The sequence below is a fragment of the Miniopterus schreibersii genome (genome assembly GCF_964146895.1).
Source record: "Miniopterus schreibersii genome assembly, chromosome: 17".
Lineage (NCBI taxonomy): Eukaryota > Metazoa > Chordata > Mammalia > Chiroptera > Miniopteridae > Miniopterus > Miniopterus schreibersii.
This window is the reverse complement of record NC_138117.1, coordinates 22,878,972-23,167,329: the sequence shown is the minus strand read 5'-3', so window position 1 is coordinate 23,167,329 and position 288,358 is coordinate 22,878,972. Positions and strand designations below refer to the sequence as shown.

At 39.4% G+C, this 288,358-nt stretch overlaps 2 protein-coding genes across 2 annotated transcripts; one reads left to right on the top strand and one right to left on the bottom strand.

Annotated features, from left to right (window-relative positions):
• The first annotated feature begins 54,033 nt into the window (after positions 1-54,033).
• Positions 54,034-190,660, top strand: CYP7B1 (cytochrome P450 family 7 subfamily B member 1). Its single transcript, XM_081116525.1, has 6 exons — positions 54,034-54,327; positions 163,999-164,135; positions 171,692-172,279; positions 172,751-172,957; positions 183,070-183,245; positions 188,250-190,660. The coding sequence occupies exons 1-6, from the start codon at positions 54,215-54,217 to the stop codon at positions 188,535-188,537; spliced, it is 1,509 nt and encodes a 502-aa protein (XP_080972651.1). The 5' UTR covers positions 54,034-54,214; the 3' UTR covers positions 188,538-190,660.
• An 11,176-nt stretch (positions 190,661-201,836) lies between these two features.
• Positions 201,837-203,109, bottom strand: BHLHE22 (basic helix-loop-helix family member e22; the record flags this gene model as incomplete). The annotated part of the gene is made up of 1 exon (XM_081117134.1): positions 201,837-203,109. One exon carries the CDS (start codon positions 203,107-203,109, stop codon positions 202,015-202,017), a length of 1,095 nt encoding a protein of 364 aa, XP_080973260.1. The 3' UTR covers positions 201,837-202,014.
• Between the last annotated feature and the right edge of the window lie 85,249 nt (positions 203,110-288,358).

Here is a 288,358-nt window from a genome sequence, read left to right as displayed (position 1 = left end):
AGACTTCATATTAAGCACAATAATAATAAAAATAGGTATTTATTGACTGCTTTTGGTGCACTGAGAACAATGCTAGATTCACTTACTCATTTTCAATATTCAATTATATTTTAGTAGTTTTATTAAACTAAAAAATGTGGGTTTTCTTACCAGACAAGATTCCTGTTTTCATACTGTTCATTTTATTTATTGTTTTTATGCAGAAATGAAAGATTGCAAACCATTCTGGTGAACATTTTTTTAAAATTTAAATTTAAAGAGAAATTTGGATACAGACACATAGACAATGCCTCTACCCTTGGTTATACTTAGCATTTTGTGCCTAATGCAGAAGAGTGTTGGGAAAATATAGGCGCTCCATTGTTGGAAAAGGTGAGTCCTTGATTTTTGTAGGGGTGTGTGTGTGTGTGTGTGTGTGTGAGAGAGAGAGAGAGAGAGAGAGAGAATGCATGCTTAATTATTTCCAGTTCCTTTATTAGGCAGGTTATTTGCCACCTAAAAAAGTTGAATTTCATCACTAAATAAAGCTAGCAGAATTGGTTAAGAGCTATATTTTAAAAATTAATCATGCCATGAGAGTTGGATAAAACAAAAAGGCAAAAACAAGAGCAGCTTGGATTTTTAGGCATAACCCATTGTGCACACAGAGAAATGTTAGATAACCTGTATGATAAGATAGCAAACTTCTAGCAGTAGAGGGGCAGGGGCAGGCCTACATAAATTGCGCTATTTTATTTCACCTGTTACACCTCTATTCAGAAATACTCAAGTGCTTATGTCTTAGTGAACATGGTACTTCTCTTCACGTTGGTCTTCACACATCCTCTTGATCTCTTTTACAAGTTTGCAAATTCCAGATGGTATGGCAAGACACCTAAAGTAATATGACATTCAGATCACACTGGAATCAAAGAAAAAAAATCTGTAAGAGCTGGAAAGTCACAGATCTGAAGAGTATAATCTATTAAAATTAGTGTTTTGTTTTGTTTTGTTTTGCCAAAGGGGACCCAATATGGGGGTGGAATAAGTGGATGTTAAGCTTACCTCCTCCAAGGACCAAATTGGAATTACAACTAAAATATTAAACACCCAACCTGAATAACCAACTGAAGACTAATTGATCAGAAATCTTATAACCAAGGTTTTACAGAAGAAGACACAAGACTGAGATTCCGAAGGGATATCTCAGCTGCAAAAGTTCCATCTAAGGAGCAGGAGTCTCAGACCCACATGGGGTTCTCAAAACCAGAGCACCAAAGCTGGAAAGAGGTGCCCACATAACATCTGGCTATAAAAATCAGGGAGAATTCTGTCTGACAAGGAGAGATGATAGTCTGCTAGAGACACAGATGCCCTTTTAAAGGGCCAGCAACAAAATTTTGTTTGTAGCCACTCATCCTGGGCTCTGGAGGAGAGAGGGCAGAGAGAGGTGTGAGGAGAGATTGGGGTTTGTGGTTCTGGGGAGAAAGCTGGAAGGGATGTGGAGAAAAGGGCACCCTGGTACACTGCTGGTGGGAATGCAGACTGGTGCAGCTACTGTGGAAAACAGCCTGGAGCTTCCTCAAAAAATTAAAAATGGAATGGCCATTTGACTCAGTGCCATCCTAAGAATCCCGAAATACCAGTCAGAAAGAATATATGCACCCCGATGTTCACAGCAACACTATTTGCAATAGCTAAGATTTGGATACAACCCAAGTGCCCATCAGTAGTTGAGTGGATAAAAAAGCTGTGGGACATTTACACCATGGAGTACTATGCAGCTATAAAAAAGAAGGATCTCTTACTCTTTGAGACAGCATGGAGGGACCTGGAGAGTATTATGTAAGTGAAATAAGCCAGCAAGAGAAAGACAAGTATCACATGACCTCACTCATATGTGGAATCTAATGAACAAAATAAGCTGGATGAACAAAATAGATCTGGAGATATGGAAGCATGGAACAGACTGAAGGATCTTAGAGGGAAGGGGGCAGGAGGGGTGCGTCAGGAAGAGATTAACCAAAGAACTTATATGCATGGGCACAGATAATAGTGTAGTAGGCCTGGAAGTTGGGGAGCAGATACTGGAGGAAGGGAGTCAATGGGGGAAAAGGGGACATCTGTAATACTTTCAACAGTAAAGATAAATTTAAAAAAATAGCTGTGGTACATTTATACAATGGATTACTATTTGGCTGTAGAAAAGAATGAAATTTTACCTTTTGCAACAGCATGGATGGACCTGGAGAGTATTATGCTAAGTGAAATAAGCCAGTCAGAGAAAAACAAGTACCATAGGATTTCACTTATATGTGGAATCTAATGAACAAAATAAACTAACAAACAAAATAGAAACAGACTCATAAATACAGACAACAGACTGACAGCTGTCAGAGGGGAGGTGGCCTGGGGAGCTGAGTGAAAAAGGTGAAATGATTAAGAAAAACAACAATAACAAACTCATAGACAGAGACAAGAGTATGGTGATTACCAGGGGAAAAGGGGGGTGGTGGGAGGTAGGAGAGGGTAAAGGGGGGATAAGTGATAAAGAAAGACTTGACTTTTGGGTGGTAAACACACAATACAGTATACAGAAGATGTATTATAGATTTGTATACCTGAAACCTATGTAATTTTATTAAATAATGTCACAATAAATTCAATAAAAATTCTAAAAAATATAATAGATGTTTTTAGAAAGAAAAGCCTACCTACTTGGCCTCCAAAGAATACAACATGTACCATTCAGGGATGTAAAAAGTGAAGACCATAGAGAAATAATAAACATGCCACAGAAAAGGAGACCTAGAGAAGTAAAGTAAAAATCAAGACATTTAAAAAGTAATTTTTAAGGTGACAACATTTAGGAAAAGCACTCAATGAAGTATTGGCTGAAATAAGCATTAAGACACCTACAATGATAGAATTGCATAAAATGGAGATTATAGAAAAACAGAAAGGAGATAAAGTGAATTAAGAAAAATAAGGGAGCCCAGCTGGCGTGGCTTAGTGGTTGAGCATCGACCTAGGATCCAGGAGATCGAGGTTTGATTCCCAATCAGGACATATGCCCAGGTTGTGGGCTCGACCCCCAGTCGGGGGCGTGCAGGAGGCAGCCGATCAATGACTCTCTCATCACTGATGTTTCTATCTCTCTCTCCCTCTCTTTTTCTCTCTCTGAAATCAATAGAGATATATTTAAAAAAACAAAAAAGAAAGAAAAATAAGGGAGGAAAAGATTAGAAAATTATTTTTGACTCTTTTTTCTATTTACATAAACAAGCTATTCTCTAGCAAAGAGAAAGATTAATGTAATGCCCCTGAGCAATAAAAATGAACAGGAAGAAAGTATGTTTCAACAGCAACAATAAAAAGTCATATTTCTGTGAAATTAAAAATGAATAAACACTATCCTCATCTTCCTCCAGTAACAAATCACAGATCAAGGAACTGAATTTAGTAGTAGCAGATTTCCAAAAGAACCACACAAGTAACCTTCAGCCACAGTATATTTTGACACATAATATTTGGTCTAAAAATAATGAAGCAATGTCAGACTCCAGAGGTAATCTATTAAATGAAAAGAAGTAAAGCTATAAAGGAATGATCTTAATCTCTGTGAAGAGCAGATAATTTTTGGTTGTTTGGGTAAATATTAGTAGATAATTAAGTATCTTTAATCTTAAAGTAGAAGTTCCCTAGGAAGGAAGAATATATTCAATGTAACCATAATTCTGAAAAATCAGTCCAGTTCTCTATCATTCTGCAGGTTCATTCTTGACTATAAATACCACATATAAGAGCCCTGGGCTCTGGGACAAGTCTAGGTTATTTTCATATTATAAGCTGAGTTGAATCTGATCTAAACCTTTAGCTTTACAACAAGATCTGAATGATGTTGTGGGTTTGGATCAAATTAAAATCCCAGGTAGCCTCTTTCTTTGTGGATGACTTGCTATTTCCTAGAATTCTATTGTTGGTGCTTGACCAGAATTTAGCCTAACTCCATGGTGGCAAGGACATCTGGGCATTTACTTCAATGTGTTCAACACGTTGTCAGATCGAGAGATATATATGCATCACAGAATGGAAAGTTTTGGTTTCACAGATCATTGGAAATACCTCCTAAGAAGAGAAGTGTCTGTTTGGATTAGATGGTTTCCAGTTAAACAGATGGGGTACCAGCCTCCTGGGTTTAAAGCTGGCAGAACCTTTTAGGGCATTCAATAAAAGAATCAACAGTGTTTAAAGAGGAAGCAGAAACACTAGGGTCAAAAAACATGACATATTTTTGCATGCCAAATAAAAAACTTATCATATCTACAAGTTCAATGTGCCAATAAATTTGATTCTTTGACAAAGTAAAATTATATAAATTAGTGGAAATTTTGACATTTTTTAAGATTTCAACATGTTTGTCTCTTTCTTCTACCATCAACTAAGTCTCAAGCTACAATTAAGTCTCAACTAAAAGTGAGTTTAAATTAATTTGATAATTATATATTGGCTATTTAATATTCTCCAGGCCCTATGCTAGTTTCAAAAGGCACATGACACTCAGTCTCTGCCTGCAAGGACTTACCATCCAAAACATTCGCCCTCTACATTTCACCTTGTGTCCACATTCATCACCCCAGCAAGGCATCCAGAAGTGAGTTCTAACCTAGAGGTATGACCTTCTTAAGAGTCTGACGTACTGTGGCTCCTCATAACTGCCTGTCATTTGAGTATCATTGATCTAGTGGAAGAAAAGCAATCTAGAATTCAACAGATAAAACAAAGGCTTTCAGACCTTATTTAGAAATCTAAATCAAATACAGCTGAGGGAAACAATGAGTCAGTTTTGCATGTGTTCTCTTAGATTCTCTTGGAATATCCACATAAACTATTGTGCATTCTGTGATCTGCAGTGTGGGAGAGAAACTTACCTTACACATGCAGATTACAGGATGAGCCACACATGGGGAGGAGTTGAAGATATAAATACAGCTAAACTTGGGTGTGTGATGAGCACACAGAGGAGACAGAAATGACAAAGGAATCCAAGAAGTGAATATGTTTTAAAAGTGAAACGATAAAAGTGTTTCCACAAGAAGCCAAATGATTTTACGTGCAGAAGAGATCACATAATGTAAGACCTGACAAAAATGGATTGGGTGTGGCAGTTTAGGTACAATGGGTAACATTTACCCGACCAGATGAGGTGAGGAAGGAGCTTAGATTTTAGAGAGAAGTATAGAAAAAAAGGTGAGTGTAAGGAACTGGTGGTTTTAAAGATTATCTTTTGTATAACTTATAAAATACAAAAAGTATAAAGTGAGGACTAAAAGAGTTTTGAGTTTAAACAAGGAGTTGAAGAGAGGAGTTATTTGTTTGTTTGTGTTAGTTTGCTATTGTTATCTAATTAAAATTAACTTTAGCAGAACAATTAGAAATAACTAGTTAAGAGTGGGAGGTTGAAAATGCAAAACAGAAATCCAAGAAAGAAAAACACACACTTTACAGAACACCCCTCCATGATGACAGAAAATTAAAGAAAAAAGGCAAAAATAAAGAAAAAGACTTTAAGCTAAAACTTTAGCCAAGCCCTGACTTTTGATGACAAACTGCAAAATATATCACATTTTGGAATAAAAATGTTTAACAACTAAGTAGAAATTACTCATAAAAGGAATTAAAATCCATCAAGCATACAAAATTCATTAACCTTAGTATATACAACAGCATTGCATTTTCATGCATAAAGTAAAAGGTATAAGAAATATAAGGAGAATTAAACAAAGCTACAGTAGTAGTGGGACACATTTAAAAACTTCCAGAACTTGGTAGGTCAAGAATGAACAAATAGGTAAATATACAAATGAGTTGAATAACAGGCTTGATTTTATACACAAATGCTGCTCAACTTATGATAGGGTTAGTCTCGATAAACTCATCTTAAGTTGAAAATACACTAAGTCAAAATGCATTTAATACACCTAACCTACCGAACAACATAGCTTAGCCCAACCTACCTTAAACATGCTCAGAACACTTATCTTAGCACACCTTTGGACAGTTATATTGAGTTTCATCTCATGAGTAATTGCCTTCCTCTTCTCACCGGAAGCAGGAGACAGAGACGGGCATTTTGCAGACATGATGGGATTCGAAAACACAAAGCACACAATATCAAAAAAATGTTGGAAACAGTGCACTGTATAGGGTATCAGTTGTTTACTCTCGTGATTGTGTGGCTAACTGGGAAGAGCAAGTGTCTGCCACTGCCCAGCATCACAAGAATATCATACTGCATCTTGCTAGCTTGGGGAAAGATCAAAATTCAAAATTTGGAGGTTTCTACTGAATGGATATTGCTTTTACATCATGGTAAAGTAAAAAAAAACCAAAAAAACATAAGTGGAAACATGGTAAGTTGGGAACCATCTGTACATGAAATATTTCAAAATTTAATCATGTGCTAAAAAATGAATCATCTTCTTAGAAAATGAGAAAAAGTCATGAATAGGAAATTCATAGAACAAGAAATATAAATGGGTAATATAAATAAGAAACACATTCAATCTTACTATTAATCAAAGATGTGCAAAATAAAAACAATGAGATATCTTATGTTTCCTATTAGATCTAAAAAGATTGAAAACAGTAATGTCCAGTGATGATGAGAATATGGGAAACTATGAAGTAATTTACATTATTGGTATAGCATAAATTGGCACTGTTTTCCAGAAATAATTTGGCAATAAAACTAAATTTTAAATGTTTACATATTTTGGTCAAGAGGTTCTATTTCTAATAATTTCATCAGGAAATAGCAGTTTAAAGGTGTATGTTCAAGAATGTTTCCTTCAGTGATGTTTAAAGAGTCATAAATTGAAAGCAATTAGAGAGTTTAAAAATCAATAAAGGGAATACATCAACTACATGTACTGACATGGGAAATAATAATAGAAATAGGAAAAACAGCTGAATGAAGGATAGTAAATGGATTATAATTCCACTTTTAAAATTTAAAATCTACATATATTTGTAGCAGATAAGCTTTTTTTTTTTTTTAATTGAAGGAATCTATTTTTACTTGGGGGTTGCTTAACTGTCTCTTAGGCAAATATAAAGCTTTTTATAATTCACTTAAGATTATCATTTCCTGGTAGGCAAAGATGGTTGTATCTTAGGACATCAGTTGCACAAGATTCAGATCTGCTCCCTGAGATCTAAATCACCTACACCCAGTGAGGTGGGTCAAAGTTGCCTCATCAAGGCCCATGCCAGGGAAAGTTTCTGAAATAAAATTACCTCAAAGAATAGTGAATATATGCTCATGAGCAGGGCTGAAAACAAGAATCCCTTGTGAAGACTGTTCCCGCAGAGCTTTTAGCTGACCACAGAAACAACTTGAGACCTCACCACACTGGTGTTTGTTCTCTGGGAAAGCATGAAATGTAGTTGAAAGAGGGATACAAAGCATTTATTCAAAAAATATTTTTTTGATGCTTTCTCCATGGCAGTTACTGTTCAAGGTGACTTTGCTACAGCAGTGAACCAAAGATGCAAATACCCTTGCCTTCATGGAGCTTGCAGTTTAGTATGGAGAAACAATAGAAAAACAAATAAACATTATATTGGTGACATTAAGGGCTATAAAGTGAAATACTGCCAGGAGTACAGGGCCATAATAGGAGTATTGCTAATTTTATACATAGTAGTCATTGAAGGTGTAGCAAGATAAATTTTGAGAAGGAACCTGAAATAAGTGAAAAAACAAAGTCATGTGGATATCTGAAAAGACAATGCCAGATTGAGAGAACCACAGAGCCACATACCCAGAATGTGTTTCTTATGCAAGAAGTATAAGGAGGCCAGTGAAGTTAAGATGAAATTAAGGAGGGGGAGGTAATAGGAAATGAGAGGTTGGTGGGTCAGTCCCTGTAGAGTGTCCTAAGCCATTTTTAGAATTTTGGCTTTTACTCTGCAGAAGAGAGGAAGTCACTGGAGGATTCAGAGTAAAGGAGAACACTTGGCTGAGGTCTGCACTGAGGGACTGGGACTGTTATTCGAAGTGCAACAGTGTGGTCTCTATCAGCCATATTCAGGAGGCTATGAAGGATGTCCTGCAAGAGACCTCTACACAGAAGATGAAAACAATAGCAACAGCTGACTTCTAAAATAAAGTATTAATTTTTAATGTGGATGGAAAATGGCTTTTACTCTTCCATAGAGCTTAATCTTTTGCAATAATTATGTTATCAGACAAAATGATAAAGGCACAATAACAAGAAAAATATGGTAAAAGAAAAACATAACATGGAAAAGAAGCAACTTATGATTAAAGCCACAGAAATGAGTAAAAGAAATATGTAAAGAGTACAGAGGAAGGATGTGGTTTGAACAAATAATACGTCTCCCCAAAATATTGGGGGAAAAAGAAGTAGGGATAGATATGTTTGTAAGCATATTGATGGGAGATTTGAACAATTTCCATTAAGATATCCTTAATCTCTCTGTAACATATAAAAAAGGTTAATTTGCTTAGACAAAGTTTCTAGATGTTGAAATTGGGGACCTGAAGAAGTTGGCAAGCATTTTAAATAGCTGTAGTGGGAAATGGTGCTGAGAAGGCAGCTGAAATTGAGAGTCATAAAAATATAATGTCACAATTGCTCACATTTATGTGATTTTCTCTAGCAGGACACAAACATCTCAGAAGTAGAAGTAGAGACAGCAGATGTTTGGATTAAACCAAGGTTCTAATTGCAATATAACATGGAAGAGACTCTGAAAGAATTTCATTTATGGCTAGTGCTTTCATAATGCACTAACAGGGACTGGATTTGCCCTTATACCTAAACAACTACACAAGTAGACAAAATACATGAAACAACAATTTCAGACAGTTTATAACAGACAGCTCAAAACAGTGATCCCTGAGAAAAAGTAACAAGTGAGATGAGACCAACAGTTATTCAAGATAACCCACAGAAACTTTCTGGATCTCAGTGCAGAAAGAAAACCAGTCAAAGCCCAGACGTCTGGCTGAGTAGCAGAGTGGGAGTTGGAAGTTCAGGACGGCCAACATGGCTAGAATTTGTTGGGAAGACAAGAAAGCTTCAAAACAAGCCTGGAAAGAAACAAACTGACTCCAACCAACTTAACCATGTCCCAGAACAAAGCCCAATAACATTTAAAGAAATATAAACTGTAGAATTCATAATGCCTAGTATTTATACAAAAAACAGGACTCTAGAGAATGCTCCCTGTCCGCCAACACCTGGCGGGCTAGCCAACACTGTCATTGCACCAGAAAGGTCTGCTGGGGAGGGTCCTGTGTTTATCGGATTTACCAGTTTGAAGGTCCTTCCTTGGTTAAGGCAGTTTCAGTAAAGGGGTGGAGGCAAAAAAAAAAAAATCCCACAACATATTCCAATAAATGATAGAAGTCAGTGGAAAGTGGGAAGTGAAAGAATGCATCCAAAGTGTTTTTTTGAGGCTTAGTTTGAAAAAGAAAAGCTAAATGGGGCTAAAGAGTATGTGTCAGAGAGAGTGGTTTGTAGGCTCAACCCAATACGTCGGTTCGATAAGTTATTATAAATAAATTCTCATAAATCATTTTGTTTTGCACTTGAAAAATTTCAGTGCCAGTTTTGATTTATAAAAGTCTCAGTAACAATCCCCATCCCCCAGTGGGATTGGGGCCTCTAAATTAACTGCCATTCATTTAAGTGATGGATTGTGATTTTGAGAGGTGCAAACCTTATCACTAAAACTTATCTCAAGGTAATTTTCTAAATATTTGGCATGACACCTCTTCACCCTATTACAAGAAAGCTTCAATTGAAATATTAGTCTTCAGCATTAGTCTTATGAAAAAGTGGGACAAAAGCAAAATTTGTTGTCAGTGCCCTACTTCATGCTGCACCAAATATTTCTTAGATAAATCACTAAAATCACAATCTCTCCCAAAATTGATAAATTTAATTTTATCAAAATTAAAAACTTAAATTATTTGAAAGAATGAAAAGATAAGTCACAGACAAGAATAATGTCTTTAGAAGTCATTATCTGATTAAGGACTGGTGTCTAGAATATAAAAAAACACTCAAACACCAAAATTAAGAAACAAACAATTCAATTTTTAAAATGACAAAATAGATACATTACCAAAGAAAAGATACAAAATGTCAAAAATATACAAGAAAAGATGTTTAACATCATTAATCATTAGGAAAATGCACATTAAAATCACAAGATACCACATTAGAATGATTAAAATTTAAAAAGCCAACAACAGCAAGTGACAATACCAAGGAATGATGAGACTAGAGCACCAAGAGCTCTAGCTCATTCTGTTGGGAAAGCAAAATGGAAGAGACACTTTGGAATACAATTAGACATTTTCTCATGAAGTTAAACATGCACTTACCATATGATCAAGACATTACAGTCCTGTGTATTTTCCCAAGAGAAATGAACACTTAAGCTCATGTAAAAACCTTTAGGCAAATACAGCAGCTTTATTCATAAGAACAAAATCTGAGGACAACCCAAATTCCCTTAGGCTGGTAAATAAACTTGGTACAACCACACAACTGCATATTACTCAGCAGTAAAAAGGAATGAATGATTGATATGAGCAACAAGATGGGTGAATTTCAAAAGCATTACGCTGAATCCCAAAGCTACATAGTGTTTGACTCCATTTATGTGATATTATGGAAACAACAAACTATAGGGACAGATATCTGGAAGAGAAGAGGGTTGACCTCAGGACATGAGGGAAGTTTTGGGTTGGTGGAGGAGTTCTATATCTTGATTGTGGTGGTGACTGTACCACTAAGTGCATGCATCAAAGTTCACAGAACTTTTAACAAGTCTATAGTACATCTTAATACATTTTAATAAGTGAATTTTACTCTATGTAAATTATAACTCAATAAAGCTGAAAAATGGTAACTATAGAGATCATTACAAATAAGTGTAAACCTATAGGTCAATATTTTTTGTACTTTAAAATTTTTTTAAATTAACCTAATATAAAAATACACACGCACCTTGACTATCACTCTCTATTCTGAAAATCTTTGATACAGATATTCACTAACACATGGAGATAAAAGTATAAACATGTCTATTACCTTATTGTTTGGATTATGAAAAATCACCAAATTAATGTATTAAAAAGTTAAAGGACTAAATGACAACCATTAGGACAATGGGTATATATATATATATATATATATATTATGTGTAGTACTATGTGTATATTACATATACACACATAGAATATTGTGCTTTTAAGCTGCAGAATAATATGTATAGTATGATTCCCTTGGGGGGTTAAGAAAGAAAGTACAGAACCAAATAGTTTGTATTAATGAAGTCAACACACCTTGCTATTTGCTACAGTGAACTTTAACTTATTAAACTACCAGTTGCAACATGGTCAAGAGCATGAATTCTTGAGCCAGGTCTTTCAGTTCGAATGCTGGTTCTACTACTATGAGCAGAGCTATGAGACTTTAGACAAATTACTTAACCACTCTGTGCCTCAATTTCCCCCTCTATAAAATGGAAATAATAGTCGATGTCCAACTCATAGGATTTTTTTGAGGATTAAACGTGTTACTACATATAAAGAACTAAGTATAGCACTTGATATGTAGTAAACATTAAATGTTTGCTGTTATCAGTAGTAAAGTCTGAGATTTCGACTCATTCTAAAATCTGAAGTAAGAAGAGTTAAGATTGTAATTGCTTTAAGTAGGTTACCAGACTCCAAGCAAGTCTCCTTTTCTTTGTTATTCAAGGAGTGAAATAATCAAAAATCCATATAGAATTCTCCACCATGTCACTTTAAAAAATAAAACTCTAATCAAACCATTGTACTAAAATTGTCTTTCACAAAAAGGTAAAAGCACTCTTTAATCCTAATATATTCCTGTATATTAAGCCTGGCACTTATTTTTCATTTCTTCACCTCCTTATTCAAAATTGTGCCCAGGTGCAGGGAAGGATTTGAGTTAGTAAAAGAGAATTCACTGCCATCTAAACTCCATATGGTCACAAGAGATACCAGAAAATGAAAGAAGTTTCAGTCAAAAAGACACTCGCAGTAAAACTGCATTTTTAAAGCTACATCTGTCATATTATTTGTGCCACACGAATCATTTGGTTGCAGTGAGGACAAAGGAACTCAGCGCTAGGGCTGCAGGATGTGTGTGTGTTTCGCGCGTGTGTGTGTGTGCGCGCACGCGCCTTTCTCACAGAACATATGCTGTCCCACTCAGATTTTGGCAAAGGTGAAGTTGGACCGCGTGATAAAATACAGTGTTACACAATCAAAATGTTGGGGTTCAGCCCTCATCGGAAGAAAAGCGTTTGATTTGAACTTGGATTATGCGGCTATGTTGACATTTTAGCTACGGCTATAAAAAAAGATGTTTTTATCTTTTCCAAACCAGCTCTTCTTCCCCCACCCCTCCTCCCCTTGCGTGTGGCAGTCAACAACAGGAAGGGAAACTTTGCAGACAATAAATGCTGCCGAACCATGAAAAAAATAAAATGGAATCGCTCTGTGACTCGCATGGTGTGGCTACAGCAAGGCAGATCCTACAGAGTTGGAATCATATCACCCTGAGCATCTGCACCACTCCTCCTTGGAGAGTGCATACTAATCATCTCTCTTCATGGTCAGTAACCACATAAGGACAACACCAGACGATGCCAGTGGTTTTGGTCCTGTAGCATTTATATGCTTCCCTGCAAAGATAGCCATGCCAGATAATATTCGTCAACCTTGTCCTTGGTCTTCTCTCTTGATTGAGGCAGATGTTTATTTTCCATCTGTACTATATGTCAGTGCAACTGCAGCCTTCATCTGGCAAAGGGTGCCTGTAATATTATGAGGCCATCACATAAGCTGCTGGAAAGATTACTCTGGTGAATAAAATCAGTTTATGGCTAAAAACATTTATTCTTCATTTTGATAAGCTCTTAACAAATGGAAATTTGCTTTCTTCCACTTTTGCCAAGCATAGGACCATGTTTATTTCTCGCTATATGGGTCACGAAGGATTCCCAGCTGTTAGCTAGAGTCAGTTGTGCATTGCTGCACTCAACAACATCTGTTTCACAAAAACAGTATCCAGCTTTTAGCACTCAAATGGAGGTTATACCATATGCCGGCAGACCACTTAGTTTTTACCTTGGGAACCAACTTTGCTCTAGTCAAGGTAACAGAGGAAAAACTGAATATTTAAATGTTACCCGGCTCCAGTCACATCTTCATGTGGGCTTGTCATTTTCAACTATATATAGTAAAATTAGTTTCAAGCATATACCACAAGCTGTTTCTCTGTTTAATTATTAATTGGAAGAAAGTTTGTTTGCAAAACAGTTTAAATGTATTTTGTGATAGACCCTGATGTTGAAAAAAGTGCCATTAGATGATTTTGCAAACAGAGCATTCTGTTGAAATGTTATTATTAGCAATGGACAAAAGCAAATTAGACTTATAACCCTAAAAAAGTGTGACATTATGGAAAACTACAGAATATCAAATATTTTCTTACACTTATGTAGCCTTCATTGCTTAACTTTTTCCTTGGTTCCCTTTCCTTAGCCTATAATACCTTCTTTAAAAACATTAGAAAATAAAACTTGTGATTTCAGTTTATTTTATGAGAAATGTAAACTTTAAAGAAACATAATCAAATGCATATTGTTTTTCAAATTTATATCCCTATTAGCACAGTCCTTAAATCTCTACGAAAGATAACCCACTTATTTCCTAGAAGCCTAAATATAGTTTATTGATTCTGATAATCTAGTGCATTGTCTTAGAATTTTTTAATGGTGGTAATTAATATTTTAAAAATAATACTAAAGAACATTGAAATTGTATGTTTAGGTTTTCTAATGTTCTCAGTTCCCAAAATGAAGATATTGGTCCTATTTGTCTCTACGGCCCTTTCAAGTGCTGTGATTCTACAATAGTACATAATGATTACTCAAAGAAGTCTATGTATTTTCCCCAGGGGCAGACACATTAGTTTTTTTAAGGTTTCTTTGATGCTATGACAAATGCTAAGAGATTTTCCTGAGTCAAAACTTTAACTATGTAGCCAGAGCATCAAGGTCTTGCCTGGACCTCAGTTGGGGAACGTCTTAAATATCCTAATTTCATTTTCAAAGAAAGTAAGAAATGTGTCCATCTGGGGACTGATTCTCCATAGAGACTTTAGAACAACCAAGTTAGAAACCTGATGAATAATTACCACAACTAATTATTAGGTTATCTAGATTTCTCATCTGTGAACTTGCATATAAGGTTATAAATCCACCTCTGGATTAATCACACAACTAAAAAGCAGACATAAGATAGGTTATTAGCATGAGCAGGTTATTCAAGTCCTCAACTTTGGTTACCTTTCTTCTCCCTTCTATTCTACTTCTTTCTTTTTTTCTTTCCTTATTTTTTTCCATTTTCTTTTATTCTTTATTTTCTTCCTTTTACTTTTCATACTGTTTTCTTTTTTATTCTTATTCTTTTCTCTCTTTTTTCTCATTCTTTTTTCTCTTTTCTTATTCCTTTTTGGTAGTGTTTAGTTTTCTTTTCTCAGCTTGCTTGCCCTTGTTGGGGGTCAGCCTCACAGTCAGTCAGCCTGAGGGTAGATCCCACCCACAAAATGGCCAACAGCAATCAATGCAAATAATCACTTTAATTGTAAGTGGTTTAAATGCTCCAATCAAAAGACAGGGCAGTTGGATGGATAAGAAAGCAAGGCTAACAGTAAAAGAATGGAAAAAGACATTTCATGTAAATGGAAATGAAAAAAAAGCTGGGGTAGCAATATTTAAATCTGACAAAACAGGCTTTAAAACAAAGGCTATAATAAGAGACAAAGAAGGACATGACTAATATAAAAGGAGCAATCCAACAAGAAGATATAACTCTGGTAAACATTTATGCTCCCAAAATAAGAGCACCAAAATATGGAAAGCAAATCTCAATGGACATCAAGGGAGAGATTGGCAGAAATACAGTTACAGTAGGGGGTTTAACCAACCCACTGACATCAAAAGGTAGATTTTCCAGACAGAAAATCAACAACAACAAAAAATGGTGACCTTAAATGACATACTAGATCAGATGGATTTTATTAATAGCATCAGAGTATTTCACCACAAAACCAGAATATACATTCTTCTCAAGTGCACGTGGAACATTTTCTAGGATATTCCACACGTTAGGACACAAAACAAATCTCAGTAAATTTAAGAAGATTGAAATCATAGCAAGCATCTTCTCTGACCTTATTGGTATGAAATTAGAAATCAATCACAAGAAAAAAATCACAATAACACAAAGTCATGGAGGCTAAACAACATGTTACTAAACAATGAATGGATTAAAAATGAGATTAAGGGGAAAAAAACACAAAAGTTACCTTGAAACGAATGAAAATGAGAACACAACAACCCAAAATCTATGGGACACAGCAAAAGAAGTCCTAAGAGGGAAATTCGTAGTATTAGAGGCCTACCATACTTAAGAATAAACCCAAAATGGATAAAAGACTTGACTTAAATGTAAATCACAAAACTATAAAAATCATAGAAGAAAACAAAGGCAGTAAAATATCAGACATCTCTCAGAGCAAAATTTTTGTAATGTTTCTTAGGGCAAGGGAAATAAAAGAAAAAATAAACAAATGGGGCTACATTAAACTGAAAGCTTCTACACAGCAAAAGATACCATCAACAAAATGAAAAGGGAAACCACTGTATGGGAGAACATATTCACCAATGATACATCTGATAAAAGATTAATCTCCAAAATATATAAAGAACTTATACAACACATTACCAGGAAGACAAACAATTCAATTAAAAAATGGGCAAAACCACCTGAATAGACACTTCTCTAAAGAGGACTTAGAGATGGCCATACACATATGAAAAATTGCTCAATGTCACTAATCATCAGAGATGCAAATTAAAGCCACAATGAGATATCACCTCACACATGTTAGAATGACTATTATTAATAAACCAACAAACAGCAAGTTCTGGTGAGGATGTGGAGAAAGTGAACTTTAGTGTACTGTTGGTGGGAATGCAGATTGGTGGAGCCACTGTGGAAAACAGTATGGAGCTTCCTCAAAAAATTAAAAATGGAACTGCCTTTTTACCCAGTGATCCCACCTCTAGGAATATATCCTAAGAATCCCAAAACACCAATCAGAAAGAATATATGTATCCCTATGTTCACACCAATGTTATTTACGATAGCTAAGGTTTAGAAACAGCCCAAGTGCCCATCAGTAGATGAGTAGATAAAAAAAGCTATGGTACGTTTACACGATGGAATACTACGTGGCAGTGAAAAAGAAGAAAATCTTACCTTTTGCAACAGCATGGATGGACCTGAAGATTATTATGCTGTGAAATAAGCCAGTCAGAGAAAGACAAGTATCACATGATCTCACTTATATGTGGAATCTAATGAACAAAATAAACTGATGAACAAAATAGAAATAGAGGCAGAGATATACATGGAACAGTATGACAGCTGTCAGAGGGGAGGAGGGACTGTATGAAAGAAGCTGAAGGGCTTAGCCAAAGAACATATATGTATAACCTATGGACACAGACAACAGTGCAGTGATGGCCAGAGGGAAGGGGGAGTGGAGGCTCATTGGAAGGGGCAAAGGGGGCAAAATGGCCCTAGCTGGTTTAGTTCAGTGGTTAGAGTGCCAGCCAGCGAACTGAAGGGTTCCAGGTTTGATTCTGGCCAGGGGCATTTACCTCGGTTGCAGGCTTGATCCCTGGCCCCTTCCACTCTCACTGAAAAAGCAATGGAAAAAATATCCTCTGGTGAGGATTTTAAAAAATAGGGGGGATGGGGTCATCTGTAATAGTGTCAACAATAAAAATCAAGGGGGAAAAAAGTCACAGTAAGTCCTGGGTAGAAATGTGAATTTATTCAAGTTCATCTTTGGTCCCCTCTGTAGCTCATTCCCTCTCTCCTTTTCTTGAAATCTCCTGAAGTTATCTATCTTTTGAGTTGCAACAAATGGATATTTCAACTACTTATCAACACAACTTTTCTGAAACATTTGCTAATAAAACTCGTCTCTCCCTTTTCCAAAAATAATTTAATTTTTGTAGGTAAACTTGGGAAGGAGAATGATGAGAATGAGAGTGAGAATGGAAGTAAATAAGGAATAACCTTGTCCACCAATGTGGCACTGCCAAGTACCAAGATGACCAGTGTGACTTTTGGCTGCCCACAACTTGACAACCTTGGTTAAAATGAATAGACATCCAGACATTGCAGTATCCAATGGAGCTAAGGCAGGAAGTCAGGTAGCTCTTACAATGAACTCAAACCAGGACCTGAAAAACAGAAATCAAAGTCCTTCTCTCTGTCTCTCTGAGGCCACGAAGTGTTTGCTTTTCTCTGCAGCAGTGTATGTGATGTGCCAAAATCACATGGCCATGCATTGCAGGGAATGGTTGTACAAGTCTTGACTCTATACAACTTCAGTCTCTAGTGCTCCTCGTGTTCTAATTCCAAATTCCAATGGGGGAGAACCTGATTGGCCCAGGTGGAGTCATGTGTTCAACGCTGGACTATTTGGCTGTGATCATTAGGCCATGACCACATAGGAATAACATAGAAGAGAAGCTTGTTCCTTCACTAGGTGTTTTAAGGAGTAAACAGCTCTCAGAAATGAGTCTGTGAACCAATGATGCGCTGCAATAAGTGTGTCTTAGACAACCCTTTCCTGGAGGTGCTACTGAGCACTTAAGTTCCTAAAGCCACCTTTGGAGATGCAGCTTGGTGTGTAGTTGAGAATGAGGACTCCACAGCCCCATCAACTGGGAATGGAGCCTAGCTTCAGCACTCTATAAAACTTAGGCTCAGTGCCTCACTCTTCTGGCTTATAAATTGGGGATTACATCCCTCATGGGCTTGCAGTGAGGATTAAATGAATTGCAAAACTCTTGGAATAGTGCCTGGTATGTAGTAAGAGCTACATAAGGATGTATAAATGTTGCTTAGAAAAGATAATAGAAATAAATGCACTGTAAAAACATGGGAAAATAACATGAATTATACAACTATTTCTTGATCATGTTTGGCACTAGGGATACAACCCCTTCCTGTGGAAGCTATAATGCTAAAAGATGAATATCATGAGTGGCTGGAGGGCATGAAGAAAATCAGTCTATGTAACATAATCATAATGGGGGAGAATATATCTTAAGATCTAAAATTTGAGAATTGTTACATATACTTATCTCATTATAAATATGGCAGGATGGGACACAGCCTTTGCTTTTATGCTTTTATTCTGAGGCATTCTTAGTACTCTGCGGGCACTTGATCAATGTTAATAACAGTGAATATTGCCTAATTTAAACTTTCCTTATTGATTAAAAAAAATACACAGATTGTATGTCATCTAACAGAATAACTCTCACTAAGCAGCAACTTATTTGGTATTTTCCACTAATTAAATATTGCAAGATTTTTTTGGAAGAAAGAGGAAGTTGTTCCCCTAAAGGGATTCTTATGTTACCCAGATATGATTGTGGCAAGATACAGAGATCAAGGGTATGGTCTTCTGCCAACTAAAGAACTACAGAGGGAATTTTAATTAGGAAAAGGGCATAATGTGAAGAGGGGATTGGGAATGAAGCTTCAAGAAGGAGCAACGCCTGTCCATGTCAGAGACTGCAATTTAATAAGCATTACTCAAGTTCTTATACTGCAGTTGACAAGTTGATAGGTAAACCTTTTTTTATTTTCAATACATTAAAACTACCTCTTAAGGTGTGTGTCTTGCACACATGCCATACATTCTTGGAGGGCTGAGATCGTGCCATTTCATCATCCATCTTCACCCCCTTCTTCCCAATAAACTCAACATAGGAAGTAATCAATGAACGTGTATTGAACTGAACTTGATCTTCTACTTTATTAGAGTCCTAACCTAAGAGACCTTGGAAGAAAGATATGCTGGAACATCAGCAGCAAGCCAGAGGGCATGAGGAGGAAGTGGGATCTATTTTATTAAAATTGAGCTGGGTATAGAACTGCCTCTCAAGAAGGGAGTCTGATGAGGATGGAAAAACCACGTTTGACTGAGATCAACCAAACATTATCCAAAAGATTGTGAATTGTGAGTGGAAAGTGGAAATAGGAGCTCCAAAGTGATAGCACTGTTCAACATCATATGTGGTGACTGATGCTTCTCATACAGGGCAAGGTGCCAACCAAGGATCAGAATTTTAAGGACCTCTGGGAAGAAAGTGACATGGGTTAGGTTTCATTCAGCTCATCAAACAACTGTTCAAGTTCAAGTTCCAGTCAAGGAAACAGAATGCTAACCAAAATCATAGGAAGGCTCCCAGTCTGGACAAATACCACAAGATCTGGGAATGGGCAAAATTGTAGAATTCACAGGTGACTGAGATTCATGCTGGCAGGACAAATACCAGGCTTACAGGAGTACAATAGCCTGCTGAAAACTGTTGATACTGATTTAAAAATGCTCAAGAGCTGGGTGAGTCAGAGTTCTGAATACTGACAGAGCAATGAGAGTATTAAGGAAGGCAACGACTAACACTCTGGAGGTCACAGAGATAGTATGGATTTGGTCTCAGAGAAATTAATGCATAAAATTAGAGGTGACATTTATTTCTCTTCAAATGCAGGGTGACAGAGAGAGACAATAGGAGAGCTCAAGGCAGGTTAGCAGAGAGAGCAGCCAGTATCTTGAGGACAAGAGTGCTTATACTGTGGCTCAGCTATTGGTTAAGAAGGGGGAGTGAAACATAGAAAGAGAAATGGGATGGTCACACTTTTGGTCCTAGGAAGAGGTTACCACAAGGCATTCATGGCCTTGTATGTCAAGATCCAAATGGCAATTTCATGACTAGGGTGTAACTCAAGCAATATAAAGCAATCTTTAATTCCCCTTGGGGTAATTTTACTCAACTTGAGGTATCTATGGTTGTATAATTAACTTCCTCTATGAAAAAAGCCTCCAATTCATAGTACTTTTTAGTCATGTTATAGAGACAGATGAGCTCATCAAATGAAATAAATTTCAATTAAAGATACAAGAAATGAACACATGGCAAAGTCCTTATAGAAATGAAAACTTTTATGTTTCCAAAAAGTTGATGGTCTTAGTTCTTGACTTAAATTAATCCTCCTGCATTTCTACTATTTACGGAGTTCAAACAATTTCAGGGAGGGGATGTGGTTCTTAGAATTGTGTTTTAATATGTGAACTAGAAAAACCACTTAGTTTTTACATATTCATTGTGTTGTATTGATTTATTTTTTAAATTAACAGCTGCAATAGAAAGACAAGATGAAAAACAAAAAACAACCTAAAATAGTAAGACTCACTTTCTAGGCTTTTGAAAAGAAATCTCGGAAACATTGGTCTTTAGCTGTTAATTGAAAATAATCTTATTTCCCCATAAATGTTTATCTCTCAGTTACTTACAAAAATTGAGAGTAACTTCTTAAGAAGCCCTAACAAAATCGCTGCCTTCTCTTTTATCATTGATGATTGTGCAAAGCTCTGAGCAAATTTAAATTCTATCATTGACAAACTAGGGTGGGAGTGTGTCAATGGTTTACTTTGCATGCTATATTTTCAAATATAAAGAAACCTTCCAAATGTTCTTCGTGTGTGTGTGTCTGTAATTATTCTTCCTCTTCTGACTGACTTATTTTACTTAGCATAATAATCTCAAGGGCCATGCATGCTGTCGCAAATGGCACTCTTGTCTTTTCTTATGGCTGAGTAGTATTCCATCGTCTATCTATGTAACACATCTTCTTTATCCAATCATCTATCAAAGGACTTTTTGGTTGTCTTTATGTCTTGGCCACAATGAATAATGCTGCAATAATAACAAGTGTGAGAGAAGTTGTGGAGAAAAGAGAACCCTCAATCACTGCTGGTGGGACTTTTATTGTATTTAAAAAGAAAAGTAAATTTTGTTTAAAACAAAAGTACTATTCTGGGTTATTAAAAATCCTTGAAGATTTTTAAAAATTCAGTTAAGAACTAAAATTTTATTGACCACTTGCTGTACTACATAATGGGGATCAGAGGACATTACCAGTCCATTCTTGACTTTGGGATCTCACCACCTGCCAGGGGGTTGCAACAACACACTGTCAGACCATGCACAGGGTGAGGGAGGCATTAGGTGATGTTCTGTAGATGATCCAGAAAAACTCTTTCTTATGAAAGTGAAAGTACTGCTGCTAAACTCTTTAGTGCCAATTCCTTTTTCATTGGTATAGATGGGGGTACACGTGTGCATGCATACCTGGTGAAAATATGATGGGGATTTTCTGAAGAAAGTGAAGAAATAAAAGAATTATATGATAAAATAGTACTTGGACTCTAAAGAATCCCTAATTTTCCATGATGCCTCAAGACCCATCAGCTGCTGCCTCCATTTTGGTCTGGGAGGAGGCTCCTATCCCCTCTAATTTGTAACAAAGTCATCTTTATGGGCCAATGGTCCTTCCTTTGTTTTAGACCATTGGCCCCATGATAATCAGATAAAGCTGGAAATCCTCTCCTCGGAAAAGACATTCTAATCCAAATATTTGTGTAGAATTAGAGAAAAAATTTTCTCCTCCAAAATTATACCTAGAATTTATGGACTCCCTGACACCAGTCTATGGAATCCTATTTAAGAACCTCTGCTCCACATTGAACTCCCAGAGAGCAGGGGACTGATGGGGATATCATCATATTCATGTTTTATTCCCACCTTCTGGCCAAGGGTTAGAAGAATTTAACAAATCACAAATAGTAATAATAAAGCTGATTTTATCATATAGCATTTATCAAGTGCTTACTAATTGCAAGCTTTTTTCTAAGCATAGTGTAGCTAATTAAATTCACAGCAACCTTTGAGGTAGATTTTAGTATCTCCCTTTTAAAGATGAGAAACAGGTCAGGAAAGTTGTATAACTTCTTCATGGCATAAGCTTGGAAGTGATAAAGCCAAGTTTCATATGCAGACATACCAGCACCAAAATCAGTGCTTTTCACAACTATGTTAGGAAAGAAATAAATGAGTGAATTAAAAGCCTTTTCAGGGGTAATAAACCTAGAACCAAGGTTTAAGTTGTATCTTTCTTTAAATTCTTCAGAAGTACTAACCTAAAATTAGCTAAGGAGATAGTAACTCGGATTTCCTACGGTTTAAATGCACAAGACAAGAACTTACGCTATTCTACAGCTAAGGGGAAAAAAAAAATGCCGTGAATTCCCAGCTTTCCCCATTGTATAGATTATGAACAACAGTAACTTCCCTGTAGGTTTTCTCATTCATTCCTTGTTATTAAAAACGAAAAGTCTGTCCTGTGATTCCCAAAGCAAAAGTTCCATCACCTAAGATAAACAAATGCCACCATGGAGTTATTTTTAAAAGCAGATCACAGATTCTTCCAAATCTACTAACATTTCCCAATAGAGAAATGCACACTATTACCAGATTTTTTACTCTATTTTCCTTCTCAATTGGTATTTTTATTGTAATTTGTTGCTGCTCTATTCTTTTCCATTTTTAGTTGTCTTTTACTTTCACTTTAGCTCTCCCTAACCCATAAGCTTGATGAGCTTTCTATAAAGAAAGTGGGAAAGATATTAAAAATAAGAGGATTTTCCAGGTGGGTTCTCCCAAGCTCTCGGTTCTCTCGTTAGAATAAAGATTTTACAGTTACATCTGCATGGTTCATTAAGGGGAAAAAAAAAGGTGTATAAAGGGGAAAGATAAAAAAGAGCCTGAGATATGCCATCACTCTTCTTCCACCACGATCCAGATGTGCAGAAGCATTACAGGGTGGTGCAAAGACCCACGGTGAGACGGAGTGGGAGTGCGCTACACCGCTCCAATTCCCTCTGTAAGTGCATCAAATTCACCTTTCCTTCCAAAATTGAAGGTGTTCTTACTATAAATGTGCCCGGTTAAACATATTCATCCCATATTTATATATCATATTACATTTTGTTGAGATTCAATATGCTAACAGGGATTAAGGAAAGCAGACAACTAATCATTGGTCTCAAAGCAACCAATCTCTAGCTGAAATAAGACAAAGGGGAAAGGCCATTTCCTTTAATGTTGCTGTAAAATTGCTCTAAGAGTTATTTTTATTAAAATTCTCTAATTTTTATATTTGCTAATTAGATGTCAATGTAACAAACGTCCAAACCTAGAGAGAATTTTTATGAGTTTGTTTGAGCCAAACTGATGACAATTGCTGGGAAGCAAAATCTCAGCAGATTGAAAAAATGTTCCAAAACATGGCAGTTTTGCAGCTGATTTTATACATTACAATCAAAGCAGGAGGCCTAAGGAAGGTTACGTGAAATCCATTGGTGGTAGAATAAGGGAGTGGGAGAAAGCAAAGCGGGGAGGCAATCTCTGGGATCTGTTCAAAAGTAAAATGGAGAGACACATGCTTCTTTTACATGGGTGGGTACGAGATAGTTAATAATTAGCATTTATGATGCATAGAGATCTGTGTGGGAAACAAGATAACAATGAGGGGTTCTGTGCTCTCCTGCTTTTCTGCGGAGGTTGTGCCCTGAGGGATCTGGAAAAGATTACTCTGATATTCCCAAGGTTTATTATCTTAGATGCAACAAAACAATAGACAGGCTCACTTAAGACAAAGGTTGACTTTGTCAAGGAAGCTATAGGCCTACCTGTCATGACTCCCTTGTTGTTAGGAATTTGTATGTCCAGACCATCCCACGTGTTTGTAGGGCCTGTCATGCCGGCCTCCCCCAAGCTTGTCAGATTTAGTATGTGACTCCTTTTTCGTCCACAGATAAATGCTGTCCAATATTTGTCTGCCCGTAAGTGTGCACATCTTGTACAGAATTGTTAAGTAAATGGGCAAGTGACTAAGATTATGACGTGGGCTCTGAGTGACTTCTGCTTTCAGATGAATATTTCACATTATGCATTTTTGTACTAAGAAAACTTAACCATGTGAAATCAGCTTAGAATACTTTAAAACCATCTTTTTTCAGCCTCTTGTCTTGATCCACTTGCTATGGAATAGGAAGTCCTGGGAAAAAAGTAAAAACATCTAATTGTTTAAATTAAAAATTTTTTCATAAATTAGAAAGTTGACATTTGAAGTTATTGCATATTAAGTTAATACAAGGTGCAGTTCCAAGGCAAATAATGTGTCTGGGAGAAGTCATTCTGGTTCCAGAATTAGTGCCATTATTTTATCTAAGATAATAAATCAATACCCTGAAGAAAAGAGGGCAGTTTTCTATTTATTAGCTTTTCCATGGGAATGAAGTAAAGACTTCATAAGAAATTTTTTGTTGTGCTTACATCATTAATAGATAGGCTTATCTAGTTAAAGAAATCATTCACTAGAAGACCTACATATTGCTAAGAGTGGAAACAAAATACCTCCGTCTCTGAACAAGGGCCTCAGCGGCAAACCCACTAGTCAGGCATTCATCTGCCCAGCCAGTGATGGATGCCGAGCATGACCTCCGCCCGGAGCTACGTCTTATTTTGTATTTGGATTTTCTGTCCCTAGCACAGTGCTTGGCATATAGGAAGAACTTAATATCCTTCTTTTAAACTAAAGCAAAACATCAGCCAGAAACAAAGATGAATTATTCAGAGGTATTGTCTCTTTTTAGGACTTCTGTTGCAACTTATGCATCAGGAGTCACATCTGAGTCATACACCAGGAATCACATCTAAAGTCTTAAGATTTTATTTTACAACATATAGTTCTGAAGTTTTTTTCCTCTAAGTCAGGTTACTAAACTGTTTCCCTATTGATCACATTTTGGGGGAAATATCACATTTGTTCTAAGTTGTAATCAAATTGATTTTTATAAAACTTAGCTCTTATTTAAAGAGAAAATAATTTTTTGAATTTAATATTCATAGTATTTCCTATTAGATAGAGATATTTAATCATTTAATTTAGTCATGGCATGTTAATATTAAAAGGGTTACCTCTTATTTAGGCACTAATGTTTAATGGATTCTAGGAAAATGGGAGTCTATAAACAATATTTATAAAGCATTTATTATGTATCATGCTTAGTGCTTTATAACAAACTTAATCCTCAGAAAAGCTCTCGTAGTTGAGTGCCTTTATTCTAATTTAAAAATGGACAAATCGAGTCTCAAAGAGGTCAAATACCTCTCTTCATGCAGCATTACTCTGCTTCTTTTCAGGAGGTAGATTTGCCAAAACAAATGACCAAGTTCATAAATATCTTCTACTTCCTCTCTCTTGCCTCTGAAATCCCATGTACCCTGCACTCGAAGAGCTTCCCTTTTTTTCTTTTCACTGAGAAACTTGTTATAGAGATTAAAAGGGCTAGTTTGTGCAACCTACTGTTAAGAAATCAGGGAGGAAATAGCATTTGTCATAATAGTTCCCTCTACGTGTGCCTTCATGAATGGCGGGTGGACCCACTATGGTTCCAGAAGTCTTTTAGAGGCAATAGCTGAAACAGTCCCTCCTGGATAATGCACTCATTGGATCCTTCCTTCAACATATGCAGCCTTTTCTTTACTAGAAAGATCCCATCTCCCCCATACATAGCTTAAACATGAGCAAGCTTACCGTCTGAAACACAGGTAAGAAACAGAAAACAACCAAACTGCACCGAACCTGATCAAGGCCACATCAAACAGAAGGCACACTGGCGTTCGTTCACTTTGCTGAAGTGCGAACCTCCCTTCCTCACCCCAAGCACATTTATTCCTATGTAGCATTTGCCTTTAGCAAGTTTCTGTGTACTGTTTTAAAATCCACTTCACATAAATAGCACAAAATCACCAGAGAGAAAAGCAGCCACTCCTCTCAGATACAATGACAATCACAAGAAATGGCAGTTGAGATCAAGGGGAAGGCACCAGAAAACTGCAGAAGCGTGTCGAATGTTAGTATCAATTAGTGAAATATTTAAGGAGAAGCTTGTCTAGGATCAACACGCTAAGCTGTTGTTCCATTTGAAATGCTCAAAGAGATTATGGGAACAAAACTTCTCACCAGCGCTTACTGCTTCAGCTCAGGACTCTACTCACCAGTCCTCCACTGGTAATGCCATGCCAAAGTTGCATTAAAGCTTTTTAAGACCAAGCATAATGCAGCGCTCAAACAGCCTTGCAGTAATACAGGTAAGGAGTCACAGCAGATGACAAATATGTTTTAATTAAATAGGGAAGCAAATGGTCTAAAACTGAAGCTTGCAGTGAACCAAGCCCTAGACATTAACTTCACAGGCAAGTTAACATGGTTTACTTTCCTCCTTTCTCAAGTTCGCTTTAGGCTAAATAGCTTTTCTCATCTGTTACTGTATGTACTAAGTATGTTGTGTTGTTTCAAAAATAGCTCCTGGGTAGGGTGTGTACATGTGTGTTTGAGTGTGTGTGTGGTTAACTAATTTTTTGTGTGGCAAGGAACTCCTATCATTGATGAATCGATTTCATTTAACCAAATTAACTCTGTTAGTTACATGAAAGATTAGACACCATTACCTTATACTGGTATGCAGAGAGTTACACAGAAGTACAAAATGTACATCGAGGGCCAATTGCACATGAAGAACTACTGATAATTATGAGAGCTGGTTAATATTTCTGAATTATTAAGTCTGACAGCATAATTCTGCTCTCCATGTTGTTTGGTCTGTTGATACCAGATGCTTAATGCATAGTAAAATGTGAAAGTGCAGTAGAAGTTAATGCTGTTCTGAAAAATAAGGAAAATTACTTGGCGCAATATGAAATGCAGCAAGCAGAAGCTGAAAGTTAGAATTGGATTTAAACAAAGGGGTGGCTGTAAGTCTGAAAGCGTATTCAACTTCAAGCATTGTTATATCTTATTTTCGCATGCAGTAGAGTTTGCAGGGCTGTAGTCGCTTTCCACCAGGACAGCTGGTTAGAGATTGCCGGCTCTCCTATCATTACGTCTCACAAAAGCCACTCAACAGTGACATCATAATACCCCTTCCCTCAGATGCTGAAACTGCTATGTATCCCTTCTGACAGTTCATGTCCCAATGTCATTGGAACTTTCCCACCTGCAAGGGTATTATTTTGGGGTCATAGGTCATTTGCCAACAAGCTGATGTTCAATACTGGTTTACTGATAGTGATGCTAAGTTTTTTAGTACTCAAAACCAGTTTCTACAAAACAACATCAGAGATAAGTGAGAACCATGCTCCTGGCTAGATTTAAAAAAGAATACTAGTTACTAAATTCATTTAGTGACCCAAGGGAGAAAAATTCACAAGGGCCCATTATGCATGGTATACCATAGATGATTATAAGAGTGGATTAATATTCTTGAATTATTAACTCTGACAGTATAATCATGTGGGTTTTTTTCTTGTTTCTTCTGATGATACCAGATGTTTAATGCAGAGCAAAATGTGACTGAAACATTATATGCTGTACTTGTGGCTAGAAAACACAAAAAGTACATGCTATCATTGTGACTATAAAAGACATATGTATCATATAAGACAATACAGATGTCTTCTTCAGGATTTTCACTCTCAGTTAAGTAGGTGAATTCCCCCATACAAAGTATTGGTAAGAGGGAATTTTCTATGACAAATGGGATTGCATTTCATCACTTGGATAATAAAATATGTCACTTTTGTTAATTGGTGTTATTAGTTGCAGCGGTGATGGGATATGACGTATCAGACTCTGCCCACACAAACTGAAATTTCAGTTGTATCAACCCTGGCCAGTGAAATTTCTTAATGATAATAGCCAAGTAAGGGCATAAAATATGCGAAGCATACTACATGCATTATGCTGATCTTTATAATTAATGCCCTTGCGAGGTGAGAACTGTCATTATCCTCATTTTTCAGATAGACACAAACAGGTTAAGCAAATTGCCCAAGGTCATGCAGATATTAAGTGGCAGAGTTGAGATTTGAACCCAAGGGGTTTGGTTTCTAGGCTACACTCTGAAAATGTACATGAATACCATCGCTACCACCAAATTACCCCTAACACCCTCATTCTCCCCCTCCCTTACCGCCAGCCTAACCAATGTGTAGGACACAGAGCCATGGCTCCAGCTGATGGGAAGAGGTAGAAAGCCTCTCTTTTCTTGCTAACAGCATATGGAGTGAAAAAAAATGCCACCGTGATAACAAGCATGCATTTTTGTCTGCTCTCATTTCTTCACAATCATTCATACTTCATGGCATAAAGGAGCTTTTTCAGGTAAAACAGAATCTCCTAGGTACCAGACCACTCAGTTCTACCATCGTTCCATAGCTAGAAACTGACTCAGTCATCGAATTTCAGTTTTAAAAGAACCTAAGCAAACATGGAAACAGAACACTGAGGTCAGAGATATCTGTAACTTGTGCCAGGACATAGTAATTAGTCCTGCATAAGTGGTAAGACTGGATGTATCAGCATTCGTTTACCTTGAAATGACAAAATATAAAACTCCAAAGTAGAGGGAGACACAACTATGGAAGAGCTGCCATAGAGATACAAAGTTGCTTAGAGGAAGTGTACCCATGGCCAAGGAATGCGGGCAGCCCCTAGACGCTGGCAAAGAAGCTCCAGGACAATCTTAAACAGAAGCAGCAAGAGTGGACACCCTTTTACTGTTCCTGATCTTTTTATTTTTTAATGTTTCTTTATCTTTACTGTTGAGACCATTACAGATGTCCCCCTTTTAACCCCACTGATCCCCTCCACCCCACATCCATCCCACCCCCAGGCCCTCCCCACACCAATGTCCCTCGTCTCTCAAAGAGATTCCAAGATGGCAGCGGACGGAGTGGAAGCTACACTGACACTCTCCCGGGACTAATCTGGATTTACAACTAAAACATAGAAAAAACATCCTGAAAACCAACTGAAGACGAGCTGGAGAGCACCCTCATAGCCAAGGAGGAAAAGCGGAGGCTGCAGGGAGACTGGTAGGAAGTGCGGACGCGAGAGGGCTGGCTGGGCTCCCACAGGCAGCAGCTGAAGGTCCGGAGGGAGATCTCGGCTGTGGGGGTTCCCACTGAGGACTCTGGGGCCTAAACCCCAGGCTGGGCTCCCAGCCCAGAGCACAGAACTGAGAAAGGTGCCCACATAGCATCTGGCTGTGAAAAGCAGCCGGGTTGCTGTCTGCCAGGGAGAGGCAGCTGGAACTGCAGGCACCCTCTTAAAGAGCCATCGCACATCATTTCGTGTGCAGCCACTTACCTTGGGCTCCGGCGGAGGGGGAGTGGAGTGCACTTGAGCTGTGTGGGGAGAGTCTGGGGAGAGTCATTCCCCCAGACTGTGGGGGACATCTTTCTTGGGAGGCAAACTTTTCTGCGTTTGCCTGAAGGGGGAAGCAATTGCCCCACTGTGCTGGAGAGCCTCTTGCCCTGCCCAGAGGAGTTTCTACAGCCTGAGGCTTGTTAAAAGACTGATAACAACCAGCCACCCCACCCTCTGGAGCTTCTACAGCCTGAGGCTCATTAAGAGAATCTGATTAACAAATCTGCAGACTGGGGCAGACCTCAGGGTGCTATGAGTTTTTGCCTGATCTGTTTTGGGACCCAGGCCTTAGAAAAGCAGACTTTGGTGTGCATCTCGGTCCTGTCCAAATGCATCCAGCCCCAGCAGTGGAGACCTCAAGCCTGGGGTTGTTGATAGCCCCAAACAGGGTACTCAGGGCCAGTCACAAACTGCGTCTGACATTGGCCTGCACCAGAGACCCTCCCAAAAGACTGAGAATCCTAACAGATGTACCCAACATTTAGCCAAAATGGGGAGACCAAAAAACAAGCCCCAAATGAAAGAACAAGAGAAGTCTCCAGAAAAAGAGCCAAATGAAACAGAGATAAGCAACCTCTCAGATACAGAGTTTAGAATACTGATCGTAAGGAAGCTCAATAGCATGAAAAAAGATTTGGAAACTATGAAAAATGACCAGTCAGAAATGAAGAATGACATAGCAGAAATAAAGACTACATTAGAAGGAATAAACAGCAGATTAGAAGAAGCTGAGGATTGGATCAGTGAATTAGAAGAGAGGGTAGAAAAAAATCATTCAATCAGAGACCCCCAAAACAAAAAACAATTAAAAAACAGGAGGACAGTCTAAGGGAGCTGTGGGACAGCATAAAACATAACAATATTCATATTATAGGAGTGCCAGAGGAGGTTGAAAGTAAGCAGGGGTTAGAGAACCTGTTTGATGAAATAATGGCAGAAAACTTCCCTACCCTGGTCAAGGAAAAAGGCACACAGGTTCTGGAGGCACAGAGAGTCCCAAGCAAGAAGACTCCAAAGAGGCCCATGCCCAGACACATCATAATTAAAATGTCAAAAATCCAAGACAAAGAGAGAATCTTAAAGGAAGCTAGAGAAAAGCAATCTGTTACCTACAAAGGAGCTCCCATAAGGCTGTCATCTGACTTCTCATGGGAAACTCTACAGGCCAGAAGGGAATGGCATGAAGTATTCAAGGTAATGCAAGAGAAGGATCTGAAACCAAGACTACTCTATCCAGCAAGATTATCAATCAAACTGGATGGTGAAATAAAGAGCTCCTGAGACAAATAAAAAGGTTAAAAGACTTTATCACTACAAAACCAGCATTATAGGAAATGTTAAAGGGGCTGCTATAATTAGATATAGAAATAAAAAGAATGAGAAACAGCTATAAAGAAACAAAATGTCAGTAGATAAGTATCTTTCAATAATAACCTTAAATGTAAATGGATTAAATGCCCCAATAAAGAGATCTAGGGTGGTTGAATGGATAAGAAAACATGACCCAACTATATGCTGTCTACAAGAGACCCACCTCAGAACAAAAGACTCACACAGGATGAGAGTGAAGGGATAAAAAAAAGTTTTCCCTGCAAATGGAAATGAAAAAAAAGCTGGAGTAGCAATACTCATATCAGACAAAATAGACTTCAAAATGAAGACCATAACGAGAGACAAGAAAGGTCATTACATAATACTAAAGGGATCAATCCAGCAAGAGGATATAACCCTGATAAACATATATGCACCCAATATAGAAGCATCTAAATTTATAAAAAAAAACTTCTAGAGGACTTTAAAGGAGAGATCGACAGCAATACAGTCATACTTGAGGACTTTAACACCCCATTGACTTCACTGCATAGGTCTTCCAGACAAAAAATCAACAAGGAAACAGTGACCCTAAATGACACACTAGGTCAGATGGATTTAATAGACATTTACAGAACATTCTACCCCAAAGCTGCAGAATATACATTCTTCTCAAGTGCACAAGGGACATTCTCAAAGATATACCACATGTTAGGACACAAAACAAGTCTCTATAAGTTCAAGAAGATTGAAATCTTATTAAGCATCTTCTCGGATCATGATGTCATGAAACTAGAGATCAACTACAACAAAAACACTAAAAGACATTTAAACACATGGAGACTGAAAAGCAAGTTTTTAAACAATGAATGGGTTACCAAAGAGATTAAGAAAGAAATAAAAAACTTTCTGGAAACAAATGAAAATGTACTATTCCTGATCCTAAGAGGAATTGCCTGCAGATCATTTCCACAGAAAGAAGGATACAAATGAATGGCCTTGAATTGCATCTAATATAGGAGAGGAGTATGAGATCTATACAAGTCAACTAAAGTAAAAAAAACTTAAGTTGGGGGCCTGCTATGTGCTCCCTGACACAGAACTCTGTTGACCGGGGCATTTGAGAATTGCCTCTCTATGAGAACCATTTCATTTCCAATATTTCTAATGACATAGTACATGGGCAGCAACCACTGGATTTCAGAGTGGCATTTCTGAATTCATTAAAGCAGTGGTTTTCAATCTTGGTTGAACATCACATTCACTCATGGAGATTTTTTAAAAATATATTAAAGTCTGGGCCCATTCTAATCCAATTGAATCAAAATCTCTAGGACTGGGGCCTACGCATTAACATTCTTTGTGCTGTATTCCAAACATTGGGTGACTCTAGTGACTAGTGAGTATTGAGAACAAAACCTGTTTCAATGGAACATATTACTTAAGCTTTCTACTGACCATACTGTAGCTGTTTGAGTTTTAACTCTTCTTTATTGATTATGTATAACTGTAATCTGGAGAACTAAAAAACTTACCCAGATTGAGAAACTATTTTAAGAACTTCAAACACACCTTGGTTTGCTGAAGTATTGCTTGCAACAACTTGAATATTGTTTTAATTTTTCTTGTTATCAAAAACAAGGAAGGTGCATTATGTAACAAGCTTATACATTTGCATTTTTGATATAGATTTTTCCTGATAATGCAAGTATTATATTGTCAATTTAAATGTTTCAATCTCTGGTATAGTTAAAGACGGGTATCATTGGAAAGTTGCAGAAATGCAAAACCCATTTTAAAAGTGAATATCTTCTAGAAGCTGATGATATAAGTAATGGAATTTGCAATGAGAAAATGTTTTCTTTAGTTAGAAAAATTAAATTATAATTTCTTCACTTTTTATACACTATATTACCTAGAGCATTATCTTACTAGTTGACAACTTTGAGATAAGGTAAAATGTTCAGATGTTTGTTTGTTTTATCTGAGAATCTTCAAGCATGTTAGGACCTGGATACATTATTTTGAAGTTTAGAATTGGGTAGAGTGTGGTGTATTTGGTATACTGGAAGTGAGTATAAGGCACTTGCCAACACCTGCAGGTAAAATTATTCTCAAACAAGATGAGCTAATAAAAGGTTGATCATTTTGGGGAAAAATCTCACAAATTAAATCCCCAGAAAATCTTGTTGGCTTTATCTTAAAAATATGTCCAGAATTTGACTACTTCTCGCTCCAACCTGCCAGGCAACACACCTGAAATCCCTATACATTCTTACCAGGTACGCCAAGAATGAAGGCCCTCACCACCCTTCACTCAGACACCTCTTAGGGTTGTGTTTGTAGTGAGCAACCTGAAGGGATGAGGCAGTGTCACCCTACAGGACAAAGAGCAGCTTTGCTTACTGCCTGCTGCTATAAAAGAGATAGATTTCCTAGGCTCAGAGTTCCTCAGCTGCTACACATGCCCACCAATTATGGAGCACTCATCTGGGCCCATCCATGTTGCCTCCAAGGGACTTGGCAGGACAAGGGGAACTAACACAAACATGAAGCTCATGCTGCTTGCTCTGCAATGAGTAATAAAGTCCTTTGTTTCTGACCCAAGAGTCTCATGTCTTTTGCCAGAATCTATGAAACAGTTATAGTTTAATATATTACCTTATAAGTAGGGTAAAATCAAATCCCAGATTCCTGACACTCATGAAATACCACCCTAACCCAAGACACCATCATTTCTGACTTGGATGATTGCAATAGTTTCCTCATTGGTCTCCCTGCTTGCACACCTTAGCTGTCTGCTCTCATCACAGTACTTAGAATAATTCTGTTAGATATTTCGGATTATGTCACTCTTCTGTGTAAAACTCTTCAGTGGATTCTTATCTTATTCAGAATGAAATTAAAAATTTTACAATGAGCCAAAGGTCCACCATTATCCCTCTTGACTTCATCTCTTATTACTTTCACCCTTGTTCTACCTGGCACAGTCTACTGTCCCTCAGTTGTTCACTAGATTAGCTCCCTCACTTCTTGCAGGTATTTACTCACTTCCTGAGGAAAGCCTTTTTTGTCCATCCTATATAAAATTTCCACAACTGTACTTATCCCTCAACATTTCATGTTCTCTTTCCTTCTTTCATGGTTTACGTCTTAGTCCTTATAACTTATTTATTATGTTTATTGTCTTTCTCCCTCTCTTAGGTAAGACATAAGCTCTATGAAGGAAGGGAATTTTTGACTTCTGTATATCTCCAACATAGAACAGGACCTGATATATAGTAACAATACATATTTGTTGTATGAATGAATTAAGAAGGCTTGTGAAAGTAATCAATGAATAACTTAATACAAAAGAATAAAAAGATTATTTTATATCATAGAGTACTTGAAGAAAAAGAGGCTGGGGAATGGTAGATAATTGTTTCCAGAATGTATTGCTGCATAACATACCATCACGAAACTTGGTGGATTAAAACAACTATTGATTATTATTTCTCATAGGTCTGTGATTTGTCTGTCCTCAACCCTAAGCTCTTAATTAGGGTTTCTCATGCACTTGTGGTCAGATAAAACATGGGGCTACAGTTATCCAACATGGGCTGGACATTCAAGGTGGCTCACTCACAGGACTGGCAGATGATGCTGGCTCTTGGCTGGGAGCTCAGCTGAGACTGCAGCTGGAGCACCTATCTATTGGAGCTGGGTTTTGAGAGGAGCATCCTGAAAGCCAATGTTTCAAGAGTCAGGAAGAAGAAACAGCCAGGCCTATGAAAGGCTACATCCAGAAATAGCTCAGCATCACTTCTGCAATATTCCATTGACTGGAGCAGTCACAGCGCTCACCCAGATTGAAAGAGATACACACAAAGGCTCCACCTCTTAGTGGAGGACTGGCAAGAATAGCACATAATATGGAGAGATTGTTGCAACTACCTTTGCAAAATGCAGTCTGCCACAATGATCTTTAAAGAAGAACGTATTATGAGATTAAGGAGCATAAATTTAGCAATCTTCACATAGCCTGAGTAAGGGGAAAATATCTTGACTTTGACAAAAAAGAATGTTCCATTAGTTAGAAAGTTGGACTCTGTTTTGTTGCAGAAAAAGTTGTGAGATATTTTTCCCCTGGTGTAAGAGATTTTCCTCCTCAAAACATCCATATCCCCTCACCAAATCACACATTTGATTCACTACTGGTACCTGCAATAGAGAGTTAAAGTATTTCTTGCTTGAGAAGAAAAGTTAACACATTGACATTTTGGTTCACATACCCATCTCTATCACAGCACTCAGTGTGAATCTCCTCTAGCTAGTGTGATCTGTTCTGATGCAACTTTCTCCCCTTACCAAACCAGGCCCAGTGATGCCACTAACAAACTGCCACCTGAGAGGCGTCCTATTAGCAGCCAACCTCTATGTCACATTTATCTTACTTCAACTTAAGATTCTAGGAGTTTCAACTTGTAGGTATCATTTTTATTTTATTTTATAGAGGCCAATTCTAAGGAAAACTGTTCATTTAGACTATGGAAAAGTCTTACTGCTTTAAGGTGTCTATTAAGTATAAGATGTAGTCGTGGGCTCCTTACATTCCACACATCTGGTCATAAGATTTGATTTATGAAAATTCACATTTATTGAGTGCTTACTATATGCAAGGCATTGCCTGAAATGTTTCATGTGCATTATCTCACAAATGCATGGGTTCTATTATTCTCAATATTTTACTGATAAAAAACCCCACAAAGCTACAAAAATGTGAAAGCTATGTGGTTAGTGGTAGATGCCAAATGGCCCTATTTATTTTATCAGTTTTCCACAGAGTACCTCACTTCATATGTTTCCTTATTTGCAAACCCAATATGCAATACTCAAAAAATAAGAATTAGCTACAAAATTATTTGATATCCAGAATGCCAGTGTCAGCATTTAGTGTGGTTTTTATTTTACATACATATTTGATGTAAATATATAATTTATATATAAATATAAATATTATATATCTCATATACTATACAGAATATATAGTTATTCATGAAATACCTATAATCATATTTTAAAAACTTGAAAATAGTCTTTAAAAACCCCAAATTAAAGTTGACTAATTAGAAATTCAGCTTTAGTTGTTGATGCTTTTTACCAAAAAAAATAATATTGAAAGAAAAACATTCTGCTTCTCCTTCATCAGAAGTAACCTATGGTCTTGGGAAGATTAGCCTGCCTAATCTATTTGATTTATATTCTGATAATTTGGCGAGGAAAGACAGCTGTTTTGCAACAGTTTAGCAAAACAATCGATTAAGCTAGCTACTTATTAGGTAGTAGAAATATAAAAGCTGCTGGAATTAATAGTATTAGTTCTCTTATAAGTCCTGACCTCCATGTGTTTGGATGGATCTGTATGATATTTGGAAGCTCTTAGTGTAGCAGAAAAGTAAGAAGCTCAGAAAATCCCTGGGCAAGTGGAATGGGGAAACTGAGACAAGAAAATTAAACGAGGCCAAACAGTTTGGGCAGCTTGCAGCCAGCATGTGGACTGCAAGACCTTATCTCCCCTGACCAAGGACACTTGAGAGCAAATGGTTTATACCCTCCTCCCCAACCAGAAAATACATAGTTTAAATCCCCTTGGCCTGGGTAAATAGAGAACAAAGACCCAATTAATGCCATTTGTGACAGCTAAACCCAAGGACAGATGAAGTTGGGGAAAAAATAACAAAAAATCCATTAAAACCAGACAAACCTAAGATAACAGTAAAACAGACCAAAGAATAACCCAAAACTCCCTTATATGTTCATTTTAATGCATTAGCATATTAAAAATGCACCTGGAAAGCTGATGAATATTCTGTTGAAACCCTCCCCTAAGATTCTCACCTGCAGAAAAAATAAATAAATAAATAAAAATCCCTCAGGGGAAAGACCGATGCTAGGGAGCTCTAGAGCACACCCATGCCGTGTCCCAGGCTTGAACTTTTAATTTTTTCCTAATTTCTAAGGGTCCCCATGAGACTTGCAGCCAGGGGAGCTATGGGCAGTGGCAGCTCGATCCGGGGCCCAACCCCTGATCCTGGCTCCAAGACCCCCTTTTCCTCTGACTTCCCGTGAGCTAAAGCAGCCCCTCCTGGGCTCACTTCTTTCCTATAACATTTCTAGAGAGCCAAAGCAGAGGGCCGCCTAGGCTCTCCCCTGTTGTTTCTTCTACCTTAATTTCTTCCTTTGTTTCATTGCCCCCAGCATTAATAAACATACTCTCAAACTCATCTGGACTCCTGCTGTGAAATCTTTCCTACCCAAAGTCAAGGACCCACACTACAGGCCGGCCTGAGGCAGACCTGCTCCCTGCTGGCCCCTGTCCAATAACGTTACAATCCTTCCCCTGCTCAAGATGCTCTGACATTAGTTTGGTGAGAGGTGGGGGGTGGGGGCTGGGAGGTGGGGTTCTCTTGACATAATGTACCCAATCAGAAGATTCATTATTCATAATTTTAATTGGGGTTATGGCCTTTTCTTAAAAAATGAAAGTCTGAGTAAGTTGCTGCAACATCAAGGTGCAGTAACACAACTCCCATTGAAATGAACTAGAAAAAACCAAGGAGTCCAAACGATCTGCTGAGATGTACACAGTTTTCCCCCACTGCCCATTCTTCATTGGGCACCTCACTCATACTTACAGGAGCACAGTAACTGCCCATTTTACCTCTTAACTTTGAATGGGACCCATTACTTCTGATGCATTTCCATAGATGCAACTGCTTGCATAGGCGCTATTTTAGTAGGATTTCTGACTCTATATGGCTGAGATGACAAATGAGTACAACTACACGTCTGTCAAATGCAACTCATTTTTTAATGAGGCCTTGGAATGCTGTTACATTTCTGTTTGTTCGTTTTGCTCTGTGACATTACTTCTTGTACGAGCTCAGTAAACTGGCCATTTTTCTTTTTCTTCTCTATTTTCTTCCATTTATTTCCATTAAGCTGTCAACATCTAATGCATCTCTCATGCCCTGAGATCGGTGACACATGTAAATACGCATCATCAAGAACCACCTTCCCCTTTCCCATTTCCTGAAAGTAACATTGTTTCCAAAAACTGACCACTTTTCAGCTATGCAATGAAAAAGTTACTTGAAGGTGCTCAGAAGACAAATATAAAAATAAGAATCCTCAGAGAGCTCTCACATGTATCTCATTTTTCCTGTGCATGTACAAAATACGTTTAAACACCAAGTGATTCTATGAGCAGTTCAAATATACAGTATATAAAGGCATGTCAAAACAGCACGATTTCAAATCTGTATGGAATGACCGTGATTCAAAAACCACATGGGAAAGGACAGAAATCTCTTTCTCCTGAAAAGTTTTCCTCTACTGATCATCCAGTTTGTGGGACTAGGGGAAAATCCAAAGAAGAAACCCATGAAAATCAGTTGCTATTCTTGCACAAGTCACATAAATCGTTCTGCAAGATCATCAACAATATGATATAAACAGAGAGCCTTGTACCTTCCTCTCCTCGGCTTCACTTGGCAGCGATCTACATTCCAACTGATGAGGATCAGTCAGCCTAACTTAAAAATACGCTCATTTTATTATTCCCCGGTGACCACCACGGGAAGACTTGTGTAAAGATGAGTTTCATCACTTTCATGATTGCTGGTCACGCTCTGGAAGACTGGAAGAATGATTGCTTCCAGAAGTCATAGACGTGCTATGGGACGTTTATTTACATTCAGCTAACTGCCTATTTTAGAGAGAATATACTGCGACTACTTCACTTTGCCATTTTAGGCTTTGGGGCAACCTTCTCCCCAGTCACATTGACCATGTTCTTTCCTTCTTAACTGCTCACCGTGCTTAACTTATAAATTTACTTTTCCACACATAGTAAAAGAAGGCATCAAAGTTATTCTAGTAATGTTTTCTTAGAAAATATTCTTGCACTATGATCCTTCATATACATATCAGCAAAATTTGGGCTGGGAAGGAGGGTTTTAATTGCTGTTTGTGGCAGATACAAACTGCAGGGAGTGCAGTCAGTGTCACAGGGTCCAGGTCTCAGCTCCTCCAGGATCTGCCTCAGCTGCAGAGTGGGCCTCTCCCAAGAGTATCCCCCCCACCACCAAGTTGTCCACACTCGGTGACTGTGTGAGGTAGTGATATAAAGGCCAGGATGATTTAACCCAACTCGGGACACTGACGGTTGATCTGTAATTCAGAGTTCCCAACAGGCTGACCATGACTCTGTCGGTCTAATATGGCAGTTGGATTTTTTTCTCCTGTCCAATCTGCTTCCTCCCCTTCTTTCATAGGTGTTGATCCCTAATAAACATCTTGCACAACAAACTACATCTCAGCGTCTGCTTCTAGACAGCTCAACCAGTGACAATTACTTTAGCTCTTTCTGTATTCCTGTATCAGGACATTTGTGACCCTGATATTAAAGATTGGGAACAAAAGCTGAAGACAAAGATGCTGATAATCCAGTATCAAAGAATTGGGGGAGCCAGGCTGCCCTCTTCCCAGTCTTGCTTGGGGTGACCAAACTGTTTCATTACACCTATCAACCCCAGGACTCTCTCTCTCACCCGGTCTTGTAAACTGAAGGTGAGTAGGACAGGGAGGAATTGTCCCGCAGGACTGCTGCTTTTGTTCCCATGCCCTTTATTGTGGAAGAGAGGAGGAGAATGTGTCCCTTGCTCTAAACAGAGTGCCAAGAAAATCAACCATGGAGATTTGGGAAACCTGCAAAGACTCAGAGCTTATTCCCCAAGTGACCGGCCACTGTGCTTCTTTAAGTGGCCGGCAACACAGAAAGAGGGAGACCTGGAAAATGGGCAAAATGAAACAGCTTGCAGACACATTTTGGTTCGACAAAGGCATGTGAGTTTCTTGTTAGTCAAATTGGCACAGTGCAGGTGCCGTACTTGGGCTATCTTATAAGTCTCCCATCCAATCTAAGAGGGAGAAAGACCTACTGGAGAAAAATTGCTGGGCCAACAGGGAAGGGCACTGAGAGGACAGAGGCCCTCTCAGAAAACATCTTCTGCCCCAGGAGCTGGGCAGCAAGGAGACCTTGTCCAGGCCCCTGGAGAGACACACACGAGCCCTACATAGAAATCATGGGGTTCAGCAAGAACCTGGAAGTGTGTCTTGTTTGTCATCAGTGAGGTATTAGTTTCTATAAATAAAGGTACTGTCTTTTTAACTCTTTTACACCATATCCTATAAAAAAGAAGGTAGATTTTTCATGAAATTTTGAGAATATGTTTGGAGTGGTCTGATTTAAAATATAGATTATACTACATAAGACTATAATACTTATAGGGCTTGATGGAGCATAATTTTAAAGATTTCAATTAGTTATATTGTTTATATTTTGAAAACGTGCTTTATCTTTTAAATAAAGAGGACTCCAAATGCTCATTAATTTTTGAATATGATTAATTTCAATATTCTTTTGTCCATAGCCATGAGAAATTATAGCAGACAAAAGGCAAGCTCAAAAATTAGCAAATCTTAGTTCCACATCATCAAAAGCCTAAAAACAAAAATGAGAATTCAAAGTGTGTCCAAAGGCCATGTGGAAAGGATAACTGCTTGTGGACACTCAGGAGAGGCATGTTCTGTCAAGGAGACCTGAGATTGATGCACAATGTGAGGGACAACCGACCACCAAGGACAGGCGTCTTCTAGAGCAGCTGAAACTGAAGCATGCTCAAAAGCCCATGTGACTGCAGATCCGGACAGGCTTGCCACCGGTAGTTAAAAGTCCAGCCTGAGGAAAATTTGGCTGCCACTCAGGAGAGACATGCCGTGCATATTAAGATCTCATGGACAGAGAAAACAAACAATGATTATAAATATGAGCCTCAAATCAAGGAATGTAATACCAGTTGTGTCTGAATATCATTATTATTATAAATAATATTATTGATAAATATTGAAAATAAAAGATCAGTGCAAGGGTTCCATGTGGAGGTCCATTAATGAGCCTCCAGAATTACTAAAATGGTAATTAATAGGCCAAAAAAAAAGTACAACAAAAATTTGAAAATGACACTAAGGTCAAAAATATTGTATGACCATAGGGTGCATTAAAAGGAAACCCATGCTGGATCCAACTGTTTCCTTGGACTACCCTTCCTTTGTTAAACATCCAGAGTTCTCCTGGAGCATTTCTTTCACTCTAGATGTTAATAAGCCACAAGTATAGATGATACAAATTGCATGTTGGTGATTGAGCTGCTCTTCTATGTAATGTGCTTCACAAAGAGAATAGCATTCATGTGTGCATTGTATAGCAAATGTTTGTATGTATGAAAAGGTTTTTTCAAAAAAAGCTATAAATTGCCAGGCTGGTGTGGCTCAGTGGTTGAACATTGACCCATGAACCAAGAGGTCACTGGTTCAATTCCCAGTCAGGGCACATGACCGGGGTTGCGGGCTCTGTCCTCAGTAGGAGCAAGCAGGAGGCAGCAGATCGATGCTTCTCTTTCATCGATATTTCTATCACTCTCTCTAAAATTAATATAAACATTTCTTTTTAAAGCTATAAATTATTATAGATCTATTTTAATTAAAATATTGCAACATTGATTTTTTTCTAAAAATTATGAAAGGATAATTAAGGGTCCTTTTAAGAAAGACTAGACAATATGGCTGGATATAAAAGAGAGAAAGAGAAACAGGAGAAAACAGGAGAAGCAAAGAACAAAGAAGGGAGGAGGGGAGGGGAGAGGAACTGAAACAGTTTAAAATTTTAAACTAATAAACTGACTTTTACATAAGAATGTGAAACAGATACAAATTTTGGTTCATGGTTGAAAACCACAGTGGACATTTCTACCCCAAATATACTTTCTCTCTTCCAGTAGAAATCCTACAGTCCCTCCTTTTTTAACCTTTAAGGAACTTGATTCTTTGTGATTATGATGGAACTACCAATTATAGTCACACAACTATTCCCAGAGATGGAAAAACCACCCACACAACATCAACCATATTCATGCCCTGAGGGAGTTAAATTAGAACAAAAATCCAAAGGTGCAGCAGGCATTCATAGCTGGATGATCCAATAAAGTCATTTCAAAAAGCAGGTTCTCAGATTCCTGAAGCTGAAAGCCACAAGCACACTAGATCCTGTCTTTTACTTTAGCAAGCTCACCCATATTCTGAAAGTGGATTCCATTTTCTTGCCTGAGTTGTAGTTTCTTTTGCTTTTAATCAAAAGATTCTAGATAGCATCTCCATCAAATTTCACTCAGTTACATCCCTGTGCTTTGTCTGCATTGAGTTTTTGTAGGCATTCAACTATTTGCCAAATGATGAAACATGGGTAAATAAGTACACCCCAACCCCTAAAAATACTCCCTGCCTTTAAGATGTATAGAGCAATTTATATCTTAAATCTAGATAGTTGAGATAATTTTCATCAAACATCTAAAATAGTATGACAGAGATGAATTGAATATTAATATGAAAAGTTGTGTTTTAAAAGGCAAAAAATTTACAGAAATTTAAAAAAATTTTGTAGCTTTTATTATATTTTATCTATAGAAGTCAAGTGTAATTTATGCCCAATTTCCACTCATTCCCATTAATGAATAACATTTTAACTTCTTTTCATTATTACTTATGCACATTACTGGCTTATCTGCATGCATTATTTTTTTCACAGCCATCAATTTACTAAAATGTATTGATGATTTTTTTGAACATCATTATAAATTGAATCTTTGGGTCCCCCACCCCAATTTATGAGTTAAAATCTAATCTCCAATATGATGGTATTTGAAAGTGGGGCCTTGGGAGGTAATTCGGTCACAAGGGTACCATCCTCATGAATGAGATTGGTGCTCTTATAAGAGGCCAGAGACTCCTTCCACCATGTGAGGATAAAGGAGAATTCAGCAGTCTGCAACCAAAAAGAGGATGTCTCATCTGAGCATGCTGGCACCCTGATCTCAAACTTTTATCCTCGAGAACTGTGAGATATAAATTCCTGTTATTTATAAGCCTCCTAGTCTATGGTATTGCAGTATAAGTACCATGCTGATAAGACAAGCACATAGGCCAATACTTAGCAAATTGGGTACAAGTGCCTCTAAGGATCCATGAAGGTTTTCCAAGAACTTTGTAGGCAGTGAAAGATTTAAGCAAATCCATTTTTCATATCTTCAGCTTTTACTTTTTGCTAAAACTGATCTGCCTGAGAATAGGCCTGTGGTCAAGGAATTAAATTGGTTTATCTTTCCCACTTTTCCTTCTCACAGTGAAACTTCCCTCATATTACAAAAGAAAGGTGTATGTTTTGCCCACCCCAACTTTTATCAAAAAAGTATCTGAAAGCTTCTTTAACCAAGTCACCATAAACTTTTGATAAGGCTTTTGTCTTTTACTTTCTCATTCATTTTTCTGTTTTGGACAAAGTAGGTCATTAGAAATAGGCTATTTTGACTGTGTTGGAATATTTTGAAATCAGACATATTTGTAGAGTTGGATTAAAATAGTGACAATTTTCTTTTAAAGACTTATCTTCTTTTCTCTCCCTAATTTTTGTCAAAGAAATTGTTGATGCTGAGGAAGATCCTAAGAAGAAAGCAACAAAAGTGTGCCCAGAGCAAATACTGGAGGGCATTGTAGGTTACTTCATCTAGGTAAGAAACTCGTAGAAAGATTGTGTTCATTCTATTTATATATCATCTATCTATTATCTATCTATCATCTCATCTTTCTCAGAATCAAAAGAGTTAAGATTTGTAAAAACACATGCTTTCTTTCCCCTCCCTATCTCATTTCCCTTCAGAATAATTTAGTCCAAAAGTCAGTAAATAACACAAAGAGGGGAAGTAGAAGTGCAAACCCCAGCACTGAGTGTCTAAGCAGGGTGAAGGAGACATCTGCACAGTGGCCATGTGTCAGGTGTCAGAGCTACTAGTTATGATGAGGTTGTGGGAATGGGGCAATGCTAGTGGTGGTGATGAGAGGTTGCTTACATATAGATGGGATTGATCAAATCAGTAAATATATTGAGGTAATGGCATTCAAGTTTCTCACTGTGAGAGAAGAGAGTTATATGTGCATATCCATTCATATGCATTATACATGTTAAAATGTGCATTTCTAATTAAATTTTACTTTTTATCAATTTTTATAATATATTTAAGTTTCTTTTATCAATAATGTGCCAATGATGATTGCAATGATAATTTAATCCAGATGAAGGAAAAGATAACACTTAGGTCTTCCGATAACAGAGAATATAAAAAACTAAATTTCAATTTATATACATTTTTTATAGCAGAAAGATAAAGTTATCAATAAAAGACCTTCAAGCATAAAAAATACATTATGTTAGGATAAAAGTCTGTGAGAGAAATGGAATGGAAACATGAGTACAAGAGAAAATGGAAAATTTAAAGAAGAGCTTGTTCATGGATTTTCAAAAAAAATTGGTGGTTGTGGGCATTAAGTCACTATAGTATTTAAATTGCATTGACTAGATAAGTTGAAAAGACCATTACAATTTTTAAATCAAATGTCAATAATTAAAATATTTCTGGAATCAAACACCTGGGATCAAAACTGTTGACATTTACTGATCAAGTGGAAAAACTGGTCAAGGGGATTAAGAAGCAACCAGAAAAGTAAGAGGACAATGGAGAATGGATAGTCATAGAAGTGCCAAGAAGAAAGTATTTCTTGAGAATGAGAGAGCTGCTGAGAGGACAAGTAAGATGTGGACTGTAAAACAAACAGTGACTCCAGTACCATAGAGCTGGGTTATCGGAGATCACTAATTACATTGCAGAATTCTATCTCCTTCAGATTTTTGTCACCCACGTTTAAGGCTCTAGACTGCTCCCCACTATTAAGTTACATGAAATGTGTGGGGCACAACATGAAACTGCTCTGTGCTATCAGTTATCTTAGAGAAATTTTGGCAAAATTGTTCTTTTTTTTTCTTTAATACACTTTATTTTCTAAAGCTCTGTTTCAAGTTCTAAATGAAGTGAGACAAGTAGAAACATAAGGAAAGAAATGGCTATTAATTAAAAAGTATCCCTTCTCTCTCCTATATGCTCTTTATCCTCTGAACAATTTCGTGTATTTTATGTGACCCCAAATCTCTTGCCTCAGTCAGGACAACTCCTTTGGCTCTCCCTGAAGACTAATAAATCCTTACAGTAACACAATGAAGCAGTTAAGATGAGGGCTCCGCTAGAGACAACTGAGATGTTTTCTTTCTAAAACAGATACCTACTGAGCTTTAGGCGAGACTGTTGTAAACTTTCCTGTTATCTTGGCATTTAACTCTTGCATGTTTGCAAACCTAATCCAGATTATTTTGTTAGGAAAACGAAACAAAATTCAGTAAGATCAGTCCTAGCATTGATCCCTTAGGGTCTGTACTGTTCTTTTGATTCTCACAAATAACCAACTAAGTCTACCCTTTGTTCCCAAGTTAATTCTGTTTTCATGATGTTTTCCTCAAATTAAAGCTTCAATGTTATATAAATCTTGACCCAAGATCTAGAAATATCTTTTAGAAAAGAGCTATATTTCAAGGTAGGCTGATATAGAAGAGATCTAGTAATGCATTATATATAGTGAGGCAAAGCCATACAGTAGAAAAAGCACCACTAATATTCAGATTAATAGATGAAAATCCATTTGCTTGTACTATCGGGCTGTTGAACTTGGTCAAGCTCATGGAAATATTGTAAAAATAAAATGTAGATGAAAATATTTATCATGGTGACCAGAACAAAGCAGATATTCAATAAATATTCATTTCATTTCACTTCTGAACATTAGTTTATTAATTTTCAGTCATTTGACAAATATGTATTAGGACTCTCTTAAGAGCCACACAGCCTGCCAAGGGTGTGTGTACATTGGTTAAACAGACGGATAGACAGAGAGACTCCATGCTTATTGTCAGGAAGTTTACTGGGTATGTGTATAAAAACAATAATATTCAGCTCACTTGATTGTCAAGTGGTCACAGGCAATATTGTTTAAAAATATCTTGTTGACTAGAAATAACTACTCAGGTTCATTTTCAGACTTCCAATTGCAAAATAATCATATTCTGATCCTTGATGCAGAAATGCAGACAAAGTAGTCAGGTAGAATTCTAATATATGCCTTTATTGTTGTGTTAGCATTTGGAAATTCCTCAAAGCATTGCACTGTGTGCTTTGGCATAGGGGTTGTGTGAATGCTAGAGGGCTAGGAGTATTGCTTAGACAGTGAGAATGCAGATCAGGAATAATTTCCCTATTGTTGGGATCTGATAAAGAAGAAGCAAAAACCGAGATGCATGGGGAAAGAGAAATAGATTTCAAGGTCCTGGAACTCCCAACTGCAGAAGGAGGAAGCTCTCAAAGCCTGAATTAGCCCTTGCACCTTTCTAGGCCAAGAGTCTAGCTTGTAAAAAGTGGGAGAGGCAAGTGGAAAAAAGACATAATATGTCTATAAATGGGAATCTCTGAGGCACCTATAAATGCAGAGGGACAAGTATTGATATTTGTCTGTCCATATACATTCTAATTGACCAATCACTATCATTAGAGCTGACATACACTTACATTCCTGAAAAAGAAAATGATTAATTTCACTTAGAATTTTGTTAATTGGTGCTGCTGCTGATGATTATTATATTTTGAAAATATTGCATGCTCCTTGTTCAGAAGAAAATTTTTGATAGCTTCTTGGCATAGGAGACCCCTGTGACTTACTCAAACAGAAGATGCCAGTTGAATTGCTTTGCATTACAGCGGCAGGAAGTATTTGATATTTGAACGGGAAAATTCTGGAGGTAGAATAGAACCAGAGAGGCTGGACTTTGTCAAGGGAAAGAGAAAGAAATTTCTTATTGCAATTTGGTCCAAGAGGACTAGGAAACATGAAATATTGAGGATTTTTTATGTGAATCATACATGCTGTACAACGTGACTTCTCACAGATTTGCAGCAAAGACTTCAAGTGCCTGCTGTGTTTGGGTTTATTGCAGAAACAAGTGAAGGTGTGATAGAGGCACTTACAATTTCCAAAGATTGAGCACCTGAATTAATCTGAAATATAATTATATTACTTATAAAATTGTAGAACACATATACTTGTGTAAGCAAGGATTTAAGGGTTTCTTTCCTCAGGCTTCTTTCTCCTAGGTCTTTGCACCCTGCACTCCCCTTGATCCCTGATGAAGCAATTAAGGAGGTGGTGCAGCTGTGAACAATGGGTTACGACATCACCTTACTGAAACCAAGATGCGTGGTCCCGCCCACCTAACAAAGAGTCAAGATATCACCTTATGGAGACATTGCCAGGTGACCAAGATCAAAAGAATGACAGGACTGCACATAGCTGCATTCCATTCCCAGCCTCAGTTTGCCCCATATAACCCTGTCCCTCAGGCCATTCCTGAAGACAGGTGTTGGATGCTTGTATGTTCCCTGTCTTCTTGGTTGGTGGGTCTTCTCAATAAATGCCTTTTATGATTCAACCCTGCCTCTGTTGAATTGGATACAATGACAGGCAGCCCGAGCCCCACTGGGTTTTCCCAGTAATGTGCAGAATTGTGCTTTCTGGTTTCTAGTTGCCATAGAGTCAAAAGAGATCCTGCACATGCAGACCTATATGTTAGAGAGGCCCTGGCTGGTGCTGGCTTATGTGTGAGTATACCCATCTTAGTTGTATTTTAATTCTGGCTAGCAGACAAACTGTTTTTCAGAATCATTACAAATCAATTAATTTCTTTTTCCACAGTGCAATGTTTGCTCATACATCAGAATATTCAAAATTTCCAGCATGTGTATAGTTGCTATTATTGATAGTTGGGTGATTTTAAACCATTCTTTTCCTTGTGTAGCTAATCTAAGTGGTAAGCTAACATTTTTCTATAATTCCCTAATCAGAGTAAATGTTTAAACTGACCTCCCAGAGGCTTTCCTTGATGTAATATTATAAGACAACTTTGACTCAAGTAATCTAAAGATTATTTTCTTTAACATTAGAATGATTTAATAAACATGGTTGCTGTATCAAAAATTGTCACCATCTCTGTGCTAACTGCCTCTGATATATTTATGTGGCACCGTAGTGGACACTGTGTATTTAGTGGACACTGTATTGTGTTGCTCAGATTCTCTGTCAGATGGGCGGACCTATGCATCTAGCTTCTGGGAGTGTCACCAGTTGCTTTGGGGATTGTCTACAGCTAAACAGAGCTCCCTTACCCAAGGTTATCTTCCCCCTCTTGCTTGAAGGCAGTCCACAACCAATGACATGTTGATATTGGGCTCTAAAGGCCAGAACCTTCACCCCATCTTGGGGCAATTCTGGAGGGCCCTCTGAGATATTGTATTACAGGATGGTCTAGCCCAATTTCTCCCTCTGTTTCCTTCACCTTTTGACCCCTGGTGCTGATCCTGAGAGGCTGTCCTGATAAACCCCTGTGCTGGTCTTACTCTCTGAGTCTGTTTCTCAGGAACTCGTCTACCACAGGTGGAAACGGCACAACCTGGTAGGAGAGGTGGTGTGGGTAGATTTGATTTCAGACCACGGCTCTTTGTTGCTTCCCCAGGAACGAAGGCCCAATTAAAAAAAAATTGTTTTTAGTCTATAAAAAATGTTTTCAGTGATCAGGGGTTGCTGGAGGGGGAGGGTGGAATGGTTCTTATGTAAATGAAGGCTTAGAGAGTTCCTTGTGATTTTTCTCCTCAGAAATCTGGGTCCATAGGGGTGCATGTATTTTTTCTGATTGGTGTTTCAGGATTCTTAGGCTATATTCCTAGGAGTGGGACTGCTGGGTCAAATAGCAGTTCCATTGTTAATGTTTTGAGGAACCTCCATACTGCTTTCCACGGCGGCTGCCCCCGTCTGCATTCCCACCAGCAGCGTACCAGGGTGCCCTTTCCTCCACACCCTCGTCAGCACTTGTCATTTGTTGATGGCAGCCATTCTGGCAGCATGAGGTGATCCGTCATTATCGTTTCAATTTGCATCTCTCTGATGATTAGCGACTTTGAGCACTTTTTCACATTGGAAGCATGGCACAGACTGCCGGTCTCTGAGGGAAGGGGGGGAAAGAGGAAGGGAAGAGATTAGCCAAAGAAATATATGCATAGCTCCTGGACACGGACGGCAGCGTGGTGGGAACTGGGGGAAAGGGGGGCATCTGTAAGACTCTCGACAATAAAGATGAATTAAAAAACAACAAAAAAGCTGGGTCCAAGGGTTAATTAGGAAATTAAATTTTGGAAAAGCCAGTGAGTCAGAGAAAGACAGAGAGTTCTTGGCATGGGAAAATAGGGTCAGATCGTGAGAATGAACTGAGGTCTAGCATGGGATTGTTGATTTATGAGCCAGAGTATTCAAAACTCAAGTGTGTAAAAGTAATGCCAAGACTATTAAACAAGAAATGACAAAACTCTTGAATCTTTTCCTTCTTCTTGGAGATGATCAGAGCCATCTGTTCCACCATTTTTAAAGTTGCTTCAAAATAATCATATTCAGGTCATAACTGAAATTTTGTTTTATTTAAAAAAAAGATTTAAAGGTAACAATACTTTCTATTGTTGGGTTACTCTGTTCATTCAACAGCATTTTATTTAATAAGTATTTTTGCCTGCCGTGTTTATGTGTATAAGCTGAATGCTAGGTCAAAGTTATTAAATGCTTTTTAAGGAGAAAGAAAAACTGAAGTACAGAGAAAATAAGTGCTTTTTCTTTTTTAAAAAAAATCATAAAGAATGGCCAAATAAAAGGAAGCATTTGTGATTTAAAATACTTTTAGTTGGGCTCAGGGCTGGCATCTAAGGTGCCTCACCATTCACTATGTGCCAATTAATAATTTTAGGCTTATAGCATCTCAGGACTCAGGCTATACTGCTATTGTTATCTCCGCTTCATCCAGAATAGCCACTTTACGAAAACAAGAAAGTGGCACATTTTACATTTTAATTGGGCAGAAGTAATATTTCAACAAACTAACACCTTAGCTGGGCTGAGTTTATCTGATAAACTCATTTCTACTTATACCCTATGCCAGTGGAGCAGAAGGTGCTCAAATGTGAAAAAAAATGGAGAAGCTCCAGGCATTTCAATTGTCATATATTTATTCCTTATAATTTAACCCTCATAAACCTACAGGGAAGGTAGACATACCATTTTTTTCAGACGGAAAAACTGAGACTAGCTTCAGAGCTAGACAAGGGCTGAGGTAGGCAAGGAACAAAGCAGAGGCCCGACTATCCCCATGAAGTAGCTCAGTTATGGGCAGCTCAAAGTAAAAACAGAACCCACAAACACAGGGGCCAGAATGACTGCACAGAGACAGTAAGGGGTTCATGAAAGAGAGCTCTAAGGAAGCTAGGACAGTGAAAGAAGGGGTGACTTCGCAGTGGCATGTGAGAGCGGAATAATCACATGTGCCCTAAAACTCTTTGAGTCTTGGTTTTCTTTTATGTAAAAGGGAATAATAATACCTACATCCGAGACTGGTTTTGAAGACGATATGAAGCAATGTATATTAGAAGGCACTGCCTGACACATAGCAGGTCCTCTCTTTCAACCCGTATTCCTTTCTTCTTCCATCTTCTTCCCCTCCCTGCTGCACAATTTTGCCCAGGGATGGTCTTCATTCTAACAGAAAGGGATAGGAAATCAAAGTTAGTTAAAACAAAGCTCATGAGCAAGAGGAGAAAGGTGACTGCAGTCATTCTTTTTAGTTATAGATATAACTTTGTAGGGGAGGAAAAACTTTTATCTACCCTTCTAGGTTCTTACGGCTAGTCTAGTAGTTAAATCAACATGAGACAGATTAACAGGAGAAAATAACCAAATTTATATACGCATGTATGGGAACCCCACATACACAAGAGGTTCTGGGACAGAAGGTTAAAAAATGGGTATATATGACATTTTGAGCCAAGCAATGAGTTAAGGCACTGGGGCTTCCCAGGGGAGGAGGGCAATTCACAGGGCAGTAAGAAGAGCAGATGTTCAGTAATTAGAAGTTTGCTCTGCCATATAGATAGGTCATAAACTGTTTTTGTTGTTGTTTTTTTTTTGGTGACAACTCTTGTTATTGACAAGGCTCCCAATTTAAATTATTTAAGGGAGAGGTAAAAGTTTTTCTTGAGCCCACAGGATCTTGATTGACTTCAGCTTAAAATAATTCACATGCCGAAGTGGGATATCTTGTGGAGGCCTGTTCTGAACCCTTTCAACTCAAAACCCAATCTACATTTTATGTCAAAGGCTGATAGGCTTCAGTACTCAAATCTGATTTTTGGAACTTCCCAGGATTATAAAAAAGTGCGTAAAATTCTGCTTTGACATTTTCCACAGTGGAACCTTCAAGTGTTTCCCAACAACTGAAACCTATGACCTACCCTTCCCCCAGCACGGTTTGCAACAGGATTGAAGCCATATGGGTGAGTGTTCTTAAATCCCCTCATTGTCACACTATAGTCTCACGTTGACTAGCCTTTCTCTTTCTCCTTTCCAGTGTCAATCCTTTTAGTCTTCTTAGTCCAGGCTCTTTGAAGGAAGGGCCACCTCATTCACTTTTATAGCTCTAGTAGGACAGGACATCTGTACTTAACAAAAGTTGTTGACCAAGTAGGTGGATTTGGAGATCTCAATCCAGTGTATTAGTATTTTCAAAGTCAGGCTGGGAGAATTAGGACATATATGTTGAAATGCAGGGGGAAATAGTCATTATTCAAGTCTTTATTCTAAAGATTCTAAACAGGATCTTTAGAATCAAGAGGAGGCCTTGAGGGAGGGAAGCAGGGCCAGAATTCAAGCCCTAATCATTGATCAGAGAGAGAACAGAGAAAGTATTTGGGACATACTTATGCGTGCTAACAGGGCTGCTTGAGTTCCAGGCATATTGTCCACATTCTAGCCAGCAGGAAAAGGGGAAGGAGGCAAAGGGCCTGTCCATTCCTGTTAAGGGTACTTTCCTGGAATAATAACTTACACTTGGCCTACTAGTTAGAATTTAGTCACAGTGTTTATAATGGACAACCACATGCTCAGCTAAAAATTGAGAGCTATTCCTGAGGAGGAAGGAGATAAGGAGGGTCAACTAGTCATATCTGTTAGAGAAGTGATAGAGATAAAGGCATGTGTATGAGGTAAAAGAAACTGAACTGGGTTGAATATAATGATGCTGTTATTGGGTTACAAAAGCAAAAGTGGAATAAAAGATGTCTTCAGATTTTATTTCAATCAGGCCATTTTACAGAATGGAGGCCCTTTTTAACAGAAATGGAAAACACAAGAGAAACATATTCCAAAAGTATTAAGTGTATACCGTAGTCTTCTAAGGTACTATACAGATACCTTAGGGGTAAGACAGTTGCTAAGCAAATCTTCCTCCTTTTACTTCCAGGGGACAGTGTGATTAACTGCAGGGGTTTGCTGTCATTGTCTCATAAAAAATAAAATGCTTAGAGCTTAGTAAGTGCTCAAAAATTTGACTGATACTTGACATTTTTAGCTATATTTCCAAACAGAAGAGTCTTCCAGGTGATCAAATGGAAAATATAAGTATGAAAGTTGAGGCTTCTTGTGAAAATTAGCAAGAGGGGCTTGCTGCTGTGGTCAGAGAAATGCACAGCATGAATAACATCCTATAAATGGGCTCTGCTGACCAAGCAGTGATGGAAACCAATTTGCTTTGTTTTGGAGGAGACAGGGTAGCTGTTGGCTCACCATACTCTTGGATTTCCTGGAAAACTGAATCTACAACAGGAGGAAGGAAAGGCAGTAGAAAGACCCTGGAATAAGAGTCAGAGATTAAGATACTGGTAAACATTAGGGTTCCAGTGCTGGCCCAGCCATTCACAGCTTTAAGGCCAAGAATGGCAACACAGCAGTAATTCAGCTTTGGAGCACTAAGAGCTAGGCACATGCAAAGTCTTTCCAACTGTGTTATCTCAGAATATGGGATCACAGGGTTGGGGGGATAGAGAGTGGGTGCAGACATGGTTGTTTAAGAGATGGTTTCCACCTGCTATAGCAGGAAAAGTAGACAAACTCTGATATAGTGGGAAAATTTGATGGGGTGAAAAGTAGAGACAGTGTTAAAAGTATGGAGAAGAGATTAATTACAAAAGAAGAGTTAGGGATACTTTCTAGAAAGAAGTGGGATTTGAGCCGGGCCTTGAGAGGTAGGTAGAATTTTAGTATTTAGGGAAGAGAGGAAAACTTTTCAGGCAGAATGAATATCATGAACAGAGGTGTGAAGGGCTGATTGTGAGGGACACATTGGCTCAAGCTTTAGTGCACATGGAAATGTATTAGCCACAGGAGTTGTACCATAAAGAGAAATTGTGGAGGGCTTCTCATTGGTCAGAGATTTATGACTTTATCACAAAGGCAACTATTTAGAATTTTGAACACCATAAAAGCAGAATAGGTCTATATTGTAGGGGGGTGGCGAGGGGGCGGGGGGGGGGGATGGCTGGAAAGGTCAAAGGTTAGAGGTATGGAGGCCAGTTCTGAAGTAATAATAGTTCAGAGAACCCTTGAAATAAATGAGCAAAGAAAAAAACACGGTTGTTCTGGAATAGCCTTGGTTAGAATGGTTATTGTTATATTTTATTTTATCAACTAGCCGGGCAGAGTTACTTAACTTAGGTCTCACTGTATGTTCTCTAAAACAATGCTAAAAACTACATCACAAGTTTGGCGTGTTCTGTAAATAAACACGCGTGAAGTAGCCGGTGCGCGGTGATTACTCAGGAAAAGGTATTTTCAAAGTTCCTCCCTTATTCTTTCAAGTGCAACCTGTGGGGTTTGCACCACTTGTATTTTGGCCCCGAGCGTTGTTCTGCAGCAGCTGGTTGCTTCTGTCTTCTCTCTTTCTGGGCTGCGTGCCCCGCCGGGGCTTCTGAAGGGCTCGGAGCACACAGTAGGCTCTCAACAGCAGCAAACAGGATGTGCAGGGCGACGAGGCAGGCGCGGGGCAGCGCGCTCGGCAGGTACCGGCCCCGCCTCCCGGGCGCGCGGGGCTGCCAGGAGACCCCGGGAGGCGCGGCGCGGCGGGCACGGTGCCACCCTCTCTAGGGGCAGGGCAGGCAGGGTCTCTCTCCTGAGGGGCGCGGGGAGCCCAAGCCACACTCACAGCCGACTCCGAACAGACCCCCCCGCCCCCCGCCTTCGGAGGCTCGCTCACGGGAATTCCCGGCGCCTTCCCCCTCCGTGGCCCGCCTTCCCGCCCAGTTTTCCAGGAGCTGCCCCGCGGGCGACCGGAGACGGGAGACCGGAGACGAGCGCCAAGCGGGGCGGTGCGCACGGCGGGGGCTGTGCCGGGGGAGGGGAGTCCGGGAACTCGGAGACCCAGCCTCCGGGGGCGCGGGGGGGGGGGGGACGCGGTAACATTCCTGGCGGCGAAGGCAGGCCAGCCTCGGGTGTCGGACACGGGAGCGCGGCGCACAGACCGCGCCGGGCTGCACAGTCGCCGCCGCGCCGCTCGAGAGAGACCCGGGCGGCTCACGGCGGCCGCGCGCGACCCGGACGGCGGAGACCACGACGGCGGGCATGGGCCGCTTCCCGCTGGAGCCGCTGCTGCCGCAGCTGCTCGGTCCCTGGGGCCTGGGCCTGGCCGCGGCCCTGCTGCTCCTGCTCCTGTGCCTGCGCGCCCGGCGCACCAGGTAAGCGCCCGGCTCCCCGCGCGGCCCCGCGCCCCGCCACGCATGCGCCCTGGGCCCGTGCTCTGCGCGCCGCCCGGAGGGCAGGAGTCCCCCACGGTTTCAAAACGTGCGGGGGGCACCGGCGTCTTCTGGGAGCCTGAGTCACAGCAGAGGCTTTTTGAGCCTGTTTCCTGTACCCGCGCACACGCGTTGCAGCGCTGGGCGGCACTGGATGTGCGGTGTGGGCGCGGGCGGTAGGAACCCAGGTTTGCGTTTTGCATCATGCATCACGCGGGGCTCCCAAACACGTTTTGGTGCCTTCTGACAGCCAGTTGATGCTTTAGGGCCTAGAATTCATAGAGCATCAGAGGAAGGGAATGTTCTTACACTTCTTTCAGTTAAAAGGGACATGTTTCAGGAAAGTGTATGAACAATAACTCTGGGTGCCTCCCTGTGCCTCAGTTTACCTCGCTATACCTCATCTGGAAAAACGAAATAATAGTACCTCCTTCCTGGGATTTTCGTGAGTACTAAATGAGTTTACAGTGCGAATTTTATGCATTTGCTCTATTATTTTTATTAGAACAAAGCAAAGCAAAACCCAGAAGTGTGTCGCTTTATCTAATTTGAAATATGGAAGTAGCACTGGAAAGTTCAAAATCAAGGCACTCTCTTTGAAATCACTCTATTTTCCCTTTCTACCAGGTTTTTCATAGCTTTTGATAAACAAGCAGGTATGTTTTACTGGATGGTAATTGCTACTTTGTGATTAGATATCACGTACACCCACATTCACCCGCATTATGTGTATGTGTGTGTAAGCACAGATGCACACACATTTCTATGTATCTATATACATGTATATACGGATATATGTGTATGTAGGTTTGTGTATGATCTAGACTACCTTGCAATAGTTTGCGGAAAATGACACCGTTGTACTGCTTTTAAACACCTGTGGACATTTCTAGAATGCCCATGGATATTCTAGAAGGGATCTTTTGCTTTTTTTCCCATGTGAGTTTTCAGTGACCTTCTTGGAATGTGCAAAGCCCTCTCCTGTGCCTTTTCCAATGGCCGTGCTCTTGCTTTGGAGCCCATGATAAGGATTTAGGAGACTAACTTCAGTGTTACTGTATTTATTCTACGTAGGTTCCACCTTCTTGTCTACCTGCAGTGTCTGCCAAAGCCAGTTAAAATGTAATTCTAACCCGGCCACCATGGCTCAGTGGTTGAGCCTTGACCTGTGAACCAGGAGGTCCACGTTCCATTCCCAGTCAGGGCCCAGGCCCAGGTTAAGGGATCAGTCAATGCAGGAGGCAGGCTATCAATAACTCTCTCTCATCATTGATATTTCTGTTTCTCTCTCCTTCTGCCTTCCTCTCTCTGAAATCAATAATAAAAAAACACATACTTCTAGGTAAACCTTTAAAGAGAGTGGTAGATAAGAAGGTTATCAGTCCTACTTCCATTTTACATGCTGAACAAAAATAGGCAAGCTGCCTAGGGCAGTCTGGATCATCGATGGTAACTGGGGTGAGAATAGAGAATGTGGGGGCCGTTGGGAAGGCAAAAGGGTTTTCTCTCCCAGAATTCTGAGACTAGGCTTATCTTTCTCTCTATCACTAAAAAATACTGTGCTGAGGGATTCATGCCACCACTTGCCAGTTCCAAACAGGAAGACTACTTGCTGCCGCGAACCTACAGGGCATTGCATTCTAAAGCAGTTTGATTATACTGGATTTCCATGTGTAAAAGATAGCTTCATTCATCTCAATACAAAGAAGATCACGTTCTTAAGACTTTTTTTTTTTTTTTTAAATATATCTTTATTGATTTCAGGGAGAGGAAACGAGAGGGAGAAAGAGAGATAGAAACATCAATGATGAGAGAGTCATTGAACAGCTGCCTCCTGCACGCCCCCAACTGGGGATCGAGCCCACAACCCGGGCATGTGCCCTGACCAGGAATCGAACCCCGGTCACCTGGATCCCAGGTCAACGCTCGACCGCTGAGCCACGCCCGGCCGGGCGAAGATCACGTTCTTTCTTGTTACTATTACTTAAGTTTGGAAATTTTGCTCTAATGTTCTAGGAAAATGCTCTTTATGATAGACACCACCATTAAGAGGCGAAACTAAGGTTAAGAGTTTCTTATATATTCTTGGATTTTTTATGCATACATTAATATGTTTAAAGGTGTGTTAATAAAAATGTCGGAAAATACATTCTGGGTGGCAACTTTCTTTTTCCACTTTATAATACATTTTAGACAGCTTTCTATGTCAGTTTATTGAAATCATTGTTTGTACTGATTGTATAGAGATACACCACTCCTACATACACACACAGACATCTTTTGGCTTTTTAGGAAGTATTTCTGTAGGATTTTGGAGTTTTTGTCAAAATGTATGTGCACTTTATACTTTAATAGATGTTGCCAAAGTGCTCTAAGTCCCAATTTATATTACTACTAATGATTTATGTAAGTGCCAGTGTCTCCATATCCTATCAATACTGGTGTAATTCATTTTAATTTCACCAATTGGATACTAATGAAAATAAAACTTCATATTTACCTCAATTTTTATTTATTTACTTTTGAGGGACTTGGCATCTTTAAAGAAGATAATTGTCTCTTTGTTTCTGTATGATTAATAGTAAGTGATCATTAACCACTTCTGATCATTAATAGCTCTTATGTAATAGGCATTGTCACACTTTCATACTGCGACAATTATTTTTACTCTTGTTATTAGTATTTAAGAGTTTCTGGATATACCTCTTGCCTAGAAAGCCCTTCTATTCTCCAACATGATAAAAAATGTCCACCTCTATTTTCCATCTAGTTTATTTTTAACAGATTTTACACATGCATATTACATTTTTATTTTCATTCTATATCCAGCCTTTTATTTTCATTCTCTATCCATCCATCCTTTAAACAATTGTGTCTGGAAAGTTTGTAATATAGCATATTATAGAAATGCTGGATGTTACCAAGTAAACATTTAAATGTTACCTACAATATTGGTAAAAAAAAATTCTTTAAAAACAGGTAGAAAGCAGCTCAGACAACAGCAGCTCTGTTGTCTTTGGCCACCTACCAGCATATTCCCCCTCTTTTGAATACAGCACTTTGATTTCCTTCTGTGAAACTGGTGTTCCCTGTTAGATATGATCTGGTGACTTCAGTTACAGAAGCCGTTGCAGCACCCCTCAGGAGAGAGTACAATGTTGTGGCCTAGAGTTGTTACTGTGGGGTTGATGGGAAGTTGTCAGAATCGGGATATATTTTGGGTGGTAGAGTCAACAGGACACACTAATGGAATGAATGTGATATATAAAGGAGAGAAAAGTCAATAACAAAGCCTAAAAGTTATTTTTCCCCCCATGTTTTATGTTTCTTGTCTGATCATCTAGGTGGGGTGTGATGTCATTTCCTGAAATAGGGTTACAGGAATTGAGGAGATCAAGAATTTTGTTTGGGGGCATGTTAGATAGTAAGGAATGCATTTCTGGTGCTTGGGGAAAAGGTCCATGCAGGATATAGAATTATGAAAGTCACAAATATGAAAATGGCATGTAAAGTCATGGGTGTTGATATGATCACCTGGTGAGACAGTTTGATGGAGAAGCAGAGGGCCTAGGCCACTCTGCCTACTGAAGAGTCTGGCAGAGAAAGAGGAACCAGTGATGGGGCAAGAAATCTAAGTGAAGATAGTGTCCTGGAAGCTAGAGAGGGACATATTTCAACAAGTAGGGGTAGTTATTTGCCTTAGATGCTGCTGAGAGTCTAGTTTGATGAGGGCCAAGAAATGACCATCCGAGTTGACAAGATGCAGAGCTGATAAGAGCTACGCGGAGAGTTGGTGGGGATGAAAGCCTGTTTGCGGTGGAGTGAAATGCTGTCCTACATAGCTTCTAAGATTTTACATTCAGACTAGAGTGCAATTTACTGTTATGTTTCATATCTCTTGATCCAGTAATACCAGTAATTTTATTCAAAAGAATTTTTCCTGGTGAAAAAATCATAAAGTTCCTTAAAGATTTCATCATGGCAGAGATCATTAGGGCTGCTTATTATAGTGAAACATAAGAAAAAGGCTAGACTACCAAAAATAATGGTTTAGTTAAAGAAATTCTAGCATATCCAAGTAATAGAAAATTATGTAGCTATAAAACATATAATATAAAATATATGAACAAATTGAAAGCAATAGTCAAGCTACATTTAAGTAATAAAAGTTACAAAACAGAATATTTTTGCATACATGGTGTTAATGGCTGCCAGCCAGAGACCACTAGGAGCACACCTGTAGTGAACAAGTTGACTTATTGCTTATTGTTTATTGCAGTGAGAAAGAACATACACCATTTGTTTTCCAGCTTCTAGAGGCCACCAGAATTCAAATCTCTTTTTCATATGCTGACACTCCTGCCTCTTTCTTATAAAACCCATGTGATTGCATTGAACCATTCCAAATAATCTAGGATAATCTTTCCATCTCAAGGTCCTTAATGCAGACACATGTGCAAAATTCCTTTTTGCCATGTAAAGTAATATTCACAGGTTTGCACGATTAAGATACATCTTTAGGGAACATTATTCTTCCCATTACAGTACTCCCGCCAGCCTCCAAAGATTTGTTATGTCCATCTTACATGCAAAATATATTCACCCTCTCCCAGAATCCACCCATTACAAGCATCAACTGAAAGCCCAAAAAATCTTATCTAAATCTCATCAGCTCAAAAGTTCCAAATGTCATCATATAAATCACCCAGATCAGGTCTGGGAATCTGGGTATGACCTATCCTATGACAAAAATTCCCAAGAACCTCATGAGTCTCCCATGTATGTCGCAGGGATTTACTCCAGGGGACCAGTGGCTCCTCCACAGAGTTCATTCTCTACTGTATTCCTCACTTTCTGAATAATCCCAGTTATATTTCTGGCTTCTTCTGGGATCACTGAGAAGAGACATGAGTCGCATGCCTAATCTTTTCAATGACTGACTAATATTCTGTATTGGCAATGAGGATGTCTGACTGGATACTCAACTTTCGATTCTTCCCTGGCACTGGGAAAAATTGCCCAACCACATTTTTGGCCTTCTCTCCAGAGCATTCCTTCCTGATAGTGAATCTCCTAGTTCTGGTGTCTTTTACAGTCCAAATAGGCAGAGAATCCCCCAACACATCAATTCCTGGTTCCTTTGTGCTTAACAGTTCCTCCCTTCATTGATATCTTTCCTCTCACATTTTATTATGAGCAGCAAGACAAAATAGGCTGCCCCTTCAACACTTGGCTTAGAAATCTCCTCAGCTAGATAGCCTAGTTCATTGTTTACAAATGTTGCTCAACTCAGCTAAGCTTCCTGCGATTATATGACAGGGATTTCTTTTCTCCAGTTTCTATGACATGTTCCCTATTTCACCTGAGCCCTTGTCAGCAGTGCCTTTAATGTTAACATTTCTACTTACAATCTCTATAACAATGTAAGTATTCTTTAAGATGATATATCTGTTCTTCACCATACTCCTCACCACCGAGTCCTCACTAGGGGAGTTGTTAACATTCATATTTCTACTCACCGTCTGTTCAAGGCAATCTAGGGTTTTTCTATTGTCCTCCTCAAAATTCTCCCAGTATCTGCCCATTGCCCAATTCCAAAGGCACTTCTACATTTTAAGGTATTCGGCACTTCCAGGCACTTCTACATTTTAAAGTATTCGGCACTTCCAGGTACCAAAATCTGTATGAGTTTCCTATTGCTGCTGTAACAAATTACCACAAGTTTAGTGGTGTAAAACAACACAGACTTGCTCTCTTACAGTTCTGGAGGTCAGAGTCTTACTGGGCTAATATCAAGGTGTCAGCAGGACTGAGACCCTTCTGGAGGTTCCAGTGGAAAACATTAGATTTTTAGAACACAGCTGAACTTGTGCAGGATGAACAAAGTCTTCAACTAGAAAAAGACCTCAAAGGCTGAGTCCAGAAGAGGGTGCCTCGCCAAATGACATTTTCGAGGCTACCTCAGAGAGAACCCCCTTAGCAGGAGATTCAAAGGGTCCATGAACTCTGTGACCACTGCCCAGTTTGACTAACCTACCTGAGTTATCTTTCTTAACTAGAAAATGAAAATAACAGCTACCTTGCAAAGTAGACGTGAGAAGCATAAACATGTGATCACGTTTTTGTAAAATATGAAGTCACTTAGGAGGCAGTTGGCTTGCACCATTGGGTTTCCTTGGCACTTCCCAGACACCCTTCTCTCCTAGTTGCTGGTTGGGGAAAAAAAGTGAGATGGGTTTACTTCCCTCTTTCATCTTGTTCCCCCAACACATTTATCCCACACCCCCAAAATGCTGTAATAGGTAAGAAATAAGATTTAAATGCTGTTAAGATAAATATTAGTCAAAATAAAAATTCAATGATTTTTTTTTAGTTGTAAGTATCAAGGTTATGTTGATAATGAGTTGTTTTGAGATGTTGATTTGTTGACATCACTGTGTCACATAAATCAGTTGTTTTCTCTGTGTAATTACTTAATTGCCCTCCGACCCGACTCGGCTAGGTCCCACACATTGTTACCACTGCTGGGAGAATGAGGAGAGCTAGGATGCCGTCGTTAGTGGGCCTTCTTCTTCCCTTCCCCTTTCTCATACCATAATTAAGAAAAGACTGTAGGCAGCTGAAAGCCAAGCCACTTTCTACTGAAGGGTGTGCTGAATTTAACTGGTGAACATTTGTGTTTTTACGTAGGGGTTGGTAGGGAGGTCTCCAGGCACACCTGTGCTCTTGATGAAAGTACTAAGCAGTTCCTGAATGGGGCTCTACTTTCCCTATTAAGCTGCAGAGTTTGGATTGGTTGTGTTACAATTTGAGACAGATTTCAGACTTGCTTCAATGTTTTATTTTGTAACTTGAAAAAAAAAAAGTTCTTGAAAATCCAGAACATTCCTGTTGTGTCATTCCGGGAACAAGTGAGCTCAGAAAAACAAACACTTTGCTGTTTATTTGACCAAAAATGAGCATTTAGTGCTTCATGAGATGGTCAGAACTGCTGATACCCTCAGCACTGAGGATGGGTCGATGCTGTAACCATATTCCGCTGATAAACCCTGACTATCCTTTAAAAATATCAAGTGTTTGCATAAGAGAAATCAATTCAGAATTTGTGCTGGATTGGCTTAAATCTCTTAGGTCAATCAGAATAAAATCTTGGCGTGCTTACCTTAGTAACACCTGCCTTTGTGTACATAAAGGCTTCCGTAGCTTGGTGTTCTCAACAATAAAACCTTGCTGAAGGCCCTGTAAGGCAGCGAGCATGGCTAGAAGCCAAAATGGGCCTAGATCCAAAATCCAGCTCCCCTCATGACCATGTTGACTTTTGAGAGGAGGTTAACAGAAGATCACAGTTATAAGACAAAAATACTTAACTGCCACAGCTGAAATCCTTTTTAAGACAGGATATATTTTGCCCTAAAGGACCAAGTTTTAGGGGTATGAAGTCTAAACTACCAGTAAGTATGTGGAGAAGGCAGTAAGCCCACCATCCTGGAGTTGATGATGCTCTATCACATGTAAAGTTTGGGGGGAAAATGATAAAAGTTGCTTTGAAAGAATTTACATTGGCTACAGATAAGGTGGACAGAATAGGATGAAGTGAGGGCAATTCTGGGCTAGGTGCAGAGTCCAGAAGGAAGACGTGTTTGCTCCTTTGGATTGGTTGTGGGCAACAGTCTAGAAAGCAAGAAGCTGAGGCTCCTGGGGTGGGTGGCAACTGGCCTTTCTCTTTTAGACAACCTCTGCAGCAGTCCCCTGGAAGTTAATTTAAAGTTCCCTCATAGGCCCAGGAGTGTGAGCAGTCTTTTATTGGTTTGGCCCTGAAGGTGTTAACTGATTAACTCCCTCTTTCTCTTCCTTCCACCCTCCGGCCTACTGTAATTTAATTTAGGATATCTCAGAATGTTTTCCTTGTCACAGTGAACAATGCTGAGACCCCACTTTATACCAGGCTCAGTGCTTAGATGTTTTATATATATTATCTCATTAAATCATCGTTTGGGTTGGTGAGATAGCAACTATTAAGCTGTCTTTTAGAAGAGACTAACACAATAAGACATCACCTAATTTGCCTCAGGCTGCAGAGCTCAGGTGGAGTAGAGTGCATTTTTGATTCCAGGTCTATTATAGCTGTGGTAGACAGAATAAAGGCTCTTAATCCTGTAGCTGTTCACACCTTAATGCAGAGAACCTGTGACTTAATGCCAAGAAACTGCTCTGTTAGGTTACTTGGCAGAGAGGATTACTGTTGTAGGTGGCAGGAAGGTTGCTAATCAGCTAACCTTCCCATGTGGGCTTATCCTGACCTGTTTGCGTGGGCCCAGTGTAATAACAAACTAAAACTGGGAAAGGACAGGAGAGGAGATCAGCCACCCATCGCAGGCTTCGGGGATGGATTAAAGAGTCCAAAAGCCAAAGAATGTGCAGCCTGTCAAAGCTGGAAAGATAAGAAAATAGATTCCCCTCTAGAGCCTCCAGAAAGGAACCTAGCCCTGCAAACACTGTGATTTTAGCCAAGGGAGGCTCATTTTGGACTTCTGGCCTACAGAACCATAAGATAATAAATTTGTGTTGGTTAAGCCACAAGTTTTTGGTAATTTGTTACAGAGGCCATAGAAAGCTAACATAATGGCCATATCCCCCATGCTCCCAGGGAGACAAGTGGCTTGGCGTCCAGTCGCATCCCGTGAGAGTGGAGTGTTGGAGATAAGTACACGTCAATGAAACCATCACCAAAATCTATATCCTGAATATATCTATCACCTGCAAAAGTTTTCTCCTACCCTCTTTATTCAGGATGATGATGATGATAAGAACACTTAACATAATATCTGCCCTCTTAGCAAATTTTTAAATATACAATACAGTATTATTAACTAGAGGCACTGTGCCATACAGCAGGTATTTAGGACTTATTATTATTATTATTTTAAATATATCTTTATTGATTTCAGAGAGAGGAAAGGAGAGGGAGAGAGAGACAGAAACATCAATGATGAGAGAGTCATTGATTAAGCCCGCAACCGGGCCTGTGCCCTGACCGGGAATCGAACCCCGATCGCCTGGATCCTAGGTGGGCGCTCAACCGCTGAGCCACGCCCGGCTGGGCAGGACTTATTTATCTTAACTGAAACTTTGTACCTTGGATGAATATCTTTTTGTCTTGCCCCCTCCAGCCTCTGCTAGCCACTATTCTACCTTTGCTTCTGTTTTAGTTGGATTTTTCATGTAAGTGGCACCCTGTGGTATTTGCCCTCCTGTGTCTGGCTTAGTTTACTTAACATAATGTCTTCTGGCTTCATCCACGTTGTTGCAAAGGTGAAATTTTCTTCCATTTTTTAAAAGGCTGAATAATATTCTATTGTGTATACGCATATCACATTTTTTATCCATTTCTGCACCGATGGACACTTCGGTTGCTTCCATGTCTTGGCTGTTGCTAATAACGCTTTAATGAACGAGGGAGTTCAGATATCTCTTTGGGGTCCTGATTTCATTGGTTTTTTTGGTTTGTTTATTTGTTTTTATTTTATTTTATACACAAGTGCAATTGCTGGATCGTGTGGTAGTTCTACTTTTAATTTTCTGAGGAGCTCCCATATCGTTTCCCATAGTGACTGTACCGATTTACATTCCCCCCAACAGTGCACAGGAGCTCCATTTTCCCCACACCCTTGCCGACACTTACCTCCGTACATATATGTATGTGATAGCCATACTAATGGGTGTGAGGTGGCATCTCACTGTGGTTTTGATTCGCATTTCCCTGAAGATTAGTGTCTTTGCGCACCTTTTTGTATACCTGTTGGTCATTTGCATGTCTTCTTTGGAAAAATGTCTATTCTCTTCCTTTGCCCATTTTTAAATTCGGTTATTTGTGTTTTTTTACTACTGAGTTGTAGGAGTTCCCTATAGATTTTGAATATTAATGCTTTATCAGATATATGGTTTGCAGGTATTTTCTCCCATTCCATAGATGGCCTTTTCATTTTGTTGACTTTTTTTTTTTGCTGTGCAGAAGCTTTTTAGTTTGATGTAGCTCCACTTGTTTAGTTTGCTTTTGTTGCCTGTGCTTTTAGCATCAAATCCAATAAATCGTTGTCAAGGAGCTTTTCTTCTATGTTTTCTTCTGGGGGACCCTCCTCTTGACACACGATGAATAGTGAGCAGGCTGAGAGTCACACCATAATCTTTCTGGAAACCTGTAAAGTTTGATTTAAAATCAGTTTTCCAAAGGAAAACCATGTTGAAGCAACCTGGAATCAGGCGGAAGGATATTGTCACCCTCTAGGAATCCATTAAAGACAGTTTAGTGTGTTTCCCCTTCTAACAATCCTTCCTAAATGTATTATACAAGCTGTCACACCATTACCGCAGTTCCTATTGCACATAGAGAAACAGCATTAAATATTGTGTGAGAAAGTGTTGCAGACGGTTCAAAGATGACTTGATGTAGCAAAGCGCAGTGGTTCCTGCTATGTCGTCTCTCGAATGCTTTCAGATTTATAGTGAGCTTTTAATCTTGCTTTGGATTTGGAATGACCTTTTTCACATGGACAGAGACTCTTAATACTGGGGGTAGAATGTGTAACTTTGCTCTTATTTCTTTGCAGGCATACATGCAACTTCTTTCACTATACATGCAGTGTATGTGTGTGTGAATATGTAAACGTGTAAATATATGTGTGTATATATGTGTATAGATTTCAAACTAGTTCTACCCTTTTTGCTTGTCAGTGTGTTGTGCCATATGGTGTAGAGCATCATGCCAAAAGATAAAAATACTCCTAGAACATATGAAACCACCAGTCAACTGAAGAAGGGTAAAGACTTCTGGCCACAGCATTTGTAACTGTGATGCATCTGTGGACAGGAGTACATGGTGTAATACCCCAGTTCTAAAAACAGGACATATTTTGAAATCAAAGTGGCTCTTTTTAAGAGAAAGAATCCAAAAGTAACATCCTTGAAAATTTTATTTTTCTAAAGTAAAGGAACTGATTCAAATCAGTGTTTTCTTTCTATATGAAAAATCTCCATATTTATACATAAAATTTTCCCCTCTTATTTTACTCTGTAGAGTTATACAGGGAGGCCTTAGATACCTGCTCTACTGCAGGTGGATGGAGTCTCTTGATTGTAGATAGCATGGCCACTACAGTTTTTCTAATTATTCTGTGGGTGGGTATTTCAACCAAAAAAAAAAGGTACATAAAATCAAATCCCACAGCATTCCTAGGGACCATGGAATAAAGTCACAATTACAATGTGATTCAAGGCTGTTCACTCCCCCAAAATAAACAATAAAGGGCCTGCAAGTGGTCTACAATATGCCTTACTTGTGCTACTCAGATTTTACTCATTTTAGGTCTCAAGTAGACCTGGGGTCCTTTGTGCCACGTTGAATATTGCTTTAAACTAATTAGGTAAACAAAAATGGGGGGAAAGAACTTCAGTACTTAATTTCCTAACCAAGGACTGAGTATATTTTTTACTAGAGAGATAAATTAATACATAAAATAGAGTAAGTTCTATTGTCATAAAATTTCTGGGTAACAGTTCTGTAAATAGTATTCATGTAGTGTGACAAAGGTGCAATCTTATTTTTCATCTCTTCACTAATTATGATTCTTCTTCTTTTGTATTTAATCCTAATTTTTTGTTCAACAAAAAGATTGTATCTGAGCTTAGTTTTTACAGGATGGGTCTAAAATAAAATAGTCTTGCTAGACTGTATCTTAGCAATATCCCTTCTCATTTTATGATTTCTGTTTGAGCCCTGCTATTTTGCAGTTGACTTCTTAGGTAGTGGTTGCCTTACCTTGAGACAAACATAGATCTCAAAAATGTTCAAGCAAAAGTCTTAGTCCAGAGACATCTATATATTTTATTTGTTCTTGTGCTTTTCCCTTTGTTCTTTGGAGATCTATCATAGAGAAGTTATTTCAGTCTCAAATATAAGTTAATAAAATTGAATAAGTAGGTAAAAAATGTTCTTAATTACACTGCATTGGAAGATATATGCAAATTGCATTCCACTTTATAGGCAACTGTAATATTTTTAAAGGGCTAGTCTTTCCTTTTTAGGAGCCAAAGTGACTGATTCATGTCAGTTTCCTTAATCTGTTTTAGTGGGACTGAAATAACTAATTCCTCTTTGAAACTCTGCATTTGTACTCTTAAAAGTCATGTTCAAACTATAGCCGGTTTTCTCAGTGTTTAGAGCTTCAGCCCCTGAACTGAAAGCTCTTGGGTTCGATTCCAGTCAAGGGTATGTATCTCAGTTGGAGGCAACCAGTTGATGTGTCTTTCTCACATTGATATCTCTCTCTTTCTCTCTCCCTCCCCCCCTCCCCACTCTCTCTGAAAAGCAATGGAAAGAATGTCCTCAGAACAAACAAACAAACAGTCATGTCATGTTAGAGAAGAAATTCTGGCCAAACAGAACCAAAAGCTGGCCTTGTGTCTGTTTTGAGACTTTAAAAATTGTTACTCTGTTGTTATAAAAAGGAACACATAAACTAAGAGTCTCAAGCACTGTGCTTATATGATAGGGTAAGAGGGCCTTTAAGTATTTTACGATGACTCAAATTTGTAGGACATCTCATGACCTGTGTAACAAATTTAGAATAATGCTAGGTTATTTAATCACTTAAAATTGATCATTCATCATTTGTAAACCACTTTGAACAGTGACAGTTTTATAACTGTATTTATGATATGCATAGATTTATTTTCAAATTTACCCTCTTCCGTAGAACCCATGATTATTTATAAAAGGGGAAAAAAGGAGAAACATGCGGGACATTGTTTCTGTCTATCACAGGATGACTTTAGAAAATGACTAAAATTTTGGCTACAGCCAGAGCATGTTTTCCCAGGGTCTCTGAAGCCTTAAGATCAAGAAAGGAAGAATACATAGCCGTGAGTGCTTTTCTTTTTCCAACAGCTGTTTCCAAGTTTCCATTGGAATGCTATAGTTACAACCAGGTCAAGAAAATAACTTAGCATATTTATCCTTATTAAAGGAAAACAGCTAGGATCATGATATTTTGAAAAAGGCAATAATGGAACTAACTCCCATGGAGAAAATGGCATGGTAACATTTCCCACTAACTCTGTGAGTCTCAGTTTTTTCATAAATAAGGAAGTCAGACTAGATAATCACTTTGGAAATATGATTCTACAAGGACATTGCCATTCTCAAATTAACCCCACCAAACTATATATATTTCAACTATCCAGAATGTACGTGTCTTCAAACACAGTATGTCATTTAAAAATTTTTATTCCATTGCAATTCCTTCCTTTCAGCCTTTTTAGACCCAGTGCAAAAACTGCATCTGTTTGGAGTTTTTCTAGCTCTTTCCCAGGTGGAGTTCACCATCTTCTCCCTCAGCATCCCCCAGACTCCCCCACCACCTCAGAATTCACATCTCGATGTATTACAATTATCAGTCAATAGACCCCTCTCCCTGCCATTGTCAGGAACCAGTATGAGAATCAATCTGCTCTTTATTCATCTCTATGTCCCAGCACCTAGGGAAAAAAAAGTCTGGTGCATTATAGGTAGCCAATAAGTAAAACATTAATAATTTTAAAAAGAACTGTTCTTAAATAAAATCAACGTTCCTTGTAATGTGAAAAATAAAGCCTGTGGGCAATTTTCATTGTAGTCATTATTGGTTCATAAAATACTGAGAAACCTGACACACAGTTGACTCCGAAGAATGTGAGTCATGGCTCCACATGAGTCAGAGCTAACACAGTAATTGGGAATTCCTGTTGAACCACTTTTCAACTACATGCGTAGTTTCAGGGTCCAACTCAAAAGGATCACAAGATCCTGAATCCCAGAGAGAGTCTGGGGCCATGAGAAACAGCTCATTCCTGAAGACTGAGAACAACACTGTTTCTGAGAATTAGAGAAAACAGTTGTTTGAATGGGGTTTGATAAGGGCGTTTGGAAATCTAAGCATGCCTTTAGAACTCAGATCAGAGACAAGAAGAGCCTTTCAAAACACAAATCAGATGAAAATCTTGCTACAAAACACCCACATTTACCTTTGTTCAGAATACACCAGGTGGCAATGTGGCAGAATGGTGAAGACCTAGAGGTTTAGAATGAGACAGGTAAGGAGGAGTTTGAATACTAGCTCTGCTACTTACATGAGGTAAGACCATCCACAGTTTATTTTACCTCTGAGGATAGAAGTAGTTTTGGAGGTAGATGGATGAGTTTGAAAAGGTTTCATTGCTTATACCCTTGAAGGAAAGTAGGTATGCACTATTTAGTAAATAGTTATTGAGCTCCTACAATATTGAAAACCCTGAGGGGTGCAGAAAGCAGAATAAAATACCATTCTGCCTGCAAGGAGTATATAGCTGCATTAGGAAGACGTGTAAATACATCCCAGTCCTCAAATGTTCACACTTTCCTGCTATATTAATTCAAGATTGCTTAACACCTACCTATATTTGTCATTGTTTACGCACTTAGTGTCTTTCACAATACTGTGACTTAAGGCTGTGACTTGCACTGGGAGAAGTTGAGGCCACTAATGTCAGCTGTTACTATTTACATAAATTACTCAACAACCACCAAGGCAAAAGAAATCTCGGACTCTCAAATCCATGTCTTCCCTTTCATGTGTTCCTTTCAGTTCAATTCAACAAGTATGTGTTGGTTGCGTACTTTATCCATGCTTTTTTGCTGCTGGATATATAGAGGTGAAAGTTGGTTTCTATTCTCAACCCAAAATCTATAGAGATAACTAAAGAATCCAGCAATTTCATTACACACTGTGATAGGTAATTAGGATAGAGATAAGCCTGCCCCCCAAACAAACAAAAACAAAAACAACTGTTGATAGTGGGGCTAGATTAAAGAAATTCTTAGGAGTAGGAACTACTGGACTTGGTATTGGGTTGCATGTGGATGGAAGAAATGGGGAAGGTGTAAAGATGATTCGTAGGCTTCTAGTTTGAGTAACTGTAACTGGGTCATTCGACAAGATAGAAACTGTTTAGGACAGTTAGGTCTGGGGCCCAGAAGATGAGCTCATTTTGTTGGACATGATGAATGGGTATTATCTGAGGGGTACCCTATTGAAATATTGTCTTTGGCAATTGTATATGTTAGCATTATTTTTTCTTCAATTCTAACTTCATTTTTATCGGGAAGGGACAGAATGATGGGTAGGTTAGTAGAAGTAAACTGAGGTAGCTGCCAGCTCAGGACAATTCTCTCAGATGTCACATCTCCAACATTCCATGTTACATGTAAGTGTTATCTACCATCCATTCACAGGATGTGTCCTCTGGGCCAAAGTATTTGGCTTAAAAGTAGGCATGGGACCTAATATTCTTTCTCTTGAATTTTTTTAAACTACAGTTGGTATGGAAGGCCCCATTCATTTATGGTCCTAGAATTGTAAAGATATGAACATGAAAGTGGCTAGCAGCCATTTTCCCCATCTTGAGGGAAGCAGGTCAACATCTTGAGAGAAAATTTAGCTGATTAACAGAAAAAACAAACAAACAGAGAGAATAGCTAAAGATCATCCTCATTCATTCATTCAACAAATATTTCTTTTTTTATATTTTTTATCTTTTAATTTATTTTCTATTTATTTTTTATTGAATTTATTGGGGTGACATTGATTAATAAAATTATATAGGTTTCATGGGTACAATTCTATAATACCTCATCTGTGTGTTGTATTGTGTGTTCACCATCCCAAGTCAAGTCTCCTTCCATCACCATTTCCCCCCCATACCCTCTCCTACCTCCCCAACCCCCTTTCCCTCTGGTAACCATCACACTGTTGTCTGTGTCTAGCAGGGTTTTTGTTTGTTTGTTTGTTTGTTTGTTTGTCTGTTTTTTGCTTAATCCCTTCACCTTTTTCACCCAGACCTGTAACTCCCCCTCCCCTCTGACAGCTGTAAGTCTCTTCTCTATATCTATGAGTCTGTTTCTATTTTGTTTATTTTGTTCATTAGATTCCACAGGTAAGTGAAATCATATGGTACTTGTCTTTCTCTGACTGGCTTATTTGAATATTTCTTGAGTGTCAAATGTATGCCAGGCATTGTTTTAGATGCTTGGAAAATACCAGCGAACAAAACATACAAAAATAATCTGCACTTAAGGAGTTTACACTGGAGACAGACATTAAATAACACAATAAGTAAGTAAATTCTATACCACTTTAGAAGAAAGTGTTGCAGAAAAATAGAGCAGAATAAGAAGGATCTGGAAGTAGAACTGGTTGTAATTTTACACAAGTTAACCCTCATTGAGGAGGTAATATTTGAGCAAAGAATTGAAAAATGTGAGAAGCAACAATCTGCGCAAGGCCAGGAAAGTAGAAGCATGCCTGCTGTCTCTGGGGAGCAGTAAGCAGGCCAGTGTTGTGGGAGGGAAGTGGGTGATGCATAATGTTGAAAATCAGGTCAGAGAAGGGACAAGTAGCCAGATTGTGAAAGGCTTTGAAGACCTTTGCAAGGCCTTGGCTTTTATTCCTACGGACCTGGGAAGCATTGGAAGGTTGGGGATAGTGGAGTCGGGTCATCTGATTCATATTTTTAAATGATCACTCTGGCTGCAGGGTGGTGGGCAGGCTGGAAACCAGACACCTGTAGGAGGTTAAGAAGTGATAGTGGCTAAGGATAGGGGGTGGTGAGAAGTAGTCAGAATCTGAGTATTTTGAAGGTAGAGCTGCCAGGATTTCCTGAAAGAGGGAAGGAATTGCTAAGAGAACTGTGAATGGGTGTGTTTGGGAGGGAAGATCAATGGCTCAGTTTTAGATGTGTTAAATTTCAAAACTATGTATGGAAACAAAAAAGACCCCAAATAGCTGCCGCAATCTTGAGAAAGAACAAAGTTGGGGAGAAATCACAATACCAGATATCAAGTTATACTACAAAGCCACTGCAATCAAAACAGCCTGGTACTGGCACAAGAACAAGCATATATATAAATGGAACAGAACAGAGACCCCAGAAATCCCACCTAAGCCATTACGCTCAATTAGTATTTGACAAACGAGGCAAGAGCACACAATGGAGTAAAGATAGTCTCTTCAATAAATGGTGTTGGGGAAATTGGACAGATATGTGCAAAAAAAATGAAACTAGACCACCAATTTACACCATATACAAGAATAAACTCAAAATGGATAAAAGACTTAAATGTAAGTGGTGAAGCCATAAAAATCCTCGAAGAAACTACAGGCAGCAAAATTTCAGACATCTCTTGTAGCAATATGTTTGCTGATATATCTCCTAAGGCAAGAGAAACAAAGGAGAAAATAAACAATTGGGGCCATTCATTAAAGTGAGACCTGTTAGTATTTTTGTGTATTTTTCTCTGGCCATGTTCATTGCACAGGCTACGTGTGGAGAAGGCAGAGAGTCATACTAATGGAGGTATGGTTTTGCCCTTGAACTCTCCGTAGTGTGAGAGGTTCAAGGTAGTTGAAGGGCAAGCTGGGCGTGAATATGATGATTGGCTTTGGAATTCAAGCAGGGAAACAGGCAAGAGAGGGCGTCAAATGGGAGAGGGACTCACAAAGTAGATGTTCTGAGAGCATGAAACCCCTGGCACCTGGCACTCCTGGGGCCAGTTTCACTCCTGACTTTAGTTATGTGAGCAAATTCCCCTTGGAGCCTAAGTAGGTTGGTTTCTGTCACTTGAAGTTGAAAAAGTCCTGCCAATTTGGGAAGCAAATATAAAGAGAAAAAAGGGGGGAGGACCTGACAAAACTTCTACTACTCTCCAAACAAGTGGTTCTTAAGTCTCCCAGTGTACCAGAATTGAAGTGTATCTATTTTTTTAAAATGATGCTCAGATTTCACCCCTGAGATTCTGATTTAGTTGGTGAGGATTGAGAAAAATGTTTTCAAAACTTCCCAATATAATCCAGTGTTCAGCCTGGGTTGAGACCGATAGTTTGAAATCCTCTCAACTAAGGTCTTTAGTGACAGCTTCAAATTATTTAAATGCTGCAAATTAATCTTTGAATTAAATGATCAGTTAATTTTTGGATCATCTCTGCATGCTACTGGGAGGTTTATGGGGAAGGAGAGGCGTTCGCCTTTCCCCTGGATAGCTTTTACAGCTCTAGAGACCAGCCATGTGTGCAGTCGGAGGCCAGCGATGGACTGTGGGTGACTCTGATGTGCCGGGCACTGTGCAAGTGGAGGCACGGCTGCTGCTTTCCAGGAACTCACTGTGGGTTCTTTATTTGTGTTGTTTGTTTAATGTTTATTGTGAGGAGTATATTGGTTTTAGATTTATGGTTCAGTAGTTTTATTCTTTATGGTAGTGGAACACTTTATTGCAAATTAAGGCTCCTTAAATAACTGGTGTGTAAAGTATGTCCCTTTTAATAGGCATTTATAGCAGGGCAGTAGAATATACTAGAAAGAGCTTTGGTCTGTGTGTCAACAGAGCTGTGCTCGAGTTCCATTCCCACCCTATCCCAGCTCTGAAATTCAGGGCAAGTTCTCACCCTCTCTGTGCCTTAGGGTAACTATCTGTAAAATGAGGAAGTTGTCATCTGTCTTGTCCCTCTCACACTACCATAACTTTATTAGTATGACACTCTGCCTTTTCAACACATAGCTAGTGCAGTAAATGGAACTTTAAGATCTGTTTCTAGCCCCAAAACTCTATGATGTAAGCTGTAGTTTTATATTTTCCCCCAAATTACTTTTGATATAGAGTTGTATTATATATTTTTTTTGTTTTATGACACATTGTTGGTCTCAGTCAATTGTCTCTCCCTTCCTCATTCATTATATATAAATATTCAAGTTAATTGCAGATCAATCATTAAGTTAAATGTGACTTTAAAAATAGCCTTACTTGGAAAATTATCACAGAAAAAGATGAGTAGATTAGTTTTTTAAAAAATAAATGAAATACTAAAAATACATCAGAAAATTACAAAATAATTACTCCTTGAAATATAAATAGTACCTCTTAGTTCACCTCCTGTATTTTAGATTTTGTATATTGTTTATGCCTGTCTATGTAAATACATATCTATCTATTTATTAATGTAAGAAATACCTGAAAAAACATTTATTATTCACTAATGATTATAACAATGGATAAAAAGATACAGTTGGAAGATGTTTTGGAGGAAAAAATAATATGGAGTCTCTCGGTTCATTTTGGTTTATAAGATTAATGCAGCCCAGCAAGCATGACTCAGTGGTTGAGCGTCGATCCATGATCCAGGAGATCGAGGTTTGATTCTCAGGGCACATGCCCGGGTTGTGGGCTCGATCCCCAGCAGGGGGCCTGCAGGAGGCAGCCGATCAATGACTCTCTCTCATCATTGATGTTTCTGTCTCTCTCCCTCTCCCTTCCTCCTTCTGAAATCAATAATAATAAAAAAAACTTTTAAAAAAAATTAATGCATACAACAGTTATCTGAAAGCTCAATGGAGGGGTTTGAAATTTTATGTGAATAATGGCCATCAATTATGGTTTTCTCTCAAAAAGGATATGAACTACTAAAATATATGGCTTTAATACTGTGCAGATTTGTGCTATAGCAAACAGCCATTTCATCATTACCCCCGGTCTCAAAACGCATTACAAGAACTTAGTGAAGTAAGCTATTTTCTCACCTATTTGTATTGTCTTCCCAAACAAATTCCACCCAAGTATTGATAACTCGTCACAATTTCCTTGAATGTAACTCATTATTAATATTACAGAAATTTAGAAATTGGGGTGGGGGGGCTAGTTGCTTGGTTAATATAAGTAAAATTGACCATTAAACCTGTAACTGAAGAGGAGTCAGAAAAGAAAATCAGTATGATCACTCATGAACAGGTAGGTTTATTCTCAAAAATAATTTTAATACATCCCCAGGGACCCTGTTCAGACTTATGTAGCTTTGTGAATAATTCTTTCAGATAAGATAAAATTACAACTTTAACATTCTTACTGATGCACTAAAATCTACTACAGTAGGTTTTTGAACTGTGGTTAGGAGAACTACCATATCGGGTGACTCTCCATAAACTGAATGTGTATGTTCAGTGCTATCATTTATAACAGTTTTTGCAAACTAAAGAAATTTTCACATTTGAAAATCTGGAAAGCAGTTCAGAATCTCAACTTTGGAACATACTAATCTTTCTCATTTCCTGCCTTGGTCCATAGCCCTCCATTTCTCCTCTCCGTGGAATATGCAAAGGGGGGAACGGCTAGAAGACAGTACTGTGTACAGTTCACACAAGGTCTTGTTAAGAAGATGGGAGGGACTGCATCTTCAACCATATGGAGTGCTGAAATTTTGGGGAACAAACCAAAATGGTAATCCTAAATCTTATTTAGGAAACAAAACTGCGTGAACTAGAAATAGACCAACTCCTAAATATATTCTGGTTTATGTGCATTCTGGTGTAAGCCACATGTCACTAGGTAAGATTTTAGGTGGTCAGCAGAGGGCAGGTATTTTTCTACCTAAAGAATGTGTCTACCAGTCTGAGAAACTGATGATAATCTTTTCTAGTGTGATAATTTCAAGCCTTTTCTACCCCTGTGATTAATCTGTGATTATATATACATGTTTTTAATTTTTTAGCTTATCTTTATTGTTGTTGAAAGTATTATGGATGTCCCCCTTTTCGCCCCATTGACTCCCTCCTCCCCACTCCTGACTCCTCCCCAGACCTTCACCACACTATTTTCTGGTGCTTGGTCAGCTCCTTGATCAGCATTTGTTTAGCAACAGACCCTGCCTGGGGCTCTTCTTCCTGTAGATGGTGATCAGGATTGTCTGATGGCCAGATGGGAGGCCTCATAGTCTGGTAGGAAAAGCAGGGACCTAGGGCTCTGCCTTTAATAGGGTCTCTTAGCCTCATGGATCTCAGCCTCACTGTTTTAAAATGTCGGTTTTATTATTATTCAGGCATGGTGAATAATATGCCACACCACAGGGGTAGCACCGGGTTGGTCAGGAGACAGAGAGCAAGGGAAAAACTGGTGGGAGGGCCTTTATTATGGTTTCTACTGAAGGAAGGCCAAGGGCAGTACCAGTAAGCAGGCTGAGGATGGGCTAGTTTGAATAATTTTAGCAGGTTCTGGGGCATAGGAGCTGTCCCTGGTCGTTGGTACTTGGCCCTGGGTCAATTAGGGCAGGGGGCTAGTCCCCCAGATTGTGAGAGCCCAAAGTAAAGGAGGTGGTTGAGCTGTAGTCTCTGAATTAGTTGATTTGCATATCAAAGGTTTCTTGAGTCATTGATTAGCTCTAGGAATTGGCGATCCCTGGGAAGTAGGGATCCCTCCAGTGTCAGCAAGGCCTTAAGATGTCAAAGTATCAAAAATATAGAATATATAATAAAAAGACATGCTTAATACACTCACTAGGCCTTAGGATTTTTTAATTAGAAGTAATATAAGTAATTATATTATTATTAATGTAATGTTAGTAATCTAATATAATTACTGAAAACAGTACTGTGGTCTATTCCTCACTTCATTTGATTCTCACTACAATGAGGAATGAGATGTGAATTATTATACCCTTTTTACAGATGTACAAAATGAGGATGGGGTTTACTTGCTAAGTTTACACAGTGAGAAACTGTAACTGTGCCTGCTCATTGCACTTCACAATAAAAGGAGAACAGAAGTACATGTATTGAACATCTACTATATCAAATATCTTCTTAGGTGCTTTAGTATGTTGTTATTAAATATTAAATAAAAAGATTTCAACACCATTACATATTTTAATAACACTGTAAAAAGGAATTATTGTCACATTTTATAGATGAGATAAATGAGGTTCATCAAAATTAGGAAAGTTGTTTTAAGGCTAGAGACCTATTAAGTGGCAGAACTGAGATTTGAACCAGCTGGGTCTGTTGGATCCAAGGAAGCAAATGAATTTTATCTCAAGCATCAGCCTCGAGTGCTGGTGGAGGCTGGCTGAAGCAGTGTGGAGGAGTCTGAGGCTGTCTGGACTCGCTGGGAAAGAGTGTCACCTTAGTGACTTTTGACACAGGAGCGAGGGGAGAGAGGCAGCACTCAGCCATTTATCCTTGAAGTAAACTCTTTACTGTCTCTTTCAGCTCCACAAACCTGTTATTCTAGGTAGCCAGGGTAACAGGTCATGTCTTAGCCTGCATTCCCCTGAAAACAGAACCTGAGATGGAGGCTTGTGTGCAGGTAGTTTGAGCCAAGGAGCAAGAGCCAAGGATGGGGAAGGAGGGAAAGCCATTGTGTTACAGAGGTGGCCACCACTTGTACTCAATCCGCTGTGACCTCCTGTGAAGGTTTATGAAATGTATCTGAGAACTTTTCAAGTGGGAGGATCACAGGGGCAGAAGCATTTATGCGTATACTCCCAGGCCATGTTGGACTAGGGCAGTTCTAGGGTGTCAACTCCTCCATATTGCCAGGTGGCACAGGTGTGAGTCTGCAACGCCTTTGGGGTGTCCTCTGCTGTGGTATCAAAGGAGCCTAGGGGTAGAAAGCAAGAAGCAGGCAGCACAGACCGCTCATGCCCAGATGCACTGGAGTGAAACTGGTATGAGCCTGCACTGACTTGGTCAGCTCAGCAGTGGCTGGTGTGAGCTATGGGGCCAGAGGATGTTGAACTGGTGCCCAAGAGGACACTGACCACTGTTGATCTTTGTAACTCCGGGAGGCCTGAGGAGACTCTATGGCCCTTGTAAAGGCTATATACTTATTCTAGGGGATTGCTAATGACATCTAGTCTTAGGTACTTCCTGAACTTTCCCTCTCTCCATTGTTTTTCTGACTATTAGAAAGTTGGGATTATAAATAGTCATCTGTTAATAAAAGAGCAAGCATGTTGGGCACTAGTAATACTATTTAGTTGAGAATCTATTATTTGCTAGACTCCATAATCCCAGGATTTCACTCAGTCTTAACCACACTATTGAGAAGGAGGTATTGTTCCCCTGCCTTGCACAGAGGAAACCACTCTAGGAGCCAAACTGAATTGCCTAAGGCCAGTCCTGTCAAGCAGTTGAGCTGAAATTCACCCTGGCCTCCAGCTGATTACAAAGCCCATTGTCAGTTCACTCTGCAGTTGTCTGATGCGGAAAAGTGGGAGGATTGGCTCTTGTTTGACCAGTGTTTGAGCTCTCACCCTGGGACTCTGGGACTCAGGCCTGTCAGCATCCTCCCCTTGAGTCAACTGGAGACTGGCTGTTCTGTAAAAGTGCTGGAAATCCCCAGTGCCTCTCTGACTCAGAGATGTGTCTCTGAGCCTGCGAATCTTTAAACTGGGTAAGCACCAAGCAAAGTGTTGAAAGTCCCTAGAAACTGTTCCTTTTCCCCCAGAAGGGGTAGAAGGCCACATTATCTCTAGTACTCAGAAATATAAAACAGCACATCAGGTTACAAAGAAAATTAGTATCAGCCTCTCTGAATGCCAGTTTCCTCATTTATGAAATATGGCTGTGGATTTTATGATCTAAAAGTCCCTTCCAAGCTCTCTTTTATGGGGCCGAGGCTACACTGAGTAGGTTTCGAGAAGCCAGAGGATGGGGGCCTGGATTCCACATTTGTTTCTCCAGGACTGTACTTAGCACACAGTGAACTCCAACCCTGTGTTTGCCAGATGACAGTGGGAGGCAAAGCTGACAGCCCCCCTTATGCATTCCTTTCTTCCACTCCTTGATAGTCCTTCATCCTGTCCTATCAATTCTGCTTCCAAAACAATCCTATACTTAAAAATTGGTGGAGTGTTGAGTTGTACCTTGGTGTGAAGGATCTCAAGTCAGCATGTTCTCTTCCCTGGGTGTATTTGCAAATTGAGATTTATACCTGATTGTGAAATTCAAGGAATTTTGTCCATCAGCCAGTTTCAATATTGAAGGACAGGACTCGTCCAAGGTTCTAAAATCATTCCTTTGGACAAAAAACCCAAATTGCCTGTTTGGCACCCAGGGAAGGGAAGAATGCTTTCCCTTAAGGACAAGAGGGAGAAGAGGCAGAAAATGAGGAGTTGGACGTGAAGTGACCACAGGCACTGCTAGGAAGCCAGACAGTCTTTCTCCGGTTGTAGATGCAAACCCACCAGGTACAAAGCACATAAGGTGGGGGAATGATGTGAGTCTTAGAGCAGGAGTCTGCAGCTACAGCCTGCGGGCCGAGTCCAGCCCAACCCCTGTGCCTTCGTGTGGTGTGCAAACCGGGAGTGGTTTTTACAGGTGAATCTTTGCAACTGATTTGATGACTGAGAACACTGACTTTGAAATTCAGTTATGTGAAAGGTTAACCCCCAAAAAAGAATTCCATTCTTTTTCTAAGTAGGTTTAGATTATTTAAAAAATTTTACTCTATTATTATTATTATTATATTTTAAATTTCATCAATAAAAAATATGTGCAGGTTTTGTCCCTCTTGTTATGAAATACCTATGTAAATATAATTGATTTTGCCTTTTCGCCCAAAAGCTTAAGATATTTACTCTCCAGTCCTTTACAAAAAATATCTGCCAGCCCCTTGATAAGAGGAAAAGAAACCAGATAATAGGAAGATGAACAGGGCTATGGGAGAGGATTAAAGGGAAACTGAGGAAAGTAATATTACAAATGAAAGAAGTAGATTGCTCTGTCTCTAATCATGTGAAGCGCATATGCAGAATCTTTGAGGACTAGCCAGTTTTTTCCTACTGCAGCAAAACATTCTCTTCTGTGTTAAACACACATGACATGCGCACACACATGCTTGCACACACCTGTAGTCGGCAGGCCTTGAGGACAGTGTCACCCTGAGCCCAACTGACAGCTCTGCCTCAGACTCATTGTGAGATTCGGTGAGTTATTTCCCCTCTGGTCTCACCATCATTTCCTAAAGTTGCCAGTGGAACTTGGGACCGTGAAAGCCAGTGGGTTTTCCCACTTCTCAGTCTCCTTCAAACTTTATCTCTGGGTTCCACATAGGGCTCTCACAATTCTTCAGTGACTCCGATTTTGTCCTGAAATTCTCTACATAAATAATGGCCTTGCCCAAGGTTCTGTCCTCAGCTCTTTGCTCTCCTTTTTTCACATTTTCCCTAAAAGTTCTCATTCTCCAGTCTGATCATATCAGTTCTTTTTATTACAAAGGTCAGATGACTATCCTTCGCTTACAAGGCATTTGTGTCTGCACCTCTCTCCCACCAGCCCTAACAGATGCACGCTTCTTGCCATGCCTTCTTGCCTTGCTAAACAAACGCTTCCCTGCGCTTCCAGGGCTCACTTCTGCTTTCCTGCTTTGTCTACTCCATCCTGCCTGTCCCCCTCTCACCTTTGATGGACTAACTTCTAGTCCTTTGTGTCCCCGTCTGCCTTGAACCCTGCCTGTTAAATTATGGTAAGCATTTTTTAAAACAATGTTTTAAATTTAATATATCAGGTTACCTTTCAGAGCACTTCAAATTACTCTCAGGGCAATCAATCACAACTCCAGTGTGTGAAGACATTCCCAAACACTGAGACCTCACGTAGATCTTAAAAATGAAATTGTTTAGTGTACTGCATCAAGTTTGAACAAATATTCCAATAGTAAAAACATTCGGGTACTCAAAAGGAAATTCTGCATTAAAAAAAAAAAGTTTTTATTGATTTTTTAGAGAGAGAGGAAGGTAGAGGGAGAGAGAGAGAGAAACATCGATGAGAGAGAAAGATCGATTGGCTGCCTCCTGCATACCCTCTACTGAGGATCCAGCCTGCAACCCCAGCATGTGCCCAGACCAGGAATTGAACTGGCAAGCTCTTGATGCACAGGACACTCAATCCACTGGGCCACACTGACCAGGCGGTCCTGCATTTTTTGAACAGTCTTTCTATAACTTAATCGGACCATGCGTGTCACTCTCCAGCTTCCTGTGTTTCTCAGAAGGGGAGAGCACATCCTAGCTGGGGTGGCTGGGCCCTCACAGAAGCCTCCTCCCATCCTCTGCCACCCTGTGCTCGGGGCATCAGTCACACTGTCCTCTTTGTTTCTCAGACATGCCAAGCTGGAGGAACCCTTTGCACCCTTTTAAAACTTTCTGGCTCATGCATTTGTGTACTTACTCTTTTCTGTTTACAATTACTATGACGTAAGCTTCAGGAGAGCAGATATGTGGCCATTCCTAGGCCTCCTTAGTTGTCCCACCCCATATGCTTTCCTTCAGGATAGCAGTTCGAAAGGTGATTCATTCTCTGCTGAGAGTGGGCTGTTTTGGTGTGACATGTTTGGGTTCAAAGAAATTCTTTGAATGCACACTTAATACAGAGAACAGGTTGTTTGCAATGCAGGGTTTGTTTGCAGAGAAATGGGAGCTGATGCAATGCTAAATATTAGCATGGTGCTTCTGAGTTCAAAACAACAATTATTTTATAGGCTCAGCAGATTAAAATCAAGAACAGCCCCAGAGAGTGGGCATTTGGCATTGTTTTTCTTTTGCAAAATTAATATAATATTACTTTTGAGAAAGTCCTGTCTACTCAAATCTGAGTTCATCATTTTAATTTTTAAAAGAGTGTTAACTCTGTAAAGAGAATCATTGAATTCTGGTACATTCTAAACAGAAGTCTCTTTAAATCTTCATTGGAAAATAACATTTCAGACATCGAAAGACCTTAGTAATTTATATTTGACCTTTACTTTTTGTACACTCTGTTAACTTTTCCAGATTGTTAATCCAGGTTGTTAACCATGTGTGCTATCTGTAAATTCTCTCAAATTTCATCTCTTCCCTTAAATATATAACAGATGTGGTATATGCATAGTTAATTTACCAAAACTTTTATAATCCATGACTAGAAAACCTAAATCAAGGTATTCGTAAGAAGATATTGATGGGTACCATTCAAGTGTACACATTTCTCAGGTTTTACTATCTTCATATATTGCAAGGAAAATTATAACAAAAGTTATATATATATGCAGGGTGGGGCAAATGTAGGTCTACAGTTGTGAGTACATGAAATAGAGTTCATTCTTGTATTATTATTTATTTATTATTATCTTATTTTCCATATGAACAACTGTAAACCTGCTTTTGCCCCATCCTATTTATGGTCAGGGTTTCAAGCATACATACATATATATTTACATATATAGAAAAATACATAAGATGTTTCAGTTTTCCTTCAAATACTATAGTACATAATTTCTCACAGAGAGCATTAGAAAAAAAATATTCTCTCCTTGAGTCCCATTCTGTATCTCTTACCACCTACCTCAGCTCTACATAATATCCCATATGTCTTTCCTCATTACTAGCATATTTTAAAGTCATTAGAACTCTGTAGGTGGCAGAGATACATTGGAGAACAGCTCATAATTAATATAAACCCCTTGAGGGAACTTAAGAATTTATCTTGATATATATATATATATACACATATAAATGCACACACATACACACACACACGTTTTAGTTTAACAGAAAGTTGGACATGGCATTTAATTATGAAAACATATGCCAGAGTATATAGTCCTGCTAATAAGTAAATTTTGTTCACATAGTTTTGCCTTAATCTTAGCTGGGCACCTTTTGTGATCTACCTAGAGCACTGCTTTGCTTACAGGTCCTGGAACCTCATACTTAAAGATTTTTTTCTGGTTATACATCATGGATCAGGTAGTGGCATCTGCTGGCAATGAGTGATATTGCTTTCTAATCCTATAGGTGGCCAGCCTGGTTTTTTGTAACAATACATCCCTGGAAAGCAGATCATGATGCTATTGTTTTGTTTTAGAACAGACCTGTGCCTGAAAGGATAAATAACAAAACAGAGTGGAGATGACAGTTTACACATTGGCTGGCATGCGACATGTGGAAGGAAGAAAAAGAACTTTAATTGGGAATTTCCTGTGCCTAGGTGGTGTCATAGTCTTCCACATGCTGCCAGAAAGGTTAAGAGATTAGCTAGGTTAAGACACTTGCTGTGGTTCACAGGCCGGGAAGGAAGGAGCCAAGTGAAATCCGATCCCATGGTAAGTAGTTAGGGCGACTTAGTTTTTTTCGGTTTTGTTTTGTTTTCAATCCTCACCCAAGGATATGTTTTTTATTGATTTGAGAGACAGAGAGAGAAGCACCAGTCGGTTGCCTCCTATACACACTCCGACCGGGGGAACCGGAAAGGTGGGCATGTGCCCTGAGCAGGAATCGAACCCCAGACCTTTCAGTGCACCGGACTACACTCCAGTCAACTGAGCCACACCGACCAGGGCAGGATGACCTAGTTTTGGAGGCAGAAAAGAAAAGGCAATTCAGAAAAGGATTTGGGTGGCAATGAACACTCTCATATACTGCTTCGGTTTTTCTGAAGAACAATTTTCCCATATGCATCAAAAGCTCTAAAAATGTGCATGCTGAGTAAGCATTTCCAATTCTCATAATTTATCTTCAGGAAATAATAATAAAGATGCTTGAAGGTTTATTAATATGTGGTTACTGCATCTCTATATGCGCATGCTATATGTTACAGCATTTATAAAATCCATAAAAAATAAATACTCTAACAACCAGTAACAAAGAGTGGTTAACATAGACTATAGTATATCCCTATAAAGGAATTATATTCACCCATTAAAATATGTTGTATAGGACTATTTATTGGTGTGAAAAATGTTTATACCATATTACTAAATAAAAGAGCTGGTTTTCGATGCTGTGTGGTGTCATTTTCAAGTAAAGCTCTGTATATGTCCATGTGAATTGTGTGGAGTTATAGGAAGATATACCAAAATACCAACAGGGGTTATTTTTGAGAGAGAAGATGACTGATCATATTTATTTTCTTCCTTTCTTTATTTCTATTTTATAAATTCTCTTTAGGGAAAACACATTATTTTAAAATAAAATTTTAAATTGTATCTTAAGGATTAAAAATATGGTAACAAGAAGCGACTAAGGGGCCCAGAATTCAGAGACCCAGTAGGGATGGAACTGAAGAGGGACGAGTAAATCCCTCCAGTGCGAAGTTAATGGGATGTGACATTAAACAAGATCTGTCACTGGCCTAAGGATGGTGTCCTGGTATGTCAGAAAGGGAGAGGCATGGGGCACCTGTACAGGTGTGCAGGTCTCATCACAGATGTTTAAATGGCAGTCATGGTACCTGGAATGAAGCCAGGCACCATGATACATAAATAATTTTTGTCCCAGAGAAACTGGCGGACCATGAGGAGAACTAAAGATGGGAATTAGGGTTGGCTCTGGAACATGGATGCAAACCCAGGGCAGTGGAAGAAGCACGGCCAATTCAGTATTAAGTCATTGAACAATTGTCCCTCCAGGGACAGTTCTTCACATTTCCCTTTGATCATGCTCCAGACAAGCTTTGTTCTGCCTCTTGGCGCCACACTGAAGATTTGGAGAATCATTTGTCTGCAGATAGATGAAGCATAATATCTAGTGTACTAAAGGTTGCTTAAGGCTACTAATGTACTTGGAACGAGTTGGAAAACATAAAAATAAAACCAAAACAAAAGATGGAATCAATATGTTTTTTCCCCTACTTGTTTTTTTCCCCTAGGAAGCAGAGGTACTTAAATTTATTCCTTTGGCTTCAAACATGCCCCTAAATTGGGATCATTGGCAACATCTAGATGTTTTAAACCTCGTGAAAGCTTTTGATTGTCAAGTTTTGGAGAGAAGATGACTATTAGACCTAGATTGTGTCATGCTGCCATGCCTGACTGAGAAAGTCACTTCAAGTTTTTAGATCTCAGTTCCCTCATCTGTCAAGTGAGATCAGGTGAGATAAAGGTGGAGGGTCCTTTTGCCCTGAAATTCCAGGACTCTCTGGACCTGAAACTTTGCTCTTATTTTCATACCCATATGGTCTTTCATGTCTACCCATCCCAGCCCCCGAATCCAGGAGCCACAAAAGGGAAATTAAATCTCAGAAGGTCAGACTGAGGGAAGAGCTGGCTCTTTTCTCTTTTTCTGGAGTAGTCTTACAGACTGAATGCATGGCTAATAAGAGCATTTCCACATTCATTTATTCATCTACTCATTCACTGAGGAAACATTGAACACCCAGTTTTGTCCTAGATATTGTGCTATGTCTTAGGTAAAGAACATTTTAAAAGATACTTCTGGTGTCAAGAAACTTCCTTTGTAGGGGAGGATTTTCAGTTCTCCTACTGTATGTTCCCCTAGAGATTCTGAACTTCCTCCCTCTTCTCCTCCCCCTTCGACCCACACTGCTTCGAATAATAAATATTATGATGGAAGTTGATTGAGTATATGGATAGTACGGATGTAGAAAACACTGAAAACCACTGGCCTGGTGCAGGACATAGACTCCTATTCAGGCAATTGCAAATTGCCATTGTACAGTCTGTAACAGGTGATATTCTTCTGGGCCATAGAAGCACAGCCACGTGAACTCCCTGACCCCATGTTTCCTACCCTGTTTCCAGGACTGTCTTACATATCCAGCTTCCATCAACAAGTATTACAGGTCTATTCAATACAACTCTATAAAGCCCATCTCATTTCTTTTTGTTCTCACTTCCTCTCCCTTAATCCAGTTTTCCTTCATCGTTTACCTGGATTGCTATCGTGCCTCCCATCTCAGTGCTCACCTGGCGTCATAGCCCCTTGGCAGACTGGTCCTGGGCAAAGGCTGCCGAATCGGTGGATGACTTGTGGGTTCAGGGGGCGCAGGTTACTAGGCAACACCAAGGAGTGAAGGAGGTGGAGGTGAGAACCACCTCAGCATTGTCCATGCTTGTGAGGTCTGAGAAACATCTGAGTCCCCAGAAAAGGAGTTGGGTGAGCAGGGGCAAGCACAGGTCCTGATGTTGTGGAGGTGCTGCTTCTAGAGCCAAGCACAGAGGGTCACGGGCCGGGCCAGGCTGGGACCTGAATTTTTCCCCTTTCAAAATTTCAGCTTCGCCCATTGGGCGATTTAATACTTTTTTCTGCTATTTTCTTTATATTTCTCTAGTAATGATAATGATGATGATGGTGGTGATAATGATAACAGTCATAAGCCAGGTACTGTGTTAGGTGCTTTTACAAGCACTAATTTCATCCACCTAATAACTCAATGATATAGATAATATTATTATTGCCCTTTTACAGATCAGTAATAATAGTTGAATAAATCAATAGTTTCTATTAATTTATAATAAATTCAATGACAAAAATAGAATCATTTAAAAAAAATTTTGTACCACATTTTAAGAAAAATGTCTTCCTAAAATGAGGGTAGATACAAGTTGTAGATTTATAAATGTAGATTGGGGTTAAATACACTCCACAAAAGGCAGCTGATAGCAAGAGTATGTCAAAATGTCCTTTTAATCTCTTTTGTGTCCTTAGAGAGTTATAATATAAACAAATGGAGTTTAGAGAAAATATGTAGCATTGGGTTGGGTACCATTTTCAAAATTTTATATCTTCAGTAATGAAAAATATTAATTTTAAATTGTTTACTCTTCTGTTTCTAATAATTTGTTTTTGAAATTAAAATAATTCTCCTGGTTCGTGGGCACAAATTTTTTTACTCTTAATGCTTACTATAAAAATGCAGAAGTAAAATAGTATAGCAGTGTTAGCTCATGCACAAATTTTCGTTATTGTTTCTTGTAAAGCACCAAAATACAACTGCATTTAGGATCAACAATTGAGTCTTCAGAGCCATTGTAACCAACTGAATACAAAATACATTTTAATATATTCTATAAATGAGTGATAACACACAAGAATGGCAGTCCTTCTTGTGTGATTTCCTACACAAATCTCAGAACTGATTTTTCTTGGTAAAAAACAAAACCAAGGAAGAAAATACATGCTCTTAAAGTAACCTTAAAGGCCTGTCTTTAAATAGACAACAAAAGCTAGGGAAATTAATGCTGGAGATCTTAGCTGCATTATTAATCTACCTTTCTGTATTGCAGAATTACGACACATAGCATACATGAGGGTCTATACTGCAGTTTTAACAAAAAGCCTTAGCTAGACTGACTTAAGAAAGGGACTCTATTCTCACCTCCTAAATATCTCCTTTTTTCTTCTTAATTTGATTTAGATTTAGGAAGAGAATTTCAATATATTTGAAAATTTTACTACAGAGAAATACTCCTTAATATCAAATAGATTAAAAAATATGCGTTGAATGGTTGACTCAGGGGCTTTCACTAAACTGGCCATGAATGCTGAAACCATCTGTTTTTCTGGACGTTGTCAGGGTGAGTGTGGCGGAGGCAGCTGTTTGAAAAGGGACGCTTTGGATGATGAACCAGCCCATTGTTTCTAAGCAATTCACTTGCATTCAGAGGCTCTACCCAAGCGTACTATAGAGTAATCAAAATCAAACTATTGTTTGTACCAATCATATTGATCTGAAAAGAACGTGGTGGGATGACCCCATTGTAGATGCAAATAGTTGTTCTGAGCAGCTGTATGCTGGCCAATATGTACCTCAGTAGGAAACAGGCGTGGAAGCTAGAGGGCTCTCTGCACCCTACTGGGGGAAGAAAAAAGATTATACCAGATTGGGCTGCAGTTTTAGGGGACTGGAGGGAATGAAGACAAGTCTGTTGGTATTAGTGATAATTTTCTCTTGCAAAAAAATTGTCCACATTAACTCTATGGTGGTGAAGCTCTTTTTTACATTAAAGCCTCTGCAAACTAGATATCCAGAATCTCCATAACATTAGGTAATGACTTAAATCTATAGTACAAATAGTGATTTGCTTTGGTTGCAAATGTCAAGTCCTGACTAGTTCTGCAAATTAGAAAATGCACACTCTTGACTGATCTGGAATTTTTTATACACTGTTTAAAGTTTTATAATTGATTTACAACTCAGAAAAATGTAGAAACAATATTGATATTGCAGTATTTGCATGAATATTAAAAAGGGCATTTTTGTCTACGCAGAGAGCAAATGGAAGCACACAAAATGAAAATTATACTGTTTAGCTTTTAATATAACCCGAATGCTATCTTTTATCCATTAACATTTAAGCTTTTTGGTTGTCCTTGTCACTTCATTGCATGCATGCTAATATCTTCTCATATAAAATTTAATCTGTTGAACTAAATGAAGGAATTAGAATCTGAAAGACATCTTTCATTAAGCAATTAACGAATCTCTCCAACAAATCTACAAAAGCATATGTGTTTATATTTAATAATTATTTGTATGATCAGCCAGTTATAACACATGCATACATTTTGTTTTAGTCTTGATATTACTATACCTAAACTTACTGCACTGTAGAGTCCTAATAAAAATGTGGCTTAAAGCTGGTTATTTTCTAAAGTAGATATACATCTATAGTTTATCGACTCTCAAAATTCCTCTGTGGTTCAATATAGAGCAGTGACAGTTCTCTCAAACAGTTATTTGGTTGTGGATGCAATTTTGCATTATATTGTGGTGAAAACCAGAAACAACAGGGTAAAGTTAAGACAATTACATACGTTTGTGGATTACGGTTAAAAGAAGGCCAACACCCTATGTGCCAACCAATCTTTATTGTCAAATATAGGGGCCATGATAAGACTTGAATATGAAAATATCTAAGTTATCCACAGTTTTCATTGCTTAAATAATCATTTCTGAGCAGCACTTTAATTAGCAGCCTACTCTTTTTCTCCTGAATGTATTTGGTTGTCTTGGTGTAACTGTGAGTTTGGCATGGGGTGGAGCCTGTGAAACATTCTATCTTGGCAAATTCGGTCCATCACTGAGTTGGCAGGCCTATACAATGTGAAATAAAAATACTAAAATCTATTTATCAGTTAAATCTCTGATTTTTACTTGAATTATAAGTTTGGATGGAATGGGTGAAAATAAATTCCATTGGTTCAAATTCTTAAATGTTTTATGCATACAATTAAGAGACATAGACAATATTCCATTATTCTAACACTCAGTTGATTTCCCTTCTACTTTTAGAAGAATAAGGCCAATTACAATTAAAATCAAACAAACAGTATACAGGATTTGTTCCAAAAGCAAGTTCCACATTTTATTCCTAGTATAAGTAAATATTTGGCCAAATTTCCCATGCCTATCTTAGAAACAAGAGACTTTTCAATAATTAAAGATATGATAAAGTAAGCAAAAACACAGAAAATTATTCTAACGATATATAGTTACAAAGAAAAATAACCCTTTGCTGCCTTTGATAAAGAGAGATGAAATTCTCCAAGGTCAACTTGACATTTTAACAGAGAACAATATCCTGATATTTTCTAGCAAAGTATTTATGAGTTGTTTCTCTTATGAATAAACCCATTAAAACAGAAAGTTTTGCTAAAATTTTAATGCATTTCAATGCTTGCTTTCAAGTCTGATTATTTGCAGTAATTATAAACCAATGCAAATGAATTTTACAAAATTTTACAATTTTCTATATACATTCTTTTTATGTCTTCACTGTCCTCTTTTACATTTTGGAAAAGCTAGAAACTTTACTTGAGGGAAAAACCACTACTTTTCCTTTGATAAAACACATCTTATTACCTTGCATAGACAACCTATTTCTCTACAACTACCACTTCTAATATGATTTTAATCACCTGTATTAATTATAATTAACTGAACTAACTTCTTTTTCTCAGAAAGAACTGACAGGTAGGTAATCAAGAAAGATTTGTCACATTCAGAGATTTTAGTAAACCAGGAAAGTTCATGAGCATATACAATATGACCCCCTGCAGCCATAAATATCCATTTTACACCTTTTAAAAGTGGCAAATGTGAATACATTTATTAATATAATCAAGTGGGTACAACCACTACACAAATACAGAAATAGGAAGCAAAAATATATATATTAAAAGCCTCCTTGGGACTAATGGTTCGGTATTCTATTGTACTTAGAAATATCCATGTCTGCATTTGAAGATTATGTGTTAATTAACTCAGTGTTCAGTGTTTTAACATGAACTAAATATCTTGGAAATTAAATTTAAATCAACATAGGACAGAATATCATTTCTGTTGTAAAATATTTGTCAATTACAATTCAATAATTGAACACATAATTTTCTAGCTTTCATCATCATAGATATTATATGGGAATAATTGCAACCTAAATGATCAGTAAATCAGTATTAGAAGTTTAGGAAGTTTATATTAATTTGTCTCTTTTTGATTTCTACAAAATAGATTGCTGGGATTTTAATTGGGATTGTGCTGAATCTATATAGATCAAGTTGGAAAGAATTGATGTCTTACAATCCATGAACATAGATTAACTCTCCATTTATTTAAATCTTTAATTTCTTTTATCAGAGTTTTATAGTTTTCTGCATATACATCCTGTACATATTTTGTTAGCTTCATACCTAAATATTTCACTTTTTGGTGCTAATGTAAATAGTATTGTGTTTTTCATTTTAAACTTCAATTTGCAATGATGGTATATAGGAAAGCAATTGACTTTTGCATATTAATCCTGTATCATGTAAACTTGCTATAATTTATTATTAGTTAAAGGATTTTCTTTTGTTTGATTCTCTGGGATTTGTACATAGAAAATCATGTTATCTACAAATAAAGACAGTTTCATTTCTTTTTCTCTGACTCTCTCAATCTGTATACCTTTTATATTCTTTTATGGTCTCCAACTTCAGCTAGGATTTCCATTATGATGTTATATAAGAGGGTGAGAGAGGGGACATCTTTATCTTAGGGGAAAAACATTCAGTCCTTCACCATTAGGTATTATGTTTTTTATAGATGTTCTTATCACATTGAGGAAGTTCCCCTCTATCCCTGGTTTCCTGAGAGTTTTTATCATCCTGGACGTTGGATTTTTGTCAAATACTTTTTCTCCATCAATTAATATTATTATATACTTTTATTCTTTAGCTCTTTGATGTAGTAGACTACATTAATTGGTTTCCAAATGTTGAATCAAACTTGCAAACCTGGAATAAATCCTACTTGTTCATTGTATATAATTCTATTTATACATGTTGGATTTGATTTGCTAATATTTTGTTAAGGATTTTGCACCTATCATAAGACATATTGGTCTGTAATTTTCCTTTCTCACAATGTGTTTATCTGGTTTTCATATTCGAGTAAGACTGGTCTCATAGGGTGAGTTAGGAAGCATTCCGGAATATTTGTGGAGAATCAGTATCCTTTTGTAAATGGTTGGAAGAACTCACCAATGATGTCGTCTGGTCCTGGTGCTTTCTTTTGGAAAGGCTATTAATTATTGATTGGATTTCCGTCATAGATATAGGCCTATTCAAATTATTTTTCAAATGAAATTTGTTAGTTTTTTTTTTTTCTTTCAAGGAATTGGTCCATTTCATCTAAGCTATCAAATTTTGTGAGCATAGAGTTGTTCATAGTATTAATTACACTTTAATGTCCCATGTCCATGGAATCCATGGTGATTACCTCTCCTTCATGTCTGATATTGGTAAATTATGATCTTTCTTTCTTTCTTTCTTTCTTTCTTTCTTTCTTTCTTTCTTTCTTTCTTTCTTTCTTTCTTTCTTCCTTCCTTCCTTCCTTCCTTCCTTCCTTCCTTCCTTCCTTCCTTCCTTCCTTCCTTCCTTCCTTCTTTCTTTCTTTCTTTCTTTCTTTCTTTCTTTCTTTCTTTGTTCCTCTCTCTCTCTCTCTCTCTCTCTCTCTCTCTCTCTCTCTCTCTCTCTCTCTCTCTGTAGTTTGGCTAGAGGCTTATCAATGTTATTGATATTGTCAAGTTACCAGCATTTTATTTAGTTGATTTTCTCTTTTTCCCCCCTACTTTTAACTTAATTCATTTATTTCTTTTCTTTTGCTTGCTTTAAGCTTAATTTGCTCTTCTTTCTCTAACTTCTTGAGATAGAATGTTATTGATCTTTTTGCTTTATAATATGTGCATTTAATGCTATAAATTTCCCTCTAAATACTACTTTTGCTGCATCCCACAAGTTTTGACAAATTGTATATCTATTTTTACTTAGTTCAAAATATTTGTAATTTATCTCAGAACTTCCTTGACCCATGTGTTATGTATGACCCATGTAGTATAGAAATGTGTTGTTTAATTCCCACATATGTTGAGACTTTCCAGCAATCATTGTTACTCTTTTGTAGCCTAATTCCATTGTGATCTGAGAACACACTTTATATGATTTCTTAACTTTTTATTAGGGCGTGTCTTATGGCCCAGAGTGTAGTCTCTCTTGGTGAATGTTCCATGTAAGCTTGAGAAGAATGCTTGATTGGCTGATGTCCCTTCTCTGGTGCTATTCCTGTCTCTCTATAGATCCATGTTTTTGACCGATTGCATTTTCCTTCTCCCTGAAGTTCTTTTAACATACCTTTCAGGACAGTTTTACTATTGATGAGTTTCCTCAATTTTATTTGTCTGAGAAAATGTTTATGTCTCCTTTATTTTTGAAGGATAATTTTGGTGCATATAGAATTCTAAGTTGTTTATTTCAACAATAAATATTTCAATCTACTCTCTTCTTGCTTGCATAAAGAAAAGTCAGCTATAATTCTTATCGTGTCCCTTTAGGTAAGAGATATTTTTCCCCTCTGATTTCTTTCAAAATTTTCTCTTTGTTTTTGGATTCCTGTAGTTTGAATATGATATGCCTGGTTGTAGATTTTCAGGATAACTACTTGATGCTCTTTGGGCTTCCTGCATATGTAGTTTGGTGTTTGTCATTAATTTTGAAAATCCTTCATCATTATTACATCAAATATTTTTCTGTTTTGTTCCCTCTTTTCCTCTGGTACTCCAAGTATATATATGTTACATATTTTGAAATTCTTTCACAGTTTTTGGATCCTTTGTCCTTGTGTTTTTCATTATTCTTTTCTTTTGCTTTTCAGTTTGGTAAGTTCCATTGAACTACCTTTAAGCTCACTGATTCTTTCCTTTGCTCTGTCCAGTTTATAGATGAGCCCATCAAAAGCATTCTTTGTTTCTGTTACACTGTTGTTGTTTTTAATTTCTAGTATATCCTTTTTATTCTTAGAGTTTTCAACTCTCCATCTACATTACACATCTCTTTTTCTATGTCGTGTACTTTTTCCATCAGAGCCATTAATATAGTCATCACAGTTATTTTAAATTCTCTGCCTTATAATTCCACAATCAGTATCATATCGGAATCTGTTTAGTATGCTTGCTTTGTATGGTCAGACTGCTTTTTCTATTGACTATTAAGATCATTTTGCACAGCTTCAGATTTTATAATTGTTTTTATGGTTCTGCACCACTGTGAATAATGAGGACTGCCTATGTGTGTGTGTGTGTGGCAGGGGTGGTGGCGTATAAGTATCCTGGTCAAGTAATGAAGTACTTAGCATAGGAAGTCCTGGGTTAAAATTTTTACTTTGCTTTGATATACCAAATAACATCAAATCACCTGAGCATATATCTTTACATTTGCTGTTATCTTTTGCCTTGTCTTTGATTTAGTTGTGGAGCTTTCTTTCCTCGGTCTCAGATTGTTATTGAGCTAAAATTAGTTCCTTTTGTGAAATTTTCTCTCTTAGGAAATGGCAAAAATTCCCTAAACATTTTGAAATTGAATTTCAGTTGTTTTCTTGATTTTTAGAATCATGTGATAATTCCCTGGAGATTTCCTTGATGATAGTAATAATTGTAATAATAGCATCTAATGTTATTAGCATTATAATATTATAATAGCATCTAATTTTGCCTGTATCAGCTTCTTTGCAGAACACTTCATACGTATTGAGAGAATATAATGCTTTTCTTTTACTCAACAAATATAATAACTTAAATTTTGAATACATCCAGAAGAAAAGAAATCTTTTAAGTTTTTCATTAATGTTGTTGGTGTAAATTACATCTTAGACTCTTTCCCAGCTGAGGCAAGGGGCTAACAGAGTATGGGGAAGGATCTTTGTAACATCCAGGCACTCTGCTGTCTGCATGGGACCAAGTGGCTCCAACGGCTTGAGACTTGTCCTCTGGCCACTGAAAGCACCAAGGGAATCTAAAAGTTGCTTTTACATTATACTTAATAAGAACATACTTGATAACTTAGCTGTATGCTATAAAACTTAAACACTACCCTCGTTTAGAGAAGGAACCAGCCCACTGCCTGGCGATGCGGGGTAATTATACTCTCCAAATCCTCCCATAGAAAACTCAATGAGCTGTATTTACTTCTTTCTGGCATTATAAAAGTTATGTATCCTTTTATGTGCAGAGACAGTTCCTTGGGGATGAAGAGTTATGCATGCTCATTAACAGAAGAATATGTACCACAGCAGGTACTGCATGCTAAACCCAAGACTTATGACCCTATTGTCCACATGAGTGGCAACCATAACTTCTCCATTGTGGTGACGAATGAAAGGATGGAGAGATAATGATGATAATGTAAGAGGATAATTTAAATGTTCTTGCTCTGTACTTTGGTTAAATATTCAGATACATTTCAAATTAACATGCTTCTTCAAACGTTGGAATCCCCAGGTGTGATTAAAGCATTACCTTTTTGCTTAATTTCCTATGTTTTGAAAGGGAAGACACCTTTGGAACTCTGTTTTAGAGTTGGCAAAGCACTTTGCCCTGGCTGTGAATCTTGAGTATTGGTTTTAAGTCTTTCAGTCTAAAAGGACTTTAAGTTGTTCCTCTTGGTCTTTTCTAGACTGACTTTCCCGGACTCTGCTGGCAAGTATATTAGCATAATCTTTGCTGAAAGACTGCTACTTGGTCAGCTGGTCCCTGTAGTCCTTTTCAGTTTAGAAGAATGAAGTAATGGGACAGAGGCAGTCACTTTGATGTTGAAATCTTCCTAATAATTATTCTTTTCAAGAATTCAGGTCCTTTGTTTCATTTGCTAGTATGACCAATGTATATATTGTGTGAAGACCTGATTCGTTATGAGATTTGAGAATTATTATGAAATTCATTCACTGGTTTTATATACATTAAAAGATATCAAGTGGACAGAAAATAATTTGTGAAGAAAAAATAACTTAAGGAAAGCAGTGAATGCTCAGAATTATATCATTGGGAAACCTAGTCAGCGAAGAGAAATGACATATTACTACACATAATGTTTAAAAGAATCAGAGACATGAAAATTTAGGCTCATATTAAGTAAAATAAATTGCAAGAGAATTTATAACAGCATATTGTCTTAGATCAGGGTCCTGACAAGTAGAATTCTTGTGTGGGACCTTCCAGGAGAAGCTTTAAGGGAATCAGGAAAGCAAGACAGGGAAGGGAGGAAGCCTAGGAAGTGGGGGGGTGATTTCAGGCAGAATCTCCCAGAGGGTGGGATTCAACCTAGTCCTGAGAATCTGAATTACATTTATATATGTTGAAGGTTCATACTCCCTCACCCTGTCACTGGTTGACAGTCACAGGATGTGTGGGAAGGTCATAGACCCTCAAGCCCTTCCCACTTTCTGCACCTGCAGCAAAGCTGGTCTAGTAGCCTGAGAGTTGTCTTCTGAAGAGCTGCAGGCCTGGCTATCGAGGGTACCAGATTACAATTTCAGGGGGTGGGGTGCATGCAGGAACGGTCAAAAGGAATTGAGGGGTCAATATTGTCTGCTATGGATATGATCCTGTTACTTAAAAGTAATATGAGAGCCCGGCTGGGCGTGGCTCAGCGGTTGAGCGTCAACCGAGGATCCAGGCGATCGGGGTTCGATTCCTGGTCGGGGCACATGCCTGGGTAGCGGGCTCGATCCCCAGTCGGGGGCGTGCAGGAGGCAGCTGATCAATGACTCTCTCATCATTGATGTTTCTCTCTCTCTCTCTCTCCCTCTCCTTTCCTCTCTCTGAAATCAATAAAGATATATTAAAAAAATAAAAAAGTAATATGAGAAGTATGTATAAAAATTCAATAAGGATATTTCAAGTCTGTATAGTTTCTCAGATTAAAGAAAAAAGTCAAATCAGCCCTGTCAGGCATCCTTGTTTGTTGCTTTGTTCTTAATCATAGAACAAACAAACAAAACCAGCTATTTATTGAGCACCTACTGCAGGTCAGGAACTGTACTGGGCACCGTACGTGCATTAACTCTTTGTTCCCCAGGGCTGTGAATGTGGATATTATTTTCCCCATTTTGGAGCTGGCAAGACCCTGCTAGGTACATTGTTGTGCCAAAAATGATTGTTGAATGAGCAAATGAGCGAATACACCATATTGAATCAAACATAGGCTGGCTATATGCTTGTATTACATTTATCGCATTAAAAATAGAGTTTGTCAGTGAGTGGCTTGCTCAAGACATAAGTGTACGTTTGTCTGACTCGAAAGCCCCACATGTTAATCTGTTCCCATATACTGCCTTTCCAAAAGAAAAATGTTAACCCCTTTAGTCTTTATTTCCCAAATGCTGTCATATTCATAACTCCTTGCATCTGAATAGCACTACACAGTTCACACAGCCTTTCACATTCGTTACCCCATTTGGTCTTCAGCAGCACCCAAAGAAGTATAACACCCTCCTTTCAAATTAGGCCTCTGATGTTCAGAGAGGTTAGGTAACTTACTTAAGGTTACAGAGTCAGAAAACAATAGGGCTAAAGCCAAAGCCAGCTGTCCTGATTTCAAGACCAGTCCTCTTTCCAAATAGGAAGCTGTTTTGATTATTTCTTTTTTTTACATTGTGAGCTTCCCTGAGGGATTCAGAGTATTTGATGGAACTGTGTTATTTCAGGGTGGTTAGTCAATACACATTTTCTAAGCTGAATTCTATGAAATTGCATTAAAATGAAGGCCTTTCTGACCCCCAATGTCCATATTCTGTCTCCATGGTTTCTCAGATACATGTAGCTTTATGGGGATTGCCTATGGTTCATTTTAAATCACTTCTGCCACAATTTTGCTAATAAAAGAATGGAAAGGTTAGAGATTATGACAAACAATGGAGAGTATTTTTGTTGTTGTTGATTTTTTGTTCTTCTTTTAAAGATCATAGGGTTGAAAGAAGGTTTTTATTCTACATATTTGTTCCAAAAAAGGGATATATTTTTCTTTTAGCTTCACTTCTAAAGACAACACCTTAATTAAACTCCAGTGGGCCAGTTTAATTAAAAAACGTCAGTCAGATCCTCACAAGGGGGCCAGATATCCATGAAACATACCGTCTGCTTCCTTTGTGATTACTCACAAATCCCTGACCCCGCACCCCCCAGGACAGCCGTGGCTGCAGTGGGCAGACCTCGCGAGTGGCTGCAGCTGAAGGAAGACTGGGCCTTTGGTGGGCCAGTGAGCCAGGGACACAGTGAAGAAGAGATGCCACGTAGATCATCAGGCCCCAGATTTTGAACATTCAGAAACTTTCTTCTCTCTCACTGTACTGAGAGATTCGTCGTCATAGTTTCTCTTCTTGTCACCAAGAAGATAACTAAGCAGCTAGTCATTCTTCCATCCCTGTTCCACTTCCTGTCCTCTTGCTTTCCTTTCTCTGATCTGGGGGGAAGCTCAGACCCCAGTTTTGTGTATATCTGAGAACCTTCTAGTAGCTACTTCAGCCTGATTCAAATTCCCCTGTCAGCAAAGAAGCCAGCTCCCTAATCCCTAGGGCAAGAGTGTGGTGAGGGATTTCCGAATCACAGTGCATTGAGGGCCTACTGTGGTCATTCCCTCTTCTAGATGCTTTAAATACATGATTTCATTTAATGCCCACTTTATTATAACCTCACTTTACACAGATGTGGAAATGAAAGCTTAGAGAAATTCAGTGAGTTCCCCAAAATTAAAAAGCAAGCATATGGAGAAGCTGGGAATTGACCTGCAAAGCTATTCATGAGCTGAAAAGTTTCCAACTAGACTTGCTTCTCAGCTGTCTCTTCTTTATTTATGAAAGTAGTTTTATTATTTTAATCTGGTTATATAAATATCACAGGCTTGTTTTAAAAATCTAATATGTAATATTCCATAGTATGGATGGTCCATAGTTTTTCTACTTTGTTTTGGTTTTTAATTGTTTGTTTTTGCCCTATGAGACAATTCTGTACTAAATACTTTTGATTACATCTGATTTCATATTGTGCTTTTATTTCTATGGGGTAGGTTTCCTAGATGTGAGGTTTTGAGGTTGAAGAGTATGTGCCTTTTTTATTTCAATAGCTATCTCCAGATTGCCCAAGCAGTTTCTAGGACATGCGATTATGCTTTTAATTAAAACCCATTAGACATACATAAGAATGGATATAATGTGTTCGCAACTAAAATTTGACTTTCACAAACCCTGACTATCCCTAGTCAAATGTGTTATACATCTTTCAGCTCAGGAATCCACAGGATCACATTGAAAACAAATTGCCAGAGATGGTGTGTGTACTTGTGTATGCCTCTACTGAATTTCTGGGTTACTTAAAACTCACAGAAGTTCTACCGATTTTACTTACTGGGCATTTGGATAGCACATTGCGACATAGCAAATCAATATGGCATTTATGTATAGAAACTCTCCCTGTGATACATCATTATAGAATCATAGGACTTCAGAGCCAGAACCGTTACATGGACGGTTCCTGCAGATACTGTATAGAATCCCTGTGACTCACATCTTGATGGGATGACATGCTCCAATGTTACCTCATTTAGTGCTTTGCTGAAATCCTATTTCCAAAATGTTTTTCAAAATGTTCCGGCTTGTAAAAAGAAGGAGACATTTATTTAAATTTACTTTAAAGACCACTGATTCAGGGCTAATGCTTGTATAGTTTATTAATCAAATTGTATTTAGCAGGAAAAAAAGCCAGCTACAATTCCCTTACAATTGAGATTTTACTCTATTTTAACGTTATTTTAATGAGCTACAGATTTGAATGTGGGCTTTGTTCAGCTGTTGCTTCCGCTCAATTGCAGTTTTACCCTAAGAAGACACAAGACAGATTGATCGGGCTTCCAGTCATTGTGAGGCTCAAATGAAGTGAACAGGGCCTTATGTTTCTAAACCAAATGAGAGGATTAAGGCAGAAAGAAAAAGGAGGGGGGGGAATTTAAGTTCCCCCTCCCCCCAAAATACTCTATACATCCTTTCAATCATCTGTTTGCTATTCTTAAATTTGCTGTATATAGTTTCTCAGTTTTCCTAGGAGAGCACCAGAAAATGACATCATACAAATGAAAGTCTCAAACGTGCCCTGGAACTATTAGCAAGTGTAAGATGAAGGGAAAAGCTACTGTTCCATCTCATCTTTTGACACACAATAATTTCAATGCAAAAGCAAAGTGTTTTAATTACATTAGATTTTCTTTGGTAGATAACATTGTTATGAACAAGTTTTAAAAACTCTTTATCATCTAATACTTTGTTGAAAATCATTCCACATTTATATGATTTATTTAAATGAAAAGAAGATTTGTTTGAATTAAAGTGATTTTTGTGGTTAATATTTATAGACATATTTTCAACACTGGGTATGTTTGAGGAACTCCTCTGAGGGGCCAGATAAGGTCTGGCCAGCATATACTTGACACGCTTTGGCTGCTGTTGTTATCAATTTTCAAGGATGGCCTAGAGAGGCCATAGCTTCCAAATGCGGTTTTTCTTTATATTTATACACTAGCTATGCTGCTTAAGATGAGAAAAGAACTTCACATTCCGAAAACAGAACTTACAGAGTGGGCTCTTAAAGTTATGGGAAGCTTTGGCCAATTTCATTAAGCAAGAAATTAATCATAGTTTGTAAAATTTATTACTCAGCCTTCTGATAAGAAAGCATGTATGCCCCCATTATGTTATATTTTTAAAATTACAAATAGTTTATACTAAATGCAAATTTCATAAGTTACCTTTTTAGGAAAGAACAGCTTCTAATTAACGATAACCATATTTTTTCAACAAACATTCTTCTTGGAATAATTCCTGTTTCTAATGTTGTGCATTACAAATATGAGTCTTTTAATCATCCTTCATCTACATTTATATGCTAATTTTGCTTGAAGTGAGACAGAACTATTTTAATTTTCCCCAAGAGCTTGTTGCTTATTTAATTTTTTATTTGCAAAGTGAAAGGATTTTATTGGGCAAAGCTGCATAAATTTTTATCTAATAAAAGCACATCAATGTTTGAACCACTCTTTACATGAGGAAAAATTTCATTTAATCTATCAGATTAGTAATGATATACATTATCAGTAAAAGCAAAAAAAAAAAAAAAAAAAAAAAAGGTCTTTTAAGTTTCTTCTTTGAGTTGATGAAAACATCTCCTTAGGTTGTCATAGGCTGATCCTTAAATCATTGGAAAATTCCCAAATAGAAACTTAGGGGCCGGCAGGAAAGTCAACTGGTCCGTAATTCTGCACATGTGAGCTTAGGAGAATTTAAGATTATGTCCTTCAAGAAAAATATATACCCCAGATTTTTAACTTAAATTGTTAACTGTATTTGTGCTCCAGAAAATGGCAAATTCTACTTATAATCAAAATTTAAGTGACTCCATATCTGGAAAGGTATAGATGGCGAGCAGAAGGAAAAAGTCCCCTCCCCAGCTGGAGCGGTCCAGAGCCCAAGGACAGACTGTGCCCAGCGGCCAAAGGAAAAGTGAGCCAAGTCACGGTGGAGAGAGAGAAGCTCATGACCTCAGCATGCAGGAAAGGGGAGCAGAGACCGGAGCAACAACAGACAAACAACAGTTACTGTGTGCAAGAGGCAGCTGATGACAGGAAGGGTAGGGCATGTTTTATTAGGAAATATTTCCAACATATAAAAAAACAAAAAATAATAAAACTCAAGTATCATATTGATAACAGGGGAGATGTGGTAAGACCAAAAATATATATAACATAAAATATAGAAACTAAGATATTTAAAGAAAGGAGTGGAGAATCACTGTATCTCAGTGATTCTGGCTGAGCAAAGCACGGGATTCATTTAGAGTAGTTTTTTAACAGCCAGCACAAATGTTTATCTTGTCCTTAAGCTAGTTGTGTAACTTGGTGAATGACAGAGTTGTTTGTAATTTCAATGACAGTGGGTTTTGTTTTGTTGTTTATTAGTTAAAATTAATGTTGAAGTTTTAATACATTTCCCATTAAAAACAAAAACAGACACAAAACAAAAATATGCAAGAAAGTTGAGAATGACTTTATGAAGAACTAACTAAGCATTAAAAAACAAAATTAAACTGAGTAAATTTTTAAGAATTGAATAGCTTTATTCAAGGATTCATGAATCGAGCAGCATCCCATCTAGCAAAAAAAAAGGACTTCCGAAGAGTTGTACAAAATAAAAGTATTTTATAGGCAGAAGGAGGCGGGACCAGGAAGTTATACTAGCAAAGAGCTGATTGTGGCAAGGTCACCTTTCTTTTGGGGACAGCAGGGTTCTACCAGGCAAATTACCTCACTAGTGCTGACCAGGTAATTTCAGATTGACTGATTTAAGATTCCATTCATGGCCGAAACTGTAATTAAATTAGGTATTAAGTCTTGGTTTGGTGACGTGGGGCTTAGCACAAGTGACTCCATCTGGGGCCTGTTGCCTTGTTTTCAAAATAAGTAAGAATCAAGTGTTTTTCTATAGTTTGTCATTTGTAGTTTTATGTGACTTTGTAATATTTTAGATTGTGATCTCTGTTTTATTTTAAATAATAGGTTTTTGTTTAAAGAAAAAAAGTTTTATTTATATATTTAATTTTCAATGACATTCTGCATAAAGAAAAATCTATTTGGAAGTAATTTACAAATAGGTCAAATTAAAATATAATTGAGAGGCTTTTAGCAAACTCCGCTGGAAAATTTTGCTGAAAAATTATATAACACTTCCATTACACAGAGACCATTATGCTAGTTATTAATTATGAGAAAATTTAAATTACATCCACATATAGTTTTATAAGTACATAATTTAAAGGGATATTTTTATCATAAGAGATCTATATTTGTTTAACTAACATGTCTTTTAAAATATGACATACATTTTGGCCTTAGACAAAGAAGTGTGAATTAAAATTATTTAATGACATACAACCAGTTTTAAAGAGCTTAATTTCCTTTTGATGGCATGTGTGTACAACTACTGTTTTTGCATTGCTTGAACATTAACATTTTCTCTGAAAATTCTGTGTATCTAAGTAACCATGATTGTGGTTCATTTCACTTAATGGTCATTCGTATAAAATTAAAGCTTTGAGAATATTATTTGCTTCAGCTAATAGGAGTTATATTGCTCTTTTATAGGATGGCTGATATTTTTGCATAACAGAGATTTTCTCAGTCTCTTGACTTTTTTATTTTAACGTGTTGTTCCTTTCACTGAGAAGAGCTCATAATAAGTTCAAGGTGAAGTTTTCAGGCTCAAAGCTGTAAGTCAGTTTTCATGTAAACAATTGGAAACAACCATCTTTGACACCATCCTTTCTTTCAGTCAGCTTTATATTTTGTTGTGTAAATGACCATACCTGTGTGTTTCTAAAAATCACTATTTCTAATGAGCACATTAAAAAATCCTTAGGTATTCAATGCTTTTGTGCAAATAAATGTAAAGTGGGTGTATTGTGCCTTAGATTAAAGGGCAGTAAGGCAGACAAAAGGGACACCATTGCAAATTAAACCATAAAGGTCTGAAGTATTATTAAGAGGTTCACAGATACTATGTTCCAATCAGGCTCAATAAGGGCTGAATTCCTATTATGTCTCTTCCAAAAAGACATGGGAAGGGACCCAAAGTTAAAGTCGTCAAATAAAAAGCACTTAGGCCAAGAGCACATGAATGTATGACTGGGTAATGGGCCTTTCATCTTTGAAATAAAAACAGTTCAGTTCAGTTGGAACTGAAGTTTCCCCCTTTGAGAAAGTTTATTTTAATGAGTTTCCATTTTGTGCGTGGGCTGCTCTTTAATCCAGGCTGTTCCATTGAAGTCTTACCCAATGAAGACGCAAGACAGATTGTCCAAGCTTGCGGCTATTGTTAGGGGTTGATGAAGTGTATGGGCCCTTATGGTTGATAACAGAAGTAGATGGTCAAAGCCAATAAATAAAACTTTAACTCTGATTGTTGGGTGCTTTATGCTGAAAAGGTTTCCATTAGCATGGATCTTTGGTTTTGAAGGACTTGTGAACCCAAAGGCAGCTTGTATCTCTGTTACACAAACTAAGTCACTTAGACAAGCAGCAATCTGTCCTAGCTAATCAACTGTTTGGCTTTTAAAATTCTAGACTTCTTTTTAGAAATCAACACTTAATATCTTAACAGATAATTAACAATATGTGGATCTGCTGCTTATATATTTATCACAAATATGGTTTAAAGCGAGGTAGTCTGTGCTTTGTTTTATGGGGTCTTAATAATGTAAATTTTAGAATTAACAACTTAGTATATATTAAGCAGTTGATATTTGAATATGTGTGTGTGGGGGGATATATTACAAACAAAGTTAGTTACAGAACCATCTCAAGTGTCATGAATGTTGGTTGCCCAGCCAACTAACATTCATGTGCTCTCTCCAAATTTGTATTCTTCTAAATTCCATTTAATTCAATTTTTGGGGTGATGGATATGGTCAGTTGTGTACTCATAGTTATCTTAAAACCTACCAAAACCATTTGTCATAAGTTTCATTTCCTTAAAACTGCCCCAGTCACCTAAAAATTATACAACACTAACTTAGTACTTTAGGAGCCACTGCATCTCATGACTGTTTAAATAATTATTGTAGCACAATAGCTGCACCTTGATGGCCTTGAAGGAGTAACCCAGCCATCATTGTCTTGACAATTGAATGTTACCTAAACCCTTGAGGGAAGTCCACCTCGTATTCACCTTTCCAGTTACCCTGAGGAAAATCTACCTCTGATATTTTTGAGGCAGGGGTACACAGGGCTGCCTTTAGCCCACATTCTGCGTCTGCCATTCTACAAGGGGCCTTGCGTGCCTGGAACGGACCACTCTGCCCCCAGGAAGCCACGTCAGACTCCCCCCTGCCCCAAACAACTGCCATTGGCTAACTTCAGACTTAGAGGTGAACATAATGGCTACATTATGGACAAACAGGGGCAGGATTCTAGAATTGTGGCAGAATGGGGTAGTCTCTCCTCTTCTCGATATTTTGTAGTAAAATCTACAAGAGTGAATAAAGTGACTAACAAGATAATAATGAGAGAACGAGAAAATGAAAGAAGGCAGGTTAGGAAGCCTAATGAGGAAAGGGCAGCATAAATGTTGTTTGATAATTTATGTAAATTATCCAATGGGTGTTCTTTTATGTCCCTTTTCCCCTTTGAAGAATACAGTATATAGTTTATAACCATGTTCACAGTTAGTGACTTCCCATCTCTTCCTTAATGAGATTATTTAGTTAGTTTACAGCCTCTTAGTATATTTCAGTGGTGTCAGACTCTATTTTAAAATATCAAAAATTTTCCAGATTTTTCTCTTTCAGAAAGAGAAAAGTATTCAGATGCCCATTGTTTTTTCTTGGAAGAGTAATGCAAATCCTAATTTCTACCAAATTTCAAAGTAGACACATTGGAAAGAAACAAAGGTGCTTCCAGAATCCTAGCCTGTAATTCATTGGTTGGAGGCCTTGAGAGCCATCAGGGTCTCAGGTCTTTTACTGAAGTCCTCTACTCCCTCCTTCTTAGATTTGGATTTTTAATGGTTTGAATTCCCAAACAAGGAGCACAGGCAGCTTTATTCGTACATAGGAAGAAAGAATTTTACATATTTCTACAAGACATCTCTTCTCTGCACCATTAGGTTACATATTTGTTTAAAATACGATTAAATGCTGAATTTATCCTGCTGATTTTTTTAACCTTTAAAAATCTCATCATTATTGTATGCAGCTATTGGTCCTGAGAGTAGAGTGACGGGGCCATCAGTTTTCATACGGTGTGTGACACAGAACCAGGCCATCAGTTTTCATACGGTATGTGACACAGAACCAGGAATGGGATGCTGTCCTGTCCAGATCTGTCTATCACTGAGGAATGGCTTTAGACTTCCTGATCAGTTCTGACAAGTCACTGACAGTTTGCAGGAGAAGCACATATGTGACAAAGGACAAGCAGAGGTTACATGTGTCAACAAGAACCCTCTGATTCTGGCTACAAGGAGTCAAGTTACTGACAACTCTGGTATTTGCATGCTCTTGGTTTCCTTTTTAAATATGGCTGCAGAAAATCAGAGGTGCTCATTCTTCCAGATACACACAGTTTCCTGCTGATTTAGTCAGTGGCTAAATGGCAGATCACACTGCTTTGCATGCTAATATGTTTTTGGTCTTTTTGCCACTTTGTTTATGAATTTGCACACCCTTCATTGACGTAATTCTAGATCCTGGGTGATAAGGGGTAAATTGATATTATGTAAAGAACCACAATTGAACAGAATTGTTTTAAAATTATGTTTAACATAAAAATGGGCACCTCTGACTCAGTTTGAGTCTGAAAGTGTTAATGTCTGTCCTTGGCACAGATGGCACAGAAGGCCGTATAGCAAACTGGTTACGGGCTTGGATGCTGAAGTCACATCTCATGGGTTTGAGGCCTGGATCCACTTAAGAGTTAGTATACATTGAGCACACTGCCTAATATTTCTGGGAGTCAGTGTCCTTATTTGTAAAATGGGGATAGCAAGAACTCCTACCTCCTCAGTTGTGAGGATTATGTAGGTGACTACCTGTAAAGCTTTTAGAACAGGGTATGGTATATGATAGGCCTTATGTAAGTGTTTGCAATTATTATTACATTGTGTTGCAGAATTTTTATAGAGCTGATATGCAATTTCTATGAGATAGCATTATATAAAAAGAAAGGATCCAAGACTATAATTTTGACAAAAATTAGAAAAATTTGGGCCAGTATTCCTTGAAAATGTTTTGCCTTCCCCTCTCCTCTCCTTCTGGAATTCCCGTCACTTGTATGGCTTAGACCACTTTATATTGTCCCACAGGTCATTATGACTCTTTTCTTTCTTTTTCAATCTTTCATCTGTTTTTTTCTTCCTTTTGGATAGTTTCTACTGCTATTTCTCCAAGTTGACTGATTTCTTTTCTTGGATAGTATCTAATCTAATCTGCTGTTGATCTCATCCAATGTGGTTTTATTTGGTATTTTGTTTTCCATCTCTAAAATTTCCATTTTTATTTTTTCCACTGATTTTTCTTTTTAGAGACAGTGTAGGGGAAGGAGGAGGAAGGGGGAGAGAGAGAGAGGAAGAGAGAGAGAGATGTCGATGTGAGAGAGACACATTGATTGGCTGCCTCCCGCCTGCATCCGAGGTGCTGCCTTTGACCCGGAATCCGACCCTCAACCCTGCGGTCCCTGGGCTGCCGCTCTAACCGAGACAAGCCGGCCAGGGCCCCTTTTTTTTTTTTTTAAGTTCATGCTTTCTTGAACACATGAAACATGTTTATATTTACCATTTTACCATTCTTGTCTGCTAACATTCTCTCTCTCTCTCATTTTTGGGGGCCTCTTTTATTGATTTATTTTTTTTTCTATATTTTCCTGCTGCTTTGCATGCCTGATAGCTTTTACTGCTTGCTGGACAGTGATGATTTTATTTTGGGGTGCTGAATTTTGTATTTCTTTTCATAGTATTGGACTTTGTTCTGGATGCAGTTAAGCTTCTTGGTGTCAGTGTGATTAATTTGAAACTTGCCTTTAAACTTCATAAGGTTGGATTCTCAAACTTATCATTTGACAAGTCTTATACAACTCACTGACAATTTTTGTTTGATGGTGCGGCTTATAATTAATTCACAAATCAGCTCTTTATCCATTCATCTAACTTATATTTTATTGAATTTCTCCAAAATAGTAAAGATGAATAAGAATCCTCCAAGAACTTATAATTAGGAGAGAAGATAAATATAGACATAAAATATTTTCAGGCAGCATTATGCACTGATAGAATTATATGCAAATACTGTAGAATCTGCTGGTATATACTTTCTCATGTGTGCATAACGGATGGTCAACAAAAGTGTACCCTCTTATACTGAATTTTCTTTTCTCTTTCATTATTCTCTCTTGGCCTCACAATGTTTTAAAAAATTATTATTGTAAATATATATCATAAGGAGGAAAAATGTATCTACTTTTATAAAAATTCAAGCCTTTATTCAGCAAATATATCTTGATTAGTTATAATGTGCCGGTTCACAGCTGGAGCTACAACAATGAACAAAACAAAGTCCTTTCAAAATGCAAATTCAAAAGGCACAATCAAGCGGTGGTAATATATACCATATTACAAAATTATGACTCTATATTTATCTTCCTGCTTTTAAAGTGACATGATGATCCTAGCATTGAGTTAATGGCAGAAAAATTGCCCTTGGGCAGGGCAGCTTGTTTCCTCTTCTGAGCTCCAGATTATAAGTGCTTCTGAAAAAAGTAAGTTCCAGAGAAAGGTCTAAAAGAATTGCTGATGTATTTGTATTTTTGTCTGTGAGGCTGCTATTTTTGTAGATACAAATTAGATTTTTTGTTTGTTTTAGAGTTTTAGGATATGAATTTCAAGAAGATTCTTAATTACTAAAGAAAAGTCAGGCTAGGAGCAACTACTACAAATGCTACTACTGCTGCTGCTGCTGTTGCTCCTGCTGCTGGTTATGATTTTCCGAATTGTCAACATCTGCCTGTGCTCTGTGAAGTCCTTTACTTAATCTCTTTTCATCCTCAAAAGAATCCTGTGAGGTGTAGGATTATAATAGTACAGAAGAGAAGAGTGAGGATGGCTGTAAAATTATTTTTTTAAGTATTTATGAAAATGAGACATAGTCACCAAGACAAAAATAATTTTAAATCTGCATTATTGAAAGGCCTATAATAAGACGATTAGCACATGCTACATTGCACATTGTAAATTGCAATTAGCATTGTTGATTTGATGACTGAGTAGATGGCTTTCTGAGCGAGCCATATTTGGAAGATTCAAATCAAATTCTACATTATTTCCTGGAAGGCAAGCATATTATAAGAATATTTGGAATTTAAAATAACTCTCGCAATAGTGCCTTCTTAGTATCTCTGCCTTACTGAATGGCAAATGCCCCACTCAGCTAGTTTCCGAAGAACTAAAAGTTGAGTTGCAGACAAGATTAGAATGGTCAATGGAGCTGCATGTGGGGATCATTTTCCGCAGACTTTGGCTTCCTTCTCTAAGGCAGGGGCTCCTTTTCCAGAGTGACAGATGACAAGTTCAACACTGGACAGGCAGCCTTTCCTGACCCTTCACCCTCTTTTAGTGCCACCATGTGCCCCTTCTCAGAAAGCCACGGTGATGGGCTGCCCTGCATTGACTGGTGCCAGAGCGGTGGGGCCACTAACCCAAAGGCACGAGGAGATGCCAGTAGGTTCAGTGTGCACCTGTGAAATCACTTGCACTCAGCTGTGAAGTGTGGAAAAATAGTGTTGGCGTGCAGTGGTTCTGATGTTTAAGAAGTTGTAGCAGATTTCTTTACATCTTTTATACATATTTATTATATATATTTATATAAATATATAATAAATTAATATAAATGAAAACCTATATTATTTATATTTTACAAAGTGTTCCCTCCTCTCACTGCCTACCAAACACTGAAGTATATCTATTTTTAGATATATTTTTGTAATGAATTATTAAAAATGGCCTCATCTCATTTTTCTATGTATATATTGACCAATAAACCTTTTTCAGAAGTCCAGAGTTTATGACTGGTCAGACTATGGAGAATTTTCTTTTGGACTTTGGATTTTAAGTCTTTAGAAAAACAAGTTAGAGTCCAAGAATAATAAGGAAATAAACTGAGTTAACAAATGTAAATGTTATGATGAAATGGTTTTACTAGTATGACTTGGGAATAACTGACTATCCAATAGAACCCTGCTGTCTTAGTGGCTGGGGAGACTTTTCATTTAAAATGACGATTGAATCCAGCCCATGTGGGCCAGTGGTTGAGCGTTGACCTGTGAACCAAGAGGTCACCAGGTTACTGGGGCTCAACCCAAGTAGGGGGCATGCAGGAGGCAGCTGATCAATGTTTCTCATCGATGTTTCTATCTCTGTATCCCTCTCCCTTCCTTTCTCTATAAAATCTATAAAAAAATCTTTTAAAAATAAAATAAAATGACAGTTGAATTTCATTCCCAGTGAGTAATTTCTGATTGGAAGTCACCGTTGCAGTAGCCTCTATTGTTTTTGAACAGCTGTGGTCTGACTGAGGTTGTGAGGTCTCTGCTCACTCAAAGTAGAAGAAGAGGTTCCTCTTCAGATAAACACAACTTGGTTTACATTTTTGCCTAGAAAAGAACTTTTACCTGGAGATGACATCAGAAAGCTGACAGACTAGTCAGTTATTAGGAGAATGTGGCATTGATTCAGACAGACATGTTGAAATAAAAAGTAGACTCTGGAATTTGGGAAATAATGTTGGCTTTCCTATTCATTTTCTTGTCCTCTAGGAACCCTCTAAACTAAGTGGAAATACACTCCAATAATAAATTTAAAGCTGATTTTAGACCTCCTGGGTTATAATAACTTGTTGGAGTTTAGAAGGTTTATGTATATACATCACAATATTAAATGCTCCAAATATCAAAGTACCATGTTTCTGAATTTTATTGTTCTTGCTGAATCACTGTAATATCTTGATACTTTCTAGCATTTTCAGTACAATTATTAAAACAGTTATAGTGGCTCTAAAGGAATGTAATTGGGAAAGAAAGATGGCCTGTACTGGATGAAGTTCTTAATTAATCTTTCACTGTTAAATTGTTCAAAATTAATCAAGTATATTGCCTATAAGAAGGCAACTACACTTTACATATCTCAGTATTATCATCACCAAGCCATATATTAAAAGTTAATTTCTGATTTAAAAGTGTACTTTAACTGCAAAACCATCAATCCTAAATAATTCCATTACAAAAAAAATCTTATAACACCAAAGAACATGATAGAGCACTTTGTGCTTAACATTTGAATTTTTTTTTGCCTGAGCTTTGCAGCATCAAATTAGGATATACATTTTTATAAAATAACTAATCTGGTTTGGAGAATACCATTCATTCACTCATTGGCTCATTCATTTATTCAACACATATTCATTGAAAAAAGTTAGGTTTCAGGCATTGAAAATAATGATTGTGAACAATAACAATTTTCTGGTATATAAGGAGACAATAAACTTGAATTCTAATCACATTTGTAGATAAATGTCCTTGTGGCTATTTGAGAAAATTATGGAAGGGTTATCCCCCCACCCAAACTGTTTTGAATTATGTAGACTGTACTCTCCACTGGTTCTCAGTGTTTTTATCACCCTAACACACCAGAGTGACAAGACACAGCCCACCAGACACACTTGATCCCTAGGGCAATGTTTCTCAGCTGGAGGGACAAAGTCACTTGTCCCTTTGCTGGAACAGGAGATGAGTGAAATATTCCCTTGGATCTCTGCCCTGTTCCTAGGTTGAGAATCACCAGTAAATGTGATTATGCTTAATTACTGAGCAGACCATAGAGATATATGTCTGAATACATCCAATGCAAGGTCCATATGGTCCTTAAACAGTCAGTAGAACCAGGTAAGTTTAGTTGATTTTTCTCCCCATTAAATCAACTAGTTGTGTGATTTAATCAATTAACTAGATGTTTTTGTGTCTCATAGATGTAATCTATATCAACATGAATATATTATTTGATTGGTTAGTTTGTTGGGTGTGACTGTAATCAGGACCATTTTAAGATAAATGTGAACAGATGTGCCTCAAAGCCAGAATAGCCTGATTTTGTATTGTATTTCATTGAATTCAAGAGTCAAAAGTCAAGTCTAAGATGCTTTAAGGCTGGAGTACTCTTGATCTTACCAAAGGTGCCAACAGCTGCCACTTGGCTGGCAGAGACTGAAAAAGCTATTTCAAAGAGGTAAGATGTAAGAAATATGCTATTCTTATAATTAGCAAAATAGAATACCTTTCCCTGAAAATGTTCTGATACATACTATATTCTTAAACCTACATGTAAAACACATATAATGGGATATATCAAGAAAGACTTGTTACTCAGGTAAGGAGTATCATATGAATCTAGTGGGGAACTTGCTGTGATGATTAAGAGCTATCCATGGAACTTGCAGACATTATTCATCTACCAGATATGCCTTTTGATAGGGTATCCTGAATAGCAGGGTTGATTAAATGACTTGAAATTGGGTAAAATCTTTTCTGTATTGGGCTAGCCACATAACCCAGTGGGTTGATGCATGAGCAGAATGGACAAGCTACTTAAGGTCATGATATGAGGAACTCAAAAAAATAATTTTTAAAAAATTTCTTCATGGTTAGGATTACCTCAGCCTTACCTTTTCTTTAAAGTAGAAGTGCTTTTCTGAGAATTAAATATCGTCTTCCTAACAACTTAGTATTAGTTAGCTTTTTTATTGCTTTCTCCCCTGACTAGGAATATAGAAAGAAAATTTCAGAAAACAAAAAGGTAACACATGAAAAACTTGAGATTTTTCTCTGGCTTGTCTAATCTCCTATCAGGACTTCATTGATCATCTACAATATTAATGTTAGAAAACCACTTTGAGAAGCCAGCCAACAAAAAGTTAAAGAATGGAGATGAAGTTCTTCCATAGATCAAGTCAGTCCTGTAATTTGAAATGGGACATTGGACCATCAATTAAAATGCTTCTTAAAAAAGGGGGACTATCCCTAGCACATGTGGTTCAGTGGTTAGAGCATTGGCCAGCACACCAAAGGGTCACGGACTTGTTTCCCTGTCAAGGGCATGTATCTGAGTTGCAGGTTCGGTCCAGGCCCTGGTCGGGGCGAGTGCAGGAGGCAACCAATAGATGTGTCTCTCTCACATCGATGTTCCTCTCTCTCTTTCTCTCTCTCTCTCCTCCCTCCTTTCCACTCTCTCTCTTAAACAGTATACAGTGGTGCCTCGGTTTTCGAATGCGATCCGTTCCTGAAGACCATTCAAGCTCTGAAATGTTCAAAAACCGAGGGATCCACAGCCGACCGCTGGGCCTCAGGGTCTTGCCCTCAGCGGAAGCCGCAGGGCATGTTCGACTTCTGAGTCGAGTTCGAAAACCGAAGCATTTCCTCCCGGGTTTATGGCGTATGTGACCCTAAATGCTCGTCAACGGAGACGTTTGAAAACCGAGGCGCCACTGTATATCCTCAGGTGAGTATTAACAACAACAGCAAAAAGGCAGACTATTGCATTAATTATTCGTTCAATCTACCCTGTTTCTTGAATATGCACCCTTGCTGCAAGCATAGAGGACTGGATAAGCTGTCACGTGTGCCATGCGCTGTCTCAATAGTCATCCATGCTCTTCCTCTGAGTGACAAGCGGCCGGCCAGCAGCCGTTTCTGTTCTGCACTCAGGATACGCAGCTTCCTCTGCTTCCCCCTGTTAACTGCGCGGGCTTCTCACGCTTCATCCTCGAGACCGGTTATTCTGACAGCTCAGCTGCTACTCGGATTTCCCTGGCTTCTTTCGTATGGTCTTAAATATGATTTAGAGGTGTCACCAAATTGCATTTGCATCAAAGGGAAAAAATAAGCATGCAAGAGTCGGGCAGCTTTATGAGAACTGTGGAGTATCTTGATGCGGGAGATTGTTCTGTTACATACTTAAACAATTCAGGCAAATCAAGATAATTTGTTTTGGAAACCAGGTGATTGTTTTTCTGCTATTGAGTAGGTGTTATCTTTTATTTTGTCCAAAACTGCATCCTTACCTTATATTTTGGGCAGAACAGAAACATTTAAAAAGACAGAATTTTGTATTGTTGAAAGCAATGAGAGAGACAAAGCTCCCAACCTTTTCACAAGCCGCTCTCAGCCCATCTCCAACACGGTGACATTGGTGCAGACAGGGTTTGTCACCCATAAATTTACAGCTTATTCCAGTCTCTTCATAAATTGACTAAATTTTTTGAGAGAAAAAATATATATAGGTGTATAAAACACCCAGTTACAGGTTGTGTTCTATTTAGCCCTTGATTGAAACGTATTGCTCCTCAGTATCTTTTAGCTATGAAAATTATAATATGGAACAGAGATTAGAATGAAATTATCATGGCTGGAAGGCATTTACTCAGTGGTGGCAGCCACATAAACCTGAGTCCTGAGAATGATGATAATACATTAGGTTCTGCATGCCCGATATTATTGCCGTACATTATGTATGTTTCATTTATACTATTTCGCACACACCAGCAACGCTGACAGATAGGTAATTACTCTCTGCGCCAATGAACAGTTATCAGCACCACCGCTGTTTATTGCTGGAATGAAGTGCGTTTGTCAGTCAAGGTCACTTGTTTGTGTGTCCTCTATAATAGTTCCTTCACAGTTGTTGAACTTTGCACGCCACCCTTACCGCAGGGTTCCTGGAGGTTACTATACCGCATAATGCGTTTCTTGTGTTATCAGAGTCGCTTGTGTTTATCACTTTAATTGATAAACAACTAAGTTGCAGGAAGCAGAACTAAAGATGTGAAAGAACATATTTCGCTAGTCAGCTGATCCCACTAGGTATTCAGTAATGAATGACCTCAAGAAGATGTATTCAGCACAAACCCTCTTAGGTGGTGATACCCTGCCAGCCTGAGCTAGTGAAATTCCGTTTCGTAATGTTAACCTTAATTTCAGCCACTGATCGACACGGACACAGTTTCCTAACTACTGTAGACTCAACATTTGTACCCTCCAGAAGTATTTTTCTTTGTTCGTTTCTTGTGCAGTGCAGAGGTTATTTTCATGCTTAGGATTTTCATACTTATACAGTGGGCTAGATCCATTTGGGTTAACTTTAAACCAGTCATGTTTATTTTTTTAGATATGTGCCATTAAGCCTCCCCTTCCTGTAAAAAATGTTACCAGTCTAATGCTGGTTATCATTGTTGTGTTAAAGCACAGGTCTTGTTCCAAAATGAACATTGCATGGTGCATTTTTAAGAGTAAAAATAAAATCTGTGTCATTGCATCTATCCTATGAGGCCTGTAATTTCATCTGTTATAAAATAAAGGAAATGGTTCGTCTTTTTATTTTTGTTTGTTAGCCACAGTGCTTTATTAGAAACTGGAATAACCTCTAGGATATAATAATTTATCTAGTCAAGATAACTGGAGCTATTTCCTTAAGCCTGTGATCAGCTTGAGTTTGTGTGTTGGGAGATTTATACTACGGTTGCTTATTACCAAAGAAACAGTTAAAAAGGATTTATGGTAGTGCACATTATGTGTGTGGAATTTTTGTGTACTTGTCTCCTTGCCTTTCTCTGTTTTTCTTGTCTTAATGTTGTTGTCAAATAGAGAGAATAACTATACCTACTATTAAATGCAAATTTTATCCAAGCATTTAAGCAGAATCACATTCATTCATTAAACCAATGATTCTTTTATTTGGAAAAATATATCAGCACATGGTAATATCACACCCTGTTTACAAGGAACTGTAGCTCCCCATCAGTGCAAAAGTTTACTGTTTCATTATTAAAGGATTAAACTCCAGCAAAAGGTGCCTGGTGACCGTGAAAGTTTTAGTTAATTTGATTATACCCATAAAGAAAGAATTTAATTCCATAGCAGCCACTGGGTCGTATGCCTGACAGTGTGGTTCCGACGCATTACAGGTCTGATCTTGTCCTGGGAGGGGCTGAAATTGCCCTTTGGGTGAGGCATGGAGGGAGAGAGGAGCAATTCGGCTCACTCCTGAACCCAGGTTAACACCATGCCTCGACGTTTTCCAAACGCTTCCTTTTCTTAGTTCTTAGTTAACCAGAGTGTTACAAAGAAAGGGTTTTGATCTCATGTAGATAGCATAGCATTAATTACCCTGACACTAATTAAACTGCATCAAACAAATACCACCGTGTTCCTCAGGGGGACAACAGAAGGCAGTTTAAAATAATTACTGGAGCTTCATGCATGTGTGATGTTTTCATTACTCTTAGGACACAAGCAAAAGAGATTTGATATCATTAAAATAGCCACCCTTTAGTGATTGCAACAACAACAAAAAAGTGACTAAAATTTCCTTGGAGCATATTGATGTCTAAACAGTAGTGGCTTCAGTGCCTGAGAAGGGTAACTTTTCCTCAAGAATTGCCAGCCTGTGAAGCAGGAACAGGTGTGCCAGTTCGCATTCTGGTATGATTATGTATTAGCTTATGTTTGTCAGACCATTTCATTAACCACCCACTGCTATCGCATATACATATACTTTGTTCTTTCTGAACCATGAAATGAAATGCATATATCTTCACTAATGCTTGCTATCAATGTAAATGAGAAAAATAAGCTTATTACCAATCGCGGCTGCTGTGAAGCCCACACCTCCGTACACTTACAGGTAATAAACATCTTTTCGTAAGTAGGACACAAGATATATTGAGTCCTGCCCATAATGAGAAATGGCGATCTTCTACTTTTGCATTAATGGGTGGTACTTCCCATATATATTTAGGCACGATGCAATGGCACCGTTTTAAAGGAGGCTACTACTCTCAAAACTGCCAGTGGTCATTATGTTTGAGATCTTTTGTCATTCTAGAGGTAAGCAAACCTTTCTGGTCACAGAGAATGGCCTTTTTTTTAGAAGTGGATGAGCGCCCCGAGTCAGTAGCCACTGTTGTAGGGATTGTAGATGGTCCCTGGAAGGGCAGCTTTTAGAAGGAACTGATCTAAAAATTGCTAGATCCTAGCTAAATGAAGTAGTGATCAACAGAATCATGGATGGTTACCGTGACTGTGGATTATGCATTTGATTCCTGGTTCAGGTGCATGCGAGCCTGTTCATGCCTGTGTGCCTGTGTGTGTGCATGTGTGCGCACGCATCCCTGTACATGTGTGCATGCATGTGTGTGTGTGGAGGATTATATGTATTTCCCCTCTTGCCTGCTCTGTATATATACACACATTGCCCAGTCTATGGTCTTTACTTCACAAGGTCACTTACCCTGTTTATTCCAGTGACATACGAGCAGTGGGAATCAAGTTGCTTGGGTTCTAGCACCAGGTGCCAGCCATCCTCCCTGAAAGGTGTTGGGAATTAAAACGGGAGAGTAGTCGTTTCCAGATTTATGCAACTCATATTTCACCTGGTGAATGACTCTTTGAATGTGATTATGGAGCGGTTCTGTGCATGCAGTACTGCATGTCATAAGCCATTTATTTTTTTACTTGTCCCTAAAAGCAATAATTTAAGGAAATTATGCCTTATGAGGATTTCCCAGTGATTTTTAAAAAAATTAAATACCAGATTTTTTAGGAAACTTGTTTAGGAAAAAAATACTGAATTAAGTGTTTTATACTTGTCCCACTAAGCAAAAGAGTGGATCAAAACTGACTGTAGAAGAATAAAATTTAACCTAGTTTTAGAAATTCGGTGGGTCCAGAAAATTTGCAACAAAATATACTTTTGTTCCTCTATAACCAGATGGTTTGTACTATTTTAAGCCTATACTATCTCCATACATCTTTCTCGAATGTCATTGGTTTTAGCTGGAAGACAGTGTCTACTATTAGAATTTTCCTTATTCCTGCATGATCTAAAGTATATTTTTGGAACATTTGGATGATCATACTGTACACCAAAAAAATTGTTTTATTACACTTAGCTCATACTCAAAAAAGTATTTATATATTTTTTTTCAAAAAAACCTCTTAAAATGAACAGTTCTTTTGACATGATGTTGACAGAAGTCACTTTGATGTAGTTTAGAGTCATGAATTTTCTATCTGTTCCATTTTTCCTGGGGCTCCATCCACTCAGACAGCCTGATCTGTCATTTTGCAACTCTTGGTGACGGCCTTGACAGAGAGAGGTTTTGGCAAGTGCTGGACATCAGCAGCAATGCAGAAAAAGCAGTGGATATTTCTCCAGGTAAAGTGACAAAATGTCTAAAAGCGTCAGAAGAACTGTGTGGTCTTCAATCGCATCTAATATACTAAAGCAAGCTGCTGTTTGCGTTCTGTGTCTCAGCATTGTATGGTGGCAAAGATTGAAAATTCTGTCAGAATGGAAGGCTAGAGATCATTTGTCTTACTTACTGGTGTTTACAATAATAAGGACATTTGGGTCCCTAGAAAAATCCATAAAATGCCTATTGAGTGCCTGATGGGAATATGGCAGAATGTGATAGAGGTCTTTAAAACTGACATGTCAGTATGTATTCTTTTTGTGTCTGATTAGAGTAATTCTGCTTGATTAAAAGCACTTCCCTTTCCTTCAGCGGTGACGATTCCAAGTTCAATGTAGAACTTTCACTGGGCGCTCATTAGACCTGTTGACGGGGCATTAACTCCTCAGACGTGTCAGAGCCTTTCTGAGCTATGTCCTCTGTTAATAGCCGCGTGACAATGTAAACATCGTCCCGCATATGGAATATGCTGTGCTTTTTAAATAATTATTTTATGTCTGTATTCAGTCAAGAAGCAGCTGGTGGAAGCTGAGCGGCCGCGAGGTGGCACAGCCTGGAGCTGCTCTCGATCACGCCGCTGACCCCAGTTCGACGGGCGGCCTCCTGGCAGGCCTGTCGCCAGCCCAGCTTCCCTGACCGCCGTCGGCGCTGCTGACCGGTGGTCGCAGGGTTCGTGGCGATGGGAAAGAGCAGGAAAGTATCCCATAGTTCAGTGTTTTCCCCCTGCTGCTGGATCTACGGCTTCTGCCAACAGCCATCTAAATCAACACCTCGCCAGTGTTCTCTGCAGCCCACAGTTCACCCCAACATCTGGCCCCACTGTCAACTTCTTTCGGGTTTGTCACTGGGCAGCATCTGCTTCTGGATTCTTCTCAACTTCTCTTTGATCCCCCTGACAGTAAAAAGAAGCTTCTATCACCCATCGTGTTAGGATTTTTTTTAAAAAAAAAACAGTCAAAAGCATGGGACATTGGAAAACTGGTGGGATTTTGTATGTTTTCTTCTCTGATTTTTAAGCTGGGTATTCTGTTTGACACAGAGACATGGAGTGATGTGTTTCTACTCTTGATTTCCAAAAATAAGTCATAATCAATAAGTCTAATGTGCAAAGACAGCTAGCCTAAGTGAGCCCTGTCTTGGCCCTCTTGGTCAGTCTTTAAAGAGTGACTAGTGCAGACTGTTTCTGTGCATGTTTTGTATGAATTCTGAAGAATCAGTGTTGATACCTAGCGCCTGCTTCTCTGACATTTCTATCGGTGGTTTTTCATCCACCAACTTGGAATATAGGGGACAGTTTGGAGATGCTGCCTGATCTCTGGATAAATATTGGAGAATGGGGTCAACGTTTGCCCATCTGAAAAGTGAAGCCCAATAGAATGTTCACCCCACCCCCAGCAGCAGGCGGTTAGGTGGCATGCTGTTTACAAACGCTGCATATCTCCCGGACAAGGCACTCACTAAAGCATCCCATCACCTTTAGCTCAGTTCCTCTTTCTTCTTCCTCTGATCATCTCCAGTCTGGAGCTCAAATTCAGCAAACACGTAATGAATGCCTGCTCTGTGCCTGGTGTTACCCTAAGTGCTGGGCACACAGCAGTGGACGAGACAGACACATCCCTATTCCTCAGGGTTTACAGTCTGGACTGATAAGGGGAGGGGCTTAGAAATTTTCATGTCATGAAAAATCTCAGTGATTTAAGCCTGTTTGGCCATCCCCAAGAATTGGCAACCCATTACTATATTTGTATTATGGTAGTTCTGGGCTATGATTATAACAAGATTTTAATTCTAGTCCAAGTCAAATGCCACACTCTCAGGAGGAAGTTATAATAATACATTCTCCATCACATAGCATAGCCACTCAATACACATTTGTGGAGAGAATTTGTGATTTTCTTCTATTTTCATTTATTCTCCAAAAAGATTGGCTCCTTCTATTTCCCTTCATCTTTCAGGAAACTAAAGCAATAGCTAATTTTTTTTTTTTTTGGAGTGATTTAATTTTGGCTAAGTAAAATAAGAATTCATTTTTTAAAGCATTTACCATAAATTCGAAGCACTTTTACTGGTTTGGCATCATTTGTTTTTCACAAAATCCTAGAAATTTAGAAGACACTCGAAGTTTAACTCTTAAGTCCGTAGTAATGAGGAAAGCCTTAGGGCCAGGAATCTGCATGTATTATTGTTATTATTGTCTTATTTTCATTCCATAAAAGGAGTTCCCTAGGAACTTGTTAGTTAATAAATGCCACTGAAAGTGCTTAAATAATTGATAAAATGTAAAAAGATGTGATATCTAAAGGAATGAGACTTTTTCATGGGGGAATCAGTTTAAATACTTCATAGCCGAAGTTGGTGCTAAGATGCAACTTAAGGGAAGACCATGACAAAACAAGACTGTTTCTGCCAGTCATCTGTAGCCTGAAAGGCCTGAGTCAGGGGAGCTGGCTTTCAGTTCCTTCTTCTGCTAACTGGTTCAGTGTCCAGGAGCGAGTCATTTGAGCTCGCTGGTTCCCAGGTTTTTATATTTAATTTGTAAAACAAGGTCTCAGGATTAGATGGCAAAAATAATCATCTTATCTAATACTTTTTTTTTTTTTTTTTGCAGTTTAGAGAATTTCCACATATATTATCTCTTTTAACCCGAACTTTTAGTTCTAATATTTTAGGAATTGATAATTTCAGTTTAAAGGGTACACGTCTATTATGTTAAATAAAGCCTTCGTTGCAAGCATCAGATCATAAGGAATCTCTTTATTGACTTGATGATACCTGCTTTAGAAATAATCTGTCTGTGGAAATTCAACCGCCTAAATGGTAAGCACTAGTTTGGCAAAGAATAATCATGGTTCTTTTAAGAAATTTGAGCCTAGCTGGTGTGACTCAGTAGTTGAGTGTCAACCCATGAAACAGGAAGTCACAGTTCCATTCCCAGTCTGGGCACATGCCTGGGTTGTGGGCTCGATCCCCAGTAGGGAGCATGCAGGAGGCAGCCAATCAATGATTCACATCATTGGTGTTTCTATCTCTCTCTCCCTCTCCCTTCCTCTCTCTGAAATCAATAAGAACATATTTTTTTTAAAGGAATTTAGTAATAAGTCTTCTTTGTTCTGAACACTTACTATTACACATTCAGAATGATGTATTAGTGTCTAATCAATTATAAGAATTACTAAATATAAGATTTACAATATACACTGAGACAATTTGCATATTTTTGATTTATATATAATTACCTTATTTGGAGTATTATCTTACTACAAAAGGAAATTATACATCAAAAAAATGTTTTCTTTTAAAAATATACAGATTACAAACAATCTTTTTTGTTAACAAACCTGTGAATTTACATATATTACTGTGGCCACTAGAGGGAGTCTGCATTGTCACAAATGTCCAAGAAACCTAGGAGAGCAGGAAACAAGCTCTGCTGGGAGTGCTGATAACACACCCATTGTCTGCCCATGAAAGTATATGCCTACAAAATATCATGGTAATCAAACTCAATTTCATTGGGTCTATTATTCTCCCTCCCAGTAAAGGTAATTTCCCTTATGTTTTATTTTGTTCTTTTTTTAAAAAAGTACAACTTTCAAAAGATTAGATAACTTAAAATGCTTCCTCCAAAATGACAGAGAGTTAACAATTTAAAAGGAACATGATTAAAGAACATATAATAGTGATAACCTGATCACAAAAATTTCTGAATCAATGTCAGTGCTGGTGAAAGAAGTAATCCGGAAATGAAAATCTTCTCTTTCTCCCTCCGGTGCTCCCCACGAAGGCAGCAGCTGGGCTGGCTTTTTTCATCCTGACCTACTGCTACACATCACCCCTAACCTGCAGGGACCGCCTTCTAGGGTGAGAGGGTAATTGTGTCTCATGTCCGGTCAGTCCTTAGCCCCTCTTCTGAGACCGCCGAACAAGTGGCTTTGTGTGTGTGTTTCTGCAGAGCCAGTTTATAAATGAAGAACTGAGCTGAAACCACCTGCTCACCCCACCTCGGCTACCAAAAAGCAGAGGGAGGGCAGGGACGGCCATTCCTTTCTCAGCGTGGCCGGCTTTAGTCAGCAGCATAACTGACGAGTTCAGATTTTAAAATTTACTGTTTTCAATAAGGCGCCTTGGGTTTTGCTTAAATATCTTACCTCATGCATTATTGACATTTGACTTCACTCATTTCTGGATGGTTTGCTTCTGATTACCCACGTGTGCAAGAGTGAGCTGGAGGACCCTAACACGATGGCTGATTGAAAACGTGCGTGGTGATTACAGATATATACAGGGAGGGGCAGAAGCAGGTTTACAGTTGTTCATATGGAAAATAGTACACTAATTAATAACTAATAATACAAGAATAAACTCTGTTTCACATACAACTGTAAACCTCCTTTTGCTCCACCATGTATTTATATATTTTTAAATATTTTTTAACCTCAATTTTATTTTTTATTGGTTCAGGTCTACTGCTTAGTGGTTAGACTTTTGTATACTTTACATAGTATTCCCCTCGATATTTCCAGTTCACAACTGGCACCATACATAGTTACTGCAATATCATTGCCTACATTTCCTGTGCTGTACTTACTTCCCCATGACTATTTTGTAACTATCAACTTGTGCTTCTTAGTCCCTTCACTTCTTTCACCCAGTCCCCCCAACACTGCTCCCCTCTGGTAACCATCAGTTCTCTCTCTGTGTCTATGAGTCTATTTCAATTTTGTTTGTTCGTTTATTTTGTTCTTTAGATTCCACATATAGGTGAAATCATATGGTATTTGTCTTTCTCTGACTGACTTATTTCACTTAGCATAATGCCCCCTAGGCCCATCCAGGCTGTAACAAATGGTAAGATTCCATTCTTTTTTATGGCCGAGTACTATTCCATTGTATATATGTACCACAGCTTTTTTATACACTTGTCTATTGATGGGCACTTGGGTTGCTTCCAGATCTTGGCTATTGTAAATAAAGCTGCAATGACCATAGGGGTGCATATTCTCTTCCAAATTAATGTTTTGGGTTTCTTTGGGTAAACCCCCAAAAGTGGAATTGCTGGGTCATAAAGCAGATCAATGTTTAATTTTTGACAGAAACACCATACTGTTTTCCATAGTGGCAACACCAAACAGATATATATTTATATTTACCTTTTGTTCTCTCATTGAGATGTAGGTATCTTTGATATTCTAGGAAGTCATTATATCCCTTCCAAATTACACCTGACTCGGAAGGCTTGGTGGAGTTGCCTAGCACAGCGCTTCTCAGACTATCTGTGGCAATAGATCAGTCCTCCTATTTCTTTTCCAATTTGTTGTGGATCGATACTCTTGTAAAATACAATAAAAATAAATGACTAGAAAAGTGAAATAAAAAGCATTTGAAATACTACCTAGTTTTTTATTATTGTATTCAGCACACATAAAACTACTCTGTGAAATTGCTCTAAGAGTGTCTGAACACTTCCTTTCATTTTCTGAGTCCTGCTGTGAATCAGCATGGACACAGTCCACAGGCCACATTTGAGTTGTTGTGGCCTAGTGGCATTCTCAGTTTTCACCGAATGGCCACAAATTCCTAACAATCCAATCAGAGACTAGGCTCATTGCCTTTCAGACTAATACATGCAGAACAACAGCTATAACAGAATCCCCTGACTCTCCTTTATCTGGACCAAGGGAGGGGTTGGAAGGTTTTGCTTCTAAGCTGACTAGAAGCAGCTTAAATAGAAAAATAGAAAAAGAGCTCTGTTAAAAATTAAAAAGGGGAGTCGACAACAGTGCCAGTTTAATGAAAATAAGGCTCCAAAAGTTCGACCCTGAGCATATAATTAAAACTCATTGAAGATGATGTTTTCTAATCACCTCACATACAAAAGGTTCAAAATTAAGTTATTTTTGTCTTAGGAGCTTGGGCAGGGATGATGCAATTAAAAGGGGTCTTCGTGGTCATGAAAGCTTCAATAGGTAAAGAGTGTGGAGAGCTCAGTAAGTTAATAGACTGAACATGCTGCCTTATATTTCTCTTTCTTTTTAGTTGCCCTTTTGGAATGGAGCTGATGGTGATTTTCTTTCCCAAGCCTCAACACATATTGAGGATAGATTAACTAAACAAATATACTGGTCTGGGAATCCAGAGACCTAGTGATCATCTTGTCACTACCTAACTAGCCATCTGGCCTTCAGCAAATCACTTCAGACCTCAGTTTTCTCTTCTGAAAATGGAAAGACTACCCCACTCTCTGTCTGCCTCATGGGATTACCTAGAAGGACCAGCTTTATTAGTCAGTGGGCTTTGTTACAGACACATGCATGTGTTACATATAGAAATGTATATATGTGTGTGGCATTATTCTTAATTTTTCTTAATCAAACATTTATTTTCCTGAGTGCTCTTGAAATATACATTCTACATTCATTGTTAACTCATTCCATGTATATTTTATGGTCTTTTCTTGACCCCCAGTCCATCCATAACTTTATGTATGTATGTATGTATTATTTATTATTCTTTTCATCTTCGTTGCTGATAGTATTACAGATGTCCCCCTTTTTCCCCCACAGCCCCCTCCACCCTATTCCCGCCCCACCTCAGTCCTTCACCACACTATTGTCTGTGTTTTGGGGCAAAGCGTATATGCATAGAAATTCTTTGGTTAATCTCTTTAAGTGTGTAATGATTTTTATTCTTGTTTTTAAAGAGGAAAGAATCTTTCAAATACCATCTCTAAGATTTAGCCTCACTTGCCAGCGATGCTAAGCATTGCTGTAATGCTCAGTTTGCAGGTCTGGATAAAAGGGAGTTCTACACACACACACACACGCACACGCGCACACACACACACACACGTGCCCAGCTCTTGACACCCAGCTGTCTCCTTATAGCTACAGTCAGGCCTCGGATTCCAGCATGACAATACTTGACCCTCCTGGTTATGCTCCACAAAAGGGCATAATGTGGCTTCCTTTGGAGAACAGGGATTGCACGACAGCCCAAGGTCATTCCCCTGGGAGCAAAGATATCTGCACTCTGTGCCTTCCAGTGTAAACACATTCTAGGTAAGTCAGAAAGTACAGCCCTTTGGGTGTTCCCGGTGCTCCGTGGTAAGCGTGGTCAGTATGGAGGGGTGGGTGGAGAAGGCACCCTCACCCTGGAGCTATGAGGCAGGAGGCTTGCTCTGGTCCTGCCCCTAGTGCAGCGGATCCCACCTCTAATTACCACCATTCCGCAAGCCAGTTGCCACCATAACCACATGTTTATAGTGGTGCCTGTTTATACATATGTTGGGTGCATGTGCCAGTGAGATCCTTGCTTTGCTGACAGTCTGTATCCTTTGACAGTGGACAGGAGTTAAGGTAGGGCAAGGTGGATATCCATTTTGCTTCCTCTGGTTTTATTTCAGAGCTTTTGGAAGAGCTTATAAGTCATGTTCTGCTGTGGTCACTAAGCCAACTTAACTTCCCTAAACTCTGTAACCTATTTAAGGGTTGAATTAGTGATGATAAATCGTGACATTTATATTTTTTGGTAAGGAATACAACTTTGACAAATGTTTATGTCAATTTAGAAGCTATGGATGCTGATGTAGAGTGTTTAAATAATAACTATTTATATGGCTCCTCTCACTGTCATTGCTGAACTGCCTCCATCCCCACCCCTGAACAGCGTTTACCCCAGGAGCTGCTCCATCCCAAAGCACTGAATTGTTCATAAAACCAGAAGAGGGAATGGAGTAGTGAATTTTGTGCACAGTGACACATGTGTAATCCCTTCATAGCATGAGTATTTAGTTCCATTTCTTACTGGAAGGCATAAAACTAATTGCTTATGCGCATGTTTAAACCCCAAGAATGTCCTGGCAGAAAGTGAATGCCTGGGGATATTTGTACCCACATCCCACAGTGGAGCGAACAGGAGAAGTGGTTCCAGCTAATGGAGAAACACAGCCTGCCTTGAAAAACAATCTCTTCAGTGTCCGAGTTTTATTTTATATGTTCGTTTTTAATAGAACAAGTCTCAAACTTTTCTTCAACTACAGCTCAACATATGTATTATTGAAAACGCATGTTATTCCTTCAAATTTGGGAAAGAATAGTATATAAGGGTTTTTTTTGGTGATTGTGTGTGTATGTGTTTGTGTTTAACCAGAATTTTCTAAGCAGAAAAAGGGACTTGTAGTTTCTTGACTTGAAAGTAGGCTATAAATAAGCTTTGCTCTATAACCCCCCAGATGCATAACATCTGGGTTTGTTTATTACTTTTTTATTGTTGGCATTATTACAATGTCCCCCATTTTCCCCCTTTGCCCACTTCCACCCAGACCCTGCCCTTCCCTCCCTCTGGCCCTCACCACATTGTCGTCTGTGTCCATGGGCTATGCATATGTGTTCTCTGGCTACTTTCTTCACCTTCTTTCCTCCCACTTCCCCTCTGACATCTTTCAGTCTGTACCATGTATCCACACATGCTTCTGGCTTTATTTTGTTCATCAGTTTATTTTGTTCATTAGATTCCACATATAAGTGAAATCATATGCTATTTGGTTTTCTCTAACTGGCTTATTTCTCTTAGCATAGTAATCTCCAGGTCCATCCACACTGCTGCAAAAAGTAAGATTTCCTTCCTTTTTACAACTACATACTGTTCCATTGTATAAATGTCCCACAGATTTTTTTGTCATTTACCAATGGGCACTTGGGCTGTTTCCAGATCTTGGCTATTGTAAACAACACTGAAATGAACATATGGGGAATGAATATATTCTATTTTATTGCTGTTTTCTGATTGGTGATTTGTGTTCATTACTCACTTTATCTTAAACATGGGAAATATGACGTCAAATAGTTGGTTTTATTTTGAAGAATATGTAGTGTTGGGACATATTTTTAGAATTAGAAAAAAAGAATATATATCAAGATCCATTTCTCCTTCTTTATAAAGGAAATATGTATTTTACCATAGTAAGTACACAGTTGCTATTTGTTTGAGGCATTTTCCAAGAGTAGAGATGCAAGTTGAAACTCAGAATCAGATAATACTTTTGCTGGAATATTGGGTATAATCAATAGAGACGATGAATATTCCAACCCGGGCTGTTTTAATAAATAATAGTGCAGAGGAGGGAATGTATTATGGTTTTCATGGTTTGGGGGATAATATTATCTCTGCCTGTTTGTCTGTGTTAGTGTAAGATAGGCCCTCGTTGTTCCTGTTCAAAGCAGGGCTATGGGTGCAGGCACATTGTCAGGGAATTCAACTATTAATACACCCCCTTCCTCTTTAAAGAAATTCTAAAAATAAGGTTGAATTCAGTTATGAGTATTTTGAATTTATATAAGTGTTTACTTCATTATTTCTTAAATAATGAGCTTTGGATAGGATGTTATAAATATGTATTTTAAAGTTGGATGCTCATATGTATTTTAGAGAATTTATCTCAAAAGTATGCAATATATTTGGAAACAGCAATATATATTTTTTTTATTGATTTCGGAGAGAGGAAGGGAGAGGGAGAGAGAGTTAGAAACATCAATGATGAGAACAAGAGATCGACTGCCTCCTGCATGCCCCCTACTGGGTATTGAACCTGGAACTGGGCATGTTCCCTGACTGGGAATCAAACCGTGACCTCCTGGTTCACAGGTTAACGCTCAACCACTGAGCCATGCTGGCCAGGCAGAAACAAGAAGTTTTAAAGGTAAAAAAGTATACAGAGCTATTTTATAAAACCAGTTTAACACCAGGAAAGAAATGAAAGGCTGTTTAAACTTAATGACCAACATATCAGAATTTACTTTTAAATGAACAATTTTTAGTGCCCAGTGTCTAGAAAACCAGAACTCCAGAAACTTGCACTTCAGCAAAAGTTGGACCCAGGAAAGCTTCCTGGGAGTGGTGCATTTGAAAACAAAGTGTAAATTCCTCCTGGGCGCGGGTTTTCTTCATTCAGTGTGTCCTCGGCATCTAGCCTTATGTCTGGCAAATAGTCTATAAATAAGTACAAAGTAAATAAGTGAATTTTAAAAAGGAAAGGAAGGAAGGAAAGAAAGAATGACGAGGGTCCTAGGAAATGGAAAAGCTTCACCGGAAGCTAGTTCCAAGCGCTTTTCACATGCTAATTGTAGTCACTCCAGGCAACCGAGTCTCTAAGGCTTTGCTAGGAGTGGTGGCAGGTACAATAATTCAGCATGAATGTGAGATTTCGTGTGCAGACTGGTATATTATCAACGTGGCTCCAACTGAGTCAGGAAGGGAGCTTTATGCTGACTACAGAGCCCAGAGCAGAGGGAACGATGGCTGAGTATAGCTGTTTGGTACTAAATGTGTGTGTCAGTGTGTGATCCAGGGTGAGGGAGCTGTGCCGGCCCAGGGGACGGCGGGGAGGGGAATGCGGCCTGCAGGCGGTTCTGTCCACTGACCCAGGTGCCCTGTCTCCATCCCCTGCGCTACCAGCTCAACTAGCCAGGTGCCTCATGCCGGAGAGGCCGTGGACAACCTTAGGTAGATCTAGTGAAATGTGGAAATTATTTGAAAAGACCACAATGAGTGAGTGAAGCTTTCATTATTTATTACTCCTTTCACATTGCTGAAAGCAGGTGGAGCTGTTTTCCCAGCTATGCAGAAAGCACACACTTGAAAAATACTTCTAGAAACTTTGAATTATGCAAGGAGTAATTTTTAAAGAAAAAAATTACATTTCTGAAGCATCTTTTTGAATTGGGGGGGGCAAATTTATTTCTTTTTAATTGTGATATAATTCACACACCATAAAATTCACCTTTTAAAGGTGTGCAATTCATCAGATTTTAGTATATTCAGAAGACTCTGCAACCATCACCACTCTTTAATTCTGGACCATTTTCATTACCCCCAAAAGGCACTATGCTAGCAGCCATCCCCAACTCTCCATCATCTCATTCCTAGGTAATCTTTTATCTACTTTCTGTCTCTATGAACTTATGAACCTGCCTATTCTGGATGTTTTGTATAAATTGAATCATACAAGATATGACCTTATGTATCTAGCTTTTTTTTGCTTGGCATAATGTTTTCAAAGTCCACCCATGTGGTAGCATGTATCTGTACTTTATTCCTGTTTAGGGGTGAATAATATGCCATCGTGTGGATATACCACATTGGTTTACTCATTCATCAGTTGATGGACATTTGGATTGCTTCCACTTTTTGGCTGTTGTGAATAATGCTGATATGAACATTTGTGTGTATGTTTTTGCATAGAGCTATGTTTTTAATTTCTCTTGGGTATGTACCTAGGACTTGAATTGCTGGGTCATGTCATAACTTTGTGTTTAACTTCCTGAGGATCGGCCAGTTTCCCACAGTAGCTACACCATTTTACAGCCATCCTAGTGGGTGTCAAGTCATATCTCATCGTGATTTTGATTTGCATTTCTCTAATGACCAATGATATTGAACATCTTTTCATGTGCTTGTTGGTCATTTGTATATCTTTGTTGGAGAACTGTCTAAAAATAATTTTGTTTGGTATTATCATGCATTTCTGAATTAATCAGGAGACAAAAATTAAGGCAGACTTTAATTCAAACAACTGAAATTATTTCCACAAAAAGGGGAGATTTTTCTGTGGGGTGGATGTTGGGTGACATCTGGGTCATAAAGGAGGTGGTTTGGGCATGGAAGCAGGTACAAGTAGAGTGGACCTGATAACATGAGCACATTATAGAAAATGGGAGAGAGGAGGGTGCTTCAGAAAGTCTTACTTACTCTCAGATGTAACATAGCATTATTAAATGTTGCCTCAAATTTTAATTTCTAAAAGCTAGGGGAAAGGGAAAACATGTAATGGTCAGGATCATCTGTGTCTTTTTATTGCCATATAATGTGCTTTATTAAAACCATATATCTGGCTAAAGCATCGGAAATTTGTGTCACTGGCAACTGTCAACACCTTTCTTTATTTTCTGTTTCTAATTTTCAGTGGGCCCCTGCCTTGATTTATTGTGAATTCCTATAAATCATAGAAATTCTATATTTTAAATAAAACAATGCCCCAGCGCTGCGGGAAACAGGAGGTTTGATTTCATGTTTTTAATTTAAATAAAGTGGAAAACTTTTGGTCCTTTCCTCCTCTAGTCACAGACCTGGGTTGGGCAGGGACTGTCACTTTTCTCTCTGATAAGAAGACAAGGGACGAGTCCAGCTTATCAGTGGGAATAGCCAAAAGGAACATATGAGGAAAATAAGAGCATATACGAAAGGAAGGCTCAGCTGGTCTGACAGACTGAAATAGGCGTGCACAACACTGGCGAGAGACATGGAGGTCTGATGAAAGAAATGCTTGAAGGAGAAAGTCACCAAGTGGCTGGCAAAAGAGTTGTTGTTGTTGTTTTAACGGATGATAAAATCTATAGCGGGGGGGGGGGGGTCAAGGGGAAAATGTTTACTGTTGCCTTTAAAATTAAAAGAAAAAAGGTAAATAGAAATCAGAAAGCAAGAAGTTGAAACACATGACAATTTCTGTTAAGAGGAACTGAGCCACCTCTACTAGCATTCAGTGAGTTGAGCCTTTTGCCTCAAATTTTTTTTTTAAAGCATCATATTTAAGTGATAGCGACCAAAATATTTTCAAAAGCAAGAAAATATTTGTAAAGGTTGTTTTCATCTATCTACACAGCCCAAGCCACAGGCAAGGCGCCTGCTCAGTTTGGGGGCTTAGGGAGCCACCTATGGTGGCCAAGGCTAGGCGATATTTGCTTAAGGTTGGGGTGTATTTACAGCCTCACAGCCTCCTCTTTTTGCAAAGGGCTTCCTATGGCTCCCTGTTGGTGAACCCTAGTCACTGGTGAGTGAAGTAGAAACGACAGAAGACATCCCTGGCTATCACTCGTATAAGTGAGGAAGCTCTATCCAAAGTAGACAGTTTTTGGTCTTTAGCCTTCAGGCTGACTGTTGAATGAATGAATGAGGAAAGATAGACAGTCTAGTTTTACTATCTTAATGAAGCTGAATTTCAGCAAAAAGTTTATGAATGTTTCAGAGATCTATGAACCATCAACTCTAACTTTCCTGCCCCCTAGAAAATCAATATGTAGGACTGTCATAGAAATGCAACTATATGCATTTTTAAAAATTTTAGTTTTGAATTACAGTTTGCCTTCAGTATTATTTTTTATAAGTTCCAGGTGCACAGCATAATTGTTAGACAACATATACTTTACAAAGTGTTCTTTGTCCAGTTGCCATTATTCGGTCTTCCTTTTCAGAAACTGGCGCCACAGTGTCTTTGGTTCTCTCTTCTGACTCAGAAAAATAGATAGATAAATAGATAGATAGATATAGATACACACACACACACACATAACAGCCTTGGGTTCACATGACACTGGTGTTTAACAAAAGCAGTTTCCCCAAGTTCTGTCATGGCCCTGATTTCTTGGGATATGAAAGGCCTACCCAGGACTCATCATATATGGATAAGATCCCCCGTTTTAAACCTCAGCTCTCTCTGGCACAGATCTGTTTATCACCATATATTCTGTACCTTTTTATTTTCCTCTTTACTTCTCTGTGGATAGAACAGTCATACCCCGCAGCAGCTGTGGGACCACATACTGACTCTAGACACTGCTTTGCTCTGCTCTGAATATCACATGTGCCCCACCTCTTGGCTTGTCCAAATATTCCAGAAAAAAGCTCAGCTTGGCTCCGCGTGGATGAAATACCCACCCTGGAGCAATCAACTGAAACCTGGGTTGTACTGCACATGGCAGCTCCCGTGAGGATAGAGGGAGGAGTGGTTACTGAATCCCATGGGTGTCTACTGCATCCTAACAAATAAGCCAGCATCTTATTTGTAGCTAAGAACTTGGTTTTGTGGTCACAGAAGGAGTTGTTTTTATAATCAGGATAAGGTACGTTCTTTTGTTCTGTCTTTTCTAGGGATAAAGAATTGATGCTAAGTAAATGCTGCTTAAGACTAGTGACCTCAAGAACCCTATAAACTCCTTAAGCAGAGGATTAAGACCTGACTGTTTTAGGGGCTTAGGGCAGGGCCACTGGTGGGCTCTCAACCTTGGTGCACACAGATAGCAGGCTTCATGAAATGACACTTGCTGGTGACACATCTGAACTCTGCTTCTCAGCAAGCAGGAATTTGAACATAGCCCTGGACTACGTGTGTGGGAGGTTTTGCCCATAGTTCCTGTTACTAAGAGTGATCTGAAAGACCAAGTCAGGGCCAAAGGAGCAATAAAAGCACGACACACAGTTCACACCTTCAGTCCTAAGCATCTAGGCAGAGAAGGAGAATTTAAGTAGAAGATCAGAGTTTGGAACTAGAGTGCCAAACCAGAGCAAAAATATCCAGAAAGGAGAGTAGAAACAGAATCAGCTGGAAGCATGGCTTAGCCACGAGAAATCCTTCTAGGGCTCCTTTAAACCTTGGGAGGGAACCATGAAAGGCAATGAGCTGATTCTGACACAGGATAATCATAACGACAATGAGAGCAGCTAACGTGATCGAACACTCAGTGTGTGCCACAGTGTATGCCGGCTGCTTTTAACAATGAGCTCATCGGGCAGACCGTATTTTATAGTTAATTTTAAAATGTAGATCCTACGACACATTCCCGTGTAAAGAAATCAAGGCGTGTGGTTCCTTCTTATGCATTCCTTTCAGCACATAACCTTTGGGAATATTTTGATGAATCCTTAATTTTCTGACATGCCATGATTGTAGATGAGATTTTTAATGTGATGGTGATAGAGCTTTTACAGCTTGTCCTCTTCAGTTGCTTGAGAACATTCTGGTGAGCTGTTAGTCCTGTACTTGTGTGTAATTGTCATTTTTCTGGCAATTGGCTAATATAATCATCAGGAAATCATTGCTTTTTTTTAAAGTCCTTAAAAATGTGCTATTTACCTCACTTCTATCATTTTCCTCTGAGAACTTTTAGTTCTTATTTAGCTATCATTTAAATGTTACTGTTATGTCTCTGACAACATATTCCAGCATATCATCTTGGTCAGCTTTAAAAAGGTTCAGGTTTTTTTCCTTAGGATTTTTGATTGTCCAGTGAGCATGTGAGACTGCTTTGTTCTGAATTTCAGTGGTCAGTTAGGGAGGGAAAAAGCACCAGACTTTTTGAATATATTTTGCCATGAGTGCATATTTTTTCCCCAGAACTCAAAATATTGTATGTGTATTAGGCTTATCACAAGCTTCATTCAAATCGGACATGTAAATATATTTTGTCTGGTGGGCTTCTCTGTTAACATTCCTGAGTTTTTGTTCTAGCATCATAATGCGCTGCCTTTTACATTAGAACAAAAGCCCCCAAATGTCAGTTCATCAGCTGACAATACCAGTTTTGTCTCTTAATTAGAAAAGAGAATAAAGCTGTTTAGGGGTGTCAATAAAATGACAGATGCATCATTAGCAGACGGCTATGGTGGATCAGTTCTGTGCAAATACTTGGAATGGAATTAATAGGAATTTCTGCTAGGATATTTAAATTGCAAGCTTGGGGGAAGAAAGCAGTGTTTTAATGCAATGAACTAGTAAAAGAAAACAGGCGTGAACGACCATTTAAGACTGAGTTAAGAGTGTAAGAGAAATCAAGTTGCAATAGAGAATATATTACGAAGAATTTTATATATTATTAATCTATTGCAGATGAGCCATTATGGATATTATATGATTAATTCATTTAATAAATATTTATTGAGGGTCTACTACATGCCAGGTGGTAAATTTAATGAGAGAGTACAAGCTCTGAGTCCAAATCCAATGTGACTGTCCCTTATAATTAGCAGGACAAAATTTCACTTCAACCATAAATCTCTGAAGAGGTTCTTTGAAGGTTTTGCATTGGATGGCTTCACACTGTGTGAAACGCAGGTCACTCGGTGCGATTCAAAGGAGAATTCCATTTAGCCCATATTTCCCGAGTGGTTGGCAAGGTTGCTTAGCAGGCGTAGGCAGGTGCACGTGGGTGTCACACACAAAATGTTCTGTCGTGTAATTCAGGGATCAGGAAGCACTTTACTCATGGACTGAGCACTGCTTGTTCAGTTACCATATCCCCAGTGCTTGAAATAATGCTGCCACAGAGTGAGTACCAATAAATATTGATTAGTGAATGGTTGTAAGAGAATTTGTATAAAGCTGAAGACAGACAATAGGCTAAGTGGATAAATTTTAAGAAGGATGGGAATTGTTATGCTAGAAGCCCTTTATTCTGTTTGAAATCTGTTCATTTGCTTGCTCATTCTGTCAACACTTTGGACACCTAACCCGTTCCAGGTACTGTGATAGGACTGGGAGGTAGGTGAGAAATAAAACCTACAGTCCCTGCCCTCAGGGAGCTCCCAGTTTAGCTTTCATATGCTGAGTGATTCTGGTTGAATTAGAGGTCTCCCAGTGATGTATCACCATGATGTAGAAGAATACATGTCACAGATCTCTAAGGCTTGGCCTTGCAGCTGTGTAAGGAAAAAGTAATTTTTAAATTTATTTTTGTTTGCTTGTTTTGTAAATTTCTGCAAGAAAAATGGATCCACCTTTAGCCAGAACCTAGATATGTAACATTTTGGGTGACTCAGGAACTGCCTTGTTCTCACTTCTTGCTTTCAGACTCCCCATTTCAACCACCTTTGTTCAGACAGTATTGTATCTAGTGTATTTAACGCCCAGAGGGGATTTTTAATACTCCTTTCTCTATATGACAGTGCCATTTAATGATAAATTATGTAACAATCAGGAATAAGTATTTTCTTAATATTTTAGTTTTTATATTAATAAAAAATTTTAATTTAATAGATATTGTTTAAAATCAGAAAATACTTCATGTGTAAAATTTGCATTTGTCAAATGAAAATATTACACTTTGCAATTTATATTGTTTCACTGTTTAAAATTTGAAGAACAAATAAAAAGCCCGGGGGGTTACATCAAATGAACTATAAAACAGGCTCTGTTTCTTTTCCATAAAATCACTGGGTTATCATATTTATTTAGAATCTACTGTTTAACCAAAGGACTGTGTAGAAACCATGGGTTAGGAATTACATTCAAAGTGAATTTACTCCTTTTCAAACAGTTTAGAACTTACTCTTGAAATAAATGTGTGTAGCTGAATCTGGGTTTGTCAGAAGGGACAGCTGGATAACTGGTAGTTCTCCTAATTGAACTTTCATGTGGAATACTATGTTCATGAAGGAAATTAACAAAAATTAGTTAATTCATGTAAGCCCAACAACTACTTCGAATTTAGATCAACAAAGGATTTTTTAGGAATTTTTTAGTATTTTATCATGAACATTGTTTAGAACTGTTGATTCATGGTGCTAATAAAGACCAGACCAACTTTCAGTAGTTTTTTCATTATTTTTCAGTTCTCTGCAGTGGGTGGACCCCTCCCACTGTTCTGCCCTGGGTCTGCAACTGCACTTGACCACTTGCCTCCACAAGTAAATCCACACCTATCTGAACATAAAAGTGGGGTTTTTCCCAGACAGACCTTAGGAGTGTTTGGTGGTCCTACCCAGACCCTGTCTAGACCCTGATTTCTGTCTGTCTGAGCTATATGTTCCACAGTATGGGCCTCAGTTACTTCTCTATCCTGGTGAACTCTGTGACTTAAAAGACATTCTAGACTTTGTAACTTGTCTGCCTGAACCTGCCGTGCTTACCCATCCTTCCTTGCCTTCACTGACCCTGATCTTCCTATCTTATGTTACTAGTCAGCTACCCGCCTGCCCCTTTGCCCTTGTCCACAGTCTGGCCTGGCCCCCTTGCCTCCCTGGCTTGTTTGCTGGCCCAGCTTCATCATGACACAGCCTACTTCCTTGGCTTTGGTGGTCAGCAATGAAGGAGTTGCAAATTGATAAGTCAAGGTATGTTTGTATAGATTTCTTCCAGTAGGTCTGCAGTTAAAGGTGGGATCCAGCATTGCTTTAATCAGCTAAGCGTCCTGGGCAATGCCAGCTGACTGAGGCAAAGGACAATGAGAGCACCTCCCTGCCACCGCCCCCTGCTCCCTGTGTGCTATTTCACTGAAGGCCCCTGGTAGAGGACCTCTGGGCTTTCCCAGGATTTTCCAGTCTTTCCTCTCTCCTGCCTGTTTTTCACAGTGGTGCCATAAGGATTTAAAATACTCTATCCTACCCTTAATAAGAAACCTTTAATGACTTAATGACTTCCTCCTTCCAGTCTGGTCTAGCTCTTTCTAGCTGATTTCCAGACATCAGATTGTTTTCCCCTCCCTATCATTCATTCTCTATCCACCCACAACCAGTTCCTACCCTTTGCTTGCATTGTGCTAATTCCTTCTCTTCAGTCTTCTACTCCACCTGCTAAAATTCTGCTTACCCTCCAAGGCACCATTGTCCTGTGACACCTCCTCTCCCCCCTCCCTCCCCCAGGAGGGTCCCTGCTATCTCCTCTCCTGCTGTCAATAGACATCTCCTCATAGCCACTGCCACATTGTACAATGATTTGATTTTTTTTATTACCTTCCCATATAACTACAGACCTCTCAGAGAAGAGACTGTGTTTCGTTCATTACATATATGTCCAGATCTGGCACTGTTGTTGGTGATGTACTATAGATAGCTTTTGTTTAAACTGGTTAAATGAAAGTCAGTGCAAGAACAAAACCGGTATGGTGACTTTGGGAATCACTGCTCTTATTTACTTACGTAGACATATGATTTGCCCCAAAGTTCGGAGTGAAGCTAAAGTAGCCCAAATTGTCAAGTTTAAAGGAATCAAAAAGAGCACAGATAAGCAGCCTATGAAACAGTGGACTGAAACTGTCCTTGTGCAGAATGTTATCTACCAATCGCTATTCATGTTTAAGACCTCTAGTTATAAAAAACAAACCAAAGACACCTTTAAGTTGTGATCATTGTGTAACTATATTGAGTCAGGGAAATTTGTGATAAAATTTACAAATATTGCTTTCTTGAACATATTATAATACTTGCACAGTTGTATAAAGCTGTACGCGTAGTTGAAAACTTGTATAGAGCTGTGCATACAGTTGAATAGTTGTATATAGCTATAGAGTAAGTTGTACAAAGCTGACTCATCAAAAATATTTTAGTTTTCTATAACCCAAAACAGAAGTATTGCTTTATTTTTCATTAATAGCACCTTAGGTGTATGTGAATTTTAATCGATAGTGGGTCTGCTGAGAGTTAGGTCTGCATCCTACATAATGTTGTGAACATCGGTTTGCTTAGTTTCTGTAAAGAAGGAAATGCCCATTTTATTTTATCTTTGCCTCTTTTCATGTAATAGCCACAGGTGAGGAAAGTAGCCTGTAACATGAATGCCATCACTTATTACCACCAACTTTTTAAAGTTATAATTACTTTCTCATTCACACATTCACTCTTTCAGCAAACATGTGTCAGACACTTACCATGTGCCAGACAAACCAGGTCCAACAAGGTCAAGGGTATATAGTGCTGGCAGACAGAAAAATCTCCTATATAGTGGTACCGTGTTGCTCATGCCGATGACTCTCAGTTTTGCGAACATAGGCTCTTTTGCAAATGGAAATACCAAAGCACACAAGAGAAAAGTGGAAATGAATTTAAAATATCTGTCTCTGTGCATATCATAGCTATAGTCAGTAGTCAGCTGTTAAATCCAGCAAAAATTCCATTGCTTTAATTAATTCCTTTGTGCTGATTCTTCCTAGTAAGCCTCAATTTTAACAAATTAATTAGGTTGAAGATTAAAAATCCCATTAGTGTCGATCATTCACTTCTCGGCTCTGTCAACCAGATACTAAAACTTTGCTCAGTTCCGGAGGGGCAGAAGGAGGGAAGGGCCAAAGGGAGCTCAAGCCTAGCTGCCTGGAATTCTTCAGGACCAGATATTTTATGCCGTTTTTTAAAACTTTAGATGGATATCAAATACCATCGTCATTTTAAAGCATATTTTTGTACTTTTCCAAACATCACTTACCTCAAATCCTTCAGGCCCGTGGCTGTTCATTTTCTGCATGGTCTATGGCAATGGTGCGTTTGTGAGAAACTGTCCCCTCTAGTCTGATTATCTAATTTGTAGGTTTGCAGGGCATTGATTTTTAATCAAGGACCTGTTTCCACTGTCACCTCGTCTGCCCGTTTATATGGTTAAAGACTCAACGGTGGCTAATATCTCACCCAGAGCAGGAAAGAACAAACAATTAATAGAATCATGAGTTACCTGCAGGTCATATTTCTGTTCAAAACACTGGTTCGTTTGAGCTATGCTTTCTGCTTTGGCTCCCACCCCCCACTTACAATGGCAAGAACTGCAGAAATTCAAATGCGTGTCTTTAACACTCGCTCCTAGGAAGTGGCTGTAGTGCTAACAGTAGATAGATCGGGGACCAAGACCAGGGCAGGGGAGCACAGGATGCAGGCCTAAATGCATGATCTCATTTACAGTGGAAAGTTGTCGATGGGAAGGAACCCGGAGAGGGTGGAGGAGGCGGGAGGCCGCCTGAAATCAAGTTCAGACAGTGGTGTATAGCGAGGGCATTTCGCTTCCTGCACAGAGCTGAAGGCCAGGAGGAATCTGAGCAAGCGCTAGGATTAGAAAAAACGAATAAACATTGTGCAGAACAGTGTTTTTCCAAGCTGATCTATCTAAAAACAAGAGGGAAATATGAAACCGAACACAGCCCCATAAAATTTGCCTGGGACATCAGGGCCCACAAAAGGTGAAGAAACTCGAAGACACTAGAGAAAATGGGAGGTTAAGGTAGGTAGCTTGAGCTTTCAGTGTGTGTGTGTGTGTGTGTGTGTGTGTGTGTCTGGGGCAGGAAAGGGCTGTGCCATGGTGCATAGAATGCAGTGCACATAGTGGATCATCAGAAGTGTTGGGTTCACAGGGGAAAGCCTAGTATCTTTCCTTTAACTATTTCATGTAAATCCCTACCATTGACGCTATTATTTTTTATTATTATTATGTGCATATTCTGAATCACTGTGACTAGGAGGGACCACCACAGGCTGACACATGAAATGCAAAAAACCCCCAAACATAGCAAAGCCAGAATTTGGTGTATAAATGGTCTCTTGCTATAATATTATTGAAAACTAGGGCCTAGAGCAAGCTCTGTAAAGATGGTGTCCTGTCAAGAACCTATTAATAGGCTTGGGTTGCCTCCATCTAGAGGAGTACCTATTTGTGGCAGAAGAAAGGTGGGATTTCTTCAGGTGAAATGTGTTTCTCTTTGGGTTTCAAGTTTATCATTGATATAATAAAGGTGAGAAACTAACTTATTTCTGTGGACCATTTTAATTCTAAAAATCTATGGTCCTTGACCCTATACAAGTGCTATTTCTGTCGAACTTATTATGGCCTTTCCCTTTCCCTTCTTCTTTGCTGACAAAAAGCTCTTCACACCCAGCACCTATGGACCCACCCCAAAACATAGCCCCACTACGTGGAAGTCCTGCTCAAGCCTGTTGGGGCAATATTTTGCCTGTTTCTCAGAGCACAGGTGTTAATGGGTCTGTAGCACCGCCTCTTATCCCTTCGCACACTCCCTATTCTGGGCAACCTCTGCTGCCTGTGAGAGTCTGCTTGAAAACGCCCCAAAAGCACCTTCTCTGTTCAGAAGCATCAGCCTCTACTCACACTTTCTAAATCACAATTCACGACAGGGAGGAAAGAGGTCTCAGAGTGATGCCCTGCAAAGGGACCGACAGCCCAGTCCCAACTCACTCAGTTAATCCCTCCCAACGGGTGTAACCATCATTTTAAGATGTAATTTCTGTACTGGAAACTTTTTGAACCTTTAAAGAAGCCACATATTACCCTCCACCATTCCAACTACCCTGCCCTGGATGGCTTCCCGCAGGTGGGTGCTTTGTCTGGGCTCCTGGCTCTGAGCTGGTGGAGGGCAGGGACAACGCCCCTTGGGATGTAACTGGACACTGAGTCTGTCCTTGTGTACAGCTTCTGCAATGGATGTTGTCATTTTGCCACTGGACCTCTTTTGCTTTTCGCCTCTCTCCTTTAGCCTTGAACACGACTACTCTGTCCATATTTGACCCTCGTGAAACCCAACTGAGCAGAATGGTTATATTTTTCAGCAGGGTTAAACACCAGTTCTTATGTATCACTTGTAATCTGGCAACCCAAGGAACACTAGTAAAAACAAACTAGCTGACCTAACTTTTCCCTTTTTTGCTCTTTAGCCACAACATACATCTCATACACTCACATTTGAGAGTCAGCTTATCTGTGCTAAGAAATATAAACTTCAAGTCTGCGTTTCTTGAGAGGCAGGTCTGGGTCTCACTGCCCCATCTGAAATGTGGTCAGCTCTCTCCTTATTGATCTGAGGGATAGCTTCTGGGTAATAAGGACATCTCTTGGGTTAAGGTTTGGAGGAACCCCAACTTTTTCTCCTCCCTGGGCCTCCTATACACACAGACATACACACACACATCACTGAGTAATATAGTATACATAATTGGCCAGATATCGTAGATAAGAAAGATGAAATACAGGATCGTTTCTCTCTAATAAGTAACCCATCGAGTGTGGGGGCCTTCGGGTGGGGGTGTACACGTACTTTGAGGGGGAGGCAGAGGAGGAGGCAAGAAGGGGCAGTTTGGGGTCAGAGAGTGATATTTGTTCTGCTTTGTACCTTATCTACCGACTGTGTTATATCTATATTGTTTTCAAATTAGTGCAGGTAAAAGGAATTGCATGCCCAGAACAACTTAATCAGTCACCTCCGTTCATTAATCAAGTTAGAAACAAGAGCTTCCAGCTCCAAGTTGATGTAATTGCAGCCTGGAGAAAAGGCTTTCTTTTCATTAAGGTCTTAAACTCGGCTTGTTTCTGAGTTGCCTAAAATTAGAATGGTCAATCTTCTATAAAATCATGTTATTAATCTGCTCATTATGTATTCCAAATAACTGAGTGCATACTATGTAAATCACTTTCAACAGGCTCCTTGGAATAAACACCAAAGTAATGAGAACAGCAACTCCAGTTTCAGCTTAAATGTCACCACTTCAGAGAAGCCTTCCCAGACCACCCACTCTAAATGTAGCTCCTCAGCCACTTGCAGTCATATTTGCCTTGCTTTGTTTTCAACACAGCCTTGTCACTCACTATATTTCTTTTGATTAGGGATTAGTTTTCCCTAGAAGAATGTAAATTCCATAATAACAGAACCTGGAATCTTGTTCAACTCTTGTACTGGTTCTCCAGAGAAACAGAACCAGTACACACACACACACACATATAGGATATGTATATGTGATATGTTTATGATATATGACATGTGTATATATGAAATGTGTATTATATGTGTGTATATAATGTGTGTGTGATTTATTTTTTAAAATTGGCCCAGGATTGTAGAAGCTGTCAAGTCTAAAATTCATAGGGCAGGATGGCAGGTCAGCAACTTTTAGATAGGAATTGATACTATAATTTTGAGGCAGAATTTCTACTTCCTCAGGAAAACTCAGTTTTGCTTTCAAGGCCTTCAACCCACTGGAGGTTACCTTTACTTAAAGTCAACTGCTTGTAGGTGTTCAACTCATTCACAAAATACCTTCACAGCAACACCTAGATTACCGTTGATTGATCAAGTAACTTGGTACTGAAGCCTAGCCAAGTTGACACATCTCTGCGTCTTTAGCAGTTAGAACAGTGCTTGGCACATGGTGGGTAGTCAATATCTATTGGCTACCTACTAATTAATTCATTGTATAGGCCTATAAGATAGGACCCTCCCTTCCTATGCTTATGATCTGGATGGGAAGATATAGCTCACATAAGTTAATAATTAAGCCACAGCACTGGGCAATGCATAATTCAAAGCTAAAATGAGTGATACTATCATAATTAAAAAAACAACAGACTAGGAATTCAAAGAATTCCGGTCTGGTTGTCTATGTAAGATTGTCATTTCACTGCCTTTTTTTTTTTTTTTTTTTTTTTTACTTTTCAAGTATGTTTTTATTTATGAATCAAGAGCCACATTCTGTTTAAAAATCTAAGAGGCATTATTTCAAGATACAAACTAAAGGAAGTAGAGGAAGTAAAGAGACACAGTGAAGGAAGATTACCAGGAGGCTCAGCTTACAATTTTTTCTTAAAACACTATTAAAAATTAGGGACTACAAAGTTTCTATTGTACTTTTACCTTCCATCTTCTTTTTTTTTAAATTGAATTTTTTGGCGTGACATTGGTTAATAAAGTTATATAGGTTTCAGGGGTACAATTCTATAATACATCATCTGTATATTGTATTGTGCACTCACCACTCAAAGTCAAGTCTCCTTCCATCAGCATTTATCCCTTTTTTACCCCTTCTACCTCCCCCCACCCCCTTTCCTGGTGTTTCATTGCCATTTTTCATTGTGTGACAATGCCTAATAACCCAGTGGGGTGCTTTCCCTTTGCCCTCTCTGGGCCTGTGTTCATCTTCAGTCAACTCTGCAGATAGGGATGGCAACGAACTGTGTTCTTGGGAGGATGAGCCTTGCAGCTTGTTTCCTGCAGAATGAGTGGCCCTTCTGCCTCCTTGGAGCTATTGTCCTCTTGGATCCTGTGTGTCAGCTCTTAATTGGGTGGGGGAGGTGACTTATTTAAGCTATTTTGTACTTAGAGAAGCTAATAACTGTATTTTATTAATTAGTTTGGCAATCTTTTTATCTTGAGGAAGATAGTAGAAACAGACCTTTTTCTTATTTTGCATACTTATTCAGCTTATCTCCTACAAAAATTATCCTTCTTAAGGAAGCTAGAAGACTAAGTGATTTCACCTATATATGGTATTAAAAGGTAATATAGACTGAAATGGAAATGAATAGGAAAGCAAGTAGATGCAAAGTGTAGACTCATGTCTTTGCATCTACTTCTGGCTATTTCTGTTTTCCAAATAAGAGGACATGTGATATGCATATGAAATGGGGGGACCTCCAGGTTATGGTGAGGCCATGTGATACAGGGCACCAGGGAGGGTGAGACCTACTGTTCTCGGCTCTGCCACTAGGGTGTGGCCTTGGGCAAATCACGTTGTCATTGTGGGGGCAAATTCAAAATGTAGTTGGAATAGCCCTTCAATATTTCTAAGTCCTGAGACACTGCTCACACAAAGTCTTACATTTAATTGTAATTTGTGAAACAGAGAAAAGCAAAGCTGGAGACCAGAGTTGGCAAGCAGGCGTCTGGCTGTGTGTGTGTGTGTTAGTGTCTGAAGCCCATGAGCTGCAGTCTTCGTTCCCTCCTCTCAAGAGACTCTAGAAAATTCTTAAGGTTTCAGAGTATATTTTACAAACCATAAATATAATGAAATGGAAGGATATCTTTGCCTGTTTTGAAATTCTATGAACAATTGTGAACAATGTAATTCAGTGTTTTCTTTAAAATAATAACTGTCTAAGAAATATGAGGTCATAACTTGCTATAAAATATTTAATTGATACAGGAGTATCTAGAGTAAAAATGTGAAAAGTTCCTTCACCTTGCACCCTTTTTCCACTCCTCCAATCTCTGTCCCAAGTGTGGTTGGGAGTTTGGTTTGAAACCTCCTAGATGTTTATTTTTGCATTTATTTTATATATACATGAGGGAAGGAAACATTTATGTAAATTGCAGTATATAAATTATAGAATTATTATTCTATAACTCACCTCTTTCACTTAACCACATGCCTTAGAAATCTTTCCGTGTCAATAAGAAATACCTGATTCTTTCTAAGGTTTAATTGTGTATGAGAATTCCCATTTGCCCCATGCTATCAACAGCCCTGAAAATGATCCGTCTTTGAAATGTTTCCTATCAAAAGGGCAAATTTGAAGTCTGCCTGTTGTTTTTATTTTCTCTGATTTGAGCACTAAGTATTGGCAAGGTAAGTTTTCCATGATCTGTTATGCTGAATATCACCTAAGAGGTGAACATTTTAACCATGAAATATGTTTAACAGAACTGTTGACTGTTAGGTTTTATGTCCCTCATTTAGGCCATGTAACCTGTAAAGCAATTTGCTTCTGGGATTCAAACATGTTTTCATGCGTTCACAGTCATTAGTGGCCTTGGAGAGAGAACATTTTATTAATGAGAGGAAACTTGTCATTTTCATGATGCAATGTAAATAGAATTTTAATTAATAAATGCAATAATTATCATTCCCACCTTGATTTTAATTGCCAGGTCTAGCAATTATAAAGCCCTGGTATTCTCTTTTTAACTGTTTTTGTGTGTGTGGTTTTTTTTGTGTGTGTTTTTTGTTTTGTTTTTTTGTCAATTTAAAAAGGAAGCAGAGCAAAACTGAGTATAAAGCTCCAACTTCTTATTTCATGTACTGGGATTTCAAGAAAGTTGCCAAACCAATCTATCATAAGGAAGCACGGATCTCCTAAGCAAATGCCAGTAAAAAAGGAATAGATTTAGTGAGATTAATAATCACTTTAATTTATAGCACTCTTTTTCCCAAAGACGCCTGGGAAGCGTTGAAAACCATTTGAGCCAAAATGCAGTTTAAGCCACTGAGATACAGATATGTAAACTTGCTCAAAAAATAAAATATGAGCCTCACATAGCGGTCCTTCATATTCAGAGATGACACATTCATATTATAGAGATATCAGTTCAACAAGTTTTTACTGCATTTTATTTGTTCTCCCCAAAGCCTTATTTTTGATAGATGAGGCTTAAGATATACAGGGAGCGTCCTTTCAATAACGTGTGAGTGATGAGAGGCCAAACAAAACAATTTATCAAATCACACCACATACATCCCTATAAATTTGGAGAGTGATGAATCTGTAGACCCAGAGAACTTGGCATGGCATGTATTCATCAAAGGTAAAGCCCCGAGCATCTCAAACACTGCTGCTGACAGGAAGGCTGATCTTACCTGGGGGGAAAAAAAAGTAATTACCCTCTGAAACTATTCCTATACTATAAGATTCTTTGGGAAATTGAGCAGTTTTCTGTCCAGTTTGAGTTCAGAGCTGTATGGAGAATTTGATATGAGTATTTCAACAGAAGATACTATCATTCTCTTGTCTTATTTAACACAGTTAAGTGCCTTTACAAAAAAAAGTCAAAAATGCCTACTGTGTGATGCTGTGTCTAGTATTTATAGCCACTAATGAAGATCCAATTAAAGCACTTCTTTAGAATGTAATAAAAGGACTAGATGTTCATTTTCCCCCATCCTACTCAAGGAACCAAGAGACAGTTATTTCTCCCATCACAGGTATTTTGCAAATATGGATAAGAAACATAATGACCCAATTTCTTTCCCTAACGGCAAGGTGCCCACCCAATACCTAATTAGCGGTGAGTCTCGTTCCCTGCAACTGGGTGAGGAGACTAGTGAATTATTACGGTGCCTTTAATATGAGGAGATCAGAAGAGCCTTGTCTTCCTTTCTTCTTCAAGCACTCAAGATTTTTAAAGGTCACTGTTGTCACCAAGGCATTTAAGTTGTTTCCTGGGAACATTAGGAGAACGGTGACTGTTTAGGGTCCTCTGTGCCTGTGTTCAAAATAGGAGCGAATGAGTCGTCACCGGCTCCTGGCCTGCTCCTCCTGTGCCAGCGTGCTCTGAGGACACGCATCTTTATGCTGCTAGGAGCCTAATCTGGTGGCCCCTGAGGGGATGTGTAGTTCAGCCCAATTTCAAATTACTTAGTTATTAGGAGACCTTCACTTCAAAAGCGCTTTTTGTTTCTTTCAAGCCTGTAATTCTATTAGCATAACTTGGCACATCCTGATAGGGTTTGGGTTTGTTTTTTTCCCTTCTATTTCCCTCAGTCATTCAAAGTTATTTTTGTTTTTTGTTTGTGTTGTGTGTTTTTTTCCCTTGAGAAAAAATAGCTATATTTAATTAAGGAAAACATTTTGAAAATCAGCCAGAAACTTTACTTTGTTGATAGCCCCTGCTCCCATGAGAGCCCTGGTTTCTCTTTATAACATTTGGTAACTGAAGTTGTTTGAGTGAGAAACTGGTGGTCATGAAGGAATTTTCTTGGGTGGATACCATTACACCTGAATATTACAGATTAAATAATAATACCACCTTTACACAATTTTTATCTTAAATAACCAATAGTGTTTGCCATTTGGCAGTGTGGGTAATTTTTTAAGGCAGGTAGGTAATGGCTATAGCAAACCAACTCATCATGATGGTAAATGAGTCATAATCAACACTGTCGGAGAGGAAACATCCAAACAAATAATCAAATACTAGACTATTTTGCTCTTTAAGTCAGTTAGTTCTTCTCATTTCCTTCAACTAAGCCAGTTATGAGTTAGCATCATCATCAAAACTACCCATGTTACAGAATGCAGACAAACTCTCCTACATGGTCCTTCCAGAGTTCCCTCCTTCCACTGGCATTTCCTCCGGAAGAGAAGCCCTTTGGGTTAGATCCTTTCTAAAATGCACTTGTGGTAACATGAAAAAGGTTTTCCCGGCAGTGTAAAATATATTTGTTTAGCCTGAGCCCAGTTAAATTTAATGATGCAAACCTAAAACAATGTTTTAAAAGAGAAAATTGGTATGTGTGTGCATGCGTGTTTGGATGGATGATTATATTTATATTCATACAGCGTATTTCTTTTTAATCAAAAACTGATGCCCTAAAACCAGACTCTTTAATTATGTATCTCTCTTAGTTTTATAATGAATAGTTTTCCTTTTAAACTATTATATGTTACTTTTGGTTTCCTCTCTTAAAAAAAGAAATGGAAAGGATTTTTGATACCCAAGATGTTGTTTGGTAATAATCATAATTCGTTTTGGAATTGATTACTATATTCTAGGCACTGTTTTTCAAATACCTTATCTCTCTTAATCCTAACAACCATCACACGAGGTTGTGGTGAGTTTCATTTTCCGGATGAGTGAGGTGGGGTTTAGGGAGCTGGGTAGGAGCTTCTCCTAGGTGAACCTGGCATGTATGCCAGGTCTGACTGACTCCAGCATCTGAGTTCTTTCCCCGTCTTTCATTGCCTTGAGTTCCCTCAGTCCTACCTCCAACACTACTTACTCTCGAGAACAGATTTGCAGATGCTAGCAGAAAAGAGCCCCCAAGTTCCCATGAGATTTGGACCCTCTCCACCTCTCCACGTTCCCTCATCCGGTCAGGCTCCCCTCGGGGTGCTCCGTCTGCCTCTCCTCCCAGCTGTGTTCCTCCGCAGGCTCCCAGCACGCCTGCTCGCCACCCCTGGACACCCTTCCTCAGCCTGACCCTGCTCAGCCTGAGGATCTGAGCCTTCCTCCATAACCCCTCCCCACCACCAATTAATTGTGTCTGTTCCCATTACCCTCTTTCACGGGACCCTGTTCCTTTCTTTCCCCTCAAGTCATAATTATGTATCTCTAATTTATATGAGCCATTTAATTTCTTTTCCCTCAGTAGGCAGCAAACTCTGTAAGGGGACTTGCCTTACCTCTGTATCCCTGATGACAAAGACAGTGCCTGGCATGTGAGTGGGACTCACGTATTTATGAAATGTGTAAACTGAGTTCACTTCCATTTGTCAGTGAGAGCTAATATTTTAGAACTGGGTAGCCATTAACAAATTTTGAAGAGATTGTATTAATCTTTTAAGTTGTTCTAATGGTGCAGCAGTTCTTTTAGTTAAAACAATTTGCCCAAACTCAGTTTGCCTACTCTAGTTGGTATAGCTTGTTAAATATTGACATTCTCTTTTCTTAAACTGCCTTTCCCCAGCATATCTGCCTTTTGATATAAAATACCCCTTCCTCCTTGAAGCCTTCCGAGATCATGTCAGAAGAACAGGACACTAATCTCCAAAGCTCAAGAGTACTTCATTCTCCATACAGCCTAATTTCTACCACCATTAATCACCTGATTTTATGGCCCCTTTTCTTGATAATGAACTCCTACGGGAGGAAAAAGAATCATAGCTTTTCATCTAGATATTGTACATAGAGCCTGACCCAGTACCTATAATACAGTGGGCACCCAGTTAATCTCTGCTGAATTAATAAATATTAAGTGTGTCCCACTGACCATAATGGACGAGCATCATTTTCATATATGACACATAGAAAATAATGATATAAATTGCCAGGGTCCAATTCACTGGCCAGCCGTGGTCTGGGTTCCTTTTTTATGATGATGCCAATGTGATTGGCAGGGACAAATTTTAATTCCATGCGTAATCAAGCCAAATTGCAGTTGGCTGGGGTTCCTTTGGACAAACTAATTATGCCATTGTTCTGTCGGTATTTCAACTCTATATTCTGTCTCTATGTTTCTCATGCTTCGGTGCCTTTAGAACAGACAAGAATTTATAGATAAAGGACAGGTGCAACAGAGGGGACTCCCTCCTGGCGATTCCCGCTCAGCTGTCCGCCTCGTCTTCATCACAGGTCTCTCAAACGTGTGCACACGCACCCCTTAGGTCTGTGCACATCAAGTGAAAGTCAGTGAAACTCGGGTGAAAGGGCATCTGCTTAACCAAGTAACAATTCTGGGGTTGGTTTTGGGTAACCTCCGCCTTCCACCAGAGCCCAGCTTCCCACCCAAGCATGGGGAGGCCCAGCCCCACTCAAATCCTGCTTCCCCGCTGTGCTGTGGGAGGCACGTTTCTTACCTCCCCCAAGTCTTGGTTTCTCTCTGTGTAAAAAGGATAATGGGCCCCGCGTGGCTCAGCAGTTGAGCATCGACCTAGAATCCAAGAGATCGTGGTTCGATTCCCAGTCAGAGCACATGCCCAGGTTTTGGGCTTGATCCCCAGTGCTGGACGGGCAGGAGGCAGCCGATCAATGACTCTCATCATTGATGTTTCTATCTCTCTCTCCCCCTCTCCCTTCCTCTCTCTGAAATCAATAAAGATAGATTTAAAAAAAAAAAAAGTTAAAACTTAAAAAAATAAAATGAAAAAGATAATGATAAAATCTGCTTCAGAAAGCGATTGTAAAGATTAAATGAGATAATCCATTTAAAGCATTTAGCACAGTGTCTAATAAATGGGTTCTAAAAATAATAGCTATTATTATTATTATTATTGAGCCAGAAGCAATAGCAGTGTGTGTGTATGTGTGTGTGTGTAAATATATATGGTATGGTCTGAAAAACAGTGAGTCTTGTTGGCTGATTGTTCAAATTTCAAATAGGTCAGATCTCAAATACTGCCTCCAGGCCACCCAACACACACACACACACTCACACTCACACCCCACAGCTGACCTTAGTCATGGACAATGTGTGTGATCTGAAACACAACCATGAGAAACGGTATAAGAAACTCTCCTTTCCCTGGCCTGGGTGAACCCTGAAACTGCCAAGTGGCCATCTGTGTTTCCACTCTGTGGGGGCAGAGTGGGTCTGACCAGGGAGAGCCGTGACAGAGGCAGTGTTGCTGAGAGCCGAGGGATATTGGGCAGCAGAGGGGGAAAGGTTAGATCTTCAGGGGGAAAGGTTAGATCTTCAGGGGGACAAGAAAGAGAGAAGCATGGCGCTGTCGGATCAGAGTGGACAGAAATGAAATTCTTGGTCCTCAGGATCTACGGGCTCATTCTTGTCTCTTTGTAGACGCAGTTGCTGAAAAGGAAGCACTTGGAACTTAGCAGAGAAAAGACGAAGAGAGCAGCCGTTCCCTTCCCTGGCCCTGTCTCCTAGACACGCCAGCGTCCCATTTGCAGTTCCCAGACTGCTTGATCGCTTAGGTACAGGCGAGGCGAGAGGAGAACCCAGGGTGTGAAGGGACACTGTTGGAACTGCCTAACTACCTAACAAAAGTTTCCTTTGCATTTGCAACTTTCAGAAGTTAGAAGGGCTCCTTGGCTATTTAATGCCTCTTTAAAAATACTGTGTTCGGAGCAAGGAGGCCCTGTCCAAGGAGAAGGCAAGTGAATCATGGCAGACCATATTTCAGGAGCTTTACAGTCTGAACCAGAAATGACTGCTATTGACTCAGCTCCTGCACGTTCCTCCGTGAAGCCTCCATTTATTTAGTCATTCATTTATACAGTCATTTTTTTTTTTAGTATTCACATGTCAAGCACTGTGCTAAGAGCTGGGAAAACAGAGATAAATATAAGACACATCAGTAGGCATTCAGGAATAATTAGTTGACCAAAATGAATCAATATATGATTGCTCATCACTGTCTATTATAAATAAACATTTGTTAAAAAATAAGGCAGCAGCCTCCTCACAATTATGTACATAGTATTGCTGAAAATAAAGTAGATATCATCTTTCAACAATGAGAGAGTGGAGGGAGGAACATCAAAAAAAGGCCCATAAGAAGAGGATTGATTAAGCTGAGTTTTAAATGGCATCTAGAAGCTTCCCAGGTGACCAAGGAAAGAAAATATCTGGATGAAGGGGAGAGCATGTTTCAGAAATTGCCTGTGTTCCCAAAGTACTGGAGTGTAGGAGCAGATGAAGGGAAGGGAAAGGAGAGGGCGAAGCCCTAGAGGTTGCTAGAGACGAGGTGACGAGAAAGGCAGAGTCCGGGATCGGGGTCAAACAGACCTGGTGTGAATCCCATTACTACCAACTAACAATAGCTGTGTCACCTGGAAAATCCCCTTCCAGGTTTCATTTCTTCATCTACCACAATGAAAAGCACATTTACTTATCTTGTAGGGTTGGAGTAAGGTTTATAACCATGTGGGTGAAATCCTGGACACCTAGAAAGCACTCAGTACGGGACTGTGATCGTACCATTTAAATGCCATGCAAAAGAATTCGTGTTGCATTTTGTTTGCTCCAAGGAGCCAGTCAGGAGTTAAGCAGTGAAGTGCCAGGATTTGCAGTCGCATTCTGGTTGAACGGGAAGAATAGAATTGAATTGATTTGGGCGAGCTCTCTAAACCTTAGTTTGCTCATCTGTAAAATGAGATTATACAAGCATTTTGCAGTGTGCCTATCCCAACAGTGACCTATCAATATCTGTTCGGTATCTTGATTCTCTTTATAGGGGTGAGGTTGAACGTAAATAGACCAGTCAGCTGGGGGGCTTTCGTTAGGGTCTGCTTGGGGAGCAAGGGAAGGCCAGGCCTTGTGGGATGGGCTGGAGATATTTAAGGGCGAAAATGAGCAGGCCTGGATTCTTGAATGTGGAAGATAATCTTGCCGTAGATATTCTCTCCTTCATCACGCGTATCGTCCTCTACAGAATAAAAACTGTAGTGGAAATTATTATTTTTGTAAAGTATCCATTTTATAATAAAGGCATACATTTCCAAAACAGTCGGGTCCACATTCCCTGATTGCCCCTCTTAGCGAATCATCACAATGGTGTGTCACAGCCTAAAGGCAGAGGCTACTGTGAGTTCAACAAAATTGGAACAAGGACTGGAGACCACAGCTGGATCCAACAGACCCACAGAAGTCCAGCAGGAGCTGTGACTTCCAGTCTGCATCAGATCTTCCCCCTTTACCCTGCACACAAATTTCAGTATATTAAAGGGATTATTAGCAACATTAAACAGTTTAACAGAAATCAACCTAAGCAATGCAAACCATCTGGATAGAGCCAGGATCAACCGCTCTGGCTCCACTATAATAGAAACACAGTTGAAATCATCTCTGGTTCTCAGAAAGGAAAGGACACAAAACTAAAACTGGCTTCCTTGCAAACAAATGGCAGTGACTGCCTGTATATATTAGTTTTGTGGGTTGTTTTTTTTTAAAAAAAAAGAGTCCTTAGGACTCACATTAAGATGCTAATAATATTCCTTTGGGGTGGTTGAATTACAGGTGACTTTTTTATTATATCCTTTTAAAAATGTCTCTACAATGAATATAGATTTCCAGCCAGACGGTCATGGAGTAGTGCAAACATTTGCCACAGTACAAATTTTTACACTGCATGGCAAGTGTAACAGAGATATGAACAGAAGTCAGGAGAACACCTAAGAGAAAGCCCATCTCCTGGAGAAGTCAAAGAGAGCCTCAGGCTTTATACACTCCAATGTTCAAGTTCCCCCCCTGAGGAAAAATGGGTTCTAGTTGGCCACAGCAGTTTATACTGGAAATTAGCGAAACCTGTATCCCTCCTCCTAGAGAACCAATTTTAGCTCTAGGCCTCACACACACACACCAGAAGCCAAGCTAATAAGGTAATGGGAAAATATACTAAGTGTTTTGCCAGAAATTATTCAGATACTTGTTTTATCTGCTTCCTTCTGTTATTAAAGCTTGATCAAAGGGATCTCACATCGATTGGTCTTTGTCTTTGTTTTTCACACTGCTTTTAATAAAAAGCCAAACCTGTGTAATCTAAATCTTCAGTATCGAGGAGCACCGAGGCAGTTAGCCCTGCTCTGGGCCCCGGGCTGTGACTGACGCAGACGACGCCGGTGCCGCTCGTCTGCATTATTGCTGTCTGTGCTTTGCCTTCAGTTTTGAGAGTTTTAAAATGAAAATTTAATGAGTGGATGGTGGCTTCAAATTTAATTACTTCCCCAATCACATTGTAGTTGTGAAATCACTTATTATAAAACTGATAGCACTGAGCAGGGACACTTTCTAACGTAAATAAACAGATTTCAGAAGCAAAAATTCTGAGTACTCTAGAAAGGCTTTTCCCCCCCTAGTGTCGTCAGTAAATTCTTGTTTGTTACAGTGGTTTTATCTTTGATTGTGTGACCTCATTTAGAACACTCCTTCCCACCTAGTGTGTCGAGGTCTGGTGGCGAAGGAGAAACTTCACCGGTGTCTTGGCAAGCCCGGCCTTCCCTCCCTCTGCTTCTCTGATGCTGGCTCCTCGGGGCCTTTCTCCGGAGGCAGCTCTGTGTATGTAGACAGCTGTTCCCAAAGTGCAAGGATGAGCAGAGGAGCTTACCCTGGTCAGGAGGCCGTTGTCAGCATGGCGTCAACATTGAGTCATCTTGTGAGGAAGTTAACCCTTTGCAGTTTGCTTTAAACCATTTTAAGTCAAGGGCCAAGTCTCCACTCCCTGTAACACTTGCTAATCTTCCATTTAAACCAGGAACAGGTGGTGGGCTTGGAGCTGTCAGCAGACTAGAATGTCCAGCTAGAATTTAATAACAATGTTTTGTTTTTTCTTTTTCTGTATGGTGATTTATTTATGTAAAGTAAATGAGTCAATTTAAAGAAAAAAACTGAGAAAATAGTTCCAGTGAGCAGTGTTTTGTAGATCTGGTTTAAAAATGTGCCAGTGGTCTTTGAAGATCTAAAGTTGAGAAATATCAGTAATTTGGAAAAATCTTGGCTAGGAGTCAAGAGGCCTAGATTTCTATTTTGGGTCTTTGTCATTTTAGAATGGTTGCGAGTCATCAGCACATCTCTAGCTCAACATTCTCATCTATTAATTTTCAGGTGAGGTTATCTGTGGTTCACAATAATGGCTATCATTTAATAGGGCCTTTCTTTTAAACTTCAATGTTCCTAAATATTTCATATATATCATTGGATCCTCACAACCATCCATTGAGGTAGGAGTTATTACTAGGCATACTTTGCAGAAAATGAAGCCAACATACAGAAATCTAAGATGCCTGAAGAATGTACCCTGAGTAGGTGGAAACCAGGAATCAAACCCAGACTCCAGGTCCTGTGTTCTTAAACCACCAAGATTACCAACCTAGGTTCCCAGGAAGCATGTCAACATTTCTTTTAAATTCCAAAGTCTCAATATGTTCATCCACCGCCGCAGATAATCTTCCAACCGCACCATTTTATTCTGTGGAAATAGCTTCAGCCCTAACCTGGACCTCGGGGGACCAGCAGTGTAGCAGAGTGGCCCCAGGGGAAAATCTCTCTGTCCCTGGTGCAAAATGGAAGAGTGAGCTGCCTCTTCCCGATGCTGTCAGGGGGAAGAGAAGCCATCTCCGAAGACCAAGGAGACTTGGGAACATTAGGGAACCACTGAAAACACTATTCAAGTAGTATTTTCCCAAAGCTCAGGTGATTACCGTACATAGCCGGTGGTCTCAGCCACCCTTCCTCATCTCCCCCACCCCCCACGCTCCCTCACCTCAAATACACCTTTATATATTTTTAGAATCTAAGACATCAGCACTTGTCATTACATTTTAGGCGCCCAGTGAAAACTGTACAATGTTCCACAGAGGACTGCCCTCTTCTGAGCCTAAACCCACGGTGCTGGAGAGAGGAAATGCCAGGTACACTCAGAACAAGCTGTGCTTACGTGGATGGAAGGCCCGTGAGGGCCAAACAAAGAAAATCTTCTCATGCTCTTAGTTCACGTTTTGAATTATAAGTTTCTCAGAAGGTCCAAATTAAAAAAATAAATCCCAGAGCTAGTATAATTTAAACTGTAAAAAAACTTTGCCAGGCTGTGTTAGAAAATGATTTTTTGAGTGGCATAAATCATTAAATATTTCTATGTATGAATGTTTTCTGACTTTGTTTCTAATTATTTTTTAGGATAATAAGACAATTTGTAGTAACACCTCTAGTTATACCAATTTGCTTCATTTTATTATTAGGGAAAGATACACAGTTTGCATAGACTTGACCCATGTGGAGCGTCCAACTTTTATCTTCCTTCTGGGAGTAGTAGTATTAGAGAGAAGCCTCTGTTAACTTATGTTCTTGTTTATTTTGAAATTAAATAAACGGTATTTTTATTTTAAACATATGAACAGATTCTAGAGCATGTGGGCATGGAAGGCTGATGCTAATGATTATTGGCATTAAGGTATCGTACATATTATATTTTTAAACCTCAGATCACTTTGGAAGGCTGACAGTTGATGGTTTTAGAGTACAGAATTTACTAATTACTTGACTCTCCCATATCTCATCAGCAGAAATTGCAATATGCATTTTGTAGTGTTAAATTTTGCTGTTGTTGTTGTTAATCTTCACCTGAGGATGTTTTTCCACTGATTTTAGATAGAATGGAAGGGAGGGAGGGAAAGAGAGAGAGAGAGAAAAACATCAAAGTTCGAGAGACCCTTCGATTGGTTGCCTCCTGCACGCTCCCCAACTGGGGCGGGGAATCAAACCTGTATCCCAGGTGCATGCCCTTGACCAGGAATTGAACCTGTTGACCTTCAGTGGGCAGGCCGACCCTCTAACCACTGAGCCACACCGGCCAGGGCTGGAGCTTTAAATTTTAAGAAAAGGTATATAGTAACTTTCAGATCAAACATAGGAAAAGTACCCCAACACCTCTCACTAAACTACCTTTAACATAATCTTCTTGTGACACGAATATCATTATATTACAAGAAAAAAAATTATTACAAAGTTGCCATGACTAGCAGAGGCTAGAAGAGAGCAGGAGGAATAAAATATTCTAAGTTCCTATTTCACCAAGAGACAGAGATCTCCATGAGAGAGGGGCCATTGAAACACCACTTAAGAAGCACTGAAATTAAATATGTTTCTCACGTGCTGAGAAAGGGTGTGAGTATGCCCTGCAGTACTGTGAATAAACCACTTTGGAAGTTGTATGTTTATGTGGGAATCTGAGCATAATCACACGTGGTCAGGACAGGTAAAATTATTAAATGTCATTACATTTCTGTTGAGCAACAAAATTCCTTTGGTGAGGGTCTGTGGAGACCAGATATACAGGGAGGAAGAAGAGCAGGTGCATAGACCAGAGTGTTAAATTCAAGAAGGGTAATCACAACCAAAAAGGAATTACAGAAGTTTCCTAGGAAAACCGAGTCAAACTCAGAAGTGAGTTGCAAGGTAGAGCACCTAATCCTTAATAACCCCTATCATTACAGTCATTACAGTGTATCTTAGTTGTCTTTTTGTATAAACCTAACACCTTTCCTCATCAATACTGAGCTTTCACAGGGAAGATCCTGCGTCTCTTCTTCCCTGTGTCCCTGTCAGTTAGAGCAATGCCTGACACAAACTGAGTACAGAGTCATTGTTTGAACTAATGAACTGATTAATCCATTGATTAATGGGTGACTCAGCTAATTAAAATTGCTACAAGTAGCCACAATGTGTTTGAAATCATTGACGTCTAAAAGGAACTGTATGGCCATGGCTGGTGTGGCTCAGTTGGTTGGGCATCATCCGTGCACCAAAAGGTCGCCAGTTCGATTCCTGGTTGGGGCACATGCCCAGGTTGTGGGCTCCATCCTCAGTAGTGGGCATGCAGGAGGCAGCCAATCGATGATTCTTTCTCCCTCTCCCTTCCTCTCTCTCTAAAATCAATAAAAACCTATTTTAAAATAATAAAAGGAACTGTATGATCAGATAAGAGACAATTGTAGGATCTTCTATGCCTGGGAGACCAAAGTAAGGTGGCAGATTTTCAGGAATGAAAGCATGTATATTAGTATAAAACTAATATATGTCCAAATGATTTACATGAAAGTTGACAATCAAATGCATGTGACGACAATTCATTTAAAAATGTTCTGTAGTTAGCAATAATTTGGATATAAAACAAAAGGTTAAAATCTTTCTGACTCTCCCAGGAACAGGTCACTTCACTTCCACCATCACCAGGCTTAGTCACACTGTGTAAGAGTGGCTCTTCTCTTGTCTTCCTCTGAGAAAGCAACTGAGGAATTCCCAAATGTTAAAACAGTGGTTTCCAGCCCACACCAAGTAAACTGTTATCTCTGAGGTTGGGGGGACGTTTATTCAAAAAAATCTTCCTGATGATTTTATGGTGAATCCAGGGTCAAGAACTATTGGATTAAAACTTGGGAGAAAAAATAATAAGAAGACACATTTAGGGATCATTCAACGCAGTTGACACTGGGTAGAAAATAGGATAATAGGTTGTGGCTCATTAGTGGGACTGGAAATGGATTTAGTGGGTTCCAACAAACATTAAGAAAAAAAAAATAGAAGAAAAAATTTTAAAGTGCATCACACATAGTAAGAGTAAGTATTGTTTCATGACTTTCGTTATATCTACATATCCATATGTCTGTAATATCATAATGTGCACATTGGATCAAAAGTGTCTGTTAAACATTGGTCTAGGATGGTGGGAGTATATATCAACACTTTTATTTTTGCAATCAGTATGAGGTCTGCAAAGTGCCATTAATCAAAGCAAGTCTCTTTTTGTTAAACTCTTTTATCAGTCATCTTTGGCTAGGTTACACTGAAGTAACAAATAACTCGGTGGCCTACAACGGAAAGATTTATTTCTTGTTCAATCTATATGTTCACCATGAGTCATTGTCTTCATTAGTTTCCAGATTTACAGAGAATTTTCAATGTGGGATATTTCTGGACGTGTGGAAATAGGAAGAGAACAGTGGAGCCATGTGATGGCTCATAAAGCTTCTGCTAAGAGGTGGCAGGCACCACTGCACATGGTTCACTGGCTAAAGGAAGACGCGTGGCTCAGCCTGGCCTCAATCAGTGTCCATGAATAACACTCCTATGGAGGGGGATGATGGATTTTTTTTTAAACATACTACTATTTACCACAGCTCTTAAGCTATTTCCTTAAAATTTTATATTTATATTCCTTATTTTCAGGGCTTTACTGAGATTTTGGTAAGATAAATTAGTCTGAGCCTTAGGGGGTAAATACTTCTGGCTCTAATCTCTAAGAACTTAGGTGCCACAAATTCTTTATTACACTTTACTATCACTTTGCGGCAAATAACGCATCTGTCTGAGTTGGTGATATTGAAGGCTAAAACTTTCTGAGCCTCAGATGCCCTCATCTTTTCTTTTGCTTCAGATGTCTAATTTCAGGCCCTGTATTATACTTTCATCAACCAGAGGTGATTGAAAAAACAAACATTACACTAGACTAAGATTCCATTTCAGAAGTTTCTAGAGATGCCTCTTAGAATCTGGAGAAGGGGAAAGATATTCATGGGTTGTAGAATTTGAAACCCTTTAGCTACCACGCTCTGGCTGGTATCAAGTGGCTCATTTTGTTTCCAGAGAATTAATGTTGTTTCCAAAAATTAGCTCTCATATGGCTCATTCAGGTAACCAGTGTTGAATATGGAAATTAGATTTTTGTTCATACAAGTTTATTACATTATAGTTTATGAATCACAGTGGCTATGTGCCAGACTCCCTTTCAAGCTCAGCAGCCTCTTTGCTGTGTTATTCCAGCTGAGTCTTTTATTTGAAGTGTTTCTGCATCTTGGCTCATTTAGCCACAAACAGTAGTTGCCCTATGGGAGATAACATCTTATGTTTATTTACTTTATAGGATTATCACCTCTGGGCTCATTGCAAGTGTAAAAACTATCAGGAAAGAGAAATATTTGATTTTAGAAAGATAGGACTCCCTTCACCCTGACACATACCTGACTTTCCTTGGACAGTCAAGGTGCAGAGAAATCAAGCCATTGGATTGGCAGTCAGGAGACCTGGTCCCTGATCTTTTTTTGCTGCTTTGTGGCCATGTGACTTTAGGCAGGTTATTTTACTTCTCTGACTCTGTTTTCTTATTTATAAAACGCATGAGTCTCCCAAAATTCTTTCAGTCTCAGGACCCTGTTCTCTTTATGGGATTCTGCAGAAGTCATATAGATTCTTCCAGAAAATTATTAAAGAGGAGATTTTTGTTTAGAAAATAAGAAAATAAAAATCTGTTTCTTCATCTATAGAAATTGCATGGAAATTGCCAATAACACCTAAGTTTAAACCCAATGCTTAAGTTCTGTTAAGTCATTTTAATGACTAGGTCCCCTTCCAATCACGATGAGGTGAAGTCTACCAGCCCCTCAGACACATGCACAGTCTTATTTTCAGATGGGAAAGGAAGCTCCTGTTATGAAAGAGAGGAACCATAACAAAGAAATAGGGGGGGAAAGGAGAGTTGGGGGAAACAGATAATTCAGGGACAAGAACATACCCAAAGAACTATGTTTAACACTTGTAGAGAGATTAAGAGAAGAAATCGCCTTCCTATGACAAGAATGGAATGCAGTTTGTGTAAATTATAATCAGGCAACACAAAAGAACTCCTGGAAATTAGAAATCTAAGAGTAGAAATAAAATAATCTGTGACAGGGATAAAATCCAGAAAGTTTCTCATTAAATATAGGAGAAGAAAAGTTGATGGAAAATAGAAGAGGAGACACATGAAAAGTACAGGACCATATGTCTGACTGTATTTAGAGAGATTTTAGTACTGAAAGAGCTTGATAAAAACTAGTGATGGATACATAGAAAACAAGGCAAACACAAAAACAAAGCCACCCAGCATGACCTAAATGATGATCATGGTGTAAACACTGAAAACTGATTTCACAAGTCAAGAGGGAAGATGCATGTATGAGGGAGTCGCATAAGCAAACACACTGTCACAATTATGTTTAAATTATGTAAAAGGTGATCTAATATAGAATTTTAGAATTTAAAAATATTAATGATTTCTGTATATATACACAGTATGCCCTTTCTTCTATGTTCCATGTCTTAACATTAGTGATGATGGATTTCCTGAAGTCCCTCCTTTTATTCTTTGACTTAAAATCACCAGCTAAAGTTAGAAACCAGTCTTTGGAAAAGAATGACATTTCCCCTTTAGAAAGGCCCCCTAACTCATAACAAGATCAAAATGTTGCCTTTCTCAGTGCCATGTGCTGTGTTACAAATGTAGAGATTACTATTATCTCATGCTATGTTAATAGTTTATCCAAATTAAAATATGGGTGCGAATTATTGCATTATGAAGCAGATGTAGCATATGGTCCTCAGGCTTCCCACCTCAGCAAACTAAGTACCCTTTAATTCTTTTCCTATGGTTCTGATAAGCTGTGTTTGCTTATTTTAGTGCAGTTCTTTAAAATTTGGAACTTTTTTTTTTTTTATTCGCCCGGGTTGATGAAATGTCATTTGATAAGTTGACTATGCATTTATATATGGTTGGCACTGATGTCTGTATTGTCATTTCCAAGGCTTTCTGGGCTAGTTCTCTGTTATAATTTAGTTTCCACAAAACTATGGGTTCTGATCTTTGATTAAACATTCAAAAATCAAATGATTTAATCCAATGTAAGAAATGACGAGTTAATGGAATTGATATCTCTTCCATGGAGTCCAATCAAATCCTGTCGGTAAAATAAATTAGCAACTGATCTTCTCAGAAATTACAAATTCAGTTGCATGGTTTTCTATTTTAATTAAGGAGTTGAAATAACTTTCAATTATGAATCGATTTTCCTCTTTTAGAATTGTCTGGGCTGTTAAACATTCTTGACCGGCTTTCTCCTAAGATCCAGTTCTCTTCTTCTGCACCAGTTTTGTTTCTTGCTGTGTGTCCACTCAGAGACTACAAAGCCTGAACAGTTGTCATTTCTTTTAAAGTAGGAAGGTGATTCTGGTGCCTCTTTTCCTGACCAGCAAATCACATATGGCAGCCATAACCTAAAATCTAAATTAGGCACATAAAGGAAATATGAAATCAACTGAAATCATATCTTAAAAATTGGTGCTCTATTGAAAACTTTAGGAGAGAGCCATTATTGGATGTGTATTTTAGGTGACCTTATGTAGTGATGTTGTAACAGTAATAAAAATATCAGCTAACATTCTGAGTGCTTACTGTGTGCAAGTCATTGCCTTCAGTCCTTTGCAGGTATCAGATTATTTCTCACATGAGGAAAGTACAGTAGTATGTCTATTTTACAGATGAGGAACCCAAGGTACAGATAGGTTAAATCAGTTGGCCAAAGTCACCAAGCCAGTGGTAGTTGGCAGAGCCTGGAATTTGAGTCATGCCGTGTGGTAAGACTAGTCAGGAGGCTATTGCCCCAAAGCTCATGAGAATGGATGAGGGCCTGAACTTTGCCTGCTGAACCAGAGTCAAGTTCATAAAGAAATGTACTCCAGTAGTGTGGTCATTGTTTGTGAGGCCTGCTTGAGACACAATTCAATTTTAAATGATAGCTTTTAAAAATACGCCTTGACATTATTTCCATGGTGCCAACGTAGGCATCTCTCTCAGTTTAAAAAAGCCTCAATCATAGACTTCTCTGAATGAAATCCTACATGGATGTGGTTTGGCTTCATATCCACAGAAGCATTTACAAATCACTTACTTGATCAAGGCATTAGTATAAATCTGCTAATGGAATTGAGTTTACAAGGCACATTTTACAGACAAAGCTTTGTTCGGATCACACAATTTTAGAGATGAACTGATCGCTAAAGACTGAACTGCAATATGGCTTGCAGAGTTGTGTTCTAGGGTGTGAGGATATATTTAGTCATGTTCATACTGGTTTTGCTCTAATTCCATGCCAATAATAGAAAATTTGTGACCATCCAGTATTGCTTGCTTTTACATTGCCATTACATTTAATGCTTTGATTGAAAGTGCTTGAACAGTGCACATTTCTGCTACTGGGAAATTAAATCAAGTTATAAGCCAGTTGCTATCCTGATGAAACCAAAACATTTCAAGAATAAAGGCCTTATTTATGACCCGCAAAGTTAACAGACCTTTCGAGAGTGACACAAAAGTTGCCAAAGAGCAGAGTTAAATCATCAAGACTGGAAAGTGGCATTTTCATTCTGGAGTGTTTTTGTTTCCTCTTTGTGAGGCAGAGACTGTGAACACCACGTGCCAATCACACAGCATCAGGACATTTGCCAGGTTACAGGATGGGGGGGAGGGAGAAATGAAGGTTAAGTGCAGGGAACAATAGAGATTACTTATGGTAATGAATTACATAATTTTTCTAGACAGAGTTGGATTAATGGTCATCCTGAAAAGAGATTACAGTAAGTCTGATACTTGCATTAAACAAATATTAAGCAGATCATTTATGTTCAACATATGAATTAAGAGTTCTAAAGAATATATGATTTATCATATACAAGGGGGGGAAATTAACCTGTTCCCTCACTGTACGTGAGATGCCTCGGAGTTTTGTGAGGCGGTGGAGACAGTGTGCCCTGTGCTACAAGGCTTCTTCCTCTAAGTGGAGCCTTGAAGAGACGATCAGGGACGTCAGTGTCACAGTCCAGCAGCTGCACCCCCAGGTGCAGAGCACCCCTCCCTCCTATGGCTGCCTGCCTCATTAGCATGTCCCCTAGACCCTAATGGAAACAATGGGGCCTCCTGGGTGACACTGTGTCCGTACTTGTACAGTTACACAGTCAGACCCCGGTGCCTCCTCTTCGTTTTCGAAGTGTGGGTGGGGTGGGTTCTGCTCGTCACTATGGTAAATCCCAGGCGGCTTCTCCACTCACCCTTCATAACACTGTTGCGCTCATTTTTAGAGCCAGCCTTTGACTCATTTGGAGAGTGTATTTTTTGCTATCATCTAATTTTTAGAAGACAGTGCCTTCTGTACTTCTGTACATGGCTTTCATTTTAACACTAAAATAGCATTTAAAAAAATTTTCAAAAACGACAATGTACTGAGAAGGGCACATCGCTTCTGTGGAATTCTTTCCAAAAATGTTACAACCTCAATCTGATCACGAGAAACCATCAAACAGCCCAAATTGAAGGACGTTCTACAAAATAACTGAAAAGTGCTCTTCAAAATCAGTAGCACTCTCATGTCGTGCAAATTAGAAGATACCGATAACCAAACCCCCAGAATCTCACCACCCAAAAGTTACAACCATCAACGTGGTAAATGACACCAGGCCTTTCTCTTTGCATTTATATCCACAGAATTTTTTAAGGAAAATAAAAATATGGTATGGGTCTGTAGTTACTCTACTGTTTATTCACTTAAAAGTACATTGTGCCCGAATTTCCCTGAAAAGTAAACATTGACGGGCTCTGTGTCATACAGCACCCTGACTGGGATGCCTTCCTCCCTCGCCTGCCTCAGATAACTGCTCAACTGACCCAGCTTCTCCAATGCCTGAGGTCACTTTAGATAACCTTTGATATCTAAGGACTTTATTTATACAAATATTTTAAATAAACATGGCCGAAACTTCTGTCTTACGTAGGGTGGGAAGCTCGAGTCCCTTTCAGGGTCCACACTGAAGCAGGACGAGGGGCACGTGTTCTCTGTGTCGCAGTCTCCCTCTAAGTTCTGTCCCTTGCACATGCCGTCCTTGACCCTTTCCCTTCACCCAGCGAAGTCCTGAGCTGGACACGACCCTAGATCCTCTCCCTGTTCAACCGCCTCTGCCATAACTTATGTGGTGTGTACAACAGATTTTACGAAATGTGTTGAGATTTAAAAAAATGATCATGTGGCTCCTAGGCCAGCAACCAACTTCTTAGAGTTGAAGATTGGTCATGTCTGTTCCTTCAAGCTCCCTCCCTGCCAGTTAGCTCTGTCATTGTCCTTCGCGCAGAGTCCCAGCTTTCGATGAGGTGGCCTCACCATTTTGTCCCCTGTGTTCCAGGCTTGTCTTCATTTCTCTTGCTCCTTATCCCAAACCCCCACATTTCTGTTTGTATCTTGTGCAGAGAAATTTCATTATCTTTTAGACCAGGTCACGCCCAGAGAACCTTATGGGAACGAAACACACCCATGGAAAGGGTTCTTCTAAGTAAAGATAGTTCTTTCTCTGAGAAGGTCAGCGATTTGCATAGTGTCTATTTGCCTGCTCACGTGAAGTTATCGAATCCATATGTTTGTTTTTGTTTTGTTTTTGTTGCTCATCATTGCTTCAGGACCTATCCCTTTCACTCTTCGAAACTTGGGCCATCCTATCCCCTCACTCAGCAGTGGGCAGTGAGTATTTCATTTTTAAAGTCAGAGAATGAGGGAGACAAATAACAGTAGTTGTAGTGTGCCAGGTGCAAGTGGGACTGTCTGGATCATTACGGTGATATCTGTTCTCCCCTAAATTATTTTTTACGAATATACTGATGAAGACAGATTTCTGTTTTCTGTCTTCAATGGGCCATAAGTTGAACTAGCACTATATTTTTTCCTGAAAATATGCAAAGTTGTGACATGGTGTTTAATAGTTTTAAGCTGTTGCTGCCAAAATGAACACAGCTGTAAGAAATGATGAGCCTCTCATCTTTGTAACAATAAAATGGCCTCCTAATGTGTTTTCCTAACTGTGGACGTTAAGTTACCAATTCCCTGGATTTCTGAGCTCCATCCTTTCCCCCAGCGGAAATCTTGTGAAGAATACTGTTTCTGATAGAGCGACAAAGCAGAGAGGAAAATTAGTGGAATTAAATTAGAATATGACAAAAAGCGTTTGAAAATCTTTGTCCCAATGCAACATCCATGCAATAGTAAGCAAAACTGAGTCAAAGTAGACCACAGAAGAGAGTTAATATATTGAAAGGAAATTTTGTGAACTAGATCACCTGCAGATTTTGGAAGGGTCATTGTTGATAACCTGTGGGCTCTGGCAGCTGCTAACTTGGGGACCCTGCTCCACAATCATACGTGCAAGTTCTTTTTGTTTAACCTTTGGATATAACAGTAACTGTGACAGTATTTTCTTGTACACTTTTATATTTCTCAAAAAACCCAAGTCTCCATTGTTAAAGGTTGCATTCCCGAAAATAATGGGGGGAGGGGTGAAGAATAAGATGTGTCTTGTCTTCCTATTTCTAAGGACCGTATATGTATTTAAACAGCAGCAGCATACATTTTGTAAATTTTTATAGACATAAATTGTCTTCTAAAACCAGAAAGCAATGGTTTTTAAAAAAATAATTTTATTGATTTTATAGAGGGAGGAAGGGAGAGGGAGAGAGAGAGAAATATCGATGAGAGAGAATCATCAACTGGCTGCCTCCTGCATGCCCCCCACTGGGGATCGAGTCTGCAACCCGGCCATATGCTTTGACTGGGGATCGAACTGGCAACCTCTTGGTGCGCAGGGTGTAGTTCAACCAACTGAGCCACACCGGCCAGGTGAAAGCAAAGTTTTGATAACTAGTTCTTTCATTTCTATCACATTCGGGATTTTCTGTTTGTTTGTCTTAACTTATTACTCCCCTCCGTCCCCCCCCCCCAGACCTGATGTTTCTTTTTTAAGTTTAATTTCACCATGTTGGGTTGTGGGAAGATTAAAGCTTCTGATAGGGTTAATCTAGGAACATAAAAGTCCATGTTGCATATGATCATAATCTTGATCTTTGATTAGATCTGAGCTAGTAATACCTTGTGATTAATCTAAATGGGTTGCACTGCATATAGATTGTCATCTTCACAGATGGGACACAGAATCACCAGAGTTCTCTCGAATATTTGTTTTAATTCCTTTTAGGGTAAAATGGCTTTGATTTTTTTTTTTTTTTAACTTTAAATTAGATTGCGTTTCCCAAATAAATGACTAGGAAGAAATTTTTGAGTTCCAGTTTTGCTAGGAATATAGGTCAAGAAAGAAGAAACTTGTTTGTTAATTCATAGTATTTCAGTGTTTCACTGAACATGCTTCATGTATTTTAAAAAGTTGTGAAATTTAACAAATATTTCTATTCATTGTGATTTGAATAAAAATATTCATAAAAGACTATAACAAAATGTACTTCGTAGGAATGATGTTGAGGTTTTGATTGCTCTTCACGGCATAAAACAATTTTCAAAATTATTAATGCCCCTTTCTAATTACCTAATTCCAGTCTAATCGAGATCTCATAAGGAAGAGCTTTACTTTGGCTACTAAGATATCTGACGTCTAACACCCAGAGCTCAGCAAGAGCTCTCAGATGCAGAATGTTGACTAAATATATCTGTCCTTTCAGCCAGCCATTTGGGCCTTACAATACCTAATTTCTTTAAAAAGTCGCTCACCAAAAGCTGTGAATTGAACTGTCTACCGCAGAGCCATGCATACTAGAGGCTCAATAAGTATATTTCTGTGATTATATAGGAATCACTAAATAAAATAATGGAAAACAGCTGTGTAATTTATTCAGTCCACTTCTAGACTATATTAATAACATGCATATATTAAAATAAGAATGATTTAATTTATTTAACTTATTTTTTTGTTGTTTTTCTTTTTTCCTACAGGAGACCTGGCGAGCCTCCATTGCTAAAAGGCTGGCTTCCTTACTTTGGACTGATCCTGAAGTTACAAAAAGATCCCATAGGTTTCATGAGAACTCTTCAAAATCAACATGGGGACACATTTACTCTTCTCCTTGGTGGTAAATAGCATTTCATATATAATTTCTCTCTGGTTCTTTAATGTCATTATATTTTTCTTAGGCAAAATATGGAATATTTGTACAGTACTGTTTTATTTGTAGAGCTGACACAAAAGAAAACTATGTTCTTGAGTTTAGTGATCCTCATATTAAAGAAAACAAATTATAGAACACTCTTGATGGTACCTAAGGAACCCCACTCTCCTGCCACCATCTGCTATTATAGTTTGGTGTAGCTTCCTGTTAAGAATGGTTTTTGAAAAGCTACAATGTATTAATGGGCTTTATTTGTAGGGCAGTTTTAGGTTTACAGAAAAGTCATCAGATAGTACTGAGAATTCCCATATGTCTCTCCCTGTCCCCCCGATCATAGTTTCCCCTATTATTAACATCTTATACCAACATTTCTTATAGCTGATGAGCCAGTGTTGATACATTATTAAACATCTATGGCTTACATCAGGGTCCACTCTTTGTGGTGTACAGTTCTTTGAGTTTTAGCAAATGCATAATGTCACGTATCCCCCATTACAGTGCCACACAGAATAGTTTTCACTGCCCTAGAAACCCCCTGTATTCCACATATTCATTCCTCTTCCCCTCCACAAGCCCCTAGCAACCATTGGCCTAGAATGTATTTTTAATTTGAAAATGTTCCTTATCCTTCTACTTTAATAAAATATTTACAAAACAAGAGACAAAAAACACAGCAAGTTTACTACCTACACCAACCACATAGGGCGAGGCAGAGAAGCTAGAACGTTCTCAGTTCACCCTCCCTTAAGGCCCCTGCTGTCCAGATGCATCACTATCTATTGCTACATAACAAACCACCCGCAGATTTAATGCCTTAAAACAATAACAGGTCTCCCTGGAGTCAGTTGTGTGGCTTGAGCCGTGGCTGCCTCACTGGGGCTGGATGGTCCATGCTGGCTTTATTTACGTGCCTGGCTGGACCTCTTTGTCCACATGCTGGTTCATCCTCAAGAAGACACCTTTACTACATGTCAACTAGTGTTTCAAGAGGGTGTGAGGAAAAGTTGCGAGGCCTCTTGATGTTACAAAACCTCACTTCCACCCCATTCCATCAGTCAGATCAAGTGGCTGACTGGCAGTCGCATTTCAAAGGAGCACATGTAGAGAGCTAGCAAGAATGTATTGGGGCCATCTTTGCAGTCTTTCACATCAGCTTGTCCCCTGGGCTAGCCATTCCGTTTCTTGACTCTTGTCTGTCCTGTCTATGCTCTGGAAGGTTGACCTCTACAGTCTAGATTCTCCACACTCCTTTGCCCTCTGACTTCTGGTTGGGTGTGCTGGGGACAGGGCAGGTATGTTCCAGCTCCCCGTCTCTCACTGGGCTCTGGTAACATGTTCACTCCCCTTCTAAAGGAAATTGAAGACACCAGGTATGATCTCACTCAGCTCCCCACATACCTACCAAATGAACCATGTCTCACAACTGTTCTTAACTCCTTTTCTCCACTTTCAAAGAATGTTTAAGACAACCCAGGCACCTATCTCCGTGATCCTTTCTTTCTGCTTTCTCTGGGCTGACATTTCATTATTTATTCCTCTCATATGTGTGTCTTCATTTTTTTCTCTCTTGGGTCCTTACCCTTAGTCTATAACCATGCTTAAGCTTCTCCTCTATTCTCTGTCTAGTTACCTTTTTTTGGCATTGGAATTTTTCGAGAGTTACCTATATTTGCTGCTTCCAGTTGCTTATCTCCTAGAGACCTCCTAACCATAACCAGTCTTCTGCCTTGCTGAGGTCAGTAACAGGCCTTCCCCTGATTAAACCTTTCCACCTGGTTTGATAATGCTGATCCTTCATTTGTTTCTGAAATGATCCCTCATCTATTCCTTCACTCTTGTAGCACTGCACCTTCTGGGTCTTCGTCTCATCTGGGTGGTCTTTACGTATACCTGTTTTCTTTTCTCAACCCCTTTTATTTTTTTCTAAGAAGCCTCAGAATTGTATGTTCTATCCGTAAAGAGCTTAGTTAATTTCTTCTTACTGTAACTACTTGCTGAATATCAGAAGCTACCTTCTGATACATAGAGAGGCTTCATATCATCACTACCATTTTAATGTAATTGGGAGGAAAAGATGATCCAGCTGGATGAGCTTGTCAACATGGGCAGGCAGGATTCGTTTCATCCCACTTCCTCCTTTACCTGGTAGCTGGCAAGTCTCTTCCAAAAGTAACTGTATGCACTCTGATTCCAGAAAAATTGAGATGGAAAAAAATCACACATCTTGGAAAGAGAGAAATTATAATATATATAACATAATCCTTGCAAGGGTTTCCGAAGTCAGGGTTCCATCTGCCTCCCCAGCCTCACCTCTTTCCACCGCTTGCCTTGAGCTTAGCGCACCATTAATGCAGCAAGTGATTTGAAATCTCCTCGCACACCATGCCCTTTGGTGCCCCTGGGTCTTCTCTTGCTGTTTATTCTGTCAGAATGCTCATCTTCTCCTTGTGAGTTATCCTCAAAAGATAGCTGACCTGGTCTCATCATCTGAGGCCATAGTCACGTGTCGCTTCCTCCCGGAAGCCTTCACTGACCACTTCAACATTCCATGTCAGGCTGATGCTTCTCCCCCAGTCTCGCTCCTCCCAGTATCACGTCTGTCATAGCAGTTAATAAATTGTGAATTTGTTGCTAATTCACTTGTCTATTTCCCTTCATTATTCGCTAGCTCTTCTATTGCCAACATTTCGTCCAGAGCCCAGCATTTATTGATTCATAATAAATGATTGATGAGGAATTTCCCAATACCTTAGAGCTGATGAAATACTTACTAGAATACAAATAAAGGCCATAGCTGGTTCTTCTACTCTAATTGAGCTTTTGGCTTCATAATACAAAACTATATGCTTCATTAAAAAAGGTCACTTTAAAAAAATTCAACCTTATGTTCTAATGGGTAGATATAACACATTATTGAAAATTTTAGTTTTCTTTTTAAAGTGCATTATACAGAAATAACCTAAGCAGAAACTTCTGGCAGATTTAAATAATTGTATTCACTTTTCAGAAAACAACTGATTTCTGCTGAAACTTGGTATCTTAGTTTTAGATACTGACAATCTTGCTGAATTTCTAACGTCTACATAATTTGACTATGGTTATGTTTTTGAACTCCACATTAGACGACCACAGTAGAATATGTGCTATTGCTTCTCTTTGCCTTCTTACTAGAGTTTGAGTAAATTCCTGCCAAGATATCCTATTAATGTATATGGTTCTGATGATCAGTTTGCAAAATAGCTCATTTGGAAAAATGTGAAATTAGGAATAGTCTTCCACCCTTGTTCCGTAATGTGATTTTAGCAAGTAATGTTCTTATGTGATGAGCAAATGATTGTCATTCCCAAAAGTCTCAAGGGACGTGGATGTCATCTTAATAAAGAAATTAAGAGGTGCATCTTTTCATGAGAAACTACGTAAATTCGTCGCCTGTCGCAGAAAATAGTTCTCTAATTGGTTTTGTGTGGTGGGGCGCAGAGTCATTTTCCCTAGATGTCATCCTGGTGAAGCAGCACTGTACGTCATTGTCACCAGCTAGTGAAATCTCCCTAATAAGAGGGGGACTATGTAAATGTGGTCAGTCTTGTAAAATAAAAAGTTGGTTCATATTCCACTCCTCCAACTAATATTTTCAACTTGAGATTTAAAATATATATATATATTTAATATTTAATGTGTATGTGTATACACACACACACACACACACACTCACACACATATATATACCAGCTAAACATGGAGATTAAACGCTTATAGTTATGGAAAATTTCTTTAAAATTCAAATTTGCCTCAGATTTGTTGACTGGCCATTTCTACTCCAAATAGTCAGATAATTGTTCTGAATTCCCATGGAAGTGTCTCTGTAAAGCACCAAATATCAGAAATGAAAACATCAAAACTCAATTTATAATGATCCAGATGTCAAACTTCCTGTATATAAGACACCAGTTGTAAGTGAGCTGATTTGTTTTTTGACATTTATGACATACTTTCCTCACATAGTTTCACCTTCCTGAAGGAAGTAGTGCTTTTGAAGTAAGCGAAAAGGCTGGTGAGTTCAGGTAGCCTGTGCACAGGTTATGCAGGAAACTAGAGTTAACATCTCAACACCCAGGCAGCTCCTAAAAAGGGGAGAGAATGAAATGATTGGTAAAGAAAACATTAAAATTTTTGACCCTATTTCAAATTCAAATATACAGCTCACAAGGATGATATTGTAAAAGAGCCTCATTTTGACATTTGTATTTTAGATGCCATTCTTTTCTGTTTTGAAAAACATGGCAAAGGATATTGTTTTTACCTTGTGATCTTTGTGAACAAGGCATTTGCCTGTTGACACTTTGCTATTCATTTACATAAAATTACACTAGAGGAAAAGTTAATTTTGCTCCAAGAATCCATGGCCTTCAGAATAACTTTTCAGATTCCCTTTGTTAAGAAATTTAAATTTATTTTATGAATGTATATGTGTTTTCCTAACTGTCTGATTAAAGATTACAAAGAAACTCTGGTTTTGCATCTCACATTAACAGATGGTGGACAGATGGTTTAAATTAATATTAATTTTGGAAAACTTAGCTTAAATTGTTTATACTGAAGATTAGAAGTTGGAAAGCCAGCTAACATTTCCAGGGTTATTAGTACTTCCAAACCCACTTGAAGAGTAAAATCCAGAAAATCAAAACGTCCACTTTTAAAGAAATCCATATCTTACTCAGAAAGATAGATAAAACACAATGCCTTGATTTGAAAGAAAATTAAAATAAGAGTGAGAAAGAGAAAATAAAGATCCCGAAATGTAAAGAGTCTGGAAAACAGTGGAAATTTTATCTACAATTAAATTGCTTGAAATTGATCGGTAACAATTTTTACATCAGAGAGCCTTAAATGCAACAACTGCTTATTTAAAAAAATAATTAATAATTGGTTGCTAATCAGAATGTTTTCCCACATTTAGCTTTTATTTCTTTTATTTGAAATTAATTTTATAGTTTCTTCCCATATCCTCACCCTTAAAGAGAGACAAAGAAAGGAAGAGGGGGAATAAATAAGTGTTTGTAATGAATTGTAGACAAAAACTCTAACCTGCGTATGGCCTGGACTTTAGTAGGCTGGTGGCCAGTCACTTGTGCTGTCATGGCTGAATATAGTTTTGTCTATCTACTTCAATTTTGATGATTGTAGAAAATTGATAGGAAAAATTTCAAAATATACTCTGATGTATGTTTTATAAACAGAGCCTTTTATACATTCTCTGAACTTTAGTGACAATTTTTAAATAACTCTAAAGATATTTAGCAAAATCCTTTTATTTTGCAAAAGTTGAAAAGTATGAATCACCACCTGTGAAAATACACAGCTTTGCCTAAGGTTTTGCCTTTGAAAAATAAGAGAATTTATTTTTTTCCAATTATTGGTCAGGCAGATAGAGTCAATTTTATGTAATTGAGCTCCCATGGTAAAACAGGTGTCATAAAATACACGTCGTCAAATATGCCCAATCTAGTGGAGTCCTTTTTCCTCTCTCCAGGGGGAAAAACAGTTGAGTTTATTTTGTAGATGAAGCTTTGGGATCTGACAAGAATGAATAATCATTTCTAGCTTTACTCTTAAGTAAATCAGGAGGAAATAGAGCAAATAAAATATAAATCATATGATTTATTTTTAGAAAAAAATAATGGCACATGTATTTCTATGTATATTAAAAACTTTAACTTATGCTTTAAAATTATAAAACAAAAAGAAAACATTTATCTTGTTTCTAGGATTAGACTGAAAATTATTCAAAACTTTATCCTAAATCTTTTACCAAATTAAATGTAAGTTCTGAGATGCTGTTGGAGTTACCATAAATAACAAGAGAGAATTACTTATCTTCACAGAGGAATGATAAGGTTAAGAGGAAAGTGTAAATGATCCTACATACTTCAAGTTCTGATTATTTATTGTTTTTCTAGAAGCCAATAAGTAGGATTAAATTGTGTAGGAGCTTCTAAACTTCATGTATGTTCTTGGGAAGGAAAGACTTATTAAATGCTATTATTGAATATTATCAGCATATTACATATACTTAGAAGGAGCCTTAAAATAGTACTAGAGTACTCCAAGCCTGATGAATCAGAATCAGGAAGGAATCTGTAGTTTTCATCAGCACCTTAAGTCTTTGAATCAGATAAGGTTGTACAACACTGATATATGTATGAAAAGACCAAATGTCACCACCTCAAAGAATCCTTTCTAACAACTCCTGAAAGCAGACGAAAGCAGATTATACTCTTTGCCTCACAACTCTGCTATATCACTATCCATATAATACAGTGTTTTCTTTAAATCTTTATAGCTCAAGAGGAAAGAGATCCAACCAAGTGTCTGGATTTCAATAAAAGTTGAATGAATATTTGAATGAATGAATGGGTTCTAGACTGAATTTCTGTTTCAGTGTGTGACCTTGGACATGTTACTAAATCTCCCTGAACCACTGTTTTCTCATCTATAAAAATGAATATGCTGGCCTTCTGTGATTTGCTATTAGTGTTGAATTAGGAATTCCTTTGTGAGTAACCACTTCAAACCACATCTTTATTTATTTGACTTAAAATTATTGTATCCAGCCAAAGCTAAGATGATACCAAGTGTGGAAAATCTCTTTATGAAGTGTAAATAAAAAATCAATAATGGAGCCCGGCCTGGCGTGACTCAGCCGTTGAGCATCGACCTAGGATCCAGGAGATCGCGGCTCAATTCCCGGTCAGGGCACATGCCCGGGTTGCGGGCTCGGTCCCCAGGCAGGGGTGTACAGGAGGCAGCCGATCAATGACTCTTTCATCATTGATGTTTCTGTCTCTCTCTCTCTCCCTTCCTCTCTCTGAAATCAATAAAGATATACTCTAAAAACATATATATAGTAAAGACATATTTTTTAAAAAAAGCAATAATGGAATGGCATCTTACCAACTTGATTTGTTATTTGTTTTTGTTATTGGAGAGAAAATATGAGAAGTGCTTAAATCAAGGGATTGTGAGAATATTTAAAGGGTAATTTAAATATTTGAGTACTTAGTTAAAATAAAAATATGAAGAGTACACTACTTTAAAATTTTTAAAATTGATTTTTAGAGAGAGAGGAAGGGGGAGAGAGAGAGAAACATTGATGTGTTGTTCCCCCCATCTATGCATTCATTGGTTGATTCTCATATGTGCCCTGGCCAGAGATTGAACCTATAACCTTGGTGCTTTGGGACGATGCTCTAAACAACTGAGCTACCCTGCCAGGACTTATACTATGTCTTATTAATTCATTAAGAATTTCAGAATTTAAGATTCTAGAGTTTTTCCCACCATCTTCCATTTTAAAAGGAGACATGTAGTGGACCTTGGAATGAAATGGATTTTTATTAAACTTTGTACTTTCTTAGATGTTAGTTATTAAGATCTAATTTTCATTAAAATATTTTCAAATTTTTTTTGGGGGGGGCTGTTTGTTTTGCTACCAAATGAGCTAATTTCTTCATTTCTTTTAGGAAAGTACATTACATTTGTTCTGGACCCTTACCAGTTCCCGTTAATGATGAAAAATCAAGAATTAAGCTTTCAATTGTTTAGTAAGAATTTAGTAAGGAAAGCATTTGCCATCCATAATTTGGTGACCAATGAGGACATGAGCAATGAACTTCATGACTGCTATAAACTTTTACAAGGGAAATCTTTGGATATACTCTTGGAAGATGTGATGCAGCACCTACAACAAGTTTTTGAACCCCAACTACTTAAAACCACAAATTGGAAGACGGCGTACCTGTGGACATTCTGCAGCTCAGTAATATTTGAGACTACATTTGTAACTATCTATGGAAAATCTCTTGCTGATGATAGGAAAAAATTTATTACTGAACTTAAAGATGATTTTTTTAAATTTGATGACAAATTCATATATTTATTATCAGATATACCCATTGAGCTTCTAGGAAATGTCAAGTCTTTTCAAAAGAAACTTATAAAACACTTGACATCAGAAAAGTTGGGTGATGTACAAGGATGGTCAGAAGTTGTTCAAATGAGGCAAGATATCCTGGAGAAATACTATGCATTCAAGGACTCTGAAATAGGAGGTAAGAAACTTCTCAATGATTACTTGTCTAAAATAGAATAATTTACAATGGACCTTTGAAATAAAAAGACAAAATGGCGACCTTGAAAATTTTTATGCTCTTTCTAATTGGCTAATGATAAAATGTTTTACTCTGGAACAACCCTCTGTGATAATTGATTTTTTTTTTTTTTTTTTTTTTGCTGAGGTGGTAAAACAAGATACTTAATGGTGATAATGAGAGAGAGTATAACTAAGCTGCATTCACTCCTCTTATCTCACCCCCTTTCTCCCCACCCCACCCCCCTACACACATTACATTTTAAACTATTCTCATTAAGCAGAAAATTAGACTTCAGAAGCCTATTGGTCCTCATTAGCATGCACTGATCCTTGGCTGGGTCTGTGTCCTAACATCTTTTAATTAGCACACTGCAAATCTAATCAGTGTAATAAACGCTATTAATCTTCCTTTTCACTTATTTTCTCCCAGCACATCATTTAGGCTTTCTCTGGGCCTCTGTGGCAAACACTGTTCCAACTGTATTCTGGACGATCTATTACCTTCTACGGCACCCAGAAGCTATGGCAGTGCTGCGTGACGAAATTGACCATTTGCTACAGTCAACAGGTCAAAAGCAAGGGTCTGGATGTTCCATCCACATCACCAGAGAACAATTGGACAGCCTGGTCTACCTAGGTAATTTATTTTTATCTGTTATGAAGAAAAGAAGGTTACTTCTCTGCAAACTCAGTTTATCACTCAAAGCTGTTTACCAAGAGGTGGAGGACACAGCTGCCTAATTGACATAATAACACCCATTTACATCAATTATAAATTATGTAGTTTATAGCTGGAGATACTCTCATTGCATGTAAACATTAAGGCCTAGGTAATTAACTATGCAAGGTATGCAAAAGGCTAGACCAAAGCTTTGCAATTATTTGGGGAAAAAAGTTTCTGCCTATTAAGTCATTTGATTCTGAGCATCTGTTGACATGCTAATGCATTCCAAACACTGCTGCTCTGTCTTGTCAAGAAAGGTATTTGGAGCTTGAAAAAGAAAGCATTTCAGAAATGCAACTTATGTGCAGAATGTATTTGTTCTACCCTAAAATGGTGTCTATATTTTCATGCAGCAATCAGGATGTTTTATACAGCTTGGAGTGCATGATTCTCAAAATTGTAGTACAAGTGATTTCCACTGAAGTTTCATGATTTAAACACACTTGGGGTGGGGAAGGGAAGGAAAAGGAAGGGACGGGGGAGAAAAAGCTACAACTACAAATTACTTCATGTGAAATGTCAAAATTTTATAAAATATTCATTGACTCATGAGATATGCATGGTCACTATGTTAAGTACATTTGATGTCAGGAGTGACTGAGATGTTTCTCTGTTTCTACATACACCCGTATACCAGTGGTGTGAGCTTTTGATGACAGTGGATTGCATTATCCTTTACTGGTTTTGATAAGACCACTATGATTATATGATGAACTTTAATTCCCAGAGTGAAATTCCATATCAATGAGTTATCCTCTGTTCCTTCTGTATTGACATTTCATCCTGTGATATCCTCTGCTATATCCAAGTCCCTTTGGACAAACGTAAGAGTAAGTCTTTATATATGTCTATTGCTTCAATCCTCTTGACAATGTAGGCAAGTATTTTAGCCCATGTTGGCCTCATTTTTTTTACTTTTAAATATGTTCCAGGTTTTTTGGTGGGGCCTTCTGCATGCAAAGACCCTATAGGTCTTGACTGCCACTTGGCCTCAAGAAGAGTGGCCCAAGAGGTTGTTCCACTGGTTAGGACATAACCCATCAGAAGCAGTAGCTGGAAGCTGGCCTTGTACTGACAGTTGGCTAGCTTGTTCAGTCAATTAGGAAAAATATGTCACCTTGTAGTTTGCTGTTTTTAGCATACATTATCAAAGTAATTTTAAATTTGCTTGGTGAAAGAAAATAATCCCACATTATTAAAATTCAAATATTATTTTTATTTTGAGAATATTGGGGAAGAAATGTACTTAAAATTCTGGACAGTTGCCTTTATGTGGAAACACAGTATTTTCTGAGTAGAAGTTTCAAGAAGTAAAGCAAATAGACTTCAAGGAATACGTGTTTTTATTCGTAGACAGTTATTACTCTTAAAAGTTAGTTGAAATTCATCAGCTCTCTTTTTATTCAGCTTCTCCTTATTGAAAGAAAATATTGTTTTAAAATTGTAGTATTAAAAGAGGAAGGTTTAAATTTATTTGATCAAAAGAAATGGCAGGTTCCAGAGCTATCATTTGGGTCCACTGAAGTCCATAGCTAGAGCTAGAGATTTTTGTCCTGGAGCGCCCATAAATTTACGGCTCACTTACATCAACAAATGAACAACAACAGTCCCACTCAGTGTGGGTCCACCTGGATAAAGGCAATGCCTTCCATCATCTGGAAGGTGGACTTCTGTTTTTCACAGCCTGTTACCAGCAAAGGCCAGGTAACAATCATTGCAAGAATTTAATCTTCTAGAAAATAGTGTGCATTTTTTCTTTCGCTGTTTTATAGATAGAGCTGTTTTATGCAGAGTAGAGCAAATTTTTATATGACTCAGTAACACAACACATAACCCCTGCATCTAGTCATAGCTCAACTGTATTTCTGTACAACAAAAGAGTTTGAACTATACGTACAAAAGGCAAGATTTACAGAATCAAATATTTGCAGTGTACCCCATGATGTGAGTGTATGTGCTTCCTCTTATCTCCTGAAGGAAAGAGTTCTATATATTCTAAGTACAATTTTTTAAAAAGAGATATTTTGAATTTTTATTATTATATAAAAAAGAAAACGATCACGAGGATGAAATGAATGCTGCATTTTTTTTAGACCGGGACAGAGAGGTTTTTTTATTAGTACAGCCGAGGGACAGGAGGTTAGTTTTTACAGAGGTATTGCATGTCAGCGTACAGTAATTTTGCAGCAAGGTTGAAAAGGAAAGTTAGAATGCCATAGAAAAGGGTGTCTTATTCCTGAACAAAAATTACTTCTCTAGACTGGTCAAGCAGACGGCGCCCAACGGGGCGAAGGGGAAGCAAATCATTGTGCGTATCTCACTGGCCTTCCTGGCTCAATCCTGTAGGCCTCAATGTATCAAATTTCCTCCGACATCAATATACACCTCATGTCAGCAAAAGTTAAAATGTGTAGCATACATTAGGCTTTTAAATACCACACAATCATCTGTTGTAAGAAGTTGTAATGGATTTATGCTTTTATCCAATGCTCTCAAAAACCTTTCTTTAAAACCATTCAACCTTTCTCTTAAAGAAAAATACAACTTTATATATTTATATATTTATGTAATTTATTTTAAGGATTCTGCTTATTATGACCTCACTAAAATGTTACATTAATTTAGTAAAGGTCTCTACCATTAAATTTAAATGAAATTTAAAATAAATTAGTAAATACAGTCAGGTTCAGATAAATGTTACTTGGGGCCTAATTCGCAATAGAAAGAGTTGCTGATAAAATGAAAGTTTGAAAAACTCCAAGAGAAATGTAAGAGATAGTGCAAGGAATGGAAGCTCTCAAAATTGAAATTTTGATAAATGGGTAGCAAATAATCTTGAGTTGCACTTCTTACTTCAAGGTTTACCAAAATAATGCATGTAAATAAGTTAATAAAAAGTGTGGGTTCAATGAACCTTATCTATTGCTATTACCAAAATATTTAACCTCAGTGTCATCCCTATCGTGTTTATATTGTTTTCTTTATTTTCAAATATTTGTGAACCAAGCTGGTATCGAGTTCAAGTCTACATTACTACACAGGAGGGCACTTTCTGCTTAGCACACATGAAAAGAGCAACTGTACTCTAAATAAGAACATAAGACAAAGTGGATTATAACTCCTGAATGCTCAGATGAATTGCAGACACCCAATTTTGTTCAATGACATATCCCAAAATTGAGAAAAGTTGCAAATGTGGTCCAAGTGAGGGATATTGGAATAAAAGGGTGCTATAAAACTAGGGCTTGGCAAAATCCTATTACTTTTCTTAAAAAGAGGAGATCGTATATTATAGTAACTCCAGAATTATGAGCTTGCTGTGATTCTTCAGTAAAATTCTATAAGAGACTTCTAAGCCCATTCTTTGTGAGTTGAGAGGGGACAGCAAGGAATGATTAGTTGGAAAAAATTAAGATTACTTACAAATAATAGTGATTATTAGGCATGTTCCACATTAAATCTATTAATGATTTCAATATTTCAAAGCAACTTTGTGTACTTATATTGTCTCATGTGATCTTCACAAGATAGTGGGGGACTGGGGCAGCTATTATTTTGCTATTATTTTTACAGATGAGAAATTCTCAGGGTGCTAAATAACTTGCCTAAGGTCATGGAGGTAAAGGAGAGAGGCAGGACTTTAACTTCGTTTTCTGTCCACACCCAGGCTTTTCACCCCAGAGCTGTCTCATACCAGAATCATTGGAGTCTTTTTCATTGTCCAAACAGAGAGGGAAGAGAAATTCTTTGTATCGAGATTCAGCAAAGCCAGCCATGATATTCACATGGACAAGATCTGAAAATGTGGGCTAGATGATGATAGAGTTAACTTTATCTTTAATTTCAGGATGAGACATTAAGAATGACAGTATTAATAATCACTTTACTTGTGGCAGGCACTGTATTAACTGCTTTATGTATATTAGTTTATTTAATCAAGTATTATCTTTAATTATTGGGTAACAAGGCTCAGAAAGATTAGTTAACCACCTCAAATCATACAACTAGGTAGTGGAGGAGCTGGAATTTGATGCCAGGTCCGTCTAACTTCATTGCTAACCTATAAACACTGTCACCTCATGGGAAATGCTCTAGAGACGGACCAGAGACCTTGACCACTACTTCTTACCTGGATATGTATCACTAATTCTCAAATGTAGTTGGTTTTGAGTGTGAGGTTGGGGCTAGAGGTTCATGTCAGAATTTTGTGGACTTTTTAAAAATAAAAATAAGCTTTACATTTTAGAATAGTTTTAGATTTGTGGAAAAGTGACAAAGATAATGGAGTTTCCGTATACCCCTGACACACAGTCTCCCTTATTATTAACATCTTAGTGTGGTATATTTAGTGCAATCATGAGAGTTATTTTGAAAAAAACTTTAGTATTATAAAATAATTGTGTATTTGAGAAATTAAAGTTGTACATAATTTAGACAACAGGAGTAAAGTTTACAAAGTCCTCTCTTCCAGTGGGGATACGCAGGAGGTATCAATTCTACTTCATGTTAGAAATGTCTAACTAGAGCAGGGAGTGGGAGGGTGGGGAGAGGCATCTTTCTTAAGGGATACATCAGAAATAAGGTAGTGAAATTTTTATACGTAATATAAGGAAAGGTTGGTTAAAAAGTGAAAAATACTGATTTGGATGTTTATCAAATTTCCAGCTTGGCACAGAGCTAAGAGGGTTAGATAATATAATGAATGCTGGAAGCAGGAGTTGAAAGGATTGAAAGAGAAATTTAATGAGAATGCAGATTATTGTATTTAGGTCTGAAAATCAACTGCATCAGAATAGGATGAGAAAATGTGTGGCTGAGCAGAAAAGGGTTTAAAACCCTGGTTCTCAGCCTGGATTCCTCATTGAAATCATCTAGGAAGCTTCAAAAGTACTCATACCCTGTCCCACCCACAGAGGTTCTGATGTCAGGGGCCTGGGCTGCAGGGTGACAGATTTAAAAGCTCCCTGGATGATTCTAATGTGCGATCAAGGTTTAAGAGCACAAATTTAAATGTGTTCATTCTGATCGCAATGCATTGATTCTGATTGCATTGGTCTGGTTGGGGCATTTATTATTATTATTATTATTATCATTATTATTATTATAACTGTCTCAGGTGATTCTAATGGACAGCCAGTGCTGATAACCTCTGGGATATCAGAAAGCTCAAAACAAATTAGTGGTGATATTATTTGAAAAATATGTTGTTCATATGTTGCTTCCAACAAAACATGAATACAAGCATGGTATCTAGGGCAGAGAAAGGAGCTCCTCTACTTCTCCCACTGATGTAGCACACCCAGTTCGCCACATCGAGGGGCATGTTTACTAATCGAATTCATCCAGGATGTCATAAAACTGAAAGCAACTGACATACAACTTAAAAATGACATGCTATGTGTCTTGAAATATTTTTAAAGGGCTGGTGTGTGGAAGAAGAATCAGGATCTTTTTGCCTTTGGGTTTTCTAAAGGGGAGAAAAATTTCAGCCCAGTAGGAAAAAGTAACTTTCCACTAAAAGGGACTTTGTGAATGCCATCATTGGAGATATCCAATCAGAAATTGCACAACATCTTCACTAGGATCTTGGGAAGCATTTCTGTTTATATGTACCTTCCAACTGTGAACTACCTAAATTGCAATGTCCTTCAAGGCCAAATCCACACGCTGTGTTCTCTTTTTTTCTACATGTCAGCTACCATTTCACACTGGCAGCAGCAGCCAGTGCCCTGAGCAGAGTGGGGCCTGAATAAATGTTTATTGAATATATGTTTATTGACTTTACATGCCTATTTTTTAGCAGTAAACCAAAGGCCATGTCTGCAATGCATAGTGAAAGTAGGCATTCATTTGCACCAATTCAGATTTATTTTTAATTTTACTTAAAATATACAATTGGTGAGCCAAAAACTAGTTATTTTGCTTCAAATTATCTGATTATTACAATGTCAGATTTACCTTCTCAGCTGTCTTGAAGGCAGGTAGTTGCATAAAATTGCTCACACACCTGGGCCCTCACTCCATTCCCTCACTCCTCTGAGAGAGCCCACTACCTCCCGACCCCCCTCCCCCTTTCTCACATACCTTTTTCCTAAGATCGCCCAAGTGTTCAGCCCCAGCAGACTGCGGCAGGGCCTGGCTGCTCATTTCACTCCAGCCACCGCTGCTATCCACTGATCACCATGGCTAATCAGATGGTATGACAGTCTGCACCAATCATTAAGATGACCCAAATTAACAGCCTGGCCATGTCACAGTACATTCATTCCACATACACAGACATGGCTTAAGCGTGAGGCAGAAACTTGGATGTGCTTATTTGTGTTTGCATTGTAACATGCATTATTGATAGTCCTACGCTGCTTCCTCACTTTAAACCTGCAAATGAGAATCATCTGTCAATTATTACAGCCAGAATGAGATCTGAGGCCAAAGAGGAAGTGTATGTGCCTTTATCTACCACCATTTCCTTCACTTGCACTTTTTCTTCACAGTTACATTGTAAAGCATCTTAGGTCAACACATTCCCCAGCTTTTTGCCCACAGCAGATACCAAATCAGAATATTTTTATATCCTGAAGAGAAACAAATCTTCCCCAGCCAGGTGAAGAAGGCAGCGCAGGCTCTGAATTGTAGACTCCTTGTGAGAATTTGGTAAACCAATTTCCTTGTGTGTACTGGTCGGTAAAGCTCAGTTCTTAATAAAATGCAGGCAGCCTTATCTTAATCACCATTGCCATTGTTCACACCTTACAGTGCCCGGTGTAAATTATCCCCCAAATATTTGCATTCTTGATAGCCGTTTTTCTACAATGCACTTAATAAGTAGAGGGTCCTATTAACTGCTAAATGTTAGTATAAATTAACAATCCATTATGTACAATAAGTTTTATAAAACATTTACAGATAGAGATCATGTTTAATTAAAATTAACTTGCATATGAAAGCCAAGTGCACTAATGATCACAATGACCTTTTATTACCTGCAGTCCCTTGTTTTGCCCAGAATGATTGACAGCTTGCTGTTTGGCTACCATGTTGAATTTCAGCTGACAAGACTTTTCATTTTAACTCAATTTGCCCGCCTATCACAAGCTGGTGGCAGGCCAGACCCAAGTCACCCAGCTTTGCCTCAGCAGCTTGCTGTAGTTCTCATTAGTACGCATTTATTCAGTGGAAATTGGAAGACAAATGCTTGAAGGCATGTGAACTAAGTATAGCAAATTAGGTTTAAAGACTGAATATTTATAAGTATATGGAAAGTTGTGTGTTTTTTTTTTTTAATTCTAGAGCGAATTGAGAACTGAGTGCTAGCTTTGGCATAAAAGGAATAAAGATAGAAGGGGGAAGGAAGATTCTAAGAATAACAATACTATAAGCTTTTTCTTTCCATTTTGGAACTATGTAAAGTGCCTCTGACAACACCTTATCAAATACCAACCCAGCCTCTCTTTCGTGGAGTGCTTGCACAAGGAAGCTTAGCACCTCGTGCGTGAGAAGTGGGAAAAAATGAGGGTCATGTTCAATTGTTGCTTGGTTATCCCTTGGTATGTTTTAAATTGCCTTGTTTGTTCGGCACTAGCACAGAAACAGATGTTGCTCTACCGTGCAGGATAATTTACTGTACCTCCTGGTGCAGCATGGAAGCCCTCCCAGGGCCCAGCTGGTCTGTCAGTGGCACTGGCTGGTGTCTGCTCAACTATGACAACTACAAGTACAGGCTGCAATTTTTTTTATTGTGCAGTTGTCATTCTTCTCAACATGTAGCTCTGCCTGCATTCTTACTGCGGCTGGTGGAAAAGCTGCTGGCTTTTGTGCCTGTATGTGGCAACACAGAGCCACAGAAGCCCCACTCTCCATTGTTAATAATAATGCAACTCATTACTTCTGTCGTCTAATGATTATCGGCATGATCGCTCAGAGCGAGAGCCAACCTCGTCTTGCACACATAACTGGTACTGGAAGGTAAAACAGATTTGTCATTTGTGATCTGACCGCTAAGCCACACTTTGCGCTCCATTATTGTGATTAACTTCTGCATAAGATATGCTTGCCCAATTGTCATTTGTGATACTGCAGTGGGCACAAGCTGCCCTGCTTCCCGGGAGCGTGTCCGCCAATCTGATGTGACCGTGTTATTTGAACTGTTAAATGCCTGCCCTGCCACAGCAGCCACCCCACGATTATTTTGCTTTTGTATTTTTTCTTCCCACACCCCCACTGGACTTGGTGGGTGAACAGCGCGGCTGCATATGTCAGCCACCACTTCACACCACAAGCTAAAATGATGCTGTGCTGTTGTTGACCCAACAGAGCTGATGGCCGTACAGGGGAGGCCAACCCTCGATTTGCACCGTAGAAATGCTGGTCGCCAGTACCTTGCCAGCTAAAATCCATCATGTCAGGTGCCTCGTGGCTATCTGCAGGAGAGTCCATGGTCCAAAACCAAAGTTCTTTTCTGGCCTCATCACCAACAAACCGATTTGACTCTGCCTGATTACAATAACGAAGGCAGTTCAGAAGAATATGGGCAGCCTCACTGTACGTCACATTGAATCACCTTGCTGCGCACGCACAGCTCACCGCAGCCTCGTTTCTTTAGACAAATGCATGCTTAGGGAAAATCCTCCTGGGAGAAGGCACCCAAGGCTACTTGATATTGCGATGCAAGCCATGCATGGATTTAAATTTTAGTGAAACAGCATTTCTTTTTAATTTTTGGCTGATGCAAGCCTTCACTGACCAGTCTGCTTCTATGATCTAATAATGGGTACCTATGTTTCCGAGCTTTGCTAAACCCTAGGAGACTGAGCTGTGTGTGTGTGTATGGTGTGTGTTTCTATATTGTAAGCCATAAACACAACCATTTGTTACCACATGAAGGGGAAAATACTCAATTCAGAGTTCTCTTTCACATTGTTGATTAGAAAGAATCTAGCTTTATATTCTAGGACCCATTCACTCTGGTGAAAATATAGTCAGTTTTGATTATGAAGGCAGAGATGCAGACCTAGACAGGAGCTACATGCTGATATGCATGCTATCAGAATGATTTATGCAAATTATGCATATTATTCCCAAAGGAATTCCTCCTCAAACTGCCAGGATAAATTGCCGGAAATTAGCCATAAAATCTGTCGTGCTAGGAGCAAAAGGTGAAGGCCACTGGGAAAGCAAGGACATTCAGCTTCTGGAATCTTCCAGGTTATGATGGTGGCTGCTATTTTCCCTGGATGCAAGGGAAAGAGGTTTTTTTTCTGAATCCTATGAAAGTATTTTCCCTTTGAAATTTTTCCAGCAAACGCTGACTCACATTTTATTTACAGCTAGCAAGCATAAAAGAAATTAAGTGTTAAGCTGTCTCAGAAAACACCACCACAATCACTTTACTATTAACTGCCTAAGTGGTTATTAAATGCCTCCACCTGGCTTTAAAGGCCTAGCTGTTCTGAAGGTTGGTGAAATAACCCACCAGCAGTGGTTTGACTGGGATGTGGTTTTAATTTACAATGGGTATGCCCATAACACAGCATTTCTCTCCTGCAAACCATTCCGTCCTACAAAAATCCTAACTAATGACTTCCTGCCCAAGCACAGCACTGTTGCTGCCTGTCTATGAAATGTCCCCAAGCTGTGTTGAGGCCAGGCCCCAGCTGCCTCACCGCCCACCCCCTGCTCGCTCTGGTCATGCAAAGCCACCCTCTTGGTGCTCAGTGATGTGACCAGGAAAGGGTTTCCCTTTCAAACCAAGCTATCAGGGGTGAGCTTTAATGGCCAACTGCAGGCCCTCCTCAGGAGCAGTCATATTTTAAGAAGCTGTTGCTTGCAAAAGAGAAGAGAGAGAGAACCCATGACCGTGCGCAATCGTGTGATGACTGCGGAGGGAGAGGGGATGGGTAGAAGTGGCAGAGGTTATGAGGGGGATAAGTGGTGCTGGAAATAAATAGTAAATAAATAAATATTTTAAAACCAGTAAAAGTAAAAGGTTAACAAAACGAAACTTTTGCTTGCTTGCTTTCCTTCAGAAAGCGCCATTTTCGAGGCTTTGCGACTCTGCTCATTTTCGTCCGTCATTCGTTTTGTTCAAGAGGACTGGACGGTGCACTCAGAGACCCAGGACTACCTTATACGAAAGGGCGACCTGGTAGCCGTCTTCCCTCCCCTCCTGCACTATGACCCTGAAGTCTTCGACGCTCCAGAGGTAAGTGAACACTGAGCTGGGCATTGCTGCTGCTTAGGCCCTGCAGGCACCTTCCTCTTCCTCCTGAGCTCTTTCTAGCTCTTCCCTTCACCACCTTGTCCCAGAGGGGATGTGAGACAGCTTGGTGGCTTCTGTCTTTCCTCCCATGGGAAAATGTTCCTTTTTACTGCAGCATTTCCTAGGGATCTCTCTTTTAAAGTTTTCTTGACCCATAAATAGGAATAGAGTGATGACACTCAGTGCTAGTTTCTTCGAATGAAATGGACATTGTACCTTGGCCACCATTACCTTTAGGGCATAATTAGGTTTTGCTTGGGCAGAGAATTGTTAAAAGCCATAAAGGGCAAGCTATTGACAGGAGGCTTAGAGAATAAATAATGATGATTTTGCTAAGCGTTTCCAGAATGGGGTTGATATCCCAAAGTCAAATACTATCATGGTCTTAGTTAAGCCCATATACTTTTTCATCTCTTACTAAAGATATGTGCCCCTTCTTGATCAATTAGTATGGCATTATGAACTTGAGATCGTAAAGCTGCTGCTCACGGGTGAAGCTCTGAGGGTAATTGTGTTACCTCCTTGTGTTTTTTTCCAAAGCTGGAGTTAATGAATATCAAAGACTGAAAATTAATCCACCCCAGCTCATCCCTTACTATCACTTCGGAGGTTCACCACCTGCATGCAGATTGAATGCAGTCACAGTCTGCCTGTGCGTCTCAAGAAGTGATGCTGTGGCTGTAGTAGTTTTTGTATATAAAATGCCATCTTTCAAAGAGAAACCTCTGTGCTCTTTTTGAGCAGTTCAAAAGCTGAATCACTTTTAAACCCAATTTCTAAGTGAGGTGTCATGCAGCCACACTGGATTAAAATATTGTTGAATTTTGGAAACTAATAAGAAAGGATGACTTCAAATACAATGAGATAATTTGTATTGATTTTAGCCGCAAGGCAAAAATTTTAGGCGAGGGAGAATGTACATGAGGTTTCTGTGTGTTTCAAAGGGGGCATTAAATGAATGATCTTAGCAAGTCGGAAGTAAGGTATTAGTGAGTGAATGAACATTTCCCAGACAACAGGCTTTATTTCCACATTTGTAAATATCAAAATTGTCACACACAAGTAGATAGTTAATAAATAGGGCAAATAAATAATTAATATTTGAAAAATATTTTAAATAGCTTTATTTCTAGCCACAATTTTAATATATTTAACATTAGTATTTTCATTATAAGATTATTCCAGTAGTCACTAAGTTTACTATTCATGTTACAATACTAAAATTAACATTAAAGTTACCAGCAAATAATAAATGTTTACTAAATCACCACCGTATTTGTGGTGCTGTTCTTTGGTTTCTCAAATCCTCCACTGCTGACCCAGCCTCAGTGATAGGAAAGGCCATTAATTAGACTTTCAGGAAGTTAAAAATCAGAGTTAAATATTGAAAGTGCACTGATTTGTATTTATAGTCTGGTATTTCTGTAGAATAGTAAATAGTAATGCCCGAACTTTACATAATATATGACCAATCTTAATAGTAATCAGAAGGGTTGGGTCCATACTAACCCTGTGGAAGAGCAAAATTGCAATATTGTAGCTGCTTAGTATCACCGGGGTAGCTCTAACTTAAGTTGATGAGCACACTGTTATTTACTTAACATTAGTCAATTATGCCTGACTAATGTTAAAATTGACTAGCTAATTCTTTGCCATGGTACTGCTTTCTTGAAATTAATGGTGGAATACTAATAATTATAGTTCAGAACCATTTTTATGATTTGGCAAGGTCCCAGGTAATCATTCTATAAACATTTACTGAGAATTTACCACTATCAGGCATATAAATTTATTCCTTTTGTTCTTAACAACTTAGGATGGCAATAAGATGCTGTAGATGCTTATATAGCAGATGCCAATCCAAAAACAACAATGCACTAGCAGTAAAGAAGGCAAATCTGTCCTTGACCATTTGTCGCTAGGAGACCTGACCCAGGAGCTCATGAGAGGTCATATTCCCTATTTCCTGTCTTTTATACACTCTAGATCTTGAATGGGAATACCAAGCCTTACATATAGAAAACAGACGATAGTTATTGGGTCAAAAACATGAGGAAAACTAACTCCAGATATAACTATAGTTATTCTCAGAGCACAAAGACACTGAAGAACCTTAGCAGAACAGAGATTCTCCCAACCCAACAAGGCATAGTTTTAGGATGTCCAAGCTCAAGACACCCTAGAATATTACATTACAAACACAGGCCATGGTTTTCCTTCACATATCTCTCTGTTTCTGAATGCCATTCCTTGTCAACAAACATATATGGAATCTCCACTATGTGCATAGCACTTAGTTGGGTGCTTAAAAAATACAGAAATAAATAAAACAGTATGACAACTCCAATCTCCTGGAATTTCTTGGTGCTGCCATTTTCTATGGGTTAGCTCTGTCTTTAGCCTGGTGGCAAGAAAGCCACAGCAGTTGCAGGCATCATATTCACATACAACTAGGTCCAGAGGAGAAAGGGTGATGAACCATTTTTGTTTGTTTTTCTTCACAAGAGAGGAACTTCTCCCAGATGTCCCTACAGACTTTTCCCCTGTAGCGCTGTAGCGCTGATGAGATTGGTTCACCCTGTCCCAAATCAGTCAGAGGCCAGAGGGATGTGATTACCACCACTGGAGCCTAGACAAATCTTGTGCAGAAGGAAGATATTGAGTCATCCCCAACAATCATTAGAGGAGCAATGGGGAATTTCAGTGTCTTACCGTCTCTCTTACAATTTCTTTGTTCTTAGTCACTTAATCATATTACATTTAATTGACCCACTTTAATTATGAAGCACCGAACTATTATGGTTATAAGAGTTTAAGTCAAGGTGATAAATCCTGTATTTAAGTTGCTCCAAAAGAAAGTGTGCATCTCAAGTTTCCTAACCCTTTGTTCTATGACACTGTGACGCCCAAATCTCAGGGATGAAACTATTACACTCTTCTCTTTGGCTAACACCAGACTATATTCCTAGCAGGTGCTGCAAGCCCTTCCTAATATTACTTCCTGCTCTGGTTCTCCATGCTCTGGCATTGGAAAACAAACTGAAAATAAATTTCCACTCAAAAATATGTGTATGCCTATGTGCCTTTTGACCTTGATAGTCTCAGCAAAAGAAGTTGGCTTTTTCCCTTATTGTTTCATAGTATATTCAACTAAATATAAATTTCTAAGATGTTAATATGAGGAAATTGGATACAATGTGTTGGAAAATTAGAGGACTGACATTACTGGTTGACTAGAAATTTGAGCGAACTGAATGTAAACACTAACTAAGGCCACAGGGGTAGGGGACCATTATGCATAGATGGCCATGGCCTCTCCGAGGGCAGCATGTTCAGCTTCACAAAGAGCGGTGAAGCCATGACAGCTTCTGGCTTACTAATGAAACCGGGACATTATGAAGTCATAACCTAAGCTCAGTTTTCCTTTTGTATTTTCTAGCTTAAGCAATGGGACTCCAGTGAGACCATTTCTAACAAATAATTTCATGGCAAAATTAACTTAAACTATTTAGCCTAGGCCAGGAGCTCTTGGGAGGGGTGCTGGTCAGGACTGGTCAGGAAGCAGCAGTATTAAACTTGGGCAAGCAGGCCTGGGCCACAGTAGTGGACAAGGGTCACCAGGAAAGAGTGCTATATAGTAACTCTAGCTCCAGTACCAAAATATATGTCAACAAAGAGTGTCCTTATTCTTAGAGATGAAGAGATATTTTTGTTTTGAACTGATTAGATTCTACTCGCACACATCTAGAAATTTCTCTGTGGGAAAATACACTTGTGTTCTAATGCACATTGACTTGCAAGTTAGAGGGGAATAGAAGCTACCCAAAGTGTGTTTTCTAAGCTTGACTATTTATCAAAATATATATCCTAGGTAAATGAGGATTAACCCAGTACTTTTAAAGGAAATGATTTGCTGACGTGATACTGGCATGGAATGAGACAGGTCATTTGTGATGAATTCAGAATCTACCCACGTATTGTAGGGTTTTCTCTATAACCTGCAGTGCTTTCCATCTGACCTGCTTCTTTGCTTTTCACTTCACGTAGTTCGTATCAAAGTTGTGTGCTGAACAGGCCTAATGCCAATGAGCACAAAGCACAGGAAATGCTTGGTCATTTTCATGCATGCCACGTGTTAATTTAATCAATGGTTTCATTCACCATGGGCTGAAATAAGGTCACTCAGTCTCCTCTTGCAAACTCAAGTGAGAGTAAATTAAGATGGTGGGCCAAACACTGGAGATGAACCAGTCCCCTCATTTTCTGTAACAAGTAATATAACGTATTTATGAAAACATCAGAAACACCTGCCACTCTAGAGTTACCCCAAAGAGAGTTCATTCTAATAGAACTGTCATAGGAGAAATTCAGTACAACATCAAAAAACAAGGAAGACTGATTTTGTGGCTTAGCTCCTCTCTAGTGCTTAATGTGAATTTTATTATTTTATATCTATTGAATCCAAACATCAGCACTGAATCCTAAGTTCATAGTTTTCACCCATTAGTAGCTGACCGAATAGGAATAGAAAGAAGCATATTATGGATCCTTAGTTAGCAGCTCCTATTCCCTACTTCAGTGCCAATGGTGGCAGTGCCAGAGCCCTGACCTTCTACCCAACATTGGTTTACCAAGTGCCCACAAGTCAAGACTCACCTTAGAGAACAAAAGTAGAGATAGTGCCTCTATACTTAGGAAACTCAGCATCGGAGAGAAATGTGAATTGGGAAGGAAAGTCATATAGGATTTCACTTTATATGGGAGAAGCAATTTCTTAGTAGAATTTGAGTTTTTGGAAAGTTCAGACGTGATTTGCACTTAGTCGAGTTTTATTTTCTTAAAAGGAGCCTTTTAAGACAGGCAGGGTGGCTGGCAACTTTGTGGACATGAACTCAAACTATCTCATGTAACTTTCTTGTTCTAATGCTCTCTGTTTCTTCTTCACAGGAGTACAGGTTTGACCGTTTTGTAGAAAATGGTAAGAAGAAAACCACCTTTTTCAAAAGAGGGAAAAGGCTGAAGTACTACATACTGCCATTTGGAATGGGAGCCAGCAAATGCCCAGGTCGATTTTTTGCAATTAGTGAAATAAAGCAACTGTTAGCTGTACTTTTAACTTGTTTTGATTTAGAAATAATGGATGATAAGCCTGTACAACTAGAGTATAGCCGCTTCTTAATTGGTATTCAGCACCCAGATTCTGATGTTTTATTTAGGTACAAAGCCAGATCTTAAAGAAGCTAAAAGGGAAGGAAAGAGATCCATCAAAACTAACCTAAATGTCGTCAGCTCATCTATTTGTTTTTAATTTCTGCAAATGTAATTGCTTTGCTTCGTATGTTATAAAAAGTGTCTATTTTTATTTGATCTGAGATCAGTCCACTTTGTACTTGGTCATAAAGTAAAACAGGATGGTGGTGTGAAAATGGACATCACAATTAACATAATAATAAACTTAAAATAGTGTTTTTAAGTGTCTACATACTATGATTTTTCACCAGTGATAATAAATAGATGGCAGTAGATTTGGCACTGTGGGATTTTTTAAAGTCACTTAAATTCTTCTCTAATATGTAAATACACACTTTATGTACTACTAGAAATTTGTGCTGGAAATGGACGCAGTCTAACAACTTCCAAATTCACAGAGAAGAAAATTAAATTTCCATGCGATAGATGGAATGAAATATTCCCCTCAAGTATAATATCAATAATATCTATATCACCAGGGTATGTTTGCATTAAATGAGTTTTGCAGTAGATTAAATACTTCAACTTCAATATTTAATCATCCATAAATGTTTTTTTATTACTTGGATAGTATGGCTCAATAGAACAAAATTTCTTTTGATATAAGACCACTCACGTTCAAGTTAGATACTGGTAAGACTTAATGTAAAAGAGCACACAAAACCTATTATATATTCAGCAATTGCCCTAGACATTAGTACTAGGTTTATTGTAGAAGCAAATGTTGAAATCATCACAGGATTGATTATAGAATTTGGCTTTAGTGTAAACTATAAGATTGTGCCAGTACGGCAGTTAAGTCTTTCCTAAATGCTTCTATAAACTGAGAAACTAGATAGCAGTATTTGTTCTTGACACCTCGCCTTTTGGACTTGGAGTTTATTTGTTTTATTTTGAATTACAATATTATGTAATGGAATATAATGTTATATGCCACAATGCAGCATTGTGTCCATGATTCAGATATTTCTAGTATCAGATTACCAAGTGATTGATTGTCTGGCATCTGACATAAATGATGATGCTGTATCTAAAGAGGCAGAGCAGGTAATGAAACCCAGGTAATTCATGCTGCATTAAGTATAACTTCTAATATTTCAGAAGTGTGCTATTGTTTCAAAAAGGAAATTTATTTTTAAAAATAACATTATAAAGTACTTACCATACTTAATAAGCCAATAGATTTTCTAGCATTTAGTTTTCTTCTTCCTGAAATACATGCTCTAAATTTTCTTTAGTGAAGGTCTTCTGGTCTAAACTCTGTTTTTGCTTGATTGAAGATGTTTTCATTTTTGCCCTCATTCTGAAAATATGATTTCACTAGGTGCACACGTCTAGGGTGAGAGCTTCCATTGTTGTTTTCAAGAGGTTAGCCTTTAGTTAGTTTAATTATTCAGTAGGTAGTCTGCCTTTTCTCTCGGACAGCTTTAACATGTTCTCTTTGTCTTCGATGTTCTTAGTTTCTGTTTGTCATGCTTGTGATTCTTGAGTCTGAGAATGTGTGTCTTTCATCAAGTGTGGAATATTCTTATCCATTATCTCTTTAAATATTACCTTTTTCTGGCCTTCTGCTAGATTCTCTCACTCTATGCTCACTCTATACTCTCTCACTCTATTCTCTTACTCCATACCTTTTCTCTCCATATTTTATATTTCTAATTTACATTCTAGGTAATTTCTTTAGATTTTTCATCTAGTTTTTTGTCTGTACAGTGTATTGAATCTGCTTTTTAACACATCCATTGACCTTGTCTGTTTTTTCTTTTTACTTTAACCTCAAGTTCATAGGATTGAGTAATCTTACTCCCTATACCCATTAGTTCATGGTACACAACTATACTTAGTCCAAGCAAGGCCCCCTGGGCTTTGTTTACTTAATCTGTTTTATCGCTAACTCCCACCATCAGAGCCTCCCCATCATAGGCAAATATTCTAATTGTTTTATGTTTATCTTTCTATAAAACATATTATTATTTTGGGTGGATGTTTTTGATTTATACAAATGCATTTTCTATAAACTAGATCCTTCTGAATTTGATATTCCATAATGTGCATCCATCATGTTTTAATGATCTATTTATCCAGGAAACTGTTGGTGGAACAGTTACTTTGAGGGAGAGGCCAAAGCCCAACCTAAAACTGCCCTCACTATCTTCCCACTGCTCTGCTCAGCCACCCCCCACCCTGAGCTGCTGCACCCCCTTTCCTCAATCCCTTTACCACACACACACACACAGGCACACACACCCAATTTAGGCCTTAGTCTTTCTCTCCTGCTTGCAACAAAGCATACCCATCCTTTTTGCACTAGGACATCTAGCCTGCCATAGCACCTGAAGGGGAAACCTTAGTAGTACATTTCTATGATACGACAGCAGAGAGAATGCAGGAAAGTATTCCATTTTAATTTCTGCTCGATTTATAATTAGAAGTGTGTACAGGAATTTAGAATAGAAAATAAGAATAAATTAAATGGTTGAGAAAATATTATACAAAAGTAGTGGACAGTAGAACCAAAACAAGAGAGTCCTGTGACTCTCTTAAGTCTAGAAATTAAAGAGTGTTTGTGGGTAGAAAAAAATGACATGATGAAATAAGTTAAAAGACATGGATTCTAGTTATGACATAACTGGTTTGTTATCATCAACAAGTCACTTTGCTTCTCAGTGCTTCAGTTTCCTTATTTGCAAAATAAAAATAAAAAGGCCTTTTCAACACCAGGGTTCATTATGAGGATTAAACACAGAAAGAGGTGTGAACGTATTTTGAAAAGTGTAATGCAATATGCAAACGTAAACTTGTAAAGGAGAGATTTTAACAATGTTGTGCCTTTGGAGAACTGTTTTTATGTATTTGTAAAAGGGAACGATTTTTTGCCATTGGTTAATGCATTATTCATTGATTTGATCATTCATGTAGCATGGCTTCTGTTCTAGATGTGATGTTATGCACTAGCTTACCTTTCCTCAAGAACACACAATTTATTAGGGAAAGCAACGTCTTCACAACTACTTTATTATCAATGTAGTTGTAAGTAGTAAATCCATCTCTTTAAAACTATTCTAAAATTCGGATTTATCACTTGTCCTAACCAACTTTCCATCATTTATTTTACGGTAATGTTTTGTAATGAGCAATTACTCTGTGCATAATCATACACATTAAAACATATACATCAGGCATTATGATTGTAGGGTAAAAACAAGCAAAACCAAATACAGTCATTGAGACTTCAGACTTTTTTTCGAATTGTATTTTATATATTATAAAAACCCATGTTTTCATTTGTAAGTCTCCCCTTAGTTTCAAATGAAAGGAAATTAATAACTAGTAATGTTTTATATCAATGACCAACAGTAATGATGCATTCAGTTAGCAAAAACTAAATGCTCTGAAGGTAATAGGATAAAAGCTATTTCTCGCTAAATAAGGCATGTGATAAGCAACCCTTATGGGAACTTTCATCTGACTAGTTTTGGTTTTTCTCACACACTTCACTATACGTTCTCTCATTTCATCATTAAGTTTTGGGCCACGAGACTAAGGGAAAGGAGTTTCCTGACTCAAAATTTGCATGATTACTATTGCTTATTTTCCCATAAAAAATAATTTGGGTACCTTTTCCTATAAGCATCTTCTAATTTAACAGTGGAATCTTAAAACCAGTGTTAAATCAAAGCTAAAAATTATCTAGGTTTTGATTGTAGTGTAAAATAATGTCAATAATTATAAAACAAGAATTATATGCCAATAGAATGTGCACTGTTTTAACCTATTAAATTCTCAAATGTTGCAAACTATTATTTACTTGAATTGCATTATTAGGTATTCATATTTGCATTCTCAATTAAGAAAAAGTTAGCAAGCCAAGATTACATTCCCTGTAGCATTATTTTAAATTATAATGAGGGATCACATAAAACTCTCTATTATTTCTCTAAAGCAATTATTATGTATTCTACTTCCTATATTAATCTAAATCAGTGAGCATTGATGTTTGAACTTTTTAGCTTTAAATGTTTATTCTGTTTATAATACCTTCTTGAGTAAGATAAGTTTAATTCATAAAAAGCTCTACTACATAATTTTAAATAGATAATTTGGCAGTACTTTTGTTTAAAATATTTTTTAAGCAGAGGAATGCTGTATATTATAAAAACTGTTGTCCTGAATCACTTGCTTAATATTATCTTTTGATTTTAAAATGGTGTATATGTGGATTTATGAGGAAGGATATTGTCTTAAGATTTTACGTGAGAAAAATGCTTTAATTTTCTTTATTTACATCAGGAATTCAATAAACCAATTTTTAAAGCACAGATGAATGACCGTGTCTGATTTCTCTATGAGGAACATGTTAGATTTTATTACAAGTAGCACTTACTTAGGAAGTAATTTTGCTGTCTGAATAGCCCTCCTCACACACATGTATACATATATTTTTATCTTCTGATACTCCCCTTAAAAGCATTGTTCATTGTTCAGAGTATTTTCCAATATATTTTAGCTTAGTTATTTAGGTGGGAAGTAAACACAGATCCAAAAAATATCAGTGACTAATAAGCTTTTAAAAAATTTTAAGTTTTTTTATTGATTGGTTTTAGAGGAAAAGAGAGAGAGAGACATTTATTTGTTGTTCCACTTATCTGTGCATTTATTGGTTACTTCTTGTATGTGCCCTGACCACCCTGCCCTGACCAGAGATGAACCTGCAGCCTTGGTATATGGGGATGACACTCTAACCAACTGAGCTACCTGGCCAGGGCCATAATAAGTTTTTAATAAGTTTATTTTAACCTGACTGACCTAGCTAGGCTATAATTCTTTAATAGTTGTTATTATTCTGTAGAAAGATATGTAAGAGCAACAAGAAATAGGAGAGAGATTTCCATTGGATGTGTTCTTTGTCTTCCGCAGAACATTTTACCACAAAGAACAAATAAAACAATTATATTTGGACAGTATTCTATTTACTCATAAAACTGAAATTCAAACTGTATAAAAGCATATAATACAGAAGGCTGTTGATGAAAATGGAAGGTGGCTCCTTCAGTAACTGGACATACAGGATTTCACTGGGATACTCTGCTTTTGCCAGAAACACTCCTGTGAGTCATTAAGGTTTTAAGGGAACTCACCTTCGACTCTGAAGGTGCTCATGTGCATGTGAACTAGTCCGTTCTGCACTGTTTAACAATCAAGGTCAATTATGTCCTTAAATGGGCAATTTATGAAATAATTATCTTTATTTTCAGTTTTACTCTTAAAAACATTTATTGAGTAAACAAAAAATTTGCAGAACTCTCTGTGGAATTAGCCATGTTCCTGTGAGTAATTATACCTCCATTCAGGGTATAGCTGGATAGAGCACATACACCCTGGTTCTGCTGGATAATTTTAAGTCTGATACAGTTTATTGTTAATTATTTGAGGTGTAGTGTATGTTCTCGATTTCTAACTGTATTCACTTTTATAAGGAGAGCATGCTATACTGCAGACTACACAGAAAGTAAATGTCGAGATAGCATTTTGTTTCCCTTACACTATTTTCGTGCTTGCAGGAGAAACTAGAGGGAATATAAGTAACAGGTAAAGGTGCTAATATTTAATGATTTATCACTGAGTCAAATTTAAACACTTAAAAATATAAGCTGTGTTTTAGTTGGACATTTTTTTTGTTCTCAAAAGAGCATTAGCTCCTTATTACTTTTGTTTCTAAGAACTGCCATTTTAGTGAATATAAAATATGTCATTATTACATGAAAACCCACATATTTTAGTAAATGTTCTGATCACATGTTCAATGTTTAAATGCAATGTACTTTTATTCCATAGCTTCTAAGGACTGGCCCATATATTTTAAGTTTTATAAATGCTTTGTTTTATACTTTAAATGAAATATCTTTAAGTATTTGAAACCACTTTTGAACTTTTTTATGAATCTAAAAGTTTACAAGAGGTAATATTTCCTTCATGCTTTGAAATTAAGTATTCATTTTGTAAAAACTTCTTATTTTGAACCAGTTCTAGACTTCCAGAAAAACTATAAAATAATACTTGTTTTTAAGGAAGAAAGTCCTCCTAGTAAACAGTGCTTGCAAAAAGTTAAACTCAAGAGTGGTCGTAGGACTTAGCCAGGGAAGATCTTAGTTCATCTTCAACCTTTGGAGATGATCATCCACCATAACTACCCTCGAGGGCAACATACTGTGACTAGCCGTGGAATGGCAGAAATAATTTGAGTTTGTGTGCCACTCAGATCCCCCATAGTTCAAAGAAGTGTTTTGTTTTCATTAAAAATTTTTCTATGTTAAAAAGAGCTTATTTTGTTGAGTAACTCGAGATTTTACTTAATTTCACTCACTTGAGAAATCTACACTTTAAAGATATGTATGCCTGATGCTTCTCCAAAAGAAAATGTAGGTATTGCCTGACCTTGCTTCCTGATTTCCTTTTCTCTTCCATGGCTCTTTATGTTTCTGTGGAGGCCTGGTTAGGAAAGTCGTTTTTCTTTTCATGGGCATCTCAGATGGAGGGCACAGGCTCAGCCTGGCACCTGAATGTTTACCATACCTCTGCAGAGAGACTGTACCTGGTGAATGTAACTGTACTTACAGTGAAGAGACAGGACATCAATCTGAGGCTCTCCCACAATAAACTATTATTTGTCTTCTCTTTTCAGAGTAGATAAAGGAATTTTAACAAAGAAATTCTTATACCAAGTTCTCCAGTAATTGTCAGAGCAGATGAATACATAAAATGAGGTTAGGCCATGAAGCACTTTTATGTTTAAATCTAAATTCTCATCTCTAAACACCTCTATTAACATAGCAGATTTGAGTTGCAACCATCCTCCCAATAAAATATGAAATCTTTTAAGATTGTCAAGCATTTGTAAATAATGGATCTTTTAAATATCCCTGAACTTTATTCTAAAACTTATAAGGAGAAATAATAATTGCTTTATATAACCACTGATACCATTTTAGCATTTGATGAAGATGTTAATTTATGGTTGGTTAGCAGTTTATGGCTGTCATTAGTTTTTCAGTTTGGTCCACATTAGAAATCTATTTTTCTTTTTTATTTTAATCTGAGACAATTATATAAAGATATGGTTATGTTTTATCTAAAATGTATCATTCTACTATAGCATTTCAAATTATTCACAGATCATAGTTCTTATATGTGCATATATGAATTTAAAAATACAGCAATAAAATGCTTGAAACAGATCATAAATTTGCTTCATATTTTATTGCATCTCTGAACCAGGTTGAGAAGACAAGGGCAACTATGGTCTTTGGGAAGGAATTAACTCTTTCCCAAACTGGGAAGAATGATATCACAGTGCACACAATTAAAGCCAACTCCCCCATCAAAGCATCCTGGTGACTTGTAAGAGAGGGTTGTCCATCCTATGGGGGGGGGGAGGACCTGCAAAATCCCCTTTTCCTTTGCAGCCTAACCTTCCCAGCACAGTCATTTCTCTTCCAGAGCTTTCTCACCTGTATTTCTGTATTGCCCAAATTAGAGAACACAGAGGAAGGAAAAGGGAGAAAAGTTACACACGCACGTGCACACCACTCAGGGGTACCTGGCAATTTTTCAATAGCCCAGAAGGCTCCTGGATTGTGTTGAGATGAGTAATTTAGAAAAAGTGGTAGAATTTGACCCAGATCAAGTCTCAGGGAAAGCGAGCTAGGCAGCAAAGAGGCCCTTCAGGGTTAGAATTGGGGCACTTTCGCCCAATTCCTGGGCTTGGCGCGGCTGCTGGGTGCTCTTGAGAAGCCGGGCATCTGCCTGTGAGCGCACCAGGCCGCGGGGGCGCAGGGGACAGCCCGATCCTAGTGCCACCTCTCGCAAGAGTCTGAGGCAGAGTCCCTTAAGTTCGCTTCCTGTCCCAAGGAACTTGGAGGTTGGCTGGCTTTGCGCCCGCAGGAGGGGCCCGAACGCCAGCCCGGGGAAGCTCGGGCGAAGGGGAGCCCTGCGGACACGCATCCAGGGTCCCGCCCGCGGCGCGGCGCGAGCGGGGCAGCAATGTGGGCGCACTTAGAGTGGACGGCGTTCTGTCTGCAAACTTGGGCTGGCTGACGGACAGGAAAGCCACCCTTGCCCTTGCCCTCCCAGGTCCGCAGCACCTACACTGCGCCCTTGGTATCCGCACAGCCCACAGAACCCTGGTTCTAGAAAACACGCATCCAGAGACTCCGCGGAGAGAAAAAGACTCTGACCTCGAGAGCTGCTTTTACTCTTGCACTCAAGCTACTGTCCCCTTGTTTTCCCTCCTGTTCTCCTCCTACCACCCACGGTGCCCAATGTCTGATTTTCAAAGGCCACATTTGAATCAACCTGCAGCTCATTGGCTTGGCAATCCAGAGGCCTCCGAGTTGTAAATGCCAACACAGAGCGCGCAGGAAACGGGCTCATTTATTTTGTTCACACAACAAAAAATGTTAATTGATGTAAAGTTGCTTGGCACGTGGATAATTTAGTCTGACCTACATTTCAATTAAAAGGAAACTTATGTATGTTTCTAATGTTCATCTTTTGCAATTTGATTTTGTTTAGAGGCGCCCTTGTGCGGTTGACACCCCTCCAGCCGCCAAGCACATTTCATTAAAGGTTTTGCGCGGGATCGCGGCCCGGCGGGACTCACTGCGCTCCCGCCGTCCGTGGGCGCCCTCGGGTCCCCCGCGCTCGCCGCTCCGCGGGCAGAGCCGCCGCGACGGGCTGCGCGCCGGGAAGTGAACTCTCATCATTATTTTTCAAAGTCTGGGAAGTGCATTATCTTTTTTCCTGGTGGTAATTAGTTACCATAGCATCTAATACGTAAATGTGCCCAGAGCACACCATTAACAGTTAAACGGAGGATTCAATTTAACACATGATTATATCTTTCATAAGTCATTACATTGGAAAAGTCAATGCTGCTCACGCTGGAACCACCGCAAGGTCCGAGCGCGCAGAAAGGTTCGGTTCCGGCGGCGTCCGAGACCAAGAGCGCCTGGGGAAGGGGAGCCCCTGAGACGAGCGCCCCCCCCCCCAGAGCTGTTGGCAGTAAAGATGGGTGGTGGGTGGGAGAAGGGAGAAGAATTTAAGCTCAATACAGGGTCTTGGGTGGGGTGCCCCGGCTGCCGGGTAGAGAGCGCACCAGGAGTGCGCGCGCGCACATGCACACACACACACACACACACACTCACACACACATGCACACACACTCACACACACATGCACACACACTCTCACACACACTCACACACGCTCTCACACACATTCACACACACACGCATGCACGCACTCACACACTCACATTCACACACACGCACACACACTCACACACACTCACACGCACTCACACACACACTCACACACTCACACACGCACCGCGGGGAGGGAGGGAGGGAGGGGTAACTAGCGAGCTCTTCAGAGACCACCATTTGCTGGTCCTGTAGGAGTCCACGGAAAGCCCCGGCGCTTCTGTGGGTGCCCAGTGTCAAACTGGAGATGAAACCTGAGTGGGAATTAGAAATTAGAGAAGGAAACTGAAATTAGAGAGTAATTGGAAAAGGAAACAGGTGGAATAAAGGCCAAGTGGGATTCTGGGCCCTCACTTGGCCTCATCAGCCCACTCTCAGTTCCTTAGAAACCAGAGCAGCGGGGGCGAGGGCCCTGCTCCTGGAGAAGCGCCCCAAGGAGCCTGGGGAGCCAAGGTACACTGGCTGTCACTTACGCCAGTCTTAAGGGCCAAGACTGCCCTGTCCTGCCCTATTCCAAGGGCACTTTGGCAAGACTTCACTGAGCCCCCTTGTTAGTCACCCAGCCCCGACGTGGATACTCCAAACTGGAAGGAGCTCTGGGGCCCACAAATGTGTGGTCCAACTTTCCAGACTGGGCCAAATTCAGAACTCAAGCATCAGAAGAAAAGCGGACTAGGGGGAGGGGGGGTTGCCAAGTGCGGGGAAGACTTCTCTCTCCAACCCCGGTGACCTTCTCTAAAAACTGCTGCTGAAGAAACTTTGGAAAGGTTGGGGTTAGGGCAGGGAAAGGCCACCCAAGTAAATCACAGAAAACCCCTTTCCAGTTCCTTTCGGATGTCTCACGTTTATTCCTGAAACCACATGCTGGCCACATTGGTCTAAAATTATCAGAATAGAAATAAATGCTATTAACCTGCTACTTTTAACAATTGTACACACCCCTCTGAGATTTTGACTGACTTCCATCGCCCTCTTCTTCCCCCCACCCCACCCATTCCAAGTCTCTCTAAGGACTAAGACTGGAGACTGAGCCATTAAGGGGTGAAAGGAAGGTAAGTATTCCTCTTTCTCCTGAAGTTCAAGAATTATTATTTGTACAATTTGTAATAACAGTTGAACCGTACAGAGGTTGCAGAGAAAGTATTTCAAGGAGGCCTATTTAATAATGAGAAATACTAAGCAGTAAATCTTGAGGCAAATGTGTCCCCTACAATGTTAATATGCAAAAAAGAAAAAAAAATCGACTGATGGTGGCTGTGTTTAATTCCTAATCAGAATGATGGACAGCAGGGCCAGAACAATACAAACTAATGGCTGTGTTGCTGATCACTTTACCCCTTGATTAAAGACACCCAATTATGGCGCAGAACAGTGTCGTAATTATGTTTCTTAATCACATCCAGGAGGTTTAATTGCCTTAACGATGTGTTTCATTAAATGAATTTAGGTATTATAGTCGACAGTTTTCATACACAGTTGTTTTCAAATTAACATAATATTAGACATCGTCATGGAAATTGTTTTAATAATCATAATTAGATGCACCCAGGCTTTGTCTGGTAAATGCTAAGAGACGGGTCTCCTCCCGCCTGGGGGCTGCCCTGGTCTCTCCCCTCCCTCTACCCCCACTCCCAGACTGGGAGGGCTCCAGCTTCAAGACCCTTTGCTGTTATGTTTTCTGAAAAGTTACAGGTTCTGATTAATCTTTTTTGATGGCAAGTGGAGCAGAAAATGTCCTCCCTCACCCCCCACTAAGTTTGATGGCATTTAGGAACATCATTCTGAGCCGAGGCTATACAGACAAAAATGCATTTAGCAAACTCCCTACAGAAAAGGCTCTGTAACTTCACCAGCTCCATCTCTATAACCTCCACCACAACAAAAATCAAACCTTTCCTATTAGAGGGTGGTACTCAGGTCCAAATACAACTCTATCTATACAGACATTCTTTAATAGAATCCATGCCCAGTTTATCCAAGCAGAGTCCCTAAATATCTCACTAACAAGCAACACTAGTTAAGTTTTGAAAAATCTCTATGGGCACTATTTACACTTACAACTCAACCTGGCCGATTCTTTTGTCCGAAAAATTCATCCTCGGAGAATCCAAATCCATCTCTTTTCCTTGACTTTTGGGCAATTTGGAAATAGAAATTTTGATCAAAACTCTTGAAGAAACTTTACCACCATTGATGGGCTCCTGCATGGTTAACAAGGCCATACAATAACTCCAGGGACAGCATGGCCTTCAAAGTTATGCCAGCACCCAGAAACTCTGGGCCTCCTCTGGGCCTTACCATGGACCCCATTTCTCTCTCCTCCAATGACCAGGCCCAGCCACCGTCATTTGAACAAGTAGACAAGAGAACTAGGGTCACTCCTATTGGTGTATCTCTGACAAAACTTTACCTCTCTGAAACTCCTTTCTTTTTTGTTACCTTTCAAGCAAAAAGTAACACAGAAGAGAGGTGACTGCTCCTTCCACAAAGCACAGCATAATAAAATGTTTCATCAAAATATTTTAATAAAGATTCTTTCTGACATAGATACACATACAAATGGTCGTACATAGCTGTCATAGTCTGATTGACCTATTGAATATATATATATCATATCATTCTTTATACATCCAAAACCCACCAGTAGATCCATCACAGCTCCCAACTCGCCATCCAACCTGACAAACTAAAGTTGTATTATCTGCAAGGAGTGGAAAATAGCAGGACTCCATTTTTTTAAAAAAAGGTTTTCTTGATTTTTGTAGGATAGAAAGGCAGGCAAACAGCCATGCAAACTAAAACTGAAAGCTCACTTTGGGTAAATAGCTTCTTGCTCGTCCTTAGCTTTATTTTTAAATTTTATTTATTTATTTTTTTTTAGAAAAATAACAAAGGATTTCACACCATAGGCAAATCAAACCAGTCTTTTAACTTAAATAATTCTCCACAGGTAAAATAACTTATATATGCACATACATATTGAAAACAAATAAATTAGACCTTTTAAAAATGCACAGCACAGCCTGGAAAAATATTTGCTTAGCATGGTCTTACTTATAGGTTCTATTGCTGTGATGTTTTCCCCTTTTAGAATGTAAAGGAGTCCCCTTTCAAAAAAGAGATCAATTCGTTCATCAATTAAGAATACACCTTTCCTGTAATTTTTGGACTGAAGCAATTTATTAAAGCTCAATTTAAATACAGGGATGATGCAACTGAAAAAGTCCAGGTGACCTTTGATAAACCTAAGCAGCTCGGATACACCAATAGGTCTCTTCATACTTGTTGGCAAATAAACCTTTTAAACACTTGGCACACAGTATAAGTTAATCCATAAAACAGAATTTTAGAGGCATTAAAAAAAATCTGCACATAAGACCCATGACCTTAACACATGATAAATACTGTTGATGTGGAAGGGTCACTGAAGACTAACAAATAAATACCATGAGTCGTTAATACATCATTGCAGAGTGGAAAGTAACAAGGTGCACATAAATATTTTTAAAAGCAATTCTTTCGGCCACAGTTTTTTATATCACTCTTGCTAAAACTTTTGAGCATTTTCACAGGATTAAAGTTCAGAGACAATAAAAAATACAAGTCTTCCAAAGCAACGTGTCTCTTTCGCTTTTTGCTTTTTTATTGTCACTTAAATAAATCTACCTTTCAAGTTTTTCTCCTGGCTCAGAATGAACATGTATTTTCAAGTGCCCCTTCTGATTTGTCTGAATGACGATCCCGTCCCCCAAGCCACCCAACCCCGGGCTCTTCCTCTCCGCCTCAGCACTAGCCAAATTCACAATGATTAGCAGGATTAGTATTTTGCCATTTAGTTCTCTCCACGCTTTACAACCAAGCGACTACTTTCCAAACTTATTTTTTAACCTTAAAGGAAAGCTGCTTCCTCGCGGTGTAGGCTGCCAACAAAGTTGCCACTTTTCTGAGAAAAAAAAGACATCCACACTTCAGCTCAACTCCACCTCCCTCCTCCCTCCCTCCCTCCCACCCCAAAGACCGAGATTCTGGGGAAGTCAAGGCTAAGGTCCCGCGTGTCTCTGCCGCGTCTCCGCAGTTCTCGCCTCCGCTTTGTTTGCTCCGCAAACGGTTCGGGGCCGCCGGAGGACCAAAATAAAGGGGGCGGGGGCCGCTGCTCCCTCTCCGCTAGCTTCTGGGTCGGTCTCGGGCGTCTCGGGGTGTGTTTAAGGCTTCTCCGTGCACTGTTTGCAGAGGCTGGAGGAGACGCTGTTGAACAGGGCGCACTTCTCCGGGCAGGAGGCGGCCGGGGGCAGCCCGGCGCTGAAGGGGTAGCCGGCAGCCTGCTCGTAGGCGCCCAGCGCCGGGTGCAGCGCCGCCGCCGCCGCGGCCGCGGCCGCCGAGCTGGGCAGCGAGGCGGCCGAGATGGCCTGGCCCTGGTTGAGGTAGGCGACGAGGCGCCGCATCTCCTCCAGGGCCTGCGCCTGCATGAGGATGTAGTTCTTGGCGAGCAGCAGCGTGGCGATCTTGGAGAGCTTGCGCACCGAGGGGCTGTGCGCGTAGGGGATCACCGCGCGCAGCTCGTCCAGCGCGTCGTTCAGGTCGTGCATCCGCCGGCGCTCGCGGGCGTTGATGTTCAGCCGCAGCGCCTTTTGCTCTTTGGATTTCTTGCTGCTGCTGCTGCTGCTCCCGCCGCCGCCGCCGCCGCCAGCGCCGCTGCCGCCCCCGCCTCCGCCCGGGCCCCCCAGGGGGGCGCTGGCGCTGCCGTGGAGGTGGGCGTTGGAGCAGCCCTCGGCCGCCTTGGCGCTGCCGCCCCCGGCGCCCGGGGAGGCCCGCGGGTCGGCGCCCCCGGCGCGCAGCACCAGCTCGCAGCGGCCGTCGCTGTCGTCGTCGGGGCTCTGCTCGCCGCCGCTGCTCTCGGCCACCGAGCCCCGGCTCGCGCTCTCGCCGTATTTGAGGCACAAGGCGGCCCCAGCCGGCAGACCGCTCAGTCTAGGGTCGCCCCCAGCGCCGGCGGAGCCCACCAGCAGCCCGGGGACGCCCACCCCGCCGCCGCCTCCCGCGCCGCCGCCGCCTCCCCCCGGCGGCGGCAGCAGCAGCCCTGCCCCCTCGGGATCAGCCGGCTCGAAGCAGCCCAGGGGCGACGAGGAGGTGGACGCCGGGCGCTCCCGAGGCGGCGGAGCCAGGGACAGGTCCATGCCCGGGGGCGTGGAGCGGAAAGACGCCTCCAAGCGCTTGGCCGTGGAGGCGCTCAGGCTCTTGTGCAGGAAGAGGTCGTCTTCGCCCGCGGCGGCCGCGCCGAGGTGCAGCCCGCGGTCCATGGTCCGGCGCCGGCGCGCAGCCCGGGCCCGGCGTGCCGGCCGCCGACGCCTCGGCTCCGGAGTCAGGCGGCGCGGAAGACGCGCCCGAGCCGGGCTCCGGGGCTGGTGCGCGCGTCGGTCCCGGTGCCGCTGGCAGCCCTCTCCCCTTCTTTTTCTTTTTCGCCTTCCCCCGCGCTCGCCGCCGCCTCTTCTTCTTCTTCGTGGTCTCCAGCCGATGGTGCCGGCGGCTGGGGCTCACCATGGGCCGCGGCCCCGCATGGTGGGAGGGCGCGCGCGGAGGGAGTGCAGCCGCCGCCGGCGCCGCCGCCGCTCTGAGCCCAGCCCCGCGCCTCCGCTCCGCACCGTTTATCTTGCTTGGATTCACCTTCAAGAGATTTCCGGACCCATCAACCAGTCGCCGCCGCAGACGGGGGAGTCTTTTACATCATTATCTCTGAGTAGGTTATTATGAAGAAGACTCGCCTGTTGGGACAGCGCTTTCTACCCAATCAGGTTAACGTTTTAATTAATAGGATTAAAACGGTAACAAACAATCGCAGGCGCTATCTGGCCGCGAGTCTGAATAGTTTCCTTTCCCAGGTCTGAAGACAGGCAGCCGCGAGAGCTTTATAAAAGGCGCCTGCTCCGTTCTTCTGCCCGCCATCTGTATACACAGCTTAGCGCATATGTTTGCAAGGCGCTGGGTCCTGTTAGTAACCCAACAACTGCCTTTAGCTTGACATGTGTGGCGACTTTCACTCATCAATGAGCACACTAAAAGCCCTACTTAGAGCCGAGGATGTTCTTTGCTCCTTCAGCAAATTGTAGATCGGCGGCGAAGCCTGGGAGTCCCGTGGAGAGCGGACGCCCCCGCCCCCGCCCCCGCCCCCCCCCCGCCGCCCTCCCCTAGCCACTGCTGTCTCATCTTGTGCTAAATTACCCTTCCCGGCGAGAATCATACTCCACCCACGCTTAGAGGATGACACGGGTCTGAATTTGGAGATGGGACTTTGGGGGCGCGGGGGGAAAGATGTCCCCGCTGACTTGCCCAAAATTCACCCTAGATTTTCAGCTAGTAAGAGGGCAAAGCGATCGTCCCCCTTAAACACTGCCTTCTTTCCACCCCACCCCCACCCCGCCCATTTCCAACCCGGATGGGGGGAGAGAAAAAAAAAAAACACCCACGAAGAGCAAATTGGTTATGCAGCCCATTAGATTAAAAGGGGGGGGGGCGCTTTGCGACAGTTTCCAAATAACTGCTACAGTGACGGTGCCTCTGAAACACACGATTTCCTGAACAGGAAGGAACTGATTTCTCAAACTTTCCTGCAGATTCAAACCCCGTGGTTTCCGAATAATCGACTTCACTGGAAGTCAAACCCTCTCCCACCCCGATGGGGCATTGGTGCATATCTGCGTGCGTGTTTGCCCGGGAACGTAACCGCCGCGGCCGGGAAGCCCGGCGGGGCCATCTGGACCTGCCTGGTGGCTCCGGGAGGCGGGCGACGGCAGAGCTGGGAAGGCGGCTGCTCTGCGAGGGGACGCGGGACGCGCCGTCCTCTCGCGCCCGAGCCGCGTGTCTGGGAGCACATGCGACCCAGCGGCGGGCGTTCAGCCTTTCGACATAAGTAAAAACAATGTTTCCCAGCACCTCCGATAAATCTTCCTTATGTGGCAGAATTACTGAAGCCTATGCAATTTTTGGTTTCTCTGGTTTCATTAAAAACCTTTTAATTGTGGCTTTCTGAGTTGGCCCCAGGTGTTGGACTCTTTTCATTACATTTTGCTCTAATGTGATGAAATTCTAATTCTCTCCTTACCATATGGTTAAATTTCCCAACTGAGAATTAGTTGAAAAAGGAGAAATAATCTATTAATCTCTGTAATAGATTCACAAATGAGGTTCGCCACAGACCCTGTTTTTGACTGGCAGCCTCGGAGCAGTTGGGAGCCTCCTTTCAAGGGCGGTGCGGGCGACGCCGAGGCGTCCGCGCTGTCACCTGGAAAGCGCGAGTCGGGGCCGGCGCTACCTGCCCAACGTAACTGCCTGAGATTCGGTCCCACCGGGACAGAAACACTTCGCAGGCGTGGGTCCCCTTCGCGCCTTAGGGTTTACTGGCGCCCACAGACTGCCAAAGAGCACGCGGGCTGCGGGAGGCTTTCCAGCCTGGGACCCGGGCCCGCGGCCCTGGAAGGCCGGAGCCAGCCCCCGGGCCTCCTGGGGACCCAAACGCCCTGGCTCACCGCTGCCCCCCCACCTTCCCGTCGCGGGAGCTCGCAGCTGTTAACCTCTCCCCTTTAGGAAGCTAAAGACAGACGCGCTCCTGCTCCGTATTGCTTTTCAATCAGCAGTTTTCTTTTCCTGGGACTGTAAACAAAGGTTCTCCATGAACCTGTGGGTGAGTCGGGTGTGCCCGAGGCTAACTTACTCGGAGTCCTCCGCAGGGCCCAGGCTGCCGCCGTCGAGGCTCTGGGCGGGGCGGAGACACGCCCCGGCTGTCATACTGGGTGCCTCGCCCTCCCTGCCCTCCCAGCGGCCTGGCACTGCCCGCGGGACGCCTGCGCTCCTGCCGGCTGGTCTGCAGGCGCTGGAAGGGCGAAGGCTCTACCACGCCCGCGCCGGGTGGGAGCTCGGGCTTAGCTGTGCCCTGCAGGGCCGGAGTGCCCAGCGGGGGTGGCCACGGGAAGCAGACGAGGCTTAGACCCGTCTTAGACCTGGGACCCTCTCCAGATTCCTGGTCCTTTGCTGCTATCAGATAACTGAGCACCCGAGAGCTCCTCCTGGCCCTTTCCGATCCCACCTCCACGACCACCCCCCCTTTGGCTGTCCAAACTTCTGGAACAAACTTGAGCGCAACTTTATTTCACTCAGTAGGAGCCCCAAACCTCTTTCCTTATCGGTTCAAGAAAATCCCCCAGGTCTCCCCGGAGGAGGTGGCTGCTTAATAGATACTGGAAATTCAGCTTTGGGGAAGTGCCGGAGAATTTATAGAAGCTCTAAATGGGGGTCTTATAACAACCGTCGGGGAATGGTCTTTGAGGTTTACGCACTCGTAAACTTTTGCTGATTGCTCCTGGGAAGTTGTCAGGCACTTAACACTGCATTTATCTTCAGGGCAATGAAAACACATCTGCCCGGTGTCTCGTTCCCGGGTTTACTCGTCGCCTGCCCCGAGTCGCGGCCTAGGCTCTCTCTCCTGGCTGCGGGCCCGCGGAGGGGTGCGGTCAGCGGCGCCCTTAGTGCCCTCTGGCCGCAGGGGCTCTGGAAACCTGGGCACTTGAACTTTGTTTCGCCAGGAGTCGGGGAAAGGGCCTCGGCTCCTGATATAACTAGCAAGTTGGAAAAGTAGCAAAGGAAAAGTCAAAATAAACACATTCTGGTTCCTGGGCCAGAAGGGGTGAGAGATTAACCCGCGGCTGAAACTCCTGACTCCCAGATAAGCCCAGAGAAGGAAGCGCTGGAAGTGAAGTCCTCTGACTGTGCCTCTTCAGAGGTCACGGTGCGCTTCCTAAGCAGCTGGGGCACGGGAGCCGCAGGGACTGTGGCCTCTGCCCGCAGCAGGGCCGGGGACGCGCGGGCACTGAGTTGCCCCGATGGGGCGGGCGGGGCTCGGCTCGGCCACACCCCGCCCGGCGCGCTCGGGGCTGGGCTGGGCTGCTCGGCGCGGGGAGGCCGCTCGGCTCGCGGACATCAGCACAGGGAGCTGCTGATACCAAGTTTACAGTCGCCAGAGCTGCTGTGCAAAGACGAACACGGTTTTGTTGCAGCAGGAGGGAAAGAATATACCTAGGGCTGTGGCAGGCTCCTGACACGTTCGGCCAGCAGCGCCGCGACGAAGTTAGACAGCCTTGAGCTTCGGACCAAACTCATTTTTCAGGTCGCACTTCAGTTTCTTAGTGATCGTCTTTATTAATCTTCGCTCGAAATTTGAAATAGGAACCTAAATAAAATCAGAACGGGACACAATCTAATCTACTTTTCAGGAGCAAAGCCGGGAGCCCCTCTTTGTTATGTCTATAGCCCCGATAAACAGGTTATTACTTCTCTAGATTAGAAAGTTTGGAGAGCCCGCAACGCTGGGATTTGGGCATCTGTGTGTTTTCTGAAGGGAGGATTGTCCGTGTGTGTGTGTGTGTGTGTGTGTGTGTGAGATTCAATTTATCTGAGAACATTCTAAAAAGTAAAAGCAAAGTTTAGCAAAAAATGACATGAACTTTCGCTTGGGAGCTGCTCTGGAAAAGCAGGTTCCCCGAGCGGTGGGACCCTCTCCGGGAGGCGTTGCCCGGCCGCGGAGAAGCCCAGGCTAGAAGACCGCGTCTGGCCGGGCCCGCGGAGACCCAGTGGGACGTCCCGGGGGCGCGGCCCGGGGAGTGCGGTTCCCCAGCCCGCCCCGGGCGCGTGGAGGCGGGACGCGCCCCGCAGGGCTCTCGGCCAGGGCGTCCGGGGCGCTCCTTAGGCCGCGGTCCGAGGCGCGCTGACCTTGAACTTGCATTTGCCTGGCTCCGCCCCCCCCCCCCCCCGCGTGGTCTGGCGGCACTGGGGTCAGCTTGAAGCCCGCACAGCCGAGGTTATCATCCGGCGCCCCCGCCGGGTTTGGGAACGCGGGTGAACTCGGCGGCGGAGAAATTCAAGCCCAGCGCGCTCCTGGAGTCGAGCCTTTCGGTGTCGTTTTGTTACCAGTAATTTTTTACCCAGTTCGCCAGGTCCTACAAAGCTCACTGCAGAGAGATACTAGGGGACCACGGGTGTCTTGGGGACAGGCGAGGCGAATGAGGGGGGCAGCGAGGGCGCGGGGCCGCGGAAGCCGGAACGTAACTGTCAGCGCCCCAAAGGCCCCAGGTGCACAACGGCTTGTGAGCGCTCGGCAATCTCAAGGGACTTGGACCGTAGGAAAGTGGAAACCTGTTGATAGAAAGTTCTTTCGGGAAGGGTTTTCTTTTTCCTTTATCTATTTTACGTGGAAGAGGTTGATGCTCACGCCTGCGGGGCTGCGGGTCCGCTTTCACTTCAACAGACGTGGAACGGAGACCCTGCGCCCCCTAGGAGCCGCCTCCTGCGCGCCCCACCGAGCTCCGCACGGGCCCCCGGAGCGGCTCAACCCGGCGCCCGCGGGCCTTTCGCCTCATGGAGACTTTTTAGGAGCCGGGAAAGACTGGTGGCCTGCCCGGCACTGCCGAGACCCCAGGGAACAGGGTCGGACGTGCGGATCGGGACAGAGGAAAGCTGGAGAAAAGAGTTCGGAAGAATTCACCGGGCCCTTCTCCTGCGCTCCCCAGGGGCTGATGTACTTAATTCTGTTAGGCGCGTTTGCCCCCTGGGATCTTATCTTTATCGAATGTTGGAAAACATTCCAATTTTTTTTTTTGTTTTCCCCAAAGAAAAAAATGTTGAACGCGTTTAGGGCTTGCCTGGTGTCCACGAATGAAGGGAGGAACGAACTGAAAAGGGCTGAGAGAGGCTTTGGGATTTTAGCCCGCGATTTAAAACCCAGAGCGCCCTCTCCTGGCAACGAGGGGAATATCGAGGTGGATGACAATACTAAAATGCTGAATAGGAAATATTCAAATACTTTGTTTTACCCCTCAAAACTTATTTCAGTGATAAATCGATTAGAATTGCAAAACACGAGCTGAAAATTCATGCTCATTAAAGTTATAAGACACAATCATGGAAGCTAATATTATTTGTAAATAGGAGTTTGTATGTTAAATCTACACAATTTCTATAGATTCAAATAGTTATGATTCTAAGGATTAATAATAAATATGATTCTTTAACTTCTTATATGTGCACAATTTTATAGAATACATTAAACCATAGGTTAATTTCTAAATTAGGATTTGAACCAGTCATTTCATGCAAAAGGCACTGTAACTTTATAAATACGTTGGTGTGCTCAGGAATTAATTGGCTAGTGAAAACCAAGTGCTGAGTTACTATTCACATACTTTAATCACCAACAGGCTTCTCTTTCAAGGATGGGTGTTTTCAGTAAAAGCAGCTCTTTTCGTTTACTTTTTGTGGATGATGCTTACCACATATGGTAGAAAGGAGACTAATGTGAAATGATGGTGTATTGAAACACAAATTCTCCTAGTTCCTCATGGAATTTTACTAGTCAATGTTAGTAAATAGTCTACCCCATTTTTGTCAATGGCCCTTCACTTTATTTAACAGTCTTCTCATTTCACAAACTTTCAGGATGTCTTACTTAAGCTTTCTGAGTCTTAAATGCCACCTGAAGCTAAATCATTTTTCAAAAACTTAATGCACATATTAGAATCATGAATACCTAGCACTTTAGTGAATTTAAATGTTCCTGAAGTATGAGTATTTTTGCAAACTTTGTTCCATTTTATAAATAGGATTGAAATCCAGTAAAACTTAGAGATAACATCCCAATTAAGAACATTTTTCATCTATGACTACATACTCAGGCCAGCTGTGTGAAATAGAAATAAAAGTAGCTATGCTTTTTGTAGTGTACAAAATATTATGAATATCCTTCAAAAACATTGTAGATCAAACTGACAAATGTAAACTCCAGTTGAAAGATTAATTTTATTTGATTAATTAAAGTGAAGATCTATTAAACCAAATATTTGGACTCATTTACTCTGTCAATGCAAGAGTTTCTGTTTTAAAGGAATTTGATTATATTTAGGAGGAACTAGATCAACAGATGGTTAGCTAGAGAGTTTTTCACAGTTAAATTTTGAGATTTAACATGGATAAGTTTGACACCTTCTCAAACAATTTTGATGAGGTCATCTGATCTATTCTAGCAATGCAGTATTGTTGGACACAATCATTTTAACTTACGTTGGAGAAACATTCAACTTGTATTCTTTTTATTACTGTATCTGGCTGGAAACTATACTGATTGAGTTGTCCACCCGAAAAAATATATATACACACATACACACACAGAGACAGTTATATTCCTGCTATATTTACATGTTGGTAAGGAAGTCTTATATAAAGGAAATCAGCAGCTACAAGGCCTCATGAGAAGAGTGTCTTAACGTAAGAGTAACATTCCTCTGCTGAACTATTCACTCTGGCTACCTGAAGGGGCCATCATTTGCATACAGTGGTATTGGCGCCAAACCAGGCCGTCTGTCTACCATGTGGCATGGAGACTGTGAAAGTTAATCCCAAACCTGACTTGGGAGCCTCCTAGGCCTTAAGCATTTCTGTAAAAAATAAAAACTTCCCATTATCTCATGGATAAGAAGTTTTCCCCAGAAAGATAGTTTGTAATCCATGGACTTAAATACGGGTGGGGCAAAAGGAAGTTTACAGTTGTTCTTATGGAAAATAATAGAATAACTAATAAGTAATAAGGCAAGAATAAACTCTGTTTCATGTACTCACGAGGGTAAAACACTTTTGCCCCACCCTGTGTTCTTACTCCCTTGAGTAGCTTCCCATATTCCCCGGGTTTCCAAGAACAAGGGTCAGGGGGGAAATAAAAGGATGGGAGGAAGGCCTCCTGAGGAAGAGCAGGTATGCAGATTTGGGGACAAAGAATGCATTTAGTGCATTTATCGGCTTTTCTTTTAAAATGAAGCTTTTGAACTACGATTTTTACAGATGTCCAAACCTGATTGCTCTTGTTTGTGAATTGCTTTAAAAGGTATGAGCCAGTGTAGCAGAAACGACAGATTCTCAGCAGAGGAGCTGTGTAATCTTTGGCAATTTTCTTGGTCCTACTTAGCTTCAGGAGGAAAATGCACCTATTAATCATGGCTTTCCTGACTACCACAGGGTATTAATCAAAGAAGGCTGCGTGGAAGCATTTGGCAAACACGAAAATGGTATGTGGATTTAATGTCAACACTTTCTTCTGCTTTTATGACTGTTTCATCTAAACCAGCGTAGTCACCTTTATTATTATTGGTTTGTATTTTGTTTACTTTTTCTATCATAACTTTCAGGTGTTGGTAGATTATGCCAGCAGTTCGCTGCTTGGGCCTTGTTTGAACGTTGCAGGGGGCAGGGGCCATTGCTGTGAGGCATTTTATGCTCCCAGGCCATCAGTGTCTATACCCCTTTTTGCCCCTCCCTTCTCCTGAATGCCCCAACTGTCCAGCTTGTGGAGTGTTCCGTCTCCTTCTGCTATCTCAGACTGAATGAACTTGTTCCTAGCCAGCTACAAAGTGGTCACCATAGTGTGATTTGACTGAATTAACTGGTATATGGATAGAGAAACAGCTGTGGATTTGACTCAAAGTCAATTCTGATTTGGATATCCCACTGCGTTCCTGTCCTTCACAAAAATCTTCTATTATAACGCTTGCAAATGTGTAGAGTGCACTTTTCAGTTCAGTGATGTTTGTTAAATTGATGATTATGTTATTTTTCTTTTCTTCCTTCTAGATTGTTTATGTAAATGCTTTGTGAATCTGGATCTATCAGTGATCTTTGTGTGTTATTTCTTTCTTCCTCCCTATGGCTGGATACATCGATGTTATTATTATTTCTGTTGCTTATGGTCTAATTTATGTCAATTCAGTTGACAGTGTTCACCTTAAAGCCAATTTGAATTAATTTTTTATGACAGATTTATGGAGGTCTAAATTTATTACATATCTTGTCTTCCCTGACCCATTAATTTAGTTATTTTTTAAAATCAAAAAGGTAATCAGGTTTGTCTAAATTATTTTTTTCCTTTTTAAACCTCAGCTATTTGTTGCCCACAGGTTTCATTATTCTGTAAGTATTCGAAGAATATTTCTACTTACATTTTATTAGAATCAGAGTTAAATCAATTCTATGTGGATTTAGAGACACATTTAAAGTGCTGTAATGATAACATTACCATATTTATAGTGATGGTTTTTTAGAGATGGAGGGTGGAAAGGTTTTCCTAAACAAAGCAAAAACCAAAGGGCTCACACAGGAAAAGGCTGGCATATTTAACTACATAAAAAAATTAAAATTCCTGTTCTGCAAAGAAGAGACCATAAACAATGTTAAAAGACAAGTGGGCAGATTAGGAGGAAGAATTAAACATACCAAATGTGCAAAGAGCTTCTAAAACAAGGAGCTATCCTATAGGAAAATAATTTAATCTGGCAATTAACAAAAGAAATATAAATGTCAAAAAATGATATAAAAGATATTCAGAATCATTAAGAAAATACAAATTAAAACAGTTTTTAACATAGTCCAAGTTTTAAAAAGTTAGTGATATGCAGAGTCATGAGGAAAATTGTTGCAGTGAAAATTGGTACAATCTTTTTAGGAAGGTGGCTTGGATTCTGACACCTAAGAATCCACCTTAAGGAAATAATGGCATAAGTAATAGATACATGTACAAGGGTTTTCTGAAATGTCAGAAAATGTCAAACAACCTGAATGTTCTTCAGTAAGCAAGTGATTAAATAATTTATGCTGTCTCCATTCTATAAAACAGAAAACTGTTATAAAAATAAATGAGGTCGGTATATACAAATATATATCTGGAAAGACACTTCTGACACATAATTAAGTTAAAAAGCAAAGCAACTTAGAATATACCACAGTCATATTTGTTATTAAACACAAAGGTTATGTGGGTAGATCCAAGCAGGAAAAATTCTGAATGAAATTTGCCGACACTTAACTGGGACAGGAGGGTCAAGGGTGGGGTTTTCCCTAAGTTACTTTAAATACTTTTATAAAAAGTAAAGAGATTATAGGTGACAGACAAATAATTGCTGTTTATTGTGTATAATTGTGTGTTTTTTAACAATTAAAAAAGCTCAACAATAAAAAATTACATAAATAAAAGTTTTCATATTTCCTCTAGGTTCTTGGCATCATTATTTATTCTTTTATTTTTAAAAAAATATTTTCCTAATTTTAAGCATTTGCTCTCCATAATTTGCTCCTCAGATTTCATTACCTAAAACTGTATTCTTTCCTGTTGTTTGGATCAAGAATGCATTTAAAAATAATAATCATATTTATGATACATAGTAAACTCTAAAATATAGCAAACCTCACTCATTTTCAGTTAACCACACATATCTGACCTTCATTACTAGTAATTCAATTTTTGAAGAAAATCTATGACATTAAAAGTACTTGATGATTATAGTGCAATGTTAGTGACTTTATTGAGTTCCAATAATGAATAACTCAGTTTAACTGAGAAAATCAAGCCATTTTATGCTTATATTTTAACATGACCACAGAACTATTTTTTAAATAGCAGAAGAAATAAAGATTTTTGTGGGGTAAAAATTCTCCCTTTTAGCTTTGACACAGTGATTTTGGAGTATGGTTTTATCCTTCTGATCTCCTTACATGTGTTTGCATTGTCATTTGCCCATTCCGTCCCCTGGCTCTGGAGTAAAGGGACAATGGTGCTTGCTCTGAGGTTACTAAATTCACACTTTAATCTTTCAGGGGCTGCTCTTTCGCAGCCACACTGGATGTCTGATTGTCAGCTTTATGTCTCAGGAAGTATTCCCCACAATTCAGGTACAGTAAAGCATCTAGCTCCAGCTAGCCTCTGTGTGCTATATAACTTTTATAGTCATTATAAAAAATAATTTATTGAAAAAACTTAAACCTTTTCCAACTCAAGTGACTTTTGATTTAAATGTCTATGATCCTGGCTATGGTAATCAGAGGTGGCAGATTTTTTTTTTCTGAATTAAGTTTGCTGTTTAGATTACAAAGTTTAGAAAATATGAAAGTAACATCATCTCAAAGATAACTAGTTAGAAGAAATGGCAAGTCTATAGTCTACATTTTACCATTACTTGCTTTGAAATCACATTTAATACAAGGCCTGGAGAAATTTCCTATTCTTTGTGTCATATTTTTCCTCTTCTATATATTTTTACTTTATTTGGGCTGCTACCTAGTAAACCCTAAAATATAGCAAAGCTCACTCTGCTGTGACTATTTATTGGAAATACATTGTTAGGTGAAATTATGAGAAGCAACTTAAGCTATTAATCGTAACATTGTATATTTAGAATAATAATTAATTATTAAAGGATTTTTAGGAGATCATTTAAAGGTATTGGTACAGGTAACAAATCTCTGTGAATGATGAACTGCTTAACCTCTAAAGACATAAACTGTCCAATATTGTGCTCTGAATTGGAAGGTGCTGAGCTGACAGCGGAATTTTCTGTGCACACGGATGGAGCTGACAAGATCAATGTGTCCCCGGCACCCTTAGGCGCTCTAGTCAGGGCCTGCATCCTTCGCTTTGCAAGGTGTGTTTCACTCCCTGTGGTTTGCTTTGTTGTGTAGACTTCGGGCATTAAAATGAAATCACAGGTTACGCAAATGCAAATATTACCAATATATTTTTATATTTGCCAACTGAGCTCCTCTGACTCGGAATGCGGTCAAAGCAATGAAGTCATCCTTCAACTGTGGGTGGTTTGATGTGCCAGGACCCAGAAATGCCGCTTGTGTTAATCATGCTACCAATTTAAAAGACAGCGATTTGCATATGACTTACTGTCAAAGCAGTGCTTCACCGTTTTTTTTGGTACAGTCAAGCTCCCCATATTTTCTAGTTGCTAACGCTAATGTTACAGCTTGTTTTCTTTCAAATCCATGAGCTTTTAAAAAAATTAAAGAGATATTATGATACTGAACTAGACATGTTGAAAACAATCTCTGACTACAGTTAAGGGGGGATCTGTCTCCTTTGTTTCCTCGTTTTTGTAGAACCTGATGCTGATTAAGATATGAAGACATGATTGTTGTCTATAGGTTTAATATCAGTCTCTCCTGTCAACTTTAAAATCTACTGAAGGACATTAAAAGACAAGACAGCAAAGCTTCTTTGTAGAGAGACCTGAGAAGATCCTGAGCACTGCTAATTTAACAAGATATCGTAAATGAATGTGTGGGGAAGAAGTCCTCCCATATTAAACGAAGCTTTAAAAGAGGAACTGTGTCAGAGAGGTTTACAGCTGACGATGTAGATGTAAGAAGCATTGATCCTTAGCGAGCGTGGCTCTTTACAGAGTTGACAGTTTTGAACCATGGGTAGGCTTGCGAGGTAAAGGGAAAAGCAGAGGGATCCGGCAATAATTTCTTCAGTCTATTTCTGAGGAGTTACAATCCTGCAAGGAGAAACCATGCTTCAAAGCTCATTGGCAGGATAAAATGTAATTTTCATCTTGATAAGAGTAAACAGCCAGTTTAAAACTCACCTGAAGGAGCAGAATCAGGAAAGCGCCTGCCTCTATGAAGCATGTCAGAGTAATTTTGTAAACTAAATTAAGGTAAGTGGTGACAAAACCTATTTAAACGTTCCAGCATCTATCTGTGCTAACTTGACTCAGTTCGTGCGGTATAATTCAACTCAGTGGGATGCAGAGCAATATAGCAATATTCAACAACGTACAAGGCCATCTTTCTTTAAATCTTGATTCTAATTAATTCTTATTTGTTAATTCAGTTGCATTTTAATAACAACAAAGACATTCTAAATGAGATACGTGTTGTGTTAATTGTTGGGAAGCTCCAGGAGCTGTAGAGAGGTCTTGGACAATCAAGATGAAGTTTGTTGCCCTAGATAGCACTACTGCCACCTAGTGGTAAGCGGGTGAAATTGTGAAATTGTAGACATGGTTCAGGTACCTAGAGCAGTGTCTAGTTAAACATAATTTCACCAGTAGCAACCATTATACGACATATCATAAAATATCAAAGAAAATTTTCTCCTAGTGACTGAAAGTAGCAAGTTTTACCTTTTTATATACTTCAAGAAAGGACAATCTCCTCTTCACAACCTCCCATTCTTAACTCTATACACACTCCATTGCCCTTATAATTGCATATACAGAGTTTATTTTAGAAACGAGATAGAAAGTAATCCTAGCCTGCTATGCTTGTAAATTTATTTGGCGATTACAAAGGTACTTACTGCAAAATGGGCCATTAGATAGACAAACAGATACTTCTTAAAATATTTTATAATATAAAAATGGATTTTATGGATTTTCCATTTGCTCAAATGCGTAACATAATTTCAACACTTCACATCCTTGTAATTACTTAAGGTTTTTAAGGATGGCTAGTGAATGCCTTCATACACCTTACCCGCTCTCCTGCACGGATTCTTTATTTGTTTTTAACACATCAGTAAACACACATTTGATATTTCATGTTCATCATTTTTGGGTTTCAGCTTATTTTCATTGTGACTTTAATTTGTGGATGTGAGTAATTACACACCTTATCTTATGTCTCGAAGAGAAAACAAGTGCTTGCAGCCATAGTCTGTACACCACACAGGAAGGCGCGTTGCTCCATCGCCGGCCCCTTCGCATCCAGAGCAGCAGGTTGAGTGAGAAGACGGCCCTGTTCTGAAACACACTCAAGCACAATATTCATGGGAAATAAGAAAAGGTGCTTAGCTAGCCAACCATGGCGTTTTCTTGCATTTCTATTGTGAAGTTTAGGAAGAACATAGCATTTTACTCTCTGTAAAATGAATAGCATCAGTTTGAGGGGCTTGAGAAGGATTATTTTTTGTATCCTTTCCAGGACCTGCTAGGACCTCTGAATGAGTGAGAACTAGATTGTGTGCTTCAGGAACCCCCAACTCCACCCCAGGATGTTTCACCTCCACTCCAACCTCCATGTCCAGCCACAACGCTGTTTAATATATTTTCCCCCATGAAAGTTCATGTTTCTAATGTTTTCCCCTATGTGCTAACACATTATATCAGAAGCTCGGGAGAGTGGTTTTGTTTTGGGTTTAGGACATTTAAGTCAGAATTGACATCAGAAGCAGGTTTGAGGCAGGGATAGGTTCAAAAGCATAAATTCCTATTATTGGAAACATCCACTATTTTTGTTTAAAAACAGCAATTTTTTTTTTTGATAATGGCCTGATGGCGATTATCCTGATTTTTTTTAAAATTAGGTATGCTGGAATGCCCAGTTTTCTTTTTTTGAAATCTCAAACAATACTATTGCAAAGTTCAAAACATTAGAAACACCAAGGGATAAAGACATAACTGAAAATCAAATTAGCGATTAGAAAAAAAAATTGAATTCAAAAGGAAAAGTCAAAAATATAGTGCAGCCAGAAAAAAGTATACATGGAGAAAAGAGATTGTTCTGTGTTAGGATAATTGGTGTTTCTGAAGTTGAGAATCCAACGAAACAGAAATAATTGAAAGACATCAATTAAAAATAACACAGTTTCTCAAAATAAATAAAGAATTGACTCTGCAGACTGAAAGAGCCCAGCGTGCTCCAGAGAAGGTTAACATGAATGAAGGATCCTGACTCAGGTCTTAATCAAGTTACCAAACTTTACAGATAAAAAGGTGGTTGGGGTATTTAAGCAGAAATTGAATGATATCTATTCGGGGGGAAATCAGGCTGGCCTCAGATTTCTTCACAACAATATTAAATGACCAAAAACAATGGAATAAAAGAAGCTTCAGTTTGAGGCAGAGTGTGACCCAAGAATACTACACCCATCAAGACTGTTCATCAAGTATGAAAACAAGAGGCAGATGTTAAAACATGAACAATCCAGCCTTGCTGAGTCCTGCTTGGAAAATCTACTTGATGCTGAAATTCAGGCAATTCATTAAAATGAAGAACTCAGAAGTGGAGAGGACCTGACGAGAAGAACCGAGAGGAGCATCATTTCATTTCAATATAAAACTAAGGCTAAACACCTATGGGGATTATTGGAATTGAGACAGAATGTGAGCCTTGACAACCAAAAGACAATAGTTAACTGACAAACAATGAAATGAAAGGCAAAAGAAAATGTTAGTGTGGTAATTGCCTCATCTTTTCCTATTATCAATCAGTAGCATTTAAAAGTGAAATATAGTTAAAAAAATAACCATAATAATTTCAACCACTCAATGTTTTTCCTTGTGACTTTTATTAATTTGGTTTAAAAATTTATCCAAAATTAGAATGTTTAACATTTCACTCTGTTTTGCTGTTAAGTGCAAATACAATTAAATAATTTCAAAATGTGCATAGAATAATCCCTATTTTATAGTCATTTATTTTCTATTTATTATTTATGCCTAGAGATGTCTAGGCTGATGTTCTCTTATGGTTAGTAAATAAAAACTTCTAGCTAGTTGGATTGAAAATCATTATTTCTTCATGTTTTGGCTTGAATTGCATATAAAAATCATGTGTCATTTTTTAAATAAAAATAAAATCTGGTGTTTTAACGTTAGCTTAGACTATTCTCTTTTCTTATGATTTTTGGTTCAAGGCTTGGTTAGTTATAGATTTGAAGTGAAGCATTTAAATATGTTGTTAATTTTGGGGGACTGAAATAATTGATACTATTTGACATGCTGAGTGCATAACACAAAGATAGGATTCAAATTAAATATTATGCCAGATGTACCCACGCTCCACACATGTAGTTTGCAAATGTTGCTTATTGTGCATTATGCATATTATGATTTCCTTTGATACCTAAAACTGTGAACTTTTGTTAGAATATGCATTATTTTGCTCCCAAACTCTTAACTCCATGTTGTTAAAGTTGTATAGGTTAAAAGCTGGTTCTTAAAAGGAGGGCTCTTGGAGCTTCTCAAATGGAGTCTGCAAAAGAGTTAAAATCAACTTAAGTAAAAATATCATTATTCGCAGTGTGAACACAGAAATGTAATTTTAAAATTCAACGTAGGTTTTGGAACACACAAAGTATTTTTGGAATATTTGATAATGCTTAATTGACAACAATATGCTGTTTAGACTTTTTGAGTATACCCAGTTGAAAACATTAGGATCTGGCATAGAGCAGGGACGTGCGATCCTTGTCTATTGACAGGGACATAAGTTCCACTGTCATCAACATGTGCAAATCACTCAAATAACCCTTGCAATTACATATACTGTTTTATGCAACTACACCATTGATTACTTTTCCATCTTAAGTTTTTTCTTGGTTATTCCACTATGTTTTTTTTTAACATTTTTCTTTCATTTGTCTTCCTTTGAAATTTTTTATTTTATCCTGCTGTGAATATGGAAATAGATGTAAGGAAATTAAACTTAGTACTATAATCACTTGTTGGACGCTTTAAAAAAATTCTCACCTGAGGATATATTTTTATTGATTTTAGAGAAACATTGAGGTGAGAGAAACATCAATCGTTCTGCCTCTGGTATGGGCCCTGCCGGGGATCGAACCTGCACTCTTCCTGGTGTATGGGACCATGCTCCAACCAACTGAGCCACCCGGCCAGGGCACTTATTGGGCACTTTTAATATACTAAAGCACTGTGTTATGCGTAAATGCTACAAAAGTGAAAAAGACATAGACCTTGTTCTCAGAAAGTTAGCAATATAGATGGGGAAACAATATATATCGATTCTGGTTTATCTGTCTCCAAAGTGAATGCTCTTTCATTGCCTAAAACGACAGAGTTTGGAAGTATAATAGGATAGTGAGTTTTTAAATCACACAGACATGAGTTTGAACCATAGTTCTGTTACTTGATAACTGTGACCTGAACTCTAGTTAACTCTTTAGAAAGAAAATGAAAATAATACCTTATGCAGTTGTGATGTGGAATGAATGAGAAAATACTTATCAAACTAGCCCATCCACTACCTAGCACACCCTTGATAAGAATTAGTTTTTTTCTTATCAGTTAACTCAGAATATTTGCAAGATGACTGCCAAATATATTGCCAGTGTCTATTTTGAAAGGCTGTCTTTTCTTTCTCCATATTGTTTTTACTACATTTCACATCTGTATCCTTATATGTGAATCTATGTCTATATAGCCTTCCTATATCCTTGCAGTCTTTCTTTTTACTTGGTTTTATACATTTTCACTCTTATTTGATCGTACATTGTTTTGACATAGTTTTCGTTTCTATTATTGCTTGAAACAGTATTGACCATCTCTCTGTTTTTGGCAATCCCCGGCGGGAGGGCAGCAGCCACCCCTCCTTTTGCACCTGTGCTCGCCTCCTTTGTTAGAGAAAGGGGTCCCTTTCTTTTTTTTTTTTTTAAATATATCTTTATTGATTTCAGAGAGAGGAAAGGAAAGGGTGAGAGAGAGACAGAAACATCAATGATGAGAGGGTCACTGATCAAGCCCACAACTGGGCATGTGCCCTGACTGGGAACTGAACCCTGATTGCCTGGATCCCAGGTCGATGCTCAACCGCTGAGCCACGCCTGGCAGGGCAGGGGTCCCTTTCCTGCCATCCAAGGCAGGTCCATCCACGTGGACTTCGTTTCCACGCTCTCCCATTTTCTCAGGGACTCTCCTGTATCTCACATCACTCCCTTTCTGCTGCAGCATTTCCAGTTGTGTCTACCAGTCACTCCAATCCTAAAACACAGCATGTCTGTCCCTCCTTCTTGCGGCTTCCTCTAGCTACTTCGTATATTTTTCTTCCCCTTTAATGGCAAGTTTCTTGAAGAAGCATTTACACTTCTTTCGTCCACTCAGTTTTACTTCAGCCCTCAGCCCACTCTAGCCTGATGCACTCTCCCAACACTCGAAGAAAATTGCTTTCACTGAAGACTTTTATGACATCTGGTTTCTTAAACCCAATCACTTTAAAGAAATTTTTCTTGGCTTATTGACCTCGGTGCTGAATTTAAGAGTGGGCCATTGCCCACCTCTTCCTTTCTGCCACACCGACCAGCTTGCTGTAACCTCCTTCACTTTTTCACTTTGCAACGTATTCTACCAGCTAGAGCTATTGTTCCTTCCCTGCCCCATTCTCTATCCTTTGCATAGGCCGTGATAACTGGTTATTCTAATAACTGGGTGTTTAGGTCAAAAATTCAACTTTAGAAGCAGAAATATATTATTAGGAATGCTAAAATGTTTCTAGGAATGGTAACAAGCAACTCTAAAATATCAATGGTCTAACAGATACAATTTTCTCACCCATGCTTGGCCCAAGGTGAATGTTTGACTTGGGCAACTCCCCTGGGTTGCTTCCCTTCAACTGGGGACTCTGGGACTCAGGGTCCTTCCCTGTCTTGATGTCACTATCTTCAACATGGAGGTATCAAGGGTACTGTGCAGAGGGAGGTGATCATGGCAGGAACACAACTACCACCTCAGTCGGTAAGTGACACATGTCACTTCTGATAACCTTCCAGCAGCCAGCATAGCCGCATGGCTTCCCTTAGGCTCCAGGTGGCCCAGAAACGGAGTTCCTGGTTGGGCAAGTGCTTCCCCGGAGCAACTCTAAAGTCTAGAAGGGAAGCACAGAGCTTCAGTGTTAGCCAGGCACAATTTATTACATTTTTCAACTTTTATATGACTTCGACAATTGTCAGTAATGATTGCATTTAAGCTCCCAAAGGGTAACTAAGTGCTCTTTTGTGTCTCACCAGTGATGGCTATTAACATTCACTGTTATTTGAGATGCTGATGCATTTAATGTCCTAATGAGGTCCCAGGGAATGTAGCAGATTGTCTAAGAAGAGACCTGTCTCTGTCTCCTCTCAAGTAAAACAGCTTCCCAGTGTCTCTCTGCCTCATTGATTCATCCTATTTTTAAATCTCATCTGAAAACATGCCCTTCTCCCTGGATTATGCCTCTTAATTTATTTCTTCCTTTGCTCTTTATTATTTAACTTTGTATTGTTTAATTAAATCAGGTTACATGGCTGTGTATTGAAGATGCTATTCAAAGGAAAGCTGTTACACAATATTTAGCATTTTTCTTTCACTTGATGTTTCCAAAGCACTTTATAGTATTATTAATTAGTAAATTATCACAATATTTCCGGGAGGTAAATTAATTATATGCTTTTCTTTTGAAAAGTAGCCCATCTCAGTGAAAGACAAAAGGATATACTTCACTTTACAGATGCATCTGTGCTAAACTCCTTCCACTTGGTCTAAGACCAATGGAAGTTTATAATGACATAAATACTAGCAATAATTTCTTGAGGTCCCACAATGCATCAGAAATCATGGTAAACACTTTACAAAGGTTAAACCTTTAATCTTCACAATATCCCAGTTATGTACCTGAAATCATCCACCTCATGACCTGAGTTGCCTCATTCACACTATTAAAATAAAAAAGTGTGTGTGTAGGGGGGTGGTATTAGTATGAATGTAATGACTGGAGAATTATACAAACTTTCCTAAAACTAAAAGAAGATAAAGAACAGGGAAAGTGACCACATACTGTAATAGTGCATGTAACATACAACAATATGACGCTAAGGGGAGCAACCATATCAGTAATATCAATAAAAATAACACCTTATCTCAATTGCTAAAAGAGAAAAGGTTTTCATATTGACTAACAAAGCTAACACAGCTCTATGTTGTACCCATGTTACACAGTTAAAATAAACTAGTTCAAAAGGTTAAAATTAAGAGGATGGGAAACCATATAATAGACAAATGTAAATAAAACATGGTTTGCCCTGGCCAGTGTAGCTCTGTTGGTTGGAGAGTCATCCCATGCACCGAAGGGTGGCAGGTTCAATTCTTGGTCAGGGCATATGCCCAGGATTTGGGTTCCATCCTGGTTGGGAGGCCAACCGATCAATGTTTCTCTCTCACATTAATCCTCCCCCCCCCCCTTCCTCTCTTGAAAGTCAGTGGAAAATATATCCTCAGGTGAGAATTAAAAAAACAAACAAACACACCATGGCTCACAATTTTGATAAACAAGATGTTAATAATAAGGGAAAATGAATGTAAGGCATAAAAGAACTTTCTGTACCATCTTTGCAATTTTTCTATAACTGCAAAACTACTCTAATGTTAGAATAAACACTATTAGTTTTATATCAAAGGGCATAGGATCCAACATAAAAGGGCTCCTATTAGCTCCAAATGGGACAATTTATAAGCCCAAATGACTGGCACCCATTGAATATACAAAACCCCACAGATTCATGATACAAAATATTCAAATCAAATCAAAACACTGGACACTAAAGTAACTAGGTGCCTAATTCTTACTATGAAAATTTGCAGTTAAAAGAACCCAATTCAGGATAATTGCAAAGCTCTAGCTGATGAGAAAACTAAGTCAACCCAGTGGTCAATCTTAGCATCAGTAAGTGAGACAATCTGATGCTGTTTAACTTAGATGTAATGCTATATGAGGCCCATATTAATAGTGATCAAGTAGTCTTGTAAAAAACAAAAAGCTAAATCTGAATTATAACATCTCTTTATAGGAATTACAGGGATAAAAGAACAAGCTAAATGCCACCACAAGGAAGTACACAACTACATCTGTAAAGTGAGAACATTCTTTAGGATAATTGATCTGGTTTCTGACACAATTCAACAGCAAGAAAAAAGAGCAGAAATTTCTTAAGTTAAAAGAGATCTGAGACACATGTGTGGGCCTTGTTTAGATATGATTCAAACCAACCATTTATAAAAAGACATTTTTCAGATAATTGACAAAATTTGATAATGATTATATGATTATATTATTTGATAATGATAAATAGCCATGTAGAGATTTACAAATTTTGAACAAAACATTAATGTAAAGACCAAAAATAACTCTACTTGGAGAAACTATTTGCAACGCATATGCAAACAAAGTTAATATATATATTTTAAATTTATCTTTATTGTTGAGAGTATTACAGGTGTCCCATTTTTCCCAATTGACCCCCTCCACTTCGCTCCCACTCCCTCCCCAGGCCTTCACCCCGTTATTGTCTGTGTCCATGGGTTATGCATATATGCATATAACTTCTTTGGTTAATCTCCTCCCACCCTCCACCCCCTTCCCTCTTTCCTCTGAAATATGATCGTCTGTTGCTTTCGTCAATGTCTCTGGATCCACTTAGTTTGTCAGATTCTTTTGTTCATTAGCTTCTTCTTAAAGAAGACCCTTCAACTTTTCCCGTAGTGCTGGTCTGGTGGCGATGAACTCCTTTAGCTTTTTCTTATCTGTGAAGCTCTTTATCTGACCTTCAGTTCTAAATGATAGCTTTGCTGGGTAGAGCAATCTTGGTTGTAGTTTCATGTTTTTCATCACTTTGAATATTTCTTGCCACTCCCTTCTGGCCTTCAAGGTGTCTGTTGAGAAATCAGCTGACAGTCGTATGGGTGCTCCCTTGTAGGTAACTGCTTTTCTCTTGCTGCTTTTAAGATCCTCTCTTTGTCTTTAACCTTTGGCATTTTAATTATGATGTGTCTTGCTGTGGGCCTCTTTGGGTTCCTCTTGTTTGGGACCCTCTGTGCTTCCTGGACTTGTAAGTCTATTTCTTTCCCTGGGTAGGGGAAGTTTTCTGTAATTATTTTTTCAAATAGGTTTTCAATTTCTTGCTGTCTTTCTTCCCCTTCTGGCACCCAAATAATACAAATGTTGGGCCTCTTGAAGTTGTCTCAGAGGCTCCTTATACTATCTTCATGTTTCTGGATTCTTTTTTCTTTTTGCTCTTCTGGTTGGGTGCTTTTTGTTTCCTCATGTTCTAAATTGCTGATTTGATTCTCAGCGTCCTCTACTCTACTGTTGATTCCCTATACATTATTCTTCATTTCAGTTCATGTAGCCTTCATTTCAAATTGGTACTTTATTATGTCATTGATTTTCTCAGTTATTTCCCTAATAGTCTGCTTAAGCATCCTTATAAACAAAATTCTGAACTCTGTATCTGTTAGCTTGCTTGGCTCCATTTCATTTAGTTCCTCTTCTAGAGATTTCTTCTGTTCTTTCCTTTGTGACATGTCTCTGCCTCCCCATTTTGGCTGCTTCCAGGTGTTTGTTTCTATGTATTAGGTAGAACTGCTATGTCTCCTGGAATTTGTAGAGTGGCTTTGTGTAGTAGGTGTCTTGTAGGGTCCAGTGGCTCAGCCTCCCCAGTCACCTGAGCTTAGCCTCCTAGGTGCTCCCCTGTGTGGGCTGTGTGCACTGTCCTGTTGTAGTTGAGCCTTGGTTGTTGTTGGCGTCCCTGGGAGGAATTGGCCCCCAGGCCAATCAGCTGTGAGGACCAACTGCAACTACAGCCAGAGAGCTGCTGTGCTGGAGACACCCCTATGGAGCAGGATTTACTTCAGTGGGGCTTTGGTGTTCACCAAGTGCGCCCCTTGAGTGTGACTTGTGGATGTGGTAGGGTTGTAATCCAGCATGGTCGAGTCTGACCACCAGGTGCACTGTCTCTGGGGCCTCCTGGGAGGTGCAAGGTCAGCTTCTGCCAGTGCCTTGCCCAGGGCCACCCAGCATGAGCTACACAGCACACCTTAGTTGGCTGCTCCTTGTGCTGGGCTTGGAGGTGCCCAGGAGAGGCCAAGCTATGAGCCAGTGCAGCTGCGGCTAGTGCCAGGCCTGGGGCCGCTTATCAAGCCGTATGGGCCCTGCTGATGCTTGTTTGAGAGATTTTAGGAAAGTCCTAAGCATGAGGCTTGAGAAGCCACTTGCACAGAAAAGCCTCTGGAAATGGCCCGGATGAGCCGCAGGTGGGGAGGGGCGGGGCCTCCGGGAATCACGGGGCGGGGCCAAAGGTGTGAGTCAGGCGCTGGCGACTCCAATATGGCGCCTGCCTGCCGGCTGTGTGCGGGGAGGACTCGCCAAAGGAGCCATGGCCTCCGCCAGCCCTTCTGCCTGGGAGGAAGCCGCCCTCCGCCTCTCACCTGGATCTCAGGCAGGTTAGTTCCTCCCCGAGTGTCCCGGGTCCTTTCAGGCTGCTGCCCGGCGCTGGGCTCAGAGGGAGCGTCCGGGTGAGTCCGTGCGCGGGCCCTTTAGGAGGAGCTGCTGGGGCTCCCGCGGCCTCCGAGACCCTCAGGGACAGTCCCCGTTGGTTTCACCGCCCACAGCTGTGGGGACGTCTCTTCCCGGCCCTAGAGCCCTGGGCTGGGGGCCTGGTGTGGGGCTGGGACCCCTCCCTCCTCCGGGAAACCTCCGCCCCCGACATGTCCCTCCGGGGTTTAACCCGCCGCACGGGGTGTGGGCCCGCGGCCGCGTCTCTGATTCAGCCCCGACCCGCCCGCGTCTCCGCCCCTCCTACCGTCTCGGTGCGTCTTCAGCTCCCTGGTTGTGGGGCTTCTGTGCAGCTGGATCTCAGGAGGCTCTGAGTGCTGGTGGTTCTGTATTTAGTTGTGATTTTGATGTGGTTGCGGAGGCGGCGGGCGCAGCTGTGACCTAGGCCGCCGTCTTGTTTGTGTCCCAAAGTTAATATTTTTAATATAACAAAATTTTTTAAAACAGAAAGAATAAAAATTAGAAAAAAATGGGAATAGAAAAATTGGCAAGTTCATGCTACATATGTAAAATAAGAATTATCAAATAAAACACTGAGATACTTTTTTTTTTTAATCTATAAGAAAGAATGTTTAAAGAGATTGTTAACATTCTCTGATGCAAGAGTGTGTGAAAATTGCACCAGTTATGTAACTGGTGGGAATAAATTGTTACAAGTTTTTAAAACTATGCATTTATATTTTAAATGGGCACATTTTGACTCAATTATTCTGCATCTGGGAACGAATGTTAAGTAAGTAATCTGAGATGTGTACAAAGATGTATTGAGTAGGGTGTTCTTTGAGGCACTTTTTTAAAAAGAAATCTTGAAATGTCCTCAATGTCTATCAGCATGGGAAAGGCTACGTAAGTTATGTTACAACCACACAATTCAATATTATGAAGTCATTAAAATCAATTGTGTAGATCTATATTTACTGACAAATATGTTACAAGGGAGTAGAAATGGAGTTGAGTGAGCACATGTGCTCTGTGATTCTCTGATATATAATATTCAGTTGCTATTTATGCTCACTACATAAGGAAGGTTTCCAGAGTGAGATCCTTGAGAAAGGAGCAAGAACAATTTTAGGTCTTTTCATATATATTGCCCAACTGATTTCCAGAAGAATATATTAATTTGTGCTTCTCAGAAGGACCATTTTTCTGAACATTTGCCAATCCCTAGAATTTTAGCTTTAAAACATTTTTGACAATTTGATGGATGAAAAATAACATCTCATTGTTTTAATGTGCATTTTTTTATTTGTACACTTTTTCATATGCTTACAGATGGGTTGATTTCATCTTTTGTAAACTGCTTTTTCATTGCATTTGTAATTTTTTTCTAATGGTGTTTTCATTTTATTAATTTGTGAGAGACTTTTTAATACCTCACTTCTTTTCACATCACATGTTGCAAATATTTTTTACTGACTTTTGTATTGCCTTATTTTTTTCATAGTGGATCGTTGATATACATAAGTTCTAATTTTTATATGATCAAACTTAACAGTGCCTTCTTTGAATGGTTTTTACTTTGGGCACACCACCATTATGTAAATCACCACTCCTACTTTCTGTTAATATTTTATGGTTTAATTTTTATATTAAAATCATCAATCTATGTGAAATTTATTTTGATGCTGTATAATATATGAGCTACTGTAATTTGTCATACAAATGATCGGTAATGTGTTCCAGTACCATTTAGTAAATAATACATTGTTTCCTCAGTGATCAGAAGTTTCAGCTTTATTAGAAAATGTTATTTTTTAATGTGGTGTTTGTGCTCAATGGTTGATAACTTGTAAAGTGTATTTTTCCCTTCTCCCTAATTACATGGCCTTCCTACCCCTACTTTTAGTTCCATAATTTTCTTAATAGCAATCTAAGTTTTTATTTGAGATTTAAAAAAGGAATATTGCTTTATTTTTTGGATGTTGTATTAAGGCTCTGAAGAAAAGTTGTGTAATTAGTGTTATTTTGTCACACACACACAGCACCACGAAAGGCACACACTGAAGACATAGTTTAACTCAGTATATTTGTAGAGTTTGAAAAAAATTTGAACTAACCTAAGCTTGAATGCTACTTTGAAATTTAGTGATGCCTTTCTTTTTTGGGGGAGGGAGTTATATGCTTTCTCTCCTTTACTTGTGAGACATTTACAGTTGTTTTCTAACTCGGCTCGCCTATTCTTGAAAAAGGAAAATATCTGGAAAATTTGAAAAAGCCACATGCATAACATTTGCCAAGTACTTATGAGAGGTTTGAAGGTCCCCCAAGGAAAAATGATAAATAAAAAAGTTGGAGGAAGACAGAATCCTGTAGCGATCTACTTTCTCCCTGGCTTCATACTTTTGCCCAAGGTTAACTGTGTCCAGTCTTGGGAAGTTGTACTTTTGAGGTCACAGAGGGCATTTTACGTTCTTGCTCTCGGTGAGGCTGGTTTGTATCACCCACCCATTTCTTTCACTTAATCAAGGGAGTTCGCAAGGATGATTCTTTCCATGATGCAGATCCCAGAGCTGGCTCAGGAAGACGCTTTCTCAGCTGAAACTAAATGATACTTTATATGTTCTCCCTAAATAGGGAGATTAGAAAGTTATTATAAAAAAGTGGTAGAAAAACACATTAAATATGTGATAAAGTAAGTGGTTTTGTAACTAATTTTATTACTTAAGTTCAAGCATTTTTTTTCTTGCTAGTCTTTGTCAACTATAAATTAAGATAGAAGAAGCTGGAGTAGCGGCAACCAGAGCGATGCAGAATGCTTCAGGGATCACGTCTTTAAGGGTTATTAAACACGATTTGTTTTTGTCAGATTCCAATTTATCTGTATCTTAGCAAATCCGGGGGATGTGAGTTCTGACATCTTGTACATCCCTATTAATTATTCATGCTTGAGATTCTGTACTTGCTTGACCTTAAGGAATGTGTGCTGTGTACCCCAGTGAGAATGGATCAGGATACTCTGGCCGTTTTGAATGAACACAGTTGACCCCTCTCCCCCATTTTCTGGTTTCAGGCACATCAGCTGTCTGGTACCCACCTCCCTCATGCCCTAATCTCCCATTTGGAGGAAAAATTGATAACAATAAGAGGAAGTGACCTTAAAGGCGATTTGTAAAACAGGATATAAAGATCTTAAAATTCAGTATTACAAGCCCCAAAGAGTTTTATTGTCAGAAATAAACTGTACACACCTGAGTTCTGCAATCATACTTTTCAAATCCCCAGTTTTTTTCTGAGAGTCCTTCTGACATGCAAAAGTAATGTGACTTCCTTTGTGGTCTATAATTGTGTTGTCTCCCTCTAAGGTACTTAGATTTGAAATCCTGGACATTTGTCAAAATAAAGATAACTTGATATATGAAAATTAAACTGTTCAGATTTTATTCCTTAGAACTGCAAAACAACATCAACAGATTCCTTCTAAATATATGATATGAAGCAGCTGGTAACATTCATTTTAGGATCACTGTGTCAATACTTCCCCTAAAATAGTCTCTAACAGCTATTTTGGGTCTATAGATGTTCACTATTCAGGCAGAAGGATGCACTAACGCTAAGAGTTCAGGTTTTTATTGATTTAATAAGAATTTTCTATTGTTGCTTGGATAAACAAGCCAAACTGAAACAGCCATACTGTGAAAAATACTTGCTTCCTCAAAAGGCTAGTCTTCCTAGTGTTTCAGAGATTTTACTTTCTATTTTGAATGTTCAGTTTTGACTTCCCTCACACCCGACCAATTCTGTCCAGTGCAGGCCAAGAGAGTCAGAGGGATCAGATAGCTTAGGGTCATATTTCTAGGGCCCCTTATTTGCCACTGAGAAGAGAATACAGAAGAGAATGGGCCTGGAAGTGGCTCTTGGAGCTCTTCATTTCCAAATGTCTGCCAGTGGGAACCAACGAGTAAAAAGCAGACTAACTATGAACAGAAACGAAAAAGCAATTGTGATATTCAGTAGGGTGGTATAATAGTATTTGGGAAAGATTGTTAGTATCATGCCCATCATTTTTTTCTCTTTTTCCCTTCCCACAACTTGAGCAGAAGAAATGAGCAGTAACCAACTTCCCCATTGGCCTAGGGTCTTTTCATCAACTAAAAGGCAGGGGGAAAAACCTAGAAAACGACTCTGGGCTTGGGGAGAAGGAAATACAAAGGGGAAGCAATGAGAGCATCCATATTCATGGGACCAGCATAGACGAGTGCTGCGATTAGATTTGGGGGCAAAACCCTGGAGATTAGCTTCCCCAAGAGCCCATCCTAAGTGGAAGATTCCTGTGCACTTGCTTTATTGAGGAGGAGCTCCCAGGGGACGGGTAGGGAAGTGCACATACCAGGTGGGTCAGAAAAGGGGGGAAACCATGCAAGGTGTCATCTCTGGTTAAACCTCCAGTCTTGATCCTGCAGAGTAGGTTATGCCCCAGAATTCTCCTGATCTGAGCCAGCTAGGCCCTCCCTCTGCACAGGAGACCTTTGGGGACAAAACAGCCTTGATTACCCCAGGGTAGCCCTCAGATGGGCCACAGGTGCTAGTTCTTGGGAACAAAGGCAGTGGGTTTAGGTGTGGGGATGAAGTTTGCACAAAAATGGTAAAAATAGGGTCCAAGTTTTTCTGGATAGAGCACCAAATCCTGCTTTACCCAGGGAACAGGATATAAAATACCATAGTAATAAATGTATAAAAAGTGTGTATATTGCATTCCACTATTTTCAGCGCTCTTCCTGCTACATTATCTTTTCTGATATTCATTACAACCCTAGAAGATACTAGAAGATGGGTATTATGATACTGGTCTCAGATATGTGAGGTTAAGGAATATCGTTAAGCAATTTACTCAAATGATGAAAGGCTATCTCTTTAATTCCAATCCTAGCAGTCTTTCTGTCTTCCACAATCTAGAGAATATTTCTGTAATCTTCTCATATAAATCCAGAATCCAGGGGTCATTACTGAGGAGAGGTTATATTGCGGTCTCTGTCAGAATTCCTTCGCTCACATCTGATACCCTCTGAGTCACTCAGGGTGAAGCCAACAGTTTCTGTCTTTAACAAGCTCCGCAGGGTGTGTGTGTGTGTAGCTACAGAAGTACAGTTGTCCAGCCTTGGCTTGAGAGACCACTGGTTCAGAGCATAGTTTGAAGTTTTAGGCAGAACAGGGTTTAAATCCTGGTTCTACTATTTACCATCTGTGTGGGTTTAGCTAAGTCATGGAGGTTCTCAAATCCTCACTTCTGTCATCTACAAAACTAAGCTGTTATACTTACTTCCAAAATCGTGTTGAGAGCTCAACAAGATGATATTGGTAAAGTGCTGAGCCCAGGACTGGGAAGGAGCAAGTTCCCAACAAGCAGAATCTACTATGATTTTATTACTTTGAATCCTCACACTTTTCTGCAAATGACTGAAACTCAGGCCATCCGTTCTTCAGAAATGATGTTTTTCCCCCCTCTGCCACACTGAATGTCAGTGTGGACCACTTTTCAGGACTTGAAAATGATTCAGCAAAGTGAACCTTTTGGTTAATGTTGTTTACTGGAGTGGGATTTGAGCTGTAGCAATTTAGTCACTTGGCTGGCAGATGGTGGATGGCCTAGGGAGGCTATACCATTTGCTTAGAATACAGGGTTTGTAGTCTCTCTTCACCCGTCATTTCAAAATGAGTCTCACTTAGAATTTCACAGGAGCAAATGAGCCTGTATGTAAATGCCTGGTGAAATAACCACTCATTTAGTATTTATTTACAGCCCAGAAACCCAGCAGGTACAATCCCCGGTGTACTTAATCTTAAAAGCAAATTCAACAGTTCCCTTAAAGTTCCTGATGTGTGGGCAACTAGAAAGGTGTATTTAAAAACTAGCTTCCTCCCAGCCCCCAGCCCCATGGCAGAAATAGAAAACAGGGAAAGAATCTTCTTTCTCTAATTTGTAAAGCAAACAACAGAAATAAAAAGAGCAGGAGGAAGCCAGATGCTGGAAAGATACCCAAATAGAATAGTTTTTAATAGGTGAGAAATCACAGATGAATGGAGACAGAATAAGGGTGGTCTCCAGGTTTTCAGACCTCTCATTACATGCATAAGCGGAAGGAGGCATCAAGTGATGATTGAGGGACTAATGACAGGCCTGAGATGAAAAAATATTGGTTCATCTTAGCACATGCAGAGCACAAGAGCGAGGCCTGCTGAGGAGGCCCATCCGTCAATCATGGATGCCCAGTGGGGTCATCCCAGAACTGCCTGCCGAACCTGGAGGGGATTTGGCACAGCTCCTCATTCTGAACAAGGCTGGAGACATTGAAGGAGTTGCCTTTTCACAACCAGCAAGACTAGTGGGCACTAGAACGCAAATCATGTTGTCACCGGCCCTCTTCCCAATGGGCTCCCCTGTGTAAAACAACCTTCGGAAAACTTGCAGTGGAATGTGAACACTCAGGAAATATGGGAGGGAGAATATAGAAATGAGAGAGCTCACCTTTACTGTGCCTTTCCTGTTGCTACAGGCTGTGCTGGGACCTTTACATCTGTTATCTCGGCTAATCTTCAAAATGGCCCTAGCAAAGGTATGCTTTTCCCATTCTACAGGGAAAGACACTAACTTTCCAAAACCATAACTAGTAAGTAGCAAAACTCACCTTTAATCCCGATAATTCTGTCCCCAAAGCCTATGATCTCAACCTCTAGCAAAGAAAACCCCTTCACTGCCAATAATTTAATGAGGTCCTCCCATGTCATGGGAGGTAAAGAAAAAAATAAATGTCTACAACTCAAATGCTTCTCTGGTGAGGTTTGCTTGGTTCCTTTAGGGTTATACCATGAGAAGGAGGGGTTTACCTTGTATAAACAGATGCAGTGACCAGACCTGTGCTCACACTGTGAGAGTGGACTGGGTAGAAAAAAGGCCCAGCTGTTCAGACCCACCATTCATTTATTTTAGCCAAGACACCCTGGTCTAGCCCCCAGTATGTACCAAGTGCTTAGGTCAGAGATGGGAGCACTGTGAGACGAATAAAAAGTGGTTTCTTCTAAGAAGAATGACCTTGGTATTTTAATAGGGATTGCATTTAATCCTATATTATTTTAGATAGTACGAACATTTTAACAATATTGATCCTTCCAATCCATGAGCAAGGTGTGCCCTCCCATTGATTTGTATCTTCTTTAATTTCTTTCTTCAGTGTCTTACAGCTTTCAAAGTATAGGTCTCTCATGATTTTGGTTAAATTTATTCTTAAGTATTTCATACTTTTTGATGCAATAGTAAATGGGATTGTTTTCCTAATTTCTTCTTCTGTTGTTCATTATTGGTGCATATAAATGCAACAGATTATCTCGTATTGATTCTATATCCTGCAATTTTACTGAAGCCATTTTTAGTTCTAAGATTTTTTTTTTGGTGGAGTATTTAGGGTTTTCTATATACAGTATCATGTCAGCTGCAAATAATGAAAGTTTTACTTCTTTCTAATTTTAATGCCTTTTCTTTCTTTCTTTCTTTCTTTCTTTCTTTCTTTCTTTCTTTCTTTCTTTCTTTCTTCCTTCCTTCCTTCCTTCCTTCCTTCCTTCCTTCCTTCCTTCCTTCCTTCCTTCCTTCCTTCCTTCTTCTTCCTTCCTTCCTTCCCTCTGTCTCTCTGTCTCTCTGTCTCTCTCTTTCTTTCCTTCCTTCAACATATATTTATTGATTTCAGAGAGAGGAAAGGAGAAGGAGAGAGAGAGATAGAGACATCAATGATCAGCTGCTTCCTGCATGCCCCTGACTGGGAATCGAGCCTGCAACCACGGCATGTGCCCTGACAGGGAATCGAACCCCGATTGCCTGGATCCTAGGTCGACGCTCAACTGCTGAGCCACACCCAGCCGGGCTAATGCCTTTTCTTTCTTTCCTTTGTCTGATTGCTGTGACTAGGGCTTCCAATACTGTGTTGAATAGAGGTGGTGATACTGGGCATCCTAGTGTTCTTGATCTTAGAGAAAAGGCTTTTTACCATTGAGTGTGATATTATCTGTGGGTTTGTCATAGATGACCTTTATTATGTTGAGATATGATCCTTCTATGTGCATTTTGTTGAGAGATTTTATCAAAAAGGATGTTGAATTCTGTGAAATGCATTTTCTGCATCTATTTAGATAAGCACACAGTTCTTATCCTTTATTTTGTTAGTTAATGTGATGTATCACATTGATCAAGTTATGGATATTGGACCATCCATGCATCCTTGGGATGAATCCTACTTGGTCGTGGTGCATAATCCTTTTAATATATCATTAAATCCAGTTTGCTAATATTTTGTTGAGAATTTTTGCATCTATGTTCATCAAGTATATTGGCCTGTAAATTTCTTGTTTTGTAATGTCTCTATCTGGTTTTAGCATCCGGGTAATGCTGACTTCATAAAATGACTTTAGAAATGTTCCTCTTTGATTTTTAAAAATAGTTTGAGAAGAATAGGTATTGATTCTTCTTTGAGTTCTTTCATTCTTAACCCAGGTGATCCAGATGGGGCTCACTGTTCTCTGGCTCCAAGAGTAGACAGAGTACCACATCCTTCCTGGCTTTGATGATTGATACAAAAATGGGTAAATATCCCTCTGGGACTTTTCCTGAAGTGATTGGGAAAGAGGTGCCTTTCCTTTTTGAGATTTTGAGAGATTTTTTTTTTTTTTTTTTTGTATCTTTATTGATTTCAGAGAGATGAAGGGAGAGGGAGCGAGAGAAATAGAAACATCAATGATGAGAGAATTGTCATTGATCGGCTGCTTCCTGCACGCCCCCTACTGGGGATTGAGCCTGCAACCTGGGCATGTGCTCTGACTGGGAATCAAACCTCCGTCTCCTGGGTCCTAGGTTGATGCTCAACAGCTGAGCCACACCCAGCCGGGCTCTTTTTGAGATTTTGGACATTAAGATCCCTGAATGCCTTCATCTTTTTCTAAGAAGTACAAATTGGAAGTTATGGAATAGTCACAGGAATGTAAATTACAGCATAGGGAATAATATTCTAATAACCATGTGTGTACCAGGTGGCTACTGGAAATATCAGGGAACCAGTTTGTAAATTATATGATGGTCTAACCACTGTACACCTGAATCTAATATAATACTGGATATAAACTGTAACTGAAAAATTTAAAAAAAAGAAAAAAAAGGAAGATCCCTGAATGTCTGGAGCTGGTGATGGCCACCTGGACTAGTGCATGGAGAAAGCCTGCTTGAGCCTGAAACCAGCACAGAGGGAAATAAAGCCCAAACAAGGAGCAGGAAACTGCTGGGGCTTGTGCTCATTATTTTAATTTCTGGATAGAACCCCTAAGTTTCAGTTACTGACGCCAACAAATGCCTAAGACTGCTTCAGCTATTTTGAGTTCGGTTTCTGTCACATGTGACCGTGTAAATTTGACTTATATAATTGTGAAGAGAACACACACACACACACACACACACACACACACACACCTCCCAAAGGCAGACAGTATTTTTCAGAAAATAAGAAGAGACTTCCTACGGCAACACGGAGCATTACATTATAATGCAGAGCAGCTCCAAGCTTCCTTTTCTCATCCTTCTGTTTCCATATCATGCCCAGGGACTTACCAAGCAACACACTCAGCAACTCTGAGTTATTCCAACACCAGGCAGAAGTTTGGGGATTAAAGTCCCTCCTCTCCACACACCTTTAGACCAGGTCATAATGTTGGGCAGCACTGCTTCCCACTCCCTAGATTCTGTAGGTGGAAGCAACATAGAAATTGGGGAGGGGAGTAACTACACAGTATGAACAAATGACTGTTTTACATTGGGAAGAAAACATTCAATGAAATGCAAATTCAAACTGACCTTTTTTTTTTTTTTTTAAACCTCAGTTACATGAGCAAGTTTTGATAAAATTAATAACCTCAAAGTCAAAATGGTTTAGTGAAACCACTGCTGTTACACAGCTGGCTGGAAAGTCAGAAAGTCAGATGCTTTCTGAAAAGCAATATGTCAGAATACGTCCAGAAATTCATGTATTTCATTCTCTTTTGCTGAGTATTTCCACTTCTGGGAATATATACTAAATAAGTTATCAGAAACTTGGATGAAAACTTATACACAATGATATTCTTTGGAACCTTGTTTATAATACAGAAAAGTTGGGAAAAATACATAGCTGTCCAACAAAAAATGAATGCTTTAATTGGGAACCCTCTATATAAGAAAATACGGTATTTTCAAGAATTTAAAATATGAGCCTGATAGAACATTGGAGAAAAAGCCTTATACAAACTGGTCAGTAGTACGATCGCACGTAAAAATACATGTATACCTCCCCACTTGCCTGGTGCAGGCTGGGAACATCCCGATACCTTTATGTTTTTGCATTTGCTGGGCCTTCACCCGCTTTCCCAGCTGGTGGATTCTTATTTTTCCTTAAAAATCCAGCTCACGTATTATACCTTCTGTGGATACCTTTCTTGGGAAGGTGGTGCCTAAGGGGAGTTAATCATTCTGTTCTAAAAATACTGAAGAACACATTTCCTAAGAGTTTACTTATAAGCTCCTCTCCTCCATCAATGCATTGCTCTCTGCGGCCCGAACCACTCGTTGGCAATGGCACCTGAGGTGAGACCATTTGCCATTTTGCATCTGTGCCGGCCTGGGGGACCTCTGTGAGAGCTTGGCCGGCAAGGAACAATGAGAGTAACTGGTTCTCATTCGCAACAGCAGCCTGCAGCTGGGGGCTCTGAGCAGGCTTGTCATAGAAGCACATCATCTTAAAAAGACCTTTCTACTCCAGGATGCAACACTTCATAACTGCGAGATGTTGATACACATTTAAAAATATGGACTTGTGCCACCTGTAATGTGTCAACTATTGGGTGGATTCCATGAATAAAATCAGCCAAGCTTTAAAATATATAATTGTCTTTAGAAACCATAAGGGAACCATGGAAATGACTCTTCTGTTACTAACACAGACCATAGCCGAGGACCTGCCTCAGGCAACATGAAACCAAGTCACAGTGTGACAAGTGAAGAGGTGAGTCCTTACCTATTCTTTCTTTGTTGTTTTCTAACCAAATGAGCAATTCTATCAATATAGTCCCTGCACTTGCCTTTACCAAGATGCTTCCTCCACCAAGGATTACTTCTCTTTCTGCTTAGGTTGTCCATTTTCAGGCACTATGCTATTATTTTTATTATTACTACTGTTTTGTCAATAATCAGTTGCTAATGATACCAAAACTTACTTCTATTATCATAACATTTTTCTAAAGGACTGGTGGCTTTCAGATAGATGTACCTCTGTCATTTATGGCTCTGTGTTCTTGGACAAATTACTTAACATAGTAAGTGCTCAATATACAGTGGGCAATATTAGTTTTGCTATGGTTATTGATATTATTATCATTAGATCAAAAGGCTCTGTATTCAGAACATATGTACATCATGGTGTCCTGAATTTTGAGCCTGATGCTGTGATTTTAGGAATGTAATGGAGATGAGTATATTATTTGTCATGTGGGAAGACAGAGAATATTTGAGAACAAAAGGGTGGATTGTGGTAAATTGGTTTATTCTTGAGTAAAGATTCACTCCCTTGCCCTACCTCTATGAGACTAGTATATACCCCTTTTCTTAACATTAGGCTTGACTCTGTAATTTACTTGGCCAATGAGATATTAGTAGGTGTAATGCAATAAGAGGTTTCAAATGTGTTTGCATAGCTGGACTTACTCTGTTGCACTTCAGCTATTGCCGCAAAGCAGCACATAACCAGGAGCTGTTGGCCCTCCAGCCTGGGCTCCTGTGTTATATACATGGAGCAGAGCTGTCTCCAGCTCGCAGGCCTGCAGTCTAAAGCAGAGCTGCCTCAGCCAACCTGCAGATGCGTGAGAAAGTAATGTTATGCTGTTGAGGTGTTATAATTGTTTTCTTTGCAGAAAAAGATGGCTTCATTTAAAGACAGAAAATGCTCATTTTTAGAAGAGAATAATGACAATATTGTCCATGTGGGTGGTGGTAAGAGGCCAGGAACTGAATCCCAGGCCAGTTTAGAGTTTCAGAGATATGAACAGCAATGAGTTTTCAAAGAAGTTTGTGGCCTTCTGAAACCAACTATTTCTCTGTTTTTAAAGTTGAATGATTTTAGTGGACTTCTGTCCTATCCCATGCATCCTTACTTGAGGGTTCCTAAAATGAAATGCTAAGTGTTGTTTGTTTGTTTGCAGTACGTAAAGTGTTGGCATCCAGTACCCCTGGGAACAGTGAACAGGAGTGGAATTTGGGCTCACTTGAAGTGCAGTGACTTAGCAGTTGATCACATTTTGCAGAATCCTATTTGCAAGCTTAGAAAATTACCACACACAGTTCACCATATGGCACAATTAATTTTTCTAAGGAAACTATTGTATTCGAAAAATCAAAAACACTCACTAAATCCCCAAATCTTTTTTTCTCTCTCTACTGTCATGGTTTCCATGACTACATTTCACAGGTCCATATTACATCTTAAATGTAAATGATTTCTACTGAAAAACACTGTGTAGCATTTTCAGAAGGAAGAAAGTGAGAGAGATGTTTACTCTTACAGGCAAACCATGTGTGCTGATTTCCACAATTCTGCCTGGGATTGGGTGTGACACAAATGAGAAATACATTTTTAAAACCTGAATTCTAAAAATTTTAAGATGAATTCTTTGACAGTCTGGAGATTTTGGAGATACAATATTTCAGATGACAGATATGGGTTTGTGAGAGTAAACTTGTATCTAGTGAGTTGGATTCTTATAACATTCTTATAACACTCCTAACAGCCCTTAAATATTCTACTTTTTAAAAAATCCTCACCAGAGGATATTCTTTCCATTGCTTTTCAGAGGCAGTGGAAGAGAGAGAGAGAGAAACATTGATGTGAGAGAAACACATCAATTGGTTGCCTTCTGCAAGCACCCTGACCAGGGCCAGGGATGGAGACTGCATCCGAGATATGTGCCCTTGGCCACAGCAAACCCAGGACCCTGCAGTCCACAGGCTGATGCTCTAACCACTGAGCCAAACCTGCTAGGGCTCTACTTTTCTTTTATGTTTGTGGTTTAAGGTATGCTCTCAGCACTATTTTTGGGAGCGGGAGGGAGAGAAGGCATAGTAAGATAAATTTTCCCCTCATGAATTTCTTAGAATAAAAAAGACAGATAAACATATTTTTTTGTATCAAGAAAGGGAATGTTGAATTTAATTTCATGCCTACTTCTTAAAAATACTCTTTAGAGCTGGACTTTCCTACCTTTCATTTTATTGAGGACCATATGTTGTTTTCAGTTGCATGAATACTGTCTAGTCCATGAAGTTATTATTGTGTTTAAAATGAATACAACTTAGCTTCTGGCAGGCTGCTTCCAGTGCCAGGGATCTTCATTGGTGTGTTTTTAAGTTCTGATACAAGGGTCTTCTAGAGTTGTTACTCAAAAAAAACACAAAAACCCACAACAAAAAACTTACAAATGTGCCCCATCTTACAACCAGACATCACTGCATAGAAGCTTCCCACTCCTTGTAGAATAGCATCGTGCTGTTCAAAAGGAATAATACTTGAAAGGTAGGTTTGATGTAAATGGACATTATTTTTTTCCACTTGCATATTTCAAGGTTTAACACTTTTCCTTGTTAGTAATTAGCACAACTAAAACTGGCCCAACATTAGCAGTGCAGCCTCTACATCGTGCAAGAAGTTTTCCTAGGTTTTCAGTGAAGTCTGTAATTTAAAACATCAACATTGGGCAGATCAAGAATTGGATGACCTGAGCATGCATAAGCTATATGGGAAGCTACTCTTGGTATCTTCAAGGCCTAGCTTTTGTGTTCTATTTCTACCGAGGGAGGTGAAGTGTTGATGTATAGAGAGGCTTAGTGCATCTTCAGTTTCTCTTAAGCTAGTGAAGGCCAAAGTTTCTGATGAAGGTTGAAGAGCTGTGTCATGAGGTAGTAGGTTATTACCCTTGGAGAAATTGCTGCTTCTACAAAATTCTATCTCCTACATAATATAGGAAAAACAGTTGATAAGCATGTAGGAAGAGAAATTAGTAAATGCTGGGGGCACCGTAGGAATTGTATGAGGGGATTTGCATTTCCTTGTATGTGCATGACTATTAGAGGATTTTGTGAATCCCTTCTTTTGTGACTATTTGTATAAAACTGCAGGTATGCATATATATATATATATATAAATGGAAATTTATTAGTAATATGTATTTAATGATATCCCAAGGAAAACTTAGGATTCCAAAACTGAACAAAAATTTTGCTCAGGCAGATGAATAAAAAGAATGTGCATTGTATTGGGGGATGGTGAAGGGGCTTCAGTGAAAATGGGACAGTAGTCCAAAAATTATCTCCTCTACCAAAGCAATGAAAACACTGGCAAAAATAGTCTAAATCAACTTTTTCAGAAATCTACTTATTAACAAAGAGCTTGGAACAATCCGAGGAGTTTTATTTAAGGAAAAAATGGCTGAATTCAGTAAGAAGAGTGAATTTTGTTATATTTTAACCTGTCCTGTTCCCATTCCCCCTCCCCAGTTCAGCTCAGTCGGTGCAGTTAGCCTTTTCCTCGGGCATTTGTCAAAATTATTAGTGACAATTGTTTAACATTGTGTCTGCCTGAGATGGTAAATAACAATTGGGGCAAATAGGCTAACCAAAAAGCTTACAATGAAAAGCTGAGGAATGTCTGTTAGGAGCTTGGGAAAGCTGTAACATATTTTTGGAAAGCTGGAAGCTAATGCATATGCGTAGGGGTGTGCACATGTCCGAGCTGTGAGTGTAGTGAGGAAAGATTAGCCAAAGCCTTCAGTTCTCACCTCTGCCTCACCTCTGAACTGTATACGAGCAGGAAGTGAGGGCTAAGGCAGAATTATAAACTACCTTTCTGAGGGTACACACAGTACCTCAGCAAAAACTGGGAGACTTATTGGCTCCAGGCACATAAGGAAATTTGTCCAGTCATTAGCTGACCAGTCAGCTAAATGAGGAGAGACTTCGGTGGTCACAAATGACAAAAATATAGGCTTTATGGAATCAGTTCAGAAAAGTCACTAAGACGACAATTGACAACAAACCGTAACACAAATAAGCCTTAGGAAGAAGGTAGAATCTTACGGGCAGAGTTACCATTTTTTAAAAGTTTAGTTGGGGAAAAAGCAGTCAATTAAAACGTTCCTGAGGAAGCCCAGATGTCGGACTTATAAAACGAAGACTGTAAATCAGTTACTTTAAGTATTATCAAAGAACTAGAGGATGCCATGTCTCAAGAACCAAAGAAAAGCCTGAGAATGATCCAAATAGAGAATATCAATAAAGAAATAGAAATTATAAAACTAGAAACTCTGTAGAAAAATACAATAACTAAAATGAAAATTTCACTAGAGGCAGATTTGAGCAAGTAGAAAATAGAACTAGAGAACTTGAAGTTATGTCAATTGAGGTTACCCAGTCTGAGGAACAAAAAGAAAAAATAATAACCAAAAATGAACAGAGCCTCAGAGACCTGTGGAATACCACTGTCTTAGTTCACTCAGGCTGCTGTAACAAAATACCACAAACTAGGTGCTTTATGAGCAACAAACATTTATTTCTCACAGTTCTGGGGGCTGGAAGTCAGAGGCTAGGGTGCCGGCAGATTCAGTATTTGGAGAGGGTTTCTTTGTTCTAGCCTGCCGTCTTTTTGCTGTGTCCACACACAGTGGAAGGGGCGTGGAATATCTCCGAAGTCTCTATTATCAAGCCACGAATCTCATTCACGAGGGCTCTGTCCTCATGACTTAGTCGCCATTGAAAGACCCTACCAACACTACCTCCCAACACTTATACTGGGCATTAGGATTTCAGTGGATGAATTCTGGCGACACAAACATTCACATCATTTCAACAATCATGTGTACCAACATATAATGTATAATAGGAGTACCAGAAAAAAAGGAGAAATTAAAAAGGGGCAGAAAGGATACTTAAAAAAATAATGGCTGAGAACTTCCAAGTTTGATGGAAAACATTAGTCTACATTTGCCTACATACCTGAGCTGGTCACATCTGAGCTCAACAACTCCAGGTAGAATAAATTCAAAGAGTCACACCTACACACATCATATTCAAACTGTTAAACACCAAGACAAAGAGAAAAATAAGGAAAAATAATACATCATGCATACAAAACCAAAAGAAAACTGGAATGACTATATCATATCAGACAAAATAGTTATACATAGATCATATAGCCTCTAACCTTGTTGAATGAGTTTATTAGACATGATAGTGTTTTTTTGATTCTTCAGTATCTTCTCTATATAAGATCTTGCTACCTGCAAACAGAAATAGTTTTACTTCTTACTTTTTAATCTGGGTGCCTTTTATTTCATTTTCATGCCTAATTGCCCTGGTTAGAGCACCCAGTACAATATTGAATATTGTAGTAAGAGTGGACATCCTGGTCTTGTTTCTCAGCTTAGATGGAAGGTTTTAAGTCTTTTACTATTACATATGATTGTAGTTATGTGTTTTTTATTGATATCTTTTATTAGGTTGGGAAAGTTTGCTTCTATTTTTAGTGTTTTAAATGTATTTATCAAGAAGGGATGTTGAATTTTGTGAAGATATGTCCTGCTGTGCTTGAGCGAAATACACTACTTTTACATTTTCTGCTTACTAGGAAACAAAGGAAAACAGTTATTGTAGTAATAGATGCCAGGTGCCAGAGAGTTCACTGGTTTGCTCCAATAAATAGATGATATCTTGAAGGCAATTGCAATTGACATCACAATCTTATGACATTTATGGTAGTCCAGTGCCATTATTCAAGATTTATTTCCAGGCCTGTCAAACAGTTCTGCAATCTATAAGTCTTTATTTATGATATTAATATATGAATTTATCCAGAGATGCAGTATTGATTTTAAGATTTGAAACAAGGGGATTCTCCAAGGATTTCTGTTAGCTTTTCCTGTCATGATAATTCTTATCCATGAGTTTGGGAGCTACTGTAAGGATTGTGCCTGTTGCTAGGAATATTTATTCCAACTGGTAATATACTACTCAGAAACTGGAAAAATAATCTCAAGATGAGTTTGTTTCCCACTGGACCTACATGAATTGGATTTGGATCAAAACTTTTTTACCTTCTACTTTCCAACAACCATCCACTCTGTCCTGGAGACTTCTATCCATGTCAGCAGAAATTAGTATAGGCGTTTGACCCACTGAACAGGAATAAAGATTATATCTGTACCTTACACTAGCAGGGAACCCTGGAAAGCTACCAAACATGGAATGTCAAACTCACTTTAAACTGATGTAGAAGATTTAAAGTGCCAGAGCTTTAAAATCTGCGCATCGAGAATACTTTTTTTAGTTGTCCTATAATGTTCAAGATGTCTAAGGATAGCTCTTCCTCAGTGTTCACTTAAAGTTCTTAGTTAAGAAAAGCTGGTAGCAAGATTTCTCAACACTTGTGATACCATTTGTAAGATCTTTCTTTGAGCAGAAAGATCTCAAAGTTACTAGGCTGCCCTATTATTCAAAAGGAAATGGAAGAAAGACCATTATTTTATACCTTAGGAACTCAATATAGAATTCCATTGAGCAGACTTGTAGGTTGCAGTTATTGTTATACAAGATTGAATAGTACTTGCTGGGGCTGCCACCCTTTTCTAGTCCTAGGCCCTGCGTACCACCACAGATTCACTCACGTCATTCTCGCTGCAAAGTAGTCATGCTACATATTATGGCAACCATGCCCACTTTATTTTTAATTCTTAAGTGCCTCTATTTGTCATGTCAACCTAGGATACTCCAATTCCCATTCAAGTATCTCCAGCCTAGAGAGGACAGACACAGAGACTCTGGTGCTTTCTGCATACTGCATATTTTTCATCTCCTTGGTGAGGGTCAATGAGGTAGACACATGATAAACCAGCTGTATCATGTTTTTCAAGTTAACTTATTTGAAGCATAATTTACATACAATAAAATTTACTCATTTGATTAATGACTTTTGACAAATGTATACACCACTGTAATTACCACACAAACGAGAAGATAAAACATTTCTATCTTCCAAGAAAGTTCCTTTGTTCCCTATGACAATCAATCCCCCCCCCCACCATTTCCCCCAGCTTCAAGAAACCACTGATCTTATTTTTATCAAGATTGATTAGTTTTGTCAGTTCAAGATTTTCATATAAATGGACTATTGCGCAAATGTACTATTTTTGTCTGGATTTCTATATATATATATATAATACTTTTAACATTTTTAAAACAAAGCTTAGAGTTCCCTTGTTGTCTGGAAGTCTCACCTCTGAATGATAATCTTCCTGTGGGCTTCTTTCTGGACGTTGTCTAGCAAATTTGGCTCAGGGTGGTGAGGTCTGAGCACAGCCACACAGGATTTAACAAGTCCCCCACTGGCATGCCAACCAAGTCTAGATGACTTGGGATCCTGCTCATTCACCGAGGGCTGTGTGGCACTCCTCCTTTGTACTGTGGCTTCTGAGCTTGTGTGCATTCCCAGACTGACCTCTTTTGCTTCTTACAGGGACTTGCTCAGGCACCATCTGAGGCATTATTGGCTCTATTTTAAAGGCTGGGAAAACCAATGTCTCCTTATTAAATTATAAAGTGATTTGTCATGATGTGGCTAATCCATGGCAGAAACAGAATTAGAGCTTAGGTGTTCTGTCTCCTAGTTCATAGTTTTTCCTCTTACCTCGTGCCTTATCTTATTTCACTCTGGCTGCTTAATATATCTCCCACCTCCCACCAGCAGGATAGTCAAACTGGGTACTGTACTAATTGTTTGGATAATGTGTGTGCTACTCTATGTAAGGATGGAACATAAGTGAATTCTTTATCTCTTAGATGCCATGGTTTAAAAGTCCTGTCCTCGTTGGCACCCTGCTTTCAGCCTCATGTCATTTTATGTGGTTGACGTATGAGGCCCTCTTTCCCTCTTGTCTTCTCCCCCAACCCCCTTCAGTAAATTGGGTTTATAATAGAAACACTAACTCAACGTTAACTAAAGTGATACTGTCAAGTGATATGATAAGACTGCAGAGTGATGTTTTATGGTAATAGATTCTCTTTGGGCTCTGTTTCCAAGATCATGAGATGGTGCCTCACCCCTTAAAGGGCAAACGGAAAGTGTGGAAACCACAGCAGAAGAAAATCTGTGGCATGTATGTGTTTTCTTTCCCGGTTTGGTTAAAACGAACAAACCCTCAACCTTCAGTTTTTTGTTAAATCACAGACAAGATTTTTTTTAAAAGGAACCTCTACATAAGGAGATGAGGCATATAAAATGAATCATAATGATGTCCAGCCCATCCAGTTTCCCTTCCCATGGGGTTGTTAGTGTGGTCACAGTTATATGAACCTCTTTAACCCATTAGCCCTAAAGTGTTTGTTATAAATTCCTTCCTTGGTTTCTCTTACCTGATTTAAGACAGACAAAATTTTCAAAGAAAAAATAAAGGAAATTGAGGCACAAACAATGTGAAGAATAAAGAGTTTTACAATAGTGAACTTTGAAAATATTTCTATTCTTGTCTTAGTAACTCCCAGTGCAGAAGACTGATAGAATTCTGTAGGTACCTTGCCGGGCTTTGGCCTTTCTAAATCTGCTCCTTATAAAAGGCACCATCTTAAAACTGGGTTTTCAAACTATTATCCATGTGATGTGTTGTGAGTTACAAAACCTCAGTTATTTAATCTGGAAAATGGAAATAATAAGAGCACCTATCCCACTGAATCATTTGGAGATTGAACATTTTAAGTACTTTAGCACAATACCTGGAATATAATTAATATTCATTAAATATTAGCTATAATTATTGCCATGCATCTTGATGGACAAACTGGACTCTTGGGAATCTAGTCATGTATGAAGATAATACCAGAAAAGGGGGGGTTCCAGATTCTCCACCCTTCTAGAACCAACCCATTTAGCTTTTATTTTGTTCAGAGGGATACATCTTCTTTCTAGTACCCTGGTAATGCAAAGGATGATTCCACTCAGTAGCTGAAGCCTCTCCCTTCCAGATACAGAGGCATGGAAACTTGTCTTATACTTTACATATTTTCCTGTATAATTCCCTAAAAAGCCAGAGGCCATAGGAGCCATGCCGAAAAGAATGTGTAAATTCAAGAAACAAAGTTTTAATTTGAAGGAAGAGAGTAACTATTACAGAGTTCAGTCCTAAAGTTACATTGCTGGCTTTGTTGGATAGTGGATAAAATAGCCTTGAGCATTTTTACAGGCTTAGATGTTGAAGACCTAAAAGACACTGGCCAGGAAATAAAGCTGAGTCTTTATAACCAGGCAGAATTTTTAGAAATCCATGAGGCTATGACCCACACCACTGCTATGTAGGTATCCAACCTATTGGGATCACTCGCTGTGCTTACCATGTGTACTTACTGCATGGAAGTTCTTGAGAATTATTTTTTTGGCCTAAAGTTTTTGGACAAATATAATTTCTGGGCAAGAAGCAGGAAAATATTTCAAATTCCCTTGTTTTGGGTATTTTTGTGATGAGTATAAAATAGAAGCCACTGTATGAGACAGCTACATTTTGAGCAGAGTGGCCTGAAATTTGTGAATTTGGAGAGTGTAGTACGTATAAGGTTATATATCATTCTTGGGCCAAGGATCATTCTGTTTGCACATGTTAAGTCTGGGAAATAAGGGTCTGTGTTAGAAAGAGGGCAGATGGCTGGATTTTTCCCAGGGAACAGATTGCTCGATCCGCGAAGGCTCGCACCTGGTTGTCCTGCTGCCTGGCTATTGGGAAGCCTCCTGGATGACTTGGTCACTCCTAGTCCACAAAAATGGATGTGCATCTGTGCACAGCCTTTTTAATCTGGAAAAGAGGGTGGATACTTCTACTGGACTTGCATCTAATCTGCAGAAAAACCTGATTCTTTGAGCAAAATGCTGCCTAGCAGGTGTGTACCTCTTTATACAATCCAAATGGCCAAGATTCTTCTCCAGATTTAAAAAAAAATGTGACCACCAACCTTAAATTAATCAGATTAGAGATCTGTTTCCTTCTTTTACTTACAAGGATTCTTTACAAAGTAAAATGACACCTGAAAGGACTTTGCCAGCTTTAGGGAAGAAAACCCTTAATTCAGACAAAGCCACTGTGACCAAATTCACCTTCACAAACTGCCTTGGTTGGAACTACCCTCCTGAGGCTTGAGCCTGGAACATTCTCTCTTTGCTCAGCTGCTCATAACAGCCTCTCAAAGGACCAGGTAGTCCCGCAGGAATTATCAATGGAGAGAAGACGATGGATTTAAGAACCAAGTTTGTATAGCTTTGGGGTTCTATGTCTTTCACTGAAGCTGAGCAAGGAAGTTTAAGGATGGGGCCCAACATGTGAGGTCTGTGATGTAACAACTTGTCCTAATATAAAATAAGACTGGGCGTCACTGTTTTATCTGTATGGGACCACAGCTTATTTAGATTGTCACAATGGGATGGCACCTTAGAGGTGATAGGATGCAACCTTGAACCATCCATGTGGAACTCGGACGCCGCGATGCTGGAGAAAGGCGTTGGGGGAAGAAGGGTGGGCTGGGGACCAGGTGCAGAGCTCCTGGCGTCCGTGGCTGCCTTCCTGCCCCGGACTGGAAGTCTTATTCTGGCGAAGGTTGCCTGGCAAGCCACTGCCAGGTGAAGTGCTAAGCAAGCAGCCGCTGTGTCAGAGAATCTGACCTTGGGAAGATAATGAGACAAGGAGAATTCAGAACAGATGAAAGCCAAGAGCACCTACTTTATCTCCTGACAGCCAGAGAACACCTTCATGCTCAATCAGCTCCTGCTAATGAGACAAGATGGGGCGAGATGCTAAAACAGCAGTAACGGGCAAACTTTTTTTCAGCTTAATGATCTATAACTTAGTTAGATAAAATCGTCTTTTAGGTGAGGCAGCAACATAAGTCTGAGCATGAAGAAAACAAAAGCAACACCGGAATCGCTTTGGTTTTGTTTGCTTTGTGAGGGGAGTGAGGCGGTGGAAGGAAAGAAAGAAGCCCGCCCTCCACGACCAGGCCCTGTCCTCCGGATGGACTTCCCTAGAAGAACAGTGTTTTATGTGGCTGCGCTGTGGCCAGCGGGTCCCTGAAATCATTCTCCTGTCACTCGCTGTTTTCACTTCAACAGGAATTTTAACACACACCTGACACTTTTATTAATTAGTGCTGTGTTCTCTCATGTGCTGCGAGTTATTAGGTGCCTCCTGGAGATGACACCATAGTTTCCATGCAGATCTGAATACCTACCAGCAGGGGAGTTCAGGGACACTTTCTACTCTCTTTGAAGTTGCAGAAATGGTGTCCAGGTCACAGAGATGGGACGATGTGCTGGGTCACTTTCATGCCCTTGACATTGAACAAGATGCTATATACAGTTTCCTCTCATCTTTCTTCTGACTCTGGGTGATGATTCTTATTTAGCTTCATTTACTGATGAGAAAACTGAGGGCACAGAAATTATGAAAATTCTCCAGAATCTGATGTCTAGTATGTCATCCTTTATCTTTTTATTGCCAAAGTTCATGTTCCTTTTTACTGTAACCTGATGCTAAATAGGTAATTTTTCAAGATAGATATGTGGAAAGGGGTGAAAAGTATAATCTGGGAAAACAAAATCAAGGTTTTAAGACATGGGAAAGCTGTTTATGAATTAACTTTTTGGAAAAAATATACAGTGTTTTTAAAGTCATGCGATAAGAGATTAGTGTATTGTCATTGGCACTATCAGTGGTACCTCATCTGCGTCAGGAGCAGGTTAGTGGGTTTTTGAGCAGTTGAAGACTTTTCATCTGATCCTACTGATGTCTCCATGAGAGTTTTCCTGCCTTCTGAAGAGCGAAAAGTCTACCCCACGGCCTTTAGGTGAAATCACAGGCAAGCTATGATGTAGGCAGATCCACATATCCATGGGCCTCTATGGCAGCACACAATCTTTTTTCCCTTCAATAATTACTCATTCTGACATGTTAGGGGTTTGTCTCTCTCTTTTTATTAAAATAAATTTTATTATACCAAATCCATATTCATTACAGAAAAACAAAAATACAAATAAGCAAAAAACCCCTACTTAACCATAATTATACTTCTAATGATACTAATGATACTAATTTTTAAAGTTTGTGGTATAGTACTTGTCTCTGTTTCTCTTTCTATTCACAGATACACCATACCCACACACATAAAGCAAAATAAAACAAGAACAAAAAGGTTTTTTGGTAAACTGTTTATTTTTTTCCACTTAACTACATATATGGGCATCTTCCATATCAATATTTGCACATCAACATTTAAAACTTCTATATTGCATTCCACAGTATGGAAGTATCATACTTTATTTAATCAATTGTTGAAATTTTAGGCTATTTGCAAATATCTGATATTTTTCAACAAGCTAGAGTTTTTGTTTTTATAGAGCTATCTTTTAATACTTGTACAATTAATTCCTTAGAATAAACTTCTTTAAGTGAAAAGTCTGGGCCAAAGGGTATGCACTTTAAAAAGCAATTTCTGGGAGTGTGGTTTTTTTTTTAAATTAGGTAGAGAAATATGGCTTTCCTTTATTGTTTTGCTTTGCAGATTTCACACCGGCATTTGGTGTCTGCAGCAGCAGTGCCAGGGGCTCTTCCTTTGAAGCCAGAGTCTTGGGCTAAGTCACTACTCTCCACACTGGGAATGCCCCAGGGAGCTGTTCCTGAATGAGACCTGGGTCCTCACAGTTGGGCTCTATCCTCACTGTACATGAGACCTGAGGGACAGGAGGCCAATGGAGTAATGAGGAAGAGAAGTGCTAAGTCCTACAATGGATACAACAACAACAAAAACAACAAAAACATTAAAAAGTAAAACTTCAAATGGATTACCATCCAAGTTTAAGCAATTTATATTCCCAGTATCTGACAGAGCTTGAAAAGGTGATTCTGGTAAAATTATGAATGATCTTAAAAACCAAATCATCAAAAATTAAGAAATGGGAAATGAGAAAATGATTTTTCTTAATTTTAAATAAATTGAACAAACATGTTCTTGAAGCTATATAGTAATGAAATTGCATTCTATCACTAGCAAAATAATATGACTGAATTATTAAACAGGTGAGTTTTGAACTTTTGCAAAAGAAACAGTGATCAGTAGAAGTCATTATGAAATCATTAAAAATAAGAAATACCAATTATTACCATTTGTGTCTGCTAACAAAGCTACTGGATGGGTACTTCTGGGGGATAGACAAGGTGTTTGCTGATTTTGACTAGGAAGTTCACCACCTCACTCACCAGGTCTCATGTACAACTGGATGAATGTAAGGAGCTGTTGATGAGCTGAAGAGAGTTAGGAGAGCGATCATAATCATTAACCATCTAGGAGAGGAGACAAGATGACAGCAATGTCTTCAAATACCTGAGGAGTTACCATTCTTGATTATTTCAGGGGAAAGAACTTAACTAGAAGTTAGATGGAAGTAGATTCTTGTTGTTTTAAAGAAATAACTTTAAAAATAATTCTGGCACTCTGAAAATGGCATCCATTGACTATGGGGTAATGAGTTAGTTGCTACTCTATTTATTGAAATTTTATTTTCAGTGAGATTATAAAGAATATTTCTGTAGTTGGTAGGGGGTTGGACTAGAAGACCTCTAAAGTTCTGTCCAAATTAAGGCTCTATGGCAGATTGGTGATAGTTTATGAATGTCATATATTTATTTCTCCATCCTTGAATAGATATAAAAAGGGGCCTACACTTATTTTTATTTTCTTAAATAATGTAGTTTTATATTTTATTTTTTCGTTATATCTGCATATATGTTTTTTGGCAATGCAAAAATTCTTTAAATATTTTGCAGACAAAACAAAACAAAAACAGAAACAAAACCCAAATGAACTGAGAAGCTAAATTCAGCAATGTATCTTGTCAGCATCACCTAAAATAAGCGACCAACAATTAGGGAACTGTGAGGCAGAGTTAGAACAGATACTCAAAATTCACTAAGTGGAAGCAAAAATCTCTCCATGGAGTTTTCAAAACTCTTGATCAGTACAGAGACAAGCGCAAGAATCAGGGATACCAGCAAGTACCTGGTTAAGCAGCAGGGCAACGGGGGAGAGTTTAATTCTGCTGTCTATCTTCCCAGTGTCCTTAGCATGCTGATTGTATTGTATTGTATCATGTTGTATTATATTATGTGTTTAAATTTTACTCCCTGCTCTATTCACAATTAGTCTCAAAATTGAGAGTGTGGAGCATTCAAGTGTAGAGCACTAGTGACAAACTAAGAGGGTATAGTCAAATCTAGGCTCCGTAAAAACTAAGCCAAGTCCCCTTTTCTTTGTGTTTCTTAAAAGACATTTCCCTTAAGTTTTAAATAATTAGAAATAGAAGATATCTCCTAAGCCAGTCAAAGCTGATTTTGTCTGCTCACTCTATTATCTATGAAAACATTTTAAAATCCTGATAGTTGTTAATCGGATACTATATTGCTGTTGTTCCTTTAGACTTTGGGTATTTTGAAGGCAAATACCGTGTTTTGCCAAACTCCTGGTGCGTAGTAGGCCCTCAGTAAGAGTTTATAGAACATATGGTTGAATATTTTTAATCCATCGTGTCCTGGGTATGTGGTAGATTAGACTCCAGGCTGGGAGGTCGATAGATCTATAGCTCTGTTTGGTGGATCCACAGATCTGACGCTATCAGTACTAGCCATGCGGTTCTCAGGAATTTACATAACTTTTCTGTCAGTTTCCTCCCTGGTAGAATAAAGAAGTTAGAGGAGCTGTTCTCTTCTAGATCAATTCTATGGCCTATTTTTCTTCATGACATTTAAAGTCATTCCCCAATCACCTATGACAAATGGCTCCGTTCACAAAGAAAAAGGACAGGTAGGAGGAGGCAGGGCTGAGACGTGGTTCTGATAAATCGGGGGCGCTGGACAATCCCCAAACCCTATTCCTTGCTTTTATAATTCAGCAGATGACTTTGCCTCCTCCCCAAGTTTTCCTTTCCTAATTGCTTAGACAAACACCAAAAAGATTTTATTTTTCATTCTTTGAGTACCTGTCACTAACGTCAGGGGAAGGTGACAGAGCCGTGCCGGGTGGCCAGCAGAAAGAAGCTTAGGTAAGGATTAAACTGTTACCACCGTTCAGACATTGATTTTGAAGCCTTTGTTTCAGTGAAGTGATTTTAGCCACCTGGATAAGAGCTATTTTCTAAAATCTCTCTTTGTAATTGCACCTTCTTATGGGCATGATGGATGGTCAGGGTGACAGGCAACATCTGCCCCTGACGGCATGTTATGTCGTCCTGCAGAGAGGCAGTGCGGCCCAGTGGACCTCTCAGGGCGGGGCGAGCAGACAGTGCAAGTTCCAACCCCAGCTCTGTCCTTCAAACTTATGGGATGACCTTATGGAAGTCATTTAGCTACTCTATAGCTCTGGTTTTTTGTTTTTTTTAATCATTCATAAACATGGAGGAAATAACCAGCTTTAAGCCTTTAGTGGAGGACTGGCTAATAAATCATTAAAACGTGCTTGGCAATAAAATGCTCTGCAGAAAAGCAGAAGACTAATAGCATGCAAATGGACTAGGAATTGCACTTGTCCAGGAAAAGTAAACTTTGCTCAAACCTGCACTAGGTGAAATGCACATATTCACAGCAGAACACCTTTGAAAGGATGAATAAAAGTTTTAGTTGATCTGCCCAGCTTTCTGTAAGAATGGGGTGGCTGGGGTGGGTCTCAGTGTGGCTTGAGCTGAGGAATGTGGTCCCTCTGTGGCATGTGTGTCTTACTGAAGTTCTAATTCTACCACAAAGGAGGAGAGTCTGAATTGGGATGTCAGTTCCAAAAAGTCGGTGAGAGCCAGGGAGCAGGGAGTCTGGGAGGAAGCAGGAGGAAGGAGGCCTTTGAAGGAGAGGGCGTCCAGTTACAGTGACCTTTTTTTTATGCAATCATCCTGTGCGAGTATGTGTCTGCCTTGAAGGCCAAAGCCTAGAGGTTCTGGGACTGAAAGATGGCTACCTCAGTAGTTTTTTTCTGAATCCAATGAATGACTCTACCTTAAGCTTTGATATTTAAATTTCTTTTTACTCTACTACAAGAACGCTTTCTGTCCTGCCCACTTCTGCAATATGAATGCCATCCATCCTTCAAGTCCCCCTTCCCTGGTAGTTTCTCCCAACTATAAGTCTTACCTTTGATGACTTTGAACTCCAGGTGCCTCCATATTTGGCCTTAGCTCTTGCTGGCACACATGGCATCTTATTGCATAGGGGCTCCCCACCCAGAGGATGAATAAATTACAAAAAATCTCCACCTGCTCTACTCCATCCCCCTTTCTTCCCTGCCCTCCCCACCTCCTCTCAGGTCTCCTCCAGTCTCCATTTTCAGTGCACAAACTGCTAGATTCTACGTGGGGCCCTGGATGCTTTATTTTTACCCTCTCTGACCCTGTTGATGGGTGGTTTTCCAGTGTTCTCCCAGTACATAGCTGAGCGTCATCTCTCTGCAAGCCTAGCTTCCCAAAGGGCCTGAGCCAGTGCTCCCCAAGCCTGGTGCACTCACTTGGGAGCCTAAAGCTGTAGGGCTGATCTGGGGCTCATTCCACATTCTTCCCACCATTCCTGTCAGCAGTGTCTTGAATCCCCACTGGTCACTCTAGTCCTCCTGATTGTCCTGTGGCTTGGTTATCCTTTCATTCCCCCCAAACAGTTTTGCTATTATCCTAGAAACAATGCATTCTTTCTCAGAAATAAAGGATACAGAATAAACTATAAATCATGCAGAGTCCCAACTCCCAGAGCATGTTGTGTGACTTTTTAGGCTTTTTAGTTTTGTACACACTTGCACATGCACACACACACAAACTTATAAAAATGGGATTATAAAAATGTGTATTTTGTATGCTTATGTTTTTTCTTTAGCATAATGTTCTCAGTCAAGAATAAATAGTGCCTTTCATGCTTGTTATTAAATATGATTCAGAAAAGTGATTTAGAATAGCTACATGGTGTTGCTTTATATAAATATGCTAAAATTTTATGGTCAACCCCTACTGTTGCATGTTAATATTGTTTCCAACTTTCCTCTCTGGTAGATGAATATAAACATAAGTGTATCTGCAGTTTATCAGTTTCTCTCCATCTCCATTGCTACCCCTGGTCCAAATGACCACCAAGTCTCCTGTGCATGACTATAGTATAGCAGGTGGGTCAGCGTGGGCTAGAGTCAGAATGCTTAAGTTTGGACCTTGGATCTTCATCTTATAAGTATGGCCTTGGGGTGGTTATTTGGGCTCCTTCTGCCTCAGTTACCTCACCTGTTATATGGAGGTATCACTGGTAATGGTACTTGCTTAAAGATGTGTTAAGAGAAAAAATAAAATACTATATGTAAGGCACTTGGAATATTGACTGGCATGTAAGAACTTTTCAATAAATGCTGTTTTTTCAACAATTCACTCATCCCTTGCAACCACTCTTGTCTGAATATGCTCCTTTCTCCACATGGTAGCCGACATTCCATCAACGTGCTTATCTAACCAAAGGTTACAAACATGGTACTTTGAATATGTGCAGTATAGCTTCTATTTAGATTCAAAAGGGGAGCTTGAGTATACACATTATACACATTGCTGAGAAGGGGGCTATTCATCTCCTATGATTTCAGAGAAAAACATATGCTATGATTTGAAGTGCTTGCCTGATGTTCATGAAGCCTTTGCAATGAAGCAGTAGAGTTATTTTTTCTACATTTTCCAAATATACTTCCACATATCACCATAAATTGTCCCCAAATTAATCCCACCTCAAACAGAAGTTTTCTGATAAGGTCATTAGGAGTCTGTAGTGATTCACTGAGAACTTGTGGGAGAAAACAGCTCAGATTTTATTTGATAAATTCTTCAGAACATTAATTTAACATCTTGTTCTCTAAAATACGTTCTCTTTGGTAGTAATAATTATTGTGGATGTGAGTGAGGCTAGTTTTGAATCATTTAAGACCTCAACATTCACAAATAATGCCCAGTGGAGTTTATTTCTGAGATTGATGCTTAGGCAATAATTCAAATAATGAAGTCTTGTTGTGTTTCAAGAAAATCAGCAAAGGAGTGGACAGCTTGTACTGTATGGAGATGATTAAGTATAGGTATTCTAGAAAAAAATTATCTCACTCAGTTAATAAGGGCCATTATGAAAGCATTTTGGGGTTTATAAAGGTGTGAGCCTTTGAAGCAACATTTATTTGGCATTAGTAGGGTTGTGGGAGAAGTTAGAGTCAAATTATAAAATGTGTCAGCAATGATAAGCCTGTGGAATTAGTCAAACTAAAGGGCATGTATAATTGCCAATTACTCCTGAGGGACTGACCCAGATCCACACTTTTAACAAAGCTTCTTCCATCAGGAGTAATTTTTGTTTGACTTTTGGAGAGTTTATTTCTAGTAACCTCAATCTCTTACAGGGTTATGATAGCATTCTTTGGGTTTTGAAAAGTTTACAATTTTCTAAAAACAAATCAAACTGTTAAAAATAGGAGAATTATAAGATTAAGCATGCCCTATATATATATTTTTGGTCAGGAGTTGCATATGTGCATGTGTGTGTGTGCGTGTGCTTGTGTGTGTGTGTGCGTCTGTCTGTCTGTCTGTGTGGTCAAGGGGCTGTCTTTTGGGTGGGCATGAGGTGAGCACTCCAGGAAATGTAGCATCAGCTCTTTTGGCAAAAAGCAGAGCACTTTAGATCAGTGGAGCCAGTCGTTTTATTTTATATGTGGAAAAACAGCTACAAAGAATTTAAAGACTAGTCCAAAGTCACACCACATTTGTGACTTAGGGTAAATGGCAGAAAAGGATAGCTCTCTAAATTTAGGTGTAGTCAGTAAGATTCCAACTTCTGAATTTTTTAGCAAAATTTTCAAAAAAAAAGGAAGGAACCATTGTGAAACTGTCACTAGTTATGAGCTACTTAGACTGACCGTAGGCCCATCAGATACTATGTTTTCCAAGGCAGCGGTAGCCTGTGTGGAAACCACTAGGGCAGGGATTATAGCCCTAGCTTGCCTTGGAAAGAAACAAGAACCATATTTCCTGGAAGAAAAATGGAGAGAAAATCTATAAGCATGTAGCCGGGTATGAATGCTCAGACTTTCATATGAAAAATTTCCCTCCTTTCTTTGCTACATTGGAGAGAATTGAAGATTAAATACCCCCTACTTTTGAGAAAAAGAGAATTAGATTCAGGTTGATCTGGGGTCTTTAAAGGCCTTTCAAAGCCTATTGGGAAAGAATAAAGGAGTGGCTTGTGCTGGGAGCAGATGACTGAAAGAAAATGGGGAATTAAATGGCACAGACACACTGTCTTAGGAAGGCAGTGAGGAGCACAAGGCGTTCCTCTCGCCTCCAGGGCTGCAGAGCCTTCCCCGGCCTCGGGAGAAGCGTGATGTCAGAGAGAAGCCCAGGGGTCTGTAGTCCCGGGAGCATCAAGGCCCTCCTCCCTTCCCAGCAGCACCATTCCAGAGGCAGGAGTCCCGAGAGAGGACTGGAGGGTTGCGAGGTCCACTGGGTTGATCGGGCCAGTATTGAGAAGGGCCTTTGAATGACAGGGAAGAGCAGAGGCTTGCAGAACTTTCAGCAGAATCCCCATTGTCTGCGCCAGGGACTTGGCCCAGGCTCCCTTCTCTCCGGAGTTCCCAGCATTAACAACGAGGGTTTTTCCTTCATGACACACTGTGGACAGGTCCTCTCGCCATTAGGGCACCATAAGCCCAAGGGGAAGTGGGTAGATCCTGGACAACTAATGGAGTCAGGTGGGGCCAGAAGGATGCGGAAGCCTTTTACTTTGGATTTCGAGAGACCCCCTAAATAGGAAGAGTGGTAGTGGCATTCCACCAAAAGCAGAGGAACCCCAACTCTGGGAGTATCTGAAAAACCCTGAGGTAGGTACAGACCAGTTCTTTAAGTCACTTTGATATCTCTTAAATCACTGACTTTCAGGATCTGAAGAAGTGGTATTTCTCAAGCTATGAATAAAGATGAAAATCTCATTACTGCATTGCAGTGAGGTAAGTTTGATCCCCAAGCTCCAGCTGTGACTTGTCTTTGTGCAAACCTCTTTTGAACATCTCCACTAAAAGGTAGAGCTAGGGAATGGAGACACAGTATGAATAAAGCAGATGTTGGTCTGACTTAGATCTCTGCCTGCTCTACTTGTTGACCTTCCTTCCACCGTCCATCAGCTTGGGACTTGCCTAAAGCTGCACTGACAGCTCCTAATGTGTGGGCTTGTGTGATAGCTGCATTTGGGTGAGATGATTTATAAGCTTTCCAGACATGATGTTTGTTTCACCTGCAGCAGACACAGTGTGGGTGAGGTTATGAAGGCCTCTCAGAAACACCTGACTGAGCTGCCCGTGGCTATATCGAGTAACCAAAATGATGAACATAAGTCAGTCGCACATGTCACTATGAATATTAAGAGGTAAAATACACTGATACAGCATATTCAGAATTTCAGATAGTCCACATATTCTACAGGGCAACTGATCTTGTCTCATTAACAAGGCAAGGGCGTGATAAAGGGAGGGGGCAGTTATAAATTTAGCATGACTTAGAACACATAGCAAACAAATGCAGTCTGTGGGCTCTTCTGATACTTCAGACAAACATGCCGGAGAGAGGCAGATGTGGGACAGTCAGGGGAGTTTGAATATGATTTGGTAGTAAGTGACATTAAAAATTATTGTTCATTTTGTTAGCTATAATAATGATATTGTGTTTACATAGGAAAATATCTTTATATTTTAGAGATGTTTATAGAATTACTTATGAATAAAATATCATACCTAAGATTTACCTTAAATTACTTCACCAGATAAAAAGATGCAAATATGAAAAAATGTTGATTGTTATTCAACATAGATCATGGATTTGTGGAAATTAACTCTACCATTCTCTTTATTTTTACTCATATTTTTCAATTGTAAAACATGTCTTTATTGATTTCAGAGAGAGGAAGGGAGAGGGAGAGAGAGAGAGAGAGAAACATCAATGATGAGAGAGTCATTGATCCGCTGTCTCCTGCATGACCCCGACTGGGGATCAAGCCCGCAACCCGGGCATGGGCCCTGACTGGGAATCAAACCATGACCTCCTGGTTCATAGGTTTTTGCTCAACCACTAAGCCACTCCGGCCGGGCTTATTTTTAAATTTTAAATAAAAATGTTTAAAAGTTGTATTGACACTGATTCTCAATGCTTGTAAATGTTATTTTCCCTGATCTACTTTAGTGCTACCAACATTTATTTATTTAGACATCTAGTAATCGTTTCTAACTTGTTCACTTATTCAACCAACCTACAGATGTAATGCCAGCTATCCTCATGAAGGAAGTGTCTTTCTTTTCCTCCTTCAGGTTCTGGAGCTCAGACCAAGATAGTCTTCCGTCTGTGCTGCCATCAACCATTTCCTCTCCTAGGTTTCCTTCTGTTCAAATTAACTACAACATGGGATTTATTCCCACAGCATATCCCTTTTGAGTGGGGAGGAGGCATGGCAACATAAAAGGTAGATTTGATTTCAACTTCTGGCTCTGCCAATTACTTGCAATGTGACCCTTGGGTACATGTCCTATCCTCTGAGATGCTCATCAGTAAAATAAAGACAATTCATGCTTGGTGCCTGGTGTGGCAGATGCGGCAGGCATCTCACCCGTATCCCATCGGTACTCACGTTCCCATACATGCCAACAGCTTCCCACTGAAAATGTCTGCGACACTGTAGGAAGGTGCTCTCTGGGCACAAAAGTAGTTTTTTCTTATGCTTCTGTTTCCCTTGTGTTGTCTCGAAGTGCTGATATTTTATTAAAAACTTGGAATCTGAATTATGGGTAAGTGAGAAATTAGGAAGAAGATATTGGGAAAAATATATAGCAGTGGTCCCAAGCAAGGGGTGGTAACTTACTACGAGGATTTGGAGATATCAGTCCTTAGAATTCGTATAACTGTTTGGGAAACGAGGTTATAAGTTTAAACTTGTTTCCCAAATACTTTGGGGGTTAGGGTTATTTTCTTTTGAGATAGGTGACTATAATCCTAAAGAATTTGGGGACATAAGTCTCACAAAATTTCCAAAATTAACACACTTGTCATAACTCAGATGATCTAGCTGTGAAAATTCTGGAACCTCCCCAGTGAGGCACAAGCATGTTTAGAGATAGTGATTCAGCTATAAAGGGTGGCCAGCAATCCAAGTTACAGTGTCTAAGGAAGTATGATCTACGCATAGGCCCAGAAATGAGCACTCCTGGAAAGCAAGAGCGCTCCTAAGAGAATACCCACGTGTCCCCAGACAGTACATGCCACTCGAAGCAGACCTCCCAGAGCAACCATGTTCTTCCTTTGTAAATGAGATGATAATAGTAGGTACTACTTCATAAGGTTGCAGTGCAAGTAAATGAGTTTATATATGTGAAAAACTTACAACAATACTAGGCACATAAGATATGCAATATGAGCTTTGGGTAGTCACTATCATTATCATTCAGCCTGCTAGGAGAGAGGTGTGGGGAAAGGCGGGACAATTTCTCAAGGTCAGAGACTGCTCCCAATAGGGTGATTGATAGCTTTATTAGAAAAAGAGGCAGAAATCCCAGTGTGTAAAACAGGTGAAGTGGCCAGGGTTGGGAGAAAATTTGTAACACAGGGGTCCTATGATTCCCAACTATATGGCAGGTTTTGTGGGAATAGGAACTGTCTCCATAACTTCATCCTTAGAGCCTAGTACAGAGCTTGGCACCTAGTGGGTACTCAGTAAATATTTGTTGAATGAATGAATGAATGAATGAATGAATGAAATAGAAGTGTAGGTACCATGCATCCTGTACTAACATAGAAAAATATTTACAACCTCAGTCCTAGGATACCTACTTCAATCTCAGAGGACTGTGTGGAGGATTACTGCTAAATCTTAAACCAAGACTTTAAACAACAGTTCTCTGCTTTCCTATTTCCTTGCATGTCACCACTCTAGGCTTTTGGAAATCTCTGCTATAAATCATATTTAAGGGATAGTTTATTTCTCTTTTCTGAAATCATCTGACTCAACCCTGTTTGCATTAGATGCCATACTGAGCTACTCAGAGTAGCCTCAGTTTGTTTCTGGTTTGTGACTTCTTCAGGTACATCCAGAAATATCTCTTCACATATATGAAAATATCCCCTTGTCTTCTAAGACATCTTTTTTAGTGAAGAGGATTCAGTCATTTGGGCCCCCCAAATTTGGCACATTTTTATTTCCTTCCCAGCCCACATTGCCCTTCTCTCAGGGCAGTGTACTTGCTCCACCATGGGAATAGGCTTGTCAGCCAAGACTAGTTGAACTAGACAAACAACCAGGCCAAAGAGGGTCACTCAGAGTCTATCTGCAGGGAATTTGGACTTGGGACTTAGATATGCTCTGTTTTTGTCTCTCAAAGTCACTTGGAGATGAAGATATGTGAACTTGGGAATTGAAATAGCTGTGCACACACACAGAAAAACTCCTTGGGCTTCTATCAGCGTTCATGTTCTCGGTTTCATACTCTCACACCCTTTAAATAACTTCATGTTTTTACTTAGACTAGAGGTTTTGTTTTGTTTCTTGCAGCTGAGATTTGACAAAGTTACTCTCAGTAGTGCTAATGTTACTGGGCAGCCCCAGTGGGGTTCAGGCTGCCTGTTGCTGTATCCAATTCAACGAGGCAGGGTTGAATCATATAAAGCGTTTACTGAGAAGGCGGGCCAACCAAGAAGACAGGGAGCATATGAGCATCCAACACCTGTCTTCAGGAGTGGCCTGATGGCTAGGGTTATATAGGGAAATGGGGTAAACTGAGGCTGGGAACAAAATGCAGCTGTTGTGCAGCCCCGGAGGTCCGCAGGCTTCAGCTATTGCTCTTGGTCATCTGGCGATGTCTCGATAAGGTGGTATCTTAACACAGCTGCACCACCTCCTTAATTGCTTCATCCAGGAACAAGGGGAGTGTAGGGTGCAAAGGCCTAGGAGAAAGAAGCTTAAGGAAAAAAGAAACTTAAATTCCTGCTCACACAAGTATATGTATTCTACAATGTTATAAGTAATATAATTATATTTCAGATTCATTCAGGTGCTCAATCTTGGGACATTAGAAGTGCCCCCATCACTAACATTGAAGACACATTTCTTTCTGGCCTTGATGAGACCCTGACTTCTCCCTGGGAAGCTTTCCCAGCCCTTGTTTCTTTTGAAAAAGATGGCACAGCATTTCCCACAATCACATCCCTCCCCAGACCCTACCCTCACAAGTTCTTTTCTCTTTCCTGGTTTGGCTCATCTGGTCTCTTTCAGTACATGTTCAATATATGTATTAACAATCTATTTCCAGCCTTAACTGAGGCTTTTGGTTTCACCTATTATTATTATTATTATCCTTATTATTATTATTCACGTATCACTCACCAGCTGTTAGAGTCCCATGGCACTGGTGGCAGTAGCTACCCTCTAAGAGCCTTCCCACCAGCTAGTAATTGTTTCTTCCTCCCAGGACTCCTGACAGACTTCTTTTTTTCCATTTTAATGTGCCTTTGTTTTAAGACATTTGCTTCCAGCCATAACTAAGTGGTTATATTGGTCTAATCTTCCAGCTGAAAAACAATTACAAAAGCTGGAAAATATAAATAAAACAAATATTTGAAGGTATTAGGGAGTAATCAACACAGAAAAGACATGGGGCTGTGGTTTCTGAATCACAGAATCTATCAGAAGGGAAGCAACCGAGTTAAGTGCTGCATTCACCCCAGGGGCCACTCCCCCAGCACCCTGCCCCCCTGAGAGCATTTTCCAGTTTCAGCAGAATTAAGTCTCAGCAGAAAGCAGCAGTTTCAATGGGCTGAGAAACCCAAGTCTGAATTTAGAATTTCAAAAGCAGTTAGGACTAAAGGGGTAAAATCTTTGAGGGGAGAAAACCACAGAGAATTGAGCTAAAAAAAATCTGACAATTTCCCCTTGAACAATGCTGAGAGAGACTCTAAGCAGAAAACAGCAACTGGAAACCCAGACTGCTGAGTAGATATTTCAGTAACCACGTAGTACTGGAGAGACAGAGGCTGATGTCCAATTCCTGCCCTGGCGGACTGGCCGTGGCAACCACACCAGACTTTCAGTAGGGATCTTACAAGGGTCATGCCATGGGAATAAGAGCAAAATTGAAATAGGCTAGTCACTTACAAAGACAAAAACAATGCTTGACATGATCAAGGTGGTCTTCTGGTTCTCTGTATACTTGCCAAAGAAAATGTAAAACTCTTTGTAGGAAGAGAACATCATTCAGCACCCCCACAATTTTTCATATGGAAAGTGTAGCATTTAATACAAAATTATATGTCATGCTAACAAACCAACAGGACCAAGTGACTCTATATAAAAAAATAAAAATAGTTCCATGGCTAATTCAAGTATTAGAGTTATCATATAGAAACTCTAAAATATCTTTGATTAACCTGACCAAAAAAAATAGAAGATGGAAAATTACAGAAAAGACATGGAACCTATAAAAGTGAAATGAAAATTCTAGAAGCAAAATAAATAATTACTGAAATTAAGAATCCAAAAAATGAGTTTAATTTGAAAATTAGAGCAGAACTGAGGATTAGAAAACTAGAAGTCAGGTCATTAGAAAGAAAAGGGAGGAAATACAGTAGAGTACATAGGATACATATGGGATGTTGTGGGAAAGATTAACATGTATGTACATAATTAGAATCCCAGAAGCAGAGAGAGAGAATTATCCAATAATATTTGAAGAAATACAAAGAAAACCACACCTAATTACATCAGAGGCAAACCACTAAAAACCCAACACAAAGATAGAATATTTTAAAATCAGTCAGAAAATAGAAAAAACATTATTTTCAAAGAAGCAACAATATAACAGCAATTTTTCTGTAGAAATGGTGAAAGCTAGAAGACAGTGGAATATTTATGCCAAGAGAAATAAATAATAACTTTAATGAATAAATTAATAAATAAAAGTAAAATAAAGACATTTTCAGACAAACACAAGTTGGGAGAATTTGTTGCTGGTAGACCCACACTAAAAGAAATATTTAAACAATTTTTTAGGTGGAAAAAATATAACCCCATATGGGAAACATGGATGTACAGGAAGGAATGAAGAGCACTATATAAGATAAACATGTAGCCCTGGCCCGGTTGCTCAGCTGGTTGGAGCAGAGCATCATCTCATACACCAAAAGGTTGTGGGTTTGATTCCCGGTCGGGGCATTTATGGGAGGCAATTGATTGATGTTTTTCTCTCTCTCTAAAAAAAATAAGTGAAAACATCCTCAGGTGAGGATTAAAAAAACAAACAAACAAAAAAGCCGCAGGTCATCTTCCATTTAGATAGTAATTTAAAGTTTATAATGCATTTTTCACATTTATGAGCTTATCTGACCCTCATCAAAGCCCTGTGAGGTAGTCAGAAAAGTTATAATTATTTCCTGTATCTCAGGTTTGGTTAGCAAATTTCAGAATACCAAGAAAATTATCCCAGGTCACACAGGGACAAGACTCCCAGGTCACTTGCTAGGAGTTCTACTTAAAAATCAAATGGGAGCAGAGGCTTGAAGCAATCAATGTAGTTGTAATAGAACATTATAAATGCCTCTGTGATTCCCGTTTCCTCACTGGCCCTTCAAATCCTAGATAATTGGGATTCCACTCTATTTTCCTTTTCGCAATTGAACTCAGGACCCCTATGAGTTTGTAGTTTTATGTTTCAATAAATAATTTTGCTTGTCCATCTGATGGCCATTACCTTTGGTAGTGATTCTTCTACTTTAAAGTTCTGCTGTTTTTAAAAATATCTATTTTTTCATTTACAATTTACAAAGGAATTCCTGTTTATTATGACAATTCAATTATTCATAATCTCACTCCCTAGAAATAATCATTGTTAATATTTTGATTTATATCATTTAAATTTTTTCTGCCTGTCTTACACATACATTTTCTTAAAAATTTTTGGCCAAACTTTTTGTAATCAATTTTTGTTGTTAAAAATATATGAACATTTTCCTTTATCATTAGCTAGTCTCATCAATATTTTAATGATTAAGAAAGTTGCATCAGTTCTTATGTTACTGGACATTTTTGTTTTCCCCCCAATATTTGCTAATGAACATTTTTATATGCAAATACATAAATCTTTAGATAGATGCATGATTATTTCATCAAGATAAATTCATAGAAGTGGAACTTCTGATTGAGCACTGTCTTAGACAGCTTGGGCTACTATAACAGAGTACCACAGACTGGGTGGCTTTTTAAAAATAAACAGCAGACATTTATTTGTCACAGTTCCAGAGGCTGGAAGTCAAAGATCAGGATCTGGTGGGGGTCCTCCTTCAGGTTGCAGAATGCTGACTTCTCATTGACTTCTCACGTGGTAGAAAGTGTGTGAGCTGGCTCTCTGGCCTCTTCTTATAAGGGCACTTATCCCATTCATGAGGGTCTCACCCTCATGACCTAATCATTTTCCAAAGTCTTAACCCCCTAATACCATCACATTGGTGGTTACATCTCCATATGTGAATTTGGGAGTGGGGAAACATTAAGTCCATAACAAGCAAGGAGGCAATTCTTAAAAAATTAAACCTTTTTTTCATGCAGATTGCTAAACAGGCCTCCAGAAGGATGGTACCAATCTACAATTTGATGTAGTACTCTTGTGTTTCTTTATTTTTTAAGTTCTTGCCTTAATTTTTTTTTCTCATTGCAAAGCTCTACATTGATTTTTATTATTTTCTTTATAAAATAATCTTATGAGGAAAGTGAAGTGATATTTAAATAGCAAATATGAAAGCATATTTTTCTGTCTCCTACTTTTGGATGTCTCTGTGAAATGTTACGAGAATCAGGCATTTTTCAGGCTCTATTACCACAGTCCGCCTTTCAACTTTCTAGGACCAGATTTCTGTGATCCATGCAAGTTCTTAAAAAATCTGAGGGCTCATATGAATGCCAAAAACAATCAACTCAAAGATGTATTTTCCTCTCTGTGTTTTTCCCACAGATCTCCTGTAGGTCAAAAGCTGCAGTTCTCCCAAGTTACCACTAAGTGTCAGGCAGGGATTATTTTTTTCATACTTGGCAGCCTCTTTCACATGGAAATGTTTGATAAGAAAGCACATTACATAAGCAAACAGTGAAATTTCTGATCCCTTCTCTTTAGATCCTGGGAAGATGCACTTTTCTCAAAATTGAAAAAAAAATCATCTTTTGATTCACAAAATTGCCTTTCTTCAGCTTCTTTTCCGCTTGTTCAGTTACTTGGTATTTTAACCACTTTTCAGTGATAAATCTTCATTGTAGTGCTTACATTTGCAAGAAAACACCACAAAAGATCCCTGGATGAATGAAAAGCAGGAACAAACACTAAAAATTAATAAATTGTCTAAAAATAAAATACTCATTCAACTCTAGATTTGAAAGGACTAAGTTAAAATCACCTCATCACTCTCCAGGATTTCTCAACTAGATCATGTCAAAAAGATAGCCCTGTCAGACAGTTGGTAAAAAAACAACACATGATTCAAATAAAAAAACATATGGCTCAACATAGCATTGTAGTCAACAATTTCATAAATAACTCTTTCTGGTAGATGTGAGAATCCTAAAGTTATTCCCTGCTGTTTAGAAATACAGGGTGGGGCAAAAGTAGGTTTATAGTTATGAGTATGTAAAACACAGATTTTATTCTTGCATATTATTTATTAATTATTGTATTATTTTTTCATACAAATAGCTGTAAAACTACTTTTGCCCAACCCCATATTTCCTTTTTTTAAAAATATTTTTATTGATTTTAGAGAGAGAGGAAGGGAGATGGAGATAGAAATATCAATAAGAGCATGAAACATCGATTAACTGCCTCCTGCATGCCCCCTACTAGGGATTGAGCCTGCAACCTGGGCATTTGCCCTGAAGAGGAATCAAACCAGCGACCTTTTGGTGTATGGGAGGACCCTCAACCAACTGAACCACTCTGGCCAGGGTTAACTCTGTATTTTCTACCCAGATCAACTCCTAATTCCAGATGGGAGATGTTGACAATTACTGTAGAAGATTTATACTTTAAGAAACACCCAGAGGAATGTAAACACTTTGATCAAATAGCCAGATGGCCTGTAGAGTTAAAAGCATTCTATTTCTGTTTGACTTTGCATCACATGTAGATTTTTTTGGTTTTACTTTTGTTATTGGTTGAATTGCACTCACCCAAAAAGGACATGTTCAAGTCCTAGTTCCCAGCACCTCACAATATGACCTTATTGGAAGTAGGGTCATTATAGATGTAATTATTTAAGATAAGGTCATACTGGGTTGGGGTACCTCACCGGGGATGACTTGTGCCCTTATGGGATGGCCATGTGAAGAGAGAAGTGCACGGGGAGAATGCCACATAATGACAAAGGAAGAGTTTGGATTTTACAGCTGTAAGCCAAGGAACACCAAAGATTGTTAGTGAATCCCCCAAAGCTAAGGAGAGGCAAGGAGAGATCTTCCCCTATAGGTTTCAGAGGAAGCATGGCCTTGTCAACACCTTGATTTGGGACTGCTAGCCTCCAGAACTGTGAGATAACAAATTTCTATTGTTTTAAGTCATCCAGTTTTTGGTACTTTGTTATAGAAGCCCTAGGAAATGAATAAAACTTTCTTTAGAACAATAGAAATTTGTTAAAACTGCTTAAAAGCATACCCATTTATGAGTTGGAGAACTATTGCAAGAGTTTGTTACAATTAATGATTCACCATGTATAATATACAAATAAACGTATTCAGTATTTTCAAAATAGCACTAAAGGACATTCTTCCTCATTTGTTAGCAAATTTGTTTTGTAATGACATAACTGTGCTCCCATGGATTGCCATCTGATGGTCATGGAAATCAACAACCTACAGCATGCTCACAAATGGTGAAATATCCATTTGGTGCCTCTTTAGATTTGCTTGTCTATGTGCTAACATATATCTGAAGACAAGGCCCTTCAGAAGGCCTTACAAGGCCAATCTTGAAGACTGACATGTGTGAGAAGCTCCCAAACCAAGTGTGGTCCTGGGATCACATCATACCATAAACAGTGTTTCAAGGAGAGATTTAGACTTAGAAGATGCCCCATAAATATCTGCTGGGTGTGATTTTAAAAGAAGTTAGGGAAAATATTTCTCAGAGATAAAATATGCTTATTAATTTATTCAGTACATGTTTATTGAGTAGTATGACAATGTTTTTGGCCAAAAAACAAAACAAAATAAAACCCATGACACTATTTTAGAACAACAAAAAAAAAGAACAGAGAACAGGAGAGGCTGTGCTGGAGTAGCCACACTTTGTAACTCATCCCCCTTGTCAGTAAGGGCCACATTTGCTCAATACATGCTTGATGATTTGCTGCCTAAAATTAGTTGTGAAGTGTGATTTAAGGATGAGATAGTGCCATTATTTTAGGTAGATAGAATTTACAGATATTATTGCCTTGTTCTATAGTATTACTCTGGTCTATGGGTTTTCAAAGTGTTGTGTAAGAGTAACCAATCAGACACCATTTCCTGAACCCCAAATTGGCTATTTCTTGAACAAAAAGAATGAGTATATTCTTAACTCTATGCTGTGAAGATGAAATAAAACTCCCAAATTTTCCCCTGGTGAGAAGGTTGTATATGTGAGATCTGAGAGTCTTTCAAATAGAAGGATGCATACAAATCCAAATTATTACCCAAACCACAAAAGCAACCACTTATTTGGGAATCACAATGTGCTAATTCTTGAGGTGAATTAACTCCTTTCTTCCTCACCACGGGCCCATGGGGGGAGATGCTTATGTGAAAAGCAAAGCATGAGGTTAGAAACTCACCTGGATCTGACCACTGGTAAGTGGGGATTCGAGCAGGTATTCTGACTCCAGAGCCTGTGAGCATTTATTGTGCACTTACAATGTACTGGAAGTCCCACAGTGAACAAGGCAGAAGACTTGAGGGGAATTGGAGCTTATATTCTAGCAAGTCTAACCACTGCAGTACAAATTGTCATTTTTCTTCTCTAGGGTTTTTTTTTTCTTTTTCTTTCGCTTATTTAGTAGCTGTCTCTTATTCTCAATGTGTCATCAGTAGTTTTACTGATCTGTGTGGTTTATGGAGTTAAAATATCAAGTGCGATGGGAATGTAATTTGCCTATAGGCCCCTGACTAAAAAGTTGATGGCACTAAACCTTGCATCTAATTTGTTCAGACTACATACAGTTCATTCACAAAGCAAGAAGCACCATCTGACTAATGTTTTTCACATTATCATTTCACTTCCAAATGTCAAGTACTATTTTTTAAAACTGTAAAGTAGTTAACGATACACCAAAAATCCTTCCACTGTGTTATAGTTGAGGCAGTCACATGCTCCTAAGTTGTGGCTGCATCTTACTCACTTTTTCAAGTGTTTGACAAACATGGTTTTACTACCAAGTTGCAGCTCACTAAAGCTGACCTTTATTTCAAAGGACTCCCATGCACATTTCTTTACAATGGGTCTTTGTGCAATGGACATAGAGTTATACAATTGTTTTTCTTTCTTTCTTTTTCATAATAGGCAGGCAGGGATTCTGTTCTTGTTCAGGACACTTTTAACCCTCAACCTTCCTTTGCATTTTCAATTCCAGTGCTTTCTTTTTTATCATGAGTTTAAATCAAACTGAGCAAGTTGATCTTTGACCCTTAGCAAAACATTTCCAAGCAAACAATGAACATTTTGTTCATCGGAGCAACACCACTTTCTAAACACTAGAGAAGGGGTTTGTTTCAGCCAAGATATATCTACATTTTTATTGGAGTAGTACTAATTGCATAATTACTATTATCTAAACTGACGGTCCATAATTCGTCTGCCAGACACTTCTCAGCGACATTTACCTTTCTTTGCTCAGGCTGACTTCTTTCCCTAGGTCTGGTGTCTTTCTCCTCTCAAGATAGCTTTCCACTTGGAGATGTCTGCACTAGAAGGTGATGGGCATACATGGTCAGTAGGAAGAGATCCAGGTAATTACATCTAAGTCCGTAGAAATATGCCAGAAACCTGGAAGAGCATTCTAGAAAATCTATTGTGAGTGATATACTATCATCCCTCTCCCAGAGCTGTCCTGTTCCCAGTACATTCCACCTGTGCTTTTTTACCTACGTTTGGACAGTTGCACCTGATTCTTGAACATTTCTCCCAAGTTACAGTGAAAACTGAGAAGGGAGTAATTTTCTCATTGAAGACCATAAAAAGGGCTCAGGTTAATGAAATCATTTTGTTCTTAGCATTACCAAATTTAGGACTATTTAGAACAGCCAATTTTCTAACAATTTAGCACATTTATTCTCCCAAGTCAAAGAGGACATCTGATCTGTCTTTAATGCAAAGGTCTTAATGTAGGGCTGAGCATACTCTGGCTCTGGATAGCTCTGACTGACTGACTGACCACCCTACAACTGTCTGTCTGAGGTTGCCAAGAAGGTTTGGCACACATGTCCTCAATTAACAGATTGGATAGTTGCTAATTATCTGGATGAGGGATTTGGCTCCCCAAGCTTTCCCTTTTTTGCAAACAGGAAGAAAAAATTCCACCATAGTGTTCTGAATTATTGGAATTTGTCCCCTGTGGCCTACCATGATGTCACGCTGACATTTTACACAAGTAGTTTTTGAGGTGAATTTAGAGTTTAGAAAATTACCCTAATGGATCAAATACATGACTTAGTTTTGAATGTTCTGATTGTGATGAAGATTTTAGAAACGCAGGTTTTGGGAAAAGTATATTTTCAGGATATTTAATTATTTTTATGGTTAATTACTGTTCATGACATGTTGTTTGTCTAAATTGACTTTCTTTGTCACTCACTGTACTTCTGTTGCCTTCCTGTATCGTTGCCCACCCTCTTCAGCAATACAAACTCATTCCATATTAGCATGACAAAATTGCATTGAGAAAGAATTTTCAGCCAAAATGTAGAATATATTGTGCATATCTAAACATCATACAAAGTTATTTAGATATGCCTTTTATTTTTTTAAATTTATCTTTATTGTTGAGAGTATTACAGGTGTACCATTTTCCTCTCTAATTACCCCTCCACTTCACTCCCCCCCATTCCCCAGGCCTTCACGCCATTATTGACTGTGTCCATGGGTTATGCATATATGAATATAACTTCTTTGGTCAATATCTTCCCACCCTCCACCCCCCTTCCCTCTTTCCTCTGAAATACAATCATCTGTTGCTTGCGTCAATGTCTCTGGATCTATTTAGTTCGTCAGATTCTTTTGTTCATTAGCTTCTTCTTAAAGAAGACCCTTCAGCATTTCCTGTAGTGCTGGTCTGGTGGTGATGAACTCCTTTAGCTTTTTCTTATCTGTGAAGCTCTTTATCTGACCTTCAGTTCTAAATGATAGCTTTGCTGGGTAGAGCAATCTTGGTTGTAGTTTCATGTTTTTCATCACTTTGAATATTTCTTGCCACTCCATTCTGGCCTGCAAGGTTTCTGTTGAGAAATCAGCTGATGGTCACATGGGTGCTCCCTTATAGGTAAGTGCTTTTCTCTTGCTGCTTTTAAGATTCTCTCTTTGTCTTTAACCTTTGGCATTTTAATTATGATGTGTCTTGCTGTGAGCCTCTTTGGGTTCCTCTTGTTTGGGACCCTATGTGCTTCTTGGACTTGTAAGTCTATTTCTTTCCCCAGCTAGGGGAAGTTTTCTGTAATTATTTTTTCAAATAGGTTTTCAATTTCTTGCTGTCTATCTTCCCCTTCTGGCACCCAAATAATACAAATGTTGGGCCTCTTGAAGTTGTCCCAGAGGCTCCTTATATTATCTTCATGTTTCTGGATTCTTTTTTCTTTTTGCTCTTCTGGTTGGGTGCTTTTTGTTTCCTCATGTTCCAAATTGCTGATTTGATTCTTAGCATCCTCTACTCTACTGTTGATTCCCTATAAATTATTCTTCGTTTCAGTTCATGTAGCCTTCATTTCAGATTGGTGCTTTATCGTGTCATCGATTTTCTCAGTTATTTCTGTAATAATATGCTTGAGCATCCTTATAACCAAAATTCTGAACTCTCTATCTGTTAGCTTGCTTGGATCTGTTTCATTTAGTTCCTCTTCTAGAGATTTCTTCTGTTCTTTCCTTTGTGACATGTTTCTTTGCCTCCACATTTTGGCTGCTTCCAGGTGTTTGTTTCTATGTATTAGGTAGAGCTGCTGTGTCTCCTGGAATTTGTAGCGTGGCTTTGTGTAGTAGGTGTCCTGTAGGGTCCAGTGGCTCAGCCTCCCCAGTCACCTGAGCTGGGCCTTCTAGGTGCTCCCCTGTGTGGGCTGTGTGCACTGTCCTGTTGTAGCTGAGCCTTGGTTGCTGTTGGCGTCACTGGGAGGAATTGATCCCCCGGCCAATCATCTGTGAGGACCAGCTGCAACTACAGCCAGAGAGCTGCTGTGCTGGAGACACCCCTATGGAGCAGGATTTACTTCAGTGGGGCTTTGGTGTTCACCAAGTGTCCCCCTTGAGTGTGTCACTCGTGGATGTGGTAGGGTTGTAATCCAGCGTGGTCGAGTCTGACCACCAGGTGCACTGTCTCTGGGGCCTCCCGGGAGGTGCAAAGTCAGTCTGTGCCAGTGCCTTGCCCAGGGCCACCCAGCATGAGCTACACAGCAAACCGTAGTTGGCTGCTACTTGTGCTGGGCTTGGAGGTGCCCAGGAGAGGCCAAGCTATGAGCCAATGCAGCTGCCACTAGTGCGAGGCCTGGCGCCACTTATGAAGCCATATGAGCCCTGCTGCTGCTTGTTTGAGAGATTTTAGGAAAGTCCTAAGCATGAGGCTGGAGAGGCCACTTGCATAGAAAAGCCCCTGGAAATGGCCCGGATGAGCCTGCAGGTGGGGAGGGGCGGGGCCTCCGGGAATCACGGGGCGGGGCGGGGCCGAAGGTGAGTCAGGTGCTGGGGATTCAAATATGGCGCCTGCCTGCGGGCTCTGCGTGAGGAGGACTCGCCGAAGGAGCCATGGCCTCCGCCAGCCCTTCTGCCTGGGAGGAAGCCGCCCCTCCAGCTCTCGCCCGGATCTCAGGCAGGTTAGTTCCTCCCGAGTGTCCCGGGTCCTTTCAGGCTGCTGCCCGGCGCTGGGCTCAGAGGGAGCGTCCGAGTGAGTCTGTGCCGGGCCCTTTAGGAGGAGCTGCTGGGCTCCGGCAGCTTCCGTGACCCTCGGCCACAGTCCCCGCTGTTTTCACAGCCCGAAGGTGTGGGGACGTCTCTTCCCGGCCCTGGAGCCCTGGGCTGGGGGCCTGCTGTGGGGCTGGGACCCCTCACTCCTCCGGGAAACCTCCGCCCCCGACATGTCCCTCCGGGGTTTAAGCCGCGGCACCTGGTGTGGGGCCCTCGGCCGCGTCTCTGATTCAGCCCCGACCCGCCCGCGTCTCCGCCCCTCCTACCGGTCTCGGTGCGTCTTCAGCTCCCTGGTTGTGGGGCTTCTGTGCAGCTGGATCTCAGGAGGCTCTGAGTGACTGTGGTTCTGTATTTTAGTTGTGATTTTGATGTGGTTGCGGAGGCGGCGGGTGCAGCTGTTACCTACGCCACCATTTTGTTTCTCCTCCCCTTTTGCTTTTAATTTTAATTATAGATTTTTTTGAAAAACATTTAATTCATTTTGTTAGTAAGTAATGTATAGGGAATATCTTACTTTGATGACCAAGAATCTTGTTGAATCCCAGAGACTTCAATTTCAACATCAGTTTTCTTCAGAGACTACAATATAAATGAGTAGACCAGATGTATACCAATTGCAACCTTTGAAAGATTTTTTTGTCATAAAACATGCAAAAAGAAAATAAGATTAACAAAAACAAAACAGCTACTACAACAAAATCTAAATAGAATATTAATTCTTAAGCAACACTTCCCAGGATTGAAAATGGTTTTCTTACTTCCTAGTTGTGTGACCAGAGGAAATACTTAAGCCTTCTATGCCTCCTTTCTTTCTTTCTTTCTTTCTTTCTTTCTTTCTTTCTTTCTTTCTTTCTTTCTTTCTTTCTTTCTTTCTTTCTTTCTTTCTTTTTTATCTTTGTTGTAGAAAGTTACAGGTGTCCCATTTTTCCCCCCCATTGACCTCCTCCACCTCACTCCCACACCCCCTCCTCAGGCCTTCACTCCATTCTTTTCTGTGTCCGTGGGTTATGCATATATGAATATAACTTCTTTGGTTAATTTCTTCCCACCCTCCACCCCCCTTCCCTCTTTCCTCTGAAATATGATCATCTGTTGCATGCATCAATGTCTCTGGATCCACTTAGTTTATCAGATTCTTTTGTTCATTGGCATCTTCTTAAAGAAGACCCTTCAGCATTTCCTGTAGTGCTGGTCTGGTGGTGATGAACTCCTTTAGCTTTTCCTTGTCTGAGAAGCTCTTTATCTGACCTTCAGTTCTAAATGATAGCTTTGCTGGGTAGAGCAATCTTGGTTGTAGTTTCATGTTTTTCATCACTTTGAATATTTCTTGCCACTCCATTCTGGCCTGCAAGGTTTCTGTTGAGAAATCAGCTGACAGTCGTATGGGGGCTCTCTTGTAGGTAAGTGATTTTCTCTTGCTGCTTTTAAGATTCTCTCTTTGTCTTTAACCTTTGGCATTTTAATTATGATGTGTCTTGGTGTGGGCATCTTTGGGTTCCTCTTGTTTGGAACTCTGTGCTATCTGGACTTGTAAGTCTATTTCTTTCCCCAGCTAGGGGAAGTTTTCTGTAATTATTTTTTCAAATAGGTTTTCAATTTCTTGCTGTCTTTCTTCCTCTTCTGGCACCCCAATAATACAAATGTTGGGCCTCTTGAAGTTGTCCCAGAGGCTCCTTATATTATCTTCTTATTTCTGGATTCTTTTTTGTTTTTGCTCTTCTGGTTGGGTGTTTTTTGTTTCCTCATGTTCCAAATTGCTGATGTGATTCTCAGCGTCCTCTACTGTTGACTCCCTGTAAATTATTCTTCATTTCAGTTCATCTAGCCTTCATTTCAAATTGGTGCTTTATCATGTCATCGATTTTCTCAGTTATTTTCATAATAATATGCTTGAGCATCCTTATAACCAAAATTCTGAACTCTATCTGTTAGCTTTCTTGGATCTATTTCATTTAGTTCCTTTTCTAGAGATTTCTTCTGTTCTTTTCTTTGTGACATGTTTCTTTGCCTCCACATTTTGGCTGCTTCCAGGTATTTATTTCTATGTATTCGGCAGAGCTGCCATGTCTCCTGGAATTTGTAGCGTGGCTTTGTGTAGTAGGTGTCCTGTAGGGTCCAGTGGCTCAGCCTCCCCAGTCACCTGAGCTGGGCCTTCTAGGTGCTCCCCTGTGAGGGCTGTGTTCACTGCCCTGTTCTAGTTGATCCTTGGTTGCTGTTGGCATCACTGGGAAGAACTGACCCGCAAGCCAATCAGCCATGTGGACCAGCTGCAACTACAGCCAAAGAGTTGCTGTGCTGGAGATACCCCTATGGAGCAGGATTTACTTCAGTGGGGCTTTGGTTTTCATCGAGTGCTCCCCTTGAATGTGTCATTTGTGGATGTGGTAGGGTTGTTGTAATCCAGCGTGGTTGAGTCTGACCACCAGGTGCATTGTCTCTGGGGCCTCCCAGGAGGTGCAAAGTCAGCCTCTGCCTGTAACAACTCACAATAACCCTATGAGATAGGTAGTATATTTTCCCATTTTATAGGGAAGTAAAAACTGAGCGTTAAAGAAATTTGGAAATTTACTTAAGGTCATGAAGCTAATCAAAAGCAAAACTGAGACTAGAATTCAAGTGTGGTTGACTTTAAAGACTTAGCTTTCATTGCAGTTTCACGAGGCTGGAGTGATTGCAAAGATAAAAGAGAAGCAAGCGCAAAGGCAGTTATTTAAGTCTTCTGTGCTTTAATAGACTCATCTCTAAAATGGGGATGATATAGTTGTATGTATCTCACAGGGGTGGTAAGAGGGTTAAATGAGTCAATTAATGTGAAAATTGTTAGCTATTATAAATTAGGAATTTTTTAGTTGTTTTTTTAATTTATGTTTTGAGCGCAATGTGTACGACAAATTGCCCAAGGTAGAGTAACTTAATAACTTTTATTTGAGAAAAGAGAATAAAACTTTTAGAGCAACTACCTTTTAGAAGGTTGTTGGCAATTTTTAATTTCTACACGTGAATATGTTATAACTTCATTATGATAAGGCCTCCAAGATGAGCCTTAGTCAAACAAATAAGGCTTCCTGAAGAGAACTGAACAGCTGTGGCCTGAGTTCACACTTGTTCTGCTTAGAGAGGTAAGTGCAGAGAGCCTATGACTTTCAAGGCAGGAGAAAAATGACCGTCCTAAAAATTTTTTAATTTAGATTGAAGTTCTGGGACCCCACACACGCTAAACATCCTAGATCTAAAAAATGGGTTGGGGACTGTTATTGTTGCCTTCGTTACACTCTGCAAGTTGCCTTTAGCCAGAGGTGTGGAGCTGTTCTTAGGAGAGGACTGTGTAAAAGTGTGGGGCAAATGAGTGGGGAGGCCTTCTTCTAGACCACACAAGTGCTAGAGTGTCTCTTAAACTAGCACCCAGAGAAATCAGTGCCCTGAGTAGTAGTAGTGACTTTGAATACACATTGGTTCTAGATTTCCCTAATTCCTCAGGTTTAAGGTAACAACCTGCAGAGATAGCAATAGGAATGAGACCCTTTAGTAGGTCAATTAGACAGGTAACAACTGAAGTCCAGAAAGGTAAACGGCCTTCCAAATCCGCTAAGGTAGCCCATGATAAAGGTAGAACAAAAACTTCAGTTTCATAATTTCTCGTCAAGTGTTCTTTCAGTTTCTTTCCAGGTACTTTTAGAAATTTAGAAAATTGGTTAGAGCTTTAATGGTGCCTGTAATGCTTTCATTTTTATTTTTCAATTACAGTTGAATTTCAGTATTATTTTGTATTAGTTTCAGGTGTACAGCATAGTGGTTAGACAATCATATACTTTACAAAGTGTTCCCTCCAATATTTCCAGTACCCACCTGTGGTGCCTATAACTCTTGATAAAAATTAATTAGATGCTATTGTTGCAAACCTTGTCAGTATACTATGTCTTCTTCTTTAATGGGGATGTGCATGTGTTTGGGTAGAGGCAACCTGGTAGAGTGTAGCTTCAGAGAAATAATTCAAGAGCTATACTTGACAGTGTGCGCAATATGAAATATGCTTTGGTTTACTCTTATACTCTAGTTACACCACTTCTATTTTTGTGTATTGTCAAATGCAGAGGACACCAAAGGAAGCTTTCTACACACTTAGCAAGCCACCCAATACACAGGAGGGTGATTTGGAGAACTGCCTCCCTATAATTAGGGGAGGCAAAGGTGTTTCCAACATGTTTTCTGGAGGGATGGAAATGAATATATTGATCTTTTCCCTCCAGCAAAGACTGTCTGCTAATACCCCAACTACTTTCAGATTTATTGTGACAAGTGATACAGTATCATGTTCAAGGAAGAATTTTGGGATGCATGCCTTGGAAACTTTTTTTTTTTGTTGCCCATCTGTTTTGCTTGTCGCAATTCCTGTTTGTTTAAGATGTACGTGTGCCAGAAATGTGGAAAGAATGTGTGTAGCGACAAGTGCTATCGAGCCATTTTCACAGTGGACTTATGGGAAGCATGTGCTGCCCATCTGTGAAGTTCTCATTTTATGCAAATTTAGAAAATATATTCTTATGTCATGTTGCCTTAATGCCCAGGGGTAGATTGGAACATACATAAGGAGGGGAGAGACAGGGAAGAAATAACCTCACTCCCAGTGACAGGGCGGCCTTGCTGTGACTAAAGGAAAGTCTAAGATGCATGCTATTTGTCAAAAGTGGAAAGCCGAAGGGTAATTTTCTCTCCAAGAGTGTGGTATGCAGTAAAACCATATGTCTTTAAGAAGACTGGCTTCTGATCTATGAATGAGATTATAAGAGCTCCTCTCTCAAGAAGCTTTGAGTGGTAGATAGACAGAGTCCATGCTTATTTGTGGGTCTTTCCCCTTTTCTAGAACATTCTGTGATGATGGCCTCAGTTAGTCTCTGAATTCTGGGCAGAGCATTTTTAAGGAGGATATCAGGGCATTGTCAGGTCAGTGAATATTTCTGAGGGGTTGCTCTTTCTGGACCTTTAAGACTATGATGGGAGTCTCATTTATCTCCATGTTCCAACTTAGTTAATAAGTGTGTTAGGGTAAAGTCACCACAAGTAAATGGGGAAAGAAACTTCTCTTAGAAAAAAGCCCTGTGGACTTAATATGGGTTGGAGAAGTTTCCTGAAACTCTGACTGCGTGAGGGTTGTCCCTAGTCTAGGTCAGGCTAAGGGTCTGATGTGTCGAGAGTACAGCTTCATTAGTGTCTCCACTTTTAAAGTGCTGAGTGGAAATGACTCCCCATGTTTTATTTCAGCATAACTATAACTACTTAAAAATTTATCTAAATCGATTTTTAGTCTTCAAGTCATTAACACAATACAAAGTTGAATATAAATAAAGTTGCATAGAAGTAAGACAGGCCTCAAAGCAGCAGGGGTCTCAGAAAAGCAACTGGAATGATAATTATGGTTAGTGGCATTCTGCCTGCACAGAGCTGGTGCTCTAAACTCAGAGAAAGACCAAGCAGAAGACCAGGGTGGGCACCACGGACGTTTGACCTGTGTCGTCCCACAGGGCTCCACGTTCACAGGGTTCTGAGCTTGGTTTAAAGCTCTGCTGTCACTATCTTGAAGTTCTTTATGATTTTTGTTGTTGTTGTAAATCCTCACCCGAGGATATTTTTTACATTGATTTCTAGAGAGTGGAAGGGAGGGAGAGAGAGAGAAAGAGAAGAGAGAGAAAGAAAGAGACGTCGATGTGAGCGAGACACATCAATAGGTTGCTTCCCTCCAGCATGCGACCAACCAGGGCCACTGGGCCAGAGATTGAACCCACAACCAGGCACATGCCCTTGACTGAGAATCGAATCCTTGATCCCTTGGTGCACGGGCCAATGTTCTAACCACTGAGCACCACCGGCCATGGCAGTTATTTATGGTTTTTAAACAGGGTGCTCTACATTTCATTTTGCTTTGGGCCCACAAATTATGTAACTGGTTCTGTTGAAGACAAATATAGGGTGTCCTAAAAAATGTATACACACTTTGAATGATTATAAAATCAGTGTTTATTAACATACAGTTTGTTTGCAAAACTTAAAAGTATCTACAGAAATGAATAATTTTTTTTGCCAATGCCTGTTTTCAAACTAATGACCATTCTGGTTCAGGCACTGCTGATAACATGAAGCAATGGAATCTCAAACATCAAGAATCATTTCGTTCAGTATTTGTGCACCCTCAATTTGTCAACTGTTGCTGGTTTTGTGCTGTATCCTCATAAAAAAGTCTGGTGGATAAATTTTCTTTGTTCAAAGCTTAGTCTGGCTTCACCCATTATTTCAAATCAGTTAAACCTGAAAAGAAGTGAAAATTAAGTGAGTTATCAGCTGTTAAAGTGTGTATACATTTTTTGGAGGGCACAGGGCATTCCCCCAAGATATAAACACACTTTGAATAATTATAAAGCAGTGTTTGTACTTCAACTGCATTTTCAAATTTCCAGTAGCATTTTAGGATGAATTCCTTTGTCCAACGCTTAGTCTGGCTGAAAAGAAAGAAACATCAGTTGAGCTATCAGCTGTTAAAGCGTGTATATGTGTTTTGGGGACATGCTGTACAAGCGAATATTTGCAAACCCAAGCAGAGCTTGAGAAGGAAAGTTGAGATTAACAGGAGGGCTCAGTGTAGACAGGCGTCTGCTTCACCCTCACTAGTTCATTAGGGCTGTACACCCTCCAATATGCAGTGGGAACCTGGAGCTTGCAGCCGTGTCCCTCCTACCTGAGCTTTTCGGTGCTCTTCCTCACAGTCATGGACTCCTCTTGGTCACTCCCAGCTTGGCCTTGGATCACCATCCATTTTGCTGCTGGTAATTTCCTAGAACTCCTCAACATAATCCTCTCCTTTAAATTTTTCCCCAATGCCGTGATGTTGGTGTTGGAAATGAGAGTTAGAAAATTCAAGAATTCTGTTTAGGTTGTTAAGTTTTAGGTGCCCATTCATAAGCTAATGGAGGTAAGAGTAGGTGGTTGGATGTATCAGAACTCCAGTAAGTTCAAAGGCCCCATAACTGATTCTACATATCCACTACCATGGCTACACAGTGACCCAAATACAGCTTAAAGATTACCCTTCATAAGAACTCAATTAAATTTTAGCTAACATCTTCTTTTACCTTCTAGGATGGGGAAACAACTTTATTCTTCCACCTCCACTTATTCCGCTTTTACATAATGATAAATAGGCCACTAGGTGACAGCAGTGAGCTGGGGGGCGGCTTGAGAGCAAGTGAATGTTAGGATGTAAAGGAGCAGCTGTAGGTAGCCCCACTTGGCTGAATGTTTTTAATTGTCACGCCCTGACACTTGTAGCAGCCTGCTGAGCTTGGCTTATGATGGACTCGCTGCCTGAGAGTGGGTCAACTTGCTCAGTGTCTGGCACATGCCAGGAGCCCAATAAACATCTGTTAAATCAATGGCATGTCCTCAAAAAACAAAACATTTCTTCAAATCAAATATAAGCTAAGTTACTTAGCGTCAGTTACTCGGACCCTAGGGGGCTCTAGTTGTAGTCAGAGCCTCTGTATCCTTAGTGGAAGTTTGTTGCTATTATCGTTCTCATTACTTATTATGGGCTTACCTCATGTGCCCTGCGTGCTGGAGAGAAAGGGGGGGGGGGGGAGAGAGCGAAGATGAAAGAACAATGGTGAAGAGAAAAACTTCTTTTCATTTTTTTTTGTACTCGTCCAAAAGCCTTAGCTCTTAAAAAGTGCATCTCTAGTAAATTCTATGAGACCCTTCAGCATCTTCTCCAATAAGAAGCTAGTTAGGTGTGCCTGTATTGAACACAAAGCAGAAAAGAATGGTGCATCTTTTGTGCCCAGAATAAACAGCTTGTATCGGTAAAACAAAGTTTAGATTCTCTACAGCTCAACATTTCTAAAGCCAGCCAACCTCCTAATTTGTTCTGCACAACTGTATGACCTCAGAGGCACCACAGCCCATTTGTTTACGCCAGTGCCCTAGAAATAATTGTTGATTCTTTCATTTCCCCAAATTTAGTTCATCAGCAAGTCCTACTGGCTTTTCTTCTGAAATGTCTCAAATTTCTCTTCATTCTCATATCCCTCGTCTAAGCTACCTGGATTTTGGGGGAAATTCTCTTAACTAATCTCCTCACATCCACTTTGCCCACTACCTAGTCCATTTTCTACACAACAGTCGGAGTGATCGTAATCATCTGTGCCTCAGTTTTCTCATGTGTAAAATGGGAAGAGTAATAGCACCCACCTTGTGAGGTTCTCACGAGGATGACACAGATGATAAAGATATGGCACTTACTACAGAGAGCAAACTGATGGTTGCCAGTTGGGAGGGGGCTGGGGAGCTGGGTGAAAAGGTGAAGGAATTAAATTCAATTCATAACAAAGGAGGAGGGAAGGTGGGAACAGAAGGAAGAACTGACAATGGAAGGGTACGTCATAAAGGACACACACACGAGTTCTAGAATCTAGATTCCAGGGGTCTCATCTCATTACTCATTGTGTGACTGAAAAAGTGAGTAAGGTTTAAAAAGATAAAGTGGACTTAGATCATGTCAATGATCTAACAGCCACAATTCTGTACTTTAAGGAGAAATTCATGTCCACAGCTCCTCTAAGAAGGTTAGATGAGATACAATAGCTCATTAATTTGGGAGGGGGGGAGAAATTTTGAGTTTCCTAAAAGAAAAAAGCTTATAGAACTGAATCTTCAATTCTGAATACGCTGTAGCCAAATATCCATTTGAACCCAGTTACTTTGTATTACTTTTCTATCATCACTGGCTCTTGTCCTCAAGTTGTCTTTCACTGCCAAGCATCCCCCTGTAGAATGCTGAAGGTAGCCCCCATTATAATATATCCACATTGTAAGTCCCAGAACTTGTAAACATGACATTATTTAGAAAAAGACCTTTGCAGATGTTTACTTAAGAGATCATCCTGGTTTATCTGGGTAGGCCCTAAATCCAATGACAAGTGTCCTTATAAAAGATACACCAGGAGAAGAGGAGAAGGTCCTGTGAAGACAGGCAGAGATTAGGGTTATGCAGGCGCAAACCTAGGAAGGCTCGAAGCCACCAGAAGGCAGGAGAGGCAAGGCTGCACCCTCCTCTGGAGGCTTTGGAGATAACATGGCTCTGCAGATACCTTGACTTTAGAGCTTTTGGCTTTTAGAACTGCTAGAGAACACATTCCTATTATTTTAAACTCCCCCTTTTGTGATAATTTATTACAGCAGCTGTAGAAAACTAATATACCTCCTGTGATGTTCTTCTGAGCAGAGCTTATATTCTAGAATCATTTCTCACTGTACCTTACCAAAACTTAACACTCTGGGTGATATTCCTTATGGACCCAGGTGAGTGAATAGCTCTGCCATCCAGTAAACCGAGGTTTGCCTGTATGTCTAATAATTGTGGATGGCACTTACATTTCTCTGGAGATCTTTCTGCCTGAATGAAAATAGTGTGTTATTTTGATAATACTTGGTATTTTAAAGCATTTCCAGAAACATTATCTCATTCCTCCAACATGGCTCCTTTAAATAAATTAGAGATATTATCACCCTCATTTCACAGATGAGGAAACTGAGCAATAATAAATTAAGTGACTTACCCCAAGACACCTGAACAGTAATGACACAGATAAGACTGGAACCCAAGTCTTTGGCTCAAAGGTTATTAATCTTCTTATGGTCAAAGGACTCATGGAGAGAGATATTGAACACAGTAGCATATGAATGCTTCTTAAATCATAATAAAGAGGTAACTTGCAAAACTGTCAACTACTAAATAACTAACCCTCTATTAATATTATGAAAGTAACTCCCATCCTGCTTAGGGGCAAAGTCAAACTCTTAACAGTGGTCTGTAGGATCTGGCCCCATCTCTCAGCACAGCCTTTCCTCTCTCACCTGAACCCCTGCAAACCTCCCATTGCTCCCTCAGCTTGAACCACCCCACCCTGTGCGCTGCTGCTTTGATGCTGGCTGGACCTGCGCCTACTGGACGCTGGCCTGGCCTGGCCTGACAGACATATTCATCTGCCAGTTATCTTTATTGCCAGCTTCTTTTTAGCTTTTGCTTACAAATCATCTTCTCAGTGAGGTCCACTTCAATCTACTCTAATTAAAATGGAACCTTAGCCCCACCCTCAATTCTATTTTGCTTTCCTGCTTAATTTTTCTTCAAATCGTTATGTATTTTACTGATCCCTGAAGGATGCATGAGACCACAAAAGCTAAAATTGAAAATGGGTTGGAAAAGGCAGTTTTATCCATGAAAACTTCATGAACAAAGGAATAGGGAATAAAAGTCTGAGGTTGTCCTGGAGCCAACATAAAAGGCCAGCTGTGCATTTTGAAGTTTCTATGTCATAGGAAGCGTGCTGCTCATGGCCAGGGCTTTTCTTCCTGTGCATGAGAAGGGCAGCCAGGTGCAGCCTCAGGCCCTGCCCTGGCTCTTTCCAAACTAGACCATCAACAGCCTGGAAATATCAAAATAGCATCTCTGAAGACAAAGTAAATAGTGGCTTGAGAAGTTTTCTGTTTTTATAAACAAGGAAAAAAGAAAATGTATCAACAGAGTAGACGATCACAGATTAACTGCCTAAACTCTTTTGATGTAATTAGGAAGTTGGTTTCTGGAACTACTGGTGTGATTTTCAGGTCAAAAGGGCAACTGTCATACTTGCCTATGACAGCTAGTACAACTCCAGGGACTAATATTTCACCTCACCCACTCCACAAGACTCACAGCTTGCTCAAAGAAAATAAAATAAAACATGTTTTTGAGACATGGAGTATGGATATTGTAAACAAAACCAAGTCTTTGTCAAAGAGGTGTGTGTGTGTGTGTGTATGGGTATGTCTGTGAAGTTCAAAGTTTTATACTCAAGACTTTGACAGAGAAGTTTAAGGCTGAAAGTTAAAGTGAAAATAGATGTGTTTCTGCCATCTCTAGTAAGGGTCTGGAAAACGACCATTAACTGCTTCTTGATCATGTGACTGGGGAATAATGAACTGAGTCTTCCCTTCTGTTCCCACATTTTACCCTGTGAAGAAAGATGCAAGTCATGGTCGAGGAGAGAGTACACTAGACTGGAGACTGGCAAGTCATGTGCATGGAACTGACTCAGTGCTGTGCATTTTCACTTTCAAGGCAAGTGAGCTTGGATAAGCCCTTGGCCTCTCCCAGCCTGTTTTCTCATCTCAAAATACTACTAATCTCACATACCTCCAAGACTTGTAGTAAGAATCCAACTTCACCATAAATATTAAAAAGACTCTGTCTGACCTGGTAGACAGGTTCAAATCCCTGTGTTCAAATCCCAGCTCTGCCTCAAGCTAAGCATTCAAACTTCTGCAAGTTGTTTAAGGTCCCCTAAAACTAAGTTTTATCATCTGCAAAATGGAGATAATAATAGTGCCATCTTCATTGAGTTGTTGTAAGGATTAAAACAATCTACAAAAAGCTGCTTAGAACATGCACAGGTGAAACTCAATACATATAAATACTACAACAATAGTGTTATAGTTGGTTAATAAAATAATTGTTATAATTATTTGGTATGGGGCTTGGCATGCAGAAGGTGCTCAGGAGATAATAGCAGATAAGCTAAATTTTGCAACTAGCTCTTTCCAGCAAAAAGGGGCTTCTTCCTCTTGTTGAGTGTTCCAGCTAGAATGAAGTTCCCATACTGAGTGTCAACCTAGATGGCAACAGGTCAGATGCCAGAACAGCCAGGTGCACTGTGCTGTGCCAGGATTCATGTTGGGCACTAAATATGTTGGGGTGGCACTGCGTTAATAAAGATCGACAGTTCTAGAAATGAAAGTCCTAGAGAACCATATGAATCCCCTAAAAAAATGGAGAATTTCAAAGGACTAACATGTAACTCCCAGTCTACAGGCAGTTATTTCATTTGCTCTTTCTGACAACTCTAGATTGTCATTGTTACATTTTTACATATGAGTGCACTGCACCTTAGCATGGAAAAACAAATTGCTCTGGATTCAAAATCAGACTCTCCTGACTCCATAATCCATATAACTACCCACTCGGCAAGATAAAGAAAGCCCTGAGTAAGACCAAGACCTCCGCATTAAAGTGCTTATCAGTGTAACTGTGGAAGTTAAGACAACTATGTAAATGGTGGAAGTTAAGACAAAAATGTAAAGGTTCCAAGTAGGAGTCATTATAGATGTTGGAATTTCTTTAACCAAGGTTCAAAGGAGAGAGGTCACCTGTGGGGGATTGGGATAAGATTTATTGAGATCTGATCCTAGAAGAGATACTTGGTTTTACTGGGTAGAACAAAAGGCAGGGGTTGGAGAGAGAAACAGTCTAGTGAGGTCAACAAAATGCCATACCAGGAGCCAGTGAGACCTGTGTTTTCCCAGCTCCACCTGGTGGCGGTGTGACTGGGCAAGTTACTGATCTCTCAGCCCTTCTGTGTTGGAGGGATTGTGAGAATTAGAGATCATGCATGTCCAGTGTCTCCATGAATGGTGCTAATTATTATGATTTCTCCAGGTAGCTAGGGCTAAGAGGCACAGCAGAGAAAGCTATCTGCCCTACTTAAGGCCATACATAAAAATAAAAATAACATAGAAAAAATTGAAATAGACAAGAAAGAAGATGTTTCTCTACAAATACACACATGCTAGTGCATGAACATGAACATGAACTCAGCCACTTAACAAAAACAGAAATATTTTATCAGTGTCTTTGGAGTGGGCGGGGTTGGAGACCATTTTTACTTTTAGGAATGAAAATGTCACTGCTTTGCCAACTGACTTCTTTTTCCATATCTGGAGACGTACCAGGACAAGAAAAAGAAGTATCTGCCCTGTCTTCAATTTTTTTAGTCAGATATTAGTCAACTTTTGTGAAACGTGGGGTCTGGTCAAGGGGCTGATCCCAGAAATGTAGCATATTTCTCACAATCACAGGACAAAAAAAAAAAAGCCCTCCAAAACAAGCGGCAACCCAAAAAAACAACATATTGCCACCCTGCAAAAAAAATCTAAGTGTGCCGAAAAAACAACAACATATGGCTGGGTGGGGTGTGACCAAAAGGAATATAGTTATCACGTTTTGAGCATTCCTTTTACAGACTGGAGTGAAAAGAAATTTTCTAGGACAGAACATGGAGTCGTCCCAAAGCCTGTCTTTTCTGAGAGCACAATTGGGGACAGGAAAAGCAAAGAGGGGCTTGTTCCGGGTGAGTTACAGCTGAGAGCCAGGAATGGAATCTCACCCTTGACCCAAGAATATGCTGAAAAGAACCGGAGCAGACAGAAGAGGAAGAGATAAGGTCGGGCTCTCTGCTTTTTAACCAGAGTGCTGTTGAGATTAAAACAGAGAGAGGAATGGAATGTACTTGAACATGCTCATAATCAACACCAAAGCCACAATATACACTGATAATAGCTCTGGGGTGCCATCATGATGTACCTGGAGCCTGGGTTTCATTTGAACAAAACAGAATCAGCTTCAATCGCAGCGCTCTGCTGGGGGTCTGTTATGTAACTGTTTCATAACGCAAGGTGAAGTCACACAGCCAGGCTAGAAGAGTTTGGGGGAATGAGTTTTCAAACTTTGGAACTTTTGCGATGTATCTAAACCCAGCCTGTTTACCCACTACTTACACAAACCAGGAGTAACCTCCAACTGAGCCCTGTCTCTGTAAACCGATATCTCTATGGATTATTTATTCTTTCAGTAGGAAATTATAGAACATCTCTTGTGCCAGGGCTGGAGACACATACACAAGAAACATTCCTCCTTCCAGGGAGCTCACGGCCTAAGAGGGAAAGACTTATCATTAAACAGATCATTAACATTTGCTACCTGTAGCATGATTACAAGTATCTGCTACAATTCCAATGTACAAAAAAAACCCACACACACAAAAAAGCTCTCTATTTCCAAACTAATCTCAGCCAGTTGTTGCATCTTCTTTCCTGTTCTATCACAGCTTCTGCTTGGTGGTGGAATAAAGAAATTACATTTGTCCATTTAGGTATCTCATTGTGTTTGGGTGTAAACATGATCTTTAAAATAAACACAGTCTGTTCTTGATAAATATCAATTCAGGGCAGTTGCCCTATAACAGAATACAGCAGACTAGGTAGTTTATTAATAATGGAAATTTATTTCTCACAGCTCTGGGAGCTGGGAAATCCGAGATCAAGGCACCAGCGTGTGCTCCTGGGAAAAGCCCTCTTCCTGTTTCACGGTGCGCTCAGGGGGTGGAAGGGACCGAGGGGCTTACTCAGACTTCTTTTATAAAGGCATTAGTTCCATTCATGAGAGTTTTGCCCTTTAGACCTCATCACCTCCTGCAGGGGCCACCTCCTAATACCATCATCTTTGGTGTTAGGGTTCAACATATGAATTTTGGGGGGACACTAACATTCAGACCATACCAGAAGCTACATATAGTCATTTCTGGATTTCCTACAACCCATTCCCAGCCCTTCTGCCTTCCTCCCCGGGAGACTGATTAGTTTGAAGTAGGTAAGGAAGCAGGTGGTTGTGAAGGGAGCACTCAAGTATCATTTTGTCTTATGGGGGGAAGCATATCTGGTGCCTACTTGTGATGGCCCTGTAATCAATTTCCTGCTGGTCACTGGGTATTCTGTGTAGGGTCACCCCTTTGGACATCATGGACATAACTGTGGCTGAAGGCTAGAGTTTCTGTTACCTATGGTGTCCAAGTCCCATCCTAGGTCTTGCCAAGCCCCTAGGGTTTTTTAGCATTTTTGGTATTCCCAGCAGGGGTCCTGGAAATGTTGGCTCTGTGGATGGGAATGAGGCTGTGAGTCTGCCCTTAGACCCCCCTGGGCGGAAGCCTTCCTCACTCATTCTGAACTACTTCCTATGTGGCACCTCTTTCTCTGAACATAGACATCCCCTAAGAGGCTAGAAATTTTCCTAGGCTTCTGTAATGTAAGGAAAAGCCTCTCTTTTCTGAATTTCCCTGGAACTTTCTGGTTATTTCTAAGTACACACTACCACAGATTCAGCACCAAGGCTAGGGGATGCTCACATCTGACCAATATTGCCCTCTTTCTCTCCTCTCTCCAGCTCCTCCACCTCACTGGAAGGGTTTTCAATCTTCCTGTAGGACAAGAACTGCTCCTCTGCTGTGTCCTGACTTCCACAGAATTTACAGTTCTTTCCCATGAGGCAACATGTTGGAATGGCTACAAAAACAAACAACAAACAAAAATATCAGATTACTAAATCAGTAAAATTCACCTGAAGGTATTTAAAAAATAAGGCCTCTATAACAGTGCTATGATAAATCAGACTTTGAGTCAGGTGCTCAAACAATTCTAAAAATATAATGCTTCCATCTTTGATTGCTTCCCCAAAGTGGCTTTTGGAGATAGTTGGAACTGAAACCATTTAAAACTGAAACTATTACTATACATTTTTTTCCCCCCAAGATACTTAGGAAACCCCCTGTCATCTCTAGAATACTGATGCCTTCAGCTGCAAAAGGACTCTGAGTGTTTTAATATCACAACTTTTAGTATTAAACAACTGCAGTGTTTCCGAAAAACTATTCCAGTTATATTAAATTGTAACTGGTGTCAGGTTACAATTTCCAAAGTTATCTCCCATCATATATGCTCATCTCCAAAATGACCTTGCCTCTCCCCATCAAGTCTAATTCTTCTGCTCTTGAGTCTTGGCAGGGTTGTGACTGCTCCAACCAATAGAGGAGAGTGGAAGGGACACTGTGCTGCTTCCCAGGCAAGGCCATAGGGGCCATGCATCTTCTGTCTTGTCTACTGTATCACTCATGTTTCCTGAGTTCTGTGTAAGACATCCAGCTACCCCGAGGCTGCCAATGAGGAATTCAAGATACATGAAGAGGCTGGGGGAGGTGCTCTGGTCAGCAGTCCTAGTACCTGAGTCGTTCCAGCCCAGCAAACAGACATGTGCGAGACGGCACCTTCAGATAATTCCAGCCCCAGACATCATGTCAACCCCAGGCTTCGGGCCTTCCCACCTGCTCCCCTAACTATCCTCACTGTTCTCTATCCTAATTTCTGACCCACAGCATCTGTGAGCATAAAAATAGATTGTTTTCAACAACCAAATTTAGAACAATATGTTATGTCGCTTTAGTAACTGAAATAATAGCTTAACTTACATGTGTGTATATTTTCCAAACTTAGTCAAGGACTTAAGAACCAGGCTGTTTTTATTGATTCCAATAGTAAAAAATGAGAATGAACCACTGAATTATGTTTTATCTATTGAGGAA

What these genes read in the sequence shown, in the direction of transcription:
- CYP7B1 (XM_081116525.1), top strand. Translation starts at nt 54,215, where the DNA reads ATGGGCCGCTTCCCGCTGGAGCCGCTGCTGCCGCAGCTGCTCGGTCCC. An exon ending in GGACAGCCTGGTCTACCTAG is followed by an intron (nt 172,958 to 183,069) that starts GTAATTTATTTT and finishes GCTTTCCTTCAG; the next exon opens with AAAGCGCCATTTTCGAGGCT. An exon ending in AAGTCTTCGACGCTCCAGAG is followed by an intron (nt 183,246 to 188,249) that starts GTAAGTGAACAC and finishes TCTTCTTCACAG; the next exon opens with GAGTACAGGTTTGACCGTTT.